The sequence below is a fragment of the Camarhynchus parvulus genome, chromosome 5 (genome assembly GCF_901933205.1).
Source record: "Camarhynchus parvulus chromosome 5, STF_HiC, whole genome shotgun sequence".
Classification (NCBI taxonomy): domain Eukaryota; kingdom Metazoa; phylum Chordata; class Aves; order Passeriformes; family Thraupidae; genus Camarhynchus; species Camarhynchus parvulus.
This window is the reverse complement of record NC_044575.1, coordinates 24,877,326-25,099,213: the sequence shown is the minus strand read 5'-3', so window position 1 is coordinate 25,099,213 and position 221,888 is coordinate 24,877,326. Positions and strand designations below refer to the sequence as shown.

At 42.9% G+C, this 221,888-nt stretch overlaps 4 protein-coding genes across 16 annotated transcripts; all 4 read right to left on the bottom strand.

Moving 5' to 3' along the window:
* Nucleotides 1-20,408: 20,408 nt before the first annotated feature.
* Nucleotides 20,409-25,107, bottom strand: LOC115904382 (acyl-coenzyme A thioesterase 1-like). The gene is made up of 3 exons (XM_030949732.1): nucleotides 24,038-25,107; nucleotides 22,524-22,726; nucleotides 20,409-21,490 (listed from the first exon to the last, which is right to left on the bottom strand). The coding sequence occupies exons 1-3, from the start codon at nucleotides 24,723-24,725 to the stop codon at nucleotides 20,888-20,890; spliced, it is 1,494 nt and encodes a 497-aa protein (XP_030805592.1). The 5' UTR covers nucleotides 24,726-25,107; the 3' UTR covers nucleotides 20,409-20,887.
* On the bottom strand, nucleotides 25,104-33,317 carry JMJD7 (jumonji domain containing 7). The gene is made up of 8 exons (XM_030949733.1): nucleotides 33,230-33,317; nucleotides 32,506-32,659; nucleotides 31,359-31,612; nucleotides 30,844-30,900; nucleotides 30,337-30,432; nucleotides 27,992-28,068; nucleotides 26,773-26,932; nucleotides 25,104-26,275 (listed from the first exon to the last, which is right to left on the bottom strand). Exons 1-8 carry the CDS (start codon nucleotides 33,294-33,296, stop codon nucleotides 26,187-26,189), a joined length of 954 nt encoding a protein of 317 aa, XP_030805593.1. The 5' UTR covers nucleotides 33,297-33,317; the 3' UTR covers nucleotides 25,104-26,186.
* A 295-nt stretch (nucleotides 33,318-33,612) lies between these two features.
* Nucleotides 33,613-134,783, bottom strand: MAPKBP1 (mitogen-activated protein kinase binding protein 1). 5 transcript variants are annotated; one of them, XM_030948691.1, is made up of 32 exons: nucleotides 134,695-134,783; nucleotides 133,546-133,888; nucleotides 105,451-105,542; nucleotides 81,344-81,406; nucleotides 80,713-80,770; nucleotides 77,555-77,725; nucleotides 74,465-74,608; nucleotides 73,682-73,864; nucleotides 73,053-73,070; nucleotides 72,367-72,527; nucleotides 71,794-71,983; nucleotides 70,678-70,824; nucleotides 69,603-69,787; nucleotides 69,401-69,492; nucleotides 68,907-69,032; nucleotides 67,188-67,258; nucleotides 66,624-66,745; nucleotides 65,646-65,721; nucleotides 62,984-63,095; nucleotides 62,362-62,425; nucleotides 58,864-58,989; nucleotides 52,312-52,460; nucleotides 51,550-51,599; nucleotides 50,778-51,014; nucleotides 49,650-49,819; nucleotides 47,893-48,038; nucleotides 47,310-47,477; nucleotides 46,337-46,415; nucleotides 44,498-44,808; nucleotides 42,813-43,724; nucleotides 39,385-39,470; nucleotides 33,613-38,381 (listed from the first exon to the last, which is right to left on the bottom strand). In XM_030948691.1, exons 2-32 carry the CDS (start codon nucleotides 133,660-133,662, stop codon nucleotides 38,088-38,090), a joined length of 4,920 nt encoding a protein of 1,639 aa, XP_030804551.1. In that variant the 5' UTR covers nucleotides 133,663-133,888; nucleotides 134,695-134,783; the 3' UTR covers nucleotides 33,613-38,087. The 5 variants fall into 5 exon arrangements, with proteins under 5 accessions (XP_030804551.1, XP_030804548.1, XP_030804552.1 ...); XM_030948688.1 differs by having other exon boundaries at nucleotides 42,663-43,724; nucleotides 74,471-74,608; XM_030948692.1 differs by having other exon boundaries at nucleotides 74,471-74,608.
* An 18,278-nt stretch (nucleotides 134,784-153,061) lies between these two features.
* MGA (MAX dimerization protein MGA) lies at nucleotides 153,062-211,303 on the bottom strand. 9 transcript variants are annotated; one of them, XM_030948707.1, is made up of 27 exons: nucleotides 211,074-211,303; nucleotides 209,960-210,075; nucleotides 207,907-208,025; nucleotides 198,136-199,277; nucleotides 192,040-192,970; nucleotides 191,622-191,709; nucleotides 191,385-191,480; nucleotides 187,672-187,800; nucleotides 186,203-186,301; nucleotides 184,984-185,627; nucleotides 183,981-184,338; nucleotides 182,850-183,073; nucleotides 181,851-181,991; nucleotides 181,373-181,448; nucleotides 179,510-180,030; nucleotides 177,729-178,026; nucleotides 175,411-176,034; nucleotides 174,498-174,794; nucleotides 171,407-173,097; nucleotides 164,923-165,047; nucleotides 163,553-163,604; nucleotides 161,698-161,880; nucleotides 160,893-161,004; nucleotides 159,458-159,691; nucleotides 158,630-158,806; nucleotides 158,057-158,209; nucleotides 153,062-157,085 (listed from the first exon to the last, which is right to left on the bottom strand). In XM_030948707.1, the coding sequence occupies exons 4-27, from the start codon at nucleotides 199,197-199,199 to the stop codon at nucleotides 155,785-155,787; spliced, it is 9,618 nt and encodes a 3,205-aa protein (XP_030804567.1). In that variant the 5' UTR covers nucleotides 199,200-199,277; nucleotides 207,907-208,025; nucleotides 209,960-210,075; nucleotides 211,074-211,303; the 3' UTR covers nucleotides 153,062-155,784. The 9 variants fall into 9 exon arrangements, with proteins under 9 accessions (XP_030804567.1, XP_030804572.1, XP_030804571.1 ...); XM_030948712.1 differs by having other exon boundaries at nucleotides 174,498-174,791; XM_030948711.1 differs by having other exon boundaries at nucleotides 181,373-181,445.
* Nucleotides 211,304-221,888: the final 10,585 nt, after the last annotated feature.

Here is a 221,888-nt window from a genome sequence, read left to right as displayed (position 1 = left end):
CCTTGGTCCCAGCAGCTTCGTGAGGAAGGATGGCAGTTACCAAAGCACACTCCTATAAATATAAACCTCCCATAACTTGGTTTCAGAAAAGTTTTTCATTCATCCCATAAAAGCTTTTAAATAGAGATAAGTGATGGCTCTTTCTAGAGCTAGATGCAGCCACACCACTGAGTAGGTGGAGGTGGAAGACTGCATTTTGAGGAGATGTATTTTTTTGCCAGACAGAGGCAATGGGAGATAACCATCACTTTCTTTTTGCCTCATAAATCAGTCTGTAGCTTGTTCAGCTCAGTGGCTAGATTAGGAAAATTATAGTTATCTAAGAAAAGAAATGTGTATAGTCTAATTCAAACCACATTTTTTAAATGTTCTCAGAAATTGAGGAGAAAAAAGTAATTTTTTCACTAGCTCATCACCAAAATATTTTTTCCATATTTGTTTTCTTTAACTACTGTAAAAAATAATCCAAACAACAACAAAAACTTTATTAAAATATATATCAATTTCTCAATTCAAAATTACCATGTGAAACTAGGAGCTGTAAAGTAAGCTTCAGAAATGCCACATTTAGAACATGTAACATTTAATTGTGAAATAAAAGCTAATTTTTCATTGTTTTCCCCTTGCCCCATTCTGAGCAAACAACATAGCCATTCTGAAATTATTTTAGAACTTTGAATACTTTCCAAACAACAATTTTCAGAACCTGCTGTTAATTAGAACAAAACTACAGGTTGTCTATCTGAGCAGCAATCAGGTGATAACATTTGTAAGTGAACTGTCCTTCTGGTTATCAAGATCCAGCCCTGTTTCAGAAAAGCAAAAGGTGTTATATCCTCTTCCCTGTCTCCTGAACCACTGTTATCTTAAACAAAGATTTCATACAGTAAATCCAGTACCACTGGCTCTTTTTCCTGGCCAGAGTAAGGGAGCTACTAATTTCCTTAGGTGCTTTGCAGGTGTGGTTGTAAATATGGCAAGATAGTGATCTTTGCAGCTTCACCACAGGAGGAAGCTGCTCATTACTTACCTGGGATATCTGAGGACTGCAGTGTTACCTTTCCAAGACACGTCAATGTAAAGCCACACATTGAAACCTACTGTGTTTATGTTTAGAAATTGTTCTTTTATTTTAAACCAAGAGATTGCAGAGCACCTAATTGAAATAATATGTAAGATATTTCAATGTCATTCCGCTCAAGCCAGATTCTGAAACCTTTATCTTTAGATCTTATTCAAATAGTCTGACACTGATGTCAGTATAAAATTGCTTGTGCAAAGACCTCAGAAGAGTTAGGTAAGTATTACACTTCACCACTTGGCTGACAGGAACACTTGACTTATGGTTATGGTATTCAGCTTCAAATTATCAGAAGAAGGGTTTCCTTCAAGAGGTAGGGTTGCCACCTACCTCTTGTATTTATTTAATGGTCACTTTTTTAGAATCAAGAGAGTAACTCTTGCTTTCTGTTATTGTTTTTCAGCCTCTATGACTGACTGTTCTTTGGGGCAGGATCTACTAAGGACATGTTTGTTACTGAAGGTTATTACACTGGGCAAGAGTAATTAAAACACAAAGGTTGCAGTGATTGTATGACACATACAGCATAATTTCCTTTCTGTTTCTGTCCAATTCTCTTTCAACTCTGTATGTGGGTTTTTCAAGGTCCAATCTTTAGCTGAGCACAGCCCTTAGATGTTGGCTGAGAAAGAAATAAAAGATATACAATAATTTATTTCAAATAATACAGAAGTCATCAAGGGTTCAACTAATGCATTCCAACCAGTACCTTATTGTCTCAGAAGACCTTCAAAAATAGCAAGACTAAAACAGTAGCAGGCATCTTCACTGTGCTATTCTGTAGGTTGGTATTGCCAGTGGGTAGGCTTCTTAACTAAAGCTAGCATCAGCCAACTAGCTAAAGCTAGTCCTGGCCTAGGTAATCTGGAAGATTTTAGTGAAGTGGAAATGTAAGAAAACCACTGAACTGAGCATAGAGGCAAGGCAAAGAAATATGGAAACAGCCAGTTCAGGGAGAACTGAATGCATTCAAGTTTATCACCACTAGCTCTGGAAATACCTGCAAAGTGTGCCTTTATAGCAGGCACACTGATCACTAAGAACAAGTAAATGCTGACACAGAGTCCTTGGTAAATATCCAAAAATGCTCAAGTCTTAAAAATACCTAATGGCAAAGTTTCATGTTGCAGCAGGAAATCTAAGAGCTAGCTGCTGCTAAAACAGGAGGTTTTGCTCCAGTCAACCCCCAAGCTTAGAAAGCCCTGCTCCTACTTCACAGTACTGGCTCTGAACTCCTCTGGCAAAATGCTGAGCTCATTTGAGGGGGCTGAAGCAAAAGAAAACTACTCTTCTCCTTCTCCTGAGGAATTTCCAGGGCTGCCCTTCTGTAGTGCCATGCAGCCATTACCTCAGCTTGAGCTCAGTAGTGGTAATGTGACCATGGACAAGCAGCATTATCCATGAGAGCTGTCTAAATCATCAGAACTCCAAGGGAAATGAGTATCAGAGATGGAAAACACATTAGACAATTCAGTGCACATTCCTGCAAGTTGATCATTACCCTCCATTGATCCCACTACCAGAAAGTCACAGGGCTTTTCACCGCCTCTCCGTAGGTAGTGTAGGTCTTCTAAGTTTACTGAAAGACTGTCAAATTCGAAAACTGATTTTTTTCCTTTCCTCACTTATGTCCCTTTTTTTAAATACAAAAACTCTAGACATCAACCAAGCTATATGAACAATTTAAAATAAAATAAGCAGAGTTTGACTTAGTCATTAGAGTTATTATGAGCCTTGCAAGCTTATTTACAGCAGTTAAAAGCCTTGTGACTCACTTCTGGTGAATTACAACTTCTGACACCAGAAGACAACTTCAGGGGTTCTGCAGAGGATTTGAATACAAAAGTTCCTTCTGCATTGATGCTTATCCTGTAGAAAATATTTCTGATGAGCAAAATTTCTCACTTAGGTGTGTTTATCTTCTTCCACTCAACTTGTAATATTTCTGTGACAAAAAGAAGTCAAAATTTTCCTAATATAGCAACTGGGAATTTGCCTTGCTGAACACACTCTCAATTCCAGTGGTATGAAAGCAGCTTTCTGCCACCTGCTCCCCTTAAGCCAGCAGAGAAGGCAGACAAGTGTGAGCAGAGCCTGGCACTTGGAACATAGTGAGCATCTCAGCTGGTCTCAGGAAGGCTGCTTTAACCTGTGCCAAGGCAGAGTCATCCACAGAGCCTGATATTATCTCTGAATCTCTCTGTGTATGCATATTAGGTCAGGGTTAATTCCTCTATTTCAGCAGCACATAAAACATGACACTTGCATAACACTGCAATTTTAAATGCTTTTGGTCTAGTAGAAAAAAGTATTTTTACAGGCACAAATCTTATTTAACCTCTTAACTTAAATAATACCTTGGGAATTCTGAAACTCTGAAGATTTTTACAAAGTGCTTCTTGAAACCTGAGAACCTAGAATAGAAAATCATACCAAGGCCAAGAGCAATGTATAGCCTTCAGCATCTCAAGGAACTAGGGTGTTTTTAACTGTAGGCCTCCCACATTCATGGTCTATGTGGCAGGTAAGGCATGACACGGCCAACAATAGAAAACATTTTTGAGTAGGCCATGAAAAGCATTGAGTCTGTTTAGAGCAGAACATTAAATTAAGCTACCTGCACTGCCTCATTTGGCAGAGGATTCCAGACCTATGTGCCAATGGCCCAAAATTAGATCTCCTGGCCCCAGCCAGGAAGAGTGTGAGCTGGGGGAGATACAGTCACTCAGAGACTCTAGCTTCCAGGGGCAGAGATCTGATGGAAGACAAGATTTCAGATGATCACCTCTCCCATAAACAGCTCCAGGAAGCTCACCCAGAGCCTGCCAATGCAGCAGAGCACAAACCACTGCTGGTGCCCTCCCTGCCACACACACAATTTGTACTCTGCAACCCTTCCCCACGCAATAGACACATTGCAAAGTGGCGGAGACCCTTGCTTTGTATGATTCAAATCCACTAATTGTTGGTCTTCCCTCCTGTGTAGTTACATACATACTGAATGCATTTGTCAGCCAAGTAGTAGCAAGCAAACTGTGAACCACAAAAAGGTAAAATGTCCTGCACAGTGCTGGGAACTGGAATGTTCATTCCACAGAGGAAATCTTGTTGGCACATCTCCCTAAAAAGATTTCACTCCCATATATAAGAAAGATTTTGAAACATTTCTGGGTTGATGCCTCAGCTGACATGCCAGGACCCTGCCTACACAGCTGTTTAGGCTCAGCAGCCCCCTGGGCATGCTGGGAGCTTCACAGCTAAGAGATCTAGGAAGATGGAAGCAAAGGAATTGACCAACAGCCTAAGAACATCTAATGGGCATCTCATTCACCTGCTGACCAGCCTAGGGGGTAACCCCTGGTGAGTGGGAGAAGCCAGTATGTCCTGTCATCACAGAGTGATGGGTAGCCAGAGGAACAGGCCAGGTGGGTCAGCAAGGCATATGAAAGCATGACAGCTTTCCAAGCAGGTTTCCATGAAGCAGGAGAACCAGCCAGCCCAGCAGTACAGAACCCAATCACCATTTTCAAACAGGGAAGGGTTGCATCAGAAAAGTATGATGGGCTCTGCTCATCAGACACCACTTCCTCACGTACGCTGCATCTGGGAATGGCAAGGACCCGACTGCTGATAACACACTGCATATTTCCTCCTCCTCCTCCTCAGGCCTGATACACAAACAGCTGACAACATGGACAGATACGTGGAGCATGGAATGCCTTGTGCAACAACTTGCTTACAGTAAAAAGAGAAGAAAGGAAGATTTAAAATGGTAATGTATCCCCTGCTCTTTGACCCCGTCATAAATCCTTTGTACATCTTAGGCAAGTTAGTGAGAAATTTGTTGTGAAATGGAAGTAGCAACAGCCAGTTCACCTGCGATCACAGAAACTGCTGCAAGCCAAAGGAAAGACAAAAAAATATTGTAAAGAAAAAAAATTATTCTGTTGTTGTAGAATACACATTCCATTTATGAACACAAACATTGTATACCAGGAAATTGAGTGTATTCCCCATCAAGTGTCTATATTTTGGAAGGCATCAGTTTACCCAAGGTCCAGGGAGCACCAAAAGGTCCACTAGTCATGGTATAGATCAGAAATGTGTCCCACCCTCTGAATTAATGCTTTGAGGTGCTTCTTGTTCCACATTGTTTAACCTTATGTGGCTCTGAATCAAATTAAATGAATGGTTGCATTACATTATTACAGATGCAGCTAAATGCTGTTCACTTGTCCCAAGCAAAACATTCTTCAGCTCTGGGGGGAATAACCTGGGAGTCAAAAATTTAATTAAGGGTTTCACATGGCACCAGGGACAGTCTGCAAGAAGCAGTGAGCAGAGCACCTTAATTTTCATTCAATATACTCATGTACTAGGAAGTCTCTATTAGTAACTCAAACAAGATACTATGGTCTCCATTGCAAAACCAAGAAACAAAGATACTGTAAAGCAAATTGATGCTCTCCTAAATAGGAGTAGATCTTAACAGCTATTAACAGCCCCTTTTCATCCCCATCAATTGAAAGAAGAACTGTACAGGTGAATACATGCAAATCCATTTCAGACTCTCATGATAGACATATCTATTTGATATCTTAATTCTAGTTCTGGTCATGATCATTTGAGCTCCACTTCCTTCCTTCTGATATGTGTAGTCATTGCCATTATGTGGTCTGTCTGTGTCAGGACAGGGTTTAATGAAAAACATTCTAACAATGGAGCATCTTGGAGGTTTTTTTGCTAGCTGTGTAGAGCTCAGCAGAAGTAAAACCCTCATTCCTTACACTCTGTCTCCTGTCCCTCACCACTCCAGATTACTGAGGGGATCTAGTCAAAATTCAGCCAGTCAAAAAACAACCCTCAGTAAAATGCTGAAAATTCAAAGCCATGTCTTTGCTGTTGGAAAAGATGTGCAAAAAGAGTAGGAGACATCTTCCTCATCTGCAGCTACTGGTAATTCACTAGTAGGTCTTGTGCTTAGACAATTCCAGCTTTTCTGCTATCCATTTAGGAGTTAACATATGCATTTAAAAAGCCAAAAGCTTTGATCTTCCCAAACACTTGCACACATTCCTCTCAGGAACAGTCTAATTGATATTAATAGGATAATTCACAGGTAAAGTGCCACCTCAGATGCACCAGTGCTTAATGAACTGGAGCACAACTGAACAGACAAAGGAATATACACAAAACATCAGCCTGTTTCCCCCTCTCTGGTCCCTGAGAAAACCAAATGTATCACATTTTTTCCTAGGTTTAATTATTGTTAGACTCCTGTTCCTCCTATTTTTTCATATGTGTTGGTGTTTGTGTTGGTGTTCATGCATTCTATTTAGACTACAGATCTTTTTTGGAGCAAGGTCTACAGCTTTTCTGAGAACTTCTATCACTTTTAACAAATCACTTCTCTCTTGCCTTTTCGCAGTGCCACAGTGCCACAAATGTCAATAAATTCTATTTCTGATCTTGAAATCTGTGTTAAAGCTAAACTATGTATCTTCCCTCCTACACTTTCACATGGTGACCCCTGACTTTTCTCAGCTCCACATCACATTTCCCCGCCATGTGATAACTAAATTTAAATGAAAACTGGATGATTCTCTTTTATGTGTAGCTCAATCAAACATGAGGAACTTGATTCAGGCATTACTGGGAAAAATGCATACATTGGGTATGTCCAACTAAATATTCATAGGTGGTTTTTGTTTTTAAAATCTCCTTTTTTTTCCATATTCAATATTTTCCTTATATACCAAACATATTTTAGAAACCTGTAGTTGACCTATATCCACAGACAGTGATGGTCTCTGTGCTTCATAAAAAGCTTCAAATGAAGAGACAAGCTGTTCCTTATTTCAAGAAGACTCGTTTTTCAACCTAACAGTGTTAGAAACTAACATTGAAATGCCCTTGGCACTGATATACAGTGCACCTCTTCCAAAAATATGGAGTACTAGAGCTTCCCAGATAATACCTTGCACAAGACAGCACATAAATGCTTCCTCAGAAGGAGCCTTGGTTCCAGGGCCTGAGGTTCATAAAACCACAAGGGAAGGAAACACCCATCCTTCCCCTGTTTCACAGCTTTCTTCCCTGAGCAAACATTTTGAAGGCAGTTCCTGGAGACAAACCTTAAAGGATTTCCTCAGCCAGTTTCCATTTCTTATTGGTATTCCTATAGCAGAGGTACCAACCCCTCATTTGCATCTCATCTGTGTCAGAGGGTTTCAGTCTTTCCTGTTTATAGTTTATATGCCATCATGGCAGCAGTGCCATTAGGATAATTATAGTTATGTTAGGACTCCCCTGCACACTACCAGGAGACGCTTTGTGTCTTAGATAACCAGGTCAGCAATTTTCAAGATCTGCAGAACAAGGACAAATTGTTTTGGCAATACGCCGAACTTACTCCCAAGCTTGACCTACCACCTTCCCCTACAGGAGACCCCATCTGCTCTTCTGCATTACTGTTTATACCTTCTGCTTTAAACTCTTCCTCCAGGATGAATCATACCACATTCTACCCTCTTCAGAAGCTCCCATACTGAAGGCCACACCAGCATAGGGGCAAATGGAAAATTCTTCCAGTTAAGATAATCACAGAAGCAAGGGTGAGGGGGAAATAGAAGAAATCATAGACCAAAATCATATCTAAGTAAGTTTTTCTAAATAACCATTGGTGGAACATACTTCTAAGCTGGTTTTGCATTGCAAGTAGCAAGAAGAAGCACAAAATAATCTGCTATTCATAAATGTAGGCACAATGGACTCACAGTCTCCCAAACCCTCCCGTTGTACTGTTGCTGCCTCTGCAAGGAACAGGACATCTCAGCTCCACTGTAGCTTGTGAGATCTGACAGTCCAGGTTTTATTTAGCATTTAATCTCAGGTCACACTCAAGGTCACACTAACACAGCTAATTCCTCAATTCATACCATTGCACTGAAATTCACACTGAGGCACCCAAATTTTCAGATCACCATGCTTTGTAGACCTAATAATTCTAAATATGACTTGACTGTGCAGTTAAGTTGAAGATTTGGCCCCCAAAATAGACATATTACAAGTGAATTCTTGGTCCAAACAGAATTGGTAGTGAAACTATCACTAAGAAATACACATCTTAAACCAGCGCTGTCGCTCTCAGCAGCTCTGCAGAGAGAAACTCCATACAAGGCAGAGCAGCTGGCTTAGGGAAAGCATTACAGCTACCTAATGTGCTAACCAGCAAAACAAAGCACCATACACCCTCTGTGGGTGCTAAGCCACATGTATGCTTCCTATAAAACAATCATCCAACCTATGTGGTCTACCAAGCTGTTAGCACAGGGCCTGCTACCCCAGGCTCACTTGTCACTCACAGAAGAAACAGTGCACCCCAATACTTAGCACTGCATGAGATTTTGCAGCCTTTTGACACACCCTGAGCCAGATATTATCACCTTGGCTAAGGCTTGTACTGTATCTCTACACAACTGTTGCTCTCACTGTTGCTATAGCTGTACATTATGAAACCCCTCAAATACGCAATACATCAGGTTTTGGCACAGCTCTCTTGAGCAGGTGTGTTGTGCAATGCATTCTTCAGAGCTAGCAGGGATTAAGCAGCATTTTGTGGGTCCCAGGAGATGCAGTTTATATCGCTCTGAGCACTGTAAGGCCAAGTTTGCTCTATTCAGCAGAGCCAAAGGCTGCTGCAAATTCAGATACGCAAAGACAGAAGGAGAAAAGAACTGTGACTGAAGTTAAGGATGAGGTCAGCACAGATGAATTTTTAAGTTTCTAACTTGCAACAGTTTAAGATAGAGCTTTCTAAACATGTTCCAAAATGCAGAAATTTGGAGAAAAGGTGCTTCTGGGCTAAAAATGTTCTGACTAATTCCAGGGAAGGTAAAGGAAGCTGAGAAACAGATGTTTTGTGTAAAATATCTTCCTAAAACTCTCCTATGTGAAGCTTTTGGGACCTTGTCACTTTTGCTGAAGTGTCTCCTTAGATAATACGACATGGTTGGGATACTTTGAAAACTTGGAATTGCTAGGCTTTATTGCTAGAGGGTTTTGTGCCTTAAAACACAGTGACACCATGTGGCCAATTGCTCAGAATGGAAACAATGTGCTGGTGGAAAGGGCAGTGTACCATTCTCTCATTTTTCTTTGGCTTTATTGAATTTGTCTTAGGCATGCTTGAAACTATATTAACTACTGAGAGCAAACTAGGTTAGAATCTTCATCTGGGCAGGTAAACAAAGCCAAAGCCAATGATCAGTTTGGATTTCAGCATATGTTCAGAAGTCTCAAGTTTGCAAAATTGTCCAGTAAAACCTACCTCTAAATTCAGCAAGTAAATACCCATAAGAACAGTTTGCACATATGTCAAAACATCATATTCACTTGGCAGATGCAAGCAACTTGTAGAACTATCATTCAACATTCTCAAAAAAGTGCATCTGGAAGTTGCACTTAAGTATCTATGGTTTAATTCTGCAGTAGTATCACAAAAACTTGCAATTAATTTTGAAAATGGAGATAAATTTGCCTTGCTCTCATGGTTTGTTTATCTTCCAAATATATGCAGTTACCCCCACTTATTTTTACAGATATTTCTGCACTATGTATTTAAAGTCACAAGTGGGAATACTGCTGCTAGGAATGTTCTCAGTAGGTTTGTTATCATTCTGCATTATATAATATGATGACTGATGTGATGAATCATCTCTCCCTAGCACAGTCCTTTTTTCCAAATGAGGTGCTGCATATTGGAAAGGTTCAGCTCACGACAAATGGTAAGAATGGGCAGATATCTTCGAAAGACACACACAAGCAAGCAAATAGCCAGATGAAAACTGAATACAGAATACCCCTCAAACAGAAAGAGAAAAATATATTAATTAGCTTTTCATAGGGAATATATTCACTCAATAGTACTAATGCTCATTAAGAAATGTGTATTTTGAGGCAGTGTTCAGGGCACTTTGCTGTCAAGGGCAGAGAGGAAGTGAAAATACAACAGTATGACTCCCAGCTGTACAGGCTTTGCAAAGTCAGTGTGCCATCAATGTTGTCTTTTTTGCTGATGAGTTACATAACATGCTGGTGTCATTTTTTCTATTCCATACTGAACTCCTGGTGAGCAATTTATGTCAATACTATCACAGTACATCTGAATGTAAATGAAATAGGTTAGTTTGAAGGGTGATCTAAAAGGATTTTCACCTACATATATAATCATTTCACCTCTATACGTAGCAGTTAGAGCCTAGGAAGCACCAGCTAATCAGATACAGGACTTTCTGACTGTTCAAAATAGGAATTTGAGCTGAGGAAGATTACTGACCTGACCCTTCAAATTTTGTCACCCTCACTGGTGAGATTATGCTGCCATCTTGTGACCTGCAAATTTTACTTAGCCACAGGTGACAGACTTTTTCCCCTAGACTGGGAGGACAGAGTACATGATCTTCCTGGTACAGAGGTGCAGTAATGATGCTTTGAGCAGCCAAGCCTTCTTTTATATTCAGATCCACATTGTTTCTGCTTAGCTTTCTTATCTGCCTCCCATGGACTGCACCCTTCAATGTCGACATGGTTGCTAAAGGAAGTGCTGTCCGTGGACAGGCCAGAGGGGATGAAGCCCACAGTTTAAAAGACTAGAGGTTTTTAATAAAAGCTAAAGAATATCCCCCTGCTGCCAAGAGAATCATATGTACTGGAAAGTAAAATACACACTTAGCCAGCAGTAGAAAATTGCAGTATACACTGAAAAAAATATATAAAAGACATATTCTTTACAGCTGGGAAGCATTATTATAAATTATTACATAGTTTTGTATATTGAGGATAAAACTTTCTGTTTTCTCAAGTGTAAAGCTTGTATATTTATGGTAACATTTTTCTTGCTTGAAAAAAACTGGTGTTACGATTCACTGCAATCTGAATCTAAATAGGATTCTTCCATCTGGCCACATTAAATAAAATAGCTGTATGTCAAATGGATATGTCGTTCCCTGAGCAATACAGGCTTCAGCTGTGCAATGACTGCTTACCCAGCATTTTGAAATACCTGTAAAAAGGTTAGTGTGGCTGCAATCACATTGAAAGGCAAGCTGGGATCCCCTCTCCTAGTGATGCTCCGTTCTTTCCATATACCCCAGCCACATGTGCCTCCATCAGTGTGTACTCCCACAGCACTTTTGAACTGAAGACACAAAATCAAGTCTTGAACTGCTGGCAATACAAAATGCACGGCAAGGCAGGAGCAGGCACATACCAGGAACAAGCTGGTTTGAGTGCTCTGAGCCAGCAAGGCAGCTGCTCTGAGCTCAGATACATTGTTTGGGAGAGCCTATAGACAGCATGAACAGCTAAAAGGTTCCCTCAACACCTCTACCTGGAGACAAACCATCAATCTTTCTGCCAAAGCCTCAACCACCATTATACACCCAAATAATATTTCCTTTCAAATCCTTGCCTGCCAAAGCAAACCAAAGCATCCTGCACTCAGTTTCTGATGAGAGTTTCCAGGACATACTGTATTTTCTTCAGGATATGGCATAGCAGAACAAGAGCTCCCAACTAGCCACTGAAGGTTATGTTTACCCATACAGTAAACCATGATTCTAGAATATGGAAAGAGGAAAAATGAATATCTATACTCATCTAGCATCCATTTCTGTAACATGTTGATCACTTTATACATCACTTGATATCACTACATCTAATACTTGCAGATGTGTAAAATCCCACTGATAACAATCTGAGGTCCTTCAGGATATGTGCCATTTTTTCTCATATAATCTCATGGTCAAATACCTGGCGACAGTGTTCAGGACTCCACCTAGTGAGCTAAAAGGAGAAGTCTTTATAACAGACAGATATTGCTGAAGAAACCCTTCCTTTCCTCTGACAGGAGTAGAAGACCAGCTTAAGACAGCAGAAGGCATTCCACTGTCAGAAAACCTTTACAAATCCAGACCATGTTCAGGGATTACTAATGCTTTTAGCACTATGGAAGTAAATCAAGGATACATTGGAAATCCATAGTTGGCAAGGATATATCCTTTTTCTCTTGCAAACTTAATCTACATACAGAAATGTACAGCCACATATTAATGAAAGAGGTAATATTTCCCTATAGAAATCCTTGTCATATCAGCATTTGCATCTCCATATTCTTAAAGCCCAATTCCAGACATACCAGATATTTTATTTTATTTTTAGATAGAATCCACCTCTGCAACAAGAGTTTGTTCTGGGTCTGCCATTTCTTCCTCATTTCACTACAAGGGCTCAAGAGCTACCAGAAGCATTGAGCAAGCCCTTCTGCCCTGAAGCAAATACAATCTTTAAATCTTTCTAATATATAATCTCCTCTCTCTTGCAGTAATATATCAGGCTCTTCCTTTTCTGATACAGTCTGCTCCCAGAATGGATTCAGGTTGCAGCAGCAGTCCAAATAGTCAGTGGATTAACAAAGGAATAAAGTCCATATCAGTGCTAAGTGTGTTGTAGTTTGAAAGGTTACCAATCAGACAAAAACCTGAAAACCTGAGATCTGATCATTAATAAATTTCCTTTCAACATACCTCATCACAACAATCTGATCACCTGTATTACAAGAGATACAGAATTCATTTTGCAAAGTTTGTTGAGAATAAGAACTCAACATAAGGCTGGAATTCTTCTAAAGACAGACAAGAGGAAAGAAAGAAAAGCAGAATTCAGGAAACCTAATGGAGGAAAACAAACTAAAACAGGTTGAGAATAAAACCTAGGATCACGAAGCGATAAACTGCAGAAGCTCAGACCTCTGGTAGTCTGGGGACAACTGCAGAAGAGAATTTTGGTTTGGTCTGCGGCTCTTGCCTGAAAGTGGAAGTAGGTACCTGCTAGTGCCTGCTGTTCTATGGTACTGCAGAAGACAGAGCTGAGGGTGCTGCTACCACTTTCAGAGGCATAAAAATATTGAAAACATCCTTAAATATGCTTTCAGTTTTCACAACTCTTCAGTGAAAACCTAAAACCCTTCAAGAAAAATCTTGCAAAGATAAAAGTATTCCTGACTGTCTCCACATGGAATCTTGCACTGGAGAACTGGGGACTACAGCAGGAGAAACCATCCTTACCATCCACAAACACTCCTCTGCTCCCAGAAGAGCTGTATTTCACACATTGAGTTACATTCTGTCTAGAATCCCCTTGACTGTGGGATCTGTACATGTGGTGACCCTCAGAAAAATCACTCTCTGTTTTTTGGGTGTAGCAGGAGGCTCTGTCCTCCAGGAACATGAGGAGAATTCTGCACTGTTCTACAGACAGAGTAGCAGGAAAGCAGCTTAGACATGCACAGGCACTGCTCAAGTAACAACCATATGTACACTGATTTACCCTGAACAGCCTGCTCAGAGGTCTCAAAAGCAATGTGTTTTACTACGTGAGTGCTACATGAAATGACCCTGTTGTCAAACCTGGCTAGGAGCTGGAAGAGCTGCAGAGTATACACAGGATTTATGAGACTAACTTCTGGATTCCCCCCAGAGCCCAGGAAATTGCATTCCTTTGAGATCTGGACTGATGTTCATTGACAATGCAAAATTATGTTCCTCTGCGGGGAGAAGAAAAGCAAAGCAAAAGCACTGGAAAGCCAAATAGCCTTATGTGGAGAACTGAGATGAATGAAGAAGGATAACAACAGTCTTAAAAACTTCTACTCTCCTCTCAAGCCAGCTGAAGGGAGAACCTGCACATGCCAAGTACTGGGAGCAAATTACCTAAAAATTCAAAGCTATCTTTCTTAAATGTGTGATTTTGAAAGGCAGAGTTGTATTACCTGCCTCAGCCCATCATCATCCTCTGTGTAGTGTCTGTTATAAGGCTAATAAGGCAGACAGAAATTATAAAAATACCAGAAAGCAAATAGAACAAGCAGCAAACGAAGCAGAGAGAGGAGACAGCTCTGGCCTGAGTATGACTGAACTCTCACTGGGTGGTAACTATTAGCAACAGCATTTTCTCAGGCCATGTAAGGAGATGAATGGGTTTGGCTTTTTCCAAGCAGCTCTTTTGCTAGTGGACAGTATTTTTTAGGCTATAGAAAACACACCTTAGTAGCCAGAGACAACTGGAAAAAAAAAGAGAGAAAAGGTTATGTTTATATCTGGTCTTCCTCCCTCCTCTTTTGGGCACAGTGTTCTAGATAAAACAAGGGAGACACAGACACAGCACAGCTTAAGCCATATATCCTAAGGAAGTTAATTACCAAATTAATAACTTTGCTTTATATTATGTGAAAGGTAATTCTTGGTAAAATAAAGCTCTCATCTCATGACAAAAACAAGATTTCAAAACCTATTGGTCTAATGAGGAATAAAATTTAAGCCTCTTTCCTGAACCCACCATAAGCACTAATATACCAATAAACAACAACCTGCTGACCAGAACACAAATCTGGGAAATGGGAGAACCTTCTCAGGCAAAGCCAAAGCATGAGCTTCAGCCTTCTAAACCCCATGGAGAACTCCAGCTTTTAGGTTAATGGTTATTTCAAGGAGACTTTTAACACTAGTCCTTAAGAGGATAAAACAGAGTTACTCAACTAAATGCTAATCTTCTCGCCAGTGGGACAAAACCTATTTCTTACATCAGAACTCTCTAGCAATTAGAGAACAAAAAACTACATTATTTGCAAGTCTGATGAGTGACTGGAAAATCTGAATGGAATCAACAAGAGTTAAAATAAATAAAATTTGTTCCTCTGTTTCTACATTGACCTCAACGTGAGGGAGCTTGAGAAAATTTCTGTAACTTGTCACTAGAGCCACAGTAATGGAAAGCATTTATTACTTCTCCATAAAAGCATTCGTTCTCAATGTCCCAAGACAATAAGTGTACTAATAATGACTGACTGCAAAACCCCTTAGTTGAGAAAGCAAACAAAACACAGGTTTCGGTGACTTGTTTGTAAGTAGATCCTGTGTCCTGTGTTAGGATTCCCCCTGTGGCTGAGTAATGGGCACTGTGCAGAGCCCTGGAATCCTGGAGCAGGCAGGATTCACCGTACACTCACCTGCAGCACTGCACAGTGAAACCATCATGGTGGACATGAGCCATGGTACTTTCACTTGCACATGTCTGTCTTCTGCCAGAAGGAGATTTCTGCTGGAGAACCTACATTCTACAGAGAAAAAAAAAATAGAAAGAAAGAAAACCCCCAAGTTATTACAAAACAGAATTTTTAAATCATATATCTCTACTTGGAAGTGACCCATAATCATTTGGTTTTTCTTTGCTTTTCACTCCCCATTCCTCACCTCCTTTCCAACAGACATTTATATATGCCCACACACTCACATACTTCCCTTGATGAGGGGGAGAAATTTAACAACTGATACTCCTTGAATGCACACTATCTTTCTTTTCTTTGTATGCATAATTTATGTACAATTTATACCTCTATTTTGGTTAGTTTTTTATTTGTCTAGCTGGGTTACAACTTTGATTTTGGGTGCCCTGTAATTGGAATGGCCTGGTTCATGGTCAGTGGGACAGAAGCAAAACTGTTAAAGATAGAGGAAAAAAAAAGGAAGCAGACTTTATATCCTCAGGTGAGGGAAAGCAGCCATAGAAAGAACAATATTCCCCAGAAGGCCTGAAAGAGCAGAATTACCCCAGCATAGTGCTGAACTAAATAGAGCCTAGGAGGTCTCAGCTTTACAGGGAGTGGTATACAGACTGCCATGGAAGCAGTAAGTGCTGAGCTGTTTAGTGATTTGATGATATTTCCACCAAAAAGTACAGACCACTGACTTCCTTTTCTTCCACTACAACAGTAGTGATGTATTAGGTACCAAAGTAGTTTTCCTGTGTCAAGATGACATATCTCTGATCTGAAATAACCCAGAGATGGGAGAATGGCTGGAGTCAGAGCACTGTCCAGCCAAAAATAATCCATTTTGAATTAGTGCTGGATGTTTGAGGATATCAGAGTGACACTGTCCAGGGACAGACTCATGTAGATAGCACAGGATTCTTGATTCAAAACTACCTTGCTGAATTCATAGCATATTAAAATGATAGCAGTGCATTAGAACTTCCTCTTCTAGATGAAAGCAGAGATATACACATGCTCTGTTCCTATACAGGACATTTCCTTTGAACTATCTATCCAGCTTATCTGTTATCTGACATTCATATTCCACAATTTTCTCTCTACTGTCAAATACCTCACTCCTTCAGGACCAGATCCACTGCAAACAGGGGCAGCACACAATGAGCCACCAAGCACTCACTTCACTGGATACAGAAATGGATTCATGATTTACAATCAGCTGGACTAGTTGTTACAGACATAACTAAAAACTGTACTAGTTTCTTTCTTATCTTGGCACGGTATGGCTCACCCCTGCTTCTCCTGATAACCCCATACATGTTCCTACTGTTTCCTTCTTTGATCCAGCAGAACATTTTAATCTTCTTTTTGTTCTGTTTTGTTTTCCACAGGATTACCTCTTAGATCACTAACCAGAAAAAATGCATGACTGTCCCTCTGTGCAGCAAGAGTTTTTAAGTACTCTTTTAAGAGTTAAAAAAAACATAAAACCACACCTTTTACTGAAGAGATTTCAATGAAAACATAAATTCCCAGTCTAAACACAAAATATTGAAAGTTCAGCAGCTTAGGTAATTGAACAGATACAATCCTAAACAAATAGAATGTAATTCATTTACTAATTTTTCTCTAAGTACTATCCAGAGTCAGGTACAGACATTTTTAGGTTTTACGCAAATTTTGCACAATTTTTTAAGACTCAGAATTTCTAATTTTTGTCCTCAACAATGAAAAATAGCAGGGATATTTCACAGTAAATGCTGCAAGGAGCACTAGTTCATTGGAAATATTAATCTTTCTTCTTCCCAAACTTAAACAAAGCATCACTTTCTCTGTGCTTAATACTACATTTGGATCAGATTCCATTTCTGAATAATATGTACATAGCACTAAAAACTGCAGCATAGTAGGTTTTTTTTAATGAAATGGTAGAATTATAATTTTTTTTAGCAAAATATATTAAAAAAATTACTATTTGAATTTTGTCATTAAACACTGGTCTTATCCCTCAGCTTGATTACAAATGATCTAGTAATGTATTACAGAACTGACTAAGCTTTGAATTAAAAAAAAACTAAATCTTTAGACTTTCAAATACACACAGGGAATATAAACCAGAAATGGAGAAAAATTACTCCAAAATTACACCACACAACATATATTCTCATCTTTCACTTCACTCCTGTTCTGTGGCCATGAAACAACCTCAGTTGCAGAAGCCACCCAGAGACACTGCTTCACCTGAAGTAGCTCAAGGCTTAGAGAAGCACATTTGCATTGAAATCTCTTTGCTTGGCATAATCCTTATTAAAATTCCATTGAAACCTCAAGTACCCACTTACTTTTGCAGAGACAGCCACTTTCTCAGAAAGATGTTTCACCTCCTCTGCACCTGTGGTTCACTTTTTGCTAATAAAGGCCTTTTGTCTACTTTCATTCTGCAGTTTCCTTCAAATTATACCATATGTGTATCAAAATGCTTCAGGGTCAGTCTTCAGTGCTAAGACGGAAAATCTTAAGAATGTATTGGGTAAATCAGCACTCTCCATTGTTGCCTGATTCCATGATAGCTAAGGAAATCATCCTACCCTAAAAAGCATTGCAAGACATACTGTTCCCTTATAGTAAACTTGTTCCTAGCAGCTTACATGTGGGGATATTCTCAGTTCTTAAGAGGCTTGACACAAGCTTTTCTTATTCTCAAAATAGAAATGTAGTGCAGAGCTAAACAGTGGGTGACTAAGAATAAAGACAAGATCCTTCAGTTCAAGCTAGTCCTTTGATACTCTATTTTATCTGAAGCACTTTTCAATTAAGCAGATTACAAGAACAGAGTTTCCCATCTAATTTCTATTAGATTTATCAGTTGTGCTTGGCAGAGGATCTCTTTCAGCTAAAGGTCTATTATCTTTAATTAAATAATAATTTCACATTGTTCTTGAATAATGTTGTCTGTATTCAGCAGGTCTGGAGAGACTATATGAAGCACTCTGACTCAACAGCCTGCAATTAGTAGAATATTGTCTTGAAAAAAATCTGTGATCTAAGCCCTACTGGTCTAAACCATCTCTTCAGCAGAAGAAATATTAAGTAGTCAAAATCTTCAGCAAAGTGCTGAAGAACATTCTTAAGAACAGGCAGAAGTGTGTTACTGAGATTAAGCCATTTCCAGTTATTTTGCGTTGGTCTGACATCAGTTTCCAGCTCCTATTTCCTGAAGATAAGTTTCAATTTTGAGTTTAATTTTAAAAGTATTCTCAGTGCAACTGAGTCACCTTGAATATTTTCCTGTACGTGGCACAGAGCTGCTCAGCTACATCAGCTTTTTCAGTCTTTCTTGTCAGATGTCATCCAAGTGATAAAGGGCCCTTAAGTGGGTAGCAAAGCTGTCATTCCAGAGCTAAAAAAGAAAGAGGTCCTATGTGCTGTTGTCATCAATGGAGTCACCAGTCAGCTCCCTTCATCCTCTATTTTGAACACTGTTTTCCATGAACATGACTGCCAAATGTGACAACATAAAAACTGGATGAAAGCATCACTGACCACACTGTTGATTTACTGATGGAAAGCATTTTTATTTGTAATGGTAGTTTCCTATAAATAATGTATTTTCTTGGAAGGTCACAATTTTGTAAATCAAAGTATAGATGTGTAAACTGCTCATTGAAGGCTGGGAAAGCTTAGTTTCCCTTCAGAAGGGATTAAAATAAATGTGAGTTATCCCACAGGCTGGAAACACTGCTTTGTATAAACCCCACTGTGTTCAGTAAAAATAAAAGAACTGAATTACTCATACCACAGAGAAGCTCGCAGCCTAAAGCCTAAAGCCTGAGGAAAATGTGGATCAGCAGCCCAGGATTTTCTGAATGCTTCAATAAAACAGAAAAATTAGGGAAAAGACAATGTCCCTTACTCAGATGGAACTCCTTAAATGTGTTTGACTATCCTTGCTATTATATGTTACTCTGCTGCCAGGTCCCACCCACTCACTAAACATCTGGAACAACCAAAGTCCATGCAGGACATAGGCATAGGCATACAAGGGACAAACAGAAATCAAGTAAGAGGCAACAGCATAAAACTTGATGGATGACCAGTATGGGTGAGCAAGAGGGAGATGTCCCCACTCTAACTACTCACACCTTCAGCTAGGTGGTACCCATCTACCAGTCTGAGGAACAGGGGTTTCAGGAAAGCCAGAAGTACTTGAAGGGACAGTCTGTGCTGAATATGCTGCATGAGAGAGTCCCCACCCCTCTGAGACCCAATGTGCTCATTTTGAGTGACCATTGCCTCCCTGAAGCAAGAAAACTAAGGGCATGATTCCCCCCTCAGCAGGATCCAGGCTCCTACAGGGCTTTTGTCTTAGCAGGAACTGCAAACCAGGGACTACACTGTCAAAGGCAAGATTTTTCTACCTCAGTGCAATGCAGAGACTTCCAGCTCCTGCTTGCTTCTGCTGCCAGGGTGTGAGTCTTGACTGCTCCAGGAGGGAGAATCTGCTCCACTGGGGCCATTTGATATGTAGCTGCTGTTAGCCACTATCCCACAAATGCACAAGGTAGATTACAGCCCCCCTTGGCAGGTTTGGATGCTGGTAAAGGGTAAGAAAATGCCCATTCTTCCCAGAAGGTGAGGTCAGTCCTCTCTTGAAGAGTGGCAATTCTTAGCTGTCGCTGAGCCCACAGCTGTCTGCTATAGTGCAGGACAACTGAGGCAGCCCACCCCACTGGGCTCCTGGGAACTCAGCAGCAGTGGCTTTACTGTTCCCCCCAAAATGGAGACAAACTAACTTTCACCATATGAGAGCAAGTACTTGGCACATCTGTATCACCCCCATCTTGAACACTGTGCAAAACCACAGACTTCATCACTTGTCTTCCCAACAGGAGGCAAGGACTTTTGCTCATGACCTCTTCAATCGAGTGAAGGAACAGCTTGTGGCCACACCAGGATTGTTCCCTAATGTATTGGCAGGTGCACAGATGGTTGAAGGCTTCATTTAGATAATCTCAAGCAAACTGTGCACACACAGACACACTACACATTGCACTCACTGAGTAGTGCAGCGAAAACTTTACCCTAATATGGAATTGATATGGAGTCAGCAGGAGATATACCCAGGGTAACCTGGGTAAGATTCACTTCTGGGTTTTGAAGTACCAGAAAAAAAAATGTTATCACTGCACTTCAGATTAAGCCAGAAGAGTGCCTCTTCCCTTAGCTGAGATCAGAACTACTGCAACCTTTTTACTATTAAATGGGAGAAAACAATATACCAGGAAGAAAGATGAGTGCACTACAGTGTTGTCCAACAAAATTGCTGTTTATATCTATGTTAGTTAAAGGTGCAAGACTAAACCATTCAATGGATAGCTCCTCCTGTAAGAGTATTTCCTCTTATGAAAGGAGATGGTGGCAGATTGAGGGCAAAGATAGCTCAGCACAAATGTGATTTAGATGATGGGATGCTGGGTTGTTTTTAGACTACAGCACAGATGGTGCCAATCTACTGTGAAGCTGGGGTCAGAAGTCAACTGAAATTCAACTAAAAAATAGGAAATTATTTGGGGAATGAAAATAAACAACTATGCAACAGTGGGGTTTAGAGGAAGGCAGTCCAGGAAACTACTGGTGAGTTTCCAAGATCCAGTGAGTGCTGAAATATCATCCCTGGCCAGCATCTGTGACAGTTTCCACTACAGCTTGCTCTTAGGGATGACTGAGTCCATCAAATGTTGCCAGAAAAAGGCCTGTATCCTGCGCCACGCATCTTCTTGGGCTTTAGCATGCTCTCTCCACTGCCCTCCCCAATGCACCAACATCCCAAGCACCTTGTGGATTGAAACTTTGCACAGAGGCAAGTATGGTGGCTCCAGGAGGTGCCCTGCTCCAGCATAGGAGTAAAACTCCACTTCCCGGTTGTGCTGCTGAAGGCGCTGAACAGCATCCTGGCAATAGAGGTCACTTTTCCAGTTCATGTCATCCAGCCCAGACAGGAAGAGGAACTTGGCTAAGGACATCTCCACAGGAATGCGACAATCCCAAGTTGCTGGGTCCATGTGATCGTCTAAGACATCTGAAAAATCTACTATTCCAGACTCATCACTGATCTTCATCCTCCCCAAGTCATATGGGTGGACAGGAATAGTGAAGCCATCCCCCTTCAGGGGAATGAAGGAATTAAAACTACTTCCAGATATGCTGACAGCTGCCTTGATGCCAGGTAGAAATGTGGCCATGGAAAGGGCTAGATCTCCTCCTTTAGACAAGCCCAAAACACCAATGCCAGTATCTTTCACCTGAAACAGAATTATGAAAACAGTAATATTAAGTACTCTTTATTTCCTGAGCTGACATAACCTCTCCAGTTCTGCTTTCTCACTCATCCAACTATGACCACTTACATTTTGCCCCTTCCCTCTCTCTGTTCAGGTTATATTACTCCTTCATCTATCCCTCTGCTGAGCCTCCAAAAGAGTGACTTTGAATTCTACAGCTCCTCAGCATTTCTCCTCCCGTAACACACTTGCCTCCTGGTGACCTGTATAGACAAATTGTCCTTGTTCCCTCCACATCCTAGCTCAGCCTGCTCTCAGTACAGTGTCTTTTACTGCTCCTCTCTCCAGGCCACTTTTTCCTGGGTTTTCTTGCATTGAATTTCTTCATTGCAGTTTCTTCTCTCCTACAGCTGACCTGTTATTTTCTGTTTTGTCTTGGAAGACATAATGTTCATTACACCTGGGGCTAAGTGAGGCCAAAACCTGTTTAAATCAACTTATTTCTAGTGAAGGCCCTTCACACTGAATTCTAGATGTTTCAGAGCTCTCTGAGGAACAAGACAAAGAAGCAAGGCTGAATTCTGCTCTCACACTGCCTACAATCCTGGTGTCCATGTGATAGAAAGCAAATAACTTTGCAAAACAAATACACATTCCATTAAAAATTTAAATGCTACTTAATTTCTCTTGGTCACTTTTAGGTTAAGTATGATGATAAATTGCCATAAAGTGTCTTTCTTGTCCCACACACTTGTTCAAATACAGCCTCAGCTTCTTAAGATATGTCATACCTCCAGTGCTACAACTGTGAAGGATTCTGTTGTTAGAGTGTTTTATTACTGTCCCGCAAAACTCGCTCAGAATCAAAAGCCTGTAATATCTCAGAAACAGTAAAAAAGCCAATGGATTTTTTTTTCCCTTCTAAAATCTTAAGATATGCAAAACTAGTACAAAATTAATGTTTCCTGCTTAAGCAATTTAATACTTCTAGTTTAGGAACCAATTAGCAAACTGGAAAATAGTTTCAGGAAGAGCACCATAATTTGTCTCTTACCTGCTGCTGCTTACGCAAAAAGTTCACAGCCTCCTCAAAATAGCTCAGTTCAAGGATCTTTGGCATAGCAGGGATGTCTTCAAAGGACATGTAAGCAAGAGCCAGAGTCACAAAGCCTCTGCTAGCCAGGAGACTTGCTCTGTATTCAATAAGACCTCCTCCAGATCCATACAAATCAATAAGTCCAGGGAATGGGCCAGGTCCTGCAATGAAAGGAGGGCGTATATATAACCGAAAGAAAAGTTCCTCTGGGTGTCCTTTTGTAGTGTCTCCTCAGCACACATCAGGACAGTAGATATCAGAAGAAAATCGTCCTCTGAAGCTTTCCATGGTAGGTATCATCCTCAGGAACACACAAAATAACTGTAAGGACATGAATTTGCACATTTCTTTTCTCTCTTAGGAACTCATTATAGGAAGTTCACATGTTGGACATCCTTCTCTCATCCTGAATTTCAGCTGGCATTGGCCTACAAGTCCTCGGGCCATTGAGGATCAATGAAGAAACAGTATTACTGCAGGAGTGACTCTTCCTTAGGCACTATGCTAGCAGGCATGCCGTGAAGGGAATACTTGGGTTATGAAATACTGGGGTTATGAAATACTCACAAATGCAGGAACTGACTTGTGCCAATTCAGGCTTCAGTAAGATCTGAGTAACTGGCCCTGAGCTCCTCAGATCTCCTGCAATAGGACCTTCCTTTCCTGATGCTGGTCTGCCCATTCTCACAGCCAGATTTCCCTTACAAGATGTGGTGCTGCTGCAGCTGCAAGGGACTGTTTGTAAATTACAAAGCAAGACAGCCATGTTTAAGTGCCATTCAAGGAAAAGAAACACTTCAGGCTTAAAGCAGCTTTGCACAGGATCCATTGTGTACAGAGCTGTAAAATATGGCACCTGTTTAATTAAAGACCTTGCTTTTCCCATTTGTCTCCCATCTCCCTAAGTATCCCATGCAGTCCAGCTGCCCAGTCAGGAAGAGACTTCTTTCTTTGGCTTTTCCTTAGCTAAAGAGAGACAGGTCCAGAACCTGCAGGAAGATCTGTAGGAGCTGCTGAGGGCATGGTTCTTCAGCCTAGGCTGGCTGCAGCCTGAATCCAGTGCCCCCACATGCCTCGTCATTCTTCACCCCACGGCCAGAGCTGCCACACATCACAGCTCTGCCAAGGACCGGGGCCTCTTTGTCCTGTCAGCTAAACAGAAAAGCTAAGAAATAAACACACCGTTTGACAAAGCTCTCACTGCAAGAGAGGTCAAGACACTCAACTAGAACAACCAGGAGACACCTTGTGTTACCACTGCTGCACCCTCTGCACCACCATACCCCTGCCCAGCCTGGGCAACACCTGCTCCTGTTTGCTCTGCTGTGATGATCCAGGTACCTGCGCCAGGCACAGGCTGAGGGAAGTGTTAGCTGAGGCTTTGCTCTGGGTTGCTGAGTGCATTCAGGGACCACGGGGCATAATACCTGGTATCAGACATACCTGGAAAAACAGAACGGAATTAAACTCACCAGGAGGGAGGAAGAGGGTTGCTCTGAGACGACCTTCTCTGACCGAAATCCTCTTCACCCCCTCTCCTAAAAACCATCGTTCATTGGTGCATTTTCCCAGCAAGCGGCTCGTGTCCCCATGGCCCTCGTACACTTCCAAGTCCACACAGAAAGGGGTCAGGACGTTCCTCTTTGCCAGCCGCTTATAGGGCGTTTTGGACCGCAGAGCCCAGAGCAGCCCCATGGGCTCCACTCCCAAATAGCTGCCCCCCAGCGCTGGGGAGCGGCTGAGGTCCAGCTCCCCGCTGCTCCCAGCCCTGTAGAGAGCGTGGGATTGGAAAAGCTCCCCGCTCTCGTCCACCAGGCTGGCCCGGAGGGTGACCGCCTGCTGCGGCTGCAGTCCGGCCACACGGATCTGCACGGGCTCATCGAACAGGCACCGGGGGGAAGGCAGGACGGACAGACGCACCGCCATCCCGGCTGTCTGGATGGAGAGCTGCGGTCCTGCCTGGGGCGAGGCACCGACCGCCTGAACTGCGTGAGACACGAGCCTCAGCAACCTGTCCCTTCCCGGGATTAAAATCTCTGCTCGAAGTCCAGGAGGAATCATCGCGAGCACTTCCTTCACCCGGCCGGCAGGGGCTGCTGGGAGCCGTAGTTCAGAGCACGCCTCCCTCCAGACTCTCCGGCTCGCGTGGCACGGTGGCATCGGCCACTTGCACAGGCATAAGCTGTCACTTGCTCTTGGCGAATACTTTTATTTTTGATTACAGAGATAAACTAAATTTAAAACCCCAAAGCAGAAAAAGAGATATCGAAACTGCCGTGCACCCCAGCTGGAGGAAATCCCAGATTTGGAAGGCTTGGGAGACTTTGCCAGGGCACAGTAAACACAGATCAGCTGCAAAGCCTAAGCAGCATGACACCTTAGTCTCACCACGAAACAAAGCCTGCTCTTGATCCCTCTTGAGCTTTCTGCAATTTTTGGACAAGCACCACAAGTTAAAATGAAACTTTATGCTATAACTATGTTTCTTTTAAAAAGCAAAAGAAACAAAGTCAAACAATTACTATTCTTTTCCTTCCCAATAAGTAATTTCCCCCATATTAAAAATGTTTCTAAGGATCTGTTTGAAGATTTGACAATAAACACCAGCTTTTGGTTTTCATAAACAACAATACTACATTTTTGCAATGTCTGTGTATTTAAGAGACTTCTTGTCCTACCCTGGGGGTCTCAGACACATGAGTAGTCCCATCCCATTCTGTGGAAATAAAAATGGGAATTATGGCTGTTTGAACCAGGCTCCTGGTTCAAACAACTTGCCTGACCATGCTCTAAGCAGCAATTAATGGCAATGGAATGAAACAATCTGCAGCTTACAAGCTGCAGAATCACACCTCATGCCATGAGACCACAGATGATACGCAGATTGACTGCAGATATGGCAGAGCAACTCTAAAATCATCCCTCAGGATGCAAGAGAATGCAGTTATGTTTAAATACATCAGTGAAAAGAAAAAAAAACAGCACTAAAAACATGTAGCTTTTTATTGGAAAATAGCCAACACTGACTTTTGCATGTCCTCCCAGACGTCCTTCAGCCATTGTTTAGTTTGGAAAAAAAAAGTAAATAATTACAGAAATAAGGTTTAAACTGACCTATTTATTGCAGAAATTGTAGTTTCTCACCATCAAGACACCACAGCCACTGAACTTAAAGAATTACAACAGGACAGACTTTTGCCTTAAGCAGAATGCATACACTGGACTGTTGAAGCCTGATGCATAGAGCAGATCCTTCCTTGTCCACTTGGGTTGTAATGAAAACAATCTGTAGATCTAAACAAACAGTCAGGGCTTCCATTTTGGGATTTTCAAAACCTGGATTATCTCCCTTCACATTTTATTTTGTTCACCATCACCAAGGCAACATGCAAAGGCCTAAAAATCCTATTATCAAAGTTCTACTTACAAGCCAAAATATCTGGCCAATTGGTCTGGACTCTGAAATCAAGAAAAATAGCCGTGATGTGTTCAGCATGCGTTGTTGACCATAATTTAATGTTCAGTTCTTTTGGGGAGAATCACGTTTGTATTCCAGTCACAGATGCTGATGATCGCATCACATCAGAAACAGACATCACAGGCTCGAGTCTCCCACCTTTGCTATAGCATTTTCACAGCTTTTGTGAGACAATCTAGTAGTTGATAATAGCTGTACTTAATGTCATATTCCATGTCATACCAATAATTCACTGAGGAGACAAGAAAAGGGAAATACATTTTAAGGCTAGAGTGTAATGATTTACAAAAATCACTTCTTCAAACCTTGCAAAACTCCCTCCACATGTACCAAATGAGCACTGATTGAAATTGTGGAATTCACTTGCGGAGAGAAGAAAAAAAAGAGCTAGAGAGATTATGATAAATCCTACAAAGAAAATGATGACAAGACTTTTGGTAAGTGCAGGGAAACAGTAACACAAACACAACCTTATTAGCAAGGTAAGAGACTAGGTCAGAACAGATTTCAGCTCATAAGAAAACAGAGTGTCTTCCATGTTGTGTCAACAAAGCTATGAATTATAAGCAAAACAGGCTGCAAGGAGGCAGCCCCATGGGATCTGTCAAGATTGCAGAGAGGCAAATAACCTTAAAGGAACTTTCGCTCCCAGTGGTGCTTTGCTGTGGAATATCTACTTGCACACCCACCACAGTTCAAAAATGTATCTATAAATACTGTCTATTTTACCTGCAATACAGCCATGTGATTGCTGAACATGATGGAACCAGAGAGAAGGTAGATATAACATCTCACCAGCTTTCACTGTACACTTCAAAGGCTTTGCCTGAGCATACTCTGGATACAGTTCCAGATCAGGGTTCAAGGGGTCCAGAGGGATCCAGGGCACCTAAAGGCAAAAGAGTATGTATGGTACTGACCCTGGAAAAAAATCCAGCAAGCTTCCAGAAAAACAACTGATAATCAAACTCACTAGGTTACAAAACATGTACTTTGTCTAGCAAAACATGTACAACTACACAGCTTTCCACATGCAATTGGGAATAGGTCAAGGACGCAAAGATGTACCTCCTTTGGTGATGCATTTCTATTTAGATAAAAGGCAATAAATGTCATCCATGAAACTGGAGTCTTGTGGCATACTTTCAAAACACCTCCAGCCCCTTAAGTTTCTTGTTCCCCCTACATTCAGCACTTGAATACTTTATCTGCAGCACTCTTTTTAGAAATTCCTTTCTTCTTCTTAGGCTCTTTTTACTCCCAGCAGCTGAAACATCCCTCCTTTCTGGGAAGTCCCTCATGCCTACATTAATTCTTTCTCTGCCCTACAGAATTATAAACTTCAGCATTCCAACCTTTCTGAATTACAGGAATGGGATTCCACGGGCACCACTCTGGAAACAGAGAACAAGCCCCAGTTCAAGTTCTGTTGGAACATTACTCACACTTTGCAGAGGCAAAAGGCAAGGGATTAAGATTCTACTGAGATTTGTAAAGTGCTTCCAGCTCTAAACATTCTAATCAAATAAATATTGCTGCTACTAAGAAAATACAACTTATTAATTCAGACAGGTATGTTCTGTTGCACTGAGGGATACTACTGTGGACCTGAGCAGAGAGCCAAAAGAAAGTGAATGTAGAGGGGTCTATTTCAGGCATAATGAAATCAATTCCTTTATTGTCAATGCATTCAAAAGTTCTTTAGTGGATCTATTAAAGTCTGGTGCAATGCAACACTTAATTATATTATCGTTTCAGGTGTGCAGTAAAAGATTTTTCTGGAAGCTGGATATCCTTTGCAACTAGTAAAATACAAGTGAAATATCTGGGCATTCTCTTTCCAGTAATGAAGGATTTCTAAATATCAATCAATATGCTGAGTTTGAGGGCTCAGCAATGCCCCAAACTCTCCCTACTGCATTAACTGCATTCTCTATAAACTTTTTACCTTCTCTGCAGTAGTCTCATCCACAATTTCAAATGAACCATCTTCTGATAGGTGGTAGGTTGCTGGCTGATAGAGCTCTGGAACCAGAGAAAGAATTAAATGACAATTCAGAGAACCTAACAGCAGTGCATGTCACACTTTCATCAAGAAATATTAAGGCAAAACCACTTTCAACTTTCACTATCTTCTCTTTTTCCATTTCAAATTTTATCCAGTTTTTAATATAGTTTTTTTTGTAGTCAGTCTGAATAATACTGATTCTCCTCCAAGCCCATTTGTATCCCAGTCCTATTTTGTCCCAGTAACTGTTTTCTTTCCTTTTCAGAAGGCATAAAGGCACCCCTGACTTACACATCATTCTATAGTTGGGTGTTTCATCTTAGGTCAGTCTACCAAAGAAGCACTCACAAGAGTTATTAGTGACTTGTGGCCAGTCTTTCATTTCTAATTTTAATTGACAGGGCTCATCAATTGCTTCAGATACTGCTGGTTGCTTTTCTTTCATTGCTTCAGCACACATGGTTTTCTAAGTTCTCCCTTGAGACAGTTTCTCTCCATTAATTAACCTAATGCTCAAAAAGATGGAATTCTCTTTTTACTACACACTATGAAGTGTAAGTATTATCTCTGTTCTATGCTTTAACAATAACTTGTTTTACAAAGTAGGACTCCTATAACACCCATATATTTCATACATTCACATACATACAACACCACCTGTCCAAGAAAGGCTGAGATGGGGTTGTTCAGCCTGGAGAAGACAGGGGGCTGAGGAAACCTCACTGTGGCCTTCCAGTACCTAAAAAGGGCTTATAAGAAAGACAGAGAAGGACTTTTTACCAAGACCAGGACAAGGGTTAATGGTATCAAACTGAGACAGGGTATATTTTGATTATATATATAAGGAAGAATTTTTTAACAATGAGGATCATGAGGCACTGGAACAGGTTGCCCAGAGAAGTTGTGGGTGCCCTGTCGCTGGAAGTATTCAAGGTCATGCTGGATGGAGCTTTGAGTAATTTGGTCTATTGAATGGCAGGGGCACTGACTCAATGATATTCAAGGTCCATTCCAATCCAAACCATTCTATGATTCTATGACTTCATGGTTGTAAACAAAATAAAAACAGTATAAATAAAATATTGTAGCAGCACACATCTAGCCAAAATTATATTTTCATCATAGAGCACTCTGCATTCACTTAGTCTGATGGTTTGAAAGCCAAGGAATGGGATAATTAAGTCTTATGAGGTATAAAGTTAAGCTGTCCATCTTTTAAATGACACTGCAACAGTAACTACTGCTGTGCACATAGGAAAGCCACACAAAGAAACAGAAATCAGGCAGTGTGAAGCAACACTGCCATAAGAATCTCTTTTCTCATTTCTCAGTTTTCAGAGATTCACTTAGTAGCTTGAATATTTCATTAAAATACAAGTCATATTTTAGTTTCCTGGCCTTTTTTTTAATAGAGAAAAGCAGGTAGGCAGAATCCAAACCTGTAAAAAATCAAAGATGACATGCTACAACACTGCCAATATACTTAATTTAAATATTCTAAAGCTGAAGAGACTGCCACGAGTATCACAGAATCAATTATGTTGGCAAAGACATCGAGAGATGAGATCTGAGATCACCTGAGATCATCAAGTCCGAGCTATGACTGAACATCACCTTGTCAACTAAACCATGGCACTAAGTGCCACATCCACTCTTTCCTAAGTCACCTCCAGGCACATGACTTCACCACTCCCCTGGGCACTCCATTTCAATATCTAATCACATTTATGTGGAGAATTTCCTCCCAGTGTCAAATCTAAACCTCCCCTGGGGACAGCTTGAGACCATTACCTCTCCCTCTGTCACTGGTTGCCTGGCAAAAGATCCTGACCCCTATCTGGGTACAACCTCCTTTCCATGAGTTCTAGAGAGTCATAAGCTCCCCCCTGAGTCTCCTTTTCTCCAGGCTAAAAAAACCGTGCTCCCTCAGCTGCTCCTCATAGGAGTTACCCTCTGGAACCTTCACCAGCTTTAATGTCCGTCTCTGGCCTCGCTTCAGTATCTAAATGTCCTACCTGAAGTGAGTGGCCCAGAACTGGACACCGGACTCAAGATGTGAACCAGTGAGCTCATTACTTTACTGGACTGGAAAACCTGGCTTCAGAATAACATTTGTATTACAAACTACCTGCAGCATGAAGTAGAAGAGATTTCTGTTCACACTTGAAAGCATAACACTGCATAAACATCAAAATGTTACCACTGCTTCCTTTTTTCACATCTTTCAGTGTTTTAGTCTGTCCTCCTTCCAGCCTTCAGACACATTGCACAGCAAAATGATGTACCATATGGGATGAAGGGACGGTCACTTGGTGGATGCAGCAGAAAATATTTCTCTCCAGATACTACACAGTACAAGTTCTCATAATGATCTTTATGTACTAGGATTGAGAAAAAAAAGAGAAATGAGGAGAAAGACAGAATAGCATAGCTATTTACTTCTCTGCAGCAGAAACTACAGTAAACTGAAAGTTAACAGCTTTCCCTATTACTATCAGACTGCTTCTTCCTCTTGCAGCCAGTGGAAAGTCACAATATCATGCTGTAGCAAATGCATTCAATGAAGCAAATTGTCAGTGCTTTGCCTGACACAATGTCAGGTAGATGCATCCAGAGACACCACAGCAGGAGGCTGCAGAAAGGCAGAATAAAGAATGCAAAAAAAAGCATGTTAAAATAGAACTGCCCTGTCAGAAAAACCCCACCATTCTCCTGAGCCACTAACTCAAAACAAGCCAGCTCAAATCTGTTATGAAATCACCAGAAGATTTACCCTGCCATAGGATACATACAAGACGTCACAGCAGCTGACTCCCCAAGCCAGAAATTCACAGCATCAGGCTTCTTCCCTGTATAGTTAGAGAAAAGAAATATGATGACAATAACAAATCATCCTTTTTTTTTAATTCTGTCCTATAACTTCCTTCATAACTATGACAGATTTCATGGCAAATAGCACTCTGTGAACAACAGCAACCTCCTTCTACACTGTGAACACTAAGCCAAAACATAACTCTAGATCAAAGAAAAGCCACTCAATGTAAAGTGTTACACAACCTCTTTTCAGCTGTGAGGGTCCCATTACACAACAGAGATACTGATTTCAGAGTAATCCAACCCCAAAACTTGGATTACCCTATTAGGTATTTCACCACTTCTGCTTCCTAAGAGGATGAAACCAAACTGAGCTGTGGCATTCAGAAAGAGAACAAGTATTCACCGTGTAGCGAATTGTTTTAAATGTGTGTGATTGTTTTAAAGCTCCATGCAAAATATTTACTGAATATGAGAGAAATTGAGGGTTTACCCAGTGCCTCGCTCATCCATGGTATGTCAGGCTGCACATCACAGACAAGTTCAGGGAACTCCTCAGTGAGGTTTGAACACTGCTTCTGCACATAGAATACATTGGGAGAGGTCACTTTCTTCTCCACAATGTCCAAAAAGTCCATGAAAGGCATTTGGCGCTCCTCTGGCATAACAAAACGGTCCTGAAACACTGCATCTGCATAACCATTTGGTGTCACTGCCACGCTCACCACCTTGGGACCTACCACCTCCCTGCAAAACAAATCAAAGGTTTATACCCAGGCCTGCAATTAGCTCTTATATTACATACTGGTTATTTTAAAAACATGCTTCAAGGGCAGCAAAAATAAGATGCCTGTCATTCCATGGATGGGCGTCTCTAGATCAGATTTTCTGCTATGTGCTAAGGACTCCGGCATTCTGCTCCAACTGCTCCCTGCAGTCAAGGCAACTCTAGTTTCTTTTTCCTCTCTGAATTGTCTCCTAACAGGACAGTTCACAAGGGATCTCCCTTTTCCTCCATGCAGTGGTCCTCTTTGGCCACTTTTTTTCACCAGTCATGGCAGAGCTTGATATTATTGTAGCCATTAAACTCAGCCAAATCCACGGGTTCACATGTTCAAAAGCATCTGAGCAGGGAGAAGGGGTGGACAGAAACTGATAGATATACACCGCATGAGGCTAACAGTTCTTAGTTCCATGAGATATTTACCTTAAAACCCCACAGAATCTGACTCACAGATACTAGATCTAACCACAAATCCTCTCTTAAAAGAGGACTTTTTGTTAAAATTTCAGTCATTGTTAAAATGCTCATCCTTTAGTTTTTTGAAGAAAACAAGGTGTGCTCAGTCACAAACAAGTCAGTCTGTTCTTAGAGCTTTACAACCCCACTCCAGCTGTGTGGGTTTCAATAGCCTGAGTCTGTTGGTTGCACACAGCCACAACACCCACACTCGTGGCTTCATCGGAACTGGGAGGGCAGTGTGTGTGCAAGGAAGACACACCTGACCTTGGGAAGACTGAGCACCTTCAGCCAGAACCAGGAAGGAGTCTGGGCTAAACTTACAAATAGATTAACCAAGGGGCTTTTCGTGAGGTCACCCAAAACTGAACACCAGTCCTACTCCACAGCTCGCTCATACCTGAGGTACGCTGAGGTCCATTTCTTCAGAGCCGGCCAGTGGCTGATGGCGTTGCGGATTATGCAGGGTTTATTCGGACTCACCCACTCTCGATAGAACTCCAGCGGGGACGGAGGCCTATCAAGATAGGGCACGGACTCCGGCCAGCCCAGCTCTGTGCAGGCAAACGATAAACAGTGTTACTCAGCATCCCGGGACAAGCGCCTCCTGCCAGCACACAGGCTTCACGCGCCTCACCACGCTGACACCAAGCCGTGCTTTCCACGGATCCAGAATCCCTCTGCTAAAGCCCAGAGGGTGTCAGGGCGCTTTCAGAGCCAGATGGAAACTTCAGGCCAGCGCCTGAGGATAAAGGGCCAGAGGGCCTGTGCCATAGGAAGTGCACCTCCCACACAAAGGTGATACCACAGGATGATTTTTTGGAAGCTGGAATAGTGCTTTGTTTTGCTACTTTATACACAGAGAAACAACCATTGAAGGACCGTTTTCTCGAGTTTCGCTTTCTTCTTGCCAGGGCCTTTCTGCTTCACCTTGACCTCGGAACCACCACACGCCGGCAGCACAGTGGGTGCCGCTGATGGCCCCACGGCGCTGCCGCCCGCCGAGGCGGCAGCACCAGGCGGGCCGGGCCCCGGGGCGGCGGCGGGGCCGGCCCAGCACCACTGCCCGCCTCGGGCGGGGTCACCGCGGCCTCCCCCGCCCCTCTCCGCGCTCCGGAGCTCACCGCGGGCCTCCCGCGGGAAGGCGGCCAGATAGCCCCTCACAGCCCGCAGCGCCGCGCCCTCCGCCATGCACGGCCCGGCCCCGCAGCAGCCGGCCCCGCCCGCTCCCGCCCCTTCCCCCGGAAAACGAACCGTGGGCGCAGTGCCCCACTGAGTCGCGCAGCTCGGTAACAAATGGTCACGTTTTTATTGAAACAGTTTAAGACACGAAGTACAAATGGATACAGAGTTAAAAACGGCTCCCGGGGGAGCCTCACAGTGCAAAAAAAAAAAAAAAAAAAAAAAAAAAAAAAAACTCAACCAAAAAAACCAAACAACCAAAGGAAATTTTAATTCTTTTCCCAAATAATTAAAAAAAAAGACAAAGTATTATTTTGCCTAAAGCCGAAAGTATAAAAACACGCATTTATAAATAAAGCAGGAAGGGTTTTTTGTTTGTGTTTCAGAGGAGTGAAGGAAAAGGGCAGTGCAGGAGGGGGACGGGGTGAGGAGGTGCCTGCCCCGCCCGGAGCGCGGGCGCAGGAGGACGCGCGGGGCGCACATGGCTTGTTCCGAGCGCCGCTGTCCCGCGTGGGTCCCCGTGTGACACGAGCACAGCCCCAGCCGCCCCGTGTCCTCCACACGCACGACCTGAAACATGGGACACGCCGGACTCACCCAGAGAAAGAACCACCTGCTCTCTCGGGGGGCTGCTAGAAGACCTGTCTACCATTTCAACAAGGTTTTTGTCATTTAGTGTCCTGGTGTCCTGGATGCTACACATCCAACGGGCTGGGGGGAAGACACTGTACACATGCATGAATTTACCAAGGGTGTTTAAATACCTGCATTTCTTTTTTTTTTTTTTTTTACCTTATATATAAGTATATACATATTCGTTCTTCTTAAAAAATTAAGTTGGTATGTTTCTACTCCCAGAAAGAAACGTCCCAATTCCTCTGAGTCATGATGAAGTCTGCAAAACGGGGAGGCTGGGGAGGGGGCTGCGTAAGGCCATGCCCCAGTCATCACTTGGGAGGTGGCATGGAAAGGAGAGGACAGCCTGAGAGAGGAGGTGGAAGAAAGGTGGATGCCCATACACACAGCTCCCGAGTGCCGCTGAGAGATGGGGAGGATGAAGGTGTTACCTGCTTGCAGCAGGAAATACAACGGTTTGGTGCCCTTTCAGGTTGCAGTCCTTCCTACTGTCCCAATTCAAGAGAGCCCTTAAACAAACTGAGGGGTTCCACAGGCAAAGCAGTACTATTTGCAAGGTGGAAAAGAAACCTCGAACTTCTCATTTTGACCAGGAATGTTGGGTTGAAGAGGGGAAAATATATGTAAAGAGGATAGGTAGGTCCAAATTCTTTTTTCAGGCTTTATGTTAAACAAATAACTTATTGTAATACATGTATCTTGCTGTGCCTATGCTAACACCCACATAAACCAGTAAGAGGGATCACAAACCATTAAGAGGGATAGACTGAAATTTATTACCTCCTCTGACAAGCCTCTTGACTTCCCAGGCGGTTACCATTCATTATTTCTCTACCTGGCCCAATGGACAGCCTGTAGTGAAACAAGTTCACAAGGTGCAAATGCAATGCATTTATGCTCTTTTTGTTCTGTAAACTAGAGGTTTTAGGAATATTTCCTACTGCCAGCAATAGGAAGTTAGCAGGGAACAATTAGTTGAATCAGTCTTAAATTATAAAGAGCAACACTATCCCCTCACCCCTCTCAGCAACAAACTTGTGGCACCAGCATTTGCTGGGCTTCTAATCAATTCAAAACATCAAAGCCTCAAACAAGCAGCTCAGGACTTTGCCATTTAAGAAAAAAAAATAGTTGCTTAGAGAACAGTTGCAAGAGAAAAAGCAAGAGGCTCAACAGAACATATTTAAAAACAAACTCCTTCCCATTCATCCTTCAATTACAGATCACCATCTCCAAGTCCTATATCTACTTTCCTGAAGCCTTTTGGTATTGTATCATTCACAGGTATTGGCCAAATGGTGTTCTACAGACCAAGATCATCTCTACTTCTACTGTTTTCCTGAGTCTCCTACATACACTGTTCTAAATTTATGTTAAACTACGCAACCATTCTCCAACAGATCTACTTGCCCAACACTTTTCTCACCATCATTCTGATTGGATTTTACCTCTGGTTTCCTGTATACAGCCATGATCCCAAGTAAAATCCATTCCGGAAACAAAACCCACTGTGATCAGCTTAAAAATCAGATTTGCTTCACACAACTTATTTCCAAGGAGCTTTGTTTCATATCTCTAGCTTATATGCCAGCTTTGCTGGTTGTTGCCCTTTACTTTCATGGTCATTTCATTCTCACCACTTGGCTCCTCTGTATCATCTCTGACCTTTTTGTCACTACCTCAATGTTTAAATAATAAAATGGTATAAAATTGCACAAGGAAGTAATACAAAGGACCTCAAACCATTATCAACAGTACCAAAATATACCTGGGTTCAAGGGGCTGCTATTTTTCCTGAGTGTCTTGTGGCCCCAGTACAGCAAGAAATTCCCTGTATACTAGGACATATGTTCACAGTCTGAAAGTGGAGGAACAGGTCACCTCAAAAGCAAGCTTGACCCACACTAACTCCCATCACAGACCAAACATGGCTGTTATCACACATTCCACTCATGGCATCTCCAGCTCACCTTTTCACTGCCAGAAACTTCCTCTCTGGTTTCCAACTTGCCTTCCTTTGCAAAACCTGTCTGTGCAAGAGAAGCTGCCCATGGGACTGAGAACACCAGCTGATTCAGCAGAATACAGTGCAGAGAAGGGACTAGAAAATAACCCCTTTAAAGTTTCAGTATAAGCCCATGGAAAGAAAGGTTAGCAAGGACATCTGAAATATGATTAGGCAGATTTCAATTACAGGCAGAAGGAGCTGGAAAGCTCTCAAAATGTTTCCCATGCTGCCATGTCCTGAAGCACTCAGCAGTGATCAGGCAGCAAACCTGTTAGTGGAGAGACAGAACTGCAGATTATTCAGCCCTAGAGTACTCAGGAGAAACAGGTTGTCCTATGCCAGTCTGGCCAGACCAGCAGAAAAAAGGCTGCATTGCAGATCTGCAGTCACAGAAAGAGAAGTCAACAGACCACATTTCCAAGTGCCACAGGGTTTCAGAGAAACAGCAGCCAGGACAGTAAAATGAAAAAACCTGCTTCCACACTGTAACCTCTGTAACCAAGTGATGCAGTCTGGCTGCCTCTGACTGACTTCCACAGATGCTAGCAGTCTCTCTCTCATCAAATTCTTGTTGCTTGCACTAGTTTTATGAACTCAGATTACACTGCGCTATCTCAAAAATAAATGCAAGACAGACTGGAGATGCAAGAAATAAAACATTTTGTGTATTTTCCCCTGTTGTTGAAAGGAATGGGAGTAAGGGGGAAGGTGCTGAAGAATTTCATTGGTTTAAAATTGTTTTCCTTAGCTTATATCATTGACCTAAAAAACATCACTGGACAATTTTAAGCCACAACAGACACAAGTTAGCATGGGTTTAGAGAAGCTCCACAGGGCAAGAAGAATATTGCACATACAAATGCAAGAAGAGAAGATTCTGTTTCTCAGACCAGAAATTCATTAAAAGCAAAGAAGCTAGAGGCAGGGGAAATGGTGGTCATCACACCCCAAAATATCTCATTTAAAGTTCTTAGGAAATAATTTTGTGAGGGTATCTGAAATAGCTTTACTAAAGGTAAAAGAATCCCAGTTTTCTTGTGATGTAAATGTTCTGTTTTCATGTAACAGCAAGGAGAAAACATTTTCCTATCGCAGTGAAATGAACAAATGACACAGATGAGCCATGGCACTGAAGATCTCTCAAACCCATAGTGACACTGTACGAGATAGAAACCAGCTTTTCCATGTCACTTCTCCAAAAATAAATCATAACAAAATCAATATCCAATTCCTAATCATGAAAGCTGGCTGAAATAAACTTTTGTATTGTATCTAAATCCAATTTTTAAAATGTCTGCAGAAAACCCAGTCTGAAGTATTCAAATTCCAGATTAAAAATATCACTGATGAATTCATAAAGTAATCTTGAAAGCATGGCCCAAGGGATACAGAGCCTTTCCCTGGAGGTGAATGCAGATAAGATACAGTGTGGGGACTATTTTGACACAATAGGAAAGCAGACAGGGTTGTCATAACAACAGCAGGATTACTGCAGGGAACAAAACCAAGACAGGAAAACCAAGAACAGCAAGAAAAGATCTAAGCAGAGAACAGTTCATTAATTGCACAGACACTCCAGCCTGTCTCCCTGTTGGGGATTTATAATACAGAGATTGTTTCTCGCTGAAATATGGCAAAGGGATTGACAGTTTTTTTGAAGGACAAAGGTAATGGCCACAAACGTGGCACAGAGCAACAGTCAAGAGAAATAAATTAATAAATAAACCCATAAAAAGTCTGATTCTTGATTCTTATGAAGTCTTGGAGAGGAAGGGTTTGGCTTCACATTGACCTTTGCTTTTAGTCAGCAGTTCAGAATTTCTTGGATAATCTGGATTTTCTTTGTATTTTAGGTGTCAAACATCCTGATCTCCTGGCTATGAAGAAATTTCAAGGCAATTTCTCCAAACTCCTCTTTCAAGACTTTGTTTAGAAGTCTTGGAAGTTGAAGACCATTGGGAAACAAATATTAAAACTGTGGCCAGCACATTGCTAAGAATTGGAACAAGTCAGTTGTTGGAGCCTGAGGAAATCAATTTATAAATGTATCACCACCAGCCCTAGACCAGCTGATGGTAGCATTGGTCTGAAGCTCTCTCTGTGGTCCTCTTCTTGCAATTATTTCTGTGTATTCACAAACACCTGAAAGCCACCCCTCAGAGTTTTTTGTCCATGCGTCGTTCCACAGCTTGCAGCAATAGCTCCGAGTACTGTTCCAACAAAGCGAGTGTCTGCTCATCTCCCAAACTCTTGGGACTCGGTAGATTGGCACCACATCCCTCATTCAGTGGGCTAGTGTTATCTTGTGGCTTCACCAGTGCCTCCTTGTCTTTTGGAAGCTCTTCTGCATCCTTCAGAGAGTCCAACTCTTTCTTCATGGAGGAGAATGCTTCTGTCAGGAGGCCTGCTATTTTATCCTTGTCAGTAGAAGATTCCGTATCATTTAGTACCTGAAAACAAAGAGGAGGGGAAAACAAGGAATGCATTGGGGTTCAGGTAGACCACCAAGTAAGCAACTTTAGCCCTTGAGGGAAGTAAAACCATAAAGACTTGCAGACCAATCGAGTCTACTTTTCTTCAACATTTGGGACTGCTTATTTCGACATATAGCAGGGCATGCATCCAATACTCCCTAGCTGCACAAAATCCAGAGGCATTAGTCCAATAGGACAGAGATGGGAAGCACATTTTTGGGCAGTGTTCCCCTTATAGTGGGCTTAAGGAGGTACTGTGTTTCCCAGCTGCAGCACAGGCCCACAGTCTCCAGTCCCTCCTGTCTGCCAAATGCAGCTGGTCCCAGGAACAGAGCAAGGTCAGACAGCAAATGCAAGTGCTGTGGCCAGAGTTGCAGAGGACCATGTGGCAGATGCTCACCATCAAAGTCTCACACTCATTGCACGAGACCTGACAGATCAGTGGTAAGAAAAAGAACAAAGAGCTGTTATATCGCTCTGCATGTAGCTCTGGTCTAGAGGTGAGAGGGACAAGCGAACAGCTGCATGTTCTCTCACAGCTGGATTGCCATGATATCCCACATTTGCTAATCCTTTTCCCAGGCATCAAAGAGCAGATGGGGTAATAAAACTCAAAGCTCCTGTAATGTTTCATATCCCTGAAATACTGTATAACTATTAATTAATTCCCTAATACCCATTTGAAAAAGAGCATACTGTTATCTTCAGTTTACAGATAGGCTAAACAGACTGAAAACTTCATTGATTTGCTCAGAGTACCACAGCAAACCTTTGGAAAATCCAAGAGCTGGAAATCAGGAGCTCCCGGTTCAAGTTTAAGGTGCAGTCAAGTGGACAGCCAGACAGTTTGCGTCACTGAACACACAGTCAAGAGAACACCTTGAGGCAGCAAGCACTTACACTCTGTGTAAGATGCCTGTGGGCTGTAAAGCCCAGCTAGTGTACCAGAGTCCATGTGTGAGGTCACTTAGTCACTCACCCTGCGGTAGAGGTGAAGGGCTCTGCGCATGCTGTCCTGGAGCTCGGACACTACGTGCTCACACTGCTCTATGCTGATGCCCGACTCTGGAGGGAGGAAAACATAAAAGCACAAGGTAAGGCACAGACAGTCTACTATCCACAACTTCATAGTTTGGAAAGAAAACAGGCTTTTTAATCCATATCTGAAAGACCATGCACACACAACTTGTCATTCAATATTTAGGGGTAGTTTGAGCAAATTATTAAATAGGCACATTCTGTATGAGCTTTCTTTCATACTAACTAGACATGCTGCTTGCTTCAAACACCCCTATTTTTCCAGTCTTTAGACTCTCCAAAGTCAGCAATGTTTTTCCTCAAGTTGCACATTTTTGTTACAGTCACAGATAGTCACAGATTACCCATGTGATTTCCAATTACAATTAAAGCCATGTTTGTATGAGGACTTCCAGGGGCATGAGGGCCTGATCCAAGGAGCCTCTAATTTAGCTTCTACCTAGTTTTAGAAATCTACAAGCTTCCCCTCACGTATCCTTCTGCACAGAGTATTAAAAGCACAGAGCATGATGGATTATACTGAATTATTGCAACGTTCTCTAGTGAGGACTGAGCTCCAGAGGAGTTGTGACAAGCAAACTCAGAACAGAATTGCATTGCTGAGCAACACATAACATACAATGGGGACAGACCATAATCCAAATCTAAAAAATAAAAGCAAGCAACTGAAGGACAGCATTTCCTGCCTGTCCCCACCAGATATTATCTCCAAAACATGAGCTGAAGGCCTGGAATCTTCTTACAATAAACACTTTCATGAGTTAGATATAAACCATGGACAAAGACACACAAACACAGTCTTCAATTTGCAAAGGCCCAGACAAAGGACATTCAACTTGCTTTACTTCAACTTTTCTTACCCAAGCCCAAAATTTTGTCACATTAGCACTGTAATTTCTGCAATTCTAAGAACACCATCTTTGAACAGACTGGAGAGGACCTAGGCTAATTTTATGAATACATCTAGATGATGCATAAACAACTACAGCTAGAAAAACATCTACTTATACATAAATAAAAACATCCACAAAGAACAAAGGAGCAAGAACAAATCCTTCCATCTGCATCCTTTGATCCTAAATCACCCGTGGAGTCTGAGGACAGTGGGCTTCAGTGCAATCCAAGATTCTTGATTTCTGCCCCCCTCCTTCCCTCCTTATGTTTGAAACCCAGCTGTTTCTTCCCATTTCTCTTTTCTGGATTTCTCCTCTGATCATTGTTTTTATGCTGGTCTCCAGCTCCGGGAGGCTCCGGTCAGGAGAAAGATCATAAAAATGCTTAAGTAACAGGCATTTTCTGCCTCTCAGGTGTGCAGAGCAGAGCTCTTCAGAAACCAGCAGAGAATATTAAACAGAGCAACAGTACTAAGCACATCTACAGCATCTTAACTGTAGCTGTCAAAACACTTTAATAAGTACAATGAAGTCTCTTTATTTGCAGCTGTTATACAAGCAGGAAGTGGAAGGACAGAAAAATTAAGTGGAAATCCAAAGTAGCAGTGCAAGTCAGAAGCAGAACAAGTCTCTATCAACCCTACAGTTTTCATCTAAACTACCACATTGTGATTCCCAGAAGCCACAGTAAGTTGTTCACAGCAATAGCCAACTTGGATCTAAACAGCTTTTCCAGCATCTACCACTAAAAATCTGGGAAATGTGGTCTGCAAGAAGCTTAAGGCTGACAGCTGCCTGCTGAAAAAAAAAATTGCAATCCACAGTGCTGTATCATTCTAACTCACTAAAGGATGCTGTTAAATATGTTAAATATTCTGTCAGGGTGTGTTATGTTTGGGAGTTGTTAAAAAAAATAAAATCAATACTGAAAATCTTTATCTGTGCTACCTGTGTTAATTCTGCAAACTGACCAAAAACCATTTGCTATGTAGCCTGATTCACAAATCAGAAGAGAAAACTCAGCCTAAAGAGCACAGACAACTACAATTCTGCTGTAGAATGTGATTCCACAGCTTCAGGCTGCATCTGGTGCTAGAAGAAACCTCACCCCTGTAGGGGAAGGGTCTGAAAATTTCAGGTGCACACACTATTGTTCAGAGCAGCAACGGTATGATAACTGCAGGTCCTTTGACAAAATATCACATTTCCTGTTTTACATAACAGTGCTTCAATCTTAAGGTGTTTGATCTCTCTAGAAATGCAAAAGGAAAAAAAAAAAAAACAGTGCATCAAAACCAGATTAAAACTTCTGCAATGTTTTGGTGCAGAAATATTGTGCATAACCAAGGAATGGTGCAACAGCCTGGCACCACAGAAAGCAATTGATCACAGGATTACAGAGCTATCCCTTCTTGGATATGAGTAAGAACAACATAACAAAAGGGATAAAAGCTGTATAGCCCCTTAAGATACAAGCTATCAGGGCAGTGGTTAATATTCAGCTTTCTAATGCACAACTCAGAAAGGTGTATTTCCTTTCTGATTGTGACACAAAAGAAAAACCTCAGGAGATGATGTGGAACTAAACAGTGCCACAAACTCTGCCACTGGAGGTTTTCCTGCCTTGGAGGGCAGGATTTCTGCTTCAATTTGAACTTATCTGCTAGTTTTCAATTAATTGAATTACCTTAAACTGAGACCTGTAACAGATCTTAGAGCTGTTTTCAGCAGGTGAAAGTTTTTCATCTTGTACCTTTTTCTCCACACTACAGATAATCCAAAAATTAATGCACACTTTTTATGTTCAAACCCTGCACATACTCAGTTTGCAGACATGTCCTCAAAGCAGAGTGATAACTGCACAAAGACCTGCTTGCTCTTACAGGTAGCTACAGCAAGGAGCTCACTTTCATGAGCTTTATCTCATGGGAGAAAATTGTATGCAAACTCTTCTGGACCCTGCACACTTGCACATTAACAAAGGAAACTTTGAGCTGCCTGGCATAACTTCATTGTCAGTATTACCTGTGTTTGCTTGGTTCTGTTAGCACATATTGGCCTGTACCTTCATTTGCTGGCCAAATATGCTCCAAGAGGAGGGTGGGGAATGTGACCCATGTACTTCAGGGGATTCCCAGCATATCAGCTTTTAGCATTGACCACAAAGAGGTTTGAGCCCCTAGAGGTAATTGAACAGCTAAATCACTAAAATCATGATAATTCTGAGGTCTACAAAACCAGCTAAGAAGGACTGTCTGACATAAGACCCAGAGGAAATGGAAACTAAAGACTGAGAAAAAGATGTTAGATTGAAGAAGTGTCTCACCATTGAGGGGATGGTTTATGGAACGAGACAGGTGCAGACAGGACGAGACAGGCCAGAAGCTGGACGTAAAGAAATGTGATGGGATCGTGAGGCGGTTCACAAAGACAGGAGACAGAAGGGGGAAGATAAGAGATGGGTATCCATGCACACCTGAGACCTGTGCCGAGGCAGTTATAGCTGTAGGAGACCTGGGCCTGATGGGGTCTAGTGGGCAAAGTCCAGGTTGGCTGTCTAGCACACAGGCGATGCCGGTGATCCGCTCCCTGCCCCTGGGCAGTGTGATCTCAGGAGACCTTAGCTGCTGGCCCTCTGACACTTCCCTCAGTTTTAGACTAGTGACCCCTGGCTCATCCTGGCAATCTGTCCTTGAGACTGGATAATCCAGTGGGCTCTCCTTAGCAAGCCCTGTTGAGACCTCTCTACCAGGAACCAGAAACCCAGCAATTTGATTCTCCCTCTTGGAGGTTCGGACCTCAGGAAAAGAGGGTTTCTTTTTAGAGGCCCCAGCAGGTGACTGTGGAGACTGTGGCTCAAGTAGGGTTTTTGCTTTGGTAGTGGGTGAGAAGGAAGCCAGTGTAGGTCTATCAGGCAATGGCTTGGGAATGTCAAGAATCAGATGTGCTCGGTTTGATGATGCCAACTTGCTGTGGAAGGACTTGGGAGATGAGCAGTTTACAACTGGCTGGAGTGCAGGTTTCACTGGAACGTTTTCTTTCACTGGCAGCTTAATCTTCTCAGCATCTGGTGTGGAACTAAACTGTGTCTTCTCTGTCACTGGAGGACTAGTCCTCCCATCAGTCAACATTTCAGTGGAGCAACCAAGGTACAGATTTTCCCCTACAGATATGCTCCTTGACATCTTAGCCCGGAAGCTGGTTGTGGGGTTCATGTAGGACTTTGGTTTTGCGGCCCTGACATCTTTGGCCAGCAGAGCACCAGATCCATCCATCTTCAACATGCTGGCTGATAACACCCTGCAATTGTTAGGTCTGGGATCCTTCTCAACCACCAAAAGAGTCTGAGGACGCTGCTTGGCAGAGGATATCACTCCTGGACCCTTATCTGTGAAAATTAAACAGATAAACATACCAAAAATAGACAAGAGCCTACAGTGAATTCCTAAATTGGAATTTAACATGGCTCAGCTCAGCCCCTGTGAGATGTGTTCAGGTTAGTATCACCAAGCCTCAACAGCTTTCTTTTTTTTGCCATCCCTCATCCTGCTCAGACAATTCTGCTTTCCTCATGAGAGAGATTTGTTCTTAACATATATGGTCAGAAGACCTTGGACCACTGTGACTCTTAAGAGAGAAGCCAGAAGAAGCAGGCAAAAACTGATATATGCTGTTGTGGTGATCATGTAGGTTTGTTTGGTTTTTTTTTAAACAAACTTATTAACGGTGAGTGAGTTACTTGTTTCAAAAATAGAGTTATTTCACTCAGTGGGCATGGATACAGTAAGCTCTCAGTTACTATCTCTTCCCTCTTTCTCTCCTCCCCACCCTGGGGAGCTTCAGGTGGAGCAACCACCCACAGCAAGGGAGACTATTTTTGCAAATACTTCATTTCACCCTTGCCAGTGCTTCTCCCACAGATATCAAACAAATATCAGAGACTGATAATTAGAAGACCAGCATCTGCATTACAAATTAAAAATATTAAATAATATTTTAATTAATAATATTTAAAATATTTTCCCTTGACAGGGTAGGAGTTAGAAGACATGTAAAGCCCGTAGCTCAGAATGCAGAAAGGCAAGTTTAGTTCAAATCCTCCGCTGAGATGCCCCCATTTCATTCTCAGGTTCATATCATCATTCCAACATGTGTCCTTACCCTCATGCACGAGGTCATGCACTGACTGTGCCTTCCTCATGACTGCATTCACAGGCCCTTCTGGAAAGGAGGCAATAACCCGTCCAGGAGCCATACCAACTTTGCCGGGCTCCAAAGCTGATCTGCGCTTCTTCTGCACACAGGCAGCTCGATTTGAATTTACATTCTCCAGGAGCTGGCTACTCTCTGATGCGTCATCAGGATGGCTGCTCTCATTTTTCAACAGGTTTGATGTAAACTGACTGGTCTGGGTTGGTGGCTCGATAGGCTTTGAAACCAGTGTCAGATTGGATGAAGAGAGTGACAGTCGTCTAAAGAACACAATAAAGAAATCCCAGTTAAAACGAGTAAGTGTGTTCCCCTGGATAGACAGGAACATGCATTAAGTTTCTCTGGAATTAAGAACTTCTCCCTGTCTGGACTTTTTTAAGTCAAAAATGCCCTAAGCTGTTAACACTTATTCTACTTAACCCTGCAAGCTCTGGTCTTCAGGCATTTGACTAGAGACTGCAATCACAGATAGCATTGGGTTGCTGTTTCCAGGGAGGACACCATAAAAAGGGAAGACAAAAGAGAAGGAAAAATTCCAGGCATAGGAAAGACTGGGCAAAGTCAGGTCAGGTCTTTTCTCTCAGCTCACCTTACTAAAATTTAAAACTTTTCAATTCTAAGATAACCCTAAGAGGAAGTAAATATGCTTTCCTAACATTATAAAAGCATAATGACTAGGAAAGCTGATCAGTATCTCAAAGAGGAAAGCCTAACTTCCTCTCCACTTCAGACAAACACAGTGGGCTTACTTCAGAAAAGAGGCAACTTCCAATCTGGCATGTTTAAACAGCTGAACAGATTCAAAGCCCAGAGGTTTCCATAATCAAAAAACTACCTCCCCTGTTATACCTTTAGAGCACCAGTGACTTCCTTCACTCATCACTGCAACTCTCCAGAAGCTTACACAATAGCTACCATTGGTTTTCTTCCCAAATATACATGAATCAGACTAAGAAGCATTCCTGACAGCAGCAACAGCAGCTGAATACAGCAATAACAAACAAATTTCCCTACCATACTGAATCTGGACACAGCTGGTGAACCTTAGAAGATGTATTCAAATCTGCTTAGTCCTATATGATGAAATTCCTTTGAACTAAGATTTTAGGTTGTCATTTTAGAGAAATACAGGAGTATTTGTGTGTTTTAAAAATTTATGAACCCAAATCAACAAAAACATTGACCTAATGCTTTAATTTTTTTAATTTATTTGTTTTGTTGGGGTTTTTTTTAATAACAAGGAAAACAGCTTGCAGAGGCCTTTTAGGGTTAAGGGAATTTTGGAAGAATAATATCCCTGTGAGGCTTTTTGTGAGACACCAGAACACCCTGTGAAGGCATGGGACCAAGAAACAAAGCTGAGTAAGAAAGGACTGTAAAACAAAGGAAAAGTTGACAAATCTACTTTCATTGTCCAAGCTGAATGAAATGCAAAAGAATAAACAGAGCATAAACAGTGAAGAGAAAATTAGATTATTAGTGATTCCTCCAACTTAATCAACCAAGGCATTAATCATGAAACAATTAAACACATTGTTGAAAGAGGGAAAAGAACAAACAATAGTGTTACATTAGAATAAATACAACAGCTAAAGTGATCCAGGATAACCTGTCCAAATCACAAGAGTCTGCAAACAGCCTCCCAAGGGCTGTACTAACACTTTGCTGTGCCTAGGCACACCAAGGCTAGAAGTTTGTTCAGCTGTTTTCACCCAGAACCTAGTGTGAGACCTACTCATATTAGTATAAATACACAGACAGAAACACTCAAAACAAGCAGAGCCATACCTGAGAGCCGGGGACTGGGAAAGAAAGCGAGAGGAAATGCTGAGGGTTTCGGTTCTTTCCAGATTCCTACATGAGCCACCTAAAAATTTTGGTTAGAGGAGAAAGAAAAATGAGCAGTTTATTTACAGAGCATCCTCTGTAAATTTTCTTATCATAGAGACTATAAAGTGTTCCCTGATATCCAAGGGGAGTTTTTTTAAGCTAAAGCCACAGAGAATGAAATAATTGTATTTCCTTTGCCTTTAGTGTTCTACTTAGATTACTCTGCCTTAAGCTGCTACTCTCCCTAAGGGTACGCCTCCTCCTTTTTTGCTTCCCTTTGTGTCCTATCCTGCCTATAGGACTGTGAGGCACTGGCATGAAGCAGAAAACAAATCCATCCAAGAGGAAAAAAAAATAAAAGGAAAAAAAAAACCAAAAACCAAAAAAACTCACATAGCTATTTCTGCCTGTAACCATTATCAATTCTAACAAGATATGCTTTGCTCTGGAGTTGGTCGATAAAGACAAACCAGCTCCTTTGCCACTCTGATGTCTCCTCTTATTCTCTCTCTCCACCCAGCTTTTCAGCCTTTTCTTTTGTGACACTGGCTATGCCTTGATGCACCACTAGAGGCCACTGCGTGTCACCTATGAGGGGCGAACGCGCCGTCAGTGCCTTCCTTTACAACAGGAAAAACCAGGGAGCAATGTAACAGCTCTGTAGGATTCCAGGGACAATACTTAACACAAACTGACACAGAGCTCAGTCTCACCTACACAAATTAACACACAGACCGCTGAAGTTAACAGATGTTAACTCTTCTTTAAGCCTCTTACACTGTTTTCCATTTTTTCCCCTCTCCCCATATATGCACACATCCCCGGAAGCCTAGCAGAACTTGCAGCCTGTTTTGGAGCCTGTTTTGTTTATACAGGAGAAAAATCAGGAGTGACCAGACAAAGTCCCCCCAGTGAAAATATAGAGATGTACCTTTTCCATCAGTGTTGCTCAGGGTCCCAAAATGCTCCTTGAGGAACTTTTCCTGATCAGGTATCTGAGGAATTTCTCCCTCAGGCATGCTAGTACCCACATCCTCCTCTCCTTCTCCCTCCAGGTCTGAAACACCATCTATGCTTAGAGGCTCAGTGCCTTCAGAATCTGGGAAAAGGCAAAAAAAACCCAGTGCTGTAAAAACTAAATCAGAGTAACATTAGCCAAATTAAAAAAAAAAACCAAACCAACAAAGATGCTAAATTGAACCTAGAATGTTAAAGTCAGTCAGCATTACATGCAGTAATTCTCTAATCTACTGTACCTTACAAACAGCATAGCCTATGGCATAATCAGTACTAAACCTGCCTCCTTGGCTAGCAAGGTAAGAGAAAGTCAAAGGTGCACAAGGAAAGAAGGAAAGTCCAACTCCTGCTTCTACAGTGGCTTCGTTGAGGTGTCTGTTCAAATGCCCCTGAATCTGTACAGCAGTGCCAGTGTGACTAATAGGAGTGTGACCTCAGCTCAGCTCACTAAGAGCTCACATATAAATAAATATATTTATCATGGCTTTGCATCTTACCTTCATTCGGATGGTCTGGGCTGGACAGACGACTGCTGCTGTAATCTACAGAGCAGGCACTGTCTGGACTGTGTTTGTCTGGACATCCATTACTGTGATAACCTCTACACAGCTTCCCATGGGGCAATGCTTTTACCTGGAACTCACTACAAGAGAGACAGGAAGATACAGCACTAGAAGACATATTTGTTTACATGTAAAGAAGCACATTTAACTTTAATAAGGCCTTACCTGTGTTAGGAACACCTTTTATTACAAATGTAAGGCTTTAAAGAGAAAAATATGTTGATTTCTCTCATCATAATACAGTATATTTTTTGCATTTCATTAAGCTTGGACATGGAAGTCCCAAGGGGACTGTCTAATTCTCTGGGCGTTGTCAGTTCTCATGATTACCAGACACCAGCAGCACTCTGCTCTGGCTAGATTTCCAGCACAGGTGAGGAAAAAATGTAGAAGTTTACATGATGAAAAAGGGACTAAAACCAGGCCTACACCTGCAGGATAGAAACTCCAGTCTGCCATAGATTTAAGCTCTAATACACTTTTTTTTACCATGTTCATGACCTGCTTCTTTGGGCAAATTCTGTGATGCAAAATATACAAGATTCTGGCTTTGAGAAAGACTAATTTACTGAAGAACATCATACAAAAATACAATCTTCTATGAAAGGGTTACTGACTTCTGCTGTGATTTCATGGAACTTATTTTGTCAAATGTCACCAGCACTGTTCTTTTGCCTGATGCCTAAGGACTTCCTTTTTCCACTTTTTGCAATACTTAGGTTTCAAATGTACTCCAAGGCAAGGTAGGATGCCGAAGTCAATCAACAGAACTGAATGGCAGCCACCCCTGGCAGCTCCCATATGCTGGAAACATTGCCATGTGTCCAGTCTGTATCCAACATCACCAGAGGGTCTCCCTTTCTTATATGATGGAGCAGCACATGGGTCTACTCCGTCCAAATGTTATCATCACAAAACTAAAAATGAAAAATAAGCTAGGCAAAACCTTGCAGCCTCAACTGCAAAATCTTGGCATGCACTCTTGCTTGAAAGTCTGTCTAAAGCTATCAGCCCTGCTCTCTGTAACATGACAGAAAACAAAGGAAATTAAACAGCTACTAGAATCAGGTTAAGAGGAGAAGGGAAGAACAAAATTCGGGGAAGAAAAATAAAAGGGAGCACAGAAAAATTAAACTGTGTAAAATTAAAACAGAAGAAACAGCAGAGGAATAAAAAAGGTCCCCACTGTCTCCAGTGTCCTTTTCAATTCCATCTGTATTGAGCAATTCATTCTATTTCCCACAGAAGAGTAATCACACACTACATTTGCTAAATTCTTGCCCAATTTTCATAAATATGTGTCTTGTCATTTCTCCTGGGTAGGCATTTCACTGCCACATATGTGTCACTTCAGTGAGTTTTCCAGCTTCCAAGTTTTCCCTTGCTATTTTCAGTCCAGATAAGAGAGAAAGCAAAAAGGCTACTCTCAAGTTGTTTGCTCAAAAAAAAAAAAAAACCACCTTGGAGGAGACTGTTAATGTGCGGTTCCCTCAGAGGAAAATTATTTTAATGGTGCCTTCTTAGTTTCATAGTTTCATATGCCTCTAGCATCCATCTGACATAAAACTCTCAACTAAACATGTCTGACATCAATTAGGCAGTAAGTCAAGTCATCAAAGTTACCACACAAGCTGCAAGAAAACCAGAACAGAAACATCTGAGCCATGCACAGCAGAGAGCTTATTTTTAACCTGCTAGAGTCTGTGGGATGGATTTCATCTTGTTCAGGGTAGATTACACATTCCTCACTCTCAGAAGGTTCCAGTTCCTGAGAGAAAATCCCCTCTTCACAAGACACAAGCCGAATCACTTGGGGTCTTGCACAAGACCCATTATCTTGGGGAAGTATTGAGCTGCCAACCTGGTTTAATTAAAAAGAGAAAAAACTAGATATTACCAGTGTTTTACCTTACATCAGTAAGTGCTGTGCAGGGCTAGAAAGTATGCATTACAGCACAGAATATGTTCAGCAATCTGAGATCAAAAAACACAGCAATCCTATGTCTTTTCTGTTCCTTATTTACTAAACTTGTCAGACTACTGCTGTACCTTCCTGGTTTGTTTCCTGTTTGCAATTCCCTAAAGTTCTTTGGTAAAGTACTCTTTGATCACACATCAGGAGTATAAGCCATGTGGCAGCAGGTTCTTCCATTACTTTCTATAGACTGACTGGACAATTCACAAAACTAGGCCATTTCAGCTCAAAAACTGTATTACTGCACAAAACAATCTGAATCCTCTTCTCAGTCACACAGTTATAGGGGAGGGAAAACTTCTAATGAAGCTAGGCACTGGACAGACTGCTACTGGAAAATAGGCACTAGCTTTCTGAGCATGAGCACACATTACTTGCTGTGACCCATCAATACAAAGATCAAAGAGAATTTACTCATCTAGCACGGGCAACACCTAAGGGCTTCATGTGAGCCACATTCCAGTGGTTACTGGAGTCAAGAAACTGCATCCCAGCAGACTGAGGTCACAGGTTACCAAGTTTTTACACACCTGTATCTCCAAGCTCAACTTCTCAGCTTGTTTTTGACATAAATATTCAAAGAGCTAAAAGAAAACATGAGGTCTTCCTGCCACTGAAGAGAAACCTTGACCCATACAATCTCTGCGATAAGACAGCAGAATCACACGTAGCAGGAGTATTAATTACAATAGAGTTATCTAATAAAGTTCCTCAAAAGTCATTAGAAGACCTTTAACAATAAAAAGAATGGCCTCAGGTAGTAGTAAAAGTAGATAATAACAACTAGATGCAGGACAGATGCACTCAGAGTGGGTTCCCCTCCTCAGAGCAGTACTGCCCTTACTTTGTTGACGTGCACAGGAAGGTCAGTGTGCTCTTCTCTGTCGTCCCCATTGCTGTTTTGGGACAGCGAGTCTCGGCTTGGAGAACGGGAAACAGAGAAGGACTCCAGCTGCCGCAGGTCGAGCATGGATTTCACCGTCATCTCTATGCTGCTGCTGGGCTGGGACCAGCGGCCACGCTGCCGGGGCACCTTGCTCATCGGTGCCTCTGAGCGCTGGATTGCTGCTATCTCTTTGGCCTGAGGGAAATTAAAACACAGACTCTCTCAGAGACTGAGCTTGGCTGATGGAATGCAGGAGAAAAAAACACATGAAACACTCAAAAATATAATTATGTCCATCTCAGTAAAAGCCTCAAAACTGTCTAAAAGACAGCCTGAAAGGCACCTTTAATCATAAAGCATCAACTAAAAATTATACTTTTGTTGCTGCTTCTTGCACAATTGAACAGTTAAATGTCTTGCTCAGATCCAAGTATATGAACAGCTTCAGCACCACATGAGATTCAGATCAAAAATTAAAAGACAAAAGCATAACACCTGATGTAAAAAGACTGATGTAAAAATCTCAAGCGCAGCTCTAGACTCCAAACACCCTAGTCTCTTAAACTAGGCTCTATTTTACCATCTCTAAATCGTTCGTCAGAGAGAGGCTTCTCAGTGGTTTCCCACCACAACTGCACCTTTCCCACAAGTGCAAATGCAGATCTCTCTGGGAATTTCTCCTTCAGTTTCCTCGTAACAAGAAATACAGTCTGAAGGTTTAGTAACTCACCCTTCTCATTTCCCAGTGAGAAAGGCTTCTTGAGAGAGTAAGGTCTGGATCTGCAAAGGTAAAGAGATATGCACTTGGTTGACATCCTGGCCAGCAGTCCAGCTTTTGAACAATCTCTTACTTCATCTTTCAACAAAGGCAGTATTCCTACACCTTTTGAACCACTGTCAACATATGCTTTCCCACTGACTACCCAAATCATTGTACCAAGATTTTAATGGAGACATACAGTTTTATGTAAGATTTCCACTGAATCAGCAGACCACTGCAGAACACTTGCCACAGTACAGTGCCCTCCCAAAGGCTTGGGAAAAAAAATCTGCTCCAATATACTGTATCATCTGTGGTAAAAATACATCAAATTAATAACAGCAATCTCTACTGTAAGTTTTATCAGACATCTCTAAAATCCTCTCTTTTGAGGAGATCTCTTGATCTCTTTTGGTTTCTGCAGAATTTTAATAGCTTGTAGACCCCAGCACATGAAACTAATTCAAAATTTCTTTAGCCAGTTGGAACTAGCAAGAAACTTGCCAATTTAACAACTGCATTTCTAGACAGAGAACTCTGAAAAACACCCCTCTTCAGATGCAGGAATGGGCAGCTCTACATTACCCATTGGTATCTATCCATATGCTTCTGCTTTGGCCTCTCTTTCTGCCCATACCTTGTTATCCCTAAGCCAGTGTCTCTCATCTTGTCCTCCCTTCACATCCATGCCATTTTCCTCCAGCTCTGCTTATGTCCCTCTCCCATTTATACCTGAGTCTTTCTCAGTGTTGCAGTTGGACTGAATATGGAAAGACTGCAGCCCTCGTAACTCATCTTCATCATTGCCTTCATCTTCACCATCCTTATCACTATCTGATGAGAGTGCAGGCACAGAGGACAGGGCAGAGATGGACTCATGCCTAGAAGGCAGGAATTAGAAGGAGAATTATGGTTTATGCACGAACTGCCCACCATTTCAATCCTTACACCAGTTCTCCACCTTATCTCCATCCGTATTCAGGAGGCTGCCTCAACTCTCTCAAACATCCCTTGCTCTAGCACAGCCCACCTCTGAGAAACAGGGCAAGCTAAACCCTGCACAAAGATGTGCAGACCCTGCCACAACATTGTTCTCATACACGTGGAAGGTTGACAGAAATCAGAAGTAAACAAGTGTGAGAAAGTCAAATGGAATGAAACTGGGCCTTCTATTTCAGACTCTGCCAATTGATAAGGTCAAGATGGTAGGTTATATTTGAAAGGCAAATATTTTTCCCACCCTTAAGCATTTCTTCTCTGGAACTGATTTACACATCAAAAACATCAAAGATAGTCTCTGTTTGAAAGTAATTGGATTTATGGCAAATTATCCCATAAGAGACAGGTTCATTTCAAGGATTGCTCCAGGCAGACCCTGAAGGCACAGCCCACACACTGTAAGAGCACCATGCTGACTATTTTAACTTTCAAGCACAAGGATCATGTAAAACATATCTTGAGTAGATCTTCAGTTTAAGTTGATCAAGGCCAGTTTTACCACACACACCTCAGAGGCACTCTCAGCATAGAACAGCCACCACCAATCAAGGACACTCAATAACATCAAATTTCACTCTCTCACTTTCTTCTCCTCTTCCCTTTCCTGTGCTCACTCCTTCAGTTCACAGAATCAAATGAACAAATAAACTTTTGGACAACAATTGAAGAAAGAAGAATCCCCAACAAATACATCTGAGTAGCCCCCACTCCATGGCCTTGAGCTAGAATGCCAAACTCATCATAAGTGACATTTATAGGATATCACTGGTGAGTGTTGAGTGCCAAGGATTATTCATGAAATAAAAATAGCTCATCCACCAAATACAGAGCAGTCTGGCAAGGGATCAACTTCTCCTGCAGCTGACAGATCACAGGCAGTATTGAAACATGGTAAGAAGCAGTTAAGGTATTTTAATCTTTTCTCTTCCTGTGTAATGGCAGAACATCAATTTCCATTTCATTATGAGTAATAACCATTTCAGATGAGCTTTGAAGTGTTCTGGCAAAAAAGAAAAGTGAAACTGACTGTAGCCTGCAGAGTTCTCAAGTGAAGAAATTTCATTTTGGTGATCCACATCTACTTTTGACATTTGAGTTTGTCAGTCTCTTCATCTTTTCTACTGTCTCCTTGTATGCTCATCTTGTCACTCTCAGGTTCTTGTGTTTAAGCAGGAGAATCCTGACAAAGCCCAAGCACCCCAGTATGTCTGAGGTTATGCCATGTTTCATCCTATGATATATATTAATTACATTTATTCATGGTAGGCAATATTAACTCTGTATCAGTAACTTTGATAGCATCCTCATCATGGTTGTATGAGGAGTTTATTAGGACAGAAGGGTTGGATTATTAGACCTTTAAACATCTAGTTGTTTGATTACCTCACAATCATGAGGTGATATGGCAAGGCAAGATTATGGGTTTGCCAAGCTCCTATGTGTACTGTCATTGATTTAAATGGAGAAGGGAGGATTGCCATCCATGTGTTGCATGTTACAAATAGAAAGATGGCCCCTGTCCATCAGATGGTGACTGAAAAAATTGGTGAGGGGAGGGGGGAAAAGTATGTTCCAGTGTCCTTCAAGTAGCAGAGAATGCAAAACATATTTGGAAGTCAAATAGGTTTTTTCATACTTCACAGGAAGTGATAAACAAGTTATGAAGTAACATATTTGATATAAACATACGGTCATCTTGCATTATCCCAGCAAAAATTCGTGCCCCTCTTCTACATCCTTCTTTTTATAACTCAAGTATGCTTTTCAAACTCAGTTCTGTAACTTGAAGGGAGATAAATGAATGAACGATATTTTCAGAATGATCCTAGGTCCCCGACTTGAAACTGAGATACTGCTGAAATGAAAACTAGGTTCACAAGGTCTTGAGTGTTTTAACTGTTGTTCTTGCCCAAGTCAACCCTTCTATTCAGACTTCATTATTTCTCCTTTCTTTCCCTGCCTTCCCCCATGTACTGTGGATTTTCTTCTAAGCCCCCTGTTGCACACATCTCCTCAATACTCTTCCTCAGTTCTTTTTCATGTTCACTGTACAGTATAATGTACAGTGAGTTTTCAAGCACAGACTGTTTCCAAATAAGCACAACATGAGAGCATTTTGAAAATTAAGGAGTAAGACTTCTGGGGTTTGCTGAATTCCTCCAAGAGCCAAACCCCAAAGCATCATTATACCAGAATGAATGTTTCAGAGTAGCTATTCCAGAATAGCATGTACACACATGTCCAATTCTCAAGATCCATGTGACTCAGAGCAAGTGTTTCCAATTGTAATTGTTCGTCTTCCTTGCTGAGGAACTATCTCATTCTGTTATCATAGAATCACAGAATCATTAAGGTTGGAAAAGACCTCCAAGATCATCAAGTCCAACATTTGACTTAATATCACTATGCCCAACTAAACCATATCATGGAGTGTCATGTGTACTCATTTTTTAACACTTCCAGGGGTGGTGACTCAACATTTTTCCCTTGGGACCCTGTTCCAATGCTTAACCACTCTTTCGATGAAGAAACTTTTCCTATGTCCAACATGAAGTTTCCTTGGCACAACTGGAGATCACTTTCCCATGTTCTATTGCTAGTTGCCTGGGAGAAGAGGAAAACTCCCAGCTCACCACAATCTGGATCTTGTTCTATACAGGTCAGCAGTGCCAGTTGTTTTTCAGCTCCCAGTTTTTGAAGGGTCAGACAGTACAAGGTGAATGGAAGGGAAAGACCTTAAATTAGAAAGTCTTCAGGACATGGTATAGACTTAAAAGCGCCACATGTCATTATGGAGTGCTAGTATTCAGACATCTGATAATAGGTACTCTGTATGCTTTTGTATGACCTGAGTTCAACACTGTTTTGCTTTCTCAAAACAAAACAAAGCAGACAAGAATGGCAACTATCCATTTAAAGAGGTATGTCATCAGCATTCCCACTCTAATCTTGTGCTACTTAAACCCTCAGCTTTAGAGATGTATTTATGAAACTGTAACATCCTGGGTGGTAGGTATCACTGGCAGATTATATCCTCCTGCTTCCCCCTCAAATGCTGAAGTGTTTTAAAAGGAAAGTTGTTCTGTTTTTCCCCACAGAAGGATCCCAGCGCACTGACTTCAGAGTTTCCCTAGTGTTATAATTGCACTAGTTCATCACAGACTGAGGCACCATTTCTGATAAGGCATCAAGAGCCTGCCCCATTCTAAGCCCTGGAAATGACACAGCCTTCCTGGACTGGACAAGACCCACTGAGAATTTGATAAGGAGCTCTTCTTTCCAAATATATCTGACAGCACACAGTACTTCTTCAGTGTACATCTATAATTTTTAAACAATTTAATTTGGATAATTTTTTAACAATTTAATTTGGATAATTTTTTTTCTCCTGCTATTTATACAAAAGAGTCAAGGAAAGCCACAGATAAAGTGATTTTTAAAACATGACTATAAGCCCTGCAAACATTCCACAGTAAAATCAGCTTAAAACTTGAGACAAGCTTTTCTAAACTATAAATGCATATTTGGATCAAAACCAAAACCCTACTAAATGGCCTTTACATGATTCCTTCACTGAAAATATAAAAGCCTTAAAACCAAAATGTACCAGCAATATCAACTGAGTACAAGTTCTATTATCCCAGACTATCAAAGCTCCTCATGTTCAGGAAAAAAGCACACATCTGCAATTACCACAACCAGAGGTAGAACTCAAAGGCTCTCAGGCACACTATGGAGAACTGTGGGTCTTACAGGTCAGAGCAATTCCAAGGTAATACAATGTCCCATAAAGGTGAGTCAGAGAAATCATTCAGAGGAGACACTTTAGCCTCTAAAAACGATTGGAGGGACTGAAAATGCTGGGACTCTTCAGTTCAGAGAACAGGTTGGATAAAGAGAGGTTATGAAAAAGGTTTACAAAACCATGGGCACTACCAATAGATGGCTGAAGAACAAAGGTCACCAGAGCTCACAATATTCAGAAGCAAACTTCAGAGGAAAAAAACATTCATAAAAACTAGTAGGAATGTGCTTTAACAGAGACAAAAAAAGTCCTTTCCACAGAGAGCAGTGAACTCCAGGAACTTGTCACCAAAGGAGGCTGCAGAGGCAGACAATATTATGAAGCTCAAAAAGAATTTATACAAACTCAGTGGACAATTGGTCCATGTCCAGATAGTAAAGGAAAAAGGTAGAAATGTACCTCCTAACATCCCTAATGTAACAATGGAGCATGAGGCAAATGGACCACAAAGGTTCATACAGCAGGGCTCACAGAGTTTCTCACTAAATAGCATCTTCCATTGCCAGGGTCACAGGCAGAATGCTGGGCTTTGTGGAGCACTGGTTTGACCCAAAAAGGCATCTTCTGTGTGTTTACACTGCTGATGTTACTCACCTGTGTCAATTCTTGTCCTGACAGTTGCAACTGGATAGACTATCCTGAATTGGAAATCTTCATCTCCCATTGTCTCCTCAGATCAATTTTGTTACCCCAGCATTATTTTGATTATTTATCCTCTAATACACCCATACCATGATACTAGCAGAATGTGTTACTTCCCCCACCAAATTCTAGCAAGACTGTTCTAAAGAAGATCTAGTAGAACAAATGACTTATCACAAGGCAGGGAGATTTCTCATACTACTGCCAGTCTTCTGAGACAACAATTTTACACCACAAGTTGCAACTCAACTCTCTACTACAACCTATACAGACAGGCTTTGGAAACAATCAGAACAGGTACAGGGCACTTGGAAAACAAAACTCACTCAAGTTCATTAGTTTTTCTTCTCCCACCTCAATAATGCTGGTCCACTAGGCTCTTCTTCCATTGTCAGTACCAATCCAAAATGCTCTGGGAATTATGTCTTTGCTGATCTCCAATGACCACAGCGGACGATCAAAACTGAAAACAAGCTTTCAGAGCTGACAAGTAGATTGCAGGCTTGCAAAGAGGCTACCAAACAAGTTTACTGAAGTTCTGGGCTTGGCGTGGCACTAGCACCGCCCTTCAGCCAGCGTCTGTGATGGAAACAAGTATCACCTCACAGGAACAGGGCTGGGATTATCTGTCACAGGCTGAGCCTTGGTAGGGTAAGGCTGCAGCTGCTGGAATAATAGAGAGACTGCTATAAAAAGCACATTGCTTGACAGATCCAGAACTTTGGCTAAAAAAAAAGGCTTCCTGAGTTTTCCCAGTATCGTTACCAAAAGCACTTACTAGACAAGACTCGCTTCAGGAATGAGCAGATCAAAACTTTCCAAAACAAAACTATGTAGACAGACTTGTTACAACATTGCTTGCTCCCAAAGCGAGTGGGAAAGTCCTCGTGACACTCAAAAACCAGTGTGGTAATTCCTCCAATGTTTTGGTACTTCTATATCCAGAACTCCATGTGTAGTCATTTGGGACATAGGAACAAAAAAATCTGCATTTACCCTTTTTTCCCTCCACTGTGATCTCATAACAGGTTGGTCAGGACTCTCCCCCGCATTACTTACAGTCAAACTCGTCTCAGTTACTTATAAACTACAGAGAAACCAAACACATTAGACTAATAATCAAAAATACCTTGTCACTCTTGTGCTGTTTAAAAACAGAAGCACCACTTTTAAAAGAAAGGTCACTAGATAAATTTAGATCTATTCCACTTGTAGACTGCAGTAATTTGTTTTTAGATATGTTGTTTACCTAGCAAAAAATAATATTATTCAGCTAGCAAGACCTTTTCCCATTTCATTTATTTTTGTATTTATTATTCATATTATAATTATTTTAGCTGATTTTTTTACAGCCTCCAGCAAATAGTTAACAAAGAAACAGCAAAAGTGTAAGGACTTTTTTAGAATTTGATCAACAGAGCCAACTCATAGAGGTCACAGGTATACTTCAGTACTAACACCACAGAAAACAGCCTTCAAGTTGCATTCAGCTTAGATCTAAAGAACTTTACTCATGAAGGATCACTGCTTCCATGCTGGAATTCTGTGTACCATCCTCAGTATTCCTAGGTGAACTGCTTAATAAAGTTTCTGACCACATCATTGAACTAAATTAAGACACAAGAAGCATTGCATACATATTGCAATCAGTGAAGCACACTGTCTGGAAGATGCCAGTCTGGTTTCTATATCCAAAGAAGGGGGGTACAAAACCAAATTCAAAAGAGGAATAGGAGAACTTTTGGAAGAACACTATCAGTGAAGACAGCAAAAACCTTACAGTTGAATCCCAGTGCCACACTTTCGCATTCCACCTGTTCTCAGTCTGCTCTGCTCACCTCATGAGTCCAGCTGCCTTGTGAGGAGGAGACTTCTCTGCCTGCTTCCCTCTCTGTTTCATGTCCGACAGTCGCTGCCGCATGTTGATGGTCATCTCTGAGCTCAGACGCCAGATGAAGATGCAGCTGAAAGAGAGAAAGGTGAGGCTGGGATCAAGTCTCAGTTCAGTTTATTGATACTAATTCCTACTGCAGAGACAAACAAGAGCCCTTCTGTCTGTGGCAGAGGCACACGCAGAAACAGCTTCACAGAAACTCAATCCCATCACGAGCCTTGTGATGAAAGGGTTAAACCTGCCTGCCAAAGCCTCCCTGTGAGTGAGAGCAACTGCAGAGATATTTACACAGACTCATCTCTGATCCTATACCTTTTTTGACTATCTGGCCAGCTGCTGAAGGAAATGCTGTAACAAGTCACTCCATAGTCAGCAGGATAAGTGGAGCCTACAGATGTCCCTTACATCCTCTAACAGTGGCTAAGCTGAAGTCTCTGACTGCCCCTACACTCAAAGGCAAGGTCTTCCTAATGCCCACCATCCCATGGAGTCTCTGTGCAATATTAACAGTTAAGCTCATGTGGAAGTACTTTTTGCAGCAGGGTGCTTCTAATATTTTGCTTGGGACTCCCTACAGTGAGTAGGAACACTTGCACAGAACTTACATAGCCATTAGCTCAGAGCACAGTGCTAATAACACCAAGGCCATGGGTTCAATTCTGGTATGGGCCACTCATTTCAGAACTGGATTTGATGATCCTTGTAGGCCCCTTCCAATTCAGAATGTTCTGTGAAGTATTCTGTGACATTTGACTGAATTTGGTCAGTGAACTCAAGAGAGAAAGAAACCAACAATGCGGTCTCATTTCATTAATTTTGTCAGAAATTCAGTTTAAATAAATATTCCTCATCACATTAAAGAATACTGTATCTCATCTTCAGCTATTAGAAAGTAAAATGACCAGCACTGTCTTTGAAATTTAACCTCAGTGCTAACTAATTCTCTTCATCTCAGTCATCTTTCCTGTCTAGCTGGGTATACCTACACCAACGTAGAAACAGACATGGTGCTTTGGCTATCACTTGTAAAATCTTGCATCCTACTTTGGAATCCAAAGAGATTTAATTCAGTTCTTCCAGGCCCATCAGTGCAAGTATACTCATGGGTACTCCAATACACAGATTTTTTAAGGACTGGCTTTTCCGTCTTTCTTGTTAGCATGTAAACATTAATTTGCTTTGCCATTTTGAACAATGACCATGAACTTTGGTCTCCCTGACCTGAGGTAAATGTCAAAAGTGCCAGGATCCTGAATACCTGAATCTTCATTTTTTTCTCTCTCATGAAAAAACAATTTAAAAGTTTTAAATTTCCATATCACACCAAAAAAAAAAAAAAACACCCATAATATCATCTTTGCAGTCTGAGGAGATTTTAAGGCAAAACTAAAAATTCCCTTCTTGTCCCCAGTGCCATGCTCAGGAGCATCACTCCCAACTACTGAAATCACATACAGACACTTTGCATTGCCAGTGAACACACTCTCATCCTCCCACTGGAGCTTTTCAACCAGGAGAAAGGGGTGAGGCACTGTGTCTGGGAACCATGGCAACCCAACACAGCCAGCTGTTTCCTCTCAAGGAGCAGCTCTCTCCAAGTAACAGCAACCATAATCTGCTGCTGAAAAAATACTGAAACAAAGGAAACAAAACTCTAAAAGCAAATCTGGCTTGTTCATTATCCCACCCCCACAGTTATCAAACCTAGAGACAAGCAGCAAACAGCCCAACCCTGTGAATACATTAGCATCCAACACAAACTCTGCCAAAGCAAGCACCCACCTACCACTTTTGCTGGGATTGGGGTGGGGATTTTGTTTTGTTTTTTCTTACCTTGCATTACTTTCCTCACATTAATCTCACAGTCCTTGTGCCCTTTCTCATCCCTGTTTTTCTCTCTATTCTCAGCTCTACTCTTGCACATGCTGTTATGTGTGAACAAGACTATGTTTCCTGCCCTCCTTTGAAAAAGATGCTTTCTCATATCCTCACAGCAAACTTCTTCAGGAATCCTTTCCTCACTTCTCATCCACCTCCTTCACACCCTCAATGAAGAAAATGACCCTTTTGCTCATGAAAATGTCAACAAAAGAATGTTGCACTAAATCACAAGGATCACTGGGGACTTCAAACCTTCCATGTTTCTGGAATTTGTCAGAAGTTCACAACAAAAGGACTCTCTCTCTTACAACTTTTGTCCCTAATCTATTTAAACAAATGAAAGAGGAAAACTAAATTATTTATTTATTACTGAAAGACAGAAACAACCAACTGAAGGAAGGTTGTAGACAGGTGGGGGTCGGTCTCTTCCACCAGGCAGCATCTGACAGAACAAGAGGACACAGTCTCAAGCTATGTCAGGGAAGGTATAGGTTGGATATTAGGAAAAATTTTTTTACCAGAAGAATAATAAAGTACTGGAATGCTCTTCCCAGCGAGGTGGTAGAATCATCATCTCTGAATGTGTTTAAAAAAAGACTGGACATGGCACTTGGTGCTATAGTCTAGTTGAGATGCTAGGGCATAGGTTGGACTCAATGATCTTAGAGGTATCTTCCAACCTCATTATTCTGCGATTCTGTGATGAGATATAAGGTGATATATTGTATGTTCTATAACAACTCATCCTCTAAAACACTCTTTCAATTCAATTGTGATTTATTAATTTGAAAAAAAGAGACAGAGAATCTGGGCTGCTCTGAACTTGCAATAGCACTCCAGGAGCCATCTTTCTCAAAGGAAAAATTTTATTCAGTTCAGCTGAATTTAAGCATTCACTGATTTCAGAAATAGTGGCTCCACTCACCTGTACAACCATCACACTAGGCATGTATTCTCCCTTTTCCCTTGGGCTCAGTCTGGTGACTACTTAAGCTTTTAGTGAACTGATTTAGCTCACTAAATGTACAGAAAACTCATCTCAGGGGAATACTGATGTAGTGACCTGATTTAGCTGAATGAGGGGTCAGCTACACCATTGATTACTCAGGGGAGTGGGAAAAGGACCATATGGACAGGACCAAAAAGTGAGGACAGGCCTGTCCCTTTTGCTGCTAAACAGACTCTTACACCTGGTGAAACCTTATCAACAGGAGTATTGCAAGAAAAAGTTTTGGCACTACTAGCAGAAATAACCCAAGATGCCTTTTATTACAGGCCTGAAGGCTGGTCAGGAAACAGGTCACGTGTCTGTCTCCTTTCCAGCACAGTATTTACTCCCAGAAAAGGGAAATACTTCACATGGGTCCCATTCCATGAAATGATAGCATAAGCCCTGTGAGCTTTGTCAACAGCACACATTCAGGGTTCAGAAAGCTCTGAGATTTATTTGGAATTCATAAAACACCTCTGAAAAAAGAAATCTACCTTTCCTAAGGACATGTTACATCTAGTATGAGATGGATGAGATAAGCCACTACCACAAACAAGCAAAACCTCTTACCTGTCACCAGAAACAGAGATCAGATGTTTGCAGTCATTACTGAATTTCATCCCAGTTACAATCTCTGTGAGAAATAAAGCACAAAAAACCAATCTTCTCTGAATTATTCAAATGGACAGAAGAGATAATTAGCCAAATAGCCTGTCTGCACTCAGCAATTCACACTTCACAGACCAATATGCCCCAATTACCATAACCATTTAACCAAGAATCTAGGCTTGACATGGAAGAGGTACTCCATGGCAAAATATACATGAAGACTGAATTCTCTTTTTGCCTATAATAGAACAGGTCCTGCATGGTAGGAGCTGAGGCCATATCATAATGAAACTAAATATACACTGAAAAAAACCCCACAGACTACTTTATAGGCTATTAGAAAAACTGTGTAGACAAATACATGACTTGACAGGTAGGTATGTGTGTGTGTGTGCTTGTGTGCAAAATGCAAAAATTGAACTTGCAATAAAATATTACAACTTCATCCATCTACAGTCTATTCAAAAATACCCATTAGGTAAACTTTGGTGGGGAGAAATCTTCAGAAAGCTTTGACTAGTATCAGACCCTACTATATAGTCATCAGCAGAAAAAAATATTTCCAGAAGTTTATAAGCCTTACCTGAGTGTCCATACATGGTTGCAACACACTCGCCAGAATAGAAATCAAAGATGGAGAGGTTCTTGTCAGAACAACTGGTTGCAATATAAAGACCAGAAGGATCTGTTTGCACCTGGTTTAGGAGACCAGAGGAATGCAAAGATCTGGTGAGAAACTACCTTCAAACTGCATAAAAATAGTCCAGAATACCCAAGACAGTCAGACTAAAATGCAAGTAGCCCCCACAGGAGTCCAGTTAAGTAGCAGCCTATCCAGTATCCCAGGACAAATCTCCAACCTGACCAGAATTTTAAGACTATCTCCAACCTAATCAGAGACTGAAGGCACTTAAATTAAATGCCTTCATGACTGTGAAGGTATTGCCACCAATGGACAAATTTCTACTTCTCTCCTACTTTCTTTTAACCATTGGGGTCTTACTTTCTTCTATGTTAAGATCAAAACAAAACCACAAGAAACTCCCACCCCAAAACACACACACCATAAAAAAATAAAAAACATCAGAGCTGATAGAGTTAAGGGAAATATTAAAGGATTCAAGTCTTCAGGAGTGAAAGCAAAAAAGAACTCAACACTGCCAAGAAACTGTCTTTGATAATGATGCTGTCACATCTCCAGTATTTGCAACTGCCATTTTTCAGCTATTTTGTTTGTTGTTTGCTTCTTCATGTGCACCTATTTGTTGCTTTATCGTGGATCAAATATAAAATCCCCTGCAAATGCCTCACCAGGTCTAAAGCAGCACTACACAGCAAATACAGTTACTGTCACCCATTTAGAGAATTTTAAGGAACTGAGAGGATAAACTGTGTTTTTCAAAGGAGACATGGTATTTAAATAATGGTAATTCTTTCTGTTTGCTATGGCTCTTGTTAAGGCTCTTTTGGTTTGTTATGTTTATTTTGTTGATGTTTGCTTCCAGTGTCACTGTTTGAGTTCTGCTCATTAAACTGCAATGTGTATAATGATCTCAGAATAACATGCCAAGAAAGTTTAAATTCCAGAGACAACCATAATCCCTTGGTTACATAATTGTCTTAAAAATGAGCAAAGCAACAGTAAAAGTAATTGAGATTCCCCATTTGAGATACACATTAAAAGAAAAACCCACAAAAAAACCCATAAAGGATATTACAAAACAAAAAATTCAGCTCCCAGAACATTTCATGGTTTTTTGTCTGAGAAAAATCTAATCAAGCACCTAAGCTTATCAGCAGTTTAAAGCGTAGCATCAGTTTTTCACTTTCTTTGCTCTGGCTTACAAAAAATTTGTGGGAATTATAATAGGCAAAGAGAAAGATCTTTCTCTGTAAAACAGAAGAACTGACACTGAACAAAACTTAGTTTCCCCCTTCCCTTTTTACCCAGTTATTTACACCTATCAATAGTTTCACCTAGAAGGGAGCAACAAATATCATCTACTCCTGCCTGACCAATTCAGAGTTGTCCAAAGATTCATCAAGCTTAGTCTCCTCCATAAGGGCCACATGTTCAAAGTTTGATATTAAATGCATTGATCAAATGCATCTTCAACACTGTCAGGCTTGGAGTATTGACCACCTCTCCAGGACTTCTGTTCCAGTTTTTGACCACACTCTCAGTAAAGAAATGCTTCCTAATGTCCCTGGTGCAGCTTTGAACCATTCCCATATATCCTGTCACCAGATCCCAGGGAGAAGCACTCAGCACCTCCCCCTGTGTGTCCTCTCCTCAGGAAGCCGTAGAGAGCAATGCAGTCACCCTTCAGCCTCTTCCTCTCCAAACTAGATAAGCCCTAAATCCTCAGCTGCCCCTCATAGGACATTCTTTCCAGTCCCTAATAATAAGTAATACTGCTGACCTGTGCAGCAGTAGAAAATTATCAGTGAAAAAAGGTATAATGAAGAAGCTTGTTTGGCAACTTTAGAGATATTTTGATATTGTCAGCTGGCTTTCTCCCTTTATAGACAAGAATGCAGTTCTTCCACTCCACTGTGAATCTCAAACACACCTGACTTACCAAGGTAAGCCCTGCATAGTGGCAGAAGCAGGTGTGCTACCCTGGCCCAAGGCCTGGATGCACTCAGCAGGTGGGAAACTTGAACAGACTCTCCCTAAGCAGTACCATGCTTGTCCAGAACTCCAAGACCCAGGCTTTTCAGACCCAATACTATTTTATTTTATCAACTCAAAGAGTTTCCCTTGTATTTGCCCTCTGAAATCCACTTCACAAACACTGATCAACAGGTATTTCCACTTTAAAAATCCTAACAAAACCAGTCAAGAAAACCAGAATGAGCTCTCTGGAGCAGAAAGCAAAGGATTAAATTAAATGGATTAAATCATCTCCTAACAGATATTGGTGCAGTTCTACTTGTTTTTACAGCACAGTCCTGTGACTCACTTCAGAAACAGGACAGAGAGAAAAATCAAAGATCAGCTTCAGCATTCACTGACTCTCTTCCTGTTTTAGCCTGATGAAACCCAAATATATTACCAGCCCTTAAGGGTGGAAGTAGGAGGAAGCAGCAGCAGGGTAAAGGACAAAGGATGGAGCAAGAAAAAAAAGAAAGAAAAAGAAAAAAGAAATTACTGTACTCAGATTTGTATTTCATTTTCTTGTCCCTGAGCTGCATTCAGAAAAGCTGAAAATTGAAAAAGTAAGGAAAAGAAAACAGCTTACTTTGATAAGGGTGCCGTCTTCACCTTGGGATCCCTTGTAAAGCTTCTTCTGCTTCCCACTGCTTATGTTGAAAACCCTGAGGGGATGACATAAGATAACATGGCTCATTGTGCCCAGGTACTACTCAGGGGCTGCTGTCACCAGGATCCTTTTCTCTCCCTGTTCCTCATTCCATATAAAATACAGGAAACGGGGCCAAACTACAGGAAGTGGAGAAATTATCTCCATGAAATATTATCACCAGTCATTTAAATGGTTCAAGAAATAACTCCAAAAGTAATGCAAAGGCAGATTATTTGAATTAAAATCGAAGCTTTATTCTCAAGCCAATAAACAATCAGTCGTCACTGCTATAAAAATACCTGGGCTCCTTCATACTAGAGCAAAGGATTAAGAGAGCAAGACACTTTATGCTAGAATACAAAACCAAATTACATCCAGTAGTGATATTTAGCTATGATCAAAACTCTTAACATCTCACACAGCTACAATAGGAGGAGACATACAACTACAGAGAGACTCCTTTGCTTTCAAGCAGACAGATTGGAGAAATGGATAGAAATAGAGAATGGGCTCCACTTGTTCAATGACTATCCCACCTATTTCCCTTTTAGGTTCCCACAGTCCCAGGTATTCCACAGGACCGCACAGCTGTTCACTAAGTACCTTCAAAACCAAAAATTACCACAGTGCAGAAGTTTTTGCCCCACAGTTCAATGATGTGCCAAGGAAGGCACACTTGCTCCCCCAGTAGAAAGCCTTTTCTCTGCAGAGCAACCCAGTGAGAAGCCACGAGTCCCATGGGAATTGCACACATACACAGCTCTTTATCAGTGAGAGGAAAGGCTGAGTTCAGCCTCACAGTGGCTCAGATCTGTCTGAAAATGCTGTACCAAAGAACTTAGAGGAATAATGATGGACATGAGGCTGCTTCATTTACAACTGGAAAAATATTTTCAAGTTGAGAAGGAAACTAACCTGATATTACGATCCTGGCATCCAATAGCTGCATATTTCCAGCTGGGGTCCACATCCATGTCATAAAGCGTGGTCTTTCTAACAATGTGATGTGTTCGAGTAAACTGGACTCCTTCTCCTGTCTAAACATATGGGTAACAACAGTGTCAAAATCAAGTAGTTAATCCATTATTAAAAGCCAGTAAATACAGATGAGTCTTCTCACACAGCCAGCACAAAGCCATCCTTCCCAGGGAGCTGCTGGGAGCAGCTGGGACTGGAGGCACAAGAAACTCTTCCCTCCAGCCCATACTCTTTCACCAGTTTTCACAATAGCTCTGACAGTGAAGGAAAAGCAGATATCCTAGCAGGTCTCTATTTCTGCTGTGAGAGGTCAGGCTGGGAGTAGCTGCATGCTTCACAAAACTATTTGTCTGAATGCAATCTCTTCCATCGAGTCAGTGAGAGGCACTGAGGCTGAAATAGCAACAAGCTCATACAGAAACTCTGATATCATTCTTTGAAGTAACTCCTTTGTGGAGAGGTTATAAATTAGAAGCGTACAAAAAGCTGTGATAAGGTTACCTTCTGTGCAGTGCGGAAATAGATGCTCTTGTCTGCCCCACAGCTTATCATCCGCACTTTCCCATCATTGGCTGGAATAAAAAGGCAGGAGACAAAAGATAAACACATATACAAGGTGGAGGAAATGTTTCAATTTATAGCACTGCTCATTTATTCCAGTCCTGATTAGTTAAGACTGACTCCTCCCCAAGCAGCAAAATAGAAACCCCTTCTCAGGGACAGCATTTGTCTTTCATGCTCAGAGAGCATGAGGCTCCAACACAGAGGCTTTTCAGAACAGATTAGAATGCAATTTTGTCTTCTCCCTCACCAATATGCTCATATCTCTGTGTGCCACAGCACTCTGGCAACATGGCACACTGACACTCAGTAGAAGCTGAAAACAGGCAATAGGCACTTTTCAGACCTTAGAGCTGGACACATCTTTCTTGCTGCCCTTTCTTACTGCAGGGTCAGGCTTCCCTTCTTCCCTTAGGACTCTTCTGTAACCAAGCAGCTCCTTCAGCAAAGCAACACCCAATAAAACTCCAAGTAATGACAATGCATCCAACACCACACAAGTTCTTGAACTGCACCCACTTGGAGCATGCCAGCACTTGGCTCATAGACCAGCATAAAGGCCTTAGCTGCCAGGCCTTGAGCCCACTTCCCTCATCTCCTGGGAGTTCAGCTTGTTGCATTCAAGGCCAGCTCACTGATAAGACAGATCTGTCAGAGAAACTGCTGCTGGACTTGGAGATCCTCCAGAAAAAAAAAAAAAAAAAACTTGCAAAAGCCACACAGTTGCTTTGGGGAGCCCCTGCTTCAGTGAGTCCCTTCACCTGGGAGTGGTTTTCAAGCTGAGTTCTCATCCTTGAGTCCCAACTGAACTACACTGCACCAGCATTGCAGCCACACTTGTACCTGGACACGCACCCCACTGAGCCAAAGCCTGACCCAATCCATGGACTCACCTTCCTGATCTGAACTCCATCTTGCCTTGCTACTATGGACTTGCCTGGCAGGCACTGAACTATAGCTACACCCTGACCACTCCAGACTGATCAAGACCTTGAATTGCTTGAATCCATGGTCTTATTACTATGGATTCGCCTGGTGACCTGGACTACTGGCTGTATCTAGACTTGATCTGTTCCTGCTCATGTCCTGTGGTACTTTCCCACAGCCAGTGGAAAAGGCCACTACCTTTGCCTGCCTTCCTGTCCCCCCTGGCTACTGCCTTTCCCTGGCAGAGCAGCCAGCTCTTGCTGTTCTGACTGGTGTCTGACCATTGGCAGCAACTGAGTGCTGGGGATAAAATGTGCTCCATTACCAGGAATGCAAAGCCTTACAGTGGCTTACAATCACAAATTTACTTTACCCAAAACTTATTTTTTTGTGTGTGTGATTTTTTTTTTGAACAATGACTGTTCAGAATTCTCCTAAATTAGTTCACTCTGAAATTAGTGGGAATAAATCATTACAGAAAACAGTTTTCCAAAGAAATTATGAGGAAAGGCTCTCTTAGGAGGGAGGAAGGAGAGAAAATTAAAGCAAAACCAGAAAAGAAGACAAGTATCACCTTCTGTTAAGACTGCAACTGAAAAAGACGACCAAAACCAACCCAGCTGCAGCTTCAAATTAACCTAGTCCAGTAGATAAAAGCAGATAAAAATACAGCCATAAGGGGATAATAGCAGTGCTCAAATCCAGCTTTGGTGGGAGGCCATGATTTGCTACCTGCAAATTTCACTGCAGTGATGGAAGAAGAATGTTCATCCAGGGTTTGCTGCAGGCTATAGTCCTTCCCAGCATCCAAGACATGAATCAATCTATCCCGACTGGCTGAGGCTAAGAGCTTTAAACCTGTTAGAAATTGAAAAAAGACTGCAAGATCATGACTTAAAAAGTCATTTTTAAAACAGCTTCCCAAGTCTTCTTGGAGACAAAACATTATACTGCAGCTAACTGCATATATGGACACAAAGCAACACACCTGAATTTTGCATTAGAACAAAAAACAGAACAAGCTGCAATCTCAACATACAATATTCTAATAAAAAGTAAGAGAAAGAGACTTTTTCAAAGCCTGGCTCTACTAGCCCAATACCTGAAGCCTCATTTGAAATCCATGAGTAGTTCAGCATGACAATTCTAACATACCATAGTTGGACATTCTGACTTGCTCAACACTACATTCATAGGCAAAGGGGAAGCAGCTCAATTGCATTTACCTGTGTCAGGTTTGGAGTATTCCAGACATAGGATCTCGGAGTCATGGGCTTCCACCTTCAGCATTTCCTTCAGAGACTGCAACTCATATATTCTAGGATATAACATGGCTCATTTCAGTATGTTTAATAAAAAAAGGAAGACCTGGTTATTTTCTCATGCCTGATCAGTCTGCAATCCGCATTAGAAGCTTTATGGGATTACCTGAGAGTGCCTATCCTGTCCCCTGAGGCCAGGTGCTCCCCGCTGGGACTCACGCAGACAGTGCGTATCCCCACCTTTGTATCCAGCACTTGTGCATCAGCTTTGTCTGCACTTCCCGCTGAGTTGTAATCAGTGTCCAGAAGTACCTGAGTGTTGTCATCTACATAGATGATTTTCATCAAGTCCTGGGGACACAATACACCCAGAAATATTTACTAGTTACAAAATATTAAAGCAAAGCATCTGCCTTAGAAATTGAGCTCCTAACCAACATAAACATTTTATTGGCAACAATGCTGTAATTGGTAGGACCTTTTAGTTAGGAGCAAGCACTAAGCCCTTGCAGATTGTAGGATGAAAGTTTCACAGTTGTGTTTCACAATCAGCCCTTTCAAAAGATTCAAGCTAGAAACTGGCAGCATCTCCTTTGCTACTGACAAGCCCTGGGATTAGTGATTAGAACATATCAGGGCACACAGCAGGAGTAGGAAAGACTTCTAGTGATTATCTAAGTCAGCAGTCTGAGTACTGACAGAAAAAGCAATTTTTTTCCACCTGATTTCTGAGGTCAGGGCTGCTGTGTCCAGAGATCTTCCAACTCAGATGAGAACAGAAGCTAATGTCCATATGTCATCACTGCTCTGTATGATTAGCCTCCCTCTTATACAGATGAAGTGAGTGCAAACTGTTACATTCAATTTCCCAAACCTCTGCTTCATTTAATGCACCTTTGCCAAACAAATCTTATAAGTGGTTACACATCACACAGATGCAGAAAAAAAGAACCATCTCTCCTGAAAAATATGGCCCTTATGGAAAAGACTAAGCTTGATGAATCTTTGGGTAGTTTATGAAAACAGCAATAATCCCCAGGACCATTTCAGACAACCCGTCCTTCTGCCCAGTACTCCTTTTTTGTTTCTTTAGGTTCATATATTTAACTAGATTTGTGCTCAGTTTACAGAAACCTAGGTTGACTTGGAGATACAAAAACATTTAGGCCTTAACTTGGGAATCTGTGTGTGAAGAAGAGCAATGCCAAGGACAAGGAGGTGATCCAAACCTAGGATCTTACATTGCTGAGGATGTTGCGGTGCAGGGCTGTGCCGTGGATGTTGGAGCTTTCAGTGTTCCACAGACGAATGGTGTTGTCAGAGGAGCAGGTGATGAAGGAACCAGGGGGGAGGCAGGGCTGATTGTTGTCCTTAACCTCTGGATACATCTAAGGGCAAGTAAAATCAACCCCTGAATAATATTGCCTGGCATCTGGCACCCTAGACACTGGTAGCAAGTGTCAAAACAAAATGAGACAAAAGGGGTGTCATCTCTGTTTTCTGAAGGTGAAAGCCAGACAGTTCTGACAAAAACCTACTTGCAGACCAGAGCTTCATACTGACTTCAAACAAATGTTCACTGAGCTTCCCTCATCACAGAAAACCTTAAGAAGCATGCAACAAACCAGTATCTTTTGTTTCTAATAGTTAAAAGAGAGCACCTCAAATCCCAAACAATGATCATGCAATAACCACCTTGCACTGTTGTTTGCAACTTTCATCTACTACTGTCAGTTTATAATTCAGAAGGAAAGGGTGAGATGCAATTAATAAATAAAAACAGAGTTCTCAACGTCTTTCCACTTTCCCCTCTCCTAACCATTGTTAGACATATTTCAACATATTAACAACTCCATTGTTCCCTATACTTCCTTTCCTTCTCTCTAAGGGAAAACCAACTAGGCAGACTGCAAGATGACAGACACTTGAGAGGCTATTTCCACATGTTCAGGTAAATATGTTAAGAAGGACCAGAGTTCACTATCACTATTTCATGTTTTTGACTTAGAAGCAATTACTCACCACAGATCTCAAGCAGTTTTTTGAGGTCAGCAATAAACTTTTGTGCATTTTCTAAAAGGATGCTCTATATTCACGTTTGTTTAATTCTGCTCCCTCTCCCACCTCTCACCTTTTAATGATGAGATTTTTTTTCCCAGTAGCACCACACATTCGGTCAGCCACTGCAGGGCAGCCAAAGAACTGTTCCCAGGCCCAGCAGCAAATGCACTAACCACAGGTGAAAATCTGAGTCAATTCCCTCTACAGTCAGCATTTGCATTAAAATTTGGCAGCTCATCTGATGACTTTCTCAGCTGCAACTCATAACCCAACACCTGTGTCTGCAGACAACATACCTCAATGTTCCACACACAGGAAGAGTGATACAAAGCAGAGTACACCTTGCCCACTTTCTTCGGATCTTTGACATCCCACACATACAGGCTGTGGTCATTGTATACGCAGGAAAGCCACTGGTTGGTGGGGTCAAAGGTCAAGGCAATGGTGTCTGGATACTTCGCATCAGCCACACCAGAGAAAAGACGGCTGCACAAAGAAAGAACAGCCTGGTTAATCTGTGCTCTCCAGGAGCTGGGGCAATGCTCAAACAGGAAAGCTCAGATTCTACATGGGGCGCTGTTGAGATGAACAAAGGCATCTCTAGGTAGAGAGAGTAGTTGGCCAGGAAGACCTGTCCCTTGAACAACCAAAGTCCCAAAAGAAGCCTCAAAGTCCCATGGCAAAGGTCTCTCCTTGCCATCCAACTGTAGTCCAGTCATACAGGGCAAGCCTGCAACAGCTCAGAGCGATCTGCAACAGACCGCAAACTTTAATCCATAAAAAGAGCATGCTCCAGATGGCAAAGGTCTGGAGAATAGTTCTAACCAGCACAAGCTTCCCTTGCTCCCTTCCATCCTTCTCCACAGTACCTGGCCTCAGTCACACTTGCGATGTCAGTTCCCAGGAAGTGTGGCTTCGGCAGAGTAGTGACAAAGTGAAGGTTCAGAGGGTTAAAAATCCGCACAGTGCCGTCAGCACAGCCACAGAAGATGTAGTCATGATTCACGGAGATGCAGTTTGCCACAGTGGTCTGAGGAGGACACAGCACAAGAGACAGCAAATGAGAAATGTACTCTCACGTCAAAGGTCACCAGACACACGTCAGGGAGAACAGCGAATTGACAGACAAAGGAGTCATGGTCAGTAGAGCTGCAGTGAAGTCGAGCCCTGGGAGTAAGGAAAAGCCTAAAAATCCATTTTTCCTTTCTGAAGAACTTTCCAGCCAAGGTCCACTGCAGATCCCAAGCAGTTAGAAAAACGCCCAGTTTCTCTGCCACCCTCTACGATGGGAGGCCAGCAGAGCTACACATTTGCTCCAGCTGAGTCCTACTCTGAACACTGCTTTTATTTCTGTGACATTCAATAACACTGGCAGGCAAGCAGCACCTCACCCTGTACTAGCACACCAACACATTACCTGTCAGGAGGGGATAAGAAACAGAACAAAATGGATTTTCTTCCCCTCCCTTTGGGATCTGTACAAATGGCAAAATGGCACAAAATGGAGTGTGGTGAAAAGGGGATGAGTTCAATGCAAAAAGTTTTTTCAACTTACTGTGAAGCTGTCTGTATTCTGAGCGAGAGTGAAAGGCAGATTTTAGAGAGGAAAGGAAAGGAAAGAAAAGAAGAGGCATTTCACTTGAGTGAAAGCATGGACAGACTTTTTCCCTTGATTTTAATACACAGGATCCTTGCAGGTGGGCACATTACATTCAATTGAAAGGAAAACAAGTGTGATCAAATTCTTAACTATGGGCAGAGTTAGATCAAATTCTAAACTCTGGTGGTTTAGAATAGACAAATCAACTAGCACCTTGGGAACCTGCATTTGAGATGCACAAGCCAAGTAAGACATTGCAGAGTGGATAGAAACCAGAATCCTTCTAAAATTCCTACTTGCCCCAGCCAAGCCAGGAGGGACCATACAGGAGTTGCCATAAGGACATTGCTTTGCCAGTAGAGCAGTCCCTGTAATGCTGGAGTGTGAGAATGAAAGAGGCTCAAGGATCAGTAAAATCCCTTTGACAAGAAATAACACTATTCTTGCCCAGCCTTCCAGAGTAAATCACAGGGTTGCAGAAGCACAATTATTTTCACTGCTTGTGGTCAGCTTGTACCTCTGAGTGCCCTTATTATTTGTTCTTCCTGCTCTGCTTGAGCAGAATAGGAGGATGTAAAACTCACCCTCAGCTCCACCCACTTGTCTAGCAGTCTTTTTTCATTGAATTCACAGAGCAGGCCTGAGGATGTGATACAGAAAGTGCTGTCAGCTTTTTTGCCCCTTCCACAAGCCACGTCCGCAAAGAAGTTGTTCCTCAGTTCTCCAAGCAATCCCGAGCGACCCAGCAAGGGGACAGTGGCATTGACCTACCAACAGAAAACAGTTTGCTACAAATACAGCAAGGCACTTCAGGCAGACAGTGATTTTTTAAACCATCAACCCCTGAGTGCTGAAGTGATTCAAAGAAAGGACTGTAAATAGCGTACAAGGAGAGGTTTTACTTCCTTCTTATGTTTACAACTGTTCATGAGCACACAGAAAAATCACCATAGGTGGATTCTGTCTCCTGGAAAATAACACAACAGCTAGAACTGTTAAATACTTTGGCTGATGCTTCAAAATTACACTCACAACCTTTTGAGATGCTCATACCAATGTCAAAGAGCTCTCCCCACCTCTGTGCTCCAAGGAGTTGAATTACTGCAGCTCTTTTCTAGCTTATTTGTTCTTCAGTACACGTGACTACTAAAGAACAAGCATGCTGCTATGCAACTCCAGGAGTGACATCCCTACATCAGTGCAAGACAAGCTTTTGGTGCTATCAGCCCGAGATACATGAGAGCAGGGGTGGAAGGCTATCCTTGCATCCCAGAAATAAAAAATTTCCCACTTCCCACAGCTCACTGGGGCAAAATCCACCCTGCTCTAAGAAAAGCCCGTTTACAGTTTGGCCTTGATGCACTTACTCTCACCTTGGAGGTTTTGCTGTCATCCAGGTACCAGAACTTGATATGTCGATTTCCAGCAGTGACAAAGTAACTGCAGTCCTCCGAGAATGACACTGCTGTCACCTTACTTGAGACTTTGTTGGCTGCCACTACGATGTTTTTCTGGAAACACAATTGTTTACATTGCTTAATTTCTTTTCTCAGAAGCAAAGGAAACTAATTTCAATTACAGGCACATATCCAGTACAAGCAGTGCGGCAGGGAAAAGATGAAACCCAAACTATTCCCCATTCACCTCCATATACAACCTCCCCAGCATTAGCTGGGAACATTGATTTGGCAAATAGTATAATTCACATTTATATTAAATGAATATTATTCTATTAATATTTATTTTAATTCACATTTATATTAAAAATTCAATTTTATATTCACATTCCACGTTAACTATGATCAAGAACAAATCAGCAGGCACTAGTGCCTGCAGGAACTTGGTATGTGAGCCATGACAAACATGTGGGTTTCACAATCACCAGGAGTTCAGAGCAAACCCATTTCCCTTCCTAAACAGCAAATGCAGATGCACAAGGAAGAACTCCCCCAGCCCCCAGGCAGCAATGAGGCCATTGCACTCAAGATGAGGAAATGGTATTTTTCACAGAGAAAACTGGTTCTTCATTAATTCTTCTTTCTCTTGAAACACGTTATACATTATCAAAAACTCAAAATACACAAAGACCATCCCTGTACTGGAAGTGAAAAAGCAAAATCAATTACACCTCAAAATGGCAAAGTTTGGGAAAGGAGGAAAAAGACGCAGGGACAGAAAAGAGGATGGACACTGCTCAGGCAGAATGGTCAGATAGCAACATCACACAGCACCATTGCTCAGTTTTCCTCTCCCTGCCTTTCCCCAGTTAGAAGTGAGAATAAACAAGTTTTCTACTTTGTCTGTTGGGGATTTGCAAGCATGCAGCACACGGCTGACAACAGTGCACCCCTTTTCATTCTTGCTGTGTTTCCTTTACCCTTCTTTTCTGGGATTCAGCTGCTCCCAGTCTTCCAGGCACAATGCCCTAGCACACAAACCACGTCACTCCAAGGGCCCCACTGGACTGTGGGGAGAACTGAAGAAACTGCTGGCAGAACTGAAGAAACCGGCACAAGGGGAGTCTAGCCTGCTGCACCATCACCATGGAGGATCCCCCAACCCAGAATGAAGGAAAGGCAGTAATTATCATAACTTCTTTCAAGACAATGGATAGAGAAAAGCTTAGGACCCTTGCAGACCTCAATATCTGGATCATTGCTGTGGTCTTTATTTAGGGAAGCAAGGGAATCCTACACATGACAAGACAACATGGATTTTCTTTTCCATCACAGTCAAATGACTAGGTCTACCAGTCAGGAAAAACGGGGAAATAAAAGCAGCAGCACAGAGGATAGAAGGGTTGTGGTTAAAAGTGAAGGAAAACACTTCAGGAGACCTGTATTTTCAATCTTTATTGACTTTGGTCAGGTAAAATATCTCTAGTTTTGGTGTCCAGCCTGCAAAGTAAAGGCCAGCTAGAGCTCCCATCCCAGTCTGGAGCACAAGCTTAAAGTGTGTGTTCTTCAGCAGGGAAGAGTCAGACAGTTCTTACCTCAGAAGTTCTCATGTCCACAATTATACAGTGAACAGAAAAACCCAGATAAGCAAGGGAAAGCAAAACTACTTGTACTGTTTCGCACATGCCATGCATTGCGACCCTGTCCAAGTCACTACTTTCATTTGTATAACTAGAAATAATTCAAAGACTGAGCACTCAATTTGCAACAGACATACACACTTAGGTTCTCTCACTACAGACAGTATTTAGCTATATGAAAAAAATAGCAATGACAAACTTCAGCTCACACAGAAGATAACAGTGAGATCTTAAATTACAGCACATGTGATGAAGATTAAATTACAGTAAATGTGATGAAGAGAGTAACATACTAAATGAGTGTGGACTTAGAATCTACAAGAGAAGAGGAGGCTCTAAGTACCTAAAGGAGGCCTACAGGAAACATGGGGAGGGACTTTTCATCAGGAAGTGTAGTGATAGGACAAGCAGTAATGGTTTTAAACTGAAAGAAGGTAGATTTATATTAGCTATTGGGAAGAAATTCTTTACTGTGAAGGTGGTGAGGCACTGGAGCAGCCTGCCCAGAGAAGTTGAGGATGCCCCATCCCCAGAAATGCTCAAGGCCAGATTGGACAGGGCTGTGATGGGTTTTCCACTTGGTCTAGTGGGAGGTAATCCTGCCAATGGAGGGGAATTGGAACTAGGCAATTTTTAGGGTCCCTTCCAACCCAAACCATTCTATGATGCTATGATCCTGCAAGATTTAACAGATGCATTGATTTTTTTTTCTTAAATCATATCTCTTTTAGAGAGGGTTACAGCACTTGAAGAGGTAGCAGGAGCATCTATTAATACAAAAGATTCCTAGCTTACTAAAAATAAATGAATAAATGTTTGGTTTTTTATCTACAAAAAACAAATGCTTAAATGTTTACTAGAGGATAAGACAAAGGCTTTTTTCCTACCAACAGTTGCCTCAATCCAGTGACAGGCAGAGCAACTTTCATCAGCTTTCACCCATTATGAATTCCCTACATTCCCCTTCTCACCCATCAAGGATGGGACCAGAGTATCACAAACTCTGACATAAAAAAATCAAAACAAACCAAGAGTATCCACTACACTACAAAAGAAATCTCTGGCTGATGAGTGTTTCCTTCCTTAACCTCATAAATTAGTTTTTAATAAGCCTCTAAAAAACACAATGGTTTGGCAAGGCTTCAAAGTCCAGGCTTTTCTGGCTGGACAGAAAAATGTAACACATTCCCAAGCATAAAGAATATCCCTTCATGGAAATGACTTAGACCTTCCCTAAGGGACCATAGCTTTCTCTCTTGTCCAAATTTGTCTGTGTCTATGAATGTCAAAAGCCAAACAATAAATACAGAATTTTAAAAAACAGAAAGCAAGATGGAACTGAAGTAGTTTACAGTCAGACCAGAAGCTCTTTCTGATTTAGCAACACCACATGGTCCACCCAACCTCCTAGAAAACTTACCTTCCATGACCACACGTTGACAATCATGTCATGCTGGTACCCCACAGACACAATGTATTTGGAGCTGGGGGAGAAGGCCACACAGGCCACACCATACTTGTGCTCCTGGAGCTCTGCCACCTGGGTTCGGTCAGCCACGTCCCACACCCGAACTGCTGGCATGTGTCCGCTCTGGAAGGGACAGGAACAGACACAGAACAGGAGGGGTAACCCCAAAATCAGTTCTGACACATTCAAGCATATAAATGTGCAGGAGCTTGGAAAAAGATGCCTGCATGGTGCACTCACAATAGGTTTAGCAGTTCCTCTGATTCTTTAAAGCCCAGGTTGAGACCAACAACTTAAGGAGTATATGCATTTCAACAGCTGTGTAAATTAACACCACCTCCCCTGCTTTAAACCTCTTCTTATGCTACTCACAAAATGCTAGTCCCTGTTCTAGCCAGGGACTAGAACAATACTTTTGATGCACATCCCTGGTGTTTGTAATGGGAATTTACAGCCTGCTTGTGAAAAGGATTATAATAGATTCTTATCCCTAGACCCAGTGAATGAAAAGCTCTCCCATCCTCTACTCCTAACACAACACAGACATCTGAGATATCAAACCAGGTCATGCCATACAAAACCATGACATGGCTGTTGTGGGAACTCTCACACACCATCTGAGGGAAGCCTCTGAGAAGCTAGCAGCACCATTTCTGTCACAAGGTAATGCACAGACACATTCCACCCGTAAGAGTGTGGGCAGGGTAATGTCAGAGAAAAAGACATGGCAGGAACAGAGCCTCTGCTTTAATGTCAGCTCTCCAGAGAAACAGAAATGCCAATTCAGCACTTTCTGCCAGACAAACCTATTCTTTTGTTTAATTGTTTGTTATTAAACCAAATTAAAACAAGGCGCACAAGATGAGCTGAACCGCTAGCCAAAAAATGTGTTTGATGGGCAAATCTTACTCAAGTGACTGCTCATGATTCCACATTGAAGTCTGTCAAAACAGCAGCTTGTAAGATAACATATCCATGGCAACATGGCAGAATGGTACCTTTTTGATTGGTTTTAAGGTAGTCATTTGATTGTGTGGGAGAGGCAACTCTCATCACAAATAGAAGTCGAAGCTTTAAAAGCTTAAAATTGTGCATGTTTTAATTGCCACGGTTCAAAAGCTCTGCTAAGCAACTGCTTGTGGCCTGGAAAAATGCCATGGTCAGATTTAACTGCAGTTGGTACAGTTCTCCCTCCTGCAATGCAGAGCTCAGGTCTCAAGGTGGCTAGCAAGATATTACAATGAGCTGAATCAGCTGCTCTTCAAAACAACTGCTATAATTAAGAACATACATATATATAACTATTTCCCAGTAACTTAGCATACACCCCAGGACCTTAACAAACCAAATTTGCATTTCATCTTTTAAGAAATGCTCACCAAAAGGCTGCTCTGTGTGACCCCCATGGACTCTACATCTCCATGAGGAGAAATAAAAAATAATAATTAAAAAGAGAAAAAAAGAAGAGTTTTCTTATGAATTTGAAATATGTAAAAGACATTTAATATGTATGGCAGCCAAGGACTAACCTCCATGCTCTCCTCCCTGAAAAGCCAGCCATACAGAAAACAAGGGTGTTATTAGGCAGAATTAGCATAATGCAGGTTCAAGGGAGCTTGAGAAAGTGAACTCAGAAAGCATTTCCCTGTGGGACAGGGGATGAACTAAGACACGACTGCTGACACCAGCAGGGGACACTGCTACACTAAGCAATAATTCAAATGTCAGACACGAGGGAGGATACTGAAGAAAAAAATGGTTTTACAGTAGGGCAGGAGGAGACATGTTTTGCAACAAGGGAAAAAAAAACCAACAAAAAAACCCCACAAAATCCGAAAAACCCCCGCTACAACAACAAGAATAACAACAAAAGCCCTACAAATTCCAGTATAACTGGAACAGCCTTTTTTTTTTTGATAATTTTAATTTGCCATTTACCCCAATAAATTTTCAAACAGAAAAGTTTGTTAGTAAGAAAAGTTCCCACTTCATTTTTTACCATTCTTCTTACTCCTAATGAAAAGCATTGAGCACCAGAAATTAAAAAAAAAGGAAAATAAAAGAAGGCAGCAGAATCATCAGAACTGAATACTATGAGCTATGAAACCTCATGTTTCCACAAAAAAAGCCCTAATCACAACATCTAATGATGGAAAATTAATGCTAACTTTTTCTCTGTTGTGGTAGCCTCCATCCAAAAAAACCCCACTGTTGTTTCTACCCTTGGTCTGATTCATACAGGATTCAGGCCCAGGATTGGAGCCACCTGGGGACATGACAGCTGCCATCACAGTGACCACACTGGGGACCTCTGGAGAGAACAGCCTCCACCTTGACAGCTCCAGCACAACAGGACAGTGACACACTTCTCCCTGTGGCTGAGGCTCAGGAGAGGACCTGTCTCACACATGCTCCCTTCCCCATCTCTTACAGAGGCACAGGGACTAGTGGTAAACTGCCATTAATCACACACAAGAGCAAACTAAGCCCAACCATATGAAGGTCAGCATTTCTGTAAATTTTTAACATCCAGCAATTTCAGGCTCATGACACAGCGTGTGTCTTGAGCCTCTAATGCAGAACAGACACACAGTGTACTCATCCTTATTCTCCCCCTTGGGCATGTTGGGAAAGAGAAAGCAATTGTTGCTCCCAGCCAGACAAACCATGTCAAACCACAGGCACCAGCATCTTCTGTGACTATTCCTAAAACTCCACTCCAGGTGCACTTTTCTTTTTTCCTGCAACACTGTTTCTGGCTTCAGTTACTTCCTGAAATCCTGAAGGACAGTGCTAAGCTCAGGCCAATATTCTGGACCATCCAAGTACTCTTCATTGATGCTAGAGTAGAACGATGCTGTGTGTCCTCTTGTTTATTTTCACTCTACCTTCAGCCCACAGATGACACCCCAGAAGACCCATCCCCAAAGCTGACATGTTAAAAAACTCCCAGCTGGAGCACCCAGTGCCACCCATAAGCCAGCAGGTCCACTGAACAATGAGGCAACATTGGAACTCCTCTGTGTAAAAACAGCCTGTTTTCTCTAAGCCCCTCTGCCCTGTTTCAAAATGCGATGGACAAGGTGCACCCTCTCTCCTCTCACACTTACCTCTCCTGTAACCAAGTATTTTCCATCTGGAGAGAAAGCAAGTGCTGTAATTGTTTTCCTAAAACAGAGAAAATAACACTGAGAAACATTTCCAACATGTGATTTCATTTCAATACATCATGACTGGGGAGTAGGTTGAGACGAACTGAAAAAATACTGAAGTCACCCATAATAGCCTGACATAATGGTTTTGCTTTGCCATGGGGATTCCCTGTTGCCCAAGTCTCAAACAGCAGCTGACAGCAGCAGAAAAGCTCCAAAAGTTGAGGTTCATTGCTGCACCTTTATTCCAGGTGCAGGACCATGTCGCACTGCTGGCTTCAATAATGAGGTCATCATTTTAGGTGGAGAAAAAAAAAGTCAGATACTATGGAACTGTAGTAAGATCCCCTCTATGTCATGACCATTACCAGTTCCTCTTGGGATCCAATGTTTATGAGGTGGTACTTTGTCAGCAATTGCACCTAATGTGAGAAGGAGCTGGAGTCAAAGCTGCAGGCAACCTGTCCCCAAGGCAACTCTAACCAAGGAGATTTAGCCTGGAGCAACAGCAGCTCCTGCACTTCAGTCAAGCCATAAAAGTCTTGAATTCACCTCACAGAAAGCAAGTCCAGCTTAAAGCTTTACTCACCTGGAGCTGTTTAGAATATGGTGTTGCTTATTTTTTCTAGGGTTGAACAGCACAACAACACACCTAGACAAAGGAAACACAAAAACAAAGAGAGATTACATCACCATACGCATAACGATAACCAAAGAGCTATCCTTGCTGGAAAACTTAAAAAAAAAATTAAAAAGAGCAGCCAAAGTAGTCCCAAAAAGCTGTTTTATCCCCTAATCTCAGACTGAACTGAGGTTAACTAAAAAACGGAAAGCAAAAGAACAAATCCAGAGGGAAATCACATCTCTCTCATGTTGAGGAATACCATTTGCTAGTACCATAAATAATTACCTTTCCACCTTTCAGGAGCCCTGAGATTGATTGTTCAAGCTGAACAGAAAGGTTGACCATGAAAACTTGTGCAAAGCCCTAATGGATTATATCTACTGCCATAAAAGTGACCCTGTGTGCTGGGCACCGAAGCAGTGTGTCTGGTGTAAGAGTAAGACAATAGGGAAGAAGGAAAGAGGGGATCTTTTGGAAAAGATTTGGGGAGTTAAAGGCACTAAATTTCTGTGCCTGACCTTAATAATAGACAGGACACAAACCACTGAGTATAGCACAAGAAGGGACTGGCTGGTTGAGAAGTGAAACGTATGATGCCAAAAAAACTATTGACCTAAGAAGTCTATCTGCATAAAGAGCTTGCTCAGGGGCCTTGCAGATATCCCTCAGTAAGATGAACTGCTAAAGCAAGCAATACTAAGCTCCTGGTAAGCAATATAATCACCTCCACTGTGAGCAAAACACCTCTATTGCTGACATGGGGGGGAAGGAAGGAAAAGAGACCCCATCTCCCACTGTTCTTGCCCATAGCACATTGCCTCCATGCCTCAGCCCACCACAACTAAACCTACAGCTGTCACAGATACTGCAGCCTTCCCCATTCTCTACAAACATCCTATACACCATTTTTAAATCTTCATGTAACAGCATTTGTCTTGCAGCAGAGCATAGTAACAACTAGTAACATAAAATGCTGTTATGGGAATAAAAAGATAGAGGAACAATTGCTCTGATGACCTTGTGTTGTATTTTTCACTTCACATCTAAAATAGAAACTGTGGAGTTTGTCTGTCCCTCTACAAGAACACTGCTGGAGTTTGGAGAGTGCCAGCTCCTCCTTCACTGCAGTGTTGGGGGAGCACTGCAGGACGTCCCTGCTCCACTGCCAGCAGACTTTGCTGCACTGAGGATTTCACTCACATCACCATCATGCTGGGGCTTGCTTGCAACACAAGCCAGGCTACAGACATCAATCGCTGGGAGAAACATGTGGGACACACAGGAGAAGTAGAGGAGTTGGCCTGGACTAAGGGAGTAGAGGATTTGGCCTGAAACAGCCAATCAGAAGGGCAAAAAGCTGAGGCACTCCAGAAATCCACTGCAGAACCTCACCTACAGAGCTCACCAACATTTCAATTCAGGTGGCACACACTCATGCCCAGGACAAAGCACACCCTGGCACCACACTGCCTGGAACGAGAGCCGCATCCTTCCAGGCCCCGCTGCACATCCCCAGCAGCAGGCAGGGCCAGGAGTGCTACAGGCATAGCTCAGGGAGACAGGGCCCTGCAATGCCTCTGGCATCCCCTCACCTAGTCCTGGCAGCTTTGGTCTTTGGTCTGACCAGGCTACACTGCCAAAAGGAGTGTCAGCTTTGAAAAGGGCAGAAAAGAGAAGTGACACACCAATACTTTAAAGCTGAGAGTCCTTGGCTGGACCTTCCACACTCCATTAACATTGCTAGCTCAAAGCCAGCATCCAAAGCACCAAGGAAGCACAGGATATGCCCTCCCCTCCTTTAAACTACTCTACTCTCCAGCCATGCCATTTCACACACCCCTATCCACTCATACCTTACCCTGAAGGCCAAGGTAATAAAGGCATCAAACTTTCTTGACAATTAAAGGGCAGATAGCCATGGTTGGACATGTAGCCTTGTGGAAGAGCAGAGAAAGTGTAGATAAGCAGTTTGTTCAGACCAGAATTGATCCTTTTTACCCTGGGGAATCAAACTGGAGAGCTTCAAGTCAAAGCCATGCTACATATTTCTCAGGGATTAGTGCAAAGCAGGTGGTTTGTGTTCCATTAACAAGTCAGGGAAGGTTAAGCCTTGCAAATCAGAAGATATGAAATAGGAAGTTAGCAGATGTGAAATTCTATCTAATCCCAAGCTGCCAGCTAATCAGAAAAGCAAAGCAAAAACCCCATGATGGTTGGATGGGGTTAATGGACCAAAATCCTGTGGAGTTAAAATATGGATTAATTGTGCTTAAAATAAGCTTCAGAAAACCAGAAAGAATAAAAGGAAGACATGAAATCTTCACAAATACTTTCTTATGCAGCCCTTAAAGTCAAGTTTCTGTTTTATTGTGAGGAACTCAGCAGAGAAACAGGACTTCAGAGAAGGGAACACAGTTTAAAAAACAGAGGAAAGATACAAAATATAAACCATGGTCTTCAAACCAGGCAAGCAAACAAACCCCTTCCTAGAATAGTGTAGTGGGCCACAAAGGTCCAGGGTTTTGCCATTATTAACCTATAGGGCTGAACTTTTGGCCACTTATAATCATGAATTTTAGCATAGTGGCACCCCAGGACAGCCTGTGTGCCAGCAGGCTTCCCCCCCTCTCCAGACCCTGGCGAAATCCAGAGCCTACAGGGGAGGTAAGAGCACCACCCAGCTCACACAACAAGGCAAATCAACAGAACATTTCAAGAGCCACACAGCTCCTAATGCCAGAGCAGCTATCACAAATGTGGATATTTTAACTTTGTCTTATGACAATTCTATACTTGATTCACTGAGTTTGACCCATAATTAATAAACACTAACTGGAGGGGCAGGGGGATAAATCACAATATCTTCTTACAGGTGAGCAAGCATTAATTTATATCACAAAGTAGTAATTTTAACTCATAAGCTCAGCAAAAGAAGATATTTTGATTTGTCAGTTGATAATTAACATAACTTAGTAATTAGTTATGACTTTCTTGCCAACAAAACCATTTAGCCAGGACTAATTAGTCTTCTGAACTTGTTTTCTTAAATTAACTGCTACCCAACAAAAGCTATCCTACTGCAATGCTGTCCCATGCTGATTTTCCACCATTCCTCTCCTCTCTGCCACACACAAGGGCAATAAAGACTTCAGCCAACTCCAAGGACACCCTATTAAGCAAGATGGGAAACTTCAAACCATCAATCATACAGTGGGGTACAGATCCCGTTCTGAGAGTCAGCAGCATGCAAGTTTGTAAACTAGCTCCCTCTCAAAATGCTTGGGAAGGTTTCTAGTCTATTGCATCCTAAAGAACACATTTCCACAACAGGCAAAAACTATTTCTAGTTCTTTAATCTCCTCAGAGTGTTAGGAAACAGCCTCAAGTTGCATCAGAAATGTTTAGACTGGATATTAGAAATATTTTTTCACAGAAAAGCTTGTCAAGCACTGGAACAGGCTGCCCAAAGAAGTAAGAAGTAGTTGAGTTGCCATCCCCAGAGGTATTTAAAATATGTGAAGATGTGGCACACAGGGGCTTGGTTTAGTAGTGGTTTGGCAGTGTTAGGTTAATGGTCCATGGTCTGAGGTTCTTTTACAACCTAAGCTGCTCAGTGACACAGGGTGGCCTTCACTGCCTGCTCAGACACAGCTCAGCTCAGTCCAGCAGAACCTGCAGCAGCTTCCTAAATAAAGTATTTCAGAGCCCATTAATACTCTGGGCATGTGCCATTTTAGCAAAGGAAATCAGTCTAGCAAAATAAACTGAATGATCAGGTTGCTGACCCACCTACTCCACACTGCCTCCTATCCAGTAAGGCTATCAAGCCCTTGAGAGAGTCAAAATATCTAGTCCTTTCCATTTATGCTTGCTTTAATCTTACACTAGTTAAAATAATAAATATAACTACCATGGAAAATGAGTTGCATCAAAGAGCACACACCCATATAACCATCCTCCACCTTTGCTTCTTTATAAGGTTGCATTCAGTATTTTACAGCCAGAGGGATAGGAAAGGATGAATGGTAAGAGAGCACTGATCTTTTTATTCACAGCTTCCAACTGTGCATGTAGACAAAGCAAAGTACTTCAAACCCCAAGTTCCACAATGGTCACATCACCTGTTCCACACACTCCACCCCTTTCCCAAACTGAAGCTTTCAAAACAAATTCAAGTGCTCAAGACATCTTTGAAGAGATATTTTTGAATGCTAGTACCAACATGCAAACTAAGGCTAGCTCCAGAAACACCTCACAAGACCTACAGAGCCTGGCACACATCAGCTGTTGAGAACATCAACATTGTTAGCCCTCTTGCTTCAGCACAAACCCTATCTCCTCTGCAGCTGTGGACGAGGCTTGATGATCACAGCACCTTTTTAATCCACAAGTAGATTCTGACTTCCAAGACATTTATAGAAACTATTCACTGCTGTATGGATTACTGCTGTACAAATCATACATCAGCCAGCTACGATCAAGTGTCCTGTTAGTTTGCATGCCGGTTCCTGCAGAGGCTGTAGGCAACGGCACACATATTGAAAGGCATTATTTCTAGGGCTATGGTGCCACCTCACAAGCATTAAGCACACCTTCCTGATGCAAGCAGCTTTTATAAACAGCTCAGCTGGGCAATCCTTCCCAGTATGCCTCTTTCTTGTGGGACATCCAGGTAACACACAAGAAGGACAGAATTAGCTCTCACAGCAGTGTCAAAGGTTTTTACCAACAACATGAGCATTGTGCATCACGGAGCTCATTTGTATCAGCCAACGAGAAAGGTTCCTTACAGAGCTTTCCAAACCTCCATGGAGGTTTTATCTTCACAACTGTGCATCATATGCAGATGAAAAACAGGGAGGGAGGGGGGAGAGGGAGAGGAAAGGAGAGGAGAGGGTAGGCATGAAATACCACAGTAGTTACCACTGGCTCCAGCAAAAGCAAAAAGATCCACACACACAAAAAAAAAAAGGAGCAATTTTCCTACATATAAGGAGTGAAGAGGAATCAGATGTCAGTATCACATATACACAAAGTATCTGACTCACTAAGTCAGTGGCAGTGGGTCACTCCACCTTTACTTCTGACTTTTCTTCTACTGGCTTCACTTCTGCACTTACCAAATTATAGTTTCTGGGCATTTTACTCTTCTCATTGTCCTCCTGTTTCCCACAACATCCCTCTATTATCGCTGCCTTACCCCAGCCATCTCCTTCCTCAGCAAGCTGACAAAAATCAAATTTCTGAAGAAGTGTGTTTTCCCTTTTCCTTCCTCTACAGGTTCCCCTTACAAGGGGTTTGGGAAAATTAAAAGGCTGCAGTAGCATTCCTTTCCAAGCTACCAACCAACTCAGTGTTGCCCTATCTCATGGGACACATGACTGTAGGGAAAGCTCATGCATCAAGCCCTCCTCTCCCAAATGCATGGAGCCTATGCTATGAAGAGGATGCTGTAGAGAGGAAAGAAAACTCCATTAAGACACTAAAACAAACATTAGCTTTCTTTTTGTCTCCCCCACAATACACTCCTTTCATGCCACTGCAAGAATAAATGAAAAGAGCAAACAGTCCCATCCCTTCAAAATTGGTCCATTTCTCAATTTCTGGCTCATACCTTGCTCTCTTCCCCTCACCCAAAGCTATTCAAATGAGAGTGCAAAAGCTTCCTATGCACTAAATGCATGGGGAAAAAAAGACTTTGATAAGAACAAAATCTTTTTTACACTGCATTGGTTGCCATGGCAAGCTTGATCAGAGCAAAGAAGTGTCTACAGAGGCTGGTGTTATTTTTCTATGTGGCAATTCTTCCTGCCAAAAAGCTTCTTTAATTCATAGCCAATACTGGGAGTGAGTTAGCAGTGATGAGAGGATGTGCATGCTGACTATGTAACTGAATAGGTATTTTCAATTACACTGTACTAATTACATGCATGCTGAGAAAAAAGATCTATCTGTTGAGAGGTTAAGAGCTGGGTGTCACTGCCTGCGCAGAAAAGCCTCCAGAGCTCCCTGCACCAATCTGTGATAGAGAGAACTAAAAAGGTGGGAGCCTGAGAGGTGCAGCTAAATTCATGCTTCAGAAACCAACACAGGCTAATGAAAAGCCACGAATACTGAACAAGAAACCCACTGTGAAAAAGAAAGTCAGTGATATATTTAGTGTCACTAAACTAATAGGGTAGAAATTTCTGATTGCCAACCACACTTGCTCTATTTGAAAGGCTGCATGGCACCTCAAATCTGCAAGAGTGGGAGCTCAAACACATCACACAATAGGCTCTGCTCCAAAAAAAACACAGGAAGAGCTGTGACAAACTGAAGGCCAATGTCTTGCCTCCAATAGCCCAGTCCTAGGGAAGATGGGTCATATTTTAAGATACTCGCCCAGACTCTTTTCTCAGCCTCCAGAAATCTGACTTTCAGAGATATCTTAAAACAGTGTACACCCACACTGAGAGGAGAGAGAGCAGCAGAGGAAATTGCAGCAGACCTGAACTGACAAGGATTTTATAAGGATAATCCCCAAACAGACAAGGGCAGCCTCTGGTCTCAGCACCCTTTCAGCCTACTGAATTCACCTTTCTGTTACACTAACTGAGCCTCAAAGCTGAGAGCCCTGCAAAATCACCAATACTATATGATCTGGTGACATCCAGAAAAACAGGCAGCTTTCTCTCCCTGTCATCTGGCAGGGATGCTGCCATCCTCATGATCTTCTGCTGCCAATGTGGTTTGTGCCTGTCTACCTGAACAGGCCCTGCTGCAGATGAGGGGACAGGGCCGAGTGCCCAGAAATCTCCTCCTCAGCTCCTGGCCTGCATAGGGAGGGCCAACACAAACTCCTGCCATGCACAGCTGACAGCTTCCACTGGCTGCTCTCAGCAGCCCCTTTACACCTGCTACACTACATCTTTAAAACAACCAGCTGTGACTCTAACCTCAAGCTGCAGATGGCAGAGAACAGATGCACAGATCTGAAATGGCACCCAAAACACTTTAAAAATACTTTTAAAAAGCTCAACACATGAACAGTTAAAAAGATCCAATAACGGGCAGAGATTGTGACTGTAACATCAATTAGGGCCTCTCTTCTTGCCTACACAAGGCACAACTGAAGTTTCAGCTTTATCAGGACCACAGATGAGAAATTGCAGAAGTTTTCTTTCCTGCCTCCTCCTAGAGTGAAGGTGCTGCCCATCCTCGTAGGCTGGCTACAGTGACTTCTAGCAGGTCCAGCTGATCTCACTGTAACATATCCTCACCTCCCTGCAACTACTGCATGTGGAAAATCCTTAACCTACCATTGGAGGTGTTCATGCTGTTTCGAGGTCTATTTTTAAGGAGGCAGAGCAGAAGAAGAGGAGGAGGATTTTTAAAATTAGCAACCCTTCTGACACTGGGCAAATACAAGGCAGGGTGATGACTCCAGAAAACATTTCACACAAAATGGATGCAGAGAGGAAACACAGCCTGGGTCCCATCTCCCACTGGATAAGTTGTACACAACTCCAGAGGAGCCACACTGGAGCCAGAGACACGGCAGTAGTGCCCTCAGGAGAGTGATGGCTTTTTACAGAGCTGCACAATAAAGAGGCACCTTTCCTGGGAGGCAAAGAGCTAAGCCAGACATAAATTGTGAAAGACTTGGGCAAGAAGTGCATGTAGGGAAAGCAGAGGAGAAAAAAGGCCTCAGAGGAAAACCATGAAATTTAAACCAGCTTATTAACTGGGAATCATTACAGTTGCAAGGAGGATGAAAATGTTTCCAGTTAATTGTTATGGCTCACGGCTACCTAGTCACCAGTGATTCAGCAGGAACTTCTTCAAAACAACAGCATTCCCTTCAACAAGTCAAAGCCAGGAGAGGGAAAAAAATCCTCATGAATGAGAAACCAGGAACAAAACCCTGTCCTAGCAGAACCGGGGACAGACCATCTCTGCTGCATTGCAGAATATGCCACCTGTCCTCCAGCCTGCAGCAAAGGTAGGTAGAAAAAAGAAGCCATGCAAAGCAGCAGCTGTACTTACACAGACTGAAATGTCTGTCAGTCTGGACACCTGACAAGCTTCAAAAGAGACAGGGTACTGATGACAAATGCTTGTACAGACACATGCACATATTTGTAGGTATATACACAGACACATGCATTCATATGGCTCATGGCTGACTATAACATTTACACACACATAGAGAGTGCACATTTCTCTCTCCCTCTCTCCAAAACCACTCACTTGCCTAGGGGCAGGGAAGCAATGCCAGCAATACACCTACACGAAGTATCAAATCAACTGGGCTAGGAGTTGCAGAGCTGCATTTTATTTCAGCACTGGTGGCAAACACCCACGGAATACTGCAGAAGAGCAGCAGCCCCAGGGGTTAGAGCAATGGGCAACTGATGATAGGTAGACTGGAGGAACAAAAGGATCACTGAGATAGTTAATGACCAGAAAATGTGCTGAGCAGACAGACAAGAAAGACTGAGAAGCACTAGGAAATGGAGCCTTGAGCAGCACTTGGCTGGTTCCAGGTGTGACCAAGAGAGAGGAAACAAACAGCCAGGACACAGCTAAAAACCTGAAGAGCTTCACATGCAAGACAGAGAATGCAACTTTTTCCAGGATGAACACTACAGAATCACAGCATACTATGTTAGTTCTTGGGAAAAGACCTGTTTCCGTACACTGAGATCTCCCAAAGCTACAGCTGTCCCAGGAACATCAACAAGGAGAAAAGAACAACTAGCTGTCCTGACAGACCAGCCAAGACACCTGCTTTGGGGATCTCTAGCTCCCCAGTTGTGCTCCACCCCTCCACTTGCTCTCAAGATCCAGTCCCTCTTCAATCAGTATCTGGCTGACAGCCCCAGATTTGCCATTTTCATCAACAGGCCACAAACTTTTGCTGAGTCTCAAAGGCCTTGAGCTGCCTGGGTTTGCATGCTCTGAACTTATCTTGACCTGCTTGTAGCTCTGTTTTACTTGGTTGAGCTGCGACAGCAATTTCAGTAACTGACCAGGTGTTTATAGATGATTTGTTTTACTTTTGTTTATCTTTTGTGGAGTACAACCATAGTTTTACATAAACAACGTTGACCAACAGCTATTTTATGTAGCCTGAGATATTTACAACTAATGACTGCATAGTGGAGAAAAATGCAGGCACGGTATGAGAGCAGAGGCCTTGAGAAGTGGAGAAGCAGGACACAGTGCAGAGGAGTACAGGAATGGGATAAGAGAGGAGGCATGTGCTTGCCATTGGAGACCAAACTGCTGCAAACAATTCACACGCTGTCTGTTAAAAACCATACAGACCTGGAGCTGAAAAAAAACAGCTTTTAGGGGTAGCAAATAAATCAAAGAAAAATTATCCAACATGCATTAAAGACATCATATATAGTGAATTCTAGAAGCATTGTGGAGTTGTACAAGTGCAAGATTTGCAAGTGTATTAGCAAACATGATAAAAATTACCCAGATGAACCCTGGAGTAAGGAAGAATCCAGTAAAAGCCACATCATACTCTTCCCAGAGAAGGGCTACAAAGATTTACCCTCAACAACTGACTAAGATCTAGAAGAGCAGCATAAGGGTGAACATAACATCAGAAAAACCAAACAGAAACAAAGAAATGTATTACAGTTTTAATTGCACTATCTCAATTATTGAGATATTTTTATATAGAATTACCCTAATGCATTATTAGTCCTTCTTTTATCTGTCATAATTAGTGGTAAATTGATTAATGAATTAGAGTGTTATGTAGTTATACCAACAATAAATTCCTGCCTTTTTTTATTTATGCACATACACAGCCCATATATAAGGGGTGCTTCCTCTTTGCCCATGAACAACAAAGCCCAAGCAATTGCCTCAGAGAAAAGACACACCAGGGAAGAGAAAGCAATGAAAGACAAGTTCAAGAAAAAACAATCTAAAAAATTTAAAAAACAGACAAAGAGCAGTTTAGAGGGAAAGGCAAGAGAAAGATAAAGAGAAGCAAAGTTTACAATAAAATTACTGCAGAATAATCAAATCTGCCATCGCGTGCTGAGCAAATTCAGCTTTCAAGCCCAATGGTATAGCAAGAGAAGATGGGAGCTCTCTGAAGGTACCCTCCTGGGATCAAGCAGCTCCTTGCAGAGATTTGCAGACCCAGCTGGGATTACACAGAGAAATCTGGCTCTACACTTCAGGTTTGCACCAACTTCCCTGCAAGAGCTGTTGACACCATGCCATGAAGCCTCAAAAGCTGAATATGTGTCTTCCTTTAAAACCAAGTCCCAAAGGAAAAATATATCCTGCTTTCAAGCAATTGGCTAACACCTCTGTTTCCAGCAGCATGCACAGCCAGAGTATTCCCTCATTGTGCCTGAGCAACTCAAGAGCAGGGAGAAAGATCCATACAACAAACTAATCATCTGGGGCAGACCAACATGACAGCTCATGGCTGATGCCTCAGGCCTTTAACTGTTTTACCATGAGTACAAAGTGTATCAATATTAAAATGGCATCATTCAAAGGAACAAAACAAAAAAAGCAATGAAATTTAACCTTGTCTGCCAGCCCCCTCTCCTCCACCACCATCTCCCTAGATGGTCACACCTGGGGTAAGGTACTGGCAGACCCCTCCAGGGTCCATTGACCCATTATTGATCTCTCCTGCATTCCAGAGCAGGAAGCAAAAGCCCCCACTGCGGCAAAGAAACTGGAGCAGCTTTTCCCCTTGAATGCTTCAGTAAGCATAATCCAGGCCATATCTCTGCAAGAATGTCAAAAAAAAAAAAAAAACAAAAAACCAAAAAACCAACCAAACAAAAACCCACCACAACAAACAAAACAACACACCAAACACACACACAGAAAAAAAAATGCTTCTTGGAAAGCATGAAATTAAAGAATCACTTGCTCAAATAGCCAGTTGTTTTCCACTTCTCTAGGCACGGGCAAAGCTCACAGTTGCCTTGGGCAGCAGGCTGCCAGATCCACAAAAAGGCACAAAAGCCTCCTGCCAGCCTTGCCTACTCAGCACCCTACAAGGTCAGGCTGGCAGATGCTGAAAGAAGGGGCAGGGGGGGCATGCTTCTCCCCACAACTGTCCACACCACAATGCACAGGAAGCCTGCGGCAGCTCCCAGGCCCAAACATCCAGAGCTCATGCCAGTTCCCTCTCCCAGCCTTGTCACTTCTCACAAAAGGAACAGCTCAGACCTTGCCAGATTGGCAAAGTTAAATTCTGCCCATGTTATCTTTTTAGAAGCCTTGTGACAGCTCTGCCTTTAACAAAAGATGAACATTTACTTCTGCTTTACCTCTATCTCAGCATAATACATAGCATTTTAAATGCACTGCAATTTTTCTTCAGAGTAGTTAATGAACATCAGTTGTCAGAAGATCTGAAAAGACAGCTTTCCTAGAAGGAGAAGCAATTATTATAAAACTCAGTTCTGCTTTCTTGTATATCTACATTTCCTGTCACAGAGAAATGTTGTCAGGTTAGAGTCCAAGACTAAGAGTACTTCTTAAAAAGTATAAGGTCACCATTGCAAAAGCATAACAACTGACTCCAAAGGCAAGAAATTGGCTGGTATCAGCTCTGTCACTCCTTGGCTGCCAGCTGAAAGAACCAGGTTCAGGTGCACAACAGGCCAATGTGTGCATGCATTGCAGGGCACTTCTTCCAGTGCAGCAGGGAGGGAGCAGAGTCCTACATCTGGTTCTTAAGCAATAGTCAGGGCATGCTTACAATAAACAAAATACACCATTTTCTTGGCACTTCTTAGCTATCCTAACACGATGCTCATTCACCTTTCACTCACTGCCTTCTGACACTGAGTGAAACCCAAGTCCATCTACAGTGCCAGGTTTTCCAGAAAGAGGAAAAGAAGTGACTCCCCGTTGTTCACACCTGGTGCTGGGATATGTCCTTTGGACTGTATGTACTTCTTTTAACTTAAACTCTGTGATTTGTGTCGAGGTTGCCAGGAGACAGTGCCTGTTTTGAGATTCTTAGAAAGGGTGGAGCTCAGCTGAGGCGGCTGGTATCTCATTTTCATCCCAGACTTTGCTATTCAGTCCCCACTCCCCCCGCCTTGCTCTTATGCAAGCTCAGGACTTGGCTCACAGGCCAGTGGTGTTGCTGCACCAAGGCAGTGGTTGCTAGGAGGTGTAACTGGAGAGATGTAGAGCAGGTAGAGCAGAGAGCAGGCTGCTACCTGCAGGTACACAGGCTTTTGAGCACTCGTGCTCTCTGCCGTCCCCCTCCTTTCTCAGCTAATGGGCAAACCCCAGCAGGTTCTCAGCCTCAAGCTGAGAAAAGGCCTACATGACCCAAAATAGCTGAGGTACTGAGAGCTTTGCAACACTCCTCTTCCCTATTGCACTAAATGCAATAGCTTTCCAAACCTGTCAAAGCTTCCCACTTGCAGAGCTCTACCTGAGTCTTTAGCTCTGTTATCAAATAAAGCAGTCATGCTTATTCTCTTGCTTCCATCTCTTTGCACATAAACTGCAAGTTTATGACCTTCACAACAGGACTGCTTCCCCAGCTTCTCCCCTTTTTGTTTTCCTTTTCAATAGCAACTTACCTTTAGTTCACATGCTGGTTAATGAGATCAAAACAGAAAGTAACAAACCAACTATCTACATGGGATTATTACCAGCTTGCCTTCCAGTTTAAAAATCCAATTGACACACTCTGGGATTGAGGACAGTCAGGGTTTCTTTTAAGGCAGGTTAAAATCAGAAATGACCCATACAATCATTAAAACAGTAACTGCTGTAGATATTGTGACAGGCATGATGGCACTTACCTTTTGATGGAACTGGAATATTTGCCCTGGAACTAGGATGGCAGCAGTAAGAAGCACGTACTACGTATTTTTCCTTAATATGGTTTGTGAGGCAATCCAAACAGCAACAAACTTGCAGGACTGCTCCAGAAAGCCCTACCTTTCCCTGCTCACAGCCTTGGGAATCCAGCACAGGGAAATTTCAAGGACATTAAAGTGCTTTTGCTGTGACAAGAATTTTCATTGCAGCCTTGCAAAGATAACAGCATTCCCATTTCCCTGCTTCTCACTTTCTTCATCACTAACATTTTTGGCAACAGCAAGAATCCACGTTAACATTAATGTTCTTGAGGACTCAGCTAATACTGTTGGCCCCCTAAGAAACATTGCACAGGCAGTGCCTGGACCTTCCACACCAGTTCTGTGGGACAGTGTGGGACAGAAACTACCTAGCTAACTACTTGCCCTACCCACAGTATCGAACTTCATTTACAGCTCACTCACACCACTGCAGTACCACATACAAAACAAAACCCCTCTCCAAGATTTTCCATCGCTGGTGGGAAGAGCACATGCACACTACCTACACAGACAGTGCAAGCAAGGAGCCTTCTTTGGCCCATAATAAGAGTCTTGCAATTCATTCTTACACTAAAAACCATCCCCAACTTCACCATCAGTTAAGCTCAAAAGTTTTTTATAGTTAACACAATTGTGTTTCATGCTGTGGTGCTGAAGGGTCAGAGTCCAAAGGTAAGTAATAATCAAAGAATTTGCATGTAATAGTATTCTGATGTTAAAAAAAAAGGAAAATGTAAAACACAGCACTGAAGGAATGCTTACACAAACTCCATCCCATTTCCTTCCACAAACCATTCTGAGAGCACTTCTTTCCACCACTGCCCCATTTTGTACCCTCTCTCTGAGAACCAGGCTTGCTCAGCACTTAGAACAGGTGAAAACAAGGACACAGAAGGAGTGGAGCCAGTAGCATCTGGTGGTTTTTGCCATAATCACGTCCTTAACTTTGTGTGTGTGCACGTACCACAGCACCAGCTGAGCTCGTGTCCCCTTCATGGAACCAGCTGTGGGACTTTGAGCAGGAGCATGGCACTGCAGAGGCTCTGAAAGGCAGCACCACGTGTCTCTGTGGGCTTTCCCGCCTTGAGAGAAGGTTACTGCATGGTCTTGGGAGAAGAGTGTCCAAACAAGCACAGGGAAGGATTGGTGTACAACATAGCATCTTTCCCATTACCCTTTTTTTTCCTTTTTTAATATAGTCATTATTTAATTCCCAACTCCTATTATCTATAAGGGAGAAAATAGAAAACTGTTACTTTTTAGGAAACAGTGCAAGCTGAGAGAAACAAAGCGATTTTCTCTACTATTCAGTCCCATGACAGGCTATAAATATAAAGAAAAGAAGTCTGTTCCCCATGTCCTACAATACACTGGCTCTTCCCTATGGCTGGCTTTTTTCAGCCTGTCCTTTGGACAAACCCTCAGTATCATTCCAAATACAGAGCAACATAAAGAATACAGAACAACATACTTCTAGTGAGACCCCACCTGATGTACTGCATCCAGGTGTGGAATCCTCAGGACAGGACAGACATGGACCTGTTAGAGCAGGTCCAGAGAAAAACCACAAAAATGACCAGAGGACTGTAACACCTCTCATGTGAGGACAGGCTGAGACCTGAGCCTAGAGTCAAAAAGGCTCCAGGAGACCTTACTGTGGCTTTTTAATACTTAACAGTGACTTACAAGAAAGATGGGGACAAACTTTTTTAGTAGAGCCTGTTGTAGTAGGAAATGGGGGAAATGGCTTTAAGCTAAAAGAGAATAGATCCAAATTAGAATTTTTTTTACAAAAGAAAAGTAGTGTGTTGAAGCATTGTAATGGGTTGTCCAGAGGGGTGATAGATGAGCAAACTGATTTAGTTGGAGACATCTCTGTTCACTGCAGGGTGGGTTGGACAAGATGGCCTCTAAACATCCCTTTACAACCCAAATTCTATCATCCTACGACTTTCCTGTACCCAACCCTGCATATTTGAAGGTGAGAATGGAAAGGAAGAATAGAGTTACCAGCTCACCTCTGAACTGAACTCAGTTTTCTGTTCAACTTAAAGCAGGGTTCCCACATCCTAAGGAGATCCTTGGGCTGCTCTTTCTGGGGAAAGGCATCTGACTCCTCTCATATATTCCCTTTCTCTACAGATTTCCTGTGAACAAATTTGTGAAACATGCCCCAGAATGTTTCATTTCAATTGGATCATTCCCTTGAAAAATTATCAATTCAATCTAGATATCAAAAACTATCTGCCAGTCTAAACAAGTCAAGGCTTCCTATTGTGGGTTTTGGGGGTCTAGTTGGAATTGGTTGAGGTTTTCCAGCTTGTGTTGTTTTGTTTTTACAAACAGCAGCAAATTTTTATCAAGGGCCACCAGACTTCAGCTTTGATTCACCCTGAATGCAGAGAGTGGGTACTGCCTGTCACAGCTCCTGGCACTGGGAGGGCTGCAAGACGGGGCACAGATTGTGCTCCCTCTGGGACAGGAGGTTCTATAGCCGGACAGGGGAGGGAGAAGTGTGCTCCTACACTGAGCTCAGCTGCAGAGTCCAGCCTTTTCCAGCTGCCTGGCAGAAAGGAGGAATTACAAAAGCATAGATGAGCACAGGCTGATCCCAGATAGCATGGGGTACAAAAAGAAAGTTTTGGGAGACAGGGCTCATATCACGTGGCTTCTCTGAAAGACAGGGAATAAACAGATACATTGGTACCTGGGGGCTTGAAGGAGGATGCTATATCAGACCATTGCTGATGCCATATCCTCAAATAGTAACTGTAGGATAAAGCATCACATTACATCTCTATCTGTCCCAAGCTCTAGTGGCTGGCTACAGAGCAGCAACCCATCCCTTGTAACCTGAAGGCTGGATTAGCCTGTGGCACTCAGGACAAGGACCCAGAAGCTCTGTGTACAGGGGAACAGCACTCTGTGTACAGCACAACAGCAGCTTGCCTCAAAGGGACCTGGCAACACCAAACATCAGCACTGCCCTGACTCATCTTTCAAGAACAAGAGTGGCACAACACAGAAGTAACACAAGGTCTGAAGCCAAGCACTCCACAAGATTCCCATTGTCCACCTCAACAGCTACTCCACAGCTGGCAAAGATGGCATTAACCAACTCCCCATCCAGCAGCTGAGTTCTCAGACTCAGGGGCTCAGCTCCCAGCACATTCCCTCCAGCTTTTTGACAGCACCCCAGTGCTGCAGTCTTCAATATATGCTGCAGCACTTTTGGCAGACTTGACTAAGTCTCCCTCTGGTTTAGTAAGAAGCTTTTCTGCCCAGCTATTTTGAGGTTTTGTCCTATTTTTCTCCCTTTTCTGCTGGGCAACAGGTGAACTACAGGTCTGAAGCTTCATTGCTACCTCATTATTTAAGATTCTATCAAATATTATGTCCTCCGCTAGTTGTCAAAGGTAAAGAATTTTAATTAATACAGCAAGAGACCAAAAGCAACCTCACACACACACACACACACACACACACACACACACACACACACTAGGGGACTGGCTGATGAAAACTGCCTGGAAGTCAATTTAACAGGTTTGACTCCAGTTCTGGTAAAGTCTTAAACCAGGGGAGTTTGCCTGGAGCTGTAGGCGATTGCTAGTACTGCTTCATTTGCTTATTTGTCTTCTCTTCTGCCCAACAAACCAAGGTTACAGCTGAACTGATAAATACACAACTGCTCAGCAAACAACTCCACTCTTTAGGTGCAGTTTTATTAGAGACATGGATTCAGTGTGGAAGAGTTTCCAGTACTCACTGGAGAGACCAAGAAAAGAGAGACCAAAAACGGAGACCAAGAAAAAAACAATGTAAAAATTCCTGTCTAGCTGTTATGGACATGTGGAAACAGCACATACAAGAAAGACTGCCCCTACTCCAGCAGGCAGGACCTTTTCTGTCTGAAGTGCAATGATGGGGATTGAGAACTGGATCCAGCTGCTATCCAGATTTGAAGAGGGCAATTACTCCAGACTGCATGATTGTTACTTGTCAATGTCATGGGTCAATTGCAAGAGAACAGAAGAGAGGCCATAGCCCCCTTAAATAGGCCATAGCCCCCTTAAATCCACCTCTGGTAATTTAAATATCAGTTACAATTATTTGGCCTGAGAATAAAGCACTGTTGCAAAGCATATCTCTATTGTTTTGTCCCAAGTACAGACTTCACTCTTTTGCCAGAAACTAAGACTGCACCAGCCTTCTTCAGCCCACCCTTCTCTACAGCTATTTCTTCAGCTAAACTGTTCCCTCCTCCCAATCTACATTAATAAAGGCAAGTAGTGAACAAAGTCTTGTTACACCTCGGTCTTCATGCCCCAGTGCAGATACCTTCCTTTCTCTCCAGTGGGTATTTAACACAGGGAGATTTGAGACACAAAGTATCCCTACTTCTTTCTGAGAAATCTGCTACTGCTGGGGAAGGAAAGGGAAGGAAGGGCTTGGCTACTTTTTGTCATCTTTTTGAACAGATCTTTTTGAAACCCAGTGTTGTTCACTTTTGATACAGAAAGTTCTGCTCAAGTTTGGTTGTAGTGGCCCTACTCAAACCATTCTGCAATACAGATTCTAATTATGTTTAATGATCTCACTTAAGGGGATTTTCTTATCTTCTTCTCTGAGCCCATCATCACAATTGTGCTGGCTGGAAAATCTCCCCAGATGGCATGTTAAGCACAGTAGCCTTACAGAAGAAAGGTATTAACAACATTCCAGATTCCTGGGAGATGATGAGGGGAAAGAGGTCCAACTCTTGAAAGGCAACTATCCTGTTTCAAAGAGGACAAAGCAAGCTGCCTCTGATGGGACCAAAGATGCTGAAATCTCCTTTGGAGCATACATAAGAACTTTTCTTCATTTTATTGTAGGTTTCTACATCTTTACAACACCACAGGATTCTCCTTTACAAAAGATCATAAGAAGAAACCACAGAGCTTCTCCTTCAGAGCTTTTGGTAAGTAAACTTGAAGGAGACAGCACCAGTAGAAGTGGATTTACCTACTGGCAACCCAGCAGCTCAAGTATTTCAAAATCCCTGTACCAATTCAGGCTGCTTTTGGGATACAGCCCAGTAGCATTAGTGTTTATGCTAAGCAAAATTAGTGAAGAATTGTACCTTCACAGAGCAGTAGAGCTACATATGTACCATGTACTGGCTCTATAAGGAAGTGGATTCCTTCTGTGCACCTAGAGTTTTCTAAAGGCAACAACCATTGTGACACCCAAGCAATGCGGTCAATTAGTTAATAAAAACAGGCACTGAAATAATGCAGGAATACTTGTTAACTTACAAATTAGGATTTCACTGTCCACGTCACCACTAATTCTTACCTGGCCAAATTGGTCATCAGTCTTGGAAAGATCCCAGTTCATAACAGCATTCTGCCTCATTCACCATCAGTCACCTTTTAGATTTGCCTCTCAAAACTTGTTACTGTACCTCACTGACCAAAACTTTCCACTTTAAGGAAGAAAGAATGAGCAAGGCAACACCACACCTGCTCAAGTTACACAATGTTTATCCTAAATGTTATTTTTCGATTGTGGATTATATACAGCTTAAGGTAAAGGGAAATTGTTCTAAACTGATAATTTATTACCTTGTGCAGTAATCTATCTATATAATGATGGAAAATTATGACTAAAACTTTCCAAGAGAAAGTTTTCCATCCACATGCAGATGGGCTGGAAACCACTCAGCCTTACAGCCTATCTACTGGAACTGGAAAGAAGTATTTGAGAGCAAACCAACAATCACTTCTGGAAAAGAAAAATCTCCATTCTTTCAGCTTCCAGTGGGACTTACCACTGAGCTATGTGAGACAGCTACACACGTGTTGAGCAGGCTCCTAGATGGATTAAAACCAATTCACTCATTTCCCCTTCATCCTCTTCCTCCCTTTGCTGTGATAGAGACCATCATCACTGCCAGTCAGTGCAGGACCTGACAGCCAGGAGGGATATGACTCAGAAGGGCTGAGGAGTTCAGTGGCTTCCACTCCATTCTGCAAATCAGCTGAGGATGAGGAGTGCAAGAGAGGAAGACACAGTGAAAAGAGACTGTGGCTGGATGTTCTGCAGTGCAGGCCGCCACACAAGAAGCTGCTGCACTGACACGCAGCATGCACAGCACAATTGAAGTAAAATAAAATTTGACCCAGAACTGTGCAGTTTTCTGATTTGAACACTCATACAATTATTTATTTTGGAATATTACTTGTCCTATCTCCAAAAAAACAAAACAAAACCACAAACAAACAAACTAAAAACCCAAGGTGATAAAGCTGAAGAAGGAACAAGTCTAACTCTTCAATCAGATCATGCAGCAAAAAGTAGCAGGATAAAAGACTCAGTATCTTCATTTTAACTTTGATCATCCATCTCCTATTGTCCCTCCCTTCCTATCTACAAATAAGGATGATTCATTCTGAAATGGGTCAGAATAAAGGGGCATCCAAATCATGTTCAGCAAATGTACTGTGCACACACACAGAACTAGCCAGGGACCTGTGTCTGTACTGTCTACAGTAATTTCTGAGAGAAAGCCAGAGAAATTCCTTTTACTATGTCTCAGAAAGAATTCTCTATATTAAACACATATCTGCCTTACATACAGCAGGAGCTGTACGTAAAGAACCATTCAAGAGCTGAAAGGAGGAAAGAATAAAAGAATATGCAGGTTGAGACTGATCAACTCAGCACACATGCTATGTATGAAATACCAGTTTTCCCATCAAGGAACACTAATGTAAAAAATTCCTGAAATCTATCAGAGTGCCTCCAAGTTGATGAGCAGAGCTAGAGGGATATTTAAGCTGACCAGAACATGACAGCATAGTGCTTAAAAGGCATTGCACACTAAAGGCACAAAGTGCTATATTCCTCCTCAGAAGAAAAAGCACAGGATGCTTCCTCAAGCAGGCAAGTGCCTCACCAGAAGATCAGGTTCCCAACCAGCTATGAGGATCAGCTGAGAGTCAAGAAAAGAACAATGAGAAGTAAAATCAATCAATCAGTCACACCAACCTACAAGGCTTAAAAAAAAACTAGTAAACAAATCACCAAAACCAGATAAGCTGACTAAAACTATCTTAGCAGCCGGTCTAGAATTTAAATGATAGACATTTCACACACCCATTTTTTCCTTTTTAATGTTAGTCATCCTCAGAGGATTTTCTTGGTTTTGTTTCTCTTCTTGTTTCTAGGAAACAGAGCCTCAACTAGCTACTGAAAAAAAAAAAACTCAAAAGAGAATAAATTGAGAAGAGTAGGGAAAACGCAAAGCAGGGGAATTGAAACAAAAGAAGGCCAGAGCAATGGTCCTACCACAAGAGGTAAAAATAATGGTACATTTCTGTACTTCCCTCACAAGGACAACTTTGTTACTCACTGCAAAACCCAATCAAAGATTCAATTAAGCAACTTTGGGTTTGTTTCACTCGCCAATATAAAAACAGGTGAAGGCAGGCAGCAGATGCAAGACCTTTGCAGAGGATACAATTTTCTCTCTTTATGTTGTCTTATCTCCCAAGACAAGAGCCTTACATCAAAGTGGTAGCCTGGAATATCTGCAGCACTCAGTGCCTTTAGCCCTTTACCGCTGACATGAAGAAAAGGTCTCCTATAACACAAGCATCCCACAAAAAACATACCGGGATCAGCACAGCTGCTGTCTCACACTGCCAGAGAGGGACACCCATTAGGGTCAAAGCAGTGAAAGGATAATATGTGCAAAAGCCATTGGGAAGAAAAGGAAAAAATAATGTAACACTCAGCTCTTTGGCACAACAGTGGAGTTGGAATGAGTTTGTTGCATTGGGAATTGCTTCTTTCATCAGTTTAAGAAACTTCCCGGGAGATTCAGAAACTCCAGGAAAGTGAAAACTCAGAAAAACAATCACATTTAAAAAAAAATATTTTAGGTAAACCAGAGACTCAAATTAAGATTATGCTCAAAGAATGCCAAAGCTCATTCACATAGTTGCTTGTATACCTGATTTGGATGAAGTCACAGTGCCTGGGGCAATTGTTTTGATCTCAACCAAATCGATCTAGGTATGTTGAAAGTGTTCTTAGGAAAAATACAGCATTGCTACATAAATTCAGCTTTTAGGGATGGGAATGGAGGAGCAAAGCATCTGCATGCCAGCATTGCAAAACCTCCCTGCACGAGCAGTGGGATGGGGAAATCACTGCACTACAACTGAGGATGACCAAGTTGATGCACAGGTCATGAAACAACTGTGCATGAGCCATGCCCAGTCTGCTACATCAGACTCATGTAAATAGTTTGGTGTCCAGTAAATGCACAGTTCTGTCTGAGCAACAGAACCCAGATGGTCATAATCACTGTCACAGGGTCTGGTTGGAGTCCTGTCACCAGTGCTGTCCCCTAAGGTTCAACAAGTTGTTTAACTTGTCCATCAGTGACGTGGATAGTTCACTGATGACACAAAGCTGGGAGGAGTGGCTGATACCCCAGAGGGCTGTGCAGCCCTTGAGAAGGACCTCAACAGGCTGGAGAGATGGGCAGGGAAGAACTGTCAGGAATCCAACAAAGGCACATGCAGGGTCCTGCACCTGGGAAGAACAACCCCAGGCAGCAGCACAGGCTGGGGGCCAACCTGCTGGAGAGCAGCTCTGCCAGGAGAGGAGGAACCTGGGGGTTCTGGTGGACAACAACTGAGCCAGCAGTGCCCTTGTGGCCAAGAACACCAGTGGGAACCTGGAGTTCATCAGGAAGAGCACTGCCAGCAGGTCCAGGGAGGTGATCCTGCCCTTCTGCTCAGCCCTGGTGAGGGCATATCTGGAGTGCTGTGTCCAGTTCTGGATTCCTCAGTACAAGAGAGACGTGGAGCTCCTGGAGTGGGTCCAGCAAAGGGCTAGGAAGATAATTAAGAGACTGGAGCATCTCTCTTACCAGGAAAGGCTGAGGAAGCTGGGCCTGCTCAGCCTTGAGAAGAAACAATGGAATGGAGAGGGGACCTCATCAATGTCTATCAGTGTCTCAAGGGAGGGTGTCAGAGTGGACACCCTCCCTTGAGGAGCCAGGCTCTTCTCAGTGGTGCCCAGCAACAGGACAAGAGGCAAAGGGCAGAAACTGATGCACAGGAAGTTCTACCTGAATATGAGGAAAAGCTTTTTTACTGTGCAGGTGACAGTTCAGTTCTTTACTGAACAGGTTGCTCAGAGAGGCTGTGGAGTCACCCTCACTGGAGATATTCAAGAACCATCTGGATGTAATCCTGTGCCATGTGCTCTAGGATGACCCTGCTTGAGCAGGGAGGTTGCACAGAATGACCCAGTGTGATCCCTTCCAGCCCTACCTGTTCTGTGAGTCTGTTTAATTCAAATAGAAACAAAAATACACAAATGAAGCCAGTGTACCAGAAAGGCCAGGATTCTTCCAAATCAAGAGACATTCACTGCAAATCACAATGGAAAAAAAAAACCACAAAAACAACCAACCAAACTAAAAAACACCACAAAAACCAACAAAACCCAAACTGAACAAGATGATTAGATTGTTAGGTTGAGTCTGTATGACTGCAGCAAATCACAACAGTATCAGGCCAGCCATGGCATAAAAGCAGCAAGTTATACAAGCCTTTAAACTTTTAGAACACACTTCTAGTATATTCCTGCCCAGGCCATGAAATGTTGCCACCAACAAGTAAGGACAAGAATTCCCCTGTAAAGCCCTAAGGAATCACATAACCTTTTAATTAGCCAAAAGAAACCCCAGGTGTACTCACACTTGATTAAATCAATGTCAGGCATGCTCATCAAAGGACATTGCTATTAACAAAGCTAACATACCTTCAGCTATGCAAGAGCCCAAAATGAGTTTACTGCACCCATTTTCTTCTCTCTTTGCTGACTTGAAGTGTGAACATATTCAGTATCAGAAAAGATACACAGGAAGAGGCAAAACACACCAGAACATATTTGCCTGGCTCCAAAGAGTTCAAGCATAAGAGATGCTGTTGAACAATGATGTGGACCTCAAATTGTCTGCAGGTTAACAGACTGTCCACTGACAGAAAAAGAGGCAATAGGCATAAATTAAAGCATAAAATTTTTTTAAACCCTTTATTTTTATGTTTTTATTTTGTTAGTATTACTATGAGAGTAGTCAAACACTGGAACATGGTGCCCAGAGATGGTGGCATCTCCATCTCTGGAGATATTCAAAGGCTGTCTGGCCGTAGTCCTGGGCAACCTGCTACAGGTGAGCCTGACTGAGCACAAGGGTTGACTAGATGATCTCAAGAGGCTCCCCCAACCACAGCAATGTTGTGATTTGGTGAATTAGGATATCGCCAGGACAAGCAAAAATTTCTAGCCAGTTTCACTGACTCCATCTCTCATTTTAGCCACAAACACAGAATCTTTAAATGCTGCTAGCACACTCATGGTACCCTTGAAACATCATCTACAACCAATGTGGAAGTTCTTGTCTTCTAATTCCAGCTTTCATGTCTTAAGAGTATGTCCATGCAATATGACTTGGAGTCATGTCCTTTGTCTTCTCTTTTAGCTTGCTGACAGCAGAAAAAGCTCAAAGGAGAGCCAAACTCATACTGATTCCTGCATTGCAGCAGACCTCTCCAGCCCTCACCCACGTCCCTGTAGGTAGCTCTTTTGCTTTCCATCAAAGTCTCCTTCTGGATACCTCTATTTGAACTTAGACTAAAATTGACAGATGTGTTTCACTCCAAAGAACCCACATATAAGCAGGTTCAGGCTGTTAGCCTGAAATATTTCCTCACATTTAGCTGAGGAACTTGGCAAGTCATAAATTGCAGGGCATCTACAAGAAGGCTTCTGTCAATTCATTGAAAGAATCATTTGCTCCATTAGGTTTTTATTGGATTGAGAATCACACTGAGTTATGCCTATGTTCATCATACTACAGGACACAGTGAAAAGTCCACAAAATGTATTTAACTCCCAGCTTAGAGCAAGAGGAATGAGATTAGTTCCATTGAAAGGGACCTCATTAAAATTTGATAATGCAACCCTTCTCCCCTGCCAATTAAACTAACAGTGCTGAGTCTCATCATTCTCTGGTGTTTAAAGAGCAGTAAATAGGCTTCCTATAGAAGATGATAGTGGAAACACCCTGAATCTTTATGTTAATGCATCAGTCATGGTTTATTTTAGCTTTGAGGAATGTGGTTAGTGACTCACCCTGCTGGATAAGCAACAAGGCCAGTTCTGGGGTCGCAGGCTAGTCCTCTGCCTCCTGACACGGTTATGCCCAACACCTTCTCCAAAGTCACCTAGAGCATACAAGAAAGAAAACAGGAAATATCATGAAATGTGAGTGCAGTTCAAACAGACCCAGATGCTGACGGTCTGGTTCACACTGGTTCCTAGAAATCCACTGAGAAGCACCAGGTACAAAAGCAACCCCATTCAACTTTCAGTATAGGAACAGGAAAATACTGCTGGGGTACAGAGAAGGCATTATTGACCCACTTATTACTTTCTCTATGCCAGAGCATTGCAAACAGAGGGTTGCAAGCAGCAGATGGTACTGGTGAAAAGCTGGGATGCACATTCATTGGCCACAGATTCCCATTCTTCCAGTAAGAGCAACATATCACTGTCACTAGAGCTTGGCTCTTTCCTGAAAGTAGTTTCCAGGTTGACACATTCTCTTTGTTGCCTCCATCCAGTAGTAAGTGGTTCAGCCTGGTCTCAGCCTTGTATCCCTAGGAACTGAATAGTCCATTTTTCCTATGGTGCTGGAGGTGGAAATCACAACTAATGGTCGAGGGTATCCCTGGCCAGAAGTGTGAGACAGAACACCATAAACGTTCACAAGCCTGCTGCATACCAATGACCCTTGCAAGAGACTGTTATCTAAATGTCCCCACACTCCCCTCAGGCGAATATCTCCACTATTTTTAAGAAAAGAAAAGAAATGCAAGTGGGAAGAGCTACTTGGAAGATATAAAGGCCTCTGTGGTGAGAAGCTGATAAAAGGAAAAAAAAAAAAAAAGCACCAAAATGGGAAAGACGAAAAGAGGAGTGACAAATGGACATGACACAATGTTTCAGGAGCACTCCCTGGCAGGGAAGGCCAGGGAGATTCAGCGATTACCCCAAAGCAAAAGGCTGCAGTGGGATTACACTGCACAAAATCGGGTTTGTGGCATGAAAGGACTCAACCCCTGAGCACAAAGCAGTTCTCAGCCCTGGGGTTATTTTGACCGACACAAAATTATTCTCTTTCCTTTACATTTGCACAGCTTCATTTTATTTATTATATATTTGATGCATACATTCCTCCTCAGCATTGCTGTCTGCGCCAAACTCAAGGATTTTACTGGGTCACAGTCTTCTGTTTTTAATTATCATCATCTAAGTCATATTTGGTTATGGCCTTAGGGGCATGGACACAGCATCAGAAGTTACTATTGTAATAATTACTACTGACTTTAATAGCTGCCCTGAAGATGAACATCTTGCATTTATACCGAGGTGGAGCACAAAGGGCAGGGGTGGGGCAGGTTTCCCACGCCACCCTGACCACACACCTTACCAGACCTGAGGAGTTTGGCTGCAGGGTGAGACACAAGGTCTCACGGAGCTCAAGGCTCAGGTCACTAGATAAGGGGCCAGAAATAACCCCACACAGAGAACCACCTTGATTCAGCAGGTAAAACAGGGCTGAGGTGCCACCACTTAACATGAGCCATCCACGCTTTCAGTTAGTTCAAATTTGGCCTGCCTTCAAACAGTGACATGGAAAGTGGAAAATTTAATTTTCCAGTCTCTGGAACAACTTGGTCTTTTTTTCCCCTCTTATTAATAATATACCCCAGGTACTTTAAGACATTATGAGAACCCACCAAATTCTCCCCTTCCCTTGCAAACTGAGAATCTCTGAAAACATGGCTTTTACAAAACTTCACTGGATTTTTGTTAAGAAAGAACATGCAAATAAAAATGTGGTTACAAATCCATTGATAAAGAAAGGAACTAGATTTGTTTCAACTTAATATTGGAACAAGGTTGGGGAGACAAGTAGGAAAGGCCAGGAGGATATCTACTCTTCCAGATTTGTTAACAATACTTCAAAACAAATCTTTTTAAAGCAGCTCAAAAACACGCAGAAAGAACTCACTGCTTCTGCTGCTGAGAATCTGGCTAATATCAGCAGCTCCCAAACTAGAAAAGGTTTGAATTAATACAGAAAATGCACTCTTGGCAGCAAAGGAGGAAGTGGAAGAGACATGTGCCATTCAAGTAGTTCCATCTAGATAAGGCACCAATTACTTGATTCTGTCAGCAAACATCAATTTAGCAATGCTGTGATTACACTGCTCTTTGCAGGCTTTAGCTCAGTCTGGCTGTAATTGCCACTATCCTAAAAGGCACTGCTTGACCTTGGCCATGCAGATATTCAGCAGCAATTCAGCAACCTACTTTCACCAACAGGTATGTTTTTGCTCTGCAAGGACATTTACTGAGCCTCTCAGTGTGCAGCCTTACACCACAGCTGAGCTGACCTTACAGGAACCTGTCTTGGAGGGGACAGTTCCTTCCTCCCTCATCCTACTCAGCCCAGTGATATCCCCCTCCATTTCCCTCACTCAAGACAGCCCTGGCATGGCAATTACATATCCAGAAGGCCAAACCAGCAGAAAACCATGTTCTACTTGTAATTTTCTGCTTGTTTTCTGATGGCCAGCCTGGGGAAACCCACAGGAAGACCAGACCAAATTCAGGAAAAAAACCCCTAAAACAAACATACCCTTTCTCTGGCAACTGGATCAATCTAGCTGCACATCCAAAGCCCAATCTGACCCCTACCTACAAGTCTTTAAGAAGAAGAGAAACCAAACAGGAACACTACCTGATTTGTCGTGACACCCTCACCTCACCAATACCAAAATGTCACCCTTACAGCTGCCTCCCTCACTCTAAAGTCAGTGTAGGTCCCCTGCTGCTTTGCCAAGAGACTTTTTGTGGCAATGCTAGGATGTGAAAAGTCTACCTTTCTCCTATGGTCAGCACACAGCTTGACATAAAAGGAGTAGCTCAGTCTTCCAGTCTAATTATTTTACTGCCAGTTGACTATCTTCTGGCCTCTAAGAGACCGTCTGTTCCTTTAGAAAAAGACAACTGTCAAGGCCATACCTCTGATATTGACAGAAAAAGTGCTACGGAAATAGATAACTGTCTCTAAGACTGAAGATTCACAACTAACTTTCTAAAAAAGGCTTCCCCTCTTTTGCTTCCAGTCTTAACTTCATAAACTTTCTAGTGTAATGAACTTGAAAGGCAACCTCACAAAGCCTACCCAAAGACAGCACCTCCACTTGATAATATTTGAGTATTAAACCAACTTGCATCAAAAAGTATGCATATAAATTTAAAATGTAACCAAATGTGATCTTATGAGATTTGTGAGCTCCACTTCCACCAACCTGCCCACAATACACCAGTTTTTTCCCCATTACCAGCTTCCAGACCAGGTGACAGTCTGCTTAGACTATCTCTAAGCAAGAAATAGTCACTTTGTCACAAAACTTGAGAATTAAAAACATTTCAGAGAGAAAAAACAATAGAGAACAACACAGTATGAACCGGATTCTTCTCAATTTGCCAGCTAAAACAAATTAATTCTTAATATGGTTAATTAGGGCAAAAACACATCAACTTCAACTTCCTAATCTGGAATTAAGATTTGTCAGCAAAGGGCAGATCAGTTGATACAGGTCTGTGTTATCCACCTCTGAAGTTACCACTTCCTCCTGTGGTAAGGGCAGTCTCCCAGCCCTACACAGCCATAAACACTGCCATTCATACAATGCGCCCAAGTAGTACTTAAGCACATCCCAGTCCGAAATACATTATTTGGCACATCTTCCCAAGTCTGATCTGAGCTAGCCACAGGACCTGCAGATTTGAGACACTGTTCATTACCAATAGCTCCTGTGTTTGCCCAGTTTGAATGTTGCAGTTGTCAGACATGTCACTGCTTGCTCAGGCCTTCATAGGCAACTAATGGGCCACCTCAACATCCCCATCCAAACCTGGAAACAATGCGTGATTAAACCTGTCATTTGTACTAAATTAGAGGCAGCAGAGGAGGCTGACAAGCTGCATTTGTTACTTCATCTTGAGGCTTCTATTAATAGCATTTGGCACTTTCAGTCAACGTTCTCTGTGCAACTTGCAAGAGCTGTTGAATTGATCCACACACAAAACACTTCTTCAGCTCATTTTGCACTGCCACTTTGCTATCTGAAACCATCCCATCTCCTTTCCTTTAAGGTCAACTTTTACTCAAATTTCAACACTCAATATACACTCTTAGGCATCAGAACCTGTGTAGCTAACACCTGTCTTGCAAAATCTGATATTCAGCCATTTTACAGGCTTAAATCTAAATTGGGTGACTTGGGACTGCACAAATGTGTGTAAAGAAATTTTTGCGCCTAAGCAGATCCCTTACCCTGTTCCTTCCATATCAAATCCCAACACCATCATATAGGTAGGGCCAAACCAGCACAGTCCTGAATTGCAGGACTCAAGGCACCAAAAGGTATTCACAGCAGCTGGGCCTTCCCAGAAAGAGAGGTCTCACTGCAGCCCAATCCCACCTGAAGTCAAAGGGCATATCTGGCAGCAGCCCTTGTTTCCATCAGGCACAGTCCCACACAGCGCATGGGGCAATCCCATGCTTGGGGAAAGAAGCCATATCATCTCTGCCTTCCTACTGAGGTGCAGATAATCATTTCAGAAAGACTGATCTGAATAGCCCCAGCCAGCCTTGTCTGGCTTTACAGAAAACTCCATGTCTGACCAGCTGCACTCAGGTCTCAGAGTGAGTTTCTTACTTGCATGTGCTCTTTCTGTTGTTTTGAGGAAGTTATCACAAACAATTGCTTCCATATGCCATGAGGACAACACAGAAATCCTTGAAGGATCAGCCCAACTTAACCCCCACCTGCAAACAGTTTCCTCTTTCCCATCATTTGCATTCCTTTGGGACCATCTACACTTGCAAAGCCACAGGGGAGCACAGGAGCACTGTGGCCTGCACATCCAGCCAGGACTCTGTTAGAAAGCAGTAGCAAACACACCCAGCATAGCAATGACTTCCACCAGAACGGGCACCAAAAGGGACAGTTCGTCACACTGACAGTCCTGCCTGACCTGTCACAGGCACTCTGCCTACAGCTGCACTGTTTCACTACTGAACCCCTGGGTAGGAGCTCCTGTATCTGTGCCTGTTTGCACAACAGCAGATTTCTGAGGTCTGCCTTCACCTTAAAAGAGAGAGACATTTTCAAGAGAAAGCCATCTTTAGGCTTTAGGCTACCAGGCATCCCTCAAAGAGTTTTGACTGCAGGCTGAATAATAGCCTGCTGCCACTCACGCCACCATTCTCCCCAGGCCAGCAAAAGACTAAGTTAGGAGTTCAACAGTATTTGAGCTCCTCATCCTCACACTCATATGCTAAAGAAATTAGAGTTTTCTGACTTGATTATCTCACCTCCTGCCTTCTTACGCTATCTTCATTCTCTTTTGGGCCCAAATTCTCGTTGTTCACTACAAGCACAATTTATTTAAGCATTGAAACAAAAAAAAGCAAAGTATTTGAAAGGATCTGTGTTACTCTCCAGTGCTCAAAATGACAACCAAGTGGAGACAACTGATGTTACTGTACAGGGCTGCCCACACACTCCAGTACCTACAGCTTTAACAGGAGTCTACAGCCTGAGAAAACCATGTCCAGCAAGCAGATATGTCTGTTTCAGACTTCAGGAGATCAGCCACCTTGGATCAGAGACCAATCTCTACTCCTGGTTTCTTTTTCCATTTGCAGCCAAATGCAAAGGAGGAAAGTCAGAAAGAATGGTATAAAGAAATGTATGGATAAAGGTTAAGATCAAGGAAAACAAATTTGATTCTTTCTCACATCCTGTCAGACTTCCAGTCTCAACATAGATATTCTCCATTTTTAACTTATTTCAGTAGAGTTCTCCACCATGAGCATATCCACTTTGTCTATAAAAGCTTAGCATTCACCACATCTTTTGGCAAGGAACTCCACCAGTCTGGTATATTGCAAGATGAACCATCTGTCTTTTTTTTTTAACCTCGCTTCTAATAGTTTTATTTGACATGCCTCAATCTTTGTATGGGAATAGACAGTGAACAGTCAGTCCCTATCCATCACCGTCAGGTGGTTCGTGATTTTGTAAGGAGCTATACTATCATCTCAAGTCATCTGTGTTCCAAGTACAAGAGTCTTCTTGAAGTCACTTTATGGCTCTTCTGATAGACATTTCATATCCTTTATCAGCTCTTCTGTGAAGCCCCTTCTATGTTCCCTACATTCTTCCTGAGAAAAAGGGCAAACACCAAGACCACATGGAGCTTTCCAGGCATGGCCACAGCAAGTGTTTACAGAGCAGGATAATACAGTCTGTTTTGTTTTCCATTTTTTCCCTTACTCTCAATCTGCCTTTCTGACATCTAAGATCCTTTACAGAGAACGACAAAGAGGTCACCCTGATCAACAAAGTCACAGGTAAGACCTGCTGCTGCTTTGCATTTGGAAACATATCCCCATTCTGTCCTGTATGCTGCCCTATAGAATGGGAAATCCTATTCTTGAATTAGTAGTTTGATTTCAACGTGCCCCTTTCTCTCCATGCCATTGTGAATTTTTATGATCAAGAGCATCCTCAGAGAGAGTTCTTGCAGCACAGCTATTTCAATCCACTCCAGAATGGCTACTTCAGTAAATGTCCACAAGCAGACAAGTTCTATTTTAAAAGCCTTCCCATGGGCCTATGTATAACACAGTTAACACTCAAAGCCATTTAATTAAGTGGCGGCATAGAGTCAGCATGACAAGACAACATCCATCAGAGTTCATCTACCATCCACTGCACAATGTGCCTGCCCTCATCCCTCTCCTGCTTGAAAATAGGCATATTAACAATGCATGTGCAAAGGCACGGGCTCCTGAAAAAGCAAAGGACACAGAAATCCCTGAGATACACGACCCATGAGGGCTACTTCGAAAAGCCTTCCCTAGCACTTAATCAGTTGTAACTAAGTAACAATGTGGGGGAAGCGGCTACATAATCCTCTGGGCTATTGTCTTATTAAAAAAAAAAAAAAAAAAAAAAAAAAAAAAAAAAAAAAAAAGCCTTTACTGATCAACCTGAGACCCCAGTCTTGAGACCCCAACTCTCTTTGGTCCAATACACTGACACAGGGAGCTCCAACATCTGGCTTGAGTTTCACAATAGCACCGTTGTTTGCATGTCTGTCTCTCTACATTCTGCTCCCAGAGTTTTCAGCACCTCTGCATGCACTCCAACATGTTTTCCATGCTGCTACACAGCAAAGTTGTATCAATGCACTCTGGCATGCAATACGTGAAAATGCTGAAAATGTAGCTGTACATTGTCAGCGTCAGCATTTAAGAAAGCTGTCTATCTTACATAAGTGAAATTCAATACAGAGCGCCAAATCTCACAGCTGGCCCTGTTTGTACATCCCTGCTGCTGCCCCTGAGCCCCACCGCAAAAAAGCACGTCCAACCTCCAGGGAGCAGTGCACACGTTGTAGGCACTAATCCATCGTCTGAACACACTGTCTGATGGCCTGTTACTGCTGCAGAAAAACAAAGGCTTGAAGTTTTACATTTAGTTCTGCTGAGCTTCGTTTGGCACATAAAACACAGAGCACTAATTACAGCATACTGTTCTACTTAAGGGGCTGTCAGCATTTCCACTGCAAAGCCTTCATTTCAGGGCTTTATAACACAGCTGTGAAATAGTCATTTTGCACTTCAGCTTAACATGCAAAGTTCTGGCTTTGGACCAGGTTCCCCTGCCTGATTTTTTTTTTGGAGGGGGGGAGTTAGGGTTTTTATTGTTGGTCTGGCAGGGGAAGGGCTGAAGATGGGTGGATAGAATTAACTGCAGGAGGTCTTTGACTTACAAAAGCACACAAACAACAAAACTACTCAGCTCCATAGTTAGTTTCTGCCCCTCACCTAACCAATGTGCTCCCCTGCTTTTGTATATGAATACAGAATATGCACTTCTAAATTTCTTTTACATGTAAGTATTTTATATTTTTAAGAGGTTTTTTTATCCTCTCCTTCTCCAGCCAGTCTTCCTTCCTTCAGCAACCAGTGCTAGGAAAGAGTAATGTCTTGATAAGCCTGGAGACTGAAAATATTCCACCTGCAGAAGGCAACAGTAGCAAGCCAAGCTCCAACACACAACCCATTCAGGAGGTCTCTGGCTGACAGAGCAGTCTCCATTTCTCTTGCTGAAAGCTTCCTAAGCCTTGCCCACTGCCACCATTGCACACCCACACCAACTGCCCAATTGACCCTCCAGGAACTACTGCCAGACCATGAAACTGGTTTCATGCAATCCACTACACAGATATGTTCTGATATTTAAGGTGTTTCCAGCCAATACCCAGTTTAAAGGCAGTATCCGTGGGAAAAAGGATTGAGAACTATGAGCAAGCCCTCACAATTAACCAATTTAAAAAAATAAAGTGAAAGAGGAAAAAAAAACACAAAACAAAACAGAAAAACACCTGACCAGACCATCATAGTATGACACAAGCAGTTGCCAATTTGATGCAATTTGATTTCAAGATAACCACATTAAGATCATCAGGGAACAATCTCTTACAACACAAGTTATGAATGGCACTCCTTGGCACAAGAGTGGCAAGAGCAGAAACTGACTTGCTGAAAGGTTTTGAATCACTGAGTTATGGGGAGCATTACATTACATTTATAAACCTGCATAAAAGCAGAGGTGGGATGGGGGTATTCCAATGGAAGTGCTGAGCCTCAGCTCTAATGGCTCTGCCAGGTGTGTGGCACAGGGGTTGCAACTGGGGTGTGCACACATTTATTAAAAATTATCCAGACATTTGGACAAACAGAACAAATCAGGGATGAAGGTGGGAGAAACAGAACACAAGCAACCCAGGGTCTCCACAGGCTGTCTTTCCACAGTGTGTGTGCATTTGTCCATCTCTCCACAGAGCTTCTCTTGCCTGCTCTCCCCTCCTGGCCTCCTCACCGGGCTGGCTGCCTTCAGTCCAATTCCAGCTGTCAGGGCTGCATTCCTGACCCATCAGCCCCAGCTGTCGGGGGCTACGTGCTGAATCTGCACTCTGCCTTCTTCTTCATACACCTGAAGGAAGGCAGTCCCAGGCAGGCCATAAATACCATTGCACAGCCCCAGGGAGTGGGTGGGAGGCTATTAAAAGCACCTCTACCAGCAACCATAGTGAGGGAACTTAGAACAGAACACACCTGCAAGTGTTCCTGCAGCCTGAAACAGGACATGTAGAGGATTAATTTCCTACCAGCTTCTACAGCACAACCTAGCCATCATTCAATAATCTTCTGTTTCTTCATTTAACAACAGCCTGGACCACCAATTTTCTCTTCCCCACCCGCACATTAAGCTCAATTTCTTCCTAAATATTGCAGGGATGAGGAGAGGTCCATGTAACCTTACCAACTCCAGCCAAAGGCAAGACAAGCAGCAGTTTCTCCTCCTTCTACCATTCAGTCATCATTCTCACTGTAAAAGCAACACCATCTCAGACTTTAATGAGATTTGACAAAACTTTCAGAAAATCTGAGCTTCAGAGATACAAGTGTGGTGAAGGGACAGGGAAAAATGTGTGTAAATTGTCCACCATTGTCAGTGTTGTCATGATGCTATTGTGACTTTGATGTGGAAAATTCTTTTTTGTTGGTATAAGCAAAGTTTGTGAAGACTGTACAATGAATGCATGAAATGAATGCAAAAAGAAAAAGTGACATCAAACAGGCTACAGGTATTCCTGGTACATAAAGAGTCAGTCCTGATTTGTTCCAGACTAAGCATCTGCACATGGAGTCAATCGGACCAGCTCCACAGGCAGTTAAGCCCCATTGAACATAACAGAGACACCTCTGTGTGGGCAGGCTTCAAAGAAACCCTTCCTTGAGCTCTTGGGACCTGGAATTCTGCAGGATCACTCCTTCACAAGAACCAGATTTTTCCACTTCGCAAATGTGCATTACTTTTTCGTAAGGAAAGAGAGCAGACAAGATACCAGACTTTACATAGGGTATGCTTTTGCCCTCCTATATATATTTGGCATGGGGTCATGGGTGAATAAAGAAAGTAAAGGGCAATTTGTCCAGTGATTTTTTTTCTTTGTAGTAGAAGATGAAGCCAATTCACCTTCCCCTGCATCAAGAACTACCTATACAAGTTTTAGGTACAAATGCAAACTTGCAACACTGGAGATCAGCGGAAGCAACTTCTGACTTTCTGGCAATCTCACTTTCTGGCAATCTGGTCTCCTCCAAATCCATGCACGGGGCCCGGAATATAGGCAAAGAAAGTGCTTCAGTGAGAAGACATAGCAGAAAAAAAAAAAACCCAACCAAAAACCAAAACAATATAGCTCCCTTGGGCAGAGTTTCAGTTACTCATATAAGGGTTTGAAATCAAGCAGGAACAAATGGTTCTCTCAGCATAAGGGTCACTGTTCATCATCATTAATCATCACTTCCCAGATAGGAAAGGCTCCTTCCCCTCTGTTTTGCCCAGGCTTTAGCACTCACAAAAAGCAACAGACAAGAAAAAGAGCCAAATAGGAATATGGGCACAGGCTGGTAAGGTTGCTCCCTCTGTGGCTTTGCTGAAGTCCCTCCTCTTGGTCCCAGCCCTGAGCTGAGCCTGCTCCTAAATGCAAACAGGCAACAGTTAAAAGTCCACAGTTTCTCGGGCATACGCTCCAAGGAAACCGTAGCAGCACCACATAATTCCTGATTCTGAAGCAGTCAAACATAGGGGCCATAACACAACACTGCTAACACTGATACTGCCATGGCAAGGACTCCCTCCTAAATCACCTCCTGCTGAACTCTATAAACAACACATACATTCAAGCTAAACTTGGACACTGGGAAGAAAGAGAGGTAGCAGAACGTCTTCCCCACAGTCAACCCTGCTGAGGGGAGCCACAGAAGGAAATCCACATCTCAGCACTTCAAGAAAAGCATCATGTTACAATCTCCTTCCCCTTAATTTCTTCTCTGGGGCTTATTTTTGGTATAAACGGATCTGTGAACTGTTTGACAAGGCTTGGGGGGGAACTCTGGTTCATCTTGAGTCCAAGAGTAGAAACACACAGAGCTACGCAGGATGAAAAAAAGCCTTTTGATCAGCCTGCCTGAGGCAACACACATAATTTGTTTGTAATTTCTTTATTCACCCATGACCCCATGCCAAATCAATTAATTTTCATCCTTCACCAGTGATTTACACTGCCATTCTGCCCTAAAAGTCTTCAACTGCCATATCTCATCCCTACCTTACCCACTTCACATTGTCATAAAAGCACTACGCCTTCTAGAGAAGAGCATAGCTGTAGGAAGTCTTAAAGAGACTGTAAGTAGTGTCTTAAAGAGACTCTGTATGTAAAAGCCCCAGCTTTTCATGCCCAGATTCCTTCCACAGAGCAAGTATCTCAGAGATCACCTCTCCTGTCACCTGAAGGATGTTGCCTGTAACTCCTGAACTGCTCCAGGATAAGACACCTTGTCCTCCCATGCATGCATCTCCCTAAGATTTCAGTGATGTTATGGGGGAAAGCACATACTTGAATCCCCAGGGAATGAGAAAATGGTTTTGTTGTAAGCTGATTTAAATTATGTTAAAAAAATTACTTATCAGCAATTTAAAAGATGCTAAGATGGGAATAAATACAACAGGAAGGACAGGGTAAGAGCAAAGCATCTATCACACAGATAACATCCCTATGGAAAGAGGCAGGAGGTAAAGAGATTAGTATTCCATTTTTCCCTAAACATTGTCTGAACTATTTATTATTAGTTTCACAGTACTTTCAAGAAGTCCCAACAAACACAAAGCCCTCCTGTACTCACAGCAGGCAGCAGCATGTACTCTTACACATCTGGCAATCTACAACCAAGTATAATAGGACTAGGTGGCAATACCACACAAGCACTGAGGTTAAATGTCTTGAACATGCAACAAATTAGCAACAGAACTGGGAATAATCTTACTCCCTCATAAATTTCAGCAGCTATCTACTGCGTAGATCACGCTGCACCACTCCTGTACTTCTCTCCTGCTTGAGGCCAAGGACAGTATTTTTAAAGAAAGCTTAAAAATTAATCAAAAGAAAGCATAAGAGAATTCTCTCCTTCGCTCAAGGCAATCAGTATGTACAGGAGGCGACATTCAAGCTTCCTGCCTGCGCCCTGCCAAGACTCACTGCCCAGCACTAGGCAATCCCTTTCTGCACTCTTCCCTGCCCTCTGCCCCAAAGAATAAGCTTCTTACAGAATAGACTTTATCAGAATCTTGCCCTTCGTGAGTCCTGGAATTAAGAAGCTCTTCACATCTGTCCATCAATATGCATATTGAGCACCCAAGATATTTGTCCTGTCAGCCAGAAAGGAGACCACATCCCTCAGGGGAATTGATACAGAGGAACATCGGCCAAAGATTGAGAAAGCAAACTGAAGAGAGCAGCACAAGCACTGACTTTCATCATCTCCCCAACAACCCTGCTGCCATTTCCCCTCCTGTTCCAGTACAGAGGAAAGCCCTTCAGCTGTAACATGGTGTCCCTGTCACGTGCCACTGCTGCTCAGTCACCAGCACAGACAACTCCAGCAAACCCGTATGTGCTCATCCAGGTACACACCACTGAGCCATCTTTCTGCTGCAAAGATGCAAAGTGGTGCTTCAGGAGAAGTAATCATCATCCAACAGTCACAGCAGATGCAGAACTCAGTTTAGTCTTTTCCAAATAGTCCAAATTTCTTACAAGTTTTATGACATAGACCCAGCATCCCAAAGACCTGAATGCTCTTCCTCTAAGACAGCAGCAAGAAACACCATCGATCCCCACACTTTTGCGTGTGCACACACACACACAGACTAAATCACCACTAGACAATAAACCACAGAGAGACAAAAGGTTATAAAGGTAACTACAAAGTGATCCTAAACAAACTCATTAAGTCATTCATTCAACTTGCTTTCATTCTTCACTTACTGTGCCCCTAAATCACTTCTTCCTGTGATTTTCCCCAACGACCTTTTCAGTTTGTTTTCCTGAGGGAAACAAAGTCTGTAAACAAGGGGTACAGTAGTCCAAGATAAGATGACATATTTGAGTAGCTGTTAAAGTGACTTAACAGAAAAAAAAAGTCATCTAAGTCCCTTAAAACCGTAAAAGAGGAAATAGCTCAGGAAAAGAAGTCTCCTCTAACTTGCATTTAGGTTCAAGAACATGGGTAACTGGTAGAATTACCAAATGTGAGAACTGAGGAAGTAACACCATACTCAGAGGAAACAATTTTTATCCACGTACTTTTAAAAACCCTTGGTTTTGTTACCATGTGGTTTCTGTCACATTTCAAGAAAGCAAACCTTTGCACTAACCACCATTTCTTTACTGCTCTTGTTTAGAAATTCAGAAAGCCCTAGATCCAGGGCACAACCAACTCTTGTTGCTTCAACACTTGACAAAGCACTGCTGCTTTAACATTCTTAGTTCTTAGCAAAAATTGCTGTTGCAAAAAGCAGAATGCAAAAGTAGAGATTATGGAACTCCAGTCTTCCATAATTAGGAGGGGCGCAACCCTCCTAATTTTCTGGTAAATAGCTTTAGACACATTCACCTACTTAGAAGCATTTAGCAGAGTCTGTCTGGAAAAGAAATAACTTTGACTGACACATGTAGTTCAGAAATACCTGAACCAAGTACATTTCTGCAGTTTAAACAAGGGAGATAATAACCAGGCAAACACTTGAAGAGCAAAGCAGCCCATGACGGAACATCCCTATTGACTGACATTTGTGCTGGACCACCATGCTAATCCCGGTCAAACTGTATTTTTCTCCAGTGAAAAGAGAGCTGTAAAGCTTCTATGCAGCTTGTGTCCACTCCCTGCTGTGGTGCACTGGCAGAGAGGTAGTGGGCAACTGCTGGATACAAGTTTTGCTGTCATCCCTGCACCAGAACTGGCTCCTGCATGAATCCAGGCTGCAATTCTCATCATTGACCAGAGAAGAGGTGTTGGATGAAACAGAGCTGATGGCCTGTCAGAGCTGAATGAACACAGCTGATGATTTGCACTCTTAAACAAAAATGCAGAAAGAAATGACTGTAGAATTGTTTGTTGGAGCACTGAAACCCAAAAACATTCCCACACGTACACTGTCTTGTCTCTCTTCTAATTACATCAGCCTGTTTAAGGAAAGACCTGCAAACATGTCTGCAGGTTGATTCCTGCAATAGAGCACTTAGGAGACAATACTGTGTTACTGTTTCTGTTTAAAAATTAGCCAAAGACAAAAGAAGTATTTAGAGTTTAAAATGGAATTAATATCATCCACAAGCAAAGACTAAAACTGCTCAGTGCTTATCAGTACTTTCTGCTATTTCTACAGAGGTAATTTCCTACATTTCCTTTAGGTGAGACACAAATCTATTAGTGACAGAAAGGACCACAGAAATTGGCACAATCTGCCACAGCAGCCAAGCTGACAGAGCAAATACTCGCACTAAACAATCTCGACAAAGAACCAGAAAGCTACTTTTAAATTGCAAGAGTTATGTTCCCAAGCACTGCCTGGGAGAAGTCCTATGCATACTCCCCATGGTTCAAAAGATGATAGCAGCATCCCAATGCACCTGTGAAAGCACAAATGATGCCACTCCAGAATACTGCTCCCTACCATTTGCGACATCATGATGATCAAGGCAGGTCCACAAGTACCACACTACCTAACAGTTTGAGGAGGAAAAAGTCTGACAGTTCAAGAAAACTCAGCAACAGTTCTGGAGTCAGAAAAAACTACAATTGTCACAGACCAAACTCTGTGGTGTTGGGCCACCAGGTTGTTGAAACTAAATCCTGGGATTTCGGGCAGATGTTTCACCACAAGAGAAAAGAGCCGAGCAATCGCTCCAGACCCAAGTACTTATGCTCTTCCCTGAAGGCATGCCATATGGCATTTTGTTGTTGCTTTCAGCCACCTTCCACAGCCTTTTCCACTGGAGATAGAGTATCTGGAAAGTCTTCTTGAATCAGCTGTAAGGAAAGGAAGCCCTGAGTCTACCACTTTCTTCTATTTATACCAACAACATTACTGCACCAGTTCAAACCTATTATATATATAGCTCTGTGGCTTATTTCCAGGCAGAAGTAACTCAATGCTGGTGTACATATGTTTAGACCACAGCAATTGGAAACAATGTCCCATAAACTCTGTTAACTGCTGATCCACTGTAACCAGAATAGGCTCTACAACTGCAGAAATACAAACCATGATAGGAAAAAAAAATTAAATATTATCCACCCAGAAGCTAAATAAGCCAGTTACCACCTGCACAGCACTGACAGACTTCCACTGTAGCCCCAACAGATTTATAGCTGTAAGTTAACAGCCAGCTCTTGTCACATCAAGATACAGTGTCTGACTGCCAAGATACCACATGGAGGTGACATGGGTGTGGGCCAGCATAAGGGCAGACATGCAATACACAGAGCATCTGCCAGTATCCACTTGCATTTTGTAAACTTAAGAGTGGACAAACAGAAGATAGTTACATGTGCACAGCTCTATTTGCAAACCCTCTACTGAAAATGCCAGCAGTGCTACTATATTTTGATGAATCTGACTTGAATCCAGTACCCATAAGCTCACACACTGAAAAGAAACAAGAATGACAAGGAGCAGGAGCCCTGTCCCAGCACCTGAAGGGTGTTTACCTCAGCACTGGTTGCAGGGGTCTCAGTGACACCTAGACAAGGAAGACACTTGCTAGAAAGCTCACAGGTTACTGATGCCAGTGTTGAGCCTAGGCTTTGACATGACCTCAGGTGAGCCAAGCTGCAAACAGCAGCCCATATGCAAAAAAAGCAAGAGGAGATAATTACCATGCCTTTCACCAGACTGTCCCTCTCACAGGCTTCAAATACAGTCCTGTCAGTCTTCCCAACACACATAAAAACAACCTTTCATCACATTTTCCTCTGCAACAGCTAAATACTGTGAGGGTGGACGGTGGGACAGATATGTGATTAACATGTTTTTAAAAAAAGCTTGCCTTTCTTTTGCCTGAACCCAATGGGACTGAGCTTTAAAGACGAGAAAAGCATAATCAACACTTCACAAGTATCTAAAAAGGCACAGCACCTTTGGTTATGGGAAGTGGAAAAGTTAATGACCACCATCTCAGGCCTCTGGAGAGACAGGCGTCTCTTCTCCTGGGGTATAAATAACCTAGCTTTATCCTGCATAAACCTGTTTGTAACTTTAGGGATGGAACTGCCCTTCCTGAACATGCAAGGTTAGCATCTTGCTTAGATCACAGGAGGCTCTCTCACTCTGTCAAAGACCTTCTAGATGGGGAGAAAAAGGGAAACCAATTTCAGGGGGGAAATAAAAATGGAATTTCTCTGGTCAACTGCTTATTTAGAGGATGTGAAACAGGGAAAGAGAAACAGTCTCTATTCCATGTTTCACAGGACTGGTAAGCAACACATTCAGGAAATATGGATTATTGGACAAAGTGCAGCTGAGCTGGTCAAAACATGATGAAGACAACTGCATGATATACATATAAGGCATGCACACAGATACAGTTACGTGCATTAAATGAAGAGACTGATCTTGCAATCAGCCACAGAGAGAGACACTTATCTTTACATCCATTGGGTAAAACGAACCACTCACACTCATACTACCTCACCACACAAAGTTAAGCACATGCTGAAGCACCCACAGGAATGGTGCCAGAGTTTGCATTCAGTTTTCTTTTAAACCTTTCAAGGTCATCACAACTCTAAAAACACTACAAGAGTTGTGTAAGACTGTGTACATTACAGCTGCAACATAATACCACTGTCACTTTATAAGCAGGGGAAAGGATCAGGCTGCAAGTTACAGTACAAACAGACACACTAAGAAAAGTAACATACACTCAACCAGAACAGAGTATGGTCTTCATATTAAACATACACACAGAAAAATAGAAACATAATCATACCATCATCCAACCAGGCCTCAGCGTTTAAGTACACTCTACAAGGCAAAATGCTGCTTGGCAGCTCTTTACAGTACTTTCCTTTCTGGGGATCTGAGAAAAGCATCTAAATGAAATCACAGTAGAGAGTGGGAGAACAGGACATGGGAGAAAACACAGGCAGCAGACCTGGAAGCAAATTCTTCTTCCAGAGAGATGGCTGCAGTGCACAGGCAGCATTCTCTCTGCTGTCCAGAGACAAGACCCTCTCCCCAGCAAGGGAAACCACCCACTTTGACATTCTATGATGGATTTTGTTTCTAAGCCCTTCTTTCTGTCCTAACTGCTTCTGCAGCTACAGAGATCACTGACGATTTATAGTTCTGCCATCTCCTCAGTAGGAGAGCTCTTCAACTCAACTAATCCCAAATGCTACACAAATATGTTTCAGGCCCCCAACTCCCCTCCCCACAACCCAGGGCAGGAATACCAGCTCATCTCTGTCTGGACCGTTATAGTACTCTGCACAGCCTCCTCCTCTCCTCAGCCAGGGCTGCCAGCTAAGGAGGGCCGGGTTGCTCTTCCCAGTACAACAGGCCCTAAGTGCCAGAAAAAACTGGGAGCAGAACGAAAGAGATTATTTTGCTTGCCAACAAACCTTTAGGCAGTAGGTGATGAGTGTTCCCAATTGTTTTAAACCTCTGAAAAATACTGACAGCAAAACTAATGCCTTATTGCAACAAGCACTCTTCCCAGGGAAACATCACATGAATGTTCACAGCAAGCAGTATTTCTCAACCCCTGGTAACCTCAGAGGTCCCCAGGTGCCCTGTAAAACACTTCTCTTTCACCAAAGAGGCAGATTTTTCAAAACTAACAAGGCAATTCAGTTTCCCTGGCAGAAATGCAAAGCTGCCCAGTGCACCATATCCCTTACCATGGAGGGCAATGTTACTACACACAGCAACCTGGTGGCCTTTCCCAGCCTTGCTGGTCAGCCTAGAACTTTGGTCACCAGAGTTACACCATGAAGATCCAGGCACTGTCTGGAACAACACAGACTCTGAGCATATTATAGAGGGTTATTATATTATAGACTGGGAGCTTGGCTGTCTCCTTTTCCCAAACATATGTTTAAACTAAGCTTTGTAGGCTTACCAAGGGCCACAGGCCCCAGACAGTGCAGAGCCCTCCCCAGGCACCAGATACCCACAGAGCCATAGGCAGGGTCAGAGTGCCCCTTCCCAAGCACATCACAGCATGTCCACGGCCACAGGAGGCTGCAGCACATGGAAGAAGCCAGGGCAGAAGCCATGAAGCTGCCAGCAGGCAGGCAGACCAGGCCATGCACTTGTGGCCTGGGTGCTGCATGGCCCACTGGTTCTCACCCCCGCTCCAGCAGGCCATGTAGAAATTCATTAATCAGCCCTCTGGCCATTTTATTAACAGCTGTGTTTACACACTGACACTCCTGGGCAGAGATGTTCATTCCAAGGGCCTGGAGCAGCTTTGACACACAGCAGAGATAGTCCAGGCACTGCACCTTCTTCCCCAGCACCACACTCATTTTTCCACTGATGCCTCCATCAGAAAAGTATTTTTTGCAGGCCTCGGACATAAAAAAGCTTATTTGCAGCCTGCTACAGAAAATGGGCTGAGAACTTCACAAAGCAAGTGTCCATAACCCACTCACCACAACAGTGATGCAGGAGACCTGTTCTCTCAGAAGTTACAGCCAAAGCAGGCAGTGGCAAGGAAGCTGAAGGAAGCTGCCTCTCACCCAGAGCACCTCACCCTCATCCTCCCCCAGCACCAGCTATTCACTCTGCTGATTGCATGTTAATACATCTCAACAGCTTAGCTCGGGAAGCCTGCAGAGACAGGCAGCACAAACCACGGATTATCAGGGAGGAAGATTATCTTCCTGGTGCAGAGGACAGTAGAATCCCAATTCCAGCCTCAAAAGCTGCTCAGGCTTCTAGAAACAGCCACATTCATTGAGGCCTACCACAGACTCAGAAATATTTTTTCATGCATTTCATTAAGAACACTTTCTGTCATCTTGTATCCATTCCACTCAACCACCACTCCCATAGCAGAGTTTGAGGCACACACTGGGCAAACACTCTCCAGCCAGCCCTCATAGTTTGGAAAGGTACACGGAATCATATCTAAAGCCTATCTAGCCATGATTCAGTTCAAGAAAACTAGATGAGTTGGGACAAGATGGGCTTAAGCAGAAAAAGCAGATCCCAAATTTGTCAGTTCTAGTTTACAGTCAGCAATGCTTTTGGACCCAGCTGCTCAAGAAGGATGACACCCCCAAAGCAGGTTTGAAACAACTGTGCTCAGAACCACTATATCTAGTTCAACACTGGGAGATAAGCCAAACACAAGGAGTTATGCAGCTGTTTTAAAGCCCTGGACGCTGGGACACTTTGCAGAAAGTGGAAAAGTATCCTGTCTGTTTTACACTGAGGGAAAGAAGAGGCTCAGAGACAGTCTGAAGAGCAGAGCACAGAACCCAAAAACTTTTAACTTCATTTTAAAAGAAAATTACAGAGCTCTATTTCAAGGTTCACTCTACCTTTATATAATTCAGTAGCAAAGAAGCACTGGTTAAGAGCATGAAAAACATCAGTCTTAGCCCACACAAAGCTCTCACAGAAAAGACTAGTATTGATGAAACATAACTGGCAGAAAGTCCTCTCACTGATATAGCCTGTTTCTGTGTGGGACAGGATCATTCAATAGACTCTTTTGATACTGTGTTACCATAAAGACCGCTTGGTTTTGGATCTCAGCTTGCTAATTCTTTCTAGCACAGGCAAGTGCTAGAAAGTACAAGTACACCCTGACACTCATGCCCCCTCAGCATACCTCTGACACCATCCCTATCCCCTCATGGTTCCAGTCACACCATGGCCATGGCCAAAGCACAGAGCACAGCGAGTTCTAAACACCAAGACCTACCACCAAATAAGTAGGCAGGTCTTGCAGACACTTCTTTCACCCTCAGTCTTATTCAATGTTTCAGCAGCATCTCCAGCATCTAGATTGCATTAGGGACTGTGCAACGAACTCAAGTTCCTTTGGTGCAAAGACTAGCCTGAGCAATGGTGCTTTTTTTTTTCTTTTTGTAAATGAAAGTATCCCTAGTAGAAACAAGACTTCAAAGGCAAGCAGCCCCTTATGTGCTACTCAAAAGTAAGCAGTCAATTTCAAAGCCCTTGGGAGATCTCAAAGGCTACCACTCTGAGCACAGGAGAGGTAGCTACCACTTCAATACTGGCACTTCAAACAGCTGCCCTGTGCTGGGCCTGTCTCTCAGTAGGGAAGGGCTTCTGCAGAGGCAGCACTGCTTTTCACAGTGCCTACTTTGGGAGAAAAAACAGGAGCAGAAAGCTTTACAACTCTATATCCTTGAATCCATGGGCACTGGCTTATAGCTGTTTTGTCCTTTCAGAAACTCCTTGATCTGCCTGCTCTCAAGACATTTGTTAATGTTATGACTCTACTATGATGCAACCTCAGATAATCTACCTTTTTTCCTGAGAAAAGTGTCTCTCAAGTTCACAATGGGGGAAATTTCAGACTAACTGTGCAAAGTGTCAGAAAGATGCAGAAATTAAAGAAGCACCACTGTAAGGAAGGAATGCCATTGTTAAAATTTCATTGGGTAAGGAATCTCATATTAGCTGTTATATCACATTAGCTATCTTGACCAACTGTGAATTTTAATACTGTATTTGGGAGAACAAGCAGGTCTGACTTTTATTGCTATTGACTTGGAAACTCTGAATACACCAGCAGTTCATAGTCCTCTACAGTACTATTTTCAATCCGTTTCCTCACAGTAACTAACAACAGTACTGGTCTCCTGGGACACTAGCAAATTTACAAGGCTTACTGGGGTTTCCACAGCCCTAATTCTTATAGTGCTTAATCTGCTTGAGCTTGTTGGAAAGTCATCATCACCAGAGCTACTAAAATCATTAGCGACAATAGGACCAAGTCAGCATCTACAACAGCACAGTTTGCAAACTTTTAAGCAAATAATCTTAAATGAACACAAGTTCCCCTCACATGGGAGAGATGAGAAACATCCCTGGTAATCTCCAAGAGGCTGGGCTTTGTGACTAAGGCCACGACTTGGCCTTAGAGCATCAAGATTCAGTTTCTAGGTCTGCCTCAGACTTCCTGTGGGAGTTTGGAACCATATCTGTACAGAAAAAGCATGTCCCATTCCCTCAATCCCTTTAGTTTTTTAAACCTGAAGCTCCTCTGGTCTGGGTCTACTTTATCCCATCTGTCCAGTGCTCATCAAAGCGAGGTTGAGGGATGGGATGCTCCTGCAGTCTGTGGTCATACAAATACTAGCAACGAGTCACCTTTGCATTGATAATTTTGAATACAGATCACACAGCACAGCTGATTACAACAGCTGCAGGACTCAGTTGCATTTTCCTTTGCACAACACAAACATGCTCAGGGCAAGGATAAGCAGCCCTGTGGTGAAGGGAAATAGTAGGAGGGTTTTCCAAATTGCAGTAGCCACCCTTTGGTGGGTACAGCCTCAGCAGAGCCTGCAGGGTTTCAGGCACAGGGACCAGCCCACATCTGGAGCTGGGATCCAGAGCAGCGAGCGTGCCGCAACCCTGCTGTGCACATACCAGAGCCCTCAGAAACTTCCAGCTATGCGGAGGCAGGTATGTCAGGCACAAACACAAGCCTGAAGTAACTGAAACTGGGCTTGGTGATAGTTAATTATTCAGTCCTTAGCTGGGATCACTCAGCATTAATGTCAGGCCTAAGCACTGTTGGAGTTCTATGTAAGCACCATTCCTGGCACCGAACATCAAAACCTTTGAAAAAAGCCAAAGAGTAGCTAGTATATGTTGTTTGCTTTCACTCACAGAGAAAATTGTACCAAGGCTAATCAAGCAACTTCTCCCCAAGACCTGAAGATCAACAGGAAACAAAATAACTACTTCAATTTTCCAAGTCATCAAAATGCTGACCACCACTTTCTCAGTCAGAAATGGAGGTGGTACCCTGTAGTTACTTTCCACTAGACACAGAGGACAGTAAAATAATATACAAGTCATTTCACAGGTGCTTACAGATCCTTGATGATGGAAAATCAAATATTGGCCCAGGCTGGTCTGACTCCCAACCAACACTTCAATTGTTCTGCCTTTCTGAAACACGTGAGGTGATACACCACAGGGAGAGCTAAGCATGCAGCTAGTGAAACAGATGGTACACTCTGAAGGAGGTCTCTTTCCACGGTGTCCAAGGATGCCTTTCTCCACCAGCCCCCTCAGCACCACAGCGAACAACAGCTCTGACTAGCAAGCAGCAAATGTACCACCTGCAACGCCTCTGAACAGCCCTGATCTCTGCCATCTTACTATCCCAGCCAGGTCTTTGGCAAACACTACACACTTCACAGCCCATGGACAAAAGGGGGGGATTCTGTGCACAGCTCACCCAGCACAGCAGGGACAGCAGTGTGAAACCTGCTTATGAGCCTTCCCAGCCAGGTTAGCCAAGTCCCGTGCGCCCTCTCAGAGGGCCCAGCTCATCTGAAGGAGGTGAAGAACAACATTCAAGGCAGGACCACAGCAGCCCTGAAAGGTTATCCAGGTAAGCAATGTATGACCATCCACAGGAAGCAAGAACTATTAAAACCCATGAGGCAAATGACCTGGTTTGTGTTACTCATGCTGACTTCACTCCAGCACCTCATCATGCTCCCCCTGCCATGGAGACATCTTCCTGCTGTCTTTCACAGTCAAGACAGCACGTGACTTAGGGGTGGCTAGAAGAATGGATCTTGCCAGCAATCTTGCCTCAAGATTGGCAAAAAGTATCACAGTGTTTTATGGATACAACTGCAGGCTACAAGACCAAATATGTTGAATTCTTTTATATCCATTATACTTCAAGACCCAAAGTCAACTGGCACTGTAGTTCACCAACAGAAAAACTCTGGCTTTGATATGCTCTGTGAATGTAAGTCACATTTAACACTCATGTTTATACCGAGGGAGCTAGCGAGATCACTCTGTATTTTCAGAACAAGGCATCTCATTCACAGACTGGAAGAAGAAAATGCTGTGTGTTAAACTATTCACAAACACAGAGGCACCCTGAGCACTACATATGCAAGGATGGAATAGGGGGGACCAGAGCAGGGAACCAAGCAAGGAAGCATTCAACCCCTGAGCTATGACACTCTCACTTGTTCCACAGACACTATCTACAGATACAGACATGCCACTGAAATGCAGGTCTGGCTATGGAGAACCCAATCAGCCTTTGTCCTGTGCTTTAAGGGACACTGTTATAAGCCTGACCAGAGTCAGACATGAAATCCCTTCTATGTCTGAACAGCAGGCCCTAAGCTGTTGAAGCAATTGGCTGCATTTAGACTGAGCAGTGCAGAGCTGTGAGAGAGATCCCCAGCTACAACCTGGGGTCAAGCAATATTCATGGATGCTGAAGCAGAACAGGCACAGTAGCAGACATCCTGACCAAGGTTACAGGCATTCCCTCAGCTGTGCTTCTGGCTGCACTGTTCCCAGAGATGGGCTGAGCACTGCTCAGACTGCAGTGAAATGAAAAGCATGAATGGGGCAATACTGCACTGACTAGCTCCTCGAAAGCGAAAGTAGAAGACCCCTCCAAATCCTGCCAAAAGAAAAGCTTATGTCACCATCAGACAGGCTGCTCCCTACCTCACCCTCACAGTCAGGTTGCTCAGCCCCACAACCAGCTCCCTGCAAACCCAGCAGGTTCTGCTGCTGCAGGACCAAGTTTCCAAAGACTTACAAAGATTCCCACCCTGGAACAAGCCTCAGCTGCACCTGAAGTGATTTAATAAGAGGTGATGATTTTTGGTGCATTTATATAAGTGAACCAAACTTGTCTGGTTTTTGGTTCTGTTACAGCTCAGGTTCAGCAAATCTCAGCTGATCCAGTTAAGACCAGCAGTGGTCTGACACAATTCATGCTGGAAGCCACGATATTTTCAAACAAAAAGGACTGTATGCTGAAGGCAGGAAGCTACAGTCAGGCCAGAAACATGACTCCAGTCTCCTGTGTCCAAGACAGCCTGTGGTCCCTGCTGAGATCTCAGGGGATTAAGAAGCTCGAGAACTTTGTTGGGAATGACAAGATATGAGGAGTCTGAAGCTTCCATGGATCTGCTTTCCTCTTAAATCTGTGCAAGCTCACTGGCAGGACACAGAAGTACTTGTTTCTACTGGCTGGCAGTAAGAACAGACCATGCCTCACCAAAGGAGGACAGGAAACCCTGTCCCACTAGGAGCAACTTAGTCAGGGCTCATTTTCAGAACAAAAGCTCTCAAGAAGGTTTTGCAGAGCCACCCATTCCAACTCAGCATCATGGGGCAGGAACAGGCACTCCAGCTGCATGCCACTTGGAGAGGGGAGAGACCACAACACAACAGCTCTCTGCTGAATGACTTCCTGCTGAGGAATTCAGGTTTTAGTCAAAGCACTTTTAAACAGACAACTTGAAATATTTCTGGCTTAGAAAAAATAGCAGAGATCAAAGAAAACAGTAGCAAATTCCAAATGTGTTTCTTTGATTCACTGGCTTCCTGTTTCAGGGAAAGCCTGTAGCAGGTTTTGTAGCAATTTGTTTCTACATTGACATTCGCAATCTGATTTGACTAAGGACGCTCGCACACACCCTCCCCCCTGAAACAGGCACTGCTACATCAGTTAAAAATAAGTTTTTGTTTACACGTGTAGAGCTCAACAATACAAACAACCCCTGCAGGAACTGTACTTGCTTAGGTACATGACTTCTGTGAGCAGGGTACTACAGCAACCAGGACGTTTTAACAATGGGAGATGGGTCAGGCCTGAGGTTCCCCTCTGTCCTGATGGTGCTGTTCTGCAGGGTGATTCAAAGGCACTTAGTGCACAGCTTTTAACCCCGTGTGCCTACTGGAATCACAAGCAGTGACCAGATGCACGGCTGGATTTCTGGCAGGGCTAGTAATCCTCTAGAAATTGAATGCAGGCCAGTCAACTTATCTGAGGAAATTTTAGCTTCCAACCGCCACACCAATACATTACAAATCCCAACAGTCAACAAGCCTTAGACTTAAGTCACGGTACTCTAGGTCTATATTGGTTCAACACAAAAAGTAGAGATCTGGAGAGCACAGCAAAAGTGGATTCAAGCTGTGGACATGAGAAGACACACACAAAAAAAGGAGACGTCTAACCACAAAACTAGTCAGGCAGCAACAAAAATCAGGACTCCCACTAAAAAAAAGCTGTTTTCAAAAAGCAGTAACAAAACCAAACACTACATCCCATTTCTCAACAAGCTTTACCTAGAGCTCCCATTCCTTCCCCCTGTTTTCCTTTTTTTAAATGTCCATGATTATCTATTGGCTCCCTAGTTTTACTTCTGTAGAGATCTCCTGGAGCTCTACAGTAAAACCATGCATTAATTACAGCAAGAAATTAGTCCTAGTGGAAGTCACAAAACAAGTTCTTTCTTGTACAGATCCCAAGTAACACACTGCATGTCCTGCACAGCCATCATGCAAAATATCCCTCCTTACCCACACTCCCCCTTCCACAGCAATGCACAAACAGGTCTCTGCAGAGCCAGCCTCCCACAGACTGCCCACGGCCAGCCCAGCAGTACACGGCTGCTTCACTGAAAGGAGGCAATTTCACAGGCCTTCTCTTCAGCATGACAAACTGCCCAAGGAGTCTGGCCCTAACCACTGAGAGCCTGGCAAGCCTCACACGCCCAAAGGGTTCTTTAGGAAAAAGCTGGGACACTTCCCACTAGAGGGGAAAAAACACAAATCATCACAGTTCATAGAAGTTTAAGCAGTGCCACTGAGGGTGCTAGTCCACCTTAAATCGAGCACCTGGTTGCAATTAAAAGTTGAGGGACTCAAAAGACTGTTGTGGGCTGGGTCTTCACCTACATCTGCATATGCAAAGCACAATATCATCTTCCAGGCATTAATTTAGGGCAACAGTCCAGCTCCATCCTATGTAACCAAGCCGCGTCCAGCTGAGATGACCAACTTCATCGGCCCTTCCATGCATCCACCTGACCAGTTTCATACAGTTCTTGGAGCAGTTATTTCTCAAAGTCCAAGAGACAAAGATGCCTCAAAGACTCCTTCCTGCTGGTCAGAAAAGATCCTTCAGGAATGATGTGTATGATGGTCACCATTAGTCCCAGGGATTTTTACACACGCCAAATAGCAGACTGAAAACTGTTTCTGCTATTTTAGTAAAACAGAACTGCTTCTCACCTCGGAAAGCAGAGCAGCACCCATGTAGCAGAGGGAGTGTCTCCACAGACACCCAACATTTGTAAGATTTTCGATAAAGGGCTCACTCCCTTTCACCTTGGCCCCTCCAGCTGGCCCACCGATGGCAGACCTAACTCATCTGAGCTAATTCAGAGCAGATCACTTCAGGAAACCAGTACCTGCACCTAACTCCTCATAATGCCAAACTGATTCTGCCAGCCAAACCCATTCTACCAGCAAATTCCCCATCAGGTCCTTTGCACCTCACTGATTAATGGTTCTTACTAATAAGATAGAAAAAACCCAACCCTGAAACCCAAATTTGATGGTGCAGAATGAATCCATTATATCCCTCCCCAGGGGTTCAGACAGCCCTGGCTGCACACTGGGAGACAGCATGAAGGATAAAATGGAGCTCTCCCAAAAGGCACATGTAAGGAAAGCAAAATGAAGCATATACCACAGAATACCCAGGGTATGTAGCAGCAGGTCCCAGCCCTGAAAGGAAGTGTGCAGACCACAGAGTCAAAATCAAATGCCCACCAGATGTGAGGGTACAAGTGGCTTTTGTCTCTTCCAGTAGAAGTTGCTGCAGAATACAGACCAACAAACACCAACAAAGCACATTTCACTGGCATTCCACAGGCTGCATGAAATGTACATACATGCACATGCACACACTGAGGTCAAGCACAAGCACCAAGGACTTTCCCCTAGACAACTTTGAGGAAGCCAGGCTGGTTTTTCTCTTGCTTGGCAAGAGAAGAATACTGTGTTCCCTGGTATTAAAGAGCCATCTAAGGGAAACTCTGACCTGAACTAGAGTTCTGAGAACAGGATGTCATGCTGAGGAAAGACCACTTTTAGGTACAGTGTCATTTACTTCCCCTGAATTTTATATACACTCTTCACTTCAAGAGAGAAATTTTGAAGCATTACTGTTTTGAGACCAATGAATACACTTTTCAGATGTGTATTACAAGCATTTCTTATTTATTAGCAAGTCTTCACAAAAGGAGAGGGATTAAGTTTTCTATTTATGGAGACAGAGAGCTACACAAAGGCTGAGTGATTTGCCCAGGGTTACAGGTGAATCAGTGGTAGGGACAGAACAAGGTGCCCTGACTCAGAGGCACCTGCTGTCAGCACAAGGCAATGCCACCCAGCTCTTGCATTCCCTGAAGCCAGGCTTAAGTCATCCTCTCCTCATGACACCAGTCAATTCCCAGTCAATGAGTGCCTGTCAGGAATTTTCCAAAACACCAAGAAGAATGATGGATTTTAAGAACCAATTATACCCAACAGAAGATAACCCCAAGGAAAGGAGGTCTGAGGCACACAGAGGAAAGCAAATCCCAATCTGTAGAACACAGATGCTATCTGAACAGATACCTTCAAGACATGTTTCACATCTTTCATATCATCCTTCCCTTCCCCATATGCTCACAGAACTCTCCTTTGCAGGGTGAGAGCAATTGCTTACACACAAGAGGAGTTTCTGTATCCTCAGCTCCTAGTAACGCAGGTTAGCAGCTGGTAACATGGAGGAAGAGGCAGCACTGCATCTCTCCTGTCAGCCATCTGTAACAACTCCACACACTACCATGTGGGAAATCCCAAAAGCTTTCTGATACAGTCTGGGTTCATATCACACAAGCAAAAAGAATGCTTCAAAAGAGGGGCACAAGCTTCGGGAAGGATCTGCAGCACAGCAAAGATCCCAACTAAAAGACAGACCAGTCATGGATCAGTTAGTTCCTCTGCATCACTCTATAGTTATACCAAGTCTCCCAAAGCAGCATCATCAGTACAGATGAAAACTTAGACAACAAAGTTAAAGCACGCTGCTGCACCACACAGCACTCACCTTGCTGCCTATATCTTCTCGCTTGTTCCCAGGCTTGCTTCTCCTCAGCTTAATGGAAGGGGAGCGAAGCAGATTTTTGATCCGACTTGTTATCGTAGACCCTTCGACCGACATCATCTCCAGGTGCCACGGAGGTGTTCACCCCACACACAGGCCGTGCCTGGGGAACGAGCCCAGGTTCGAGGCAGAAACACCGATGTGCTCAGCTTGGCTCCCACGCATTCACATATCTCTCGGTGATTCTGCTCGGGAACTCCACTCCTGTTACACTGCAAAGCTATTCACAGAGGCTGGCAGACTTTCCTTTGCAGATTCCAGAGGATCAAATCAGCAGCAATCTAAACTGAAAGATGCACCATGAGTCAATATGATATTCACATTAAATTGAATTCTAGTCTCATTCTTTGCAAGAAATATGAATGCAAGCACTTACAGGGATGGAGGCAGCATTACTATTTTCAGAGGTTTCCACAAAAATTATCATCCATTTAGTATCAACTAACACATCTACACAAAATCCCAAATCCAAAATTTAGATTTTGCACTTCAATATCATCTTATGACAAAGACAAAAATTCCCATCCCTTGCTTTAGCTCCTTACATGTCCATTCCACCTTATGCTTCACAGCCTGGAAAGCACAATGCTTTACTTGACTATTAAACACCGAGTCGCAGAAAAACCCCGAGAATACACACGGGGGAATTTTTAACTCTCACAAATCTATCTCTGCTTTAAGTCCACATAATTATATAATGTGTGATACCAGATAATAAAGGCATTTGATGTTTCCACGTCCCCCCACCCCTATTTATAAAGTGAATCAAGGAGGCACTGTAGCTGCTGCCAAGGATTACAGACCCCCGGCCAACACCTTCACCTTTCCCGAAGTAGCCGGTGGTGGCCCGAGGGGAAGAGGGATGCAGTCAGAGCCCGCAGCGAATTATCCTCTAGGCTTCTGTGCAAAATGGGGGCGGGGGGAAGAAAGAGAGAGACAGAGAGAAGGGGAGACAGAAGCGAAGAGAGGAAGAGAGAAACGTCCAAGCCAGCACAGCCGGCAGCCTCCTCCCTGCGGCGGCAGCACTGCGGGTGAGGGGCCGCGCCTCCTCCGCCCGCCCCAGCGCGCCCCGCCGCGTTGAACCTCTCCTACCTGGCGCCCAGGAACGGCGATCCCGGCGCCCGCGGTGCCCCGCAGCGCCTGCCCATGCAGCCGGCCGGCCCCGAGGAGGGGCCGCGGCGCGGGCCGCCCCCCGCGGGCGGGGCGGGGGCCGTCCCCGGGCGGTGGCGGCAGGGAGGGGTGGCAGCGATGGGGCGGCTCCGCAGTGCCAGGTGCGGGCCAGGCGCCGGGGCCAGGCTGGGACCCGCCCGCCGAGCCCGCCAGCGCAGGGGCGCGCACCGCCCGCCCGTCCGCCCGCCCCGGCCCGGCCCGGCCCGGCCGCCCGGCTGCGCTACGGCGGCTCGCGCGGGCCAAACCGCGGCCCCAGGGCGGCGGAGGAAGACGGGCGGCGCTGGCGGAGGGACCGCGGCCCCAGGGCGGCGGAGGAAGACGGGCGGCGCTGGCGGAGGGACCGCGGCACGGCGGAGTACCCGGAGTACCCGGGACGTGCGGGGAGCCCGTGCCGGGCCGTGCCCGGGCTCTGTTGGGGACCCGTGCCGGGCCGTGCCCGGGCTCTGTTGGGGGCCCGTGCCGGGCCGTGCCCGGGGAGGCCACCGGCGCTGGTCGAGCTACGTCGCGCTCTAATGGGGATCCAAGGGTGCGTCTCCCTGCAAGGGCCAAGTGAGACCCGGGGAAAGGTCAAAGGTACGTTCGAGGCCCGTTCTGCCGTGCCCGCCGCCCCTCAGGACCCATGGCTGCGCCGTCCGCCTCCACCGTGCCCTGTCACCATTGTCCATCTTTTCCTGGTTGAACCTGTTACTGCTGTGTCTCCGGCAGAAGTGGAACGCGATTTGGGTTAGCATCCAAACTTAATATGGTAGTTCTCAAAAATAACCAAACTACACTACAACATCAAAGCAAATATGGAGCATACCTTGAGCAGCGACACCAGAAATCTGGAAAATTGGCCCATACATAATATAAGAGGTAGAACAATAGCAGATGTCATGTAACCCGTCTTGGTCTCTCAAATGGTTGAATTGTTGGTGTGAGTTAGTGTGTCTGCAATTCAACTGCACTGTTTGCCAACCCTCTGACTGTAGTTGTTCCTTTCAAACAAAAGCATTTACAAATTTTGGGTGCTTCCTTCCCCTTCAGAGTGGGTCGTCACACCATGCCTGGGGTGTTGCGGTCGCTGGAGGTGTCACAGTGACCTGACTGCCCCACATGCCTGCCTGGCCCTTCCTGGCTGGTCACCACATCCTGCCTGTGCCACAGCAGGAGCCTCCTGGGGAATGACAAGGAAGGGGACCATGAGACCCTGTCACCCTGCTGCTCTGGGGTGGGAGAGGGGACAGAGAATGTCACTTTGTTTCCCCATAGTGTGGGACAGCTGACACTTCACATCTGGTGTGTGGATTTTTACTGGGGCTACAATGTTCACAGAAGTGGTGTGGAGGCTGCTGGCAAAGGCACACCCATAAGCAGCTGAGCTGGGTATTCCTGGGTGACCACGGGAGCCCACAACCACACAATGGCATGGCAGGGCCCCACTGCATAGGTTCCCAACTATGAGGAAGTCCTGGAGTTCCTTCTCTCCTCAGCTCTTCAAAGTTTTTTTAGGAGTCTGGCAGACCATTGGCACATCAAGACACACCATGGAGGCAAAAATTTGGACACTTGTGTGCTGGCTCCTAGCAGGTGAGAGCCTAGAAGCAAATACACAATACACATCAGGCCAGCAAGAGGGTTTTGCCCTGGAGCTGTCTAATACCCGTTCCCCAAGGAAGAGTACAGGAGCCACTATGCTAATTCCTTTACTTCCCAAGCGGCAAGAGAGACAGCTGCCCTACTATGCCATGGCAGCTACTAACCACATGAGAGGAGGTGGGGAGGCAGATCTCACAAGCCAGCAAGCCTGAATTGCTGTCAGAGGGCATGCATTTAAGATGTAGCTGTCTCTCTTTCAGCCCAAAGACATGGCATGTATCAACACTGGTCACACCACAGCCCTAAAGGGGGGAGGAAACCAGCCTTTCCTGTTACGAAAAAGTCCTGCTAGCTCCCTCTTCCTTAACATGCCCTGCCATTTACTGCACTTGTCCCACATCCTTGGAGTATCTTTCTGGCTCCCTGTTGCCTACTGTGGGTGACTTGCTCCCTTTCCTGTCTTTGGTGACTGTCCCGTCTTCAGTGACTAACTCAAACCCAGACTATTCATAGCAATTGGAGATGATCCTTTCAAAAATACAGGCTGTGAAAAATTGCTGAAGTTCAGGCAGAGATTTACAATGACAAATGATCCACATGGGCTATGGTCTTCCCCATGTTGGCCAGCACACTGCCAGCATCACAGCTTGTGACTGTGTGAACCTGCACCACCGGAATTTCAGGAAAAGTTTGTTTGCATTCCAGGTGGGATTCTGAGCAGCACAAGGGCTTGCAGAACTAGGATCTTAAAGTTTATCTGGTCAGAAACCTGCATAAATTGATGAAAACACCCATAGGACATACTTCTAATCTCTATCAGTAACTTGCAGGAAGTGAATTTAAAATGTCAGTGTCTAACCTTTGATAGCTTTTGTTTTGATACATGTTCCAGAGGGAAATCCACGCTTGTTGCTGCGTCAAAATGTCACAAGGTTCTGGGACCTATGGCTTTTTGAAAGGTATAAAATTTTGTGAGATTTACAACAAAATTGCAGTAGTTAGTAACATTGCAATTGTTTTTAAAATGGAAGTAATTGATGTCCATGGAGCTAAGAGTGTATATATAGAATCATGGAATCATATGGGTGTCTTAGCTTTCAGCCCCAGAGATAGTCTACATCCTGAGAGGTGGCACATAAGAAAAAGATTCCCTTAGAAAACGTGAATGTTGCCCATTCCTACCAAACCTCTTGTCCTATTGCTCAACAACAGTGTCTTTATGCTAAGGGGGAGGAGAAACTCATGAAGGAAACCAGGCCTGCTGTTGCAGCAAAAATAAAATCCCTCTTCTAGGAAGATTTACACATATGGTTAGCTTAATCAAGGCTATCAGTTCTAGTGAGTGGAACTACTCACAGTGGATATGGAGTCTGAAAAGGGCACCAGCCTGTACAGGACTGGGACCTGGTACTGCACAGGAAAAAAAAATGTAGTCAATAGTTCTTAAATTTCTGCTGTTCAGCATTAAAACATCAGAGTCATCACATTTGGGAGAAGTGCATACAATTGAGAAAAAGCTGAGGGGTGGCTTTGAAAATAAGGGACAGCTGAGATGTATGCTTGGGAGACGCTGTTTAAATGCAAGTAGAATTGTTCCTCTTTTGTTGGAAGCTGAGCACAGCATAATGTGATTTGTGATTACAATTCTTTGTGTCTGTGAAGCGACTGAAGAGACAGGCTAACTCTGAAACATCACTGGACTTCTAATTTCACTGAAAAGGAACTGGAACAGGGAATGGATGTTTCAGATTTTCAGACTAAAGCATACTACCTTTCTAGTTATTTTTGAAGCAGCATGAAATATCACAGTTTCTTCAGTTTGTCCTAAGGAAAAAAGATCTTGCCAGTGGTTTTTAAAGAAACTTTTTCTGTAGTTTCATTAATAAAAACACTTGCTCTTTTTTTCTTTGATCTCAATAACACAAAAGGGAAACAGGCAGGAAACACTGGGTATTGCAGTACAAGTCTCACCACACACCTGTTTCATTGTTAGACGTATACAATTTTCCAATTGTAGTATCAAATTTATGAAAGGCTATGAAAGTGAAAAACCCTTGCACTGATTCTACAACCACCGGAGCTTTAGCTGGAGTGAAACCAGAGCAGATGATGCTGTCCTGCATGGCTTCTGTTCTCCCAGCCCTATCCTCCAAGAAATACCAAGCCACTTGAAATGGAGAAACTGCTTTTCATCCAGTGGCATGACTAGAAGCAATTGGTAAACCTGCTGCTCCATGACAAGCTTCCTGATGTTGCTCTTGCTCATGGTGTCCAAAATAAGCTTTCCTATGGCAGCAGTCAAGCTGGTAATCTGCTGGCCAGACATTGTGTTGAAGCTCATTAAAGGTGCGCATGTGGCTTGTGCTGGGGCAAGTGCTTCACTCTGTGCTCACTCACCCCAGAATTTGCTGCTGTTTCTTTTGTTAAAATGCCATTATTGCCTCCTCACTATTGCCACAGATTACCTTTATTTCTGAACAAGGCTTGTATTTTTACAGTATTTTCCTGTAGGGCCCATCTCCTCAGGGCAGTGCCTTGACTGAGATCAGTTAGTGATAACCAAAAGCTACAGGACTTTCAGCTTCACTCTAGAGTCATGAATTCTTCCTTGACAGAAAGGATAATGTACCATGAATAAATTATGTCATTTATCTTTGACGTTTCCAGCATTTGCTCTTGAATTATGTGTTCTCAAAGGAGTCTTTCTGAGAGATGCCTTAAATAATGAAAGAACAGATGCCTCAACAAATTAAATGCCATATTTTTAAGCACTAGGTAATGAAGTATCTGAAAATGTTTTTCTCTGTTGCAGAAATCCTCTGTGCTTTTCTAAGAAGTAGCATTTTGCAGTAGTTCTGAAGTCCTGTACGGCTCCAAGCAAAAGGAACATTTTGGAAGTGATTTTTTTTTTCAAGTTACTTTCCTAGTTAAGAATATGGTGATAAAATAAGAGCACATAAAAAGAAGACACAAAGCAACACAGCAGAATTGCTACATGAGCCCTCTCAGTGTGATATTAAACCTTTCCTTGAACATGTTCTCCTTAAAAAGCTCTTCTCACTACCTGTGGCCAGGCAGGGAGCATGGGCTGAGTCTCCAGGTAGCCGTGCTGACGCACAGAGAGCAGATGTAGTCCCGTGACTGGATACACTCAGTGCTTTCCAAACTCTCTGTGTGATGGGGCTGCAAGGTGCTCTGCCTCTGAAACCCTGATGTGCTGATACCATGTCGCAGCCAAGCCCCTGAGTGGTAGCTTGCTCAGCTTGGGGTTTTGCCATTTTACATTTGTTTTCTTTGTCAGAGAAACAGATCTGAGAAAGGTTTTCATTTTTTCAGACACCAGTGTGCTGGAGCTGACCTGCTGTCTGGTACTAGAGGGAGCTCCAAACTGGAAGCTGTGGCAGCCAGCATAAGCAATTGAGACCAGCTCAGTGACCAGGTGAGTTAGTCAGGGAGCAGCATCACACTCATGTGGATTCACAGCTCCCACATGGCTTAGATGATGGGTTGATCACCTTCACGTGTGCCTGCAGAAATAGTGGGGACAGACATTTTTCTCCATGCTCTCACTGCTATGTTCCTGAGCAGCTTTCAGGCCAAATGAAGAGCAGAGAACATATTTTTCCCACAGGCTTTAAACTCTGTGTAAGAAAAGCATTTGGTCTTCTGTAAGAGCTGCCTACCCTCCAACCTCCAAAGAACCATAGTGCTGCTTTCCAGAAGGATAATGAGTGTCATTTCAGCCTCACAGGATGTTGATTCAGCAGGGTCATTATGGCTTTTTCCTCATGTTGACTTCTTGTTAAAGCAGTGAACAGCAGGCACTCAGATGTGGAGAGAGGGTGGAGGAGGAAAGGTAAACAGCTTTGGTCTAGTCCAGAATAAAAATAACATATATGTACAATATATGAGAAACTAGACAGGTAGAGTATAAGAGAAGAAAAGCAGCTACCAGGCAGTAAACAGAGGGCATTTCATGTTTAACTTTTCTCCAACCATGAAAATAACTGTGAATTTAATAATAATTTCATTATTAACCTCTTAATTAAATATTAATTTGCCCTGGCAAAAGGCACCAAGGGTTTTTTTCTGGACATACAGAGGTCTCCAAAGCTCAATGTACACTGGGTCAGGTGATGAAACCCAAGCAGAGTTAGTTGGTTTTGTTGCCTTGTTTGCTGGCAGTGAGCTTTGTCCCTTCCTCTCTCTCATTTATTGCCACAGCTACAAGGGATAAGCAGAATGAGTTTCTGGAAATTGTTTCCAACCATAGCTTAGGCCTTTTTATCAGGCTCCTGATACCTGACTTGAAATGTTTAGAATCCAGCCAGCAGTTACACGGGATCTTTTCTTCATGTGTTCCCATTGAAAAGTCATGTGACATCTATGGTTCATAATGCATCTAGGGAGAATATGCTTATATCATAGATCCAGCTGTCGTTTAAAAAAAGAAAAATATACATGCATGAATGCCATTCAGCTGGTTGCTAGGAAATTGTGCTGATAAAGTGAAACCATGGGGAATGCAAACAAAATGTGTAGTATAGAAAGTACAGCTGAAGACATAAAGTTACTGCTTAGAAATGTCTTGTATCCACTAAGGACTGATAGTTTCTGGAATAAGACAAAATGTGTGGAGATGTACTTGTAAATCCCAGGCACAGCTACACTCATTTTTTTTTCTCTGAATTAGAAGAATGTCCCCTAAACTGAAGGAAAAATTACAAATCCATTTCAATTTTGACTCTGCTATTGTAACAGGTGAACTAGTCTGCTTATGTCTCACTCCTGTATTTTGAGGGATCAGCAAAACCCATGCCCTCAATTAAAACTATTTTTAACATAATTAGCAAAGTGTGCACAAGTGTCCATTCAGCTGTCGAAGCAAGGTCATGTTCTGACTCACCTGATACCTGAGGCACATGTGCATCCGGTGCGCAGTCAGGTGTGCTTTCCAGCCTGCTGTGCTGTGGCAGATGTGATTGATAAAAAAAACCCTTTGCTGGCTGACTGAAGCCTGGAGGAATGGCTGCTGGACTTCCCACAGCCACCTTGGGCAGCACAGAGCTCAAGAGAGCCTCAGCAGCACCTGGGTGCTGCAGGGGCAGACAAGCCTGGCAGGGCACTGCAGGGGCCAGGTGCTCCCTAAGAGCAAGGCCACAGCCCCTGCTCCTTCTGTTCCAGCCCCTCCACTAGTGCAACACTAGCTGTGTGAGCAGCTATCCCCACTAGCTGTGGCCTGGCCCACACATTTGTGCATTAGCCAGCTTGTGGAGGGAGATAAATGATGATACAACCCTATTAAATTTCCACCAAAAGCAGGACCTGTCTCTGTTGTCCGTTTCTCAGTGGCAAGGGATGAGAATGCTATGCAGTAGCTGCTGAATGTAAATGTGATGTACTTCCTGCTGGCTGAGTGGAGGTTATGAGGGAGGATAAACATCAAGTACTGAGGCAAAACTCAGCTCAGACACTGCCTGCGCCACCATCACAGCTTTGGCTGGTCAGACAAGCCATGACATGGTACCCAGGCCAATCCCCAGGAGTCCTCTGAAGCTTAGATCTAGCAGAGTCTGGCCCCATTTACACACAGGACCAAATGGTTTGGCAGTCTCAAAAGCCCTTGGTGGGACTGCAGTGTTGCATGAACTCTGTCATTTTTAGACCTTAGTTATCTGGGAACTTAGATGTGGGTAGAGACAAGAGCAGTATGATGCAGACAGGAGAAGGATGTCTCCCATTGACTGGACAGGTGCCAGGGCTGGCAGGCACACAGAGATTGGATGTTGGACACTCCTACTTGCAAAGGGAGTCCAGATCTGAAAACCACATGATAGGAAAGCATTTGACTGAAGTGGTACTTAAATACGGGATGCCAAATCCTTGTTCCTGTTTGTAGGAGTTATTTGTCTTCCATTGTTCTCCCTAATTACTGTTCTCTGGAAATACCTACCACAGGATGAAATTACCATTGAAATCTGTGAGGAGGGATAAAGGCCTCTCTTAGAGCAATCACTTTATACCTTGCCCAGTTTTGGGCCCATAAACTTTTTCGAGTAAGAGGGGCTTTAGGCATCTACACGCTTCATCTTGTTGGCAGTGTTTAAGGTATTTGTGAAAGGTAGCCAAGAAGAGCTACTTTGCACAAATGTCCTAAAATACTTGCAAGGGCTCACTGAGCAGAGGCTGAAAGTGCTGCTTGACTTCTCTAAGATCACCCAGAAGCCAGTTCACTGTACAGAGGCTGGGTTGAGCTATGTTATGTTGGACCAGGTTAGGTTAGAGAGAGCTCCTTACTGTTACAGGCACAGAAAGGGATCACAAGATAGGTTTTCCAGCATGTGTCTAAACAACTGATTCTCCTTCACTTGTCCTCCCTCTGGCAGCATAAGCAAGAGCATACAAAGTAACCACCTTCACTCCAAGACTGTTCTGCAATGGAAAGCAGGGAGCTGTTATTTTCCAGGTTCTGCCCTCACAGAAGAGGCCTTGCAGGTTTCTATGGGGCTAAACATCAGACAGGAACAATGCCACTGCATTGCTTGGCTGATGTCTGCCTGAATGTCCTTATGTGTTTAGGCCAGCTCTGCACAGACTGCACGGATGGCACTCAGCACAGTGGCTGGCCCTGGCCCAGGGACCTGAAAGGAGAGATGCTTGCAAACCCCTCTCTGCTGAGCTGGTGCTCCCAATGGCCTGCTGTCTAACCTCCCCCCACTCCCCAAGAGAATGTAGGTCACTGTTCACATTGTTTTCCTCTGAGCCTCGACCGTTCCTGTTTTGCCACTTTGTTTGCAATTAGCCCGTACTTTTGTAATTGACCTAAATAAGCCTGTTTGTTTCATTTTCCTCCATCCCATGCCTTATGTTTCCAGAGAGCTGTGATTAATAAGAATGATACAGCATGAATATCTTCTGCAAGCCCAAAGCAGGCAGTGCCCTGGCTGGAGTTAGTCCTGCTCTTGGTGCTCAGCAGCAAGCTGACAATGTAAACCAGAACTCAGGCAGCTTTGGGTTTTGCCCTGAAAAAAAGACAGCATGACAGATCTTACAGCTTGGTTGTGCTGTATGGCCTCCACAGATGCCTTTTATTGTTACTACTGTTAGCAAAATGAAAGAACTAGAGCAAAACTGTAAGTGAGCAAGCAAATAAGAGATCCCTCCGATAACAAGTGATGTCCAAGTGCTATATTGCAAGCCATGAAACCCACCCATTTGTATCAGTTTTCACAGCTGCTCACTTTGCTCCCACAATCACACTTAGCACAATGATGATGTCCTAAATTTCCTCTCATGTCACAGCCCTGCCATCCCCATGATACCTGAAGTGTGAATGCCGGAAAATCAAATGCAACAGAGCATGGACGTTATCCCACTAAATCTCTCATGCTGTTGGGAAATACTCAGCTGGATGGGTTTCAGGCACCACTTTTTGCCTCAGTTTTCCCATTTGCTCTCATGAACTCCTGCTTGGAGAGGAACATCTCATGAATGTTTCCTTTATTTGCGCTACTTTTTGCCTCTCACATTCTTTAAAAAGACAAAAGTAAACATCAAAACAAAACCTTGCAAGAGAGCTTTTCCCAAAACTTCCTGTTGTGTTCCAGACCCCCCCACAGAGATGTTCTGCTGCTTCCCACTGGGGTGCCCATCTCTGTGTCCCCCTCCTGCAGGAAGGGCTGTGTTGGGGTCTGTATGTCAGGTTGGCACAGAGGTCAGTACCGAGGCCCATAGGAGTCACAGAGCCTGTAGAGGATTTAGCACTGTGGTGTCCCTGAACACCAAGCTCCAGCCTCTCACTTTAGAGATGCTGGAGGGAGGCACAGGGAATGAAATGCAAACTACATGTCATGCTGTTCAGAAACCAAATACCAGAAATGCTGGCACTTGCATCTATTTGTAGTTTTCCTGATGCGTTGCCAGTACCCTACCTAGCAGTATGCAGTCAACGTCTGTCCCTTTGCTTGTTCTTGCTTCTCTAAAAAGACTCTGAGAGGACTTTAGTAGATGTCAGACGCAAAGCACAACTCAGTCCCAGGGCAGACTCTGTCCTGCAAGCCGAGAGATGACATGGAGATAGGCACAACAAGAGCTGTGGCATGAGGTTGTGGAACTGGGGTTTTCCAATAAGCCTAAATTTTGCACCCAACTCTAACATAATTTCCTTGGGAACTCGGGCAACAAATTACCATAAACCTCTTTTAAAATCCCTCTATTTAACCTCTTGCTCCTTGACACAGTCTTTGAGATCCAGGTTTCCCCCTTTCTCTGTAATATACCTTGGCTTGCAAAATTCACCATGCAGAACGAAATCTGAACTTTCCACTCCCCATGGTAACCATAATTCAATTAAACAAGACAAACCTTGGACAGCAGTTGGTCCTTGGGCAGGACATGGTATACTAAATATGATACCAGCAGGAGGAGAGTGAAACACAAAACTCATGAAACAATCCTGTTAAAAGAGAGTTGGCAAGTGGGTGCCCTTCAGGACAAGGACTCACACAAACACACATGCTCTCCCCTTTCTTTAGTCCAGCACACTTCGCATAGATGACAACAAATGGGAAGGACTGGGATTAATGGCAACTTTTGCATGCTTGTAAGTCTCTCTGAAGAGAACCCAACTGCACATTCAGCTTCTATGGATGGATGCATTTGTTCCCTTTGCTAATGTGCAAATATAGGTCTGACTAGGGATGCTTTCCTTAAGCAGTGCCAATGTGGGCAGAAACCAAATGTCAAATACAAGAAAATTGCACACAGCCCATTAGTCATCTGGCAGGACAACTGACTGAGAGGGAAATATAAAAGTATAGCCAGATCACACTCTCACGGAGGTGAAAAAAAGAAAACATGGTGACTAAATACCAAAGTCATGGCAAACCCAAATATTATTCTCAGAATGACTAGAATTAGGAAGGCTAGAAGATAGGGAACAACAGCCTAGAAATGTTGCCCAGGACGAGGCACTATCTCCACCCCTTGAAGTTTTTAAGTCCTGGATGGAGAAAGACTTGACCAGCCTGATTTGATCTCATGACTGCCCCTGCCCTGGACAGGAAGCTGGACTATAGATCTCCAGAAGGCCTTTCCTATGTGAATTTTTCTGTGATCCTATGAATGCTTGTGATTTGGCATACAAAGAAGGCAACTACTGACATTGCCATGACAACAAACTGGATTTCTGCTGGTTTTGCAGCTTCCTGCAAAGAGAAGAGTGCATGCTTCCTTGAGAGAAATGCTCACAAACCCCCCAAGATTTATAGCACTAGATTCATTGGAGTTTTGCTTTCAATCTAATGAAAGAATTAATAGGTATCAGCTTGTTGCACAGTTCATTTCTGCTTCTGCTTCAATTTTCTTTTTTTTTTTAGATAGTGAAGAGAAAATTACATGCAATCTTGCAAAAAGAAGATAATTACATCCTCCCCCTTGGGGAGACAACCAAAATGGCTTCAGCAGATACTCCCAGTGCCAGTGGGAGTCAGCAGCCAGGGCCGGCTGTAAAGCATTTTCCTTCACCATTTGCCCTGTGGTCTTCCTAAATAGAAGCACATGAACTGAAACATTTCCAATGTTTTGTTCAAATACTGCAAATACTACTCAGCTGCAGCAACCAGGAGTTGAAAACTGGGAGCTGGGCAGATCCGAGGCAGAGGTGCTGTTGTGGCAGGTCACACACCCGGAGGTGTGGTAGGGCTGTGTGACCTGTGGCGGTGCTGGCCTGCCTGAAGCCCTTGTGGGCTCCTGGGGCTGCAGGCAGAGGATGGGGATGTGGGACTCTGCTACCACAGCTTCTGCCCTGGCAATGCCCATGGGGGAGCTTGGGGACATGAGAGAACTGGGGCATGAGGCAACGCAGCTGCAGCAGCAGCTCTGTGTCCAGCCACACAAGGGCTCCGCTCTCTGCCTCGCACCCGGTGCCGGCAGCACAGAGCACCCTCAGAGGCAGAGGAGAGCTTGGTTTCCTGCACACTTCCCACTTGCACTGTCTGCCTCTCAGCCAGAGCCAAAGATCCAGCCCCCTGGGATTCACCTTCAGCCAGGAATAACTTCTGACTTGAGGCAATTTTAGTAGGTTACCAATGTGGCTGGCTTTTTCCTTTGGCAGTTTTGCTTTTCTTCCTCACTCTATGAAAATCGAGTTTTCTTTCAAACATGAATGTGCCCCTTGTAAGCTGATCTGCAATATAATTATTTTCTCCCTTGCTCAGCAAACTTTGCAAAACTGGACATTTTCCCCATCAAAGCCAGACAATGAGGCCTTGTCTACACTGGAGCACAGTAGTAACAATTCCCACTGTGGCTGCCATCAGTTCAGCTCGCCTGGTGGGAGCCGTTTATTAAATTTTTTTCCTGAAGACTAAGCCTCCCAGTTCAAGTTGATTGCCCCACATGTCAGAGCCACAAAACATTTGTGAGGTGAGATTTTTTTGCCATGGGCATTCAAAAGCTAAAGAAGCAAATTCAAAGCTTTCCAAAAGCAGTCACGAGCTGCAAGTCTGCTTGAGCCATTTTTTAAAACCAAGTAGTCATTGTAATCTAGAAGTGCAGACACTGGTTGGGGAGCAGGATTTAATCATTGTTCTTGCAAAAGGTTTGCCAGCACCTCCTTTTCCTGTCATGGTTTTATAGCCAGTCACCTTAACAGAAGTTAAAACATGATCACATCAGACCTACACCATTAAAAAAGGTATCAAAATAACCAGAGCAGGAAAATTGTACAGCTGTGTTACCCATCTCATATGTGGAAACCTTCACATGTGTTTGAAATTTGCTGAAGCTTGGCCCATCTGAAGTTATCCAGCCCCTTTAACCTGTCTCCCCATCAGAGGCCACACCATCACCTCCCACAGCCCAAACCCAGCCAGCCCTGGCCAAGCCAGCAGCTGCCCCCACCCTGAATCTGAGGGGCACAGGTGGGGCTCCACCGACCCCCATCTGTCCCAGTGTCCTGCTGCCACACAGGGCTGCCCAGGCAGGGGGACCTTTTCCAGGCCTGCTGCCTTTCCAAGGCTGAGCATACACATGTGGCTCCAGCCAGGCCCCAGAGGGACACTAATGGTTGATCAAATCATGTTTTACTCTAGCTACATAATGTTTTATAGTAACATCCAGGTCCAGCACATCTCCGAAATAAGGCACAGCATTAGTTCACACCTTCTTAAAGCTCAGCACTGCCCGAGCCTCTGGCTTAGGCAGGGACACACAAGGGCCATGGGGGCCAAGGGCTCGTGGCCGAGGACAGCACAGCTTCACCCGTGCCAAGCAACAGCTCCTGCAGGAAGAGGCACCTTTAGCTGCTGTTTACATAAACAGTTCCAGCCTTCATTGGATACAAAAAGAAACCAGACACCTTGTCTCCATTGAGGTTTTTCCTTCGGGAGAAAAGAAACTCAGCAAGGAATTCCAGGATCCCTTCAAAAATTTTACTGCTGTTTTAGGACACCTTAGGTTGGAAAATGCTTCGTGAATAAAAAGAGTATAGCTGGCAAACCCTCAGCCATGCAGAGGGCAGGGTGAAGAGATTTTGGGGTGGGATTGGCATGACCCTGCTGCTCTTCAGAAGAGAGAAGCCAGCATGTGCTCAGCAGTTGACTTGCTGCCAAAAGGCAAGTGTAGCCACAGGCCTGGGCTTTGAGGTGCTAGTGTGTGTGTCATGGCAGGCCAGGGAGCAGTGCATGAAGCAGCAGGATCTAAGCCCCTTTTCCTTACACAGAGGATGGGGCTCAGAGGTCCAGGCCTGAGCAGGCAGGACTGGTGGAAGGAGGGGAGAAAGAGGAGCACCTGCCCCTCCGGACAAGAGCAGCTTGTGCAGCTCCTGCAAGGGGCTCTGGCACACAGGGCACAGTGAAGGCATCAAGGGATGGGTGGTGCAAGAGCTGGCAGCAGCTTCCCCAGCTGCTTCTGCCAAACTACTGAGGTCAGCTCCAGTGCAGACCCACCCTTCTCCTCTCACTGCTGCAGGATATCCTGGCCAGGCACTGAAATGGAGGCTACAGCAACACGTGCTGCTGCAACAGCCTTCAGCAGACAGTGGTGTGCTGCTCTAAAAACACCTGTAAAGCTCTTATTGTGCTGCTAATGGGCTTCTTGTTAAACAGAACAGTCAAGCTGCTACAAATCAAACAAGTCTTGATCATACTTTCACTCTGCAGAAGGTCCAGGAAAAGAGGTGATCATCAGTCATCCCATCCCCATGGCCTGAAAATACACTGTACTGTTTTCCATAAACCAGCAAGCTTGTGTCATGCATTCATCTCCCTTTTGGTTTTTTATGTCGATTGAGTCCAGCACAATTTCAAAAACAAATTCTGTCCTCTTTTTTTAAAGATGATTGGTATTAATACTGTGGTTACTTTACATTTTTTATCTAATAATAATCACAGATCTGAAAGTCCAGGGGACCAAAGTCCATTTTCCAAATCCAGTGGCACCTCAGAGGCATGCAGTGCTCCGTAGTCTCAGCTGCAAACTGGAGCCCATTGCTTGGGTAAGCTCTGCAGACCCACGCAAGCCTACAGACCTTGCCCAGAGGCTTTGTGCCCGTACAGCCCCATGCCCTGGAGAAGCCAGGGAAGAGCTGCACACCTACAGGTTTTGCTGCTCTGCTGTGGACAGCCACAGCCCTGCCCAAACAGGCCTGGGGTTTGGCCAGCGGGACAGACCAGGAGGAGCTGGGCAGGCTGCTTCAAACAGCTGCTGTCTTAAGAGTTAATCAGTGCTGAAGCGCTAAAAATGGCACACAGCTTATGTCTGCATATCTTTTTTTAGCTGCTATTTAATTGCCTGGTTTCAGCCCACGAGGCACAGCACGGGCGCTTGCCAGGGGCACCGCTCTGCGTCACACAGGGGAACTACAGGGAGCCCTGTGCTCAGCAGGGACGGGAAAGGAAGTCAAAGGCAGCAGGAAAGCCTTTCTCCTCCTCCTCGGAGCTGGTCCCAGCAGGCTGGCAGAGACTGAGCCCTGCTCTTACAGCACAGCAGCCTGCCTGCTCACACCCACATAGCTGTGACTGCCCCTTGATACATCCCCCCCCATCACATCCACATCTTAGACAGGCAGGGATCCTGCTCCCCAGCAGCTACTCCCATGCTGAGAGCTGAGAGAGCTAAGGTGAAATGCTGCCTTCGGGTTCAAGTCTCTCCACTGTGATTTCCAGTATCTACCTTACATTAGAGAGCCAGGGCCAACAGCTGTACCCTCGAGGCACCACAGTCCTGTACACTGACAGCCCTACAAAAACCAGGGAACCCTCACCAGAGCAAGATGTACCAGGTAAGTGACTACCATTAAAGCAAGGACAGGTCTTGGACCTTTGTGTCACAGCAGCTCCGCTGGCAGCATGGCGCTGCTAGAGAGCAGCCCCACCAAAACAGGGGACAGCAGGGACATTCCCAAACACCAGCACAGGTGAGACATCCCTGACTGCTGGGCTGGATGCATGATTGGATTAGACAGACACAGCCAGAGGTCCCAAAGGCCTCCCTGGCACCGGGATGTGAGATGTGCTCATGATCGTGCAGGAGGTGGTGTGGCTGGAAGCCTGGGGCAAAGTGCTCTCCAGCTGCCTGAAACACTGCATGGAGGCTCTTGCTGGCAGCCTGCGAGGCCCACGCAGCTGCTCAGGACACACTGGGGCTTTCCTCTTCATCAGAAAAGACCCAGACAAGTGGAGACTAGAACTCTATTAAGAGAATGAAGACAGGGACACCTCCAGAAGAGCTCTCACCTGGTCAGACACCTCCAAATCCCAGGACACAAGATGGACAACTAAAGTGCGAGCTGAAGCACCACCAACTCCAAATGACCAGGATCAGTCAAGTACACTGTGGTGTAGCAATGCCTTCTTGGTCTGTAGCAGCAGTTAAAAGGGCAAACAGATGAGGCACTGAGCTCAAGTGACAACAAATGGCATTAAAATCCCTCCACTACCATGACCCCAAATGACAGTTATTAATTTAGATTCCATTCACTGCCAGTCATGGACAAACTGGTCCTGCACATTTTTGGATTGCATTTACAGACTCAAATCTGGCTGTAGCATCAGTTACTGCACAGGCTCCCTGTAACTCTGTATTGTCAACAGAGTTTATTTGTACCACCATCTGCATCTCCAAGAACATAATGAATATGTTGGAAAACACAGATCCCCAGCACAGACTGTTGGCCTCTATTAGAAAGTTCTTTCCATTGCTAGGCTGACTGGATATACTTGATGCTTATACTTCTTTCTATTCCAAGAAGTAGCTTTAGCCCTTAAAATAAGGAGTAATAGGATGAGACCTTGCTGAAGGGTTTGAGAAATTTCAGAAAATATGTTGACTGTGTCAACCATTTATATTAATTCATTCCTGTAAGGTCTGATGTTCCTCTTTAAATAAAAATAAATTCTTTGACATGTCTTCTCCAGGCAATTGCTTACCCTCATGTGCAGCTGTTCTCCTCATTGTATTTTCTTTTCTCAGGTCTGTAAGACTAACTTCTCATTTGTAGAAATGTACTACATAATGAAGAAAAAAATACCACCAAAAAAAGAGGAAAAAAACCAAACCAAACCAACCAACCAACCAACCAAGAAAACAACACAAAAAGCGCCCCAACCAACCACCCACCAAACAAATAAACAACACAAATAAAAGAATCCCTACACACTTTCAAATGTTATCTTTCAATTCCTGCACGTGGAAGCCATAGATGCCTACCTGTTATGGCCATTTTATATATTTCTTTTTAAAAAGCATCTCTCCTCTGACACTTCACTTAAAGGCAGATTTGCAAACCAATTCCCAACTAGGAGAGCCCTCGTGTTCAACTTCTCTAAAGGAAACGGATCCAAAGGATAGACCCAGGCTTGGGGTAAGGAATCTAAGCTTTTCAGTGGGCTTAATCTCTCAGCTCTCAGGTTTTTTTCTTTTTGTGCCATGACCAAAATGTTAACCCCCCTTGGCTTCCTGCTCAGGGTACATCTCGCAAAAAACAAAGTCCCTTTGGTGCCTTTTCTGCACTCAGCAAGTCACGATCCCCTCTTACAAGGGATGACATTTCCACATTTTCTGCATACTGCTAAGACTAAAGGGAGAAATCTCTGAGTTGTCTGATCACTTGAACCAAAACCCAATGTTTGAGCTCTAAAGACTTGGGCCTCAGCGCATTCATGTACCACTTGCTCAGGTCCAATGCCACGTGTCGCCAACAGCCCACCACCACATCATTTCTGCTCCCCCTCTCTCCCTGTAACAAACTTTCAGAGCCAGTTTCTAGTTGACCTTGATTGGTTTATTTTAGTTTTACACTTTGTCCCTCACATACAGTTAAGAGTCTTGTACTGTTAGATTTCTACAAAAATATCAATTCTCCAAAAGCAAAAAAGAGGGAAAGATATATTTTAATATATAAAAGGAAAAAAGCTAAATCTGACGTTTCATTATATTCTTAAAAACATTCCAGTCTATTTACAGATGTGTAAAAAAACAAAATCGCCAGGTCTCTTGGTCAAGCAAGAGCGTGCGCCTTGCAGGGGTTTCCTTGTTTCTCCTGTTTCCAGAATCTTCTCATAAAGTGTTATGTTCCATGATTATTGCCTCAAATGACAGCATATGTAATTTTTAAAATGTTTGGGAGCTTAAGAGAAGAGCAAAGAGTTAGCATTTAAATTCATAGCAAAATAATGTGCTGCAGACACAAGACAGTGAAATGAGCAAAACCCAAGAGCATTCAAACACGCTTTGCTGGCTGGTAGAACCCATCATAGATCCTTCTCGGAACCACACCAAATGCCACCACCTTTTACAGCCAGACTGGGGGGCTGTTCTTAGTTTTCTAGTAACATTTAGGGATCAAAAGGTTTTGCTGTCATCTTGACATCATTACATTTTTACTGCAGTAATATTTTTTTTCTTCCCAAAGTCAAACAGTAAATTCACATACAGAAATTTTATACTCCCAGATAATAAACAGAACTTCCTCAAAAGTACATTATTTTTTTTAGATCATGTGTGATCGGTTATCATGTTATAGCCTCTCTGTCTCACAGAGAACACACAATTCTGTGTGAAAAATAAAACTGGCTATTTGGAACCATAAAAAAGTGAGATGCAGAAACAAGGCTTAGTGATTAGGAATTTAAAAGTAATCACAGCACAAGTCTTGCTGCTGTTTCTCGCACAGGAGGAATGAAATCTACTGGAAAATCAAATTACTACAAGTTAAAACAATAAGCAACTTCAGCCTACTGGAAATACTCAGAACCAGATTCCCAAGTAAATAAATTTGAGTCTGATGTAGTGCTAGTAAAATAATTTAGTTACTCCAGATTTCTGCTAGTTGAAAATAAGGTTTAAATCCTCAAAAAGAAGAAACATTTGTTTCTACCAGTTTAAAATAAGGTTTAAATCCTCAAAAAGAAGCAACATTTCTTTCTACTAGTTGAAAATAAGGTTTAAATCCTCAAAAAGAAGAAACATTTGTTTCTACCAGTTTAAAATAAGGTTTAAATCCTCAAAAAGAAGCAACATTTCTTTCTACTAGTTGAAAATAAGGTTTAAATCCTCAAAAAGAAGAAACATTTGTTTCTACCAGTTTAAAAATAAGGTTTAAATCCTCAAAAAGAAGCAACATTTCTTTCTACTAGTTGAAAATAAGGTTTAAATCCTCAAAAAAGAAGAAACATTTGTTTCTACCAGTTTAAAAATAAGGTTTAAATCCTCAAAAAGAAGCAACATTTCTTTCTACTAGTTGAAAATAAGGTTTAAATCCTCAAAAAGAAGAAACATTTGTTTCTACCAGTTTAAAATAAGGTTTAAATCCTCAAAAAGAAGCAACATTTCTTTCTACTAGTTGAAAATAAGGTTTAAATCCTCAAAAAGAAGAAACATTTGTTTCTACCAGTTTAAAATAAGGTTTAAATCCTCAAAAAGAAGCAACATTTCTTTCTACTAGGTGAAAATAAGGTTTAAATCCTCAAAAAGAAGAAACATTTGTTTCTACTAGTTTAAAATAAGGTTTAAATCCTTAAAAAAAATTGTTTCTACTAGTTTAAAATAAGGTTAAAATCCTTAATAAGAAAAAAACATTTGTTTCTACTAGTTTAAAATAAGGTCAAAATCCTTAATGAGAAGCAGCATTTCTTTCTACTAGTTTAAAATAAGGTCAAAATCCTTAATGAGAAGCAGCATTTCTTTCTAACTAGTTTAAAATAAGGTCAAAATCCTTAATAAGAAGCAACATTTGTTTCTACTAGTTTAAAATAAGGTTAAAATCCTTAAGGAGAAGCAGCATTTCTTTCTACTAATTTAAAATAAGGTTAAAATCCTTAATAAGAAGCAACATTTGTCTAATTACTAACTGGGATTGTAAATCCCCTTTCCTAAGGCATTAAGTGACAACTGTAAAACCCTGCAGGACTCTCATAATAACCTAAACTCTCCTTTCCAAATCGCTAATACCAGACTTGTATGAAATATTAGAATAGTAAATATGCAAAAGGCAAAAGAGAGTTGTATGTAACTATTTTAAAACACACTGTTTAGAATGCCCAGGTGAAAAATCTTTTTTAACGTAGTCTCTGGAGTAACTTTACACACAATGAGCTTGAAGGGCTTCTCTCCTCTGTGGCATAACAAAAATAATAAAAATGCTGAGGAAACACCCAAGGTATGTTTATTCCCTGATGGATCTAACCTAGACATGGATCCAGAAGATGCAGCGTACTGAACAGGGCTATGGTTGTACAAACACTGCTCCCTCACTGTGGAAGAACATCGCTTGCAACACCTGCACAACCTCCGTTCTGGAAGGATGAAATTTCCTGGATTACTGCATCACCAAAGATGGGCAATTTGGATGGCAGGGGGTAATCCCAGCTGCTGTTGCAGGAACAGTTAAGACATGGAATTACATTCCTAAACATAAAACAAAATGCACCATCGAAATTCTGTAGAATTGTCAATTTTCACGGCAATATTTTTTATCTTTTTGGAACAGTTAAGAAGCCCCCCAAGCGCACCGTAACTTATATTTACAAACTTGATAGGAAAAGATTGTGTATACTCATTAACAAATCATCTCTCCGAGGCTGAAAAATTCATTTGTTGACAAAACTATGAAAACAGAAATTGTGTACAAAAATATAAATATCTTTACAGTCTGCAGGCCCCTCACAGTTCAACAGCTGAACAGTGAAGAGCATCTACAGGTTATTGAGTAAGCAGTGGCAGAGAAGAATAAAAAATACATCTTGTGATTCAATACTGCCCTATTTCCCTGGTAATGAGCATTTTTGTTGACTTTTGTTGACTATACACAGCTTGTGCAAATGCAGTGAGAAACCTCTGAGTACCTTTCCTGAATTTATAAAGAAATGAAAGGTTTGGAAAGCTATACACATATTTTCATATTTACACTCACATGTACACCTCGCTCACTTGTGCCAGGCTACAAGACTCCCGAAAGCTTTCTGTGTTTTCACAAAGCAATACTTGGTGTGAACATTCCCAGCCACCACATACATCTTGAAGAATGACAGAAGGAAAGAAAATAGGACCTGGGAAAATACTCGAACTACTTCAGCAATGTATTTAAAGACGTAGCAATAGGGTGGCCACATTTTCTTTCAACTCTGCAATTCTTCCTTACGGATGTCCTAAGCATCAAAGAGGGAAGTATTTGTGTGGGGGCAGAAGGTGAGAGTGAGGACAGTATTATTAAAGTTAACATACTGTCCTCCTTCTAATTACATTGGGAAATGTGGAAATGTGTTTTTCTTCCCCAGCAGTGAGAGTTGTGTTTATTAAAATTTTCTGTGCATAAGCTCTTAAAAAGTCTCTGCTAGAGAACTATCTAGCACCAAAGAAAAAACCTTTTCACTTCAGCCCTCTGCAGTCTCAGATTTCCCTTCTGCTGCTCTAGGTATCAACTTTGAGAGTAACTACAACCTGATTCCTGCATATTTATCATATTCTGCAAATATTAAAACAAGCAAATATGAACAATGCCATTTCTGCATAGATAATTTGCCTGGTACAAAAACAGATAATCCTTTTTTTTTTCCCCCAACAAGACAGCTGCCTCCCTACTGGGGAGAGAAAAAAAATCTCTTTCAACAGTCTCAGTTTCTCAGTCCCTTGATAAAATATTCCTGTGAAGAACCCAATTTTGGAAGGATACCATGTGCCCAGCAATGGTTATAGATCATCTCTGTTGTCTTGAGAATTGGAAAGAGAACACCCAGAATACAACAGTGAGGTAAAAGTACATCAACATGCTTAAAGTTTCCTAACATTTACTTACAATTTGGGGCCTGCCCCTCAGATGAACACAGTACTGATGCTATACAGAAAACAAGTGTTGCAGACAATGGAGGCTGCTGAACAATGACACTGGACAGACTGCTCTAGATCTCTGTTCCAGTCTGATAAAAAAATCTGCACTTATTTGCCTGCTGAACTTGAAGGCAAGGTCCCAGTAGTACTCAACTTCACAACCACAGGTGCTAATGGGGGCATTACTTTGTTATCCTGTCCTTCTTGAAGAGCTGAAGGTAAAGAATTTTTTACCCCACTAGGTGCCAGTTTTGCAACTACAGGTGCCAGTAAGGGCATCACTTTATTACTCTGCCCCTCTGTGTCCACTGGCAGACTTGCCACTTTTAAACCAAGTGGTGCTAGCTTCGGCATGGGCCTCCATGACTTGTCAGCATTACCGGCTTCTGGATTAGTCTTCATCTGCAAAATCGGTGGAGTCACGTTAGTGGCATCTGACAAGGTTGTTACCGTTTTGCCATTCCCACCACTGGTTACAGACAGATTGGAAAGTGGATTCTTCATTTCAGTACCTATCACTATCTTTAAGACATCTGCCTCAGATGAAGGCTCCCCAGAGTTCTTGTCCCCATCACTAAGGTCATCATCTTCCAGGTGCAGCAAGAGGGGGCTTAAAGAACCACCACCTCCTGGAACTTCAGAAAGGTCCTTAAAACTGCCTCCCAAATGGCCAAACTGGAAGGAAGACCCATCTGCAGCGGAGAGATCACTGGCTGCTCCCCGACGAGCTTCTGCATCTTTATGAGAGAAATCTGAGCTGAGGGCACCAGGCAGTTCAGACATGGTTGAGGCATCATCGTTCAGCTGCTGGTTGAGGAAGGCGATTTCATTGAGCAGCGAAGTGAGGGTTTCATCGGTGTCATCACCCTCCTCAATGCTGCTCAATATCTCACTTGTATCCAGGTCTGCTTCCTCCATTGCCGATGCTACTTTCCTCAATTCCATTTCTATCCTGGAATCTTTGATCTGCAGCTTGCGGAATGACAATTCTTTGGATTTTAATCTTTCCCCTCCAGAATCACCATCTTTCCTCCTAGTTTGGCTTCCTACAAACTCACCAATGCAGAGCTTTTTGCTGAAGGACTCTGGAGGTTCCTTTGTACATGATACGTTCCAGAGTTGTGGAAGGACATCTTTATTTTCAAAGAAAACCTTCTTTGGACCTGTGGTGTTTCCTCCATCTCCACCACTGTCTCCCAGACATGGTTTGGCTTTTTCTTCTGAAAGGATGTTGTCACTACTCATACTTTCAAGAGGTGCTACAGCCAAGGATTGCTCAGAAGCTGGAGTATCTGCAGCTGCTGTTGCATTAGAATTTTTGTTTCGGTTCAGGTTTAGATTCATGCCTGCTTCAGCAGCCAGTGATGTTACATTAACTATCTTTGGCATCATGAATGAATCTTCACTTTCTGCAAAACCACACAAGGCAGCATCCATTAGGGTATGTGTTAACTGCGAGTAATTCCTAATTAAGTATAATTAGCTCACTTTCAGGGATTTCTAAAGTAAAATGCAATTTAGACTGCTTACACAGCTCTGGTCAACTGAAGGTTTAACACATCAATAGCTTAATTTTCAACTTGTAGAACAAGAGCAAGCTCCAGTGCAACCAGCTGCAATGCTTACAGTTCAGATGGTGATGCACAAGGCAAACAAAATGAGAATTTTCCCTCTTGCTGTTTTTTTATGCTTTGTTTTTATGATCACATCTTGCACTACTGTTTTTGCGCACTACAGAGACATTTCAGGGACTAAATGATTACCTATTTTCTGCCTCCTAGCCATTCCCTGTTAATAGCACTCAGATTTTTCCCAGCCCTACACCTGAAGTGAACTTTCCTTTTCCAATATGACCAAACAACTACAAGGAAGCAGAAAGTGAGTGGCTTGCTTTCAGCACAACAGATGGCAAGCAGAACCCTGCTGGCAGGAACCACCCCACACCTAGATCCAATAGACAGCACGAGGTCCTGAAAAACAGCCCTCCCATGGGCAGCAAAGCTGGCAGGGTATGGGAAGGGGTTGTGCCACAGTCAGAGCCCAGACATTACAGGCAAAGATTTTCAGTAGCCCCACCACCACTCTGAACTGAAGCTTCCCCAGGAGGATGCATTACATCACAGACACATTACAGTATCTACTCTTCCTGACTTTCCTGAGGGCAAGCAGGCTCAGTGAGACGAAGGAAAGTTAAAAAGGCTCTAATCCATAATCTCCTAGAGGCCCCTCTAAACTGTTCAAAACATTTAATAATGATTTTCTTTGAATAACAATAACACCTACGATTACTCCCTAGCAAGAAAACAATTTACCTTCAGCTTTGCAAGGATAATGTTCCCTACATGCAAGCACAAAGATCCATGAAAAACAAAGAGCTTACCTGAATGGGGTGCTGTAGCTGCTACCCCTGTTGAGGGCGCTGGATCCTCAGCAACAGTTGACAGTGTAATAGGAATGGTGGAGTTAGTAAGGATTCCTTTTACTTGGACAGGAACTGTTGATCCTGGCAGCTGAATCATCACAGAAGTAACACCTTATACAAGAAAAGGGAAATGGGATGAAGTGGAAACAAAAGCCTTTCAGATACTCAGATGCAGTACTTTCAGATACTTCATATACTCCTGGTTAACAGGAGCAGTGCACTTCAAAGCAAGATTTCAATAACATCTTAAAGCAGTAAAAACAGAAATGCAGACTGGTTATATGATTAGGAATTCTCCCCTATGTTTCCCTAATTTCTGAATAGCAAAGTTTTAACACATTTTACTAACCTGTTGACAAAGCGACAGTTTGAATTAATGACATCTAATCTCTCTTATCAGAGTCAAGTTCTACCTCAGCCAAGTTGTAAAAAAAATCCAAAATATTAAAGCAAAATTTCATAACTTCATAAACTGCTCAGCACATCTACGAACAGTATTATACTGATTAACATCATCCCACATGATCCTACCTGGCTGTGTTGCCATGGTAGTACCACCCCCTCGAGGCTTTAATTCAGCCTGCAGCAGTGTGGAAGGAACAGCTGCCACCTGCCCTGGGACCAGGGGGCTCTTCAGCGTAAGCACCTGCCCCTGTGGAGTCATCACTACGCTTGCAGCCGTGAGTGTGAGAGAGGCTGAGGAGTCCTCTGCAAGAAAAGAATTATGTAAAACACTCATTTATTCTGGCACAGCACCCTGTGAGCCAGCATTAGGTACAGCTCTGGAAGGAACCATTCTTTTGTTCCTTCCTACATTTATGATGTGAAGGTCTCCACAAATGTTGAACACTTCTCTACAAGTTCTCAGCTACAAAAAAAAAAACTCTCCAGTGCCTGACAACTCTGCCATTCAATTTAAGAGCAAACTTCCATCCTTGTTGAGAGCTAGCATTTTGAGGAGGGAGGTTTTAAAGAATGCTGGGGTTCTAGCAACCCCAGCATCCTGGGGGTTGAACTTCAGGTTTTGAGTCAGCAGAAAAAGAACCACCTTTAACTCTTAGAAATTACTGCCGGATTGCAGTCAAACTCCCTGAGATTAAAGGACAACTCAGTAAGAATTTATTTCCCATCATTCTAAGACTCTGAAGTCATGTTCACCTGAAGACCTCAGTCGTACTGGTCCTTACTGAAAGCAAGTGGTTTTCTCACCTATCATATGGACATTTCCCGGTCCTATGCACAATTCTGTTTCAGGAGTGAGGCTGCCTGCACAAGCCAGCTGGCATTTTGCCTTCCCACAGAGTGCAGCTTCAACGGCTGCTTCCCCGTGATGCAGGACATGCACCCCTTGCAGCCCACCTGTGGCCCGGACTCCTCTCCTGGCAAGTATCAATGGCTTGCCCCTTCTGTTTGTCATCGCTATCGGGGTTGGCTCTCTGGGGGCAGCAGAGGATCCTTCTTGCTGGGTGCTAGCAGTGGAGGGTGCAGCTGATTTCTGTGGCTCAGGTTCTTTCTTCTTTTTTTGTGCTTCTGTTGCTTTTTGTTTAGCATAAATATATTCCAGCTTCTTCAGGACAACCTCTTCTGTCTTTCCTACAGAAAAATTATCAGAGTCAGCCTACTTTCAAATTCTCTTTCCAAAACTAAAATGCTGAAGGTAGAACTAATAATGTGTTAAGCTGACATAATTCAATTTTACTCAAATGACATTTGAATGTAAACTCACATACAGTTTTACCATTGCCATGAAAATTCTAACCTTGGACAAACACAGAGATTTCATAAATAATTTGTTTTCTGCATATACACACAGTTTTACATGATCCAAGTTCAAGTTAAGCTAGACTATACTAGCTTGTTTTCTGCTTAGTGTTTATATTCTAACATCATGGTATATCTTTAATTGAGTCTATATTTAAGTAACTGTCCTGAGAGAGGACTTTTTCCTCAGCAAATTTGAGGTCTCACTAGGAATGCAAAAGATCAGATAACTACTTTGTGAAGTTATTTGCTTTCATTCTCTGCTCAAAAGGCCTCTCAAACATTTCTAGATTACTAGACTTCACTACAACACCTTTTACTTTTTATAAATCAAATACCTTATACGTGCATGAACGGATTAATGTAAATATGAAAGATTTAAGTATCTTGCATTTCTACTTTACAGGTATTCCACTGTTTATAGTCCCAGACTGCAAGATTAGAATAATATTTTGTTTGTTCACACATTTTGATACTGGTTGAAAATGTGTCACAGCTTTCCTACCCTTTAAAATGAGACAGAAAGACACAGTAAATACAAGATGTAATGTCTGGACGAGCAGTAGCTTGGAATCTACTTCAGTTTTATTCTGTGTATAGAGCTGACAGGTTCTAGCCTGTAGGAGCACTGGTTCTTGGGAAAGCAGGACGAGGAGTCATTTGCAAAGCTCTGCAAGGAGTTGGAGGTTTCGGTACTGACCAGAGACAGCTGTGTGTGACTGTGAAGGGCTGAGCAGAAAAGGCATTTCAAGAAGTGACCAGTGACAGAATGAAGTGACACTATCACCACCACCCCACCCTTCCAAAGGAACCCAAGCCTGTGGCTCCCAGCACAGAGAGCATTCCACACTTCCTTTAGGCATGAAGGAAAACAAAAGCCATTTCTATCAGCACAACTTTGTTTGGCATCACAAGTCTGAATTTTATGTGAACCAATGACACACCTGGATGCACCAATTACTCCACACATTCTCACTCCTAAAAGCCTTTACTTTCATTAGTACAGCTAGTTTGCATCCAAAACCAGTCTCACCTGAGAGCGTGGATACTTTTCGAATCAGACCATCTCGTTTGCGTGTCAATAACGTCTTCTGTCCAATAAACTTATCTGCCTGATCTGTCAGTCCTTGAATTTCCTCAAAGGCCTAAAATAGTATCAGGGAACTGATTTATAAACCAGTGACACACAAAATAATAGTTTTCCTTCCCAGAAACCTTTACAAAATTTATTTTCAAACTTCTGTAATCCTGAGAAAATAGGATTGAGAGAAAGCATGTGAAGTACCATGAATGCCAGCTTTCCCTAAATGCTGGTTGAAGAGTGATAAACATCTTGTTTGTCCTTCCTCCAAAGGTCAGCAATTTTTAAGAAAAACCCCAAACTTTTATCTTCCAGTTTCTAGGTACAGTTGATAAACACAATTCCGTATCTACCACTCATGTTTAGTTTCCTGTCATTTACATCTTTATGATTAATCTTTTAATGTCTGTAAACTGCCTAATGGAATGCTATCGTCTCAAGCATTAAAAAAGGAATGGATTTAATGGATTAAAAAATTTCCTTATGTTCACAGTAAACCACAAAAGAATTAAGACATAACGTTCCACGATTCACAAAGAATACAAGGGGAGGGCAAATCCAAAAATATATGTTCATGTGATCAAGACTATGCTTTTTAGAATACAGATTCTTTCAGGTATTGTTTCGTTCTAGAGTGTCCTGCAGAGATGACAGAATTCCTCTCTACACTGGGACTCATCTGAAGAGTTCATAGTAGCATAATTACTCAGTCCAGATTAAATTATTTTCCTCCTCACTTAAGCTCCAAAATACCTACCTGCTTGAGAATGTAGCATTTGGAGACTTTGGGAAGGTTCAGCAGCCCCAAAACTTTCTTCAACTTGTCAAAGAGACCTCTCATTTCATTACGTCGCCGACGCTCATTTGCTGTGTGTGTCTGGCGGTAATGAGCAAAGGCTTCAGCCTGGGACTTCAGCTTTCTTTTCCAGGTCTGATGCTTCTGCAGGAGGAGCAACCAGATTGACCGGTTTAAGTAAAGAAGGCAATGTAATGGCAGACAATGTTCAAATGCATGTGAGATTTACAGCCTTTCTACAGACACCTGAAGATTCCATGTCATGCTATCCTGCTACTATGTCTTCCTGAAAGTTCAGAATCAGAAGGACACACTGTAAGAAATGAAATGCTGACCAAAGAAGTAACCAACATAACCACATCAACCCTAACGGAAAAGAGCACGAGTCCCTCCAGTTCATAAGCTTTTAATTTTTGCAACACAAGGCTACTTAGATAAAATCACAGCATTACAACAAAATCACATATGTTTGAGCCAAGTATTTTTTGTTTGCTTGTCAAGAAAGTCTACTAATGAATTAAATAATTACATGAAATACAGGAGACTTGAATCTTTCTCCAGAGGTAAACTAGTTTGGTTTCCATTTTCTTTCATAGATTCATTATGAGTTGGTGCCAAAGACACATTTTAAGTCAGAATGTGAAAGGCGGCATTGACATTTATCACCCCAGACATCACCAACAAACGGTGATGCAGCCAAGTGCCTCTGGTTTTGAATTTACTTAAGTTTCTAAAACGACTGCCAGACAATAAGCAAAATTATGATCTCCATAGATTTAGAAGTTTGTTATGTCATCATTACTCTTCCAGGTTTTGTACAGCTATGCTATGTATTTAATGGGGAAGTAATTAACACAGTTTTTTAGATAATTTTAGGTCTGCTTCAAACCCCAGAGTACCAGCGGAAAGACTCCTCAGATTCAGTGATAATATTTCTGAGCCTGCTCGACTAGGAGGAATCCGAAGACTTGACTTCTGAAATCTGGCTCTTGAGAGCAATTTTGCTCTCACAGGCAGACTTGAGCACAGTACAGCTGCAACTGCTCCTGTGTTGGCCATGGGCTCCTGTCAAGGGAGGGCCTTACAACGTAAATTCAAGGGCAGAGAGGAGGACACATGGAAAAGGTGAGGCAGACAGAGCATCCTGGACCCCATGCAGGGGTCTCAGGCAAAGGCATACACCCCATCCTGCTGTAATAGCTAAGACATACACCAGGTTCCCACCACACCCAAAGCCCCACCCCACCACAGAAGGAAGCCCTAGAGTTGACGTCAAGTACATCACAGACAGTTATGGACAGAGAAACTGGCTTCAGAGCCATTCAAAAATACAGCACAAGATTCTGAAGGACTGCAGTGAGTTTTGGTTTGAAAGGATTCTGTGATACTTTAACTTGCCTAAACATATATTCAAACTTCTGTTTTTAGAAATCCTCCATCCAGTGCTGTGGCTATATAATTCTACATACTGTCTTCTTCAACACATGAAAGTTTTGCTCATTTATTATTTTAAGTGTGCTGTAAAAATTATTCATGCCAAGAATACAAAACCTAAGCAGACACAGTCATAAATAAAAGGCAGATCTTCCTCCCATTGCCAAAGCTGAATCTGAAACCCACTGCCAGCACCAACCCTTTTGCCTTAAGGAGATTTGGACTGAGCAAATCCACCCCCCCCCAGCACATTTGGTTTCTTGCATTTAATCACAAGTATCTGCAAGACAGATTAATCATATTAAGAGCTGCATGTGAGATGAAAATTTGTCTTTAAAATGGAGGTGTGATACTAAAAGGAAAGAGGAGAGCAAACATATACCTTTGAATGTTTTTCTGATAATGTTTCATCCGAAGAATTAGGAGGATGGTATCTGGAAGAAAGGTAAAAAGTTTTTCCCAATGCTACTCATCTCATACACTCTATCCTCATTAACTACATTCCAACAGTCTAGAATTGCCCATTTTTATGCCTTGAAATTAACTTTTCTTGTGTAACTGCATAAAAGCAGGATACTGTTGAGTTTTCTCAAGAAAGTGAACTCATCTCCAATGCCATCATCCTGGAAATAACTGAGCTGTTCTGAAAGCTGTGAAATTATCTCAGAGTGCAAAAGATGAACTATTTCACTATATGCCAAAAAGAATAAATTCAGCTTGCAACTGTTAGCTGCATAAAGTATCTTTTTAAATTATATTTTGGTTCTGTTTTTAATAAACACGGATTTAATACAGATGGCAGAGCAATCCCTCCCCCACCAAGAACCACCAACCAAAATCCTCAAATTTTTTACTATCCTAATAGATAATAACAGCAGCTTCCTCATATCTCAGGAGCTGCAACAGAACAAAGAAAATATACATTTGAAAATTATTTTTAATGAAACATGACATCTGTTTTTCTCGCTCAATGAAAGACCTTCAAAGTTTAAAGCACAGTCACCACCTAAGGATAAAAGTTGAGCTGTTACCCTTAAAGGGGAGGAAAAAAGAGGTAACTATCTGGTAGACATATAATAGCACCGAACAGGTTTTTCAAAGTTTCAAAAAATAAATCTTCAAACAAAAAGAATTATAGATGCCACGTTCTCTTTTTGTTTGATGCATCTGAGAAACTGCTACAACTATCATTACACTCCTCAAGTAAGCAATGTTTTCATTTTGCCTTTGTCATTATAAATGCAAGGGCAGCAACAGTAACAAAATTAAACCAACCAAAAAAATTAAGCCAAGCTATCTAATCATGGTAGACTATATGTCAATAAGAAAATACTTTCTTTGCTGGGGCAATGGTCCCAAAGACAAATCTTTGATTTACAGCGTCAGGGATTAACCTAATGACTGTTCCTGCCCAGAAGTCCACCAGCAAGAATAAACAAAGCTTACAAAATCACATGAAACACAAAAACAACCCTGCTAATTTTCAGTTTGCAGGAAGGGAGGCTATTCACTCAATAACTTTACATTGCAAGATACATCCCCATAAATGAATTAATTAAAGGGGAAATAGAAAAAGGCTAAGACACCTTAACACTACTCTTAGTGCTGCCAGCACCATCCTCACAGACACTGGGAAGCACCAGTGCCGAGGAAGGCATGCCAGAATTACACCTGTTGTTTAATGGAATCACTCGTGGCAGCCAGCAGCAGGATACACAGGGGATAACACAGGTGCTCTCCAGGGGTGCTTACTTCTGGTCGGAGGGTTCAACATGAGCAGCTGTGGCCTTCAGACGGGCAATGTTAATCTTCTCTGAAAGCTCCTCCACGGTCTCAATGTCCACCTGCTCGTCATCCTCTCTGTATTCACACGCATCCTGGAACAGGTTTTGTTTTGGTTTTTTAAAACGAGTATCTACTCAGCAATAGAGCTCAGGCCAAAACAGTTTCACTTCAGTCTCCACTGAGATTACATTGTAACATTTAGAACCATCAAGTAATCAACATCTCCAGCTACTGGCCAGTAAACGGTGCTAAGCAGGGGATTACTTTAACTGTCACCTCCAGGAATTCCTCCCACTAGCAACCCTGTAAAATGCATTTTGGTAAGGGCAGAACCCATCTTTGTCCTTAATGTTCTTATTATGGCTGAGACAAAAGTTTTCACAAGGCAGTATTTTCTTGACTCCATTTTCAATTAAGATTAAACTGCCTTTACAACCTAACACCGTAGACTCTTGCTAATTGACTTTTTTTACACAATTTGAAATAGTTACCACCTTAGTAATGGTCTCTCATACCTAAGACAGCAAAAGTCACGATGTCATACAGTCAGGCTTCTTTGGATCACATAGTAAACTGTTCACATGATGACGACTAAGATTTTGGCTCTTTCCAAAATGCTGCCCAATCATTTTACATATTTTTTATATTCTGAAGAGTATGTTTTCTCTATGCTTGCCTGACCAAGAAAACTTGCTATTTTGTGAAGAAAGAGATAAGCAACAACTGCAGTTCTGCAGCAACAAAAAGAGTTAAATATCAACCCTGTGGCCATCTGTAAGTCCAGGTGATACCCCTTTCCCAAGAAAACATGCCTATTCACCCAATTGTTTTGTGTTACAGTTTTTAGTGAAGTTTTTTACATCACAGTCTTTGGTCTGATTACAACGAAGAACTCTTTCTCCTTAAGCAAGAAAACGTGATTACACTTGCATTCTCTACTCTGTTTCACCCAGTTCCCTGAACTACCCTGACTAAACAAAAACCATTCAAACAAAGATACTATTTAAATCACAGAACTACTGAACAGATACTGCCATTATGTTAAAAATACTGCATGTACAAGATGTAGTGCCAACATTTATCTATTTCTTTATATAAAGAGCACTTTACATTCTTGCCTGCTCTCTTGGATCATTCATAAATCCACCTTGATGTTGAAAGCCTCCTGATACTTTCTCTAAGCTTTTCCACTTTATAAAGTACTATTCCTGTGACTCTTACGTGCAAGAGATGCATACTGGTTTTGTTCAGTGGGCAGGATTACTCTGTCTTAACTACATTTGGACATCATTACATTGCAGGAAGTATAGCCAGGCAGGGTAGTTCAAAACAGATGCTACAATTCAGAGAGAAATAGGAAAAGCACCCAGAAAATTAGCTTACCATAGAAACACTGCTGTCATAAAGTTTTCCAGTGCTGGTAAGTCATACTGGGCTAGTCAAAGGATTGATAGCAATTTTCTAGGCTAGAGTTGCTCTAGAATTGCTCTAGAATTGCAACAGTCTGTACACTATCATATTAGAAAAATGGTATTCAAAACCCAGTACGTGGTATCTTTTTCATGAAAGTTGGACAAAATAAAACAAATAAAAAACTCCATTACCCACCAAGAACTTAACATCTTAAAGTTTACACATACTGAATGTGGACATATGAAAACCAGAAGTAATTAATTTTTTCATTCTTACATCTAGCAACAAAGGGGAAAGTACTTCTGGTTTGTAGATCTTTCCTCTCTACCCCATAATTCCTAGCAACAGGAAACTATCACAATCATGAAGATCACCAGAAGTAAGTAGTTCTGACATTAAGAACAGCAATTCCTATAGAAGTACTGCCAACCTGCCATAGGCTGAACCTTATCCATAGCCCAGCATGATTCCTGAAGATGCTTGTGGAAGCCCTACCTTTCTAGCATCACTCAATCCATACTACTTTCCAAACTACTTCCTGTAGTTACATAAATTCTAAATGCCTTTGAGTAAGGGTGAAATACTTTATAGAATGAAGACACCAGAGGAGGAATACTATTCTGCAACTGAGTTTAGAAGTTGTTATGATAATTACAGCATTTTTCCCTCTCCTCATTTCAATGCCTGTTTCTAAGCCCTCTCCTCTGATTTTTGTCTGTTCCAGGCAGCCTAAACCCCTATTGCTGATACCTAAAGAGCAAATTACCTGATGGTAGAGGATCCTCAGCAACAGTGCTGAGGGAAGAGGTTACAAGACAGTGGATGTCATTACACATGACCCAAGTAAATGTTTAATTTCTAAAGCTTCCTTCTGTGCTACAATGTCTGCAGGTTTCACACATGCTCTGAACTAAAAGCTGACAACATGCAAGAGATTGTTAGAATTTATATTGTCCACAAAATGTAACACTTGCACTTTGTATGAAGCTTACCATTTTATAATAATTTATAACAGTCCTTATAATTTCAGCGTTTGGCTCAGAAAAAGAATGACTGAAAAACACTTTTAAACAACACTTACAATGCAGTACACAGAAGCTTTTTTTAGAATAGTGAGCTGAACCATGGGGCTCCTATCTGTAGCATTAAAATACCAGAACAAACCCTGGCATGGTCTTGGCTTCCACCAACAAGGACTTGTGAACAATTAGGAGCCACATCCTGTGACTTAGTCCAGGCCAAGCAGTCCTTCTCAGCAGGAACTCTGTGTGCAATCATCCTGCCTTGGAGATCAAGAGTCTAACATCACCTCCCAAACCATCGCACTTGAATTTGTTCAGACAGCAGGTCCTAATACCCATTAGTCTGCTTCTACAGATATTCCCAAAAAGTTTTATCCATGTCACCAAACCCACAATGATTAACCACCCTAAGCTCGTCTTGATGCAGCTCAGGGTAGGAAATGCAAAAGGGAAGAGATACCATCTCAGGAACCTTCCTTCTGTTGATCAGAGACTAGAACAGTCTCTATGTCAAGGACACAAAGTCAGCACAAGGTAAGAAGGTACTCTGAAAAGCACTGATGTGCAAAACTAAGAACAATTAACCAGTGTGGGAAAATGTGCTAAAAAATAAACACTATTAGCTACTACAGGTAGGCAGCAGTCTTCCTGACTCTCACTGGAGTTGTCTAAGGTTTAAATGGCCATTTGCTGAGCAACCAAAACCAGTCCACATTCCAAACTAATAGAAGAAGAGCTGTCTTAAGTATTTCCACTAAACAAAATTGTTAGAGGACATGCATGTACTCTTTGCTTCTGTTTCCATTAGTTTAATGAAGCAGATAAACATCCTCTACCAGCCTGTTTACATGATCTCACTTCATCCAGTCCGACAAACAATACCAGTGCAGCCTGTCTTTTAAGCACTATGATGAGAGAAGAGTACACCCCAATGAAAAATAACAAGTTTAATTCCAAAACTGATTTCTCCATTAGGCACTGACGTGCCAACTCAACTTGCCAGCAACAGCAATTAACAAATCCAAATTCCAGGCAGGTTTTTACAGTCCCCTGAGATCTCATTCCTCAGCTTTACTGATCTAGAACCAAAGCTAGCTTATTGTATTCATGTGAGCTTGCAGTGAAGACATACCCTTACATGGCTTTCCAAGCCATATCAGTCAAAACCTGTGTGATATGTTTCTTCCAAAACAAACATTTCTTATAATCTCTAATATTACTTATTTGCTTCGTCATCCTTTTGCAGGATGAAAGAAAACAGATTTCAAACATCAACCTTGATAAAAGACTACTCTGTGACCTAGAACTAGTGTTGGTTTACCAACAAACTTCTAAGACTACCATGTCAGAGAAGTTTACCTGGCATCAGGAATGAATTAACAGTGGTTCTCAAAACTTGATGATAACTCTGCTCAAGTTATTAAAGGATACAGGACGTATGAAACTGCCACCACCTAACTGAAGACAAGGCAGCAACAATTCAGTTTTCGACTTAAAAGGAACTTCCAAAAAATAACATCTGTATTCAGTTTTTTCACCTTCATGCAGCTGAGATGCTATTATCTTGTCTGAGAACAGCGAGCTGGAATATTAACTGATTAGTCAATTTTTCTGCAAGTTGAAGAGATTCTCTAAAAGCCAGCGTTGGCTATCATGGAATAATAGAATATCCTGAGTTAGAAGAGACCCACAAGGATCATTGAAGTCCATCTCCTGGCCCTGCACAGCACCATCTCCAAGAATCACACCATGTGCCTGAGAGCATTATCCAAACTTTTCTTGAGCTCTGTCAGGCTGGTGCTGTGACCCCTTCCCTGGGGAGCCTGTTCCAATGCCCACTCACCCTCTGGGTGAAAAACCCTTTCCTAATATACAACCTAAACCTCCCCTGACCCAGCTTCATCCTATACCCATGGGTTCTGTCACTGGTTACCACAGAGGAGAGATCAATGCCTCCTCCTCCTTTTCCCCTCTGAGGAAGTTGCAGACTGCAATGAGGTCTCCCCTCGGTCTCCTCCAGGCTGAACAGACCAAATTATCTCAGCCACTCATTATAAAGCTGCTCTTCACTCCTGTAAGGCCTTTTGCCACCCTCACACCCCTCCTTTGGATGCTTTCCAACAGCTTAATGTCCTTTATATATAGTGGCACTCTAAGCTGCACACAGCACTCGAGGTGAGGCCACCCCAATGCAGAGCAGAGCGGGACAATCCCCTCCCTTGCCTGGCTGGCCATGCTGTGCCTGATGCCCCCCAGGACAAGCTTGGCCTTCCAGGCTGACTCACACCCACTTTGCCACAGCCCAGGACCCCTGGCTCCCTTTCCACAGCACTGCTCTCTAGCCTCTCCTTCTCCAGGCTGTTTGTACACCCAGGGTTCCCCCTTTTCAGGTGCAGAATCTGGCACCTGCCCTTGTTAAACTTCACGTAGTTGGTCTCTCTGCAGGGCCTCTCTACCTTTGAGAGTCAACAGCTCCTCCCAGGCTGCATCTCTGGCAAACTTACATAGCATCCCTTCCAGTCCTGCCTCCAAATGATTTATGAAGATGCTGAGGAGCACAGGCCTGAGGATGGAGCCCTGGGGAACTCCAGTAGTGATCAGCCACCTGTCTGATGTCACCCCATTCACTGTCCCCCTTCACACCTGACCCATGATCCAGCTGCTCACTCATCACTTGATGTGTTTATCCTGATGAATGCTGGACATTTTGTCTAGAAGGATCCTATGAGATAAAGTATCAAAAGCTTTACTGAAATCCCAAAAGATTGAATCAACTGGCTTCCACCAGTCAGCTAGGTGGGTAACGTCAGGGACCTTCCTAACCCATTCCTCGAGCAGCCTGAAGTCTGCTCTCCTCATATCCAGGGTTGAATTCTTGCTGGCACTTTTCCTCCTGTCACCAGAGATTTGAACTGGATTGTTTCGTGGCTGCTGTGGCCAAGACAGCAGCCATTTGCCATTTCACTCACAAGCCTCTGTGTTACCAAGCAGCAGTTCAAGCAGCATTCCTAGCTGGCTCCTGTAGTACTTGTACCAAGAAGTTATTGCCCAGGTGCTCTAGGAATCCTCTAGACCTGTTTGTAACAAAGAACTCTAGTCTGATTTTCAACTGCAAGAGCATTACATTAACACAAAAGGACTAAAAGAATTCTATCTGAAGACACAACCATTATCTCTCCTACTTTTAACTTGTCTGTTTTTCAACTTCTCCAGTTTAACCTCTTTTCACTTGTGTCTCACTCCAAGAAAAGGCTATCTCTTAGTTCATATGTCCATTTGACTAATTCATAAAACAGCTTCATAATTTTAAGCAACAATGCACTGTTTCTTAAGTCATGTAGTGATTTGTAAGAAGTAAAGGAATTACACAATGGATTACTTTATTTTAATTTTTGGGTTATATTTGATGGGAATTTTATGAGCATTAAAATCTAAATGTATCTTAACTACACTAACCACAAAGTTTTACCCTTTTCTGTCACTTTTCAAGCCATTTGTTTTCTATCAAATAAGGACTGACAGCTCTCACATATTATTTAAATGTATTAACTTAAAAAAGGAATTCAAGAATGGATTCAAATACTCCTTTCAGAAATAAATGTTAACCAAGGCTACAAAAGCTAAATAGAAGGAAACACCTTAAAACAACAGAAATACTAGATTGGCCATTACGTTTTTGGTTCATTAAGTCACATTACAAATAACAAAATTATTTGAGTAAATACTGGAGGAAGACAATCTGCAACAGTTCTATTACAAATTGTTCAGTAGAACTCCTGTTATCTGAAAACCAGGCAATTTCTACAAGGCCACTACACTGCTACCTAAAAAAAAAGCATGCAACTAAGAAACAAAAGATATTTCCACTTGGAACCCCAATTTGCACTTCTTAAAGAAACTAAAGTCCAAAATACAAACATCATACTCTTTCAAATCTACGGATTGTGACATGTTAGTTGGTCAATTAAAAAGAAAAGAAAAGAAAAAAAATCCCTTCATAAATGCTAAATGCTTACCACTTTTTCAACATCTATTTCCTCTTCACTTGGGAAGTCAGAAGCACCATCCAGCATCTCATCAGCAGAATCATCAGTTTTTTCATCCTCTTCTTCCTCTTCCTCATCTTCCTCTTCATCTTCTTCCATATCATCAGCAGTTATATCAATAGTGGGCATGTAATCCTTTTTGTGTGTCCTCTGTTCTGGTGCTGTCAGGAAGTCACTTTTCTCTGATGTATCAGCTTTGTTATCTACTTCACTTCTATTTTCTAAAGGGGGTACAATGCTAGATATTTTGCTCCAAGAACTGTTAACATGTGTTAGAATATCATGGCCTGTTTTCATTTCTTCCAGAGAATCACAAGCACCTTTTTCTTTGCTTTTACTGCCTTCCTGTCTAGCTATGTTTCCTTTGCCTTCCTCCATATCAACTCTATGCTCTTCTCCTGAAGCATTATCCAGTTCTTTTGCGGAACCAATTTCAGACCTACTTCTTGTTTTCTCTACGTTTTCCACTTCTATAGAGCCCTTGTACACCCTCCTTTCCATATCTGGCTGTGCAGCATCACCCTGGAATTCTTGTTTGTTTTCAAACAGTTCAGTCTCACTTTGTTCCTCCTTGATCTTCACCTGTGTATCTTGCTCTTGTTGACTATGTAACTGCCCAGAACTTGCTCCGTTGTCCTCATCCATCTGTGTCTGTGGATCTTCTTCCTCCTCTTTCACCGGTTTCTCCTCCCATTCAGCATGTGTTTGTTCTTTCCCATGGTTCCTCAACTGTGCAGTCTCCCAGTTCTCAAGACTCTGTGAATGTGCATTATCCAGAGGAGCAACCAAAGACTCATCTGACGACCCACAAACAGAGTTAGCTGAAACTGCCTCCACAACAGTTTCAGAACTGACAGAATCCTCTTTCTCTTCAGAAGCCCCTTTTTCTTCCTCATCATTTGGCTTCTCACTGATGTACGAATGGTCAGATGATATGACATCTGCAGAAACATCATGCTGAGAAGAAAAGCTGTCATCACAAGAACTCTCTAGCACCTTTGAGTTCTTCTCCACTATCTCTAATGCAGTGGAATTTCTATCACCACTAGGTGTGACTGTGCCAGATGCTGACGCTTCAACAGCATTTGACTGGTTAATCGACAACTCATCTTCTTCTTGTTTCCCATGTGGCACTGTGACATCAGACTCTGTAACTTCTGTGTCACCTGAGCATGGAGCCTTCCCATTCTCCTTCTGCTGAGCAGCACCTGAGTCCTCTTTCTTGCATATTTTCCTGTAATCTTTCTTCATCTGAAGAGATGCAAAATGGTGAAGAATAGAGTTTGGCACAGTCTTCTGTCCTGGGAGCTGAAGTAAAGCAAAACTTCCAGACTGTAAAGGTATGAGATTAGTGGTGGTGGCTGACAGACCACCCGAGCTGCAGGCTATTTTAGACTCGGAGGCTGTTTGGTTTGTGACATTGCTGACAGCAGAGGAAGCGATCCTCAGAGTCAGAGTGCCTGCCTGCGACACAAAACTTGTTACTGAAGGAAGAAGAGAAGATGCTTGAGTGGCTGGGTTGGATGGGGGGGATAACTTGGGTACTGCAGTTTGTACAGCTGAATTTGCAGCAGGAGAAGTGGACGACACAGAGGAAGTGGGAGAAACAGGTGACTCAGGAGGCTTGGAAGGTGCAGGTAACCGGATTCCTACAATAGATCCTGGGAGGAAAACAAAACATAAACTGAGACTTTCTCAAAGCAGCTTTTTCCTTCCAGTTTTAGTATTTGATACTGTACTAGAAACAGACTCCATTCTCAAGGATCATAATGGAATCAGGTGTTTGACCTCAAGTTCTCAGTGGAAAAGTTGGTCCTGCATAAAGATATTATAATCTTGAATTTTTTTAAGTAATACCACAATAAAACACATGAATTGGCCATTCTAAAACTAACAGACTTGAGTTAGGTTCAAGCATTGAGCTTTTTGATCAAAAAAGACATAGCATTGAAAGGCTTGCATTTTACTTTCCCATTTTACATTTATTGGAAAACGAGGAAATTATTTTTTTCTTTGAAAAACCCCAAAGTAAAAAATAGTATTTAATTTTATAATATTTTCGGTAGTCTTTTTTCAAAAGACTACCAAAGAGGAAAAACTATGTCAAAATTACAGTTATACTACCACATTTTACCTTTATGAACTCTTTTGCAGCATTTCAACACTTCATAAACAAGGAGGAAAAATATTACCAACTGGCAACTAGTTTCTCTTGTTCAGCAAGAGCCTCAAAACAGAAATTAAATAAACTTGTTGACTGATTCTTTACTACACCTCATGCTCAAACCTCAACTAAAGCTCAGCATTGTTTGCTCTCCTCCCCAGTTTTATCTACTGCGCTGTCTTCTGCTGTCCCTTCCGCCCCACTCTAACTCCCTCTCTTTGAGGTGTGTTTTGAAACAGGGAGAACAGAAGAGTAAACCTGCATTTAAAGTACATTTAGGTTAGAATTTACAAATACATAAAACAGCATACCCAACCTGCAATTTCTAACTCTTCCAACCCTGTCTTCAACTGTGTACTAGAGAAAAAGCAGAAAATCACGCTTATTTTTCTTCTCACACTCTTAAGGAGGAAAAAACCTGGCAATTTCGTATTGTAGTATAACATTTCATCTGAGTATCTTCTGTAAACACACTAACCAATCTGGAAACCTAACAAAAACAGAGCAGCACTCCAATGAAACATGGGTAACAGCTCATTCTCTTTAAGAGAATCTCCAACAAGAATTGTTTTCAAATCACCAGGTTGAGTCCTGTAAGTTGTGACAGTACAATGGACATAGCTCCACTGCCACACATATACATAGGCTCTTTTACTTGCTCCCAAATTTTGTTGACTTAGCTATTAACTGCACTTTCTGACTATTATACACATGGTGTTTAAGTTGCATTGCAGCTGAATAATTACACTATGTTCTTCAACTAATCACACAGAACCAAATTAGACTCCGTTCAATTACTTTCAGCAGGTGAAAGCATTTATCACACAGACATTTATCTCCTTGCTCATTTCTGAGTAACACACCAGTCAGTCATGAAAGAAGCACTGGACTTCGTACCTGGATTGCGGAGCATCACTGGCTGCACACTGGGCTGAGCACCCGGAGTTCGAACCTGCTGCAGGGGAACAAGCTGGATGATCTGCCCATTGGGATGTCTGAACAGGTTCACAGCCCCAGGGCTCCTCAGGGGCTGAAGGACCATCTTCTGCCTCTGTGCCACCTGCGTGTTCAGTGGCCGCAGAGCAGAGGCTGTCTGGTGCACCGGAATCAGCAGCAATCGAGGTCCAACACGTTTGTCTGTTCCAGGAGCTATCTTTGGGGGAGTCTTACTTGCAGCTTGTGGAACAGCATCTTCTGAAATATTTTAACAAGTTATAAAAAAAAAAATCACTTTAAGAGACTGCCTACAAATCAAGCATTATTCTTAATAAATACAAGTGCAAATATTTTGGAAACAACTGTATCTCTTTTAAATTTATTCAAAAGCAAGTTTTTCTCTTTTTATCCACAGAATGCATGGAACCAACCACGTCAAAACAGTTTTGGGTTTCTTCTGTGTAGTTCCACTGACATTTTTCAACCATGACACAGGACAGTAATTCTCTACCTAATTCCTGTACTCTGCGCCAACCATGAAATTCTAGCAGTCATAACTGCGCTATATATTTCTATAGGTCAAGGGATGATGTGATGCTTCCACCTCACTTCATAGTAATCACTAACTAACCAGATAGTTACGTTTTTTTTTTCTTTACCAGCACAGGCTGGTATACAGGAATACAAAAAGCAACTGAAGAGATGACATTAGGGTGATGAATAGGACTTTTTACCCTGTTTTTGAAAGGGGGACAAGGCGAGCAAGTCCATATTTAAAATGAAGCCAGACACAGACTGTATTATAGCTGTGAAAAGAAGCAGAATTAAAAAAAACAAGTGTTTGTAGTAATAATCCAAAGCACCTAAGCATTACCTCTTTTTGGAGGGCTTGAATTAACTCCTGATAGTATCACTGGAACTGAGACAGCAGAGGAAGTCAGTGTGGTCACCACAGGCGTAGTTGCTGCAGCTGTAGTCTGTACAACTGTGGAAGTGGATGTTGTGACAACAGCACAAGTAACAGTTGGTGGTGTTACTACAGCTTTTGGGAATGACGTAGCTGCTACTGCTGCAACAATCCCTGTTGTTTTTGTTGTGCTCACAGTAGCAGTAGGAGAGGTGGATGGAGTAGTACAGGTGCTGATTCCAGGTGCTGCAGGAGCCGCTGTAACTGCAATTGCAGGAGGAGAGGAGGGAGGTTCACCAGCTTTTGTCTGGCAAGGAGTGGTCACAGTAGATGCTGCTACACTGGTACTTTCCACAGTAACTGGAGAAGTGGCGGTAGCTGCAGTGACTGCAGAAGTGACTGTGCACAGAGCTGGAGATGGCACTGAAGGAACCACGGGAGCAATAACCGTGATTGGTGTGGGCTTGATACTCAGCAACTGTCGCCCTGAGGCCGCCTGGCGCGTGCTCGCTCCAGGAACCTTCTGCTGTAGAGCTCCTGCTTTGTTTATCACAAACTGTGCAAACACACCGCCAGGTGAGGGTCGAGCAGCTGCAAATAAAAACTTGCAGGTCAAAATTTTAATAGATTTCCTCTTTGCCTTTCATGAGGTGCTACAACTGTAATGTCAGCGTGAATTTGAGCCTCCTTTTTCTATGTACCTTGTAATTAAATCAAAACCTTTATGGTAGTCCTGGATATGCCCTACATGTTAGAAAGACCTCTGCCTTATTCCACTACTGTACCTTTTTACTGTATTTCTTCCCAGATACACAAAAGAATCAGCTTTTGAAGGGTTGTTCTTCATCGTGAAACTAGGGACAATCCTAACTAACAGTGCAGGAAAACAAACATTTAAGTGAAATAATGGGCTCCAAGTATTTTCTAAACATCAAATTCTTTGTGTAACAGCTTGTGTCATCTTTCATTTTTTACTGTTTCTTGATTTTCATCCCTCTTCTACTGTATTCATCTTACACAGGCACAGGGGAAAGGGATGGGAAGGATACAGAGTTTCCGCTTCTAATTGCACTGACATTCGAGCAACTGCAGACTAGATGGAACAAACTGAACCAATGGAAATGAATCACTGTTAGGAAGATCTTTTACCTCATCCCTTACCCTCCAAGGGACCAGAATACTGCATTTACATCACCCCAGATGCCTACAGATGAGTACAACAGTATAGAGATTATGGACCAAGACCAACTTAAACACTGCAGTTATTTATGCATACAGTATTGTTTACCCAGATTATGCCAGAACTGGTACTTTTAACTTAAATCACATATGTTGCAATGACTTCACCCACCAATGAAACACAACCAGCTCTTTCATACTGCATAAACACACAAAAACAACAAGTTTTATTACAGGATAAGAAAAACAACACATCCATTTACCCGGCAAAGAAAATTTAGGCAGAAAGAAGAATAGATTATCAATCAGAAATTAAAGTTTTTCCAGGACACAGGAAACATCCTTTTCCCTTGCAAAGCTTCAGATCTTTACATAATGTGTGGGATTATGTGGACGGGTACTAGTCTTCTCTTTTTAAAGTCATGCAAAATGTAAGTTAAGGGCAACTTCCTCTCTTGCCACACTGGGGTAACCATTTCAGTATCAACTCAGATACACAAGTAACTCATGAATCTTCCAGTTTTGTTGGGTTTTTTTTTAAACTCAAAGTGCTGTCTAAATCCAACCCTGTTTAGCTTGTGAAATCCAATGAGATTAGAGACTGGCGTGGTTACTGGCTGCACACCTGTTGTTTCACTAATCCAGATTTGGACCATCTTGTCTTTCACTGCTGCTTCACACATCTTTGGCAGTCACAAGAATTATGAGTGCAACATCAACCGAAAATCTAATCGGTGAAGAACCACGTATTAGTGGTACTTCACTTGTTTGAAGCTATACTGTGTTTGATGAAAAGCAATTAAAAATTACAGAAACTAAACTCCGAAAATTCCAGTTTGTATTTGGAGAGTATCCATCCACTCTCACCTCTTGAAAATATGTACTAGTAGCATTAATAAAACAACTAATAGTGAACATCTGTAATCTTACTCTGAAGTCAAAATAAAACTTTCTGCTTTGAGGTTATTTACTGCAGAGGCATCCTAGGTAGGCAATGCAGCCAAAGGCAGCATGCACTGTTGCACAGAAATCAACATTAACGCTGTACACTCACTCTGTACTTCAGCTTCACACAATTTAAAACACAGTAATAAGTTCCAACCTACCTATCTGTCTCTGTGCTGGGACATGGGTTTTCAGAGTCGTCACAGCAGGGGTTGAAGTACTGCTGGTGGAAGATGTAGTTTTAGGAGCTGATGTTGTGGGCCCCTGGACTGATGGTGTCCCAGAAGCAGGAGTTTTAGCACTGGGTGCTACCTTGGAGATCACAGTACTGAGGGCTGCAATATCAAGTACTGTGGGCTGCAGCCTGCCTGTGATATAAGCTGCTAGCCGATTGGCAGGATGTAATGCCCCCATCTGTCCCAAAAGCAGTTTGGCCTGAGGATACCTTTTATCATTAACCTGAAAAAAGGGGAAAAGGGAAACTTTGTGAAAAGAACGCTAATTCACCACTTCTGGAGAAGTGTTTCATTCTGTGGGACTTCTAAATGTCCTTTTCAAAGAATCACTGCAATTCCGACTGGGAATTCCTAATTTTCTCATTGCTCAGGAGAACTTCAAACAACTCTTGTTTTATCTTTGTAATACAGATTTTAAATGCTGCTCAGACTCACATAAAACCAGAGAGTCCAAGGAACACGTGAAATCACTGAAATTAGGTAAGAATGAAGCTAGCACCTATTTTTCCTGTCCATGCTTATGCTGTAGTCCTGAATAAAAAAAGGTTCCCTAACTGAAGGACAATTTTGGATAAAATTCTCAAACCTAATTAAGACCTAGCATCACAAAACAAAGAATACTGATGACATATACATTGAGACAAAACTTTAAAGAGCTTGTAAAAGCTGCACGAGCTTTTTCCTTATCCACACTGTTGTCTGATACTGTAATTAAGGCATGATGAGTTCCCCAACTTAAAATTCCAAGCTGTAGTGGCAACAGACTGCACAGAAAAAACCAGAATATCTTGCTGAATGTCAGGCTTTATGCCTAGTGGACAATGGGAAGTTTCGGCAGTGCTGCATTTTGCTTTCACATTGTTTGATAATACCTTCTAAAAGCCAAATGTATTTAAGACACTACTAAATAAACAATAGCTTTTATTGATCAACCTTTATTGAAGATAAGAAATCTCCTCACCTTTTTCTCTCCACTAGCTTCTCTTTCTGAGGGTGTCATAACTGCAAGGTGTCATGAAAACATATTTTACTCTGATTTTCAAATTCGTATGATTTTCCTCAAAGTGGCTTTACTAAAACCACAAATAGCTATGATGGAAGAAAAGGATCTTCATCCTAATCCTGTAGTTCCTACTACTAACTCTTAACATCATGTCAGCAACATAAAACTGCAGGGAAAAGACCCTGTGAATTTAAGATTATAAAGTCTCTTGATGAAAAATATATATTCCACAAAGAAGATTCAGGCTGTTAGTGAAGATTAACAGTTAGTTGTAGCAAAAAGCAATTTAATGTTTACATTTTCATTTTAAAGTTTTGTCCCAGTGTATACTTCCCCAGAAAATATTCTTTCTGTGGACTCATACAATCATTCACTTAGAAGCATTAGGTGTCAAATGCACCTTCAGGGGGTTTCACAAAGAACTGAAAAGATCTTGAAAGAGATTCTGCACTTGGGTCAACAAGACCCAAATTGCCAAAAAGACAAGTTTAAACCATCAGATTTCAGGATTCCGATCAGATTTCCTGTCAATGAGTAAATCTTGAAAGGGATAAGCTTATGGAGAGGAATGCCACCAGATACCAAGGACTCCTGTCTCGGTAGGCAAAAGACATATTAAAGAGTGTTCTCCCCTTCAAGGAGTTCTGGGATAGTACTGGATGAAACTGCATCTAATCTCCACAGTAAAGGCAGAGAGACCCACCTGAATCAAGCCCGAGGGGCTCGTATTAGCATTGCATTTGTAGGCAACCAGCTTTCCTGCAGGAGAAACCCCTGCATAAAAAGGCAAGCCTTTGCCCCCATGCAGCTTCTCCCGCAGTTTGTCCGCTGGGTCTGCTCGTGTGACCTTTACATTCTCTGAGTTATTGCATGCCGCCACTGTGCTATCAGGAGTCTCCAACACAGGGATCTCAGGCTTGTCGTCCTTGTCCTGGTAGGACGGCACTGAAATTTTCACTCTGGAGGAGCAGACAGAAGGATGGTTCTCATCCTGGGCCTTGTATTCCGAAGCCAATTCAATAATGAAGCTACCCACTTTGAGGCACTGTGGCGCGTTACTGTTGATATGCTGTGATAAGATGGTCAAGATCTTATTGTGATCTTCCTCCAAGTTGCAGTCAGAGATAATCTCGATAAGTTTGGCTGGTTCACCTTGAGTGGTGTGATGAACATAGGAGGTGGAGAAAGAGTCCCCCTCACTACGGGAAGAACACCAGCTTTTCTCTGAGAAAGAATTGAAATAGGTTTCTGCAATACTATGGCATTTTAAGCACCTGGATAGTCAAACAATTTCATTCTGCCCACACCTCCACCCTTAGCTCAGCTCAGCTGCAGGTCAACAACAAGTAAAAGAACTGTTCAAAGCATCACTTTCCCTTGCAGAGCTCCACAAACAAGCAAAATCTCACTGCAAAACTAATGTAATTATTTCTCACAGTTCAATCCCTGCAGCCATACCACGTCACGCTGTATCCCATTGCATCACAAGCTAAACGAAGCCGGGTTGTTTCAATACATGGGTGAATATTCTCCAAACACACAACATGGTAGAAAGCATCACTGGTTATTCAAGAGATGGCACTTTTCTCTTTGAATCAGAAAAGCACGCATGTCCTACAATGGCATAAGGGGACATGCCACTAGCAGAACTGTCTTTTGTAGAAGATGTGTAAACAGAAGCGTGACCTTTTGTTGTCATTAGAGCTACAATGCTCTTTTTTGCAAAACTAAGGATGTTGATCCTTGTGTCCTGGCCATTTTAATTTCACCTACCAACGCACCAGCATTTTCAACTAATCATATTATTTTTCCATTCCCATCCTTAAATGCAGCATGCGCTGTTGTATACATTAAACAGTAAAAAGATCAGCTCAAAAAGGCAGATATGGTTCATAAGTGGATGACACAATGCCTCTAGTATATGTCTCATTTAAGGCTTGTAGCATGATTTGGGCCGCTTCAGACGGAAAGAGAACATGGATGACTAGCCTGTTTCTTCACAAGCTAGAAACTCAAACCCAGTATCACTAACACAGCAAAACTTCAATTTTTCAACTTGAACTAAACAAATTCAACATCAAACTTGTCCCAACCAGTTCTATGTAAAGAACATGAGGATCCCATCCTCCCAGTGCTACTTAGATATTTAATTCTTCAGTAACTACAGAGTGATAGTAAAGAAAAAAAGTGGGAGGAAAAATACCCAGACAAAGCAAAGCCGTTCATCTCCATTCCTTTCCAAGTATCTAATCATCTGTCTTGAAGACAAGTCTGCAGTTTTATACTTTATTGCTAAACAAGCTACTGGCAGCACTGGTCATTTTACACTTAGAGCAGCAGCAAGCACTGGATATTTAGTCTGCTGTATCTCCATGTGAGCCCCTCCAGCTGCTAAGAAAACAGGAAGCTGTACGCATGTTATAAATGTTTATTAACAACTGTAATGACTCCCCCAGAAAACCTACTTCTGTTTCACCATTCACCAGTAGCTACTTTTTTTTAAAGAAATACCACAAAAACATGTAACTGCCAAGAAGTGGAATTATACTCTAGACTCAGCTCTTACCTCTTGATGCATCTTTGTCTTTGTCTACCTCACAGGTTGCTTTCTCAGGAGACTGAAGCTCTGGTTCATGCTCCTGCTGGAAGAAAGAAAATATTCACCCTATACATCTTACTTACACACTAAAAATCACAGCACAAAATTAACGAGGTCACCCCAAATCACAGAAATATGCTGTCTTTGACTGTTACAGGCTTCATCTTAGAAGAGCTCTATTAACAATGAACATTTAAGCCTTACATAATAACGCACTTGTCGCAGACAGGAATCTCCCCAGACAAGAAAATGTAGTATCACAGTAACAGAGTAAGTTTACCGGCACTGTAAAGTGATTTAGGCTCCACCTTCCACAGCCCCACCACCAACAAAAGCAAATCAAGCCCTTATGTCACGTAGGAGTCTCTGGGGAAAATATTACTTCACCATTTTCAACATTTCTGCCTATTCTATAAAACATACTAGTTACAGTGTGACTTCTTACCTTTACACTACAACTCTGTGAATCACTTTTGTCTTTTTGCTGCTTTTTCTCCTCTCTCTTGGGTTCATAGGCTCGCACCCTTGCACAAGTCATTAAACTTTCAAAGTACATGTAGACAGGATCCTTGTCTTCCTCTCGAATCTAAAAGAAAAAAAAAGGAGACAAAACCCTCTTTTCTCTGTTCTGGATGCACATCAGATTCACAAAACAGCTCTGCTTTCTAAAAAACTTCAACATAAATGCTTCAATAGTAAGGGTCAAAAGAAAAGTCTAGCGTTTAAAGCTAGATATTCCTTCTCAGTATCATCACATAGCCACCACCAGCTCCCTGAGATTCAAACCCATTCAGATATTCTTCTAAGTGAAGCAACAAATCGTAAGTGCCATGCACTGTTTAATATTATCTGGTATACATTAAATAGCTACTCTGGTATGTTTGTTCTTCAGATATAACTACACTCCACTCTACAGCTGATTTTCCTCTATTGCTGTTGTTGGTTTTCTCTGATACTAAGGTGAGGGGAGACACAAAGCCAGATTCTTAGAACACTGGCATTGAAACCTCAAGAAAGAAAAAAAAAAACCACCAAAAAAACTCCAGAACTATACTGAACACTTTGTGTCTGTATCCCAACATTTTTTGCAAGTAATTCATACTTAGATAGGCTACATTATGTAGCTATTAACTTTAACAAACATGACAGGACTAAATTTTGAAAAAAATAGCATATATTACTGTATTTTTAAATGAGGCTATAAATGAATCATAATCACCTTCCACCATCTCCATACTGCTATAATAAATTCTCAACAGAAGATGGACATAGTAAAATTCTATATATAATCAATCCATCCTAGCTTATCAACACACCTACAGGCAATCAGTCCTAAGCTTTCACCTCAAACTTTTCTACAATTGTTTAGTACAAAGGCTTTTGGCAGTATTTGTTTTAATTTTCAGTACAAGGAAAAACATGCATCTATTTTTTTTTCTCTTACCACTGGATTGGGTCTAGGAATGTACATTCTGCTTGGTTTTGTTCCACTGGAAGATCTGTTCTTACTAGGAAGCCAGACCTCTGGGCTGGGCAGTACCATAGATTTAACTGGCTCAATAACAGATGGTGTTGGGACATAAATTGGCTCTGGATCTACTTCACCTTCCACCCTCACCCACAAAGGACAATTCCTAACAGGTTGTTCTGGCTCTGAATCACAGATAGCTGAAAAAAAGGAAAAAACAAAAATTACTTACAAATAAAACACCACCTAACAGAACAGTAACAGAATTTTTTGTTTGAGTTTGAGGTCTAGCCATGCAGCAACCACTAATCCAAACTGCCACAAAATCCTTCTGGATGCTTTTCTTGCGTCAAATTCTAGCCAAAAGTGACTGGGATTTGTCTACAAGGAAGAAAAAATGAAAATAAAAAATGTACACTAATCCTCATTTCTCACTTTTACTGTGACAGAAGATCTGAAAAACCACTGAAAATAAGTGACCTCCACTGATGCTGCCTACTGAAAAATTACAAAACACCAAAAAAAAAAAAATCCCAGACCTTACACAGGAGATATATGGAAGAATTAATTTATTCCAGTGGAATACCAGAGAATATTTTGTGTCAGCTATTGCTAAAAATATTGTTAGGAAAAAAGTGAAAATGTAAATTCACAGGCAGTTTCTACCAATTTGGTTTTCTGAGCCTACCTTAGGCCAGATCTGAAATTACCACAAATAACTATACTTCCAAGGAAGTCCAGCTATAAACAGCAACTGAAAATGCAGCTCTAGATAATGACTTGTTTACAAGGAAAGGTAACTGCACTGTAACAGTGAACATTACCTACAATGACAGCAGCAATTATCCCATATCCATCAAAGTCTTTTTAAAGACATTTAGAGAGTTGAACAAGAGTTTAAACTACTACGAAACTCCAACTATTTGATTCAATAAGTAACTACACAGTGCCCAAAATGTTGATCACATAAGTAAGAATTAAAAAAATAAAAAAGATATTATTTCCTTTAAGTAAACTGGATTTAGAAATGGCATCACTACTACATCCTAAGAAAAAATGCCCATGAAGCTTGTTGGTTTTCTGTATGTAATCTCCACCAATACTCACTGTATTCCACCCTTTTTCTCTTCTTCCTATCCTTCTGCTTTATCTCGTCTTCTTCCCCATCACCCTCTTCTTCCACATCTTCATCCTCTTGCTGTTGTCCTTGTGTTCCAAACAGCACAAGATTTCCACGCACAGCCTTTTTCATCATTTTCTTATGTTTTGATCCTCCCTTCACCAGCAAGACCCTTCTCTTGAGGCAGGTACACCCAAACATGCAGTCTGGCCTGCGGCAGTGGGTGGGCTGACGTTTCTCCAGTGCCAGACTGGCACATATGCAACCCAGTCGGCAGAAATCATTGTTGCAAGGAGGTGCTCGTCGTCTTATTATCTTGTGGATAGGTTTGCTTTTAAGAGATGCCTAAAAAAAGTTTTAAAGAAGCATAAACTTCAATTTTTTGTAAGAGGAATATTTTAGTAAAATGTAATCAAGTATATGCAAAATTGCTATTCAAAGTTCATTTAGAAAACCCCTCGAGCTACATTGTTTACCTACAAAAACTTGTCCTGTATACCACAAAAACCCCAAAATCCCCACAGAACAGAGTTTTGATTTGAGTCCTTTGAGAGGCAACTGGAGACAGCAAAACCATCCTGGTAATAAGCAGGATGTGAAAAAAGCAAAAGTTATCATGGGACAACCGGGTTACATGACCAGGATTTTCTTGTGGTTAGTTCAACTGAAAACATCAAAATGAAAATAGCAAGGAATTGCAGTTACTGAATAAGAATTGTTTTAACTCAAATTTCAATGGTGAGCATTTTAAACAGTTCAAATTATTAATAATTTGTATCAATACACTATTAACACAATTAGCTTTTTCCCATACTGCTAATTCAGCACTCCTCAAGTTTCACTGCAAAGACACATCACAAAGGAATCTCATGTTTTATCATGATCCTTAGAAGCTTCAGTCTTATCTTCTGCATCACTATGCAACATCCATAAGTGGTCAGATTAAGAAAAGCACCAGTACAGAAAAGAAAGAAACTATTACAGATGTACCTGAGCTGTAAGCAGGGTTACCAAAGAGATGTCTGCTCGCTCTTCTGTAATATAGGTCCGTGGTTTCCCATCCCAGAGAGCACAGTCTTCCAAGTCCATTAACTTCACTTGAGATTTAGACAAACCTGGTGGACGAGGTGCTTGGTGATGCTGTGGTGCTTGACGCAAACTGATCTGTTTTGGAAACGTATTTTCACCCACAGCTGGCAGCACAAAACCATCTGCTTGGTTACTCAAACTGCTAGCAGGCTTAGCAGACTTTTCCCCTGACACTGACAAGTTCTGCTTCTGCTTTGGAGGAAAAGGTGAAGGCAAAATAGGTTTGTAAGATGATTTTGCTCTACTGTTTGTAGATGTCTGTCTGGTTTGAGTCTTTGCTTTCCTAGAGGTAGATGATGGAGGAACAGGCTTCAATGTGTAAGATGTTGATGGAATTACAGTGGACTGCTTCTTTAAAACACTGTCGAGTGTTCGAACATAGCTAGTGCTCTTAGTGGGAAGCTGATATACCACAGGAGAAGTGGGAGTGTCAGAAGAGAATCCCATACTTGTTTCCATCAATTTCCCTTCATTTTCCAGGTACTCATCCAGCTTGTCACTACAGAAAGCTGAGCGATTCTTCAGTGAACCTTCTGAACTGCCACCTAAATAAATGGAGAGTACTTTAACTCCTGGAGTTAAATTTTATAATAATCAAACACAGTAGGATAGGTAAATACAGCTCTAAAAAATGCTTCCACATTCTTCTTCCACAAGAATAGTACATAATATTCCAGAAGAATAGTATATAATATAGGCACATCAAATATAATCCATTCTGAAATACAACCAGCAGCCTGCACAACTGTTTTTGTGGAAATCTTACATGTGTATTTGTGGTGGTTTGGCCTTGGTTGGACTTCAGGTGCCTGCCAAGCCACTTTATTGCTCACCTTCTCAACAGAATGAGGGGGTTAAAAGTAAGCTGCAACAAACCTCATGGGTCAATATAAAGGGAGTCTAATAAAGTAAAAGCAAAGTTTCTCTCTTCCCTCATGAATCTCCATTCTGACTATGGAACTAGTACTAAAAATTCTTTAATCGTAACAGTCTCAATATAAAAAAATACATCTCTCATTAAGACAGACACAAATACCAAATAGCAAGGTCTGTGAAAGGTCAGGAAAATGGCGACATGCTGGAAATATGTACATTGATCTCTCTTTTCATGTTTTTTTACCTTCATTTCTAGAAGCACCATGAAGTTTCCCTCGCCAGCCTTTGATTTTTGTGAAATCATTTGTCTTTCCTGTCCTGGAAACAAAAGAAAATCCAGTATCTGGAAAAGAAGAAAGTTAGCCTCAGTTTATGAACTAAGTTTAATTGCATCAGTGTCTTAGCAAACTCTGCTTATTCTTTTTCGGAGACAGGTGAACAGTAGCAAAATCAAAAGATTTGAAGCAACTTAATTTTTCCTATTTGTTTTTTTTTAATTAACAGAATACTTAACAAGAAGGTCAAATTCCCTGTAGAGTTCTGCTCTATGGCCAAGCATCTGCAATCCACACAAAAAATGCTTCCTTTATTTTCTGTTTTAGTCTCCTTGGCATTGAGCAAAAGCAGTTGGCTCTGAAAGTCTAATGGGCCAATCAACTAATTAGTGGGCTAAAATGGAAAAAGCAGGTTTTGAGCTCATACTACAGCCTCACTCAGCAAGAGAAGTAATTTGATTCTCTCCCCTCAGTTGGGCCAATGGCTTTTATAACACCTGCAGAAACTTCATTTAATGTTCACTGCTCTGTCAAATTCAGATGAGTATCTATTAGGGGCATGACCAGTGAATAACCACAAAAGGCAAACAGTTACATCTCTGTCAAGTTATGTATCAACTGTGGGAGCTAAGATGGAATGTAAAGGTACTAACAGGGATCTGTGTGGCCATTTAACATATTCTTAGGCTAGAAATAATTGCAATGGACACTAAGCTGACTGAGGTCTTCTGAATTGCATCTTCCTTTCCCGCAGTGTAAACAATCTGAAATTCAATGTCTGCCTCTGACAGCTCCCAAAAGCAGTAGATTAAGAAAGACATAAGTAATCAGAATACAGTGGGAGAAACAGTTAAGTAGAAGAAGATAAGCATATAAGATAAGCTACACTTTGTCCATCCAGTTCACTATTGAACACAGTACCTACCAACAGTATGAGAACCACAGTCACAGTATGATTCACAGTATGGGAAATGCATTTGTTTGGATACGAAGCAAATTTAGAAAAGAACAAGCAGTCACAATTTTGTAATAAATAATTATCATGAAGTTATAGGGTAGCCCCCATGTGGCATCTCAAGGCCTTCTTCTGGAAAATTCTGATAGTCAGCTCTGTGAAAGAGAACTTTTTTTTGTTTGGTATGTGAGCAACACCAAATTCAGATTGCTTAATCTTTTTCTGAGCAATTTGAGAGGTCAGTATAAAATAGATACTATTACTGCATCACAAAACGGGAACCCTGAAAATAATCCAACCACAATTACTCAGGACTCCTTGCCCAGTAACCACAAAATGATCTACAGAAGTTCTCCTGTTTTGTCATTTTAGTATCATTTTCATCTCTTTAGATACCAAGTTGAACTAAATAGCCATTCTCTCCTTCTCCTTGATAATAAAAAGGTGACACTTGAGATTACAGCAAATTCATATTCCACCCACCTGGAGAATTGGGGTTGGTACCTGGATAGCTCCACAGAGAGTAATTTGAATAGGAAAGAGGAAGTTGCACACCCAAATATTTCAAATCAATGCTCATTGTGGGGTCCACAGAATTCAACTTCAGTCCCACTACAAGAAACAAGTAACAGTAAATGTCTCAAGGAAGCAAGATACTAGGAAAAAGAAAATCAAGACATTCACTAAAAGATAAACTGTTCAGTGACCATGGGCTTTTCTGGCACTTCCCCATCATTTTAAGAGACTTGAAAAAAGCATTAGTGCCATAACAGTTATTTACATTGGATTTATAGCAGGTATAAATTAAAGAACATTTTACACAATGGGAATTCGAGAAAAAAACTGAATTACTTTTCATCATTTTTTGACTGCTACTGAAGTTTTCACAGAAATTTATTAACCACTGTGCCAGTGTTGTAAAAAATCTCATAATAAAACCCTCTGCTGTTTTTCTGAATAAATCAGCACCATTGACATCTTTGAAGGCTAGAGTTACTCTCTGAACCCAACCCAGCTGACTGATATTTCATCTCTCTAAGCTACCAAACCTGCCAGCAGGACTTACACATCCCCTTTTGTACAGAGCTAAACTCAAGCAAGAACATATATCACACATACATCAGCTTCAACCAGCAATAACAGACAAGAAACCACATTTTAGCTCTGAAGAATATGTGTGTGTGTGTGTGTGTGTGTGTGTGTGTGTGTGTTTGTTTGACTGCTATGATATAAATATGAGTTTAGACAGCGATTTCAGGACCCATCTGGTCCAGAAATGGGGAAAAATGGCTATAAAGAAACTAAACAATCTGTGTTGTTAAAGGCACTGAAGCACTTGTGGCGGCATCAACATGTTCCTTCATTAACAACTCCCAATACTCAAACTGAAAGATTTACTTGGTAATAAAAGCTATTTTTGTCAATGGCAGAAAAAGATACAGAAGTGATGAGAACAGTAAAAGCTAGGAAAATTTATATTGTACCTTTTCAAGAAATATTGTTACACTGAATTCAAGAAACCCCTGTCAATAAAATTCAGCTTACAGTTGGGAGCTGAGAACTAGCTATAGAAACTTTCAAATGTTGCTCCTGTTGCCCACAAGTTTGAAATGAATAAATTTGTATGTATGCATCTTGAAACTGAGACTGTACAGCTTGACAAGGCTCAAGAAACAAAGTCATATTTGCACATACAGCAGAAACCTTGCGCTGGTTGTACACATTTATATTCACAAGTGGAAACACAGTGACCAGATCACTAGCAGCCTGAAAAACAATTGACATGAAACAAATCTCAAGCATGGTTATTTAAACAGATACTGTTATCACAGGCAGTCTAGTGAGATGTAATTTTCATATCTACATAGGGAAAACAAGAAGTAAGTCAGTCTGGTGTTTTGTATAAAAATATGTCGACTGACAAGGGTCAAGATGCCATCCATTTCTTTTTTTTTCCTATTCAAATAAATTGAAAGGGTAAAGAATTTATTTTTCTTTACACTCCTTTCTGCCACCTGCAAAAACAAGTCTATCTTTTTTTTACACTTACACAAAAATAAGAACATCACACATGCACAAAATCTATTTTTTCAGTTTAGGATCATGAAGTAAAAAACACCCAAGACAAAACCCAAGAGGATGAGCCCAAGAAGTGCAACATGGAATGACTGCAGGCGGCCAGAGGAGAACAAATGGTAACAGTTAAGTATTATGCCAATAAAGACATCCCCATACACAACAGGTGAATAATCACTTTTCAAAATTTCTATCACTTCCAGAGCACTGCTAAATTTCAGTTGCTGTAAGCAAACAGTAGCAATGAAGAACTATAAGAACTTTCTGATCTCCATCAGCTGCAGATGATTAACCTGAAATATGTAACATGACAACAGTGCCCTCAATTTCCAAGAATATAGTCAGGGATTCAAATTAGCTCAGTTAAAAGAAGCATCCCATAGCATTGCAGCGCTCCAGCAGGAACTTTCCTTTTAACGCACTTAAGTTGGATTCCCTTCTTTCTGAAGCACTTTCCTGCAATTCTGGTGCCTCTAAAATCTAGACAGCCTCCATCACCGTTATTAACTTCACAGATCAAAAGCAATTGTAGGGTTCAGGTACAGCTCCAACATTTCATCAGTGAATCTCAAATAGAATCTTAAACTTCTCAACAACACTGTTGAGAATCAAAACCAAGAATTAACATCAAAACTGCTATGTCTGTTCCTTCCAGGATCTAAAGTCTGCAAGGCAAGAGATCTGTAATTATTTGGAAGATGAAGGCAATCTGGAGAAAGTCTGGTTCCTTGTCCACATGCAGCAGCTGAAGTCTAACAAGAGTATTCATATTGTAATTCACTTCACAGCCCATTCAGATTGCATCTATTGTAGTATTGCTCTTGCTGCAAATAATTTTCCTGTGTCTTCTTTTCCATCTAAAAATCAGAAGCTGTGGTTCATCTCCATCACTGCTGAACTGCAATTTCACTATTTAACAGGCTCAGCAGATTACCATCCAACATGATGGAAATGATGGTCATTACCACTCAAAAAAATCAAAATTCTTCAAATGTCTTTTTCTTAGCCTAATGCTCGACATTTCTTGTCCATTTTGTAGTATCTGTGAACTGCTCAAAGCCCTTCAGAAGGCACCTCACACTTCAGCTGAAGAAAAAGCATGTGGGTTGTACATGTTCCCAGTTGCAGGATCATCTCATGAGTAAAACAGCCCTCCTAAGTGCTGTAGTTGCCAGTGTACCATATGGTTGCCAACAAAATGTAATTTTATACTTTTTTTGGGTAAAGGTAACACCTACGAGGTCCACAATAAAATCCTAAAATGGCTTAACATTGCTATTTCTAATAACACGCCATGCATACACCATTCAAGACAGTCCAATGTTCTTCACCACAGAAGCTCCCTCTGAGAAGGCCCAGAACAGCTCATATCAGAGCGAGATCAGAATTTGGAGACTCAGTCCCTACAGTGTTACAGTTATGTGTTTGAAACATTCAGGGTCACAACCTCACGAGTATGCAGAATAATGTTTCCGTGTGTATCATAATTTCATCGCCTGCTGCGCTGCCAACATTACTGTCACTGGTCTCAGAACTACCATTACTGATGTCTTTCAGCATCATAAGAAGACAGAACATGAAGTTCCACTCTGTGGAGCCTTGATTTTTCCTGCATCTACCTCAGAATAACATTGTATATAAACAGAAGATCACAAACTACAAGTACCTTGCTTGGCCCTCTAACATGGCTGGTGAACTGGATAAATAGGGACTCATACAAATAAGGACTCAAATCACAGTAAATGTAGTCTTGGTTAAGTGCTGCTGGATCCCTAGCTCTTCTATTCACCAAGAAATGCCTACTTCTAATGAAGGAGTAAAACCAACTCTAACCGCTTTCAACCAGGTTTAGGTCATTACAAAACAGGCACCATCAAAAGGCTCAGCAACTTTTGCAAGAGGCACGTAACATGCAGACTCCTGCTCTCCTGCTGGAGATTCAGGAGTCACCTTTTGCCACCTCCACATTTTCTAGTTTGAAACAAAAATGTGTGCAGATGAAAATCCAGGTCCCAGCCGTATCAGGCACACACAGTATTGGCACCAGTAGGAAATCATCAGCTGAGTATTACTAAGTGCAATGATCAATCAGGCTTATCAGTATGCACATGACCACTTACCTTCCTGAAGGCTAGGATGTATTACTTGTTTATGCCTCAAGTTCTTCAGCTCTTCCATCAACTCCTTTTCCAATACTTGTATTCTTGCTTGACAATCTACTCAAAAAATAAGAGAACATATAAAAAACATTTGCCATGCAAAAAAACTGACCTAATTATTAATTTTTCAGTGTCTTTGCGAATTCTCTTACTGCAGGAAAGAGCCACTCACAAAAAAAAAAAAAAAAAAAAATGTACCTGGATCACTTGTAGTCAACAGGGGAGCCTGAAGATTCTGTGACTCTTCTCCACCAGCTCTATCAACAGTGTTAATGTCAAGAGCTTCCTACATACATGAAGAGCCTTGAGTAAGTTAAAATACCTTAAAACACTTAGATGCAAAGCAGGCCACATCAAATATCACCAAATTATTGAAAACATGAGACTGTTTCATAAACAAGCATGTATTCCTTTATACAGAACTCTAGATCCCTCTACTTTTCCCTAAACTGCAAGAAGTAACACCATGTTACGAATAACACAGGGTCAAAATTAAACAGATTTGGAAAGAGGTCACAAAACTCTAAACTCAGTTTAAAAGAAAATATAACTTCAGTTGTAAGCACAAAGGCTTTACAAAGTTTTTGAATTTTACTCCAGAACAATGAGGTTTTACCTTTGATGCAAAGGACACAAAAAGAACACCATCAACATCTTCAAGGTCCGGTTTAACATCTGGAAGGATATTCCCAGGCCCCAGAGAAGTGTTCTTGTTGGCTACTACATTTTTCCCTATACCTTTAGGTGGTCGACCAGCCTTGGAAATTTTCAGTTTCCGGGGCCTTCCTCTTTTGTTTGTAACTGATGATAGGGTGCTTTGATTGTTACCAGAGCCTTTGAGGGACATAGGGTTCTTCAGTATGCCAGGCCTTTTTCTGCCACAGATTTCTTTATCTGGAAAATCACAACTTACTGAGCCCCTGAGATTAAAATTAGGTAATTTGGATAGAGCCCACTGGGCCTCTCTGATTGAACAGTATTTCTGTGACATTTTACTCCCAGGAGATTCCTTCTTCATAACTAACTCCTCAGGCCGAGTGACTGTGCCTGAGCAAGAGTCTTTGTGATTTTCGAAACACACAGGCAAGGAATCCAGGATTGCACTCAAAGGCGATTTATCCTTCTTGCAAGAAGAAAGCATGGTCTGAGGCAGCTCAGATATCTTCACTGTGCTCTTTGTGACTGTACAAGGCTCCAAATAGACCACAGGCATCTTACCACTATCCAGTTTTAACATTTTCGCTTTGGCAACACCTGAAGGACTGGTTAGCATACGCTTCCTAGATGTGAATTCTCCATCAGGTCCATCTGTTTCACGGCGTCTCATTAGGTGTTTTTGTACAACGGGATCATCATCATCAGTGTTGGAATATTCATCAGTTTCTTCATCTGTGTCTTCCTGTTTCACAGTTACTCCTTGTGTGCAAATATTTGACTCGTAGTCATAGTCATCTACTGGCTCCTCTTTAATGACTACATTAAATTGTCCATTTGGGTCCAATGGAGATGCCACACGGGAATTGCTCTCATAACTGCTAGCAATGGGACTGGGGTGGGAGAGAGGAGACAAAACCAAAATACAACATAAGATTTTTATTTTATCAAATCTCCTTTAACAAAATTGCATCACCTGCCATAATTCTTGGTTGTACTGTAAAAAGCCTCTAAAATGCTCCCAGACATAAGTCTGCTAAATAAGCTGTCATTTTCAAGCTTACATTTATAGAAGGACTCAAGAAACCCCAAGAAATTGCCATTATTAAGAACAATCCAACTTCTTATCTGAAGGCAGCAGCACAACTTCCTTCCCTACTAATATCAGGGTGACATTTGCCCTTTTTCCTCTTTTACTCAACATGAACTCATGCTAAGCTGTCATATTTGAAATGCTCAGAAGCAGCCTTAGTTTGCTGTGCATCTCATTAAGACACTAAAGCCATTATGCTTGCAAGTAAGAAGCCAAGTGAGCCCTTAAAGCACCAAAATTTTAGCTAATGCACCCTGAAGCCATATGCAGACAATTCCTAAATTCAAATGTTGTTTGAACACTTACAGAATACTAATATCCTACTGAATTCTGCTGCATTTTCCACTAGGTCTGAATCCTAACTTAACCAGAATTCAAAATACCATGCATTAGATACTGAAGACTAACAGTACAGGCAGCTCATAATGGGCTTCTTTGAGCGCCAGACACATCAGTCAAAGAACTACAGTCACCAGTTTTCTTTAGTGTATCAGAACCTGGCTCCTTGTCATAAGAAAAAAATGCTAATGTATGAAGCCAGAAATTCATATCCAGAATAAAACTCAGAAAAAAAGGTCAGAATTTATTTAGTCAATGTATCGCATAGTATTCAAATAATACCTTTATACTTATTATATGATACACTATGTATAATTTAATTATATTAAATTATTATTGTCAACTTTGTGTTATTAAAATGTTATTAAAAGTAAAATTATTTGTTAATGACAACAATTTCAAGTAAAATTTAATGCAATTGTAGTACTAATATAGAGAGTAAATATTGTTTTATATATGCTGGAAGTATATATGTATGTGTGTCTATTTTATCATTAACATCATCCATCCCTAGCCCTTTAAAGAAGTGCTAAGCCCAGCTGAACCCACAGCAGGGACTGAGAAAGGGAAAAAGAAGTGGAGGAAGAAGCTGCTTCCTTCTTGTGCAGACTGAGGACATACTTCAGGGAGAAGAGCTGGGACACACAAGAATCACAACACCAAGCTAGGAGTATTCCCTTTACGGAGAAACACTGCAGTATTAAAACAGGAAGCTGGCAGTCAAGATACAAATGTATATGTTTACATATAAAATTCTAAAGTGAAGCTACCTAGAAAATTTGTTGCAACTCATAAGGACACTAAGCAACCATTATTAAGCTTAAAGCAAAAACATGACTCCTGAGGGAACTGCAGGAGACTGGAATACCCATACTGTTTTGTCTACTGTTTTCTCCGGACAATGAATTTCCTATTAGAAATTTCCTAACTTTCATGTAATTAATAATGTGAAATGTAAGACTAAAAAGCCTTTCTGGGTCAGTGAGTTACTGTGAAAGAAAAGACAGACTACTCGTAAATTACTGGCAGTTGAAAATCCTGCCACAATACCAAACTAAGAGGTTGATTCAGCAAAGCTCATCCACAATTAAAATTAATATTATTAAGACTCATCTGCTCTGCTACTTTAAAATTCTTGAAAATCAAGAGGCAAAAAACCCTAACAAACTTGCAGGCCAGGATTTCTATTTGATATCTGGAATCAAAAAGCCCTGCTGTAAAACTGAAACTTCTAGACCCAAATATTGTTTTATTCCGGATAATGCAACCATAAGCCAGGTGGTGACATGAGTGAGGTATGACCCATGCATGTATATGCATGAGAAGATAAAGCATTTGCACAAATTCCTGTTTTAAAATTTTGATGCAATAACCAACTTCTCAAAGAATAAAAAAGTTGCTTTCAAGCACTGAAGCAATTTCATCTGGCTTTAGTTTCTGAAGTTACATGCAACCTAAGTAGTCACAGAAAATTCTCTTTCTCTAATTATGGGAAGATGAATCAAGGAAGTTTGTCCTCTCAAAATCTTCAATCTAAGATCAGGTAAAAATGGTGAAATAGTGTCTAAACTAGCTCTTTCTTTACCTGGTATGGAACAGTGCATATTTAAACCAACTTTCTTATAGCCCAAGTAATGTATTTGGCACCCTTGCAATATAACAACAAAAGCAGGTAGACTACCTTTTTTGCTTTTTCCAGATTAAGAACCACTAAGCTGATCATTTTTTTAAAAGTACTAAGATACACTATTTTTTTTGGTACATCATTTTAAATTACACTGGGAAGGAGTTGGAAGGGGAATCTGATTTCTTGTGGAATTAATCTAGCAATCTATGGCAGAGGTTTGAAGGATAATCACTTGCCTTTCTCCCCCAAAAGAAAGGCAAGAAAGGAAAAATACTCAAACTATCAAGACTAAACACAAGACAACTAAATTAGAACAACAAGACTAACGGAGCATTAAAAATCCCACAGATTTTTTATTTTTGAAGAAGGAAATTCAAAAGACCTTGGAAAGGAGGAGGAGTACATAAGCCTGTAAGACTTAAGAATTAGTAAAGTTTGTTTGTTCCATGGCCTAAACATCTAAGTACATCCAGGGATAAGCATTTCTACTGAAGTATCCGCAACCCAAACACTTTTTTTCTTTACAACACACCTAATTAAACTAAACATACTATCAGGCCACATAAGCAGAAGGGAAAAACCCACATAGTACCTTGCAAAAGAAAACAGTCCTTTATTTCTGAAGTCCTCTAATAACTCAGGATTAAAATTACTCTTAGGTATATATGCAAGCTTTTACATGGTTCTATTATCAAAAATGTCAGAAGAATTGAGTATGGGTGGGAAGTGTCACCCTCAAGAGCACTAGGAACTCCACTTCTTTTGAGGATTAATTGTCTGAGGGGTAGCAGTTCCCAACTTGCTTCTCAAATCTAAGCTCAGCAGAAATCACCATCCTGACTAAAAGCAAGATAGTGCCTATCAAGTACTACCTACTAAGAGTTTGCCCACCACAAAAACAAAAAAACCCAAAACAAACAAACAAACAAACCACCAACCCCCCCCAAAAATACAACACAACAAAAAACCCCAAACAAATAAACAAAAACCCCACAACTTCCCAGCCTTCATTGATTTGTAAATATTAATGTGTTTGGTTTGATTAAGAAAAATGTCACACTCTCAGTGCTGACCTTAGAAGCTGACATGCTTCTAAACTCAATTATATGGCATAAAAACACTGCGAACAGATCAAAATAAAGGAGGAGAACTAATGTTCTGAAAAACTCCAGCCCTTATAAAGACAGTTTTGCCATTTCTTAGATAAGATCGATTTTCTCTTTCCAAGTAAAGAATTTGACTTTTTCACACAGATTACAAAAACATAACAAAGAGCTGGCCAATGCCTGAAAGTAGTTCTAGGACAGTGGTAACATTTATTCATCAATGACAGGTGCTTCCAAGCCAGAAAACAAAAACTTTGCAGTGTTCTCCAGACTGCACAGATTTTAGCATATTTCAAAGATCAGCTACCTTGGAGGCAAAACCAGAAAGGAATCTAACGTGCTCTGGATCGAAAGAAATGAAATCTGCCAATTTGCATCATCTATTTTGAAGGAAGGTCCCTGAGTCCTTAAAACATCTTTTATTCCTTGGGAATAAACAGTTCTCAACTAAATCTGCTTCAATGACCCTCTCCAGGCAAATGAATATCATTATGAAAGCAAAATAAAGCTGTCAATAATTATTTTCTGAGTGTTACTTCTAACATGCAAAGTTACCTAAACTTTTCTCCATGCTCTTACGAACTAAAAAAAGCCCATCTTTTCTGTAATCAGTGTATTTTCAGTATTTAAGTTGGAATAGAACAGTGTTTTTTGAGAATAAAGTAAGTCTAGAAGATCTTTTTTCTAACAGACTGACACATGAAAATACTGCAAAAGAAAGTTTTGGGTACTCTAAATCTCCAAACTCCTAAGAATTACTACAAATAAATTCAATAAGGTGTCAAAATATGAATAACTTTGTAATTTGAAGTTTTTCAGTTCTCAAAAGGCAAAGAGATCTTTCTTGCAAGACAAAAAAAAAAAAAAACCAACAGAGGAAACCTCTGTCCTCTCTAAAACACACTGCAGTTGTATAGTAATACAGCCTTTGTATAACTACATCATAAATATAACTTTTCTCCAATAAGAACTGACCTCTAATTTCACCATTAACATCATCCTGATATCCTGCAGTTAAATAATTTTCTTGTGTACTGGTCTACAAAGGTTGCTTTTGTCACTAAACCCTTGGCAGATTAAGCCTGTTATTAACAAACTGACGTGAACCAATATGGCAGAAAAGAAACCCCTATGTTTTTTAAAATAATTTCTTATCGTTCAAAGTATCACTACATGGACATTAACTATTCACTAAGTCTGCTCCATGCTATTGCTTGATTTTCAAAACTAAGTAAAAGTGCAGTAAAATAACCGTTTTGCCAGGTTTGCTTTAGAAAAACCAAGTTGTTCTGAAGTACTTCCCTTACCTCAGAGCAAATATGAGGCAACTGACTACCAACAGGCAGGCTACCTCACATTTCTTTGTGGAATAAAAGAATTCACACCAAGCAGTGGTTATTGACAAAACAGCGGCTTGCTGCCAATTACAACTGCCTTGCAGCAATCCCTACACATATGCAACCTAAATACCCACACACCATTACTTTCACTGATGAAAACTGAAGCTATAGACAGCATGTCAATGTGGTGAGCAACCCTAAAAGCAAAACCAGTGTTTTTATGACTGCAATATGCTCTGCCTAAAACTCTGAAAAAATTAATTTATCCTTGTAAAATGCTAAGAGGGTTAAGTGAAATCCCTCAATGCTCCTCAACAACAGGAACTAAAGCAACACAGAAAATAATACTGAACTCTTGCATTCTCCAGACACCTTAGAAAGTCAAGACTGATACTATGACTGAGCAAAGAAAAGTTTTTAGTAATATTAACTGTTCTGCCATTTCAGGTCATGCAACCTTTAGCAGCAAACCTCTACACTGAGCATCCTGTTATTTATTTACAAAACATCCCACTCAACCAGCGGTTGTACTGAAAATGCAGTGTTAACCCACCTTTCAGAAACTTCTTGTTTTAGCTTTGGCATAACACCTGAAGGCAGGTCACTGTCCAGGAGACCCAAGAAGTCTCCTTCGGCATTAAAGGACTCTTTATCCAGCTCAGTGTCTGATGGATTTTGATTAATGAATGAAGAATCTAAACTTCTCTGATGCACATCTAATGCATCAACTTCAGCAGGGCGACCACAAATGCTAGGAGTGCTAAAAACACCACCTCCTTCCAATTCTAAATTGTTGTTCTGTTTCACATCACGCTGAGGCCGACTATTCAGCCCATCATCTCTGAAGCCTTTAGCGAAAGGATTGTAATCTATTTTCAGCTGGGTAATCTGGATGTTCTGGTAGGCTGTAACTGCGAAGAACTCTGTCTGTGGGAAGGTAAATGTATGGACATCAGGGCCGTTAAGCTGAATGACTTCCGTGGCTTTGTTTGCAGGCACCAGGTGAAGTCGTGGCAGATATCGGTGCATAGAATGCAGGATTATGTGACCCTCCTGGTCCAGGGTATTGTTGGTGAGTTTAAGTTTGTAGAAGGATACTGGCTGGTGCATCCAGAACTGGCCAGTGGAAGGGGATTCTGGATGAATAAACACTCGTCCTAGAACATGTGGTTCTGCCTTCCCACTGGGCTCCCACCAACGGCCATTCCATTTGTATCGGTGGTTGTCTACCGGGGATATGTCCATGACTAGGATGTACTTCTGACTGGAATTCAGCCCTGTGATCCAGTATCGGCAGTACGGGAACATCCGCCTCCCCTGCTTTGTCAGAATCATCTCTGTGTTGCGATGGTAGAATTCATTCCACATGCTGTTGTTATCTAGGGTGACAGTGATGCCCCCTGAGACACAGTCAGCTGGGAGGCAGGTCTTGACTCTGGGTTTGACTGGAGTGGACACACTGCTGGCGAGAGCACAAGCATCACTGTTTGCTACTAGGATTCCTTGGTCAGCTTTTCCATTTCCCTGCTGTTGTTTCAAGATGACAAAGAAAGCAGGCGCTGCACCAGACACAGTCCCACCATCCCGGCTAGCCAAGACAATCTGCTGTTTCTCCATGACGAGCACTTTCACAAGCTCTCAAACCAAATGCAAATTCTACAGAGTTCTGATAATCTTCTATGTGTGATCACCATTCTGGAAGAAATGGAAAACACAGTTAAAATTATTCCAATACAGTCTAAGAAAGTAATTAAGTAGCATGAAACATCCTTTTTGCAATAGCTCTCCACATTATAAACTTAAAAGATAAGCAGTACTATAAAACAGCATAATCAGGGTGTAACAAATCAAGGTTGCATGTGTGTATACGATTTTGACCTTCTAGACATGGGGGCTACAACACCTTTAAATTCCTTTTTCATACAGGGTTTGCCCCAACAGAACTCCTTGCTTTGCTTGGCATTTCTAAGCACTTTGTTCAGACACTCCCTCTAGTCTGCAGATCATTCACTTAACAACATTAGGTAGAACATGCAAAAGTTTTCAGAAGAGCAAATGGCACATTCCTGACACAAAGATAAAGGTCTTGCCAGAAAGAAAGAGTTCCCTGAGGTCTGCAACTTGTCAAAAATGTAAAGGAGGAGAGAAAAAAGAAATATAAAAAACATTTTCTCTTCATTTTTTTATTGAAATTGTTGAAGTTTGTGTGTTTGGAATTTCTTTGCTTACACTCCCCAGCAATTTCTGTCTGTCAAGGGCAGAGAGAAAAAGAAGGGACAAAATACTTCAAATGGATAAACTCTGGAAAAAGACACAAACTAACCCCCAAAAGACCATGCAGCTAAGATTAAATGGATGAATGTGAAGCATTGGGCAGCCTTAGCTTCCTTTATCTTCTCAATTATGGAAATAATTTAGATCAAACAAGAAAACATTTGTACTGTTATGATTAGCATAATCACTGTTTAGAGAACTAAAGAAGTTACTTTTATCTGTATATACACAACTCCACTTCTGTGTGTCTACCTCCCAGGGTAAGAATTATGTCAACACTGTACAAAAGATCATAAACTACTTCATTTTTCAAATAGCCTGCATATTTTTCTTTGTGAAAATTTAAAATATGCACTTCTGGTAACAAAAAGCCTATTTCCACATCCAGATGTTTGTATTTTGATACTTATTGCATGAGGAACACAACACTGACAAAAAATGATTGATTCTTTTATCAAATATGTAGTTGGTGGGAGCTGGAGACCAGAGTTAATCACCACTGCTAGAAGCTGAGATGCATCCCAGAGTCCTGAGGGAACTGGCTGATGTGCCAAGCCACCTTCCTTAATATTCAAGAAGTCGTGGCAGTCAGGTGAAGTCCCAGGTGACTGGAAAAGGGAAATACTGCATCCATTTTTTAAAAAAGGGTAGATGGAAGTATTCTGGGAACTACTAACCTGTCAACCTCACATCTGTGGCTGGGAAGATCATGGAACAGGTCCTCCTAGAAGTGATGTTAAGGTGCATGGAGGACAAAGGCGATTTGCCAGCACAGTTTCACCAAGAACAAGTCCTGCTTGACCAACCCAGTGGCTTTCTACAACAGTGACTGCATTGGTGGACAGCGGAAGAGTTACTGATGTCGTCTATCTGGACTTCCATAAATCCTTTGAAACAGTCCCCCTCAAAGTCCTCCTCTCTAAATTGGAGAGAAATGGATCTGATGGACGGTCTGTTCCGTGGATAAAAAACTGGTACAATGGTCCCATCCAGAGGGTAATGATCAACAGCTCAGAGTCGCAGGGGACATTCACAACAAGTGGTGCCTCTCATGGGTCTATACTGGCAATGTAAGTGAAGCTAGCATGCCTGAATGTCGAAATGGACCTGGACAAGCTTGATAAGAGATCTGACATGTCCAAGTGCAAGGTGATACACCTGACATGGGGCAACCCCCAGTAAGGCTGGGGGATGGAAAAATTGACTAGCCCTGCTGAGAAGGACCACTTCTGTAGTTGTATCCAATGCAGCATGGCCAGCAGGGCAAGGGATGGGATTCTGCCCCTCCGCTCCGCTCTGCTGAGACCCCACCTGGAGTGCTGTATCCAGCTCTGGAGTCTCCAGGACAGGAAGGACACAGACCTCTTGGAGCAAATCTAGAGAAGGGGCACAAAGATGTTGAGAAGGATAGAACACCTCTCCTGTGAAGAAAGGCTGAGGGAGTTGGGGTTGTTCAGCCTGGAAGAGGCTCTGGGAAACATAATAATTGCAGCCTTTCAGTACCTAAACGTGACCTACAACAAATCTGGAGAGTGAACTTCACAAAGGTGGCGACAGAAAAAGGGGAAATGGCTTCAAAATGAAAGACAGAAATTCAGATTGGATATTAGAAATAAATTCTTTACCACAAGGGTGGTTACGGACTGCAACAGGTTATCCAGAGAAATTTTGGATGCCTCAACACTGCAAGAGTTCAACACCAGGATGGAGATGGGGCTTTTAGCAACCTGGTCTAGTGGAAGTTGTCCCTGTCCATGACAGGAAGGCTGGATCTAGGTGTCCCTTAAGGTCTCTTCCAACCAAAACTGTTCTATAATCCTATGGGTTGGAAAACAACCATATCTCTTTCAAGAGAATTAACCCTTAATTCACAAGTTTTAAGTGAACTGGATATTTAATAAGACATCTTTATTTTTTTAGGACTGGGGTACTGTAGGAGGAAAAACCCCTCTGTGCTAACAAGCTGTCACGCGCATGTGGCAAATGACCTCAAAGCTCAAGAGACAATTTATACCCCATTTATCATTCATATGATAAATATTCTTAACAGCTGGGAAGTATGAGAGATCCATTTTTACCCCTTACACATCACACTTTAAAACTTAATGTAAAACTTAAATTGGAGGAAATAAACCAAAACTGTTCTGCACAGATTTTGATACCTGTGAATTTACAAGGTCTGGTTTTCAGTTTAACTTTGCAGAGGAAATCCTTCCCCACAAACATACCCATAACCACCTACCCACTGAGGACTCCTTAAGAGAGTCCAGGATACAAAATGAATTCAAGTATATTGCTCTGCTTTTTCAGTAAGTTACACCTCAAGTCCCAGCAACGCAAAAGGTTATCCCCAAGACACGAGCGTTTTCATATTCACCTACAAGAACAGAATAGAAATAAATCTCAGATATACAGAGTGGTGAAAAAGGAACCACATAAGTTCTACATGATTTTCCACCAACTTACTTTGCATATACACATATAACACATTTATATGTACAGTAAACATACAGTTGGAAAGTGAGTTCACACTAATGCTGTGCAGTATGCACCAAAACTGTATTTGCTCATAAAGGAAACACACCATCAAAGTGGTTTCAGATCTGGTTTAACGTATGCAGAATGTCTGTAGCTTCACATTTACTTGAATCCTTTAAATTTATTTGACTAAATTATCTTACTAAAGACATAGCAGAAAAAAAAATTACAAAAAAAAGCTCAACAATCATGCATTCAGCAGAAGTTCTACGCATATGAAGACCTACAGAGTAACAGTTTCTGTTCTCCAACACTCAAAGTTTTTATATTGTACTGCAGTAGCTATTTCTACCACAAGCACCATGCACAGTCAGTCTAAAACGTGCGTGGTTAATAATTATGGGCAACTAGAGTAATCAAAATCTACGTTATTTCAGCACTAGCACAGTCTGTTACCAGAAAACAATTTAATATATTTTATTACATTTGGTGACACACAGGAGCCTGTTTCATTATAGCACATAGACTCTAATGCAGTATTTCAGGGGAAACACGTGTATTTGTGGAAGCTGACGTTCTGAACAGCGTCAGAGATTTCCCCTCTCTACACAGAGACCTTGAAACTGAGAAGCAGCGTCCAAGCAGGGCGCAGCGGCCAAAACCACTCAGAAGTCGCACTCAGACCCGCCAAAAGCAGGACGACAATCAGATGCAAAGCGTCCTTCTCATACAAACAAACCAATCCAATTCTCCACGCGGCGACGGGGACGCGGCTCCGCGCACGGCGCTCCAGGGCGGGCGAGCACCGGGAAGCGCCGTGGGAATGGGAGCGACGGCGGCGCGCGAGCCCCGGGGTTGCCCCGCCCGCCTCCACCCGCCGCGCGCTGCCGCCGGGAGCCCCACGGCGCGCGCCCAACGGCAGTGGGCACCGCGCGCGCCGCGCCGCCGTTCAACACCGACCGACCGAGCGGGCACCAGGAGGGGCCGCCCCGGGAACGGCGGCGAGAGACGGGGGCCCCGCCCCGGGCAGGTGGCGTCACGGCTGCGGGCCGAGCGCAGCACCTGTCGCTTTGAACGCCCTCCTCCCCCGCCCGACCCCGCTGCCCTCCCCGGCCGCGCCGGACGGACCTCAGCCAGAAGCCTCGGGACGGGGAGCGGCAGCCGCCCAGAGCAGCGGGGGCCAAACGACCGCCGCGCCAGCTGGCTGAGGGCAGCGGAACGAGCGCACGTGGGGAAACCGCGCCGCTCTTTCCCGGGATCTGGCGCGGGTCTGCCCGGCGGGGCGCGCTCTACCAGCGCTCCCGAGGCGGCCCGCGCGCGCAGCGGCGCCTCGCGTGGCCGCCGGGGCGCGGCCGACGGGTCCGGGCCCCGCCGCCTCGTGCCCGCGCCTGGTGTCAATTTTCGCAGTTCGGGCGGCGGGGGAGGGCGCGCGCAGAGGCGCGCGGGGTTCGCGCGCGACGCGGCCGCTGCTCCCGGCGCGGCCCCGCTCCCCGGTCGTTACCGTGCGCGAAGCGCGCGCGGCCTCCCGCTTCCTTTCTCACGCGGACCGTGTGTCCGCCAGCTGGGGACAACGTGCGTGCGCACCGTGCTGACGTCATGGCGCCGCGGCGCGCGCAGGCGCACAGCAGGCCGGCATCCCCTCCCTCCCGCCTGCCCGTCACGTGCCCGCGCCGAGCGCAGGGCCCGGTGCCCGGCCCGGCCCGGCCCGCGCAGCGCCGCGCGCGCGGGGAAGCTTCTCGAACGGGCGCGCTCGCGCATCGCTCGCGCACCGGCGGCCGTCGAAGGCCCCGCGGCTCCGGTCGCGCGGCTCCGCCTCCCTCCGCGCCAGGAGTGCGCGCGAGGCCCGCGGTGCACGGCGCCCCCCGGCGGGCCGAGCGGGGCGGCGCCGCCCCGCCATCCCCGTGCCCAGGGCAGCGGCCGCCTCCTCCGGGAAAGGAGCACCGCTCTCTGCGCCGGCAACGCGCACCGCGCCTCTCCACACTTGGCAGCGCTGCCGCCGGCAGGAACCGGCCACCTCCCGCGGAAACCCTCAGCTGAGGAAGCAGCGCAGTCAGCGCTATTCCCATCGTCTGAGCAAGTTCTCGCTGACCTGCCAAAGCGCGGCTCAGATTCTGACCACGGCCGCTGCGGCGCCTGTGGGAGGGCAGACACAGAGCTGTCACACCGCACCCTCTGAGCCGGGCCCTGGGCGGTGTTACCGAGGCGCTGACAAATTGAGAGCCCGGGCTCAACGCAGCCCTGGCACGGCCTCGACAGAGCTCCCCACCCGCAGAACGGCGCCGCGCAGCTGCCGCCCCATGCCCAGCCTGGCAGGCCTTCACAGACACCAAGGGAATTAATTACATGTCATAAACCTAGCACTTCTGACAATAAGCCCACTAAAACACAATTCTGAACGTTAAGGGAATTCACACCAAAATGCATCACGGCTGCAGGCAAAAAACACCTCCATGAAGCCTTCCATCCCACCCCTTTTCCATTAAGGTTATTTATTTTACAACACTGTGTCCACTATGAAATGACAGAGACTTACACATGGTGCTAGAAGACAAAGACATCAGGGTGACACCAAGGTCCAGGCTCACCCATACTCCCAAATTTTGCACTGACCATTGCCTACCACAAACTATAACTTTGTCAGGACTGCTCCTCAATCCGTCACCCTCAGTCTTGTCTTATTTGAAAATGGGCAGAAGAGCAGCAACATTACAAAAGGTCAGCACCCTTGGAAATTTCTTGGCAGGATAAGTTTATGCTACAGGAAATTATCTCAGAAGCACAGAACTAAAGAAAATAGATTTTTAAGAGACTTGACAAACGTGCAGCAAAACATTAATACATGTGGGTCTGTATGGAGGCCCAGAGGAATGCCACCAGCTCTGTACATGGATGCACACCTCTGTCTCTAATGGGCAGGGTGTTGGACACGACATAAGCAGGACAGTCTCAGCTACCTGAGACACAGCCAGCACCAGGAACAGCACTGTGGCCTGGAGCTGCTGTGCCCACATGCCAGCAACCAGGGAGACTGGGATTCAGGAACCAACAGTGTCTAAACTCTGCTGCTGAAGGGTAGATAAATATACACACACACACAGATATATACGTGTATGTGTATGACCTCCTCCTGCTCAGACACAGAAGGGAGCAGGCTGTCTCTGCTGTGCCCCCGTATGTGTGTGTGTGTCTGTCTGATTGGTGTGGCCAGACACGTTTACATGTAAATGTCATGTGTGCATGTGCTCTATAGGCTTGTAGCTACCAGCAATTTTCAGCCTTATTACTGGTCATATTTGGGGCATGGAGCTGCAACAGCCTCAAGGTGTTGGATCTACCATAGTATTTTTCCTGTAACAAATCCAGTCAGAAATAATTACACCAATTTCAGGGATAGTCATTTTATACCTACAGTCATCACATATTCTGTGGAGCAGTCATCGAGTTTTAGGGCCACAGGATAAAGATGCTATTTTGTATTAACCAGTTTGCTTCTGAACAATGACAATACAGAAATAAGTGGGGTTTTTTTTTCAGCAAGAGAGTAATCTGTACAACTGAGAACAGACACAGAACTCAAGAGCAGACAGTACCCCATGTTCATGGCCCAAAAGCCACATGTTCCAGTAATGATAAAAGAAACAAACCAGAGACTGTTGACATTGCCAGAGATTTTGCCACAATTTTACCTAAGGCAGGTAGAAATGCTTGCCTGCACAAAATCGAACCCCTGGTTTATCAAGAGAACAGATTCATCAGTAAAAGTCACAGCTGTACTACAGACTCCCACCAGCTTAAGTAACCCAGTTATAAGCAGCTTAAAGCTGACAAGAAACAGCAGTGCTGCACTAAAGAACGTCATATTGTCACTGTGAATACCAGTTTTAAGGGCTTGTTTCTGATAAACATGAATTGGCAGCACAGAATTGAACTGGCTTGCACCTACTGAATCCCTGATCAGAGGGAGTTACAACCATCCCATTACTGGCTAGTATAAGGTATTTGAAATCCTCAAGTTCACTATCAAGATGTACACTCTTCCCCCAAATGCTTCTTGCAGACGTATTTCCTTGAAGGTATGAACTAGAGTCTTTACAAGCCGCATTTCGGCACCCAGTAAATCACACTCCTGTTTTCAGTAACGCCCACATGGCACTATAAAGCACCCATTCAAGCCTACCTGCTACAAGTAATAAGAAACTGTAAGTGCTGGAGCTGCAGCAACAAACTGTTCTTCGGCCATTCTTACATTTAACCCGTGGTGAAGATTCAGTAATAAAGCAGGAATTGGAGGGTCACAAGTTAAGCAAGACAGAACAGCTGCCAACTTGTGAAAAACACTCAAGAGGTGTCAATTACATTTTTTGTTAGCAATCCCCTAAATACAAAGATTGCTACTACACAAGTAGATACATGACAAGACATTTCTGTCACACAGCACAGAAAGACACTACTACAGGAGCATAAAAGAGGCTTTCAGCTCTTAAATTCCCTTGCTAAAAACAAGCACTAGCTGAAACCACACTCACTACCTGGAAACAACAGCTATCAAAACCAGCTGTGCCAGTATAACATACCCACAGCAGCAGTCAGCAGTTTATTACAGCAGCCTAAAGTTTACCACTAACTACAACCAGACAGCCCTGACTGGGCTCAAAAATCCCACATTTTGGACATTAAAAAAAAAGCAAAAACCAATCACCAACCAACAAACCAAAATCCACAAGCATTTAAAGAGCTAAAAACGTAGTGATGTTACAACCAGAAGTGTTGAGCAATGTGCACAGTAGAAGAGTTAAAATACAAAAACCATTCTTTCTTTAGATAATGTTTTGCCACTTTGGAGAATGATTAACAGCAGCAACCCAAAGGAAATTCTGTTAATCCAAAATAAATTCTAGATTAAACTGCATATAAAAAGGTATCTAGTCCTATTTTCTATGCCATAACCAGCCCCACTGGCCTCCAACTCCTTCTCCTTCAGTAGCAGTCTCCCAGAGCTTAATGTTTGCTGTACACAGATGTCTCTAATAATTAGCAGCATCTATGTCAGCTCCAGATCTCTGTCCTTAAGCAACAGAACCAGGCCAAATTTACTTTAGGAGAAGTTTACCTAATGTTATTTTTGATAGGAAACTAGCTTAAATTATTTTCTTAGCTTTAGTGAAGAAATATAGTTCAGTGCCAAGAAGATAAAAGATGAAAGTGGTGTCAGAATCTAGACCAAAAGTGAGATTAAGAACAGAAAAGATTGCAACAAATGGACTGTTGCAGGAAAAAAATGTTTTTCACACATTTTTAGAACATTTTTTAGCTTTCTTGCTGATGCAAACACACAGAAACACATGCTACAGCTGCGGTCAGAAAGCACTTATGCCCACAAAAAGTCTGACACAGCTTGTGCACTGCCGGCTTTCAGCCCAGAGCCTTGCTTTATACTGAAACCACTTTCATATCACACTCAGAGTCCCTACTATTGCAGGATGAATAGGTGGTAGTTCAGAAAGTGTTTCACCAACTGAGAGCTACACACCTACAAGAGCAGCAGCTGCTTTTGAAGGAACAAGGTACATACCTGGGAGGGTGGAGGAAAGAGAGAAACTCCTGCTTCCCCTCTCCAACAGCCATACCATGCCATGGAGTCCGAACTTGCAGCTCCCCATGAAGTCAGTAGTTTGTCAAACAGCATTAATCCTGCAACATACAATGTATTTTACATTTCTCAAGAGCTACCGGAACTTTTGGGAAACACTTCCCAAACACCGAAGATTGCAAAATGGAAACACATTGGATGTGGCACTCAGTGCCATGGTCTAGTTGACAGGTGGTGATGGGTCAAAGGCTGGATTCCATGATTTTAGAGGTCTTGTCCAGTCTAAATGATTGTATGATTTCTGTTAAGAATGAACCACTGGTGAGAGGCCAGGGAGAAAAGCCAAAGTTAACTAATAATAAATGCTCTTTTTTTATCTGTATAAAACATGTTATATTTAGGTTAATGTACTTTACGCTGCTTTCCATACTTCATCAGTCAGTGATATGCCCATTACTTATACATTCAATGAATGCTGTATTTTTTAACATACTATTATTTCAACTACCAAAAATCACAAAATAAAACAATAAAGCAATGCTTTGCTTTTTGCCATGCAACACTGGCAGAAACCAGACATAATCAGCAGAAATAGCACCATTTTGATGAATTTCAATCCCTTTATGGCCATCATGAGGAACATTTATCATATACATGAATCTTCAGCTGGGGATCTTGTCCACATCATAGAAGGAAAAAAAAAAAGAGGCAAATAGTCCTGAGCTTAGGACTATCCTACTCATTCAGCTACTTTATAGCAATACTCATTGCTACAGAGCCACTAATGGCTCAGCAAGTTAGAACTGCCAAGGAACCTGTATTCCTTTTTTAAGTAAGGGTGAAAAAGAAAGTGACACTAATTAAAGTCCAGACTGTTGGCAATGTGTTCCAGGTTTATATCCACCTTCATTACTGTTTATTGACTTACCCTGTGGTAAGGCAGACCACACCAAATTAACAGAAAGCACTGTGTGAGAGTTAGCAAAACAGCACAATTCCAACATCACAAGTATCTGTTTAACAGTAACCAGGTCACAGTCTTGTCATTCTCCAAATTGGTTTTTCCTGAAGATTGTGATTGGAACAAAGAAAGCATTTTTATTGTAGATTGGGAACTAGATAAAGCCTTTCATTTTCTCTCTTTTATGCTGTTCACATTTCTTTAATGCCTTTCTGTTTTGGGCTTGATTTAAAAAAAATTAATAGAGCTTTCTTCTGGCTGCTTTCTTCTTATGACACATCACCATCCTTCTCACACATATCATTCTCACTGCATTCTTCCTTATCCAGTTCAGCAAAGGATTTATCCCAGGTACTAAAACTAGCCAAAATCCAACAGTGAAAGTACATTTCATCTTTTTGTGGAAAGAGAAGAGCAACTCCACCATCAAAACTTGATTCTTTGTTCTAAGGTAACCCAGTCTTAAGAAAGATTAACAAAAAACCAAAACAATACAGCACAACACATCCTTAGTTATGGAAGAATAAGACAAGAGGAAAGCCCTGCTGGTGCTGCAGCTAATGGCACTGCTCTCTATGCACATGCCGTGGCTGAGTGGTTTTTGTAGATCCTCTGCTGTCTATGAAACAGCAGACAACAGCCTCCTCATAGAGAAGAGCTCCTTCTCACTCCACTAGCCAGAGACCTATTTCATTGTGTTTGTAAGGAAAATGTTTTGGACTTCCCATTTCTTAAGAAACCAGGTTTTAAAAACAACCACAAACTTAATAAACCATCTAGTGGATTTGTGTATAAATGAAGAAGTGGCCTACAGTCAAAGAGAAAGAAAAAAAGGAAATTCTTATTTTTTTTTCTGGAAGGTAACCAAGTTTATTCACAAGTGGTTTCCTCCAGTTGCATGTTTTCCCCCATGGCAGGCACAACAATGTCTGCACCAATACTGAGCCAGCAGTGGGTGAGGTTAACAATCATCTGCTGTTAGACGAAATACAGAAGTGAATGAATGCTGCCCATCTCCACCAAACCTCAGAAATATGGGGTTTTTCCTACAAAAAGATGTACAAAAATGCTCACCTACGGGAACACTTTTCAAGCAGAATCAATTTCCCTTTCCAGTTCTCAGTACAGATTCACAAGGCACTGTGCCCGAGGGCACTGAAAGGGTGCTGCAGCTGCATCGGGCAGAACACCTGCAAGCGACAAGACCAAAGCTTCAGCCTGCCCCTCTTCTTTAAACCGCTCTCGGTTTTCAGTCTACAGCAACTTCAAATCTTCGGGGCTCTAGCCCATCCCATCAAGTGCTACTACAGACGGCTCATGCCCTCACACGGTTCACGTCAGGAGAAAGGCAGCGTGACTGTTGCGCAAGATTTGACATATTAATGAGCCAGGCAAGATGCTCCAACCACATAACGGGAAACCACTCATCCCCCCGGGCTGCTGAAACAGCCGCTGGCCCTCGTGCCTAGCTACTCCTCGCTGAGCTCGTCTTCGCGCTTCGACTACCTTCTGAACTCCTCAGCTCACTGCGAGCAGCTCCAAACAGGACGGCGCCCGAGCCACCAAGGGCGTCTGCCCCGCGCGCCCCCGCGGCGTGCCGGGGCGCACGCGCGCCGCCTACGGGCCGCCCCGCCCCCCGGCCGAGGGGCCCCGCTCCGGTCCCGCCCAGCTCGCCAGGCTCTGGCACCCAGGGGGCACCGGGGCCGCTTCCCGGGAAAGGTTCTCCAGCAACCCAGCCCCGTCTCATAGGAAGCGCTGGCCACGCCCCCAGCGGGGACCGGTCCCTGGGAGCGCGATGGCTTAGGGAGCAGTGGCAGCTGCCCAGGGCCGGGCCTCACCCGACCCTTCCCAGCTGGAGCGCCCGGATGCCGCTCAGTCCCTTTAAACAACGGCCCCGGTCAGGTGACTGCCGGCCGCTACCCACTGCCCGCGCCCCCGGGTCCCGCCCGCTCGCACCCCTGGACAGAGCGGCGCGGGGGCGCGCGAGGGGAGCGAGCGGCCGCCGGTCCCGTCCCCGTCCCGCGCGCGACCCCCTCGCCTCAAACGCGGGCGCGGCGGCAGCGCGCGGGCAGGCGGCGCGCGCGCGCGTGATTGGGCGGCCGCCGCGCTCACGTGACGCGCGCACGCCTCGCGCCACCTCGAGTGAAAAACTTCCAAGGAGGGAGGGGGGGGGGCAGCTGGCTCTTACCTGGCTCCGCGCGCCGCCCGGAAACGCTCCGGCCCACGCGGCTCTCGCCCGCCACGCGCGACCTCCTGCCGTCCTCATTGGCCGCCGCGATCCATCACGTGCGCTGGGCACGTTCCCCTGCCCCTTCCCCTGGCTTCTCTCCCGCCCCGCGAGGCCGGTGCCGGAGCGCGGCCGTGCGGGAGGAGCGCCGGGGGCACCGGGGACCGGCGGCGGCCGCGCGGAGCAGCTGCCTCGCGACGCCCCGCCAGCGGCGCGCCGCCGATTGGCCGGAGCCGCTCGCCGACGCAGTTCCGCTCCCAGAGTGCCGCCGGCCACGCCCTTCCCGCCCCTCCCCGGCCGTGCGCGAGGGAGAACACGCCGCTCGCGCGTGGAGCCGCGCGGCAGCGCCTCCCGTGGCCGTGCCGCGCGCGCGCCCTTCCTGAGGGGCGTCCGCGCTCCGAACGCGTTCTCGCGGGCACGCCGGCACCGGCCCCGCCGCCGCGCTCCTTCCGCGACACCGCACTGCCGCGCCTTCCCGGGGCTCCTCGTCTTTCTTCCGCCTTCCGCATTTGTAAATCACGGACAGGGGCGCGATGTTCTGGCGGTAGCTGGAGCTACGGACGAGCGCCGACGGAGCGCGGCTGGAGATCAGAAGGATTTCCCACGCTGTGGGCGCTGCTGCCGCTGGCACAAGGCTCTCGGACCCGGCAGGGCTCCCGGGGACGGGAGTGTTTGTGCAGCGCCCACGGAACTGCACTCGCACCAATCCCCGAGTTACCGGGAGCAACGTGTGCACCGAAAGAGTTAAATAAAAGCCCTTCAGCAAAGGGACGTATTCACTAACACCTCTGAATATAACAGCCCTGCGTGGTTTAGGCAAAAGGTGATTCTGGAGACTCTTATCCAGAAAAATCTATATTTGGTATACAATGAAATAATGGAACAAATGTTGATTGAAAAAAAAAATAATACATAAACCGCCATGAGCTCTGGGCAACATGGATGTGTGCAGGTTGGCTGAATTGTGTGGCAACTGTAGCTGCATCAATGAGGAAGGTCAGGCCTCCCGTGCAGTCTTGAATAATGATTTCAAGTTGATGAAGGTAAAGGCAGATCACATGTAATGGAAACTAATTTAAAACTTAAACAAAAGCTGGTGGCAAACAGCACCATATGTAGCCCTGGGCTGAAATTTCTGTGTTGGAGGTCTTGGCCTCAATAGGTGCTCAGTCATTGCAGCAATCTGCATTCCCCCAGGCATTATGACATTACTGAGAATGCGTGACAATATGGCTGGGGAGTCCATGAGAGAGGTAAAAAGGGAAGTGTCTCATTAGACAAAGATTCAAATTTCTGCAAAACTGAACTTCGTGTTGAATTGATACTGAATTGAGTGGTTGGTTCTCAGATCTCTGAGAAGATCAAAGATATCTTCCCTCACGTCTTACATCATATTTGAGGAATCTGTATACAAAGGTTACAGATATATTAACTGGTACATAAATTTTTGTTGGGCTTTTACAACCTTACAGCTGAAGTTCAGAAGGGTTTGGATGTCAATGGAGCAAGCACTGGCGAGCTTAGGACCTGTCTTTTTGGAAATTTCATAGCTTTTTTGAAAATTCTGCTGCTATAAGGGATGAAGTGCCCCATTCCCAGCTGCAGGATCTGTTTTACTTAATAGGCCAAACAGAGGAAATGTCACCCAAATAAAATTTACTGTTTGACATTAACTGTAATGATGTTGCAAACATATAAAAGGATAAAGAAGTAATGCCAAGGCAATCAAAGATACTGGAGTAGGAAAAATAAAAGATAATCCATGGAGTGGAAGTAAGTCTGTGATAATCTCTCAGGAGGAAAAGACATTATGACTAGAGTGGTTTTGAAGGAAACCTGATGGTGTTTGTTTGTGAATATCACAGAAATGAGCCAAATGCATGTTACAGCTAAAAAAAAAAAAAAAAAAGTGTTGGTTGTGTCTCGAAGTGCAAAAAATATCCTTTATTGGAAAGAGGTAGATCTCATGACTGCTGTGTTGAAAAAGTTCCTATGCAACTTAGATTGGGAAATCTTAACTTTAAAAATGTACACATCATTTGAAGCAGAGATGCCCACATTACAAGTGAAGTTTTGCAGAAAAAAACCTTCTGTTTGTTGGCTTTTTTTTTTTTTTTTTGAAAGATAAGTATTGGGAAACTAAAGTTCATTAGAGATCGAGGAACTTAAATAAGGAAGAAAAATAATTCTCCTCCTCTCCCCCTCCTTTCCCTTCTGAATAAAACCTTTAAACGGGAGAAGTGGGGAAAGAGCAGTCAGTAGCTGTTCTCCAAGGGGCGTGTTTGCCTGGGGACAACACTGCTCTTCAATATCATCTGTTTACCCAGAGGCTCCCACTCACTGCCCCATTTCTCTCCACCCTCCTTTTCACACATCGTTCACTGTTGGCCTCTTCACTTGAAATCAACACCCAACTTTTTCAGTTCTTCCATCCCCACCCATCCCATTAAGAGTGATGAAATGGGCCTGGAAATCCAATAGGAGTGCTCCTACCGAGGAGCATATATAGGAAATAAAGGCTTTGAAAAACTGAGCAGAAACAGCCACATCCTTTTATGAGAAGAAATTATGCAGGTTTTGAGTGGGCTGAGCTTGTGGGAGGAAGGAAGTGTGATACAAAGAGAAAGGGTGGTGCTAAATCTGGTCTATGCCTAAGGCTGGCATTTTATTGCCAAACTCATTACCTGCTCTGTTTATTCCTGATGACTGTAGAAATCAAACCCCTATAAACAAATTTTGTTCTCCCATCAATAATATCCATTTATAATTAATCAAAATGTAAAAATAATTACCTTTAAATGACAATAATTGCATTTAACAACCACCACAACCCTTATGTTTGAAGTATGTTATGTAAATGCTTTAATCAATCAGTCAAAGACTGCAAAATGTCAGATTAAGGATGCAACTTCCTGGGCACTGAGCGAGTCAGGATCTTATGAAGAAAATAATGCGTGAATTTTTCATGAAATCAGCATTACACACATGGGAACCAGATAAAGATCGCTGAGATAATTGTAAAGCTGACATTTACTAGCTTTGCAGCCTGGATTTTGCATTCCAAATAATGACCTTCTTAATACATGGAAAGGGTTCATTGATGATGGTTGCTTTCTAAGAGCTGCCCTTGGTTACATTGGAGCTGCTGCTATTGTGTATCTTTGTCACAATTTAAACCTGGAACCTTCCCTTTATACCGGTCACCAGAGCCTCACGTTACAGTGCAATTGTACAGCAAGAAAAGTTCTTCTTTCCAAAGCCAGAGGCCAGAAATCAGCCACTGGGATTGGAGAGGTAAGGTGGAGAGGAAAGTCTATCCAGGTTTTCTTTAATCCGACAAGGAAAAATGGCAGGCAAAGTAGAAGACATGCCCCTAACTTTATTGCTGTTTTTGTTTCACAGATGTGATAAAGCCCCCCAAGACCTCATGGAGGTCTCCAGGTCTCCAGACTGCTCCCCCTTGCAGCCTTCCTTCTTACATCTTCCTGTCTCCAGACACTTGCAGGAACCTGTGCTTCCGAGGCGGGGCTTCTGCTCTCTCTTTTACAGAAAACTGCAAGGTGGCCATGTCCTCTCCTTCTCAGGGTTCGTCCCAGTTTCCCTCCACGAGGGCCAGGGACAGTTCGACCTCCGAATTCCCAAGCTGCTGCCTTCCCCAGCCCAAAGAAGGCAGGACTGAAACAAGGCTGCACTTCAGCTCCTCACCTCAGTCATTCTACAGAGAGCTAGGAGACCTGCGGCAGCACCCAGGAGGGGAGCTGCTGGCGCCGGCGCGTCTCTCTGCAGTTTACTCCCGGCACTGTGTCTATTGAACGCAGAACCCCCCTGGGAATGCGTCAGGGATGAGACACTGGGATTTGGCTTTCTTGCTGCAGGCGAGTTCCTTAGGGGCACAAGATACCTTTGGGATCTGGCCAAAGACCATGGCTCGCCGAAGGGAGCAGCCCCGGCCACCTCGGCGGAGCTCTCCCAGCCCCGCTGTCTTTCCCAACTGCTTTGTGTGCCGCAGTTTTGGCTGCCACAAGCCTAGCCGAGCCCAGTCTTTTTTCCTTCCTTTTCCCATTTTGAAGAGACCGCAGCCTAACAAACCCTTTCCTGCCCGAATGGTTCAAACCCACCGTCCCCAGGCCTCGGGCTGCCCCTTCCTCACGGTGACGGGCGACACCGCATGCGAGGGGTTAAACCTTCCCCCACGCAATCCCCGAGGAAGGGTCAGATCGCTATCGCAGCGCCATCGACCCGAGTCCCGTCGGTAAACGGGGGCGGGGGCCGGGCTACGGAGCTGCCCTGCAGTGCTGCGAGGGGCACACAGGGCTGTGCGAGGGGCTGGGGGCTGCCCTGCGCTCCAGGGCCCCCGGGCGGGCGCGGCATCGGGTGCCTCCGTCCCCGCGGCCCAGGGCTCCTCCGCCGCCCTACACACGCCGCGGGAACTCGAACGCCGATCGCTCGTCATCCACGGGAGCGCGGAGCTGTCCCGGAGCCCCGGCAGGAAGCTCCAGCTGCAAACCGCCTGCACACGTCTGCCGGCAGCCGTGCGAAAGCAGCTGCGCTCCTGGCTGAACTTCCCGACAGCACCCAAGCCTCTCCCTGGCTCCTAGAATTATTTCCTTTTAAACTGAAAGTGGTGGTGATTTCTCAGACACGTGAAGCCAGTAGTTCTCATGCTGCAACATCCCCATTTAAAGCCGTTTTGAGAGCCCCAAACGATATTACAGATCTAACAGACAGACTCTACCCGTGCCCTGCAGCCTCTCCCTTTGAAAAGAGACATGAAGCAGGCACAGCTCGTCCCTCCTGCAAGAGGCAGAGCTCTGCCCCTGCAGCCCAGACTGCCACTGGCATACTGGGGTCAAGGCCTTGGAGCTTCCCCAAAGCAGGAGGGTGCCTCTGTCCCCGCGGCCCAGGGCTCTGTTACCCAGTGGGTGACAGGGAGGGAGGAAAAGGGAGAGAGAGAAGGAGGGGAAAGGGACGAGGCAGGCATCAGGCACTGGGGTACTGCTCAGAGGCAGAGCAATGGTGTCACAGGTTTTCGGGGTGGGTTGGAAACCATTCTTAGACTGTTGTGGACCATCTAGAGGCTCCCACACACTGGTAAAATTTTTGCCCTCCCCAAGGGTGTCTGAGTGGTCAACAGCAGGTGAAGGGAGCTCAAGGTATCGGCTGTACCACCTGGGCATGAGGGCACCCTCTCCCCTCCCCATCTCCCAGCCCCAGCAGCGCTGCCCTGGCAGGACTAAGCAGCAGAGGGGACAGTTTTGCCATTCAAAGCAACTTGCTGCCCTAAGCACTTGTCTGCTACCCATATCCTACCTCTGAGGCTGATACAAAGGAAAAATTAGGCACCTGAGGCAGGCAAGCAATGCAGAGACCAACTCAGACACCTGACAGCAGAGCACCAGCTCTTAGAATCTGGCCTGAGGCAAGGAAACTTGCTCAAAAAGCTACAGCTGCATCAGTGAGCAGTGCAGTCAGAGCATGTTCACAGACCAAAGCTGCTGGCTTTAGCAGCCTGCTGCTTGTGCTGTACTCATTTGGGCAGGGATGGTTTCCTCAGTCCAGCTTCTCACCAGGTCTGGGAACTGGCAGCCCTTGGGCAGCCTATGAGCAGTAGATGCATTCTCACAGTCCATCTCCCAGCATGTCCTCAGTCAAAACTCCCCCAGTCCATGTGAGGAGGGACTGTCAGGACATTCACTATGAATGTAGCATCCTTATCTGAAACAAGGACATGCTAAGGTGTCCACTTCAAGTCAGTGTTTTCATGTTATGTATTTCACTGAAATGCTTCCAGAGAAACTACTAAAAAGGCACAGACAAGGCAATTTTCAAATATGGACTTGCTTCATAGATGCTGCTGATAAATAACACAACCACATCACAAAACTGCGCAAGCAGCTTAGGGCACAAACAAGCAACAAACTCTGTATGGTCTGAGAGCTGGCGCTTGAAGATGTTTCTTCATCCCCCCCAAGCTTGCTTCATAGGGCAGCTCACCAAATCTACATCCAGAAATCTCATCAGGTTTTGCATGCTGAATGTCAATGCAAGCAAAAATTACTAGTTTGGGGCCAAATTCTCATTTCAGTTGCTTCCTGCAGTTTTGCAGGAGTCAATAGGTATAACTGAGCAGAGGTAAAGTCTGGCCAGGAAAATCTCCCAAATCTTAGCCTGTGTGGAGCTAGAATATAGAATTTTCTCTCACTCAGCAATCTGCTACTCCTTCTTGACAACTGAATCATGATTAAAAAACATTCAGAAACACAAGCAGGATTACCCTTCACTGTTCGCCAGCAAGGCCACTAAGCAGAGTAAAGCACTGAGGCCATCTCAAGAAACGTGCCTGCTGCCAAGGACCCTTAGAGCAGTTCAGTAGCACAGCGACAAGGATCCTGAATTGGTCAGCAAGGGGAAGGATCTGTCTGGTCACACACAGCATCCTTGTGGGTGTAAGTGCTAGCAGGGATTAGGGGCTGCTGCTAGTGCCGGGGCTGCCCCAAGCCAGGCAGGATGGCTGTTCGCAATCTGGGCTGGGGCAGAGACAGGAAGGAGAGTGTGGCCATAGGGAGGTATTGAAATTGCATTTGTGGGATGCAAAATAGGATTTCATGGATGAGCAGGCAGCAGGGAGAGCTGCAGGAGAAACAGAGCCTGCTGGGAAAGGTTTCCCCTATAGACCTGCAGATCATTAAATGACTTCAGCTTTCTGAAGGGCCTATGTTCAACTGCTTTTATGGGCATATTTCTTAGGATTATAAACAATGAATGTGAGGCATTTTAAAAATCAGGCAAAGTCTGCTGTTATACAAGTCCCAAGAGCAGCTCCAGTTCATTCTGTAGGAGAGGAGATTGGCATTTCTGAGACACAAATGTCATGCTAGAGACTACAAAATGTCCCCTGCTGACACATTATCCCACCTCTGCCCTCTCTGAACTCTCTCTGGAGCAGACAACACTGGCTTGCTGGCCAGTCCTCAGCAGCTGGACCTGGGGGTGCAAAACTGGAATCGATCCCTGAACTTCCTCAGGATTGCTCACTTCAGGCTGCCCTGGACTCTTCTGTGCATGAGGGATCCCACCACCAAGGCATGCTCCTGTTTTCCAGCATCCTCCCTGCAAGCAAAAGCTCAAATGAGAAAAACTGTTGCAAGAGAAGCCATTGTCTCTGGGTTCGTAAGGGAAAGGCATGTTGTTCTCTTTAACCACACGTGATGAAGACAAGGCAGTGCCTTGCTTCCATCTGTGCTAGCAGGCTCAGGAAAAGAGTTGTGGGAGAGACACAGATACACCTCATCCTGCTACTGTACGGCAAGACCACAGAAAGCCTTGTCTTCTTTAAGATTTAATCTCCATTTGTACTAATGTTGTGCTAAGAACAGCTTTTTCTTTATTTGCCAAATTCAGTGTCAGTGATGTTCTCTGAGATGTTTACTGAGGAAATAAATCCATTAATTTTTTCTCATGAAATTTTAGAGCCTTCCTGGAACAAAGGAAAGTGCATATTTTCTACATTCACAGATTTCTGATAAACAGGCAAGCTGCAAAGCACGATGTTGAATTCTTGCCAGCCTTGTGACGGCATCATCCCCTGGACTTCCGTGAGCTGCTGCACAGTGCCCCTGCTGTGGGATCAGCATCAGGGCTCAGCAGTGCTGCATAATGCTTCAGCAGCTGAACGGGCTCAAGGAAGAAAACTAACGTCATCCCAGCAGATCATCTTCACCCAGGAGAGGTCAGGGCATGGTATAAAGGCAGACTGGATGCATTTCCAGGTTACATACCACATCCTTCCCTCAGTTGTGCTATTTTCATGCCAGAAATCTGATCTGATGATCTCAGTGCCTTTCTCACAGATTTATACCACTATCAGCAATGAGTGGTTCAGACCTGCAGTGCAGGAGGCCTCTGGGATGAGGTCTGCTCCACTGAGACTAAATGGTTGAGTGTGTGAGCATAAATCCCCCCCAAAAAGTCTCTGTAGGCCAACTGTGTCTTTAGTTCCAGCACTGCAGCTCCTTACCCTACAGCTTGATAGAGCTCAGCAGACTGGCAATATTTTGTGGAGTATATTAGGAAAGGAAACAGAGAAATACTGAGCCGTGCTAATTTCTGCCATAAATTAATAGGTTCAGCTCCTCTCATTTGGATCTTCGCTTGATGATGTCTGCAGAAAACCCACTGGCCGGTAGGGCAGCAGCCCTGGTCAATTTCAGCGATTACCCAGGGAGACTTCATCAATAGGTGGAAAATATGGGAAAGATTTCACATAGTGAGCCTGATCATTGCCTCAAGTACAGTCCAGCATATCAGTTTCAATGGAAGTGTATTGGCATAATTGGGAGTGTTGGCAGACAAGCTGGAGTGAATCAGATGGGGGGAGGGAGTGTGAGAAGTCACCGGCTGTTTGCTCTGCCAGAGATTTCCACCCCCTCAGCAGTGCTGGTAGAAACATGTGTCTGTGCTTCATCCTTTTCTGTGCATCATCAGGTGTATCTTCACTACCCTTCACTGCTGGCCCTGGCTGATGGGGTTCCCAATTACAGCAGAGAGGGAGCAAACAAATATTGGGGAGTGTATTAAACTGCCCCAGCTGTCTGATGAAATGCTAAGGCTCGAAGTTCAGATTTGACACAGGTTTTTTTACTTTGCAGGGCTTTTGGCAACAGCTAAGTGTCTGCTTCTTTCTGGAATGTAGTTTGGATCCCCTGAATAAGTCCCAAGTCTGCATCTTCCTTTGCCCTTACACCCTGCAGCTCAGGTACAAGGTTCATGGTCGCCAAAAGGCTATTAAAGCTCAGTCCATCCTCATATGCCCTGCCACATGCCTGCACAGTATTTCTGCTCCTCTTTCTCTTTGTGTATCTTTGTGTAAGAAGAGGGATTCTGTAGATAAATAATACTAAGAAATGTATTAATTAGCTCTGAACCTTGCCTGACGTTTGGGAGGCATGCTGCTTTACATCATCTAGCAATGTGAACCTTGGGGCCTTTTAGCTTCTTTAAAGGTAATTTAATAAGAAGGAGCAGTGAGAGGCAGCAGCAAGTGACCAAAGGGCTCTCTGCTCTGGCTAGCACAGTGTCACATAAGCAAAAGTCGCTGTCGCAGAGGTATTCATTGGCAGAAGCAGAGAGGCAGCAGCAGTCTCCCACATAGCTCAGGTAATGACAGGGTACCAGCCAGGATCATTGTCTTATATATTAACTAAGAGAGCAGAGACCTTCTGAATTTGCTGCAGTAACTGCCATGTTGCAGTGTGCAGCCTGCTGCTCTCCAGTGACCCGTCATTTCTGTCAGCTCCCCCTTCCTGTCACCTTTACTGGCACTGCATGGTTATCAGTATGTGCTGCAATCTCCTGTACTCCAGCTGGATCATTTATGCATTCAAGCCCTCTTTCCTTGTCACGAATTTGTTCTTCCTTACACCACATGCTGGCAAGAGCCAGTTCCTATAGACTCTTCTGGAAACTAGTCCTGTTCTACAAAATTTATACTGAACTGAGCAAAGCTTAAGTCAACAAGTGCCGTCTATCTCCCGGGATCTCACATTTCTTTCAGCTCTATTTCAAGCCAGTGAAAAGAAACTGGAGGAAACAAAAGCTGTTTAGATACTTTCTGTGCTGCTGAAATACCTGTTTCCTAATTTCAGTCCTACTGTCAAATATAACCGAAAGATGTTCTGTTTCACCTAACTGCAGTTGAGAGTGACTTGGCTTGGCATGCCTCAAGCCGGAGGATCCATGGAGTAATTAGGAAGTGAGGAGTCAATCATCTTTGTTGTTGCTAGACCTCAGTGCAGTGACTGAGGTCTGATTCATACTGACACTGAATTCCCTTTATATGACAGAAGACGCAATCAAAACCCATGTCCATCAGTCTTTTCTGTTCTTGGACCAAGTAATTGATTTCTAGCTCTGTTTCCCATGGTAACAAGGCTCTCTGATCACCAGGTGCACGTGTTGGCCCTAATAGCTTTTGAATCCACTGCTTTATTTCAGCCAAATGCGATGGCAAGATTGAGGTCTTAAGGACAATTAAGTTCCTGTAAGTTTTCTGAAAAAAGTCTGCATGTGGCAGACCCTATTACTTCCACATCAGTTCCTTCACTGCAGATGGAAATTCAATGAGTATTAGATGCCAGAGACCCCACCAAGGGAAAAGGTCCTGTAAGAACCTTAACTAGGGGCAAGCTTCACCCAGAGGTTGTAATCAGCCATTGGATTCAAATCCACAGGAATCCAGTGTTTGTAGAACAACTTGCTATTTTAAGGGAGTGCAGCAGGTGTGAAGCAACAAATCAGTATAAAATTAGGACTGTCTATCAGGGTTCCTCACAGAAATCCCTGGTAAAAAATAAGAGAATTTGCAAAAGTCGGTGATTGCTGAGCATCAGGGGAGGATGAATACTACCAACAATGTATAGAATGTAATCAGGAAAACATCTGTGTGCAAATATTGTACCTTTCACTGGTCAGCGAGACTCAGATTTTTACTCAAAATTAATTGCATTTCACTTCTAGGGAGTGTTTTTACAGAGTCAAGACTTCAACACTTCCCTCCAAACAGGTCAAGAAGGAAGGTGGCTGGTTCCAGTGTAGCTGTGCAGTAGCTCCAAGGTATATCCATGCACTCGCTGCAAGCATCTTCTGAGCTGCCAGCCCTGAGAACACCATTGCCCATACTGCAGGTAGTGGATCAGGCTGCAGCATCCCTGGATCTGCAGGCTGAGCTGCCAGCACGGCCCAGCTGAGGCTCATCAGGCAGCCCTGGCACTGAAGTGA

Bases quoted from the DNA above. Each gene is read 5' to 3' on its own strand.
- LOC115904382 (XM_030949732.1), bottom strand. From the start codon at position 24,725: ATGCCACCGTGCCACGCGAGCCGGAGAGTCTGGAGGGAGGCGTGCTCT. The intron at 22,727-24,037 runs GTGAGTTTAATT...CTTTCATTGCAG, and splicing joins AACCCTCTTCCTCCCTCCTG to GACCTGGCCCATTCCCTGGA. The intron at 21,491-22,523 runs GTAAGAGACAAA...ATTCTGTTTCAG, and splicing joins TTTTGCGTAAGCAGCAGCAG to GTGAAAGATACTGGCATTGG.
- JMJD7 (XM_030949733.1), bottom strand. From the start codon at position 33,296: ATGGCGGAGGGCGCGGCGCTGCGGGCTGTGAGGGGCTATCTGGCCGCC. The intron at 28,069-30,336 runs GTACATCATTTT...CTCTGGTTCCAG, and splicing joins CCGTCCCTTCATCCCATATG to AGCTCTATCAGCCAGCAACC. The intron at 26,933-27,991 runs GTAAAAAGTTTA...TTTTGCCTTTAG, and splicing joins ATGAGACTACTGCAGAGAAG to GTGCCCTGGATCCCTCTGGA.
- MAPKBP1 (XM_030948688.1), bottom strand. From the start codon at position 133,662: ATGATGTCGGTCGAAGGGTCTACGATAACAAGTCGGATCAAAAATCTG. The intron at 48,039-49,649 runs GTTAAAAATAAG...TCTCTCTTGTAG, and splicing joins CATCCCACAGACTCTAGCAG to TGAGTTCCAGGTAAAAGCAT. The intron at 47,478-47,892 runs GTAAGATGCAAA...GCCTTTTCCCAG, and splicing joins CCCAGACCATCCGAATGAAG to ATTCTGAAGGCACTGAGCCT.
- MGA (XM_030948707.1), bottom strand. From the start codon at position 199,199: ATGGAGAAACAGCAGATTGTCTTGGCTAGCCGGGATGGTGGGACTGTG. The intron at 181,449-181,850 runs GTAAGAAGTCAC...TCTTTCTTCCAG, and splicing joins CACAGAGTTGTAGTGTAAAG to CAGGAGCATGAACCAGAGCT. The intron at 161,005-161,697 runs GTAGGTATTTTG...ATACTATTTTAG, and splicing joins AATGCTACATTCTCAAGCAG to GCCTTTGAGGAAATTCAAGG.